The 287,311-nt window shown below is 37.7% G+C and overlaps 5 protein-coding genes and 1 long non-coding RNA gene across 50 annotated transcripts; 4 read left to right on the forward strand and 2 right to left on the reverse strand.

Annotated features, from left to right (window-relative positions):
• The first annotated feature begins 38,799 nt into the window (after positions 1–38,799).
• SORBS2 (sorbin and SH3 domain containing 2) lies at positions 38,800–202,107 on the forward strand. Of its 40 annotated transcripts, none has more exons than XM_063156026.1 (30): positions 38,800–38,851; positions 75,419–75,545; positions 123,853–123,902; positions 130,814–130,906; positions 131,508–131,534; positions 132,539–132,663; positions 133,639–134,256; positions 141,442–141,918; positions 145,691–145,835; positions 148,161–148,336; positions 153,606–153,672; positions 154,478–154,522; positions 155,701–155,884; positions 158,915–159,029; positions 166,124–166,207; positions 168,295–168,351; positions 171,993–172,045; positions 172,693–172,880; positions 175,096–176,655; positions 179,332–179,423; positions 181,881–181,927; positions 183,121–183,235; positions 183,330–183,458; positions 185,193–185,396; positions 188,698–189,480; positions 190,646–190,756; positions 192,771–192,878; positions 196,378–196,427; positions 199,166–199,272; positions 200,067–202,107. In XM_063156026.1, the coding sequence occupies exons 3-30, from the start codon at positions 123,893–123,895 to the stop codon at positions 200,126–200,128; spliced, it is 5,832 nt and encodes a 1,943-aa protein (XP_063012096.1). In that variant the 5' UTR covers positions 38,800–38,851; positions 75,419–75,545; positions 123,853–123,892; the 3' UTR covers positions 200,129–202,107. The 40 variants fall into 40 exon arrangements, with proteins under 40 accessions (XP_063012096.1, XP_063012095.1, XP_063012093.1 ...); XM_063156025.1 differs by lacking the exon at positions 38,800–38,851 and adding an exon at positions 38,894–39,110; XM_063156023.1 differs by lacking the exon at positions 38,800–38,851 and adding an exon at positions 56,750–56,910.
• On the reverse strand, positions 53,107–55,948 carry LOC134418962 (uncharacterized). The gene is made up of 3 exons (XR_010027902.1): positions 55,713–55,948; positions 55,554–55,601; positions 53,107–53,238 (listed from the first exon to the last, which is right to left on the reverse strand). It is a non-coding gene; the product is annotated as an uncharacterized LOC134418962 (long non-coding RNA).
• A 14,829-nt stretch (positions 202,108–216,936) lies between the features above and the next one.
• Positions 216,937–240,643, forward strand: PDLIM3 (PDZ and LIM domain 3). 3 transcript variants are annotated; one of them, XM_063156072.1, is made up of 8 exons: positions 216,937–217,195; positions 222,373–222,524; positions 224,118–224,202; positions 229,925–229,992; positions 233,618–233,881; positions 236,390–236,517; positions 237,653–237,764; positions 238,653–240,643. In XM_063156072.1, exons 1-8 carry the CDS (start codon positions 217,103–217,105, stop codon positions 238,840–238,842), a joined length of 1,092 nt encoding a protein of 363 aa, XP_063012142.1. In that variant the 5' UTR covers positions 216,937–217,102; the 3' UTR covers positions 238,843–240,643. The 3 variants fall into 3 exon arrangements, with proteins under 3 accessions (XP_063012142.1, XP_063012144.1, XP_063012143.1); XM_063156074.1 differs by lacking the exon at positions 233,618–233,881 and having other exon boundaries at positions 216,947–217,195; XM_063156073.1 differs by lacking the exons at positions 229,925–229,992; positions 233,618–233,881 and adding an exon at positions 229,290–229,477 and having other exon boundaries at positions 216,948–217,195.
• A 13,405-nt stretch (positions 240,644–254,048) lies between these two features.
• On the forward strand, positions 254,049–271,261 carry UFSP2 (UFM1 specific peptidase 2). Of its 3 annotated transcripts, XM_063156077.1 has the most exons (13): positions 254,102–254,120; positions 254,458–254,747; positions 256,226–256,304; positions 258,028–258,208; positions 258,291–258,357; positions 258,689–258,846; positions 259,654–259,846; positions 261,319–261,465; positions 264,502–264,666; positions 265,857–265,981; positions 267,580–267,656; positions 268,362–268,486; positions 269,850–271,261. In XM_063156077.1, exons 3-13 carry the CDS (start codon positions 256,241–256,243, stop codon positions 269,934–269,936), a joined length of 1,389 nt encoding a protein of 462 aa, XP_063012147.1. In that variant the 5' UTR covers positions 254,102–254,120; positions 254,458–254,747; positions 256,226–256,240; the 3' UTR covers positions 269,937–271,261. The 3 variants fall into 3 exon arrangements, with proteins under 3 accessions (XP_063012146.1, XP_063012148.1, XP_063012147.1); XM_063156076.1 differs by lacking the exon at positions 254,458–254,747 and having other exon boundaries at positions 254,049–254,120; XM_063156078.1 differs by lacking the exon at positions 254,458–254,747 and having other exon boundaries at positions 254,049–254,120; positions 258,692–258,846.
• Positions 269,288–273,038, reverse strand: ANKRD37 (ankyrin repeat domain 37). Its single transcript, XM_063156079.1, has 4 exons — positions 272,951–273,038; positions 272,477–272,629; positions 271,692–271,783; positions 269,288–271,211 (listed from the first exon to the last, which is right to left on the reverse strand). Exons 1-4 carry the CDS (start codon positions 272,975–272,977, stop codon positions 270,974–270,976), a joined length of 510 nt encoding a protein of 169 aa, XP_063012149.1. The 5' UTR covers positions 272,978–273,038; the 3' UTR covers positions 269,288–270,973.
• Positions 273,039–275,851: 2,813 nt separating this feature from the next.
• Positions 275,852–286,841, forward strand: LRP2BP (LRP2 binding protein). 2 transcript variants are annotated; one of them, XM_063156082.1, is made up of 8 exons: positions 275,852–276,079; positions 276,441–276,551; positions 278,482–278,595; positions 280,151–280,293; positions 280,371–280,476; positions 280,948–281,171; positions 284,759–284,924; positions 286,714–286,841. In XM_063156082.1, exons 1-8 carry the CDS (start codon positions 275,852–275,854, stop codon positions 286,777–286,779), a joined length of 1,158 nt encoding a protein of 385 aa, XP_063012152.1. In that variant the 3' UTR covers positions 286,780–286,841. The 2 variants fall into 2 exon arrangements, with proteins under 2 accessions (XP_063012152.1, XP_063012151.1); XM_063156081.1 differs by having other exon boundaries at positions 276,061–276,098; positions 276,439–276,551.
• Positions 286,842–287,311: the final 470 nt, after the last annotated feature.

Here is a 287,311-nt window from a genome sequence, read left to right on the forward strand (position 1 = left end):
CTACAAGCCTGCCCTAACAGGATGCACTTTGCTCACAATCATCACAGCAAGCTTTTGCCCACCATGTCTTGCCTCACAATCCCTTGTCACCATTAGATAAGGCTCCACCCTACACATTCCCACTCGTTTCTTGAGACTTTCTGTCCCACTCAGTGGTGGCTTCTGCTTTCCAAACAACCACTTTTCCCAAGGCTGGAAGCCTGCTCCAAACACGAGGCACTCCACTCATGGGTAAGGGCTCCCCCACATAACAGGTCCTCTCTTGGAAAGCAAGCCCACCAAAACATGAGGCGCTCAGCCCATGAATAGCATCAACGAGCTCTCCTGCCACCCCCACCACCTTCACACCATATGGCAGCTGCACACATGCATGTGCAAGTCTTTCACAAGGCTCTCCTTCCCCCAGAAACTCTCTGCTCACAAGCCCACAAGCTTTCCTCAATCCCTTCGCCCATGGACCCATGACTGCCACAGCATTCTTCACCCTGCCACCTTCAAAGGCATCTTCTCCTTCTGGACAAATCCATTCATCTGTTCCAAGCCATCCCCCCCTGCCCCTGATCCCTTGTCCATAGTCTGCAAACCCACTCAAATACTTATTCAAGGGTAACTTTGCTGGCAAGCACCATGTGGTGAGCACCCTTCCTGTGGAAGGCCTGTACTGCTCTGCACCCTTCCTGTGGAAGGCCTGTACTGCTCTGCACCCTTCCTGTGGAAGGCCTATACTGCTCTGCACCCTTCCTGTGGAAACCTCTCCCGACACCGTGCAGTGAGTACTTTCTCCACAGGCCCAAAAATCTGCTTCAGAGAAGACCCTCAGCCTCTGAACACCACTGCAGCCTCCCTCCTGCTGGTCCCACAGCAAGCAGAAGCTGCTCACAAGCATGTGTCACCCTGGACGAGGTTGCGCTGCTCACTCGCAGTTCACATCTCACAGGAGTGCAAGCCTGCCCAAAAGCCATCCCCTCCCTTTAGGAGTCCTACCATGGCATCTTCCCACCTGTGACACCCACGCAATCCTCTTCAATCCTTAAGAAGGCTCCTGCCCACCCCTGCAGGACATACCCTCCTCTCCTGCACAAGGACTTCTTTCTCCATTCCATATTCTTACTTCTCTAACTCCACAACTTACTTCAATTGTGAGCAAAATGCTGATCAACATAGGATTGTTTCTGTGTGTACAGTTGCAAAATAGTTGTCATTATCAAAAGCATGAGAAGTGACAAAAATGTTTATTCTTGGCATTTCTTGGGGTGCTAATGATTAATTCTTAATGTTTCACACTTCCCCCTTAAAAATTTTAATCCAGACCTGATAACTAGAGTGGAATGGGTTGATGACTATTACTAGGTATGATAATAGCTATAAAAAACCATCAAGTAAAGGCTTGTTTTGAAGAATATTTTAACTTAATTCCTAGAAAGGTTCCAATACTGCTTTGTTTTATATCCTTTTTTCTCTTGTCAACCTTTTGACAGTTTATTTAGCAGTAATGTGCCAAAATCAAAGAATTGGTTTCCATTAGACAGCAATAATTTTCTAATTTTTTAAATGTTTTAATCTAGTAGTTTAATGGGGGGGCTAAGATTGTGAGAGACTTAAATACAGAGAAATATAGCATACAGATATCTTTTGCGATAAAGAGCCACATCAATTTCTATAATCTAACTATATCCTTTACTTTCTACAAGATGAGGGAAGTGACTTTTGGTATTTTTAAGAAACAGCTGAACACCTTAAACTCTAGAGAAATTGAATTTCTCAGTGAGAACCTAGTGAATGTTGCTATAGTGTTAGAATAAAACACCTGTTATAGTCCACCATAAAGCAGAACATTTAACTTGGCAATATTTTTTCCTCGTGGAAATGATCCATCTGTTTGCTGTAATATCTACCCAATAGAACACAAGCTTTGGAGCACCAATAGCTACAAAATCTTGTTTTCAAGCCACAGAAGCCCTGCACCTTGGGGCTGAATTGTAGGCATGATTAAAAATCTTGTTCCTCCTAAAAGTTAATTCTGTGATGTGAATGAGACAGGCTTGTTTCTGCCCAGTTCCCTCCTGTTTCAAGATTTTTCCAATTATGTGGATGTGTGATTTTTACCTTATTCCTTTTTAGCACACCTCCCTAATTACAGTGTTTATGACATTTAATAGAGTCCTATTTTTTCTTAAAAAGGAGAAAATTTTTATGTATGAAATTTAAATTTATTCTATACTAAGCTTTTAGTTTGCTGGCCTTGGTCGATTGTCACCTACTCAGCTTTCATATATTTTATTTAAGTTACTCATTGAGAAACAATTTCTGTGAGTTTTCATTTCAGTACTGAATAGAATTAGTGATAGAAGACGAGTTGGGTTGAGAACGTGGTCAAGACATCTTTTCTTTAAAAATATGAACAAAACAAACGAGTGTTTTATGCTTACTACTGAGGAGAAGAACAACTTCAGTATCTCTCCTAGTCTTTTTCCAAGCCTTTTATTGCTTTCACAATATTGGATTAAGGAAAGCAGAGTCAACTAAAATAACACTAATTGTATGCTTACCGAAATACAGTAATTCAAATATAAAAACCATGAAAACCATGTTGCACAGAACATGACCCGACTTCACACTAATAAAAACTTAATATTGACAAAATCACTGTAATATAAGAAATAGTGGAAGTTAGAATAAGACCTAAGTTGTCTTCACCCTGAATAAAGCATCTGTAGATGGAGTTTCATTTTGCTTCTATGAACTAGTTGTATTTTCTATGGCAAGTGTGCTTTAAGAACTAGCTGATTAATGATGGTAAAGTGATTTTTTGGTGCCTGTGGCTCCTGAGCTTTTGAGAGAAGTGAGAGAAAATTAGCAGAATACTAACTTGTTTTGCTGTGGCAAGTTAGTGAAAATTCAAACTCTGCTTGGCTCATAAATTAAGGTAGAAGCTAGCCACGCAATGGATCTCACTGTAACACCTCTGCCCAGTGCTGCTGGGCAGGGCACAAGAATTAGAGTGTAACCCATTTATAATGAAGCAGCTGAATCCTTGTGGAGTGGAATATGAGCTGGAGTTATTTGCACAGTTTTATTGGTGCAAGGCTAGAGGGGAGTTTGCTTTTCATGGAAACTCTATCAACTTTGGCAGAGGAACAGAACTTGTATTTCTTCAGAGAGTCTTACATCTTTAATATTTTCATTTTTAAGGAAACAGTGAACTGTTTCAGTGAAGTTTTTGAAGTGTACTGTATGTGTAAAAATATCGAGCCCACCAAATACCAGCCAGATGCCAAAATAAATTATAGTTACAGCTACATTTACTACAAGAAATGTAAAAGTGACCTTTCAAAAACCAACTGATAAGTGAAAAGACTCTGTAGTAGCACTCAGAGTAGGTATTTTCAGATTTTTCTGCATGTGTGTGGCTTAACTGAAGGTTCTCTAACTCTTCACTGAGACTGCTGTTAGAGTCTTTCTGCTGTAACAAAGTCAGTCCGCTTTGCACTTGGGTGGAGGGTCTGGGTACAATCAACAGTGAGGATTGGAGGGAACAAGGTTTAAAATGACAGTGGTAAAACATTTTCTCATTAGAGGTTATAGGATAAAAAGTTACCTTTAAGTCTTGGAATCTGCCATAGCATCTGCTGACAGGTAAAGACAAAGCACAGTTTGCAGTCCTGGTTGCCTCAGGTAGTCCACTTCTGTTTAACAATATAAATAAATAGTAGAAATAATTGCATCTTATATACTGCTTTCATTTGTCCCTTTTGAACATCACCTATTTCCTTGGAAATTCCAATTTAAGACATTGCTGAGAAGGAAATACAGTTCTGGGTAAAAGAAATGCTAAGTGTATACTGTAGTATAAATAGTGTTTCAACACAACTGGCCACAAACCACAACTACTTTTCTGCCAATGTATCCTTAACTGGGGCAAAGTGCTGTGAGTAGTCTTATCTGCTGTTCCTGTAGTTGCCCGTTCTGCTGTTAAATTCCTTGTTAACTCCAGGGCATTTTTATCTAGACTGACCCAAAGCTTCTCAGTGGTAAGGGAAAACTCATATAGTAGAAGCAAGGCTGGGAGGAGAGGAAGTGTCAGGTCTGGCACTTCTGCCGCTTTCAAGAGTTGTGAATTGAGAGGTAAAGATGTTTTTCTATTTACACAGTTTTACTATTGTGTAACATTCTGTTCCAGACTCTTTTCTCCTTTTTCTCTTAGAGACAAGTTTGCAATTGCTTCCAAGACCCTGTCAAGTTTGAAGTAGGCAGTGAAGACTGATGTGATTTCTCCCCTAGACAGCTGCTTGCCTTCTGCCTTACAGTACTCAGCTGTGACTAATAGCAGGGGGAAATAATGAACAACTGGAAACTGGCACAATAATATTATTCAAAGTTATGTGGGCCATTGTCAATATGAACTCAGATATTGAATGCTATCATAATGTCCTAGCAGCCTTCCAAATTGTCTGGTAGACTCTGAAAGCCCTCTTTATTGAGACTTTGTAAAACTGTGGCATATGTTATTAAATAAACGGGTGTTGTGCTCTTGAGCTTTTCTAATGGAGATTAAAATCTTTGTCAGTTTTGCTTTCCATAGTGTGGCCTTACATAGGCCCATATGTTTTACTTGAATGTACTAAAGAGTCTTGCTGAGATTGGAGAAAATAGCAATCCCCTGAGGATGTGAGCACCTCCTAGGTTTTTTCTTTAATCTTATAGCTGTATTTGTTATTCATTCTTTGAAGCAGCTGCTGGTTTTTTTCTGACATTTGTCATTTCGACACATAGGATACTAACACTGACTTCTGGTCAAGGCTTTGCATTCCAGCAGTGTTGAAATCTGACTGCTAGTACATCCTGTGCTTTGAGGTTGGGTCCCGTGAATAATGTACAGAAAAACTGCATTTAGTAGCAGGATGCTAGTTCCACTAGTTATTTACCTGTTTGAATAGTAGGTGCTATGAAATAAGTGAGGATTATTGAGAAGAACTCATCATTTAAGAACTACACAACTCAGTATTTGGTAGCCTTAGGGTACAGGAGATCAAATTTATTTGTGGGAACGAGTTTGCAAGTGATGGCTATGCAGAGAAAGGAGGCAACAAATTCTCCATTAGTTGCAGATAAATCTGACTGTGCTTTCTTGAAGCCAAACAGCTTCTGTCCCTCCTAGCTCTGGAAGTGCCCCAGATCTGCAATCAGGGCTTGTTCTATGCAGAATTGAGTTTGCTGTAGGACTAATGCCTCAGATAACAGCAGCATGTCAATGTCAGTGGCTTTAGCCTGTTAACACACTAACTGGTATTTTTCAAGTGTCCTTCAAGTAGAACATAACATTTTTCAAGGAAAAATAGTGGAATATTAACTCCGTTGAATATTTGTAACATTTACTTATCAGTGATTGTTTGAACTCAGTAACCTGCTAATTTTGATAAATCTTGCTTTCACTGGAAGCAATTGGCTTTGTAACAGTCAGAGCTTCTAGAATCATATGAAACTTGACAGTCTTGCTTTCTATCTTAAAAAAGAATTTCTAGTTCATGAAAACAAACAAAAGTGCATTGTAAAGGTGGTGCAAAGACTGGGGTTATTGCACACTCATTATTAACTTGACCTGTTTGGCAAAGGTAAGTAGCTGATCTTTGTTTTTAATGTTGAGATTTTTATTTAATAACTCAAGAAAATTAAATTGTGGCACATGGGGATTTTGTTTCTGCGATGCTTTTCTTGTGACTTGAGACATGTTTCCTGTGTTCTTCCAAGATCTGTTGTGATTACAGCATTGTCTTCAATTCTTCATGCTGCACTCCAAAATATTGCTTAAAAAAAAAAAAAAAGCCACTTCACATGAAACCTTTTACATTCATTTTCTAAAAACACATTGAAGAAAAGACACTGTTCTTGTTTAAGGGAACTCCATGAGGAACTCTGGTATAACTTGCCAGAAGTCACTTAGAAGTCAGTTTAAGGTACTTACAAACAGATATATATCTGTCGTGCCTAAAAAATACCTGTGCCAAAAGTTCTACCATATATGAAACAGCTTGAAAAACACCTTTAAGTAGAATAGTGAAAAATAGCAGTGTAGTGAGATTAATATACTAGCTTTCTCTATATTAAGGTATATTGGAGGGCTTTTATAGATAAAGCTCTTCTTTTGTTTTGATATTTGATCTCTTTAATGAAACTAATGAGTCTAAATTTTCTTCTGGTTCTATAGATACTGATGTTATCTGAGCTATGCATTTTAATTTCACATAATATATTTGCCTTGGAATTATGTGTTTTGTCACTAGCAAAGATTCCACTTCATATTCTCCACTGCAACTTTCTCTACTGAATAGAAATGAAAGTGTATATGGGATCTACCAAGCATAGATTTAGAATGCTAATTCTAATCCCCTTTCCCTCTGGGTGCTGATTGAATTTAGTCTTAGTGAATTATACTGATGTTACATTTCAGTTCAGTTACTTTAAATCCTGATGGTTAGAATGTGCCCAGATATTGTTAGTGCCCTGCAGCTGGGAAATTGCAGCAAAACATTTCAGTAGGTGAGGGTTGACCTAGTGCAGCTCTGTTATTATACATAAATGCACAAGGAAAACTTCAGTTATGTAGATCTCTTTAAATAGTTGAATGTAATTTGCAGCTGAATAAAATTCTTTGTTTAATCTTACAAAGGCCATGAAGTAGACAAGTTGATTCCTGATCACTTTGTATTTTCTGGTGCAGCAAAAGTAATAAAGATGTCAAAATTATTAGCAAATTGTACATTAAAAATAGGTGTTAGGTCATTTACTTTCAAAAATAGAGACATTGAAAGATTTTGAAAAGCCTCAGTCACACCTTCAAAATTTACTTTACATTAACAGAACTTTAGATGTTAGGTGCTCCAGCTTGATTAAACTGTCTGTGTACCTTTGACCTTAATGTTGGAAATCCTTGAAAATCATTTCTAAGCTGTTTGCAAAATGGGATTTTCTTCAATGCAGAAAAGTGATTCTGGGAGCCAGTGCTGTTACCCAGTCTCCAGTTAACCTTGGGAACTGGGATTTGTTAGTCTGGGGATTGTAAAGATGGGGACAGGGAAGGTTACAAAAGGATATTATATGGCTTTTTTGTATACTGAGATAGGATTGTAGCTTTGACTATTCTCAGCATATTAACACCAAGTCTCAGCATATTAACACCAAAACCCAAACAGGATGCATAAAGCCTTTCTCTGCCTGGAAGCTGGTTCTGGCACCTCTCCTCATGGTTAACACTGCTTCCTGGCTGGGTTTCTGAGCAGCCTGTTGTCTTCCACAGGGAAGGTGCCTTTACACGATGGCCTGCTGCTAGGAATTTACCTTGTGTGCCTTGAGGTTTTTCTCCCTCTGATGTGAGCAGGCTCTTAACCATCTTTTCCACCTCATTTGTTTATGACTAGAAAGCTTTAAGCTAGTTTGGCTGCTTATTGAAAACTCTTTACTGAGCTGAAACAAGTTTTACAGGAAGAAAACATGGTATTGGTTTGGCTGCTTATTGAAAACTCTTTACTGAGCTGAAACAAGTTTTACAGGAAGAAAACATGGTATTGGTACAGAAGTGGAAGCTTGAGGAGAGGTTCCCACTCCACTTGTGTACACCAGACAATGAGGTATCACAGACATTTTTATCATTGCTATGGTAGCAAGAACAAGCCCTTAAAAGGCAAGTTAAGAGCTGTTGCCTGTATGAAGACAAGATTGTTGACTTAAATTTGTATTACACACTTTGCACAGGTGAAAATAACAATGTGTTCTAAGCTTTGAAGGGCTTGGGGATTTTTGAGTTTTATTTAAAAGAACATCTCAGAAGTCTGTACCATAATATTTGAGGGTTTTAGTGATAGAATTCTCATTCTCCCTAAATAGATACTATATGCTGATTTTTGATATGCTGATATATTGTTCTCATTGTTGAACATTCTCTATGAACTGCAACATCAGGAGAATTATCATCTTCATTGTTAAAAGATCTGTACGAAAGCCTTTCAATATCAGGAAACATCTTTTTTCACTCAAAAACTGAGACAAGTAGACATATATTATGTGCATGCCATTGGCTAAATTGTGTTGACAATTTCATTTAGTCTTGAAAAATCAAAAATAGATACAAGAATGCTATTCTTGCTTAAGTGATGCAATTCATAATACCCTTCTAAGATGGATTAGGTAACCTTATTTAACTCTATCCTTTAGAGGTCCTTAATAATCTTAACATATCTGTCATTCCCATCTGTTTTAATTTAAGGCTGATTATGCTAACATGCTTTAAAACTGCAAACCACCTGACCATTGAATATTGTTTTAAGCAGATACAGCTTACAGTATTTTCAGAATGTAAACACAAAGCTTGCTATTGTGAAGCAATTAATTTTATTAGGCTTGTCCTTGTTTAGTCTACATGTAAGCTTGGAAAGCTATAAACCTTTTTTGAGAAGCTTTTCTTGGTTTGGAATTTCCCCTCCCCCAGGCAAGCTCTGCTAACCTGCTACTGTTCCTGTAACTCTCAGTTTTCTGAATGTGTCTCCTGGGAAATAAATGAGCCCAGCTGAAGGTTAAGGTGTGAGTAGTGATCTCAGCAGCCATCCTGTCAGATGGGCAAGGAGGTAAAGGTTGGATGCTTCCTAACAAGTAACAGGTTTGATTGCTCTTTTTGCCTGTGTGTGAATGCAACATGTATGTGGTAAATGGCTCGTGGGGTAGGAAGGGCTGCCATGCAGGACAGAGACAGGGCAACACTGCAAGGGTACAGGCAAATGCTGTATTATAACCCTGCACACTCCCTGGCAAGCTGGCTGCAACCCTATTCGGTGTGTCCTCATTTTAAGGTATTCATATTTTCATTGTAATTGAATATTTCCTTCAAAATAGAAGATGTATTGGGATGGCTAGGCTATTGATGCATTAGGTTAAAGGATGTATTTCAAGAAAGCACTTTTTAAATGTAGGCTGTCAATTTTTTAAGTGATTAAATTGCGTGTCTTGGTAACTGATATCCATGGAATAGTTTATATATTGAAATTTAAAATAAGCTGGGAAAGATGGCTAATTACAGAAGCCTTTTTCTGCTTCTATAACTTGGTTTTTGTATTGCTGTGAAACAAGTGGCACTTAAATATTTAGTCAGAATTGGAAAGAAGCTGCTGCTGGGGTGACAAGGCATATCTTGTTGATGATCTACATGAACATAGTTAAGGAATGGTGGAAGGAGAGTGTAACCTGCAGACTAATAACTGAGTCAGACCATGGCTGTTCAGTGGATTACAGTAGTGGAGATGGAAGTTTGGTGGAAGTGGAGTGCTTGAAATATGCTCAATGATAACACTGATTAGTGACATGAGGCCTATCATATTAATGATGTTAAGAGTTATAATAAAAAGCAGGTATTGGTATGTTGAATATTTTTGTTGGTCAATAAGCTGAAGCTAAAGATCTAGAGAAATTTAATTGACCAGAAACTCTGCAGGGTGGTTTTTCTTCCTCTCAGTGAATGTCATCCTTTGTCTTCTGTCTATAGCATCCATCTATCAGCACAGATAGGTGTAGTGTATTTCAATAATTCTGTACTTCTAAACTGAGGCTGCTAGCTCTGTTGTTGCAAAACTGGAAAATAGCAATAATTGCATTTAAGTAAGGGTTTACAAATAAAATGTGACACATGGTAATTACATCAGGTCAGTCCATGTGTGCCACATGGGGGTAGCGTGTGTAAGTGTGATAACGAAACTGATGGAATTTTCTGAAACTATAGGGACATATCAGAGTTCTGATCTTTGTTGACTTGCTAGGATTGCATCTTCAAAGGTCATTTAAGTTTATATCCTGATATGATGTGCAGGAACAAATTGGTTAACTGCATGTGTCTGTAATTTTCCCAACTTGAACTAGTCCATGTTCTCACCAAAGCACTGGCTCATCTGAAGTTCAGTGGATGCAGGTTATATCTTGTGTTATTGGTCAAACACCTTATAGGTGAAAAGCTCACCAACTTGATGATTGATTTTGAGTTCCAGATGCCATGCTTTCTTTGAAAGGCTTCCAAATTAACAAAAGTATGCTCTCCAATACAGCTGTACAGTCCACAGAAAATGTGTTCTCAGATGAACTGCTAAACACAGGCAATTTTATTTATTTCCCTGACAGTTCTCTCATCACATATTTTTGTTACTCTGCTTTACTTTAGCTGCCTATCCGTTTCTCCTCATTATTAAATACTTCGCGTTTTGCACATATTTTGATTTGCGGATTCTCTACAGAAAAAAAAATGAAAAACAGCAACTTGTCATTATAATAATTAAAAGGTATGAGGAGTTAGATATAGACAGGGCCTCAAATAGATTATATTCAAGAATTAGATTATATAGATAGTGAAACATGGATGTTCAATTGCTTTCCTTCAGATATCTTTAAGTGTAAACGTGGAAAAAAAGTCAGTGTTTTTCCAGCTGTTCTGGGGCAATTTGGTGTATTTCTGTTTCATGTATATGAATATAACTATATATATGAGTGTATAAATATTCAGATAACAGAAGAATTGGGCAAGTACTCAGTGCCTTTTTTATGTGGAAAATTAAAAAAAGTCATCAATGACACTTCATAAAAGCAGTGCTTGGAGGAAAATTTCTTTAGGTTAACCAACTTTGAACTGTATATTTACGTGGAAGAAAAGCACTTGCTTTAAATAAATTTAAAATTTTTTTTTAGTGTTCAACTTTTTCTGAGAATCACGTGCCTTTGGCAGTGCAAAAGGGAAAACCTGATCTTAAATAAACATTAAGAAAAGGTGTGCATGACCCTGAAGACTGATTTCCTGGGGTGAATGGGTAAGGGTGAAGATGAATTCCTCAAAAGAACAAATGGGAGAAAATAAACAAAAGTATCAGTACCACTTACAAAAGTTAATGCACTTTATTTCTGTAATTGCATTTATCTTCAAATGTTTTTTCTTTGCAAGGGGACAAGGTTCATGAGAAGTTAGTTCCAGAAAAGTTGCAAAGACTAACAGACTAGAGGTGACCCTAAGCACTAATTTTTAGCAGTTTTATGGAGGAGACTCCGTAGTAAGTGATTATTTCATACCCCTCCTATGAGTGTGTCTTTCTAGATACTGCTTTGGCTCATAGGCTGTTTTGGTGTGATAACTGGGCACCAAAAGGGACTCCTTTTCCTATAGATCTCCCAGAAGATAGGGAGCTATAATACTGCAGCCATAGACTGAGAGGCAGGAAGCATGGGAATATCTTTATTAAATACTTATTAAGATACTTTAGAAAAATCAGGGCAGCTGTTTCTATTTCATGTGTAAATAGGAGGACCAACAATCTTTCTTTAGTCCTAGTTAATATCAATGCAAATTTAAGGTCCCTCTATTAATAGCACATAAAAATCATATATGGAGGCCCTTCAGGTGTTTCCATTTACAAATAATGTAGTTAGACAAGATGGATCTGTAAAAATATGGATCTGTTATCCACACTGCACTTAGGGTGGAAATGCTTCACAGGGTCCTGCTAGAGCTAGCCTAGACTGAGTGAACCAAGATGGTGTATCTGCCACTAAAAATCCACATAATTTTTGTTCTTGATGGATATTTGTCAATATAGCTAATAAAAGATAAAATTCAGACTTCAGAGCACATCGCACACTAAGTAATCAGAGTTCTGTTTAAATTAAAAAGTTAGACTTTTTAGATTTCTGTATGTTTTCTCACTTGCGTAGGCTTTCAAATTTATTATTACTCATATCTTGATATATACACGTCTAAACTGATGTATCAGAGAGTAAATTCAGTTTATAATATCAATTACTTATATTTAACAAGCTAGAACAGCACCTAAAAGAAATACTAGAAAGTCTCTGTGTAATCAAATTAAAAATGGCTAATTAAGAACTACCAGATAGTTAGTTATTTTGTTCTCCTAATATTTGGTGGATTTCAGCTGTTTGAGTAGGCTGCTATTGGACAGACTATTTCTATTAAATGCTTTCCTTGAAAATACATGGTCTTTAAGTAATTTAACTATTACTGGTTAGGGGGGAAAGGTCAATCTTTATATAGAGAATTGAAGGATAAAATGACACAATCATCAATGCCTCAGGGCCATCACAGAAATGTGTTTCCTCAGATAAAGTAAAGCCAGACTTTTATAAAATTTACATTTTAATTTCTTTTGCTTGCTAGACTTAAAAACAGGCAGTGTTTTTTACAGACATATATGCATTTTGTGTATACTAATTTGGATATTGAACACATGTTCTCTTTCTGTAGAAATGTGCTTTCTTGCAAGCCTGATGGGTATGGCATACAAGATATGCCAAGCTGGTTTTATATAAAGGTGGTGCTTGCAACTGTGCTATAAAAGCTTGAAAACTGGGCTCTGTGTTTCTCAGCAACAGACATGGAGAAGCAGAGGCTTGAAGCCCTTGCCAGAAAGTCTGTGAAACACACCAAATACTTCATAAAACTATTTGAATAATATTTATATAGACTTAGAATTCTAGTGCTTCAGGGAGTCCTTTCATAAAATCCTGTTTGCATTTGACAGTAGTAACTCTGTAGTGCAGTAGGTATCAAAAGAGCATTTAAATATCAAAGAATTAGTCTTCAATATTAGTTTCTAGAATAACTATTAGGAATAATGTAGAAATGTTAATATCACTATGCATTGTACAGATGAAAACTTTGATGCATCATGACAATAATCTGAAATCTAGAAAATCAAAACTGCTTTAGTAATCCATGCAATTGCTGTGTTCTACTTGAGGTAAAACTGTGAGGAATCTTGCCAGTATGGGTCAGAAAATTATCTATGTCTAGGGATTTTAAAAATTTTTCTCAATTGTTGAATCACTTTGCTCAGTTGGAGTAGTTAGGTAAAAGTGTATTTGGGAGAACCAGTGAATGAATGGTGTTCCTGATGAATGGTGTAGCTGTGCTTTCAATTTTCCCATGTGAAAATTGATGAGTTTATTCTGAGCTATAAGCGATGCGGGGAATGAGTCAAGTGTGAAATGCCATAACCTGGTGAAAAAGAAAACTGCTGCTTATAGTGGATTTCAACACCTGAGGGGGAAGGGGTGACAGAGAAGGGGGTGTGTAGTCCCTCTATATACACCCCACTGCTCTGCAACTAGAGAATTCTGCCAATCTCCACTAAAATGAGAAAATGTCATTTGATTTAGCTTGCTTTATTAGCTCACACTCTGGATACAGCTGAAATATGTTTCACTGAAGTAGCTTCAATCCTTGCAGTATTGCTGAGAAAAGGTAAAACAGACTGAACCTGTACCATATAATTATAATACTTTTTATAGTTCATTTGTTGCCTTGTCAAGGCTGACCCAGAACAGAAGGTAGATGGAGTTAAAGAATAAAGTAGGTAGTTATTAAAAGGCCTCAATGGACACACCTTGGGCAGTACAGGAGCCCAGCCAGGGCTACACCCAAGATGGGCCCAAAATGGGAGACCGGTCATGAGGTCTCTCACTTTTACAAGTTCTGGTGCGTTTTCATATTGGAGTTAATTGTCCAATTGTAGCTTTAGGTTATCAAGTCCCATCCTTCTTGTTTTTCTCTCTTCAGTGCACGTTTTTATGCTCTTGGGCCTGAAATTTGGATTGGTTGTCCTTGGTCCCCGACTAGGAAAGGAATTGTTTTGTCTGCCTACTCTGTGAAGAGAGCTTAATACCATCCCTTAAAAAGTAGCTCAGAACTACACACTAAAGCAGTACAGAATCTGAAAAATATAAAGACAAAAAACCTAAGGCATCACATTTTCCATACAATGAATATAATCACATCTTGTCAAATTAATGGAAAATGCTTTTCTGAAGTATTCTAATAACCAGATTTTTTATCATTTATTTTATGTTTCCCCAGAAGATGTTGTCTATTATTCATTTCTCCAGAAAAAAATTTTTCTTTATGGTATGTTCAAAAATATAAAAAATCATCTGTGTCTGAGGGCTACTCCCTACCTTGTTGCTGTGAGGTACAGGCTGACAAAATAAAGTAGCAATGTTCTGTCTTCTCAGCCACATTGTTACATATAACATCGGAGTGATGCAGTGTGGAAGTCATAAATGTGGAGATCATACATATACATTTTATGCAGAGTGCCATAACTGCATGCGGGCTGTGGACTAGAATTTTAAGTTCTTGTCCTTTCCTAATGTCAGCATGGCTTTTGGTATAGAGTGTTTTTTGCACTTGTAGATCTTGTTTGATGCATTCAGGATAAGGATTGCATGTCTTCAGTGAAGAATTTGGCTGAGATACTAGATCAGAAAATAAAGAAAGTAGAATATACTTTGTAGACGTACAATGATTTAATTAGAATTTGCTAGTTTTGCTTAGAAAATATAGTTAAAAGCAATATGGATGTAATGCTCAGTTTTTCTGTTGGAAGAAGAAATGCATGTCAGCCAGTTACCCTAAACTACCTGCTTGAGGATACTGTGAGATCTCATTAGATGACAGATCTGATTAGAATAATGCTATAAAGAACAGAGAGCTCAGTTCTACCTCCACCACAGAATTTTGGACCTAAAACCATTTAGGATTAAAATTTTACAATGGCCTTTGTTACTCAGAACTGGGCACCCTAGTCTTTGCTCTAATACTATTAAATTTAGTCCGCTATGCTTTGTCTTAACTCACATAGTGTAAAGGAGAATTTGGGCCTTTAGAACTAAAATAGAAAACACCTTGAGCTGGTACCTGGAACTATTAGTTAAGTGTTTCCTAGGATGATAGGAAGATATCTTGACCCATGAACTAAGGTATGCCCCAAAAAACTTGTTTGCAATTGTGAGAACTCAACACGGAGGAACCTCTTCTGAAGGCCTAATAGAAATAGTTTTACCTATAATAAACAACTTTTGCATCCTGTAAATGAGTTGATGTAAACACACCTTAAATGTCCTGTAAAACTGATTAGGTTTGCAATTAGCTGTTCCTCTGAAATTTTTTGAACACCGGAAAACTTTACACTTGCCTTTTTAAATTACAGTAGTTGTAACTACTTTACTTTTCTATATTTTACCTCAAGACTCAACAGAAATAATATTTTGCAGTTTCCTGTAAAATGAGAAAGATTGTATTGGAAAGCTGGGGCTGAAAAGAATTTGCTGCTTTCACTTCATTCTGAATTGGTGGATTCAGATTACTTTAAGTAGCTATGTAATATGTTGCAAAGGTGGAAAGCTAATGAATACACAGATCCCAGAATAGAAGATACTGTGTGCTGAAGTAAACTGATATTCTTGAGCTTCTATTAAACTATTCCCCTGAACAGACCTGAGCTTACATCAGAAATTGTGGGAACTGGCTTGCATTCAGGATTCTGTTTGGTCTATTCATATTTTGTGAAAAGGGGTGGATTGGAAGAAACTCTTTTATATGCAGTGTAATGGCTTACTCAAAAGGTATGAAAACATGAATAAAGATTTTTTGAATTGAGATGATTGAATGAAAATACATGTACTTTTGAGACTGATGGTCAGAAGCTTCTTCCAGCCTTATGTTAGCATTCAGATGCAGTCAGAGAGCTGACTTAGCTTCACACAAGCTAACACAGAACTAGAACCACTTAAACAGAGTTTATGCTGCATTTATGCTAGCCAAATGAGTCTTATGGACATTGTTCCCCTGTGTCTAGTCCCTGAACATCTGACTTCTGAGAACCAGTTTATTATGCTTTGGGTATTTCTAATGGTATTTTTCTGCATGGCCCTTTTTTAATGCAGTATTCTTAAGACAAGACATGAAATTATTTCAATCCAGAGAATAATTCACTTACAGTAAGGGCAATGACATTCTGGCCTGTATCAGCAATAGTGTGGCCAGCAGAATTAAAATAGGGGTCTTTAATGATACTGTATTCTAATTGTACTGAGTTTTTTAATGTATAACTACATGTAGAAATACAATTGTTATTGGATCCTGCAGAATTCTCAGAACAGTGTCCCATAGGTGAAGAATTGCAGTGCAGTAATATCTCTTTAAGCATGGTCTCTGTGCAGGGGGCTTGACAGAAGCACCATATCAATCATATATCAAAGTCATAGAAACTAATTCAAGCACTGCATAGCTTGGCCTGGCTGGTAGGCTATTCATGGAGCTGGATGAGCAAGATACTTCTCATGGAAATAACTACTTTTCAGGATTCAGGTTATAATATTAGATTATATGTAATGGCTCTGCAGTTTGTAAAGATCTTTAAATACCTAGTATCTAATCCTGGGCTGCCGAAGTTGTACATAGAAAGTTTTTTATACGCAATAACTTCTAGTACAGGCATCCAGGCAGGTGAGCCAGGAGTTCTGTATGTCACTCCATGATTAAAGTCAGAAGCACTGCAGAAAGAATCATATCAATATCACTTCAGTTTGAGTGTCATATTCACTGAGCTGTAAAAAAAGATGTGTGGGCATATTTTTTTGTCAGCCTATATAATCTGAAATAGTGTCATGAATGTGGATGTGGAGTTGCTTTAGACAGAGATCTGCCTGAAGAGCAGGAAGGGTTTGAAGATTCATTTGAGACTGAACAGTACTTTGAAATGCAGTTTTTGCAGAGCACTGTATGTGCCATCTGAGCAGCTAAATTTGCTCTCTAATATATGGACTGACATAAACTGGTGATGCCAATGTTATACAAGAGTAGTGTGGATTGGACTGCAAGAGAAGGTTCTTCATGTGTGACACTGAGCCTATGAAGGACTCTCTGCACCAGCTGCTCTAGCCACTATCCAAGTCTGCAGAACTTGGAACTTAAATGTGTACATGCCTGAGAAAATCCTGCCTGCCTGATGTGCTTCTTAAAAGGAGAGAGCTTGCAGAGACCTGTAGGTAGCCTGCCCAACAGTGGTACTTGTCTTTGCTGTTATTTGAAAAAACTTGTTAGTCTTCAAAATGAATCTGTCTGCTTCAGTCTGACATTTATGTCTTCAATAGAACATAGGGAAACTGCAGAAGATGCTTTTTATGCCCATCTGTTTCAGAAGCATGGCAGGCTTCAAGACAGTTTTAGCTTAATCTGCTGCTTAGGATGTGTATTGGAGGGTTAAAGATATCAAGTATCCCTTTCTCAAAGAGGAGTATCTCGTAGAAGTCAGGCGAATAACTTTGGAGGTACTAATTTTGAGTTATTCTTTGCTTTAAGATCCAATACTAATCAGATCAAACTCAACTATTTTCCCCCTATTTAGAGTGGGAAGTAATTTGAGGTTTTACTTGCTGATGACTACTAGAAGTAATCATTGTAGCTGACTAATAGTCTTTAAATTTGGAGCATGACCAACTTTCAAATACTTTAGGAAGTGAGCAATTTTTTTAAAAGAAAGCTTTATAAATAATTTTCCAAAGCCTACTTGTATGAATTCATTAAAATTATTTAAACCAACAGGTAAAATTACCTATGTGTAAAAAACCAAAGAGTATAATGCTCGGTCTGCTGTCTCAAGGAGACCTTTGTTTACATGTGATGGATTTGTTTGGATGAGTCAGATTTCTCTGCAAGGGAGAAATCTTCAGAATTGTCTTTGGATAAGGAAGTTGAGGTATTGCATTTTTCTCTCACTCTATCAACATCACTTTTTAAAAATTTTATTCTAGCGGTAAAGGTGCTTGTGTCAGGAGCTTTTTATTAGAATTAAGATATCACTGAAGGAAGGCTGCATTTACCATGAGATTTATTGGTGCAAGTCATGTGCTAGGAACGTTGACTGTTTTGTAATTTGATATGAATAGACATGGCAAAACTGTTCAGTAACTTTTTCTTAGCGTAATTACAACAATACTAATTAGCTGCACATTTCAGCATTCACTTGTTTCCAGGTTTTTGAATAATATCACTGTACTGATTCAAATGCTGTATCACACCCCAGTACCAAAATACAGCACACCCTAATTTAGTCTGTAATTAAGTCTTACATAAGCTTTAACATTTAAAACAGGAGTGGCATCTCTACAGTTGTTTATCTCCAGAGCACAAAGAAATAGAACATATGTTGACATAAGTTGCAATACTGTAAATCACTACAGAATTTCAACATCAGGTGTGTCACCAAGAAAGCTGTGATTTATAAGTTAGTCTAGACAAAAAAAAAATGTTTTTTTCTTCCAAGTTTTTCTACTTTTCTATTTCAAGGACACGTGTACCTTCATAATTACATGCAAAAGATGAATCTAGTGGAAGCTAATTCAGAATTCTTCAGCACTAATTAGGGAGAATAGGCTTTAAAGAAAGCTGGGATCAATGGCATCATGAGATTTATTCCTCCTGGGCACACTCTCCCAAATGGTTGCTTGATTGTGACAATGATCTTTTAAATGCCCTTCTTGAAAAATGTAACTATTAAAGTTTGAGTGTCATTTAATGTTATTAGTAGCTTATTTCAGGATCAGGATTCTGTCAGCTGCTGACATTGCTGGTAATGAAAATACAGCAGAATCTGTGAAAACAGGTAGAGACAGTGGCAGCCACCTGCATGGCCTTTCCCCTCTCAGCAAATTTTCACGCAGTGATTTCAATATAAGGTAAATTCCTAGTGAAAAGTATTCAAGTTGTCAGGCAAAAGGTTGAATGTCTGTTCCCCAGTTCAAATGCTTCTGAAATAGTTGAAATGTTCCCCATTTTTCTAGTGTTAACAAATCCCAGAGCACAAAGTCTGGGGAAGTTGAAAACATGGAACTGTTGAGAAAAAGAGGGAAGGGGCTTTATTTTCTTGTATAACTTGCACACTTTCAGAAAATTTATGATTTCTTTTGTACTTTACATGTCAGTAAGCAAACTGAGATCTATAAATATTTGAAAAATAAAATATCTCATCAATGGTACATTATTTCAGGTATTAACTAACTGATAATTATAACTAAGCATGTGTCCTCTTGAATTTTCAAATTTATCACCAACCTCAATCTCATGTTTTCTGTTGGTTTTTATTGTTTTCATTACTGCATTCCATCTTTGCTATCTGTCTTCTGTGACCTTATTTATCCATGGATGATCTGAATGTTTATGACCCCATCTTTCTTGACAGGGAGCATGTCCTTTATGTCTGTCTGTTTTCTTTGACCTCATCTTAGTAATGCCTGAAAGATTTTTCTGCAATATTTTTGCACAATTCTAATAAAGCAGCTTCAGTTGGTTCTGCCATTGCTAATCATCTGCAGCTTTTTGTGGCTGCATCAATGTGCCATTAGGACAAAAATCTGTCCTGCCTCTAGTGTGACTTACCTCCCCTGAAATGAAGCTTCTTTGCTTGTTATCTAATTGTCCCAAGCTTGATTGAGACCTGTTTCCACTTGAATAAAGTATTTTAAGTATTCCCTTTTCAAAACAAAGGGCTACATTCACGTTGTCCTCAAAAAGGAAAATATTTCATTTTATTTTTTTAATACTTTATATGAGAGAAAACAAAACTCTTCTTTCCCAGAAGAGCATTGAACTATATTGGGACTCCCAAAACAGAATAAAAATAAGCCCTAAAAACTAAGCTCCCAAGTTACCAGGTTCTCAGCTATGTGTGATTAGGAACTTAAATGTTCATCAGGAGGCTCTTCTTCCAGATGAGCAGAATGCAATCTCTCATGCTGGCTGGAGTGAATAGAAAAGTGCATTCCACAGCTGCTGGTAAGGACATAGGCAGATTTCTTTGATCTGAGAAAGTTCATCAACATCAAAATATTACTGCCAGATACTGAGGCATCTATTATTTTTGAGTAAGGAACTATGTTGGAAAACTTTGAGCCACTCTACTTTCATAAAACCTGTTTATAAACAGTTATTTGAAGGGATCCTTGGGTGCCAGCATGTTGCATTTATGTACTTACATTTGTATTTCTGGGAGTTTACATGTTGCTTTATGTAGTACTTAGTTTGGAAAGCATAGCCCTGAGTTGGATAACTGTTGGACAACTGCTAGTTACTCATCTTTGTAAACTAGTTCACCTATAGAGAACAGTGGACTTAAGTATTTTTCTCATTATTTCTTTATAGTACATCTCCTGCAAGGACTATTAGCTTTTTGTAATTTGTCCAGAACTTAATCTTGTGTGGATAATCATGTTGAATTTTTAATGTAACTCCATTTGCTTCTTTGCAAAAAATCATCTTATGACTTTTTGCTGTAATTTTGACTACTTATTCAAATGAGTTTCATTTCAGCACAGCTGGATGCATCTGAAATTAGGACTCAGTTCTATGTTGAAAAAAAAATTAATATTTCACCTGTGTTCCTCTAGGAACTGAGGTCTGTTAATTGTAAGGTCTTGATGGCTTTATAGGTGAAATGAAGTCTCACTATAAGAAGGTATTTCTGCTTGCATTATTCCATGTCTTCATTTATTATCCTTGAATAGAAATATAATATATGGTTACATTCTAGATTATGAAAGCTATGTGACAGTTCAGAGTTCATAGCATGTAAAAGGCAGATTTGACAGTCAAAAGGGTCTAAACCAAACCAATTGTTAGAGCAGCTAGTCCACTTGATTTTTGGTTTTTTTGTTGTTGTTTTTTAGTCTCCACCACCACCACAAAGTGACCATTATATTTATTGGTGTAGGTAAGCTTCTGAGACACTTAACTATAACTCTTGCACTGATGGAAAAGTTCAGCACTTTTTGTAGAATCTTTGAAAATGCTTTTCTGAAACCATGGATTTGTTTTATTTTTTCATTATTGAAAATTAAATATTCACAATTAGAAAATCTTTGGCACAGATTTCTAGATCTCTGTTACTGTAGAATTGTAATCCAGAGTAGAAATAGTAGAAGTTTTCAATAGCTGTGGATTTAAGGCACAATTACTTTAACCTAAAGTATGAAGCTGAAAGGACAATTTCCAGCTTCAGTTAAATTGTTTGTTTCCTTCCTATGCACTAAACTTGGCAGCTGTTCTTATAATCAGTGGGTCAAAGTATGTTCTTGGCTTTGTTGACCCAGCTGTACACTGTTACAGCTTGTGTGGAAAATGGAAGGAAGAAAATAATCCTATCAAATATCTTATGGAAACAGTTCATTTCAAGCAAGACAACTAAATTGCAAATGCACAAGCCTTTACAATGTAGATCAGAATTCTCAGTATGGATAGAAGGAACAGCCCTTAAAATGGGGAAACTGCTGCTGAGGGGCAGAGATGTCCTCTATTTACTACCACTGCCAATTGCCTGAATTTTTCTTCTGAGCAATTAGATGTTTGTGAAGCATATGGTAAGTGGTTTAATTTTCAGTGTACTTGAGGAATTTTTTTGCTTAATTAGTGAACAAAAAGCTTTGCTCACTTAGGAGTAGTGATTTGGTTAATGAAAGTAACTTCTAAATAAAAAAAAGAAAAGGAACCAGTTATACCAGTCTAGGCCTGTTCACCAAGTGTCTCACTGTGGATTTGGTACAAAGAGCTTTTGGGAGTCTGGGAGCAAGAAAGGATCACTAAGGCTAGTAAGAAAAGTGCCAGGTAGGCAAGAAGTTTCATGTAGAACACTGACTATTGACCAGACTGGAGATTTGATACATTTGCCTTTCCTGTGTTTGAGCACTACACCAAGTGAGGACAGATCCATGAAACAGCTCTGTGACATGATAGTAGGGTTACTTCATATTCTAATTCGATAGTGAGGAATCCTTTCTGTAGGACCTCTAAGCAACTTTGCAGTGTTTTCTTGTCTTAGTTTTTATTCTCATGCAGTGAAGTCTGAAAGTTGTGTCTGACTTAAAAATCCAAGAAAGTGTGTCCTGAGAGGAATCTTAATCATAGTTACTTGGTTGTAAGATTGAAAGTAATTTCAATCTTTTGAAATTTCAATCTTGATTTATCAACATTTCCTTGCTTTGTGTTTTATGCATCTTTAAGCAAAACAATGGATCACAGAGATATTTACAGCAAAACAGAACTACAAAATGTATATTGTCACTACCCAGCAGCATCATGAATACTGCCATGCTTCCTTTGCCTTTACCTTTCCCGTTTCTGGATGGGTTAAAATAGATGATGTAGTAAATTTTGGATTGGACAGGCAGATAAGGACTGATGTCCTGTGAGCAAAATATTCAGGACTGTATCTTATGACATAGCTCAGTGGGGTTCTGTATTAGATTATTCTAGAGCACTTGGATTAAAAGTTGTTGTCGTTCAAGCAGAACTTTGATGATGAGCTTGAACACTGCTCCTGCAGACAAAAATACAGAATATTTCAGTCTTGTTTTTTTTTGATACTGAAGACTTTTACTGTACTTCAGTTAGTTGTTTGTCCTGAGTGTTTTATGTGTGAGGTGGAAGACAGTGCATTATTCAGGCTCATAAAATATCACCCTTTTGTAAAGACTTAAGGGGTTTTTCTCACTGTCCGTATTGAGTTTTGTTTATTTGCATATATGTTGAAAGCTGGAAAGCATATGGAACTTGTACTGAATATAAACCCTTTACAGAATGGGAAATCTACTTATGTTTAATCAAGTTCAAAATCTAAGAAAATTCCCAGCAGTAATTTCATTTAAATTTTTCATTTTAGTCCTTTCCATTTTTCCTATTGCACATTGACTTTTTCAATGCAAAAAAAAAAAATAACTTCTCAACTGCTACATATAGGGAAAAAATATAATTATGTATAATCTAGGCACAACTGTTCATGTTCCTGTTTGTCCATCAGTGGATTTTTCAGCAAGAAAATAGAGCAGAGCACTCAACATTCTACTTTAGATACAAGAAATTGTTAAAGGGAAGTGGCTATTAATGCAAATTAAATAATTGAGGAAATACATATTGTTCTTTTTGCAAAATAAGGCTCTCACAGTTATTTTATTCAAGCAAGTATTCAAAAATTCTACAAGCAAATATTGCATCAAATCTGTCACTATATCAAATCTGTCACTATATAGATATGGCCTGAACACCATTACTACTGCATTGTATTCCTGCTGCATGGTTCTAGTTTTCCTAGTTTTGTTTAAGGTTATTGTGGTGTTTTTAATTGGAAAAGACAGTTTTATTGAGCTCAAGTACTTCTGAGAAATATGGATGCACAAGATGCAAAGGGAGAGCTCTTGCTTCATCAAAACATTCAGGGAACAAGATGATTTCACTAAAAATTTGCCACCACTGTGCATGTAGCTCAGTGTTGTAGGTAGTTTAACTGTAGGTGTAAGTTAGTCCATTCTACCATCCTGATATGGGAATACACGTGTAGTCTTTCTCAGAGCAGTGTCATAATAAATGATGTGTGCTTGGGGTGTATCCCAAAAGCCATTCTGTAAAAACAGTACTTGAATTTTAAAGTTCATGAGAAGGAAATTAAAAGTACCCCTAAAAAGCTTGTAGCACTTGAGTTTCCCTGAAATGCGTTCTCAAGGCTTATTAATAAAAAGATGAGTGACCTAAAGCAAAAAATTCACTTTTTTGCTTTATGCAAAGTACACTCTTGTTTCTAAACAGACTTTGTGTTGAGGGTATATTAAAGAGCTAGTAATATTAGCAAATCCTGATAATTGGTGCTTAACAGTATAAATGTGTTTTCTTTAGCACCACAATGCTATGGTCACTTGAACTGCAGTATAAAATTCTACAGTTCAGCACTCTGAACATGCAGTAAGGGATTTAAGTTCACTATAAGCAGCATTATTAAGAAATTGATCTTTCTTTCAACTAGAATTACTTCATAGCATCATCTGAAATTGCTATTCCACAGCTAAAAATCTGCTGGTTTTATGCAATATTACCTTTTGCAGGAAAATATTTCAGCTACTCTGGACTTTGAACCTTTCAGTTAACTCTGTGCTGTAATATCATAACTATTCAGGTCAGACTAATGTGCTCTCTTTGCCCAGCAAGGAATTAGTACTGGAGATTTAGATAACCTTCTTTGGCTGAAGAAAAATATAAATGTAGGAAATGTGAAGCTGTAGATCCTGCCCTGGAAGGGTAGGGCACGAGGGTTTACTAGCTGAGGATTTACCTAAAAGTCAAGTGGATTGATTAAGTGGCTGGAAGATTAAAAAGTGAAATACTATTATATTTTACTGCATTCTTCAAAATGAGAATCTCTGGCTGTGTAATAAACACTGAGCTCATTCTCAACTGGGGGAAAAACTTTTAAAAGGAAATTTTGTGGAGATAAATTTTGGATGTTGTTGCTGTCTTGATCAAAAATATTTCCCGTTTCTCTGAGCTTTGTGAATAAAGCCTTGAGGGATGGGACAGTACTGGTTGGGTTAATATGTATGATGAAGTATAATTGGTTGATATAACAAAGAGAGAAGGAGATTATATGCATCAACAACTGGAAAATGTACTGGAATGTCGAATGTAGATTAAAGTATTCTTATATTAATTCCTCATAAATTGTTATATTAAGCATAACTCTTGTCCTTTTTATCATGCCACATGCTTGGCTACCCTGAATTTCAGTTAGCTAGTTGCATTACAAGCTTTAACTTCATAGTTTGTCCCAATTTTCTTTCTGAAGAATTAATTCTGTGTGTTTATGGAACTTTGCAAAGTTACACTTTGTTCTTTATCATAAGTCAAACATCTCTGCTTTTGGCACTGTGTAGCTCTTTTATTCCAGCCTGAATGGTCTATGTGCTCTCTCCTCCCATTTGTTGAAATAAATGGGAGAGCTTTCTTTTCACAGTAGTTTCTACACTACTATAATATTCCCTTTGGCTTTTTTAATTAAATTCAGAAGGCTAAACTTTTATCTACCAGTTCTCTGGCTATCACTTTTTTTCTTATTTGTCCTAAAATCTCTGGGAAAGCAGTATGAAAGCTGCACTACTGGTATTAGAGTAAAATATTTGCTCACTGTCATTTTTCTTTGCACTGATTTCAGTTTTATAGATTTTACAGTTCATGTCAACAAATTTTAAAGCTATTAAAGGTGGTCAGCATGGAAGCTTCAGTTGCTGATGACTTCTATAGTTGTGGAGGCTTTTGAAATTTCCTTCCATGTAAAATTTTATCTATAGCTTCTGAAAAATCTGAATTACTCTCCAAGAAAAGCCAGTAACACTTACAGGTGTAATAATCTCCAACTATGACATGCCTATGCCTTGAATCATATGTATGCCTATAGTGGAACAAAACTATGAGAGTTCACATAGCAGAGTAGTGGAATAATTCAAAACATCAAAATACAGTCTAACAAAAACTAACAAGGCGGACTTTGATCTGCAGCTATTTTAAGTGTGTGAACACATGGGCTGAGATATTCTTGTCTAATCATACTGGAGGTGATTTTCCAAGGGCAGTCACAAACTATTTCAGATAGTTCTTAGCTAGAATGGACAGATCCTAGATCCTAGAATGGACAGATCCTAGGAAAGGTAGAGAAGATAGTAGCAAAACTCTTCTGTCTCAGTTGTGGGGATGACAGTACCCAAGACAAGAGGTCGCATTCTGCATGGAGAATTACTCTTTCCTGATAAGACTGATTCTTGTTAGTGGCTCAGCTCTTAAAATAATCCTGGAGAACAATGGGAATCAGAGCACTGTTGACAAATTGATTTGGATGTACTCTGCCAAGTATAACAAATATATTACAAAGATAACCAAAAGTCACCGCATAAGGCTCACATTTATTAATCCAGTTCTTTTTAATAAAAAGACCTTTAAAACAAAATAATCTAAACCCACAAAGATACAAATATGGAGAACACTGGTCTCCTTATCCTGCTCACAATTATAAAATACCAGCTTTTGTAGCTTCTCCATGAGTATCAAGAAGGGCAGAGTTTTCTTAACATAGCACTGAACTCCTTTTTGACAGATTCAGTTAAGCCAATAGGGTAGACTGATTCTCAATAGTCCACTTTCATGTAGACTGCAGATTTGTGATGGGAAGACAAAGACCCTGGCCTTGATAGCAACCTGCATACATGCAGTATTTAACCAACTCAGATCCCTGTACTTATGATGCTGACAGGAAAGTAAGAAGTACTTACATCACTCTTTTCAGACAATCCTTTTTATGGATTCAGTTGGACACTGGAGAGAGCCTGTTCTTATTTAGGGCAGTATGAATTTTAGTGTTGGAACAGAAACTTTTAAGCAGTGTGTGAACTAGAGATTTTTGTGGTAGGAGAGTTGAGAAACTATTAAATCAGACTAGCTTCAAACTTTAGAACAAAACACTATTAAATTCAAGAGTTAACAAAAGAGTGATTTTTTGCCTGTAATGATAATGCAATTACTGTATACACCAAACTGGCCTTTAAGCATGTCTTATGCTAGCTGCAAGTATACAATATCTGAGAATTTGAGCTGTGTACTTAGAACTGGTGAAAGTTGTCCTTGATGCTCTTAATCAAGGTGATCAAGCCAATCAGGCTTTAATTCTGAGAGATTTCACAAATAGAGTGTATTTCTTTTTCTCTTCTTCATTCTTAGTTTTATACTTCTATAACCCTATCAAAAAGGAGGATCTTGCCTGCTCTTTGTCTTGTTTGTGGGGTTTTTTCAGTCATTTTTCTTAGATATTTGGCAGGATATCCCACTTCTTTACAGTCCTGTGTAATACATTGTTCCATGTCTTGGAATTTTAACTCTAATGCCTCCAAATAACTCTAATGCCTCCAAAATGCAACTACATGGATGATCTGGACAAGGGGATCGAGTGCACCCTCAGTCATTTTGCAGACAACATTTAACTTGTGTGGGAATGTTGATCTGCTGGAAGGTGTGAAGGCTCTGCAGAGGGATCTGGGCAGGCTGGATCAATGGGCTGAGGCCAAAGGTATGAGGATGAGTAAGGCCAAGTGACAGGTCCTGCCCTTGGATCACAACAGCTCCCTGCAGCACTACAGGCTGAGGGCAGAGTAGATGGAAAGTGGTGCATGAGAGCCAGGACCTGAGGGTGCTGGTTGACAGCACCCAGCTTGCCCAAGTAGCCAAAAGGGCCAACGGCATCCTGGATTGTATCCAAAATAGAGTGGCCAGCAGGACCAGGGCAGGGATTGTCCCTCTGTCCTTAGCACCAATGTGGCCACACCTCGAGGGCTCCGGGCCCTCACTGTGTCCAGCTCTGGGCCTCTCACTACAAGAAAGACACTGAGGTGATGGAGCAAGTCCAGGCAAGGGGAGTGAAGCTGGTGAAGAGTGTAGAGAGGGAGTCATATGAGAAGGGGCTGAGGGAGCTGGGGGATTTTAGCCTGGAGAAAAGGAGGAGATGTTATTGCTCACCACAAATACCTGAAAGGAGGTTGTAGCCGGGTGGGAGTCAGCCTCTTCTCCCAGACAGCAAGGGACAAAAGGACGCGGCCCCCAGCTGCACCTTGGGAGGTTCAGATTGGATGTCAGGAAGAATTCCAGAATTCCTTCGCATAAATGGTTGTAAAGCATTGGAATTGACAGTCCAGGAAGGTGCTGGAGTCACTTTACCTGGAATTGCTCAAGAAACACTTTGTGTGGCACATAGTGCTGTGGCCTAGTAGACAAGGTGGTGATTGTTCCAAGGCTGGACTCAAAGATCTTGGGATCTTGGAGATCTATTCGAACCTAAATGATTCTATGATTCTATACATAATTTTATTAAAACTTTTAAAGGTCATATTGCCTCTAATAATATAAAATTGTTTTGTTTGGCTGCATCATAAGTTACAAGGTATTTGTGTGCTGTTTGCTGTGGTTTTTGTAAAATTAACAATTACTTGCCTGAAACACAAATATTAAATATATCCAGATTACATATATTTACTGGTATCACAGCACTGTGCTTTTACTTATACAGGGAGTAACAGAAAACCTTCTGTATATTAAATGTCAGAATTCGATTAATTTGAATCTCATCCTGATGTTACTCATGATGAGAGTGCTTCTCTCATAAAATGAGAGCTAATTCAATCATGTTTTAATGCAGTCAAATCACAAACTCAGATGAAGAGGAAAAATTGTAAAAAACATAAAGAAAAATATTCACTTGACAGGTTGACTAGAAAGTGGATCAGGGCTTTTGATGAATAATTGATGAATAATGACCAGAACATGAACTCCCTGGATAATGTTGTGCTTAAAAGCTTCATCTCCTTTTAGGTTCTGATAGTAGCAGATGGGTTTACTTCTATGTGTTGCAAAGACAACATTTTCTGAAACAACCAAATGTGAAGAGGTAACTAACAGACTTTATAAACAAAGATTTTCCTCCAAGATGGTTTTTAAGTCTACTGCTAAACGGGGATATGATAAAGCTCTGTCTTATCCAGAGCCTGTATACAGTATCTAGGCTCTGGGAATTTGTATACATATATAGGCTCTGAACCTATATCATACCAAAATAATATGAAAATCCCTCATAGTGGCCTCACCAAAAATGCAGATATCAAATTTTCTATCATGAAAGAAGTGTTAAGTTATGTTTTAATGTCTTTGTTAGTAGCTGTGGACCAGTTGCTTATGCTGCTGGCAAGAGGAAACTTGAGACTAAATTATGATTTATTTAAATACATAGAAGCTTTTGTCATAGCAACAATTCCTGTTTTATATCACATATATAATGAGATAATGCAAATTTCAATGAATTGAAGGTTAAATTCCTCTTTTGAAATATTTTGGCAGCGAGCACCTCTGCTTCATTTCTTCTGACATAAAATTTTAAGTGAAACAGTCAGCAAAACTGTGGGATGTCTTAATCCTTCCTTTGCAGTTATTGGAAATGTAACCTTAGTGTCAAACATAATGAAACTTGAAGGTGGCTATAATTTGCAAAATTAGGCTTCCATTTACTTTTGTTTGCAATTGATAGCTAAAAGAAAAAAACTCATAGTTGCTTATACAAGTATTATCTAATGAATTTTATTAGATAAAACCAGGCACAAACATGCATATATTGGACTGCTTTTCTATACTTTTCTACACGTACCACCTACTGGACGTAAGGTACTACATAATTGAGAAAGTTTACATCAAGATAGAGCAATCCTTTAGTTATCTTCCACGTGGGCAGATCAGAAGAGAAAATTATTTTTTATTGTGCTTTAGATTTCAAATATTAAAATAAAAAAATTAAAATGTACATAGTCGTAATTGTTCCATGAGACTTTTGTAAATACCTTGACATCTTCATTCTGCTTCTTCTAGCATGTAGCAGTTTAAAATTGTGATCCTGTGATATTAAAATCCGTGACTTTAGAAGTTTTTAAACAGCTTTTAATTGACAAGGTCAGCTCAATTTTGCCTATTTGATCACTCAATTAGACATACTTGATTTAATCAATCAAACTTGATCTTGAGGTTGTTGTTCTTCATACTATTACGGAATAATATGGAGTAAATTATATGCACTAAAGTTTTCTTTCTCTTATCAATACTGTAATTGCAGAAATCCCACCAATATTACAACCATTTTTCAAATTTTTTTGCAGCTTTGCTAGTTCAGTGCCTGTTCAAGAGTACTGAATATGTAAGACTGTATCCTAAAGAAGCATGTAAATCAGGTTTTTCTTGAAGCTGTGATTTCTCTAGTGAAGGACTGTCTTTTCTACACTGCTACAAAGAATCAATTGCCAAACCCCTTGGTCATAGACGTAGCAATTCTCAATTTCTAGGATAAACTGGATTTTATTAAGGCTAGTTCTGTCTTCTGTATGCAGATCAATATGATCATCTAAGGAAGGAGAACAGCCTTTCTAGGTCAGTTTTTTACTCAACAGAGCCAATGATGGAAGCATTTGCTGTGTCCTTGTTCTATCTAGGCCTGAGGAAGGGCAGCCTTTCCTTAGCTTGTGTCACAAATGAGGTGCATCAGAAGGGTCAGCAAAACAAGACAGACCTTCAAAGCCAAGCAGACAGTAAGACTTAATTCTTTCTAAGCACATACTGAAGTCAATTCTGCAGCATGTGCTAGGATAGATACTTATCAGCCAAAGAATTGTGTAGTTTTCCTCAATGAGGAAGAGCTACCCAAGGGACAACACTGAGGGCAGGACCATATTTGATTCCCTGCACTTCTGAGCAGGGAAATGTTCCATGTTTGTAACATGAGTTTTACTGGTATTGGCCATTTAACTCATTTCAGTTGAATAGTAGAACTTTTCCTTCCTCTATTGCAGCATGATAAAATATCAGCAAATTGAAGAAATTGACTCAGTCTCCCCTTGCCTTCAGATTTAGTTCCCTGGTTTGTCTTACAGAATACTCTAATTGTTGTGTCTTGACTTCTTCAAGACAAGTTCTCCTTTCTTTGTTCAGGGAGATGTCCTTTCATGTTTCCACAGGCCAGTGAAGGAACAGGAGCAAGGGTACCTACCTGGAAGGGCCAGTCCCAGGTCTCAGTCTGGTTGAAGGGCTGGCTATGTGTATGTTGTGGCCTTGAACACCTGAGAGAATGCACACACTAAGCAGTGGTGTCCCAGAGCCTGTGTCTGAGCTGTTCCATGTGGGCTGGCACCTCAGGAGGCAGTGCTACCAAGCTGCCCTTTGAGGTTTGGTTATCTGTGTATGTCAGAGCAAGCCAACTGTCCCTAGCCCCAAGCTGATTGCATGTAATTCTGTCTGAACACAAGGAAACTTATGTAATGAGAGCGATTAAACACTGGAAAATATTGCCTCTAGAGGCTGAAAATCTCCATTCTTGTAACTGTTAGACCCAACAGGCACAGAAAAGAGAAACCTGCTCTAGCTGATCCCACTTGAGCAGGCTGCTGCTCTGGATAAGCTCCTGAAGTCCCTTCCAACCCCACTGCTGTTGTGATTATGTGAATATGCTACAGAGATCCTTGGGGTTGAAGGAGTGCAAAACAACTAAAATATAATGTAATGCATTAAAGAAATGCAGTTCTTTCATCTCGTTGCTCCTCTAGTTGCTTTTGCTCACAATCTTAGTAGTGGTAGAAACAGAATTACTACAGCTGATGTGAGACTAAATAAAATACTCCAGTAGATTCATCTGGGGATATACTACCTGGTAATATTTGACACTTGTAACCACAAAACATCACTGTATCTACAAAACTTCAAGGCATTGCAGGAAAATTTCTACACCGACTTTTCATATTATGTTGGAATTTTGCAACTTAAGGATATCGAAGTTGATTCTTAAAACAATAGCGAATGAGTTGTAGCAGGAGAGTATGCTCCTGGCTAATTTTTTTTTCAGCTCAGACAAGTTGTGGGCTTGAAGGAATATTCAATAGCAAAATTACTGAAGGAATATTCAATAGCAAAATTGTTGCTATTGAACAGAAAACTATATTAAAACACTCTTCAGCATTCTAGTCCTTCAAGCTCATGTTCTCAAATCATCTTGTCTAGCTTTTTCTAGCTATTTCAGTGCATATGAGTGTCAAGCAAATACTGTCTGTGTTGTCTCCAGTTTCCAAAGGCAATTCTGGATTTTGTGCAACAAATTTTAAAATGTAATACCAATATGTATTTTTGACAATGTGTTTGATATGTTAGTACTTCTAAGCAGCACTGTGTGCCTCTTCAGGAAGGCACAAATAATTTGTTTTGTACAATAACAAGCTTGTTCTTAGTACCTGGTAATCTGAATAAACCAAAAGTTAAATAATCTTTAAGGATTCATGTATAGAACAGTTGGCAAGAGAATTATGTTCAAGCTTGAGTTATTTTAGAACACTTGTGAGGACAGAAATAAATAATTTGAATTTACCTTCTGTACAGCAAACATGCTCAGGACAACAACTGCACTCTTTAAGTTGCTCCTAATTTTAAAAAGTACAATTTTAAAGGTATTTATATGTTAACAAACGTAGTTGGGTATAGATGTCTCTAAGGTGGCCCTGCTGCTATGTTTAGGAAATGCTTTCTCCTAGAAATACAGTCTAGATCTGTCATTTCTACCACTGAGTAATTATGCATAATTACTTTAACTCCCAACTGTTTTTCTTGCCTAGTCTATCCTTAAAAGAAGAGCATTTCTCAGTTCCCAGAAGATGAAGTGTAGCAGCTTACATACAGGCAGTAATTCCTGTGTGGACTCTCAGGTTTCTGTAACAGCTAGGAAGGAAATACTGATGTGTGAAAAGTGGAGGGACATAAGTATCCTCGTGCCTTCCAGGTTTTTTCTGTCATCACTTTTTTTCTCTTGGGCTGGCATGTCCTAATGTATGAGGCTTGATTATATTGCTTGGCTGTGACAACTTAAAAGTATAAAAAACTAAATCTGGTTTAACTGTGGTAATTTTCGATAACTTTTTAATTTAAAATAGAAACCTACTACATGCCATCTATATTCCTGCTCCTAATGAGATAAAAACAGTTCTTTAGGATTTAACAGAAGTGGGATTTTCTGTACTCGTCATCTGAACAAGTATAGCTGTAGACTGAAAAATTCAGTGGTACTATGTGTGTTCCTTCTAGGAAAGCTCTGCTTCTAGTTCATGAATCCTAAATGCTTAGCAAGGATGTAATACATCCTTATAATAGTTAAATGTTTAACTATAACATTTGATAGTTAAATTTATTTGAAAATTTAACTATCAAATGCTGTTTCTGTTTGAGAATGGCTGAAATGGTGCCCCTGTGAGGCAGCTACTTCTATTGTGTTTGCTCATATTCCTGCAGAGATTGCATACAGGCTCTTGCACACGCTTGCACACTCAAGTGAGAATATTGGCTGCATGTACTCAACTCTCCATAGCCTGGGAGTAGGCAAGTGTTTGCTCAAACCCAGTACTTCCCCTGAGGTGCTTCTTTACAGTTATTTGTCTGAAGTAGCAGCTTTATTTCCACAGTTCAGAGAATCTTTCATTGCTACTATTCATGCTGATTAGTGCAGCTAATTGAAATTCGTGTTAGTGACTCGAGCTTATTTTTCATTAAAAAAAAAAATCCTGTCCTCAGTTCATTAATCAGTTATGTCAATTTAATGTTTTCAGTTTTGAACTCAAAAGCCCCAAAGCTTCTGTAGTGAATTGTAGTCTAACAGCACTTTTGTAGAAAGAAGTTGGTTTCTTCATTTCTGTACTTTGTGGTGAATCTTAAAATGAGACCTAGAAAATCTGACAAAATCCTAAGAAACAAACCACTTTAAAACTGAGTTTTGAGCTCCTCAGCTAGAGTCATTGGTAATATAATTAATTCCAAGGTTATATTTCCTTTTTGCTGTATTTTGTTTTAATTAAAAGGAACTGTACAGTAAAAGATACCAGATATGTACTGAAGACTTTTAAATGCTTTAAAGTTTGCCTATTCTCTGTGGAGAACTGACAGTTGCTTGGTCTTAAGTGAATCTGCTCATCCCTCTGATACATAGATCACAGGCTGGAAGGAACTTTGTGCTGCTTCTAGCAGGGATTCCTTAGAGAACACCTATTTCCATGCTGGCTGTCACTGCAGTGTACTTACCACAGGGACTGAGTTTATGTGCAGTTTTGTGCTATCAATCTGTTGAGTGAAGCCATCTTGTTATCCAATGTCTTGTATTTCCTCTCAATATAGCGTTTTTGGCAGACTTTGTGATGAATCCCAAATTGTGCTCTTGAGGATTGATGGACGTGCAGTACAAGCTAAAGAATGTCTTGTAGGATCAGTGGGATAAGCAGATTAATCTCTAGCCTGACCAAGTAAAACTTACTGAGACTGAGCCTGGTGAACTTAGGTTCAGACCATGCTAGTACCAAGGCACATTTTCCATAAGCTTGAACCATACTGGCTGGCAGTATGCAATCTAAACATATTTTCTTTACTGACTGAGGACAGGGGCAACTAGTAGCCCCAAAGAATATCAGAATTTTTCTCAAGGGTATGGTTTTGATTATATGGGTATGGGTCGACAATTCAACCAGATAATTTTAAAGGTTTCTTCCAAACTGGATATCACACATGATTCTGTGTGATATCTCTGGTGTCTGACTACCCTGTTTTACGGTGCCTTATTTATCCTGCGTATTTTATAAGATGTGTGAACAGAAAACTGATTGTAGACCATGAGGACCTTTTTGAAATTTCCTACTGTTTGCTTGAATCTAGGCGATCAGGAGGGAAAAAAGCAAGAAAAATAAATCTGGAGTTCAAAGTCAAAATCTTTTTACATTTTAGTCATATTCTAAAGTTCTGTGGAGACTCAACATGCTGGAAGCAAACTATATAAGCTCCCTTAGGAAAAAACCAAAACCCTCCTGTGTCTGGTTTCTAGGATTTTGACATCTTGTTTTACTCTCTGCTTTTTCTTCCTTAATTGGGTTAAAGTATCCTTACCAAATCTTCTGTTGAGATTATTTCTATTGTGACAGTGCAGGAAGGCTGTAAATGATGAAAGTGCTCCTAGTGCCCTAATCCTGCACTCAGGAGTCACTTATCATGGGGACACTGCTATTAAGGTGGATTCCTGACAAGTAGTAATGAACATTTTATCATTTTTCAGAACCATTTGAGCATACCTTATGTGTATGAGTGAATTAATATTTTCATATTTAAAACACTTACTAAGGTTGTGCTCAGAAATTACAAGTCCTAATTAAGTGTTTATCTCTGAACTGCAATACATTCCTATAATGAAGAATCTTCTACTGAGTAAATTCCTATGGTTTTTGTAGTTATAGTGGGTATCCATTAGCCTGAAAGGTCAAAACTATATAGACCTTCTGCTTTTTGTCAGGCCTTGTCTGACCTCTCACTGGCTGTGAAAATAAGGGAGTCCCTCTGGGGCTGTTGGGGGGACACAAGTGATTCAGGGCTTTCCAGGGTGGGTGAGCATTCCACACAATTTAGGTGTGTTTTCTGTCTATGCTCTAGTTGCCTAACCTGATGAATTCCAGGATTGCAACACAACTGGTGTTTAAAAAGATTTAGGAGACAGTCTAGTCCAATCCACTCTGCTCAAATCTGGATAAGCTGCAGCAAGTTGCTCAGAACCATGTCCAGACAGATTCTGAGCATCTCTGAGACCGGAGATTCAACAGCCTCACTGGGCAACTTCCTCCAGTGTTCAATGACAGTGAAGTTTTAAAATGGATTTTCTTGTTTCAATTTGTTTTCTTTTCGCTTTATTATTCTTTCACTGGATGACACTAAGACAAGGGAAAAGAATGCTGCAACCATATACTTAGCAAGGTTAAACTTATTATTTTTCAAAACCACACATGTTGCATGTATGCATTTTAATTGCCTCTTACAGAATAAATAGTTCCAGTACAGTGCTTTCTGTCTTGTAGGCTCAGCTGACCATTTTATCAGTGACACAGTCCTCATGTTTACGATGAAATACCTCTAATCTGTTAAGGGTTTTGAGTTTTGAGAGCAATGCCTGTGCTGTAATGCAGACTAAGGTTTTCATCCACTGCTGTAATGAGGACCATTACTACCTTTTCTAGTGCTGACTCCGGAGGGAGATACTTTTGCATGTCATGAATTTCAGTTCTCATAGTATGATCCTGAATTGTGAGTCCTTTATAATTAGCAAGATTGCAATGCTCACATCCATAGTGCTATAGGTGCAATACTTTTGGAGATTACACATTTTATAAAAATGACAGCCAAAACCTAAAAGCAAACAGAAAACTTGTATCACTGCAGAAAACCTCAGAGATGGACCTAGCAGATCACAAAATGGGTGTGCTGGTGTATTCATGTATTTTGTCCCTGCAAACTTACTGTTTTGGTGCAAGTGAATGCTGTCACATCCAATAACTCTGTAAAAAGAATTAGGATTTAGTATGCTGAAACAACAAAGTATTCTTACTTTTTGAGAAATGCAATCCATTGCATCTTCTGTTATTCAAACTGCCTTTGTTCAATTTCTCACATTATCGCTGAGGCAACTGCACGTAAAAGTACACCCGGGGTATTTCAGATATGGGTGGTGTTTTCAGGACTGGGAGTAGAGATGTGGAGTTGCTGCCATGCCACTGACTACCTGCTGTGAAATCTCGCATGCATTTGGCTTCATCCATGGAACTGCTTCTGTAAGAGCTGTGCTTCTAAGAATGGTTAGAATGAGCTGCTCAGCCAGCAATGCTGATTTGCCCAGCATAGTGATATACTCCCTAGAAAAGCTTCTTTTGTGTTTAAGGGATGCAGATTAACACAGATAAGAATTTGTAGTAAGCCATCTAATACCAGTTGTCCGTTACTTAAATATTTATCACATGAAAATGCAACATGCTTAGAATAGTCAAAATGAAACAGTGTAAAGTAGATGCTCTGTCAAAAGGCTGGATATAATTATGGACCTTTGGATTCTACACATTTAAATTTCAGTCCTACAAAATTACTGTGTCCTTCTCTGTGTGTGCTCTCTTCCTTCCATTCATTGTAACTCCACTAGGTATAAAGGATATTTATTTTACCTCGAATATTCAAATAGCCTGGTTCCACTCAAGACAAAACAGGTACTCTCTGTGTTCATATACATGATTGCTTGAGCATAAGCTAACAGATTTTAGTGCACTATTTGTATTTCAGTGTTATGAAATGTCCAAATTCTTTTAAAAGTATGTTTTGAATGGTATAATGACATTGTGCAGCAGAGACTACTGAAAGCCTTCAGGACTGCTTTATTTGTCTGTGCATCACTCACCACTGGAAGTTTGCTGAGGCTGGTTAGTGAGTGTAAATGTTTGTTAACGAGATTAGCTTACAAATAGCAGCCATGGTTTACTAGAAAATGCTTCTTAAAGCATTGCTTTTTAAATAAAGCTTTTAAAATATCAGCATGAGTGGAGGAGGACAACGAGGATCCATCTTGAATAAGGAAACTGCCAAACATCTGCTATGTCAGGATCACGGTTTATGATGCTAAGCCATAAAAAAAGGACTCTTGGCCACGATTTATGATAATCACTGGCTAGAGCTACCTGCCAGAAATTATGCCTTCAGTAATCCAATTACATGACAGAAGATAAGAATCCATGGTCAGGGCAGTTTCCAGCATACAAAAGGCTTTTTCAATTTTTATAAGGTTTTTTAGGGCTTTTTAATACCAATAAAAATTATTCATGAAAATCCTAAGTGAATAGCTTTGTGATGGATTGCACCAGTGTGGCTGTATCTGTAATCATAACACTGGGTGTCCTGCAGTAAGGCCCCAAGTCAGTGGAAGATGGAGCTTTCTCCTCATGGAAGGGGACGTGTTGTAGCTTCACTGCTTTACACTGGAAAGACAGAACTCTCTGGAGTGGAGTCCCTTTTCAGCAGGACTATGTGTAGTTGCACACTTGAGGGGTGTCCTAGTGATGTTTTACATGTATTTTTTGAGCTTAGATTCATGACTAACTAGGTCAAAATAATCAGTGAGGGGGTGAATTACCTTTGTGCTTAAAGTTTTTCAAAGAGGAGAGAGGTTTTTGCTGGTCTTTCCCAGACATATCCCTGATGCAGGGAGCAGTAGAGTGCATACAAAAGAAGTGCTATATATTAATATTGCTTGGTTACCTATTTGCTGTGCTAGAAGTCATCATAGTAAAATCTTTTTGGCATCTTAGTTTTCTGACCCTTAACAGCTGATGTGCTACTTGAAAAAAAGTAAGAATTATTGTTCAAATTCTCATTTCATACAGCTAAAAATATCTCTTAAGGGTTGGGACCTCTCCTCTTGAGAAGATCAGGGAAGCAAGAAAATTAGTTAATTGTTTTATAGAGAATAATTAAATTCAGACCAGAAGTTTAATGTTTATTTTCATCTCATTCTGAGTGTGCAAGCTCTCCCAAAAATGAAGCATTGATGCTTTATGCAGCAGGTCAGAGATTAAAAATACAAATTTATATTCATTCACTGATTTAAAGTGATTAATTTATCTGGTTTTGTGATGTTTCAGTAAATTGCTTTATTAATACATTTAGATTTATTTTTTTGTAATCTAATATAGTCATACTCTATTTCTGTACAATAAACACTTAGTATGCAATTGTTTTACAGATTAAACACTCCCCATTTTACAATTTTTGTTGAACTATGGGTGTTGTGAGGGAGTGAATTTTTTTCTGTATCTTAGATCAATTGATTCATTTGAATTCAGTAATACCTAGACCAACCTCACTACTTAAAATTGCACTTCTTGTTACACACAGTTGAAAAAAAGAAAAGAGTAAATGAATTGGCTAAGGGCAGGGATTTTGCACAGATGGGACCTGGGATGGTATTGGGCCTGTAGGATGTTCTCTATGATCATGTCAATCTGTGTGACCATAATTGTAGTTTCAAATCTCATTGTAAAATGAGAGCTAGCATTTTAGAAAAGAAATTCACTGGTAAAATGTGGTGGATGTCATCCAGAAAAAAAAAAAAGAAACTTTACAGTGTTATTTTTACAAGCACTTTAATAACTTGTGAAGGTTGGATAGCCAATGAATGTTTTTTATTGTATTCACAGTCCAGATATTTTAAAATAAAACTGTAACTGTTTTAAGTGTGCATTTAATGATATTTAAGATAATTAAATTATCTATTTGGGAAAAGACAAACTTCTTTCTAAGTTTATTTTAGGATTGCATCAGTTTTCAGTTATGCCACAGCTTTTTATAGCATGACTAGAGCTAATGATCTCATTCTCTTAACCTGATAATAAAAATAATGGAATACCTTGATTAACTTGAATGGCAGCTCATATTGATATGGTGGTTATAATTAACCACACTGCAACAAGTTGCCACCCTGTGCTTTGTCTTACCTTATACAACCAAATAACTAGAATATGATGGACTGATTCAAAACAAACAAACAAAAAAATTAATCAGAGAGTGTCATAATAGGGCTGAGTATAATTTCTTTAGGAAAAAAATCAGCCTTCTTTGTTTTTCAGAACACTTAAAAATAAGTGAGACCAATCCCATATAGAGAGCGTGGCCAAAAATACCATCAGTATTTTCACATCTCTCTACAGACCATATATAGTGCAGGCAGGAGAGGTGTTGCTGCTTTCAAGGATATCAGAACTCCCCTGAGAGGTAAAAGACTGGACAAATTTTTCTGTAATGGCAAATTTTAAAGGGAGTAGACTGAGATATGGATAACTCCTTTAAAACAGATAAATAGCTTTAGAGTTCTTAGAGGTTCTTTCTCTTTGGCTGCCTTTAGCTCAGTTTGACATAGGTGGGAAATGTTAGTGTGCTCTTAGCAGTTATTCAGGCTGACTGCTTGCTCTGACATCGGTTCCCTTCTGTTTCAAGCCCCAACCCAAACAAACAGGCAAGACTTGTCAGTTTGGTAAGGTACCTGCTTATGTTTCTATATTTGCTGCAAGCTTTGAAATGCTGGAAATGTGTGTGAATGTGAATTTATACAGTTTATTATAGTGGAACCAAATTCTCATTAAACTAAACAAGACGCTATGAGACAGTATTGTTATGGTATTGTTATAATCTTATTTTTATAATGCCTTTCTGTAGTTTCCTTTTTATCATCAGTTCACTGCAGGACAGTGTCATTGAGGAGTGCAGACTCTTCAATAGCTTCTAGTAACTAGCAGAATGGATCTTAACTGCATCATCAGCTGTTTAACTCAGTATAAGTGTCCTTATAGTGATTTGTAAATCAGCATGACATTATGAAAGACAAATATGATGGTACCCTCTTAGAGTATCTGGAAAACTTGCAGGAAAGTGTAAAAGGAGGCACTGATTACTCCTGATGAAAGAGGAAATTTGTGAGATCTCAATGATAAGCATGAGGTAATACAATTCTGAAGTGCATGGAACTTGAGGCTACTAAAACTAGTGCAAGACTTGCAGAAATTCAGAATAGGTTCCTTTGAGTTCAGCATATCAAACACTGACTTCTCATCATACAGTTTTCCATCCACTGAGCTATCTACTTACAGAGTTAGGGCTCCTACCTACCACTTAACCAAATGTTAGTGCTAATTCTGGCATCTCCTGTAGGTGGGAGCCCAGGCAGCAGAAGAGGCTGAGTTGTTTTTCTGTTCTCTTCTAAAGTATGCTCCTAGCAAGCCAGTCTTTCAACAGACTATATATAAATTAAGCTGATGAGTCTCAGAAATGTATATATCACTCTGTTTATAGACCTTCAATGGATGCTAATTCATTGACAAAGTGTGAAAGTGTAACTTTTCAGCTGAAAAGACTAGGTGTCAGCTCATTCCTTTGGAATGTACAGTATGTGATTATATAACTTCCTGGACTGGTGACATCACTGATGACCAACCAAAAAGACTATACTCCTGACCATGATTTCTATTTGTAATATCCTAAATATCAAAGATTCGATTAACTATTTGGCTTAGCATTTTTGGGTAGAATTATAAACAGAACTGCTTTAATATTTTTTAATGTCTGATTCTGCCAACCAAAAATGGTATAAAGTTTTGAAACTAAGTTCTGACTGCACTGGACTTTCAGGAGGGAAATGTAGGAATCTTTTTAAAGAAGTAGCTATTCCCTAGATTCTGAGTGCTTGAAAGCAGGGACATGTTTTAGCTCAGCTGATGTAATGGACACATATTCCTCAGGATGTGGCCAGTAATGAATGGATGTTTCTCATAAGTAGCTAGTGTTCTAAAATAACATCAAGCTACAGCAAGTGATAAGAAAAAAAATTGTTTTGTTAAGTTAGCCCTTCAGAAGATAGGAATTTTACTTTAGACTTCCTTTGGCTTCCCTGGAAATTCCTTATATTTATCACTAGATTTAATGCTACTGTCATTAAAGCACTAGAGCTTTATTTGATTTGATCAGACCACAGTAAAAGATTTAGAGTTCCTTACAAAGAAGGCATACAGTATCACTCAGATTTTATTTCCTCATTGTAGAATGCCTGTTGTAGTCCAAAAGACAAGAAACTAGCTCTGAATATTCCCCAGCTTTCAGTGGAGGTGTTGGAAGGACAGCTTGCTGCTAGGTTTTTGGCTCTTAGCAGTGTTCTCAAAGTGTACACTGCTGCAGTGTAAATCTTCAATTTCACAAAGCAGGTGCTTGTAGGCAGGCTTGGCCACTGGGGTACCAAGGGCACAATTGTGTTATTGGTAGAATATGAAAGAGAGAGATGGGATGGCTGAATCCACACTACATACATTTTGGGCAGGATGTGATGCTAGCTGTTCCTCTTCAGTAATAAGGAGCAAAGAGCTCATGTTAGGAAATACTGAAGTCACTGAAAAGTGACTTCCCTGGCCTTCCCATGAGTGCATCCGAGTAAAAAGATTTATCTCTTTTCAGCATGATTTATCTTATTGTTTGCTGTGAGGCCTTTATCCTGTCATTTATCTGTCCTAAGGGATAGGATATGGCCAATCCATAGACAACAAACCATTTTGATGTGGCTGTATCCAAAACAATTTACATGCTTCAGGGTAGTATGAAAGCTCCCTGATAATTCACTGTGGTGCAGTTGTGTAGAGCATTCCCTGGCAAAGGCAGCTCACTCTCTTGTAAACTTGTTTTCAAATGCTGCACAGGAGAGAAGTGCAAGTTCCCTGGTTTTTGAAAATTGTCTTGCATCAGTATGGAACAGTAGGCTGCGTTTTATTTGGAGCCTGGGAATACACATACACCCACTCAGTACTCCCTTGAAAGGTGTTAGCTGTGCAGAATTAGAATAACTGCTCAGTTCAGAGCTGTTATCAGTAATTCCATTGTAGCTCCTAATTGCAACTAACAGTTTTTATCAAGAGCTATGAAAGTTCACACAGCTACTCTTGTTGAACAGAGTTCACACTTCTATTTCTCAAGGAACACAAATTCTTGAGAAAATATCTCAATCATAAATACCCTTTATGAAAATATTTAATATTTTAATTATTTTATATTTATTTAATAAAATTAAATAAATATTTATTTAAATTTTTATTTAATATTTATTTTTTATACTTTCATCAGATATGACAATCCTTGCAAATCAGTGTAAATTCTGTCTATCACTTCACTTATTTCTGCTGCTGTCTCTGATTAATAAAGGTATATAAATATAAGGGCAAATATAAAAAATGAGAGAAGAATCCTGAAAATCATTACTTGTTCCACATAATTTTGTTTTCACATGCTACCCTTTAGTGACACATGTAATTTCACCTGTTCATTTGCCAACAATAGGTACGTTGGAAAATAAAATGTCTGTGAAGCAGTAAAGGAGTTCGCTGCTTAAAATTTACCAATGTGATTTCTGAATGTTCTATTGGATTTTCTTGGAACTTTTTAAAAAATAATTTTATTACTGTTCAGGAAATCCAATTACTAGATCTTAAGAAATGTAATGAAAAATTTTGGAAAGGAAAAAGCAACCAAAACAAAAAGAGTCCAAACTAAGCCTGTCTGATTATTTACCAAGGTGTACCCTTTAAAGATGTTGGAGCTTGAAATTTTTATTATAGTAGGAAAACTTAGTTAAATTAAGGATCTGATAACAATGCACAGCTTTGGAATATTTTTTTTTTATTTTCCCTCAAATCTCTGCCTAAATTCTAAATCTGAAAGAAGGAAGTCTTCACCTTTATACAGTGAACCTCTACCTCCTTCAGACTCTTGGAAATTGCTTTTCTCATTGTGAAATAAGTCACCATAGTATAACTTTGAATATTCTCTCTGCTGTGAATCATACTTTTCAGATCCTTTTAGTAACAAAGAATTCTTTTTCTTTCAATAAAAATAATTGATTCCACCTACATTTTCTTTGGGGACTCCATGATTACTGTCAGAACAGAAACCTCAACTGTACCTCAAGGTATACTTCAAATACTTGTTTAAAAAAAAACCTCTGTTAGTAATTAGCTGTAAGAGCAGAAGCACTGAAAACAACTGGCTGTGAAAGATGTTTGTCATTGCAATCTACAAAACTATACTGAATGGATGAAACTGAATTTTGCTGTGGTTTTTTTTGCGTGTTGTAAGACTGACACACTGCCACTTCTTTTCTTGATACTACAGGTCTTAAAAGGAATTGTCTGACCACAAAGTGTGTAAAATGAAAACTGAGATTTGTCCTTAATCATATCCCAGGACTCATTCCATAAGGAATAAAATTTTCATTGTTCATTAATTTAATTTTCTAATATATTTGCATCCTTTGAAATTCATACTATTAATTATTAAGTCTTATTTCTCCAGTTGTGTATTAAGTTGTTCTTAGCAAGATTACTAGGTGTTGAAGAACTATTCAACTTCCACCACTATCTCTTTATTCTGTCAGAGCCATGGCCAATCTGCACCAAAAACATCACATGATGTTTTCTAAAAGCAGGGGAGTTTTTTACTTTTTCTAAATTCTTGCAGCTTGTTTTCCATGGTTGTAACTAGATCTTTAAATTTGTAAATAAGTTCTGGATGAACTCAGACAAATAATGGAAGCTTACATTTCAGCAATAATGTTCTTTAAAAGCACATTAACCAGATGATCTAATCTGTCTGGAGCAATTTAGTAGATTAGGAATTAATAAGTGGGAAGAGAATGATAAATCTGGGTAGGAAATGTGCATCCTGCATTCTAGACTGCTTTCTTCAAGAGTGGCCCTGGCTGTGGTCCTCAGCCTTTGGGGCTCTCGTGGCCCAACAGTAAATGGCCACAACCGTAAAGCTGTGGTTCAGGTGCTAAAGCTGTGATATAGCAAAGGTACTGCTAACTTGGTAATTACTGTGCCTTTGCGGGGAAAAAGGGGCAGTGTGACAAAGTACTCTCATGTGGTTTGTTGCTGCCATTGACAGAAGTATTTGGGATTGGACCTGGCTGCCAAATTTGGGATGAGCAGTTGCTGTACGATGCCTCTCTCCTTCCCCCTTCTGGAATGCTGACAAAAGTTGGACAAAATGAATGATTTCTGTTTTCTGTGTATGGATAAGGGACTTGCACAGGCTGGAGGTGGACAGAGAGCATGCCCTGTCTTTTTCTTCTGTACCCCTGAATTTAGATCCAGAACCTAGTAGTGTGAGAGTTTGCACAGTGGAATTGGAGCTAGGATTGCACCTTACAGAGTCAATTGAGCAAATGCAAGTCAGTTATGTGCTCCAAACTGGGAAATGGAATTCTGTTTCATTTTGGACAGGTACACTAGAAATACCAGTTCTGTCTCCTCATACATTTTCAAAACTCTGGGCTGTTGTTTCACTTAGAAGCTTGAACATTTCCTCAATTTTGACCTTGGCCAATGAAAAAAAGCCCCAGCTTGGTACTCATAAGTGTAATAGTGTATTCAGAGTTTCTCTATTTTTAATATATGCCACTTGAGAACAAGAAAGTGATAAGTCATTAAGTTTTCTGATAACTCATTAAAAAGGAGGAATGTATTTGGAATTCTTCACACCAAAATGCAATAAAATTTTTCCTCTCTGTTCCTATTTTCTTTTGTCATGTTGAATACAAAGTCAAGTTTATTGACTGTATATCAAAGTTTGCAAACGGGAAGTTAAAATTCAAAAAGCTGCCACTGGAAGAAATGATGGGTTTAGAGGAAAGCAACTGGGCCAATTGATTAAGGCCTTGTCCAGGACTAACGGCAGTGACAGTGAAAATCAGGTATCTCACCATGTAGAGTGATGGAGGAACCTGAGGTTGGCACTGGTGTGATGTCAGATGACAGAGTATGCCTGGGAAGCTGGAGAGAAAAATGGTGAAAAAAGCAGGAAGGTAAAATTTCTTGGTGTTGTAGACATTGGCCCATTAGATGATTTGGGGCAAGTTGCTTGTCTACCTCAAAAGTGGCAGAATTTTTATCTTTGAAGAGCTTCTCAATTGTTTTAACATTGTTCAGATTTCCTTCAGCTTCAGGCGCTTTGAAGTCATTGAAAATCTTTAGCTCTAGAAAAGTTGAGATGTTTTCATATTAGCTGGGTAAACACAAAGAAAGGTTGAATGAATGTTGAGTTCCAGACACTGACAGCTATAAGTATGTTGTAGGTACATACATTTGCACATCTAGTGGAACCCTTACAAAGGATTGGTAAACTGAGTATAACTAAGATTAGTCTGACTCGGGTGAATTGCATGAACAACAGCTGGCTTTATAATTCCAGAGATATTTTAGAAACCTTGTACCCTCATCCTGGTTGCCATCTCTGAATTTTAAGTCAGGTTTTTCTAATAATTTTGGGCACTGAGACATCTTTCTATTCCCAAATAAAAGATTATCCTTCACAAAGAATACCAGAATTTTCATATTTCTTGTCCTGGCTTTTCACTCCTTAAGGAGAGAAGATGTAATAACATCCTACTTGTTCAGATACAATCAGCAAAAAACAGGTGAAAACATGACATTTACAGTGAGTTATGGGTAAAGTTATAGGCCTGTCACAAAACAGTAGTGTCATGCTTGGCCACTGCTCTGTGGCCGGTCAGAAAGATTTGTTAACCCTTCTGCTTTTAAGCTTTAGCATTGTTGCACTGGAATTACTCTACCTGATAAGCATGAGAGACCTGTGGCTTGCACTGAGCAAAGCACTGTCAGCTAGAGGTGGTCAGTTATAAGTTAAAAGCAGGATAGTTTTTTTTTCAGTCTGCTTGTTGCAGTTATTGATACTTGTGCTTCAAAATGCTTTTGGATCGATTCACCAACATTCTTCTGTCTCTGCTGAGGAGAGCTAAGAAAAGTTTTGGTGTTTCCCTTGGGAAGTATCATGTTGCAAAGTACTGCTTACTAACTTCTGCAAAACCAGGAGCCAGGGTTTGGTGTGCTTTGTGAAGCTTGAACGGCACAATTCTGCAGTGTTCTTGGGCAAGAAAGGAAGGAAAGCTGACAGCTGCTATGCGCCAGGACTACCAGTCTGCATAACTATCTTTCTCCCTGTTTTGCTAGTCTAAGTTCCTACTAATCAAAACTATCATTATCTGGAGAGCCCAAGTGATCAATTTCTTTCCCTATCAAAATTCATTTTTAGAAATGTGACCCTGAAACATCTGAGGAAATCAGAAATTTTCCCCAGAACTGTTGCTTTGGCATGAAATTTTGTGGTATTACTTTAAGAATGTCAGAGGATGGAAATGCCCAGATGGGTGTTATGATCTCCTGGATGTAGCATTCCTCAGTATCAAGAAGAGTGGTGGTGTCAGGATTCTCCACTGCAGTCTCTCAGCATTGACTGCTGAATGTCTGTACCTGCAGGCAAAAGGTGGTGGCTGCTGCAGATCTGCATAGCATAACTGTAAATGAACTCTTTTTATGTAAAAAAAAATTAAGTTTATACATAACCTTAATTATGAACTGATAATCACTACAAAGCAAGGGCTTTTTGCTATTATAACATATACAGCCAGAATTACATACAGTGTTACGCTGTTTCATTTAGGGGTTTTGTTTGGAAAAGCTAACTTGTTACGTAGGAGTGCATGGGCATATGGATTTGTTCCATTCTCATGGTTCTGAGACTAAAATTTGAGGCAATGCTTCTTGGAAATGAGCTGCCTCATCCCTGTAAACTCCACTCCCTGAAAAGTCAGGGAGTAAGAGGATCTCAGTGGTGGAACTTTCATTTCACTTAATGCTCAGTAAACTTCTCCAGGGACATACTAAATAACAAACAATGTTTTTCTTGGAGCACTGAGTGTCCCATTAACAAATCAGTTATCAAACAATATGTATCAGGTCTCTGGTTGAATTTTTCAGCAACAACAATAATTGTAATATGGTATGATAATTTTCAACTTTTAAAGGGGTATTTCCTGAGACTCTGAGACAAAATTCCCTAATTTTTGAGGTACTGTATATTTTTAAATGACCCAATCTAGTCTTTATTTTTCAGATATATTGACATAGCTGTCTTTCTTACACCTTTCATGTGCAGTTTTTGTTCAAAATGGTGTCAATGTATCAAATAAATTAAATTACATGTCCTGTAGAAACTGAAGACTTTCAGAGGGAGTTCAAAACAGAGTTGGAATTTTGTGATATAGTTGTTCTTTTTAGCTCTTCAAATGCTGAGAACCTCATACTGCCAAATCACCTATTAAGTGCTTAAACAGGAGCTTTTATCAAGGTTTTTCAGCATTACAGCTATCTAGCATTACACTATCTAGTGTCTTACCATTTACCTATTTTTAAAAGACATCTGCTGTGCTGTGTTGTTGAACGTTGCCAGGTTTGATTGCTAGCCAGAGCCTGTTTGTCCTTTAGTCACTGACAAATTCGTGACTGTGTTCCAGAGATGTGACAGATAATCAGCTGCCTTACAGTGTTGGTAAAAGGTAACCCTGACCTTTCCTACAAATAATTAGTGTCAATTATAGTCCCCACCTACATCCTTTTCACCACTGTGGTGAAAAAAAATCAGGCTTTGTTCCTTTTTTTGTTCTAAGAACAAAAGTAAATTTTAGTGATCCAGTGCCAGAATTTTCTGCATAATTTGAATATTGAAATATATCAATCTCGGAAACTACTGTAGATTTTATTTGGTTATGTATTCTACCTCTTGTATGGATGTTAGGATACTGATTTCTAAAAAGATAAGGTACTTGAAGGAAATTCCAGATGAGGAACAAATCAACTGAAGTGGTCTTGGGTAGATGTTGACTTTACCTGTTGATTATTGGCAGAACACTTGAAAATCTTTATTACACCAAACCAAGTACTTGAAAATAGTACACTGAACTCCTTTCATTTTATAGACATTAACTTGGTAGCTCTGAAGATCCCAAGAGTGCTGTTAACACCCTTCTGAAACTTTGCTTCAGACTGATCTTTCCATGACGTTCGCGGTTTCTGATAAGCAAGAATGCCTTTGTGCTCCTGCTCCTGAAAAGTCAGTCACAAAGGGTAGGAGCCTGGCACTAGGGACTCGGAATTCCTCTGGTGTGTATCCCTGGACATGTGTGATGATGAAACTGCGTGCAGCTATGCTATGGGGCTAATTGGCTTGAAATTGGATTTTGCTTTCCAAGTAACTTTTATGTGGCTGAAAATTCTGAAGCTGTGCTATATATCAGATGTAGCCTGATGTAGTGTAGAAATATACAGTTCATAAGGCTTTTCTGCCTCTGATGCAAAAGCCATTTATTGAGCATAGACAGCACTTAAATTAGAGGTTTATGCTATTACATTTCTCAGAAGTGGTGATAAATGGAAGAATTGTATACAGGGGTTTCCTCTTCCAGGGGTTTTATGCCTTTTTGTTAGTATTTGCTGCAAAAAAGTCCAATAAAGGCCTTGATCCAGCAGAATTACTGCACCTTTATCACCAAGCATTTTTCCACTACTACATATTATTTCTAGAACTGACATTGTCTTCCTTTGTCTTCCCTAAGCTCAAAAAGTATAAATTCTCTTATTTGCTTGTATTTTTTAATGAAAAGGGTAATTATATCAATGCCATCAACTGCATGGGCAAGAAGATATAAAAACATAAGCATTGCAAACCAATTGAGTAATCTGATTCAGGTTAGTGCAATGTATGTTTCTCCTTATCTACCTAATCCTGGCTTTCCTTGGAGTCACATAGGTCATTTATTCTGACTAATGAAGGAAATAACATTGGACACCACCTTTGACAGTGAGTGCTGAGTGCCCCAGGCACAACTGCATTAACTGGGAGTGTATTGCTCATCTTGGTTTTAGTCTGCTGAAGAGTTGGAAGATAGGCTGTCAAGTACCAGGGGTGTTTCAGTGTGCTGTTTTTATTATTTCACTCTTATTTTATCTGTAGGGTAGTTTCATTGGATCTTGACTCCCTTAAAATGTGATACTTCTTGTTATAAAATGTGTCATTTTCATCAGTCCAAACCTCAGATTATCATGGGTGGGCAGTATCTGCTTTTAATCTGTATGTGATGCTGTCCTTTAAAATCCTCACCCTGTTTTTTCCCTGCTTTCAAGTATATTAGTTGCTATGGAAACAACATCAGTGTTGTGAGCTTCTAAATCTTGAATACATTTGAGTCTCTTGTTTTCTTTCCTCTTGTTTATATACAGTGGTTCTTTCCCTCCCACTCTAAATCTGCAGTTTATTTCAGAAAGTGATGCTGACCAAACTCTCATCTGCTGCTTCCCTAAAGTTAAATGCTGGGAGTCTGTAGTATCCAACCATTCTTATATCAGAGATTCTGATACTACTTTTTGTGTTTCTGCTGATCTGAGTCTGATTCTATTTGGAGAAATCAAAGATCTAAATTTTTGTGCCAGAGAGTGATAAATATCTATAGTAATTGAAAAACAAAAACTTAGACAATTGGTTTTTCTTGTATCATAGAATGGTTGAGGTTGGAAGGGACCTCTGGAGATTCTCTGATCCAACCCCCCTGCTTTAGCAAGACCATCTAGAGTCAATTGTCCAGGATGTAATCCAGGAGGCTTTTGAATTTCTTCTACAACAGAAATGCAATGCCCGCTGGCCAACCTGTGGCAGTTCCCACTCACCCTCCCATTAAAAAAGTGTTTTCTAATGTTCAGAGAGACTTTTCCATGTTTCAGTTTGTGCCTGTTGTCTCTGATCCTGGATACTACTGCATGCAGTAGTCCCTAACTCTGGAGTTAAAGGCTCCTTGCACAGGGAAGCCCAGAGCCAGACACAGTTCTGCACTCTAAAGGGCTGGCCTCACCAGCACTGTGGAGAAGGATCACATTCCTATTTGCATATTTCACCTTTTCTCACTCTAGTGTGAAGTCTAGTTTAAGTTTCTATGATAAACTCGTAATGTAAGTGAGGTACCTGATGGAAAACTGGCAGCAGACCTTTTAGTATAGTCATGTTTTGTAATTTTATACCTATTGCTTGAACAGTACTCAAGACCAAAACTTAAGACAGAGTTGAAAGTCAGTTCAGGCTAAAAGGAAGTGAGTGTTAAATTAAGTTTAAGATGACAATCCATGGCCACACCAAATGAGAAGGCAATTGTAATCTAGAAGTACTGTAACAAAAAGGCTGATTCACTTCCTAGAATAAAGGATATATCTGGCAGGTGGTCTGCTAAAGTTCCTAATGTTTTATCCTCTAGAGAAAAAAAAATAAGCTACCAAAAAAGTACAATTGTTAACCTCTAAGTGGAGGTAGACGCTGCTATTTGTTTAAGCAATTCTGGAATGCTTTGGCATTGTTTCACTTCCTAGCACAAAAGAAGAAATGACCTCTTCATGAAAAGAATGCAGTGGATAAACTGGTGGCTACCTTATCAACCCTGCTATTGTAGTTATGCCAGCCAGACATGTTAGCGTGACTTAGACATACCCTGCTATGGCATTTACACTTTGTCAGAAGTGTTTTGAGATTGATTTGTGACCTCATCTGGCATAGAGAGATGCTGCCAAGTTCTCAGAATTGATAAAATTTAAGTCCCCTTTCCAAGTTTATTTAAAATTTCCTGTCTTCAAAGAACTTGGAAAAATATGGTGGTTTGCTACCTTTATCATACTTCTTTGCTCTGATGTTCCCATTCATCTGCATCTTATTGCTTCTAGCAAATGATAATCTGGAATACCACAGCATTTCTTTCTGGCATTTCTTTCTGATACTTTTGAGCTTAGGTTTTAAATAGTAAATTTTCCAGGGGGAAATATGGAGGTAAGAAAATGCTGAATTCAAGATGTGTGGAGTCTAACTGTAGTGAAGGGCAGATCTTAAAATATTCTCTGGTTAGGTCTGAGGAGAGTCAGCGACAGATTGGACTAGCCCAACATGCTCTCTATCACATAATAAGCCAATCTAATCAGGCAAGAACAACTCTTTTGAGATGAGGGCCACAAGTATGGTCATGTCTAGGGAAGTGCTCTCTATTTTTAGTAAGCTGATTCTCAGCATTGTGCAATGTTGAAAGTAATGGGTGGGGGAGCTGGAAAGAGATCATTTGGGGTTGATTTTGTTACTTAATTTCTTCTTTGTTTTTCCTCTGCCCGATGGAATGAAATTAGATTGGTCAGAGGTATATTAAGAAGAATACTTGCTTTTTGCTGGGTAGTAGTGCAAGGGGTAGGAAAATACAACAAAATGCAGGTGGCTGAAAGAGATTGAGGCTATAGGGGAAAAAAGAATATAGATATGGACAAACAAATCTTTAAAAAAAAAGCGTAACAACCCCCATCCTAATTATTAGCAATGACTCAGCTATCTCTAGATAGTTCAAGTTGTACAGAAATAGAACAGTTTGAATTGATTCTTGTTGGTTTAGGTCTTTGTGCCAAATAGACCTGAGGAGGTCTAGGTCAGTTGTAAAAGTCTCTTGCAAAGCATTATCAAGAATTGTGGGCAGCATGTGAAAATCAATGTTCCTGCCCCATTTTTTCACTGACAAACTCTTCTTCCTGCCATTTTTTTTCCATTTCTCACGACTGATATTGTAGTTAGATTAGATGCTAAGAATTTTTTCTCAAAATGGAGGGGAGGAATGCATACTCCTGTTGGAGTACGAAAGAACAGCCCATGAAATGGTATGAAGCAGTCTTTGGAAATGAAGGGACAGCAAATTGGGAATACCAGGGCCTGAGGCTTTCTGGCAGCTGCTCTCAAGGAGTTAAAAGCAGAGGCAGTGATTTAAGGAAGAGGAAGTGATGCAGTTCAGGAGGACAGTGGAAATAGCCCTGGGATGAGGCTTCAGGTTTGAGGGAAGGAGAAGGTGATGAAGGATAACAATAAGGGGTAGGTAAAAGTTTCAGATTTATGTACCAAAAATGGAGGAAAGAGGAGGCTTGGAGACTGATAGCTTATCTTCCTAAATATCGAAAAGTGATGTTTGAGAAATACTCACAAATTTTCAGCATAGAGGAGTTGGCTGTTGGTGCCTAAGCAGGGGGAATAACCTTTGTCCTGGATATTTGTTCATTATGCTTCCTCTATAAATTCAATATGTGAGGAACCTCTTATTGAGAAGTTAATAAAATTTTCACTTAAGAATTCTGTTTGCCCTACTCTTGGAGAAAAGATGAGAAAACAGTTCCTTTTCATTATGTAGCTATCAATCTCAAGTTTATATTTCTCTACACAAGTGTAGAATTTGCAATAAGACTTCAAAACGTATGCTGCCAAGTTTGGTTTTCCAATAGAGTGGGAAGCATAAAATTTCTAGCACTGTCAGCAATTCAGGCCTCTGCACTGAGTCTGGAATTTGATGTTCACAGGAACTCAGGCTTGTAGGGTTCTCCAGTTCATAACAGAGGCAAAACTTGCTTTTTTGGGTTCTGGAAACTAGGTGGCCTGGGGTGCTCTTCAGGACTTCATCTGAACTCTTGCTTAGGGCTATGAACTAATGTAGTTATTAAATGGAACTGTTAGCACATGAAACAATCAGGACTGGAAATCTTTCAAGTACAAATTGAACAGATAAACTATTAATTGTCTTGACAATATCCTTGGCATTTTCTGAAAGCACAGTGCATTTCAGCAGCAGTTTCTGATTTTTTTGTTTTGCTTTAGGTCACAGTTGACCTCTTGGTGCTATTTCCAAAATTCTGAGGATGACTTTAAGACGCTTCCTTTCTGTATGCTAGTTTTGTTTGAAGGCTTGCTATTTTCTCTTAAAACTGCATGTTTAAGCATTCATTTTTGGGAGCACATTGAATATTAAGTCTTTTTGAGCTCAGGTTCACATTTCTTCTCTCAAATACCATCTTAAAGATCTGAAAATGGAATATTTATCCATACTATAGTTCTCCTGATTTAAAATCTGCTCAATACCATAAAAATTGAGGTATTTTCTTGGGATAAGTGGAAACAAAGTTATATATGTGTTATAGTGTGTGTGTATATATATATACATGTGTATAGCTTTTTAACTTATATAATGCATTAAATAATCCAATTTCATAGCCAAGCAAACAGAAAAAAAGAGTCTATTTTAGATTCTTTTTTATCTTACTTAAAATGCAGCAGAAATTATTCCAAAACTGTATGTCCAAACAGCTAGAAAGTACCTTAATTTAATTTTTTGTAATATTTTGTATTTGAGGCAGTTATACTTTCACTGTTGCCTTTTTACTAAATTACATCAGAAAGTAAAACACTAAATGTAGGATAGGAAATAGTGTGGAAATTGCTCCAGGAATTCACTAGTATTTTTAACCCTGGTATAAAACATGAGGGAACTAGTCTTATTAGGTTAAGGCTCTTTCATCTCTAATTAATTACAAAAGGGCTTCAGGGTTTCCTTTTAAAATTTTTAAATATTTGCTTTTAAGAAAATCAAAGTTAGTTCTCTCTTCTCTGCTTTTTCTATGGCTGTACTCGTGGTGAGGAATGTGTCTTAAAGGGCAACTGTGAATAAAAGAATATATTTCCTGTGGTAAGAATTTCCCAAATAGACTCAGGAAAATGTTTCTGCAATGCTCTTGTGATTGTTTTATTTAAATGCATGACACACCTTAAATACTTAACTCATTGCTCTATTCAATCTAGATAGAATTCTCTGTCAGCATCTTTGCCAAGTATGTCACTGAATCCACAGTACAGAAAAATTCATCAGAGTTGTTATTGGTGAGAACCTGAAAATACAAAGCCAATAACTGGAGTTGCACTCAGTGTTCAGTAGTTGGAGAAGCTGAGAACAAGTTTGCCCTTGGATAAAATGAACTCTTTTTATTCTGAATTCCAGTTTTCTCGTCTGCAGGTCGTGTCTCAGGCAGTTAATTATAGTAATGTCTTTGGAACTGGATATCAGTGCTTTTTTTCATAGGCTTGTCTTCACCTGGTACCTTGGAAAAATAATGTTAACCACCCTGTACTTCAGCACACCACCTACAGGTATTCATTGTTTTACCTACTGCTTTGCATTCAAGCAAGCAGACCAAACAGTATTAGAAAAACAAAAACCAGTCTCTTTAATTTTGAGAACTTTGATAGATGATGATTGCTTTGTGATTATAACAGTCCAATTTGCCTTTATAAGTCTTTCTCATTTCAATGTACCATCAAGTGATTACAGAATTGAATGAGGGTCAGAAAGATGGGTAATTGTTAATGATATTCAGGATGGATGAACACTAGGTGTTTTCCACAGGAATAATTTCAATGCCATGCAATAAATGAAATGCTGATTTTAATATAGTAATTGCTTCTTAACTTAGGATCTACTCTTTTGATATTTCCTGTCCAAGAGTGACAATGCCTTTTAATATGTTACTGTTCATGCTTTTAAAACAGTGTTAGAATGCAAATTAATTATTCATAAACCAATGAATTTTAATGAATTGTATGCAAATCACAGTTCTTGAGTTGATTTAGGAATTAAATGTTGCCTTGACTGATGTATATGTTTTATATTGTATGGAGCTGGTTTGAGAGAGCTGCCAACCAGTTTGTGAAGGAAAATAGCAGGACAGGCTAAACTACAGTGGTGAATGATGTGCTGATACAAGTATTTAGAGATAAGGCTGAGAATAATGTTACTTCTGTCCCAAAACTGAAAACTTTTAGCGATATTCTGGTGAAGAATTGGTGAATACTAGTTTTCTTTCAGCCCTGATTGCTCTGGTATGAGCAACTGTTCTCCAGGTACCAGAGGTGAGATCAGGAAGCTCATTTGAATTAACGTGGGAGTAGGATTTGAGCAAAGATACCAAATAATGTGTTCTATTTTCAGCTCTGTTCTAATACAGCAGGCAAGTGGTTATCTTTAAGCACTTAAATACTCATTGTAGGGTCAGTATGACTCTATGCCTTGCGCTTGCATTTTTGTGTAAGGGGAGCATGCTAGCAGCCCCAGTTTCAGCTGCCTGGTTCTGGAGCTTTCCTAGAAGCACAGATAGCAGTGTAACTGAGCTTGTGGGGGGGACTACCAGAGGTTACTCAGTCTCACAGCTTCACTGTGGGTCCAGTTCACATCCTTTGGCGTCATGGTTTTAGTGGGTTTTGCCGGAAGAAATTTTAGGACTGTGCAGAGCATGCATCAGAAACTGTTTCAAGGACTTCTGTGGAGCTTTTAGGTAAACCCAGGTTAGCTTCTCACAATTGTGCTTCAATTGTTTGCTGAGTTGGAGACATAATCTGCACTTGGGTTAAGCCTCTTCTAATTTCTGCCTAATCACTTATGAAACTGCAGAGAAGGAAAGGTTGCATGTACTTGTACTTTGTTAAGTCCTATGAGACACTGCAGGAAAAAGCTCCATCAGCCTTTTCTGGCTAAAAGTGTGCCTGCATTACAGACAGAGTTCTAGACCCCTAAATATTGAATTATTAACTTGAAATCTTAAAACACATTTTTATTAAAAAAAAATCAAACACATTTTAATGGATATACTTCTACTGTACTTTCAGATGCCTGCATATGTTTAGATACAGAGATATGGACAAACAACCTGAAACCTTTCCAAGCTGTAACATATTGTTTAAAAACTCATGGCCTCTATGTTTCCAAAAGCTATTTTAGCCTGTTTGTGGAGTGTATTGTGATAGAAACTACACTTAGTGCAATAAAGTGATAGAAAACCTGTTTGAGTCTTCCCTTACTGTAGAGCATTTTTCATCTTTTTTTAAGTCAGCCACTGTATTGGTGCATTAAAAAGAAAGATGGATGTGCAGTCTGTCTCATGTCGCTTATTAACAAAAAAAGTTAGTGAACCAATCATGGTGAAACAGTGCTCTTGTAATGCAGGCTGGTTTTGTTTTAATACTTAGTATGTAAATAATTACTCCAGTAGTTTAATGTTTTCCAAGCAAAAGCTTCAGAATTTGGTTGCCTAATCAGCAGACATCCCTTTTTGATCAAAAATGAGTGTTGAACAGTAGTCATGGCACCAAAAGTATGTGTTTGAGTCACAGGAGCAGGGAATACTTTCACCACATTCTAGAACAGACTCACCCTCAGCTGCAGTTTGAGAGAAAGATCCACCCATCCTTTTTAAGAAGGCTAAGAGACAAAGAAACAAGACTAAATTAGCATTTGTGTAGAAGCACCTGTATAAATATACTGGAATGTTTCAGCTCCAACACCTCAGAATTCTAAACAGAATTTACTTACTTGTTTCCTTGTGAGCCCTTCCCAGGTCACTTTCACAGAGCTCAGTACTCACTTTCAGAGAAATTTACACAAGGAAAAGAGGGTGAAGAAATGTGTAAAATCCAGTCAAGTGGACCTTAGTTCTCTGCCCAGGACTCCACAGTGACACCACTGTCCATGGATCCTGAGAGCAGCAAATTCAGTTGGAGGGCTGGAGCAGCAGAGTTTTGTCTACAAGTTGTACTCGGAGGCAAAAAATCTGCTGTAGCCCTAGAAAAGTAAAGCTGGACAAGGAAATGCAATTATTTCACATATGTATTAAGTCAATCCCTGCTAGCAACTGGGAAGTTCTGACCAATACTCATTACTCTTGGGTATGAAATGCAGTATCCTTGCTTAGATACATTTAATGCTTCTAAATGACTTTTTGAGAACTTTAGGCTGATGGATGTTGCTTGTGCTCTCTACCTTATATTCCTGACTCCTTAGGCAGTTGAGATAAATGCTCATGACAGGTCTTGAAGAGCAGAATTTTTTATGAGCAGTTTTAAATTCTTCACAAATATTTCATTTTCTTCCTACTTCCAACTGAAAGGGAAAAAAACCCCAAACAACGTGTTATTCTAAATAGAATAAAATTGCACGGTAATTTCAATGTGCAACCTTTGAAAGTTGCATAACAAGCAGCAACCTTTAACCTTTAAGAATTGTGATGTCAGGGATTAGGTTACTGTGAATGAATGGGGACTTAGGCTTTACTGTTGAAAAACCAGCTGACTATTGTATAATGGCTATCCCCACTGTCTATTTCCTAGGTAAGGACGATTATTTACCCCGAGTGCTTACACAGTTCCCTGTGAGTTTTGGCGCTTCGCTTTGGCGCAGAGCGGCGCTTGCCCGGCCGCGCTGGCGCGGTGCTTTGCAGCCCGGGCTGGGGGCTCGGAGCGCGGCCGGTGCCCGGTGCCCGGTGCCCGGTGCCGGTGCCCGCTCGGTGCGGGCGCTCCGCGGGCGCGGTGCCGGGCGCCGGGGCGGGCCGGGCCGCTGTTGGCTGTTGCCATGGCTCCGGCAAGCCGGGGGAGCCCAATGAGCGCTCTGCGGCGCTGCCGAGGGGACCAGCCATTTTGCTTATGGGAAAGAAACAATGTGACATATTCTGCTGTGCTATACCGGGGAATAAACAACAATCCCGTCGGGGGACGCAGAAGAAGCGGGCATATTAGTGAGTAATGCGGGCGGCGGAGCGGGCCCGCCAGCTGCCATTTTGACAGGCTGCCGCTCCCGCCGCCGCTCGGGGGAGGCGGAATGCGGGGCGATAATGCTGCATATCTGCTGTCAGGCGGCGGAGCGGGGGCTTGTCCTGTGAAGGCAGGGCTCCTCCGCGCTGCTGTCTCGGCAGCTCGCTAGCCGCCGCTCGCAGCCCAGCCGGGAGCCAGGGCCGGGAGTCGCCGCTCGGAGCGCGGCTGGCGCCGGGCGCGGCGCTGCCAGGAGCAGGTGTGCGGCTCGGCTCGGCTCGGCCCGGCCCGGCACGGCACGGCCCGGCGCCGCTGCGGCTCCCGGGCTGCTCCCGCCGGGCGAGCTGCCGCCGCCGGAGCCGGCCACAAAGGGAGCGCTGTGCGCCTCGGCTGCTGCGGGAGAGGTACCTGGGCACGGGCGGGCGCGGCTCTGGGGCACAGCCGGGCGCAACTTCGTGCGGGAAACAGGCTGCTCTCGGTGTCTGTGCCTTGGCTTCGGCCCGTGGCTGCTTTAGGGTGGTTGCTGAATTCATTGATCTCACCGCGTTGTCCTTAAACGTTTCGATGTTAGTGTCGTTCCGTATGGTTGCTGATTCAGAAGGATGCTTACAATAGATGATAAATTTTTAGTAGATAATTCTACTGAAAGGCAAGGATTATATTTTTGTTTGGATTGTCATTGTGTTTTTTATTATCAGGATAGCGTGGGTGAAATACAATATTATAGAACAAGTGAGCCTGTTTGCCTTACATCACGGAGTTCATCACTAGTAGATTCCATGCATTGTGCTCAGCCACCGCGTTAGATTTAAATTGTCCAACTGCTGCTGTGCAGTATGTAGGTCATAATAAAAAGCAGCTTTTTCACCAGCTTTCAATGGACTGCATGCCCCAGTGCTGTGGTTGATTAGTTTGTGGTGCTTGTGCTGTTAAGAGCAGTGGTATTAAAGCCAGCTCACACCTCCTTTTTAAAGATATCGCACGTTCCGTGCTAGACAGAGCACAACACACCCATTGTGTCCCTCCGTTTGGCGTTCAATAAAAGGAAGGAAACGAGCACTCCACATGGAGTACCAGCACATTAATAGCACAAGACGGTTAAACTTTATTGAACAATCCCAGGGATTCTGAGATAATCTACTGAAGATACAGACAATAAAAACACCGAGACGTATACCAGGAACTAGTAGAAATGGGAGAGGTCTTTTGATAGGGACTGTTTGTTAATGCTGGAGATTTTTCACTGCAAAATGAATTGTTCTGAGTAGTTATTAATCACAACACATTTGCTGTAGTTAAACCTGGGTCAATAAAACCTCAATCCCTCAGGACAGATAACGTTTCTATTTAAAGTAGTATTTTCCTAACTACCAACTGTATTCTTATGCATTAATACAATTTCTGAATTCTCTTACAATGAAATGCATTGTATTATTCTGAAAACTGATCTAAATGTTGTGATTCACTTTGCATCTATAGAAAATGAGATGATATTTTGGTTTTAAGCCTTCTTTAATATTTATGTGGATTTAAGTCCCACTGAGATGAGCCATTTGTTTGGACAGTTGAGTGGGCATGAAATCAAGAATTCAAGGTCTGGTATCTTTATAGTTAAATTAGTAACCAGCACTCTGTAACTAGGAGCCAAATTCCAGTGTTGTTTCTGTATATATCCTGCAAAGGCATTTGAACAAGCATGATCAGCAACTATCCCCCAAGTGAGGCACTGCATTTGGAAACAGCAGTATATAATTGAATAGCTACTATGTGTTCTCCCCATGAGAAAAGCTCCCTCTTTGAACCATTTCAGGATTCTGTTTTTTGGTGAATGCACACACACCAAGTTCTTTATGCCTCTGTGCAGGGGTCATACGCTAAGTGGTTTGGAGAAGTGCCTTCATCTGTGATCTAGAAAGTGGAAGTGCCTTTACAGTGTGGCACAGCATTAATATTTATGATTGTGTCTGTAATTATGAGGAAAATTATAAACAAGCAGAGCTAGTATTTAAGATGTTGGTAAGTCTTTAACAAAGAGGGAGTTTTTGTTACAACAATAAGAAACATGGATGTAGCAGTATACAAAGTAAAGGATCTTGTAGTTCAAGGTGAATTGATTCTCACTGTGGATTCTTCTCACTATGAAGAATTTATGGTTTGAGGAAAACAAGTGAAGACTAGCAATGACTAATCAGTAAACAGTGTGCACCCATTAGGTGCTGATAGATGCATCTTATTAGTCATTATTATTTAAACCAATATTCTGTGCTCTTTCCATTCTGCTTTTCTCCTTTTGTTATTTTTGTCATATCGATTCCCAGCTTCCCTCTGCTTCCTTACTGTCTCTTTGGCAACATCTGATCCCATCAGAGCTATTTGTAAATCAAATCGGTGACTGTCAGTAGTGGTCATGGAGGTACTGCAATAGAATCTGATGTGGAGGAAGAATTTAAATGAGTTAGAGGTAAGAAACAGCAACCAAGTAATGAGTGCATCCAGTGCAAACTAATTCCACATCATGTAAGTTTTAAGGGCCTAGAATTGGGTCACTGATGTAGAAATCAAATGGGCATGCATGGAGAGGGACATTTTTTCTTTTCATGATGATTTGAAGTGTATTTATAAACAAAAGGTTTACAAGACCTTGACAATAATATGACATAGGACAAATTGCAAAGTTTGGTATTAGAAATGGTAGCGTAGAGTTCTAGTTGAAGTCTAGAAGTTTTTCAGGTTTCAGTGGAGCCGTGTTTTTTATCAAGAGGTGATTATGCATTATTGGAAAGCCTCTAGGTTATCCAAAGTCAGGCTCTCTTGGTCAGCAGAGATGTAAATAACATCAGCTGTTGTGCTTTAACATTACAGTCGCTTCAAACGTTTTTTAGACAGATGACCTTAGAAGGTGACTCTGGGTCCATGTGTAGCTCTTAAACAGAATACCAACAAAGCAAACCCATCAGATTAATCCTAAAATGCAGTGTCATAGTAGCAGGTGCAAGCAGTAATAGAAATAAGAGACCAGGATGACCGAAGGAGGTAGGATGAAGTGGTGTGGCAGCTTATTTCGTATGCTCTTTGTTTAAAATAATCAGGTTTGAACAAACAGTGATAAGCATCCACCAGTCATGGGGTGTGTAGAGCACAGTAACCTTATAAGAGCTCGTGTGGAAATGTGTTGTCTGTCCTCAGTCTGTGGACTCTCCTCAGTGTACTTACAGACATGACCAGCCTGTGAGCAGCAATACAGAAGGGATGTGCCCAGGGAAGACACAGTCATGGAGCTGGATATGTTGTATGATGTTACACTGTGAAATGGCTGAATGTCACTTCTGCACCTGAAGGATCAGGTATTGAATGTAATACATCAATTATGTGGTTGTGTCTGGAGTGCACAGCCTCCCTCAGGTGTGACCTTGGAACAGTACCTCTGCTCCAGTGAGGCTGTCTGAACAAAAATAGAAATAAAAATTGTCACTTTCTACCTGTTTGTAAACTAGAATTGTACAAACGTATTCTTTATTATTGTGTCCTACTGCTCTGATACCAGTCATTTCTCATGTCATTATTTCCTATTGGATTAAGCATGTTACTCTTGCTAGTCTGAATTTCCTTTCTTTACTGCTGTATGTAGCATGTAGCTCCCTCTGTGAGAGAAGACTGTGCCATAGATGCTCTGTGTTCATTTTTATTCAAATAGTCTTGTGTCTTTTCATAAAAGTGTTTTGACCAAAGCTGACCTTTCTGGTATTATGGAGCTTCTTAACATTTAAAAGCTAAAACAAAAACTAGAAAGACTTTCAAAGGCACTGATGTAATGGAAAAGTTCATGTATGGGAGGGAAAAGGGAGAGAAGTAAGTACTTAAAAGGGCAACATGTATCTTGGAGTACAGGCATGCTAGATGACAACATTTTAGATCTACTCTTGCTTTCAGTGTTTTTGAAGCATGTAATGTATTTTTCTGTTCAGATGTATTGTTCCATAACAGTGGTACATCATAGCTAATGCTGCTGAGAAGTAGGAAATTCCAAAGGCGGACCCGTTTCTTCTGTTATTTCTAACTTCTTTCCCTAAATAGATTGATTTTTTTGGTCTTTCTGTACTGAATACAGATAGTGTTCTGACTCATCCACCCTTAAAAACCTCACCAACCACCATCAGGGGGTTGAATAGCACAGATGTGGTTCTGTGTTCTTAAGTAACCTGAGTAACATAGTGCACTTTTAAAGAGGTGATATTGAAGGTCCTGAGTCGCAGAGAATAGTGGGAGAAACACACTAAAAGGAAAACAAACATTCTTCCTCTCAATCGTTACTATGATCAAACTATACACCAAGCTTTTTCATTAGCCTTTTCATATAACAGCTGTTAAATAATGCTGAGAGATAGAATGATGAAAGCTTTACTTCTGTTAAGGGTACTCATCTTGCATTTTATGTACAAGTATCAAAGCAGTGTACAACTGAACTGTTTGTCAGGTACCTAAAGCTATTCTTAGTTTAGCAGCAGTGGCTTATTAACTAAATTTATCCACAAGCATAGCAGCTTTACTTTTTTGCTTCTTCAGGACCCTAAAGAATATGCAGGAATGCATGATGAAACCAAATGGAAATGGAATCAGTGACTGCAGTTCTCACAGCTGAAAATCAGATTCATTGACTTTTATGAAAATAGTAAAATGTATTGATTTCTAAGGGTTGCATTTAGTTGTAGGATGATGAGTTATGCTAATCAGAAATCAGTAGTTATGACTGAAGGTCAAAATAGGTGGAAGGGTCTTTGTGTTTTTTCAAACACAAAGTTTACTCTTAAACATGTCTGATTCCTTAATGTATTGTTGCTTTTGTGGGGTTTTTTGGTTTGGGTTTTTATTTGGTTGGTTTTTTTGGTTGATTTTTTTTTTCTTTTCTGAACAGCACCAATAGGTGAAATCCCAGTTCAAGCAGGCAGCAAGGCTGAGAGGTGACTGTGACCCTTCCTAAGAGGCTTAGGTGGGATGGTGTGGTCTGTGATTAGAAGGGGTAGGGGCTGTGTCAAGAGCAGGAGAGCCTCAGTGTGTTCTTGTCAGCGTGGGGTCTGAGGACTCCTAATAACCACAGCCTGAGCACAGAGCTTCATCACCACAGTGCACCTTGAGAGCTATGGTGTTTAATAAAGCCACATATCTCTCGCTGGGATCAACTTGCTGAAAACTAATGCTTTGTCAGAGTTCAGTTTTAGCAAAAATAATGGGGTGGGGGAGGCTATCCAAGATTCAATTATCTGGATCAATTCTCATGTGTGAAAAATGCATGAACTAGAAATTACATATTACTACAGAGGATCTCTGTGCATATGAACAGTATTTTCATGCTTGAAGTGACTACAAGTGAAAAGCAGTGATTCAGGCAATAGAACATAGCATGGGTTAGATAAATTGGGTGCTTTGACTGTGTTTTTCTTTTAATATTCATTTTTTCTTAATAATGAAAAATTATATATTATTTAAAAATAAAAAATTTCTTTATTTTTAAACATAAATATGTATAAACATTTATAAAAACATAAATGTAATCTGACATGTTGGCATCAAGCAGGTGCAAAATGACATTTTTAAGGCACTAAATGCCTGTTTCTCACTGATTTTTGTGTTCATTTGAGAACTTCAGATTCTCTTATCTGTTGGTATGAGAGCTTTTCTAGTATGCTGGAGTATGATAAATAAGGAAGAGTAAATAATTGAGGCAATTATTGATTGGTGAGAATTACAAAAATATTGTATGTCATGAAGGTTATTTAATAAATCTCCAGCCCAGGATGTTTTGCTGTCTCCAATAAAGCAACCATCATGGACCTTCATAAGGAGCGGATTAATGGATTAGATGGCCCAAGTTTGTGGGTATTTCAGCTGGTGATTGTAAACATCATGTGAGTTTTGAATTTCAGACTGTTTCAGCCTTTGAGATAATCCTAAATTGTAGGGATTGGCCTAGGTGAACTATCCAAGAAATAATTCCCTTTTGAACATACACGTCATGACTTTTGTGTATTTTGTGCTTTGTGCTTATTAAAATCTTACACAGTTATTGTCTGATTTAGGCATCAATCTTGTGTTTTCTTTCTTCCCACTGACAGTAAAGATTTTAAAGAAAAGCAAGCAATAGCAACCCAAAGGGGTACCAGTGCAAAACACTGGTTATGTTTCATTTAATTCATATATTGATCAGGTACGTCACGCTGCTCCTTCTAGCCAGTTATGCAGTTAAACATTTTAATAAGCAAATCCTGACAGAAGACAGCAGTTGCCAGCACAAATTTAATTTAATTTAGTTTCTAGTGAATTTCTAATGAACAGGAAACTCTAAGCAGTGGCATTCTCCAGATAATCAAATTCATGGTAATTGCAGTTTTTCTTTCGGAGAAATCTGTATTTGTTAGGAATCTGAAGGAAATAATTATTTTAGTGTGATTGATGCAATCAAATGGTTTACTTTGAATAAGTAAAATATGAAAGAGGCTAATCAAATGAAGTGCTACTGTATGAGAGCAAACGAAAGGGTGACAGGTTTGACAGTAGAATAAAGACCGAACCAAAGGCTTTGTTTTGACATACATGCAGATAATCAGGCAAATTCAAGTCTTTTAAGAGACCTCTTCTATAAGGGTCACTTTACAGATACGGATCATGTAATCTGAGCCTTGCAGATTATCATTCTGCTTCTAAACAAGTACAAGAGAGAGGTTTTGAATTCCTTATTTGCATAGCTGTAGATTTACACATCCCCATGTTTTTGCCATTGGCATTTGATTCACAGATGACTGATTTATGGTCTTGAGCAAAGGCCAAATTCAGGACACACTTTTAACTGTCAGGACTGCAAACTCTACAGAATTTGTTTGAAAGCCAGCACCTGTTGTAATTAATACATACAAAGCAGTAGGAGGATCCCTTCCAGCTTGAGGAAATTCTTCTCTTATGAGCAAGGCAATAATAATTGCAGAGATGGGTGTGCTAAATTAATTCAGGTGTGAATTTGTTTTTTGTTGTATCTAGTGGTGCAATTATCTTAAACATAATTCTCTGAAGTCAGTCACTGCTTAGATAAAGAACACAAATGAAAATAAACATGTCAGTAAGAGCTACAGAAAGTATGGCAGGGTCAAGTTCTCTTTGCAATATGTGCTGAACATGAAAGATGGAGCAGGCTTGATGCAAAGGTAAACTGAAAAGCAGGTTTATTAACACATGGCTTTGACCTCTGCTTGACTACAACACCAGTGCTTTTCTTGATTTCCTGCAGCAGAAATGAAAATGTAAAGGGTGTCTGAGGAAGAAGAAAATAGTAGCTTTGTAGATGAACTTGGGAAGTGTTCTTATGATAAAAGATTCCTGCTACTATGAGTGGATGAAATGTATGTGGGGAAATTTGAGCAGACACTGTGAAGAGACTTCTGCAAGTTGCAAGAGGAGACAGGAGGAGAATTACAAAAGTGCTTGAAAGGGAAAAGACATATAATTGCTGCAGTGACAAGACAACGGGCCATCTATATGTGCCCTGTATTCTGAGGCAGGGACAGCTACAGTGGCATCAAAGAAAAAAAAATTAGAAGGGTCTCATGGGGTGCATCTTGCACAGATCAGCACATGTTACTTAAAACCGTGGGTTCAGATACTGTGGTTAAATTGTGTGTTGACAAGAGGCCTAAACAATAGCATTCCTCATGGGGGGACCAAAACAAAATCAGAAATCAGATTTCAAAAGTGCTGTGGAGAAATCAGCCCTCTCAGGAAAAGCTACAACACACACTCAGAGTGAAGGGGAAACAAGTGTGGAGAAACATGAGCCACTTCCTTGAGGAGTTCACATACCTGAGCATTCAGGGGTTTTTTGGTGTTTTTATTAAAAACAAACAAACAAACAAAAAAAAAAAACCACAAGAAAACCCCACCAAAAAGTCATATTTGCATTCTAGTCAAATCTCCAGCCCATACACAGTGTGCCAGGGCAAACTACAGAGTTTGTTTTTTAAATTGATTTTTTTGTGTTCATCTGCACGCATAGTAACTCCAGTTGAAATTTTCAGATTTGAAAACAAATTGACCTCCTTCTGTGGGTTTTTTCTTTATGTTGTATTTTATTCTTGGCGGACCCAAATGAAAAAGTCCTGTCCCTTCACAAGTGCTTTAGATGAAGCATTAGAAGTCTACATTTTAAATGTGATTATCCATTATGGAAATGGGATTCTCTCTAGCTGTCCTGCACCAGCAATGGAATAATGCAGTTTTGAGGGTGAGATCAGGTGTTAAGGAGCTCTAATTTCTGTCCCTTGGTTTTGCACCAAATTGTTTTAACTGGGACAAAGTCAGTTAGAATGTTGGTGGGCTAATTCATGTGTTTTGCTTTGTACACAAGTGAATTAGGACTGCAAATGTCTTTATAGAAAATGTCCATTTCTCAGTGTGTTACTTGGTTTTAAAATGATGAGCTGAGCTGGAGCTTGGAGGCGGCTTGAGTTCAAACATGACTTGAAAGAATAATTATATTGCAAGCTTTCTTGTGTGTAGTCCTGTCAAATCTGTGTAATTCTACTGTCATCTTCAGTATTGTATATATTGTATTTAGACTTCTATGGACTTTATCTTCCAGCATGTTTAGCAACAGCCTCTCTTTATGGTCATTAAAAAGTGGGGGGGTTTTCTGAACTAATTGCAGATAATGCTGTGAAAATTTCACAGTCAATACCTAAAATTGTCAAAACAATCTAATAATATATATAATTTAAATCTTCATAAAAGAAACCACTTCTTTTGAATTCTGGACTTATTTACTCTGGTGAGGACATGTGGATAGTTTTTACTAAGCACTTTTTTAAAGAACTAAAAGGATTTTTAGCTTTGCTTTGCCCAGAAGCAGATAATTTTTTAATGCACTTTTTTAGGGATAGGTTTGGAACTATACTCTGAGGTGTCTACTCTTTTTGGTGGGTACAATAAACAATTGTAGAACTCTTACCATTGTGTTTGCAAAACTGTGAAATCTGACTTGCTGTTTCTCATAATCCTAAATTAGTATCTTAAACTGTTAAGTGCTGAAATGATGATTCAAGTTTGGCCTTGTAGGAATCCGATCTGAATAATATTTTTAAAAGCAAGGGCATGACTTCAAGGCAGTTGTTCTTCTGTGACTTATTTTAAACATGGGTGTTTTCTTTACCAAGACATTTTCTAAACAAGGAACTCAGAATTCATTTAAAGGTTTGTTGGAAGAGGGCAGAGAGGAATTTAGCAAAATGACACTTACAAATGATATTATAGACTTTGGTATTTTTGAAAGCTCTTATTGATGTTTTCTCTCTTTGAATGCAATGGTAGGAATCCTCCCTGAATTAATTAAAAGTAGTTACAGTAAATGTGTACTTTTAAAATACCATTGGAAAGGCCTTATCGTCCAGCTTTTTGCTATTGTAGCTTTAGGTTCAGCCCAAAGTGCCTGTAAATTTCTTTTGAGGAATGCTGGAAAGATTTAGCTAAAAGATGAAAAGAAGTGTTGAATTTGTGTTTATTTGTGTACCTTGATATAATGATTTTCTGATTGTCATTACTTACATTAGTATTTAAGTCTTACTATCATTAGTGAGATCTGGGCTGAAAAGTTTGGCACAATCTTGAATGAATCTATTAACCTTATTTACAGTGTATTTATTACTGGAAATAGCTTCACATGTTTATATACACAAATTTTACTATATTTTGGGCATGTTCTGTTAGATAAATAGTCCTGCCTCTTGATGAACATCAGAAGTTATGTTCAAATGGTGCATTTCAACTTGGAATCCTGCAAATGCTAACTGGATTTTCAAACTAAGGTCAGTGCAATTGTGCTATTTTTTCATCTTAAACTTCCTGTGCTGTCTGTATCAGACACACCTGTGATTTTGAAATGTCACTATCAAAACCAGGCTAAGCGGTCACTAGCTTCATGAGGAGGAGGAATCAGGAAATAGAGATGTCTTTGTGTTGTCATTTCAAAGGCAGCAATGTTTCAATGCTGCATCATAAAAAGATTTTGTGTGTTGACTTCTTTCGGTGTGGATCACATAAAAGTTAGCATAGAGATTTGATTTTTTTTTTTTTTTTATGTTTCAATGCTATTTTTCTTTTTGAAAGCACTGTTAACATGACTTGAACTGCTCAACTTCTGGACAGTTTAGACTTTGATCTTAACTCACGTGTTTCTAGTTCATGCCACCCATCTATCATAAGCTGATTTTGTTATAAATAACCAAAAGCTGTACAGACACTATGTAAAACTATTAGTGATTTCCTCCCTCTGTTGTTGCCCTCTGGTTTCAAACTCTAGTCTTCAGATAACTGTCAATCACATGTGATTTTTTTTCACCTTGCTGATCAGAATGTAAAGGCTGACAAAAAATATCATCAAATGCTTTTCTCCTTATGAGAAATTTGTTTCTCCTTATGAGCAATTTGTTTAATTGCTGCAGGAATCAAATGTGCCTGAGCTTTAATTTTAAGTCAATGAGTTCAAAGCAGAAGGTAGGGCAAACAGAATGCAAGCATTTTAATGTGTTTTTGGACACTAAACACATAATTATTAAACTTCTGCTGAGATATGTCTGCTGTCTACTTTTGATGCCTTTACATACAAGGCTGTAATTTGACAACTATTTTATCTCTACCATCTCTTTTGGGAGGTAAGATAGAAAACTGTGTGATTAGCTATTCTGTATAAATTTTGTAGATAAAATTTATCTTTCAACTTCTCAATTTTGTTTTTCCATTTAGGTTAAGTTTTCAAGCCATTTTAGAAGCAGAGAATACCACAAGTCACTGACTTCATCCTTCACGTTTTTTAAGTGCAAATGTGCACAACTTTATTGCTGCTTGTAGTGATCATTGTTTAAGGGTTAAAAATAAAATTTTCTGATTTGAACAGTCATTTCATCAAGCTGATGAACAGCCTTGAGGGGAAAGAAGGGTCTTTTGGGCTGTTATTACTAATAGGCAGAGGAATTTGAAAAACAGAGGATGTTAAAAAGTTCTTAGGAAGTAAACAATTTCTAGGAAGGGAAATCCACCTTTCCAAGTATTTATTTTTCAAAGAGAGGAAACTACCTAATAGGTGTAAAACTTCATGGTTACAAAATAGGACATATACTTCAGATTATGTTACCTTTGGCTTCCAGTTCTCACCTGTCTTCAGAACCCCTCTCCCAACCTCCTTTTGTGCAACTTCAGCCACCTTAGATTTATGCTATGACAGGTGCTGCTTCCTCCACCCAATGTGCAAAATATGTACATCATGTTGTTCCAGCTTTCAGTTCATTGCTGTTTAAGAATATTTTTAAGGAACTTTTCTCTCCACCTTCCTGGGTGGCACTGGCCTTTGTCATTTGAATTGGGGTCTCATTAATGGCCTAATTTTCCTAAGGAGTATACAGTGCATCTCATAAAATGTGTAGTCATACTGGCTACTGAAAACAGAGATAGCAAAGAAGTCTTGTTTTAGAGTTGTGTCTGTAGACTGCCTTCCTAGTGGAAGATTTTTTCCATTCGGGGAGAAAGTTTGCAGTGGAAAATATGGCTGCAGTTTTGAATTCTTTATTACTGGTGTTCACTGATCAGCGGTGGAAGCTAACTGGTGGAGAAGAATGAAGAAGTTTCTAAAAATCCATAAAGTAATGTCACCCATGGTGACTATGCTCTTCTTGTCTCTGTTATTTGTCACTTAAATGAGGGTCAAATTCTGTTAGCTGAAAAATTAGTTCCGACCTAGAGATAATTCAGTACAGAGCAATTAACTGGCAGCACAACTGTAACGTCCTGCATTGCCTTGAGTACAGCAAACATCAAATTGACTTTCCTGAGCTAGGAAAAGCATTAATATAGTTCAAACAAATGTTTCAAACTAATAGCCTGTTCTGCAATTAATACTCCTGTAAAGAACACAAACAGCAAACAAAAACTGTGAAAGAGCTCTCATTTTCACGTAGCTGAAGCAATGCATGACAGATGACTCCATTATCATGTGCCTCTGTTAACAAGAAAACAAAACAAACACAAGCTCAGCACTGGTTTCCTGAGCCATTCCCACTGGCAGGTGTTGGTTTCGTGCTTTAACTTCACCTTTGGGAGCTGTAAAACTTCCTGGAAACCTTTCCTGGAGTTCCTTTCCCTCCAAGCTACTGTATGAGGATTTGTCAATCTTTGGGTACATTATGATCTTCAGGAACAAAGATTTGAACAGGAAGGGGTCAGTTTTCTGTTTGAGGAGCTTCCTGTTGTGTGCTACATCATACTGCAGAAAGGAGATATTTTGTAAGGAGCAGGAGCATTTTGGCAGCACCTTTCTTGCTGATAAGCAGCATGAAGGTGGACACAGGTGGAGGCAGTGTAGCTGCAAGCAGCTTCAGTCTGCTGGTGTCGTGTACCTGAGCTTTTGAAACAGCTGCCTTCTTTGCAGCCTGAGGGACTGATAGTTGTCATGAGCATATGAAACTGTGAGCAGCAAAGAGTTTGCCAAAGCAATTGTGTCTTGGTGAGCTTTGTCTGACTTCAGCTGTTTCTATTATGTCAATATTGTATTGCCATTAGAGGTAGGAAACATAAATACAAACGTTGGGTCGCTGAAAACCAAATATTGCCTTTGAAATCTGACTAATGGGGGGAAAAAGAAAGAGATATCATAAAAATACTAGACTCTGGTAGTATTACTTTGTATTCTAAAATGCTGAAGAAGTCTCTCATTAGGGTGTGTTTTCAGTTGGTGGATCATAGTAGTAAAATGAATAAACTGACTAAAGGACCACTGATGGAAAGATGGTTCTCTACACTGTTTGCCTTGTAGTGAGAGGTTTTGTACTCATTTAAGGTGGAAAATGCTCATGCTAGGGTTCAGTGCCTGAAAGCTTCTGCTGCAGCAGCTCAACTGTTTCCTACCTTCTATGCTGTGAGTAGCAGAAAACATTAAAATTACTTAATTGGTAAAAATAAGGACTGTTTTTCATATAGGTCCCTTTTTTTTTCATTACTAGCCTGGCAGCTAAGCAAATTGGCAGAAAACCATTGTGTTAATTATGGAGAAACCTAAATTCCTTTGTGGATTTAGCCATGGTAATTGGAATAGAAGCTCAGTACAGAGTGTGGAGGTGTAAAGCTGACCTGGCCATAATCTGGTGGTTTAAGAAAAAGCAGAATGGTGTTAGGCCTTGTGCTCTGGAACATAAGTCTTTGTGAAGCGGAAGGAAGGATTTGGGACTTGTGTTACTTCTGCAGATTTCTTTTTTCCTTACATGGACCAGCAGCTTGAGAGTGCCAGCTGCACACAGGATCATGGCCCCAGAGCCTGGTGGTGGCAGCTCTCCCTTGAGAAGTGAGCACAGTTTTATCCACAGATAACTCTGGGAAGGTGTGAATGTTTCAGAGTATATTGCTCGCCTGTAAATATTTCAGAATAACAGTTGCTCAGACTTTCCTTTCTCCTAGGTAAGTTTTTCCTTTTTTAAGCTTATGACTCACAGTTCTTGCTCTGTGAGCCACATGAAGTATGTGATTACTCTGTGAAATAGGACCAATGTCCTCACAAGACCAGACAATAGCATGACGCTTGGGATTGTGTCACGGAAGTGGGAGATGTGACTACAAATCCTTCTGGAAGTTTAATCCAGGTTTTCCATATCCGTGGCAGATGTTCTAATGTCCATCATTACAGTGGTTTTAAAAATAACATGGTGGCATAACATCATCTTCCATGGTTTTGCTAAAGAGTGGAAAAAACCTGAGAACATCTTTTGGATATTTGTGCCTCTGATTTAAGATTGGTAAAACACAAGGTTGCACGGGACAGCTGTCACCAAAGTCGTTTCATTAAGGCAAGGCTTTGCTTGCTTGGTTCAGGAGGAGAATTTTAGCTAACTGTTCAAAGATATACAGATGCTTAGAAATTTGGGTGTGTGTATATATATATATATATGTATGTATGTATGTATGTATGTATATGTGTATATATATATAAAATGGGTATTTTAAGAATTGCCCCTTTTTTTTGGGCTCAAAAGACCCTGTTACTTGCGTTGGTAAATCGGTAAATCACAGATTGAGAGTCCTAGCTTGTTTACGTTTCTGAGGTTTAGGCCTTTAGGAAAACTCCACTCTGTAATGCCCCAGCAGCCTTCCAAAAAGCAGCCACAGTCTCACGCAAGAGTTAAGCACAGTCTAGCAGAAAACAGACCTGAAGGACAAATAACTTTGTACCAAGTTCTTGAAACAATGGCCTAGCTATGTATATTAAGAGTGAGATTAACAATAAGCTTCTGTTCCCCATTTCCTGAAAAGGCCTTCTCATATTTATTTTCCTGTTCAGTTTTAACTGTTTGCTCTTTGAACAGAGGAAGTTAGTTTTACTAACTAAGTAGGCAGGCATATTATCCTGTTGGTCCAGTTTCAGAATGATAGCTGTAGTGGCTGTAGTAATTTTTCCCATTTCTCATCATTATGAGAGCAGTTACATGGTTTACAACCAGTTATATGGAACTGACTAAAGTATTGGAATTGGTTCTAACAGGTGACTAAGAGCATTTAAATATTTAGATAATGTGCTTTCAGTAGCTGGAGGGTGTCAGATGCCTGTGATTTCTCTTCAAACTTGAGAGTATCCTTATGTTTTAATGTAGTTATTTGGTGCTGATTTAAAGGTATAATAATAATTTTAGTGGATTCTGTGTTATTAAACATATTAAAATTATAACATAGCTGCTTATTATAACTGTAAAATGACTTACAAAAAATGGCTAGAGGTTTCAGTCTAACATAAATCTAAAGTCAAAAAAATGAGACAGCTAAAGATACTTGGTCTCTTAAAGAGAATGCAGGTCTGCTGTTCTGCAGAACAACAGCAGAGTCAATGCTTCCTGAACCATATGCCATTTTGCAGACCAGTTCGTGGTAATAACGTGAGAATCTGAATCTTTCTACTTGCTATCTTGATCCCTGTCTTTCAAATGCATGAATTACGTGTAGAACACTTCTGTGACAAATTCAGAAAGCTGCTTTGATGCTTGTTTGAGTATAGGCATCCCTGGCACTAAGTTCAGTTAACACATATTCGTGCATTTTTACTTATGTTACGTTATGCAGGATTAACCTCAAATAATGTTGTATATGACCTATGTATAGCAAGGTATTCCATCCTGTCCAGGAGCATGGCCACCCTTCTTCATAGCTCCATTGCTTTTCAGCAGTGGAGGCTACTGAAAACACACGAGACATTGAAAAAAAAGTCTTATTTGTAAGATCCTTCAAGTTCCTGTATGTCTAAAACACTTTTGAGACTAGGTGAAGTGCAGGACAAAGCATGTGATCCATAGCTTTCCTTCTGTAGATTTCTTTTTTTCCTGCACTCTAAAAAATACCCATTTCAGAGATTGAGATGATCAGTTCTACAAATGAACACTCTCAAGGGAGACTTCTGAAAACAGAGTTACATCCATTTTGCTTCCATTCTCTAATATTAAATTCATTTTATGTTACCTGTCATAGTTCAGATGAAATTCAAATTTTCTCTGGAAATAAAAAAAACAAATGAAAGAAATTGTATCCATACTCCTCTCTTCTTCCTGAGGCAGGCAACATGCAATTCATTTAGACATACTGTCATACTACTCAAAGGTATTCCAGTAATCCTAAAGTATATTAATAGAATCATGTATAGAATAATACAAGGAAAAGGAGTCATTACACCTGGCTGTGCAGTGTTCACCTGCATACCTTGAAATGTGCAGGGACACTTCTCAAAAGGATTATTCTCCTTCAGCCCTTCCATATGAAGCTGAGCAGTGGCTTCAGTGACTCTACTGTGTTTGAAAGGCTAGGCTTAGAAAAATCAAGATTTCCTTTATGTGAATCCGTGCAGTGAAGCAGGTATACAAATTTTGTCTTTCAGCATTTTGAACAACCTTCGGGATCTCTTACCTATCAAGAATTGTTTCCTCTGGTTTATGGAAATTTCTGTAGTGTCTGTCCTATAGTGTCTGGCTACAGAGGTCCTGGAGACTTGCACCGAGTACCTACAGCAGCAGCAGAACTATACACTTCTTGGTCATGTTTGAGTTCTTTAGTGCTAGAAATTGATTAAATCACCCTGGAGTGGGTCACTAAAGAAATTATGTTGTTAATTTTAGTATTGCTAATAGCCATAAAATGAAAGAGATTTTTGTCAGTCCCTTAAAAGCATAAGGTGACAGTCTTGGTAGTAGTGACATATTTGTTTGTTTTACTAATAAACATACATGTACATTTATCTTTGAGACCTAGATGATATATGTGATATTTCTGACATCTCATGTTTCCTGTGGATAAAGATGATCTGATTTGTGTGCAGTAGCTAAAGCGCCTTAGTGTATATTGAAACAGTGCTTTTGTCATATTTAGTAAATGCTATAAATACTAATAGGTAAACTCATTTATTTACACAAGTACAGAGGGTGTGTGAAGAAACAAGGTACCAAGATAGGTTAAGTGCTGATGGTGACTCAGCTAATGGTAAATCTGTCTTCTGAGAAGATGCCTCTGAGAAGAAATGCTGAGCTGCCAAGTGTTGAGTATTAAATTGTGTCAGTAGTAAACTGATACTGCTAATAATGACTTCAACACATACTTCTAGTTTTGTACTTGTGCAGCATTAGTATTCAGCATGTGGATATTTATTGATTTAGCTTGTAACCACCAGATGAAAGAATTATGGATGGCAAGGTAATGTAGAATCTGACACTAGTGGTCTGCTAGATACAGGTCTTGTATTTATTTACAAACTATACTGCTTGTTCCACTTGGCATTACAGCTCTAAATCTGGCTATAACTCACACATTATCTGAAATTTAAACTATTGGAGTCCTTGAATATCTTTGTTCCTGAATGTCAAATCTAAACTGAGCTTTTTATCTTTGCTGGACTAGTTTTGTGGTAAAATGATGGTCTTAAAACTAGACATCAGGAATGAAGTGGCAATAATGATTAATTTAACAGGTTGATATTTAGAGTTTGTGGGTTTTGTTGTAGCTTCTTTTAACTGTTGTAACACTAAGAATAGCTGAGATCAAATGGGAAGGATGCATTTGAGCTAACACAGAAGGAATTTTTGCTATATTTTTACATTTAGCAGCTTTTTTTGTTATTGTTTTAAGTGTTCTATAGCTAATGATTTTTATGCAGGTCTTCAGGAGAAAATGTGCTTTTCATGTTTGTTTATAACAATGAGCATCGCTTTACTCATTTAACAGTTTAATAAATAGCTTGTGTCTGGCATCCTGTTTCATGTGTCCATATAACTTCCAAACAGCTACTGTTCATGAATAAATCAGAAATGAAGGTGTTCTAAAATGTTATCAAATGATTGTGCTTAAGTAGATGTGACTGGAAATGTAGGAGATATTGAAACAGTTTGAAATCTTACCACACCAGCCTGTTTTAGGTTTTGAGCTGTGAAAGTAACTGTAAGTCTCATAACTTTTCCTTGAACAAAAGTAACAAAATTTTTCAGTGGCAGTACCTAACAGTGTGGTGGTGTTTGAGAACTTTTTCTGAGAAAGAAAAACCAAGAATTGCTGAGATGTACAGAGGGAAGTTATAGAGAGGGATATGATGGAACCTTTATCCTCTACCAGAAGAGGCTGCAAAAAATTAAACAGTGATAATTTTTCACTGACTCAGTTTATCTGTGTTTTCTTAAACTTCAAAGTAATTAGCTTTTATGTACCTGTGAAGATGTTCAGGGTCTTTTCTTAGAGTCATTACTTTGTGTTTACACTTTCTGTTTTCCAGTATTTTTACATTATGGGAGGGTAAGTTGATTGGCTTGCAACATGACAGAGGAGGACAGGAAATATTTATCATGTCAGTGATATGGTCCAAAAAAAAATGGAATTCCAGCAGCTTCAGCTCATTAGGCTTCCAGAATGGTACAGTTGCTGAAACTGGAAACTTGAGATGCAGACTAGAAACAAACTACTGCCTTCAGTCTTGGTATACTGATTTGTCCTGTCCTTGGATGTGTTTACCAGTCAGATATGATGGACGTTAATGCACGTAGAATTACTCCCATCAGAGATGAAATGCTGTGTAGAGAAGGCAAAATATCTTCAGAGAGAACCAAACTCAGCAGGTGTTCTTCACATTGAAAAAAATCCATGGTGGTTCATTGTCCAAGCTAAAAGTTATAATCTTCAAGGTCCCTGATCTCCTTTTAACAGTAGCTTGGTTTGGTTTTTTTCATCAACAGTGGTTGTTCCCGGCTTCTTCTGTTTCTTTAAATAAGAAATTGGACAATGATCAAAGTTTTTTTTGCTATGGATTTCCTGATTTTTTTAGCTTGGGTTGGGAGGCTGCTTGTCCTGTAGTACAATTTCATTTCGATAGTAGGCAAGCCCATTACTGCTGAAAATAGCTCAAATGTTCTTAGAAAAAAAAAGCCAGCAGCTTAGACTCTTTCTCTTTCTCTTTTGCAGACTCTTGCATGTGAGTTAAATTAATTTCTTGAGAGAAACCTTCATAAAGGGCTAATACACAAGGTCTACATACACAGAAATTTCTTTCTTCTGCTGCATTTGAGACACAGCTAAACTCGTCTGTCTGGTAAGTCATACTTTTCTTAAGGATTTGTCTTTCTTCCCACCCTTATGACTTGCATTTCTGAGTTTCTAATTAGTGTTCAGAGAAAACCAGCTTTGGCTTCCTGGTAGTACTGGTGCATTCTGTATATGAAGTACAAAGATGAAGCTCCAAAGGCATTTCTGTGCTGCTTTTACAAACTTCAGAATAGTATCTATTAGTATCTATTCTGTATGGTACTTTGGTATACATGGGGTTTAATCGTTTATCTAGTGCTTTGTTCTAATTTTGCTGTAATGAAGGCATTAAATGTTTTAAAGCAAAAGTGGTGATTGTTCTGCCCTGGATTTACCTGTTTGAATGTTCTGCATTCAATAAAGTAATGTAAGAATGTGTATTGCAAAGTATATTCAGTGTCAAGGCAGAGTTTAAAAATAAACTTTCCCAACATTCATTCATGTCTCATTGATTTTTGGTTTCTTTATCTTCTAGACAAAGTAGGTTGATGTTATTAAGTACAATGCTTTATTTTTCTTGGTGATGTGCCTATTTCATGGGACAGTCAGCATACTTATCAGTAGTCTTTAATTGATCATATAATTCTGTAACAGTTCTATTAAAGGTATGTCTTATAGTTTCCTTGGGTTTTGACTGTACAGCTTGAAACATTTTTTTTTTCCTTTGATTATAAAGTATTAACTGAGTTTGACCCAAACAAAAGTAAGCTTGTCCTCTACCTTCCATTTTTATTCCTTACTGCAATAAAATGAAGAAAGACTTGGAAGAGCCAAAAATGTTTTGCTCTGTGCTGAGGTTTTTCTAAGCAGTTGGCTGGCATTAGATGGCACCCTATATATACCCAGTCCATCTGATCACTTATGCTGCAATGCTTTGGCTTACCACAATTACTGTGTACTTAGATACTGCATGCCCTGGCTCTACACAGCTCATTTTGCAGGCTTTGCTATAGCCCTGACATCAGTTTATTTCCAAAAATATGTTGAAAACCCAATGTCATATTTAAAATAAGTGTTATATTTAATGTCAAGCAATAGTTATCTTTTCATAGAAAAAAACCCAAACAAAACAGATCAACATTCTTGCACAGAAACTGTTTGGAGGCTTTCTAATTCATTTAAGTTTTAGTAAGAAGCTTTCCATCTTATTTTTGGAAAAAAAGAGAAAAGCTGGAATGGATGTCTAGACTCCATAAAAATATCTTATTTGTCTTACATTGATGGTTTTCATATTAAAGGAGTTTTTTACCTGAGAATTACTTCTCAAAAAGCTGAAGCTTCTGAAGGAACTTAAGACACCTCAGAGGCCATGCTGCAGTTACTCTTTGAGCAATTTAGAAATATGTGATCGCTTAATATGTCTGAAGGCATAGCTGGAGGAGAAATTACATATAAATAGGCTGGATAATAGACAAAAAATATATACCAATTATTTTCAATTAAAAACACTGCTTGAACTCTTCAAAGTAAGGACCAGTGATGGTCTATTAATGGTAATTTCTTAATTCTGTAAGTTTGAATTTACTGTATATTTTGTATGCCATTTTTGAGTGAATAGCAGGACTGACTTAGAGGAACTGGTATCTGGCACGCTAACACAACCCAAACTTTAATTGAGTGAACTTGGCACAAAATTGAACATAAGAGAGAAAATCTCAGGAGAGCAGTGGAATTCCTTTCCTTGAATAAGTATACCTTAGCATTCATGGGGAACAAATGCTAACATTTGTGCATGTTTCTGCTTTTGACAATGTGTCTTTGTTCACTTCCCAAAAGGGATGTCAAAATATACTGAAAAAAAAGCCAACAACTTTCTTATTTGAATTTTTCATTTTACTTAATTTTATGGTCCCAAGGAACGCATTAAATCTGGGGTGGCTTAACACCATTGTTTATAACTTTTGGTGTGTGTAGAACAAAGACTCGGTTAGTGCAGTTTGGTTACACAACTGTGTTCCCTCCTTAGTGTCTTTGTGAGCTCAAATAGAAGGGTGGGAGGCAGGTGTATCTATAGCATTTTATGATGGAATTATTTTATCAAAGTGTCTCAGAAAATATTTTCTTTTTGCCCACATAAGTGTTATCCAAACAAAATACCATATTACTGAACTGTTACCTTGAGAAGCAGAGGATCATGGTAACTTAGATTTCTTGTTAAAAGCTTTGTGCTGAGAAAGACCTTAGATTAATGTGCTGTTTAGTCATGATTTTACTTCCATGGTGTGGTCTTCTGTTCATTTACTGATGGCAGTGGAGTTTTATGGGAACTGTTCTGTATGGGATTCTCATTTATGATCTAAGCATATCAGCAGAGCATATTAATGGGGTGAAACTGCATGGATTTAATATGTGACAATGCTGGAGAAGAAAAAGGTGTTTTGAACACTTGAAGTTGAGAGCTGGTGATAGAGTAAACAAATCTGAGTAAAAGGCCATGGTGCAGCCATCTCTTCCTCACATTACCTGCAGACTGGGGATGTACCAAAATGGAGATGCTGAGAACATTCATATGTGGCACCTATGAGTTGTGTCTGCACTGGGCTACCTGGCCATGTGGTATGTTCAGATAGCAATACATAGCTCTGGAAAAACTTTGTGATTTGATTCTGTATGTAAGCAGCTGCTGTAGAGGGCTGCAATTTTCATGGCATCCTGGTTATCTCGTGTCTGCAGCAGTGCAAAATTGCAATGCCTCTTTGTTGGCTTTGGAGCTTTGGCTGTGCTTAACCTTTCGATTGATCCAAATGAAACAGGAGCTGGCAGGATTCCCAGCTTCTCACTGTAGCCTCTGCTCATCATCATTAATCTGTGATTTGGGGGAAGAGAGTAAAATTAATCACTTTATTAATATTCAAGTACAGCAGTCAGCATCTTCTGTAAGAATTAGTAATTTTAACTATAATGTCTAAGGTTTTGGTTGCTTAACTTTTTTAAGAAAACCACTTTTAGATAAACATTTTCCATGTTCTGCAACTTCAGAAGTATTAATTTTCCATGTTAAAAAAAAGTAATAGTTGCAAGTGAAACGCAGGTACTTTTGCATATGAAGCAAAGAATAATTTTCACTTCTTCTCCAAGCCTTGACTTGCATTTGATTCTAGTTTTTATATACGTTAGGAAAGTACTGTTTTAGGAATAAAGTTGCATATACATGGCAGAGAATTCACCTTTTTAGCTACAGAACCACAGAATGGGTAAGGTTGGAAGGAAGCACAGTGAGGTCATCTGGTCCAAAATCCCTCCACTTATGTGCTTGTACTTTATTGAGAAAAGCATGCTTCTAAGCACTTTCTCTTCCTAAGTAATCTAATAAGTATGCTTTAATCTGTTTTCAAGGTGGCTCACATAAGGCATTATCTGTTTATACTTGTAAGACTGCATTTGTCTCCATAATATTAGTGTCTCAAGAATTGGTATGTTTCCTTAGTGACTTGTGTGCCTAAATGTTTAATGCTGTTAGAATGTTTGATGCTGTGTCATCTTTAGTGCTGGACATCACCTGGGCACCTCGGCTCCTTCCACGCTTGAGACTGCTACTGACTTTGTTTCCCAGAAAGGTTCCCTGTAACACTCATTTAGTACAAATGCAATTAGAAAGGAACTGTCCTTGTGCAAAGAGACTTTTAGCACGTGTATCTTTACTAGTCTGTGCTAAAAGAACGGGTGAAAAAGGCAGTAGCAGCTCCAGCCTTTTGAAGCCGAAAGTCCAAGCACAAACTTCCCGTGTGAGGAGCCTCTTGACTTTGAAACTGCTCCTTTGGGCACCTGCATAGGATTCACTCACTTGTGTGGTTTATCTTGATGGATCTAGTGAGCTAAGGCATGAGGTGCAGCTGAGTGCAGCAGAGCTGTATGTGTGGCCCTGAAGTGCTGTGAGGCCTCTGGACCTCCTGGAAAGCGGTGGATTTCTTCTCTGAAGTCAAAAGAGGGAGAAATAAGACCAACAGATATAAACAATTTATGTATCTAGCAATGTCCTAGTGTCTTACTTAATTCCTGGGAGGGAAGGAAGCAGAGGAGGTGCAAATGGGAAGGTAAGCTATGTTGCTCATGTAAAGGGACAGTTGATTTGGAGAATGAGTTGTCTGTCTTGATAAGATTTAGTCTTTCACAACAGTCAAGTTCTGACCAGTGGATGGAATTTTTCAAGAGTGTTTATAGCCTTCAATATATAGAATTAGCTAGTTAATCATTCCACAGTGATGGTTAGTCAAATAAGGGCACTTGGAACTTGCTCTTAGAGGTCTGTTGGATCTCCACATGTGTAAAATCACCTTTGGGTTCCTACTTCCCTTCTGGGTCCTGCACAGAGCTTTCCAGTGCTGAAAAGGGAAGCTGATGGCTGATTTTAGGAATTTTACAGCTCAGGCCCAGAGTAATAGTTTAAAAGTGAGAATAAAACTCATGTAAGACTTAGTTAAAAGCAAGGATATGAAATATGTGTGCTTTAAACTAGAAATTTAGATGTTATAGCTTAAAGTCTGGGGACATTATAATGTACTGAAAGATTCTGCTTTTTCCTGTGACAGAAACAATGTTTTAAAATGATCTTAAACTTCTGTAAGCAGAATTAAGCTAATGTTGAAAGTTTTTGAACAATCTTCCTTAAAGTGTGTTTTGACTTCACCTGCAGGCAGGTTCCTAAAAGCCTACCTGTAATGCAACAACTGGATGTTAAAAGCTGTATCACCACTTCTTAATGATACCTCAGTAATATGTCCACACAAAGCATTTTGGAGTAATGGCTTTGCATTAAAGGAAAGATTCTTTATTAAAATTGAGAGCAGATGTACAGTCTAATCTACTGTTTGAACTGAAATTCAGTTTTGACTTAAGGGCCAAATTTCTGAAAAGCCGTTATCAAATAACCTTTTTAAAAACAAATCCAAAGACTAACCAAATTAATAAAACCCCAACAAACCCCAAATCTTTGGAATTAAAAGGCTGAAAAGCTTAACTAGGCAAACATCTGAATCCTAAAAGGCATAAAGATGTATTACAAATGGGCTGTTTGAATTGAATTATTTTGAGCTTTAAGTCCTCTGTAGTTTGCATATGCTGGTGCAAAGGTTGCTGTACACTGACCTCTCCACCCCTATCTGGATTTCCCTCTGTATGTAAATAGATGAGCATAAATCCATTGGCTTGGAAATAATTGTACAGTTTCTTGCTTTGTAGCAGCTGACTGCATGGTGATTTTCTAGCAGAACACTTAAGTGACAGGCGGCAGGTCAGCATGGTGTTGATCTGTCTTCCTGGGATCAAGGAAACCGCATCCAAATGACTTAGAGTGCTTAGATTTCTGTAGTGAGGTGTGCCAAATGTTTGGTTGTGAAACCGAATGACCCATCAAGAAAAGTTACAATTTCTTGATAGGTATTAAAATACATATATTATTAATAAGGAATGGGTAGAACAGCTGAAATCAACAGAGTTCTGGCTTCTAATCAGAATTTGAACAAAACCATTTAACTTACTTCAGATTGAAAATACCATTATATGACATAGGTAAGGAGCATACTTTTGTTAAATTTCCAGGTCTTTATATTCTTTGGGAACAAGTAGAATGAAAAGTAATAGTGTGACAAAAATGTTCTAATGCTTGCAGTCTGTTCTACTCTTAGCAGTAATATTGAAGAGCTTGACCAGAATGTTAGTTTAGAGTTGAAGAGCTGTTTCCAGTTGAAATCTGGGCTCCTTTGAGGAAGTTGTTTATAGGCCAGCAAACACAACAAAGTTTGAAAGACCTTTGAGTCAGCTGGTTGAACTACTTATTACAACATGTTTTTTAATTGAGTTTACTAACTTGTCTGTCAATTATCTGACAAAGCAGAGTGGCCTGGACAAAGGTTGTTCATATTCTTAAGGCTTTAAAAGATTTGCGTATGTATCTGAGCCTTTGAACTGTCACAAACAGCTCTGCACTTGCTGAATACTTGTCTGTTCACTGCTACAAGCTCTGTCTACCCATCCGTGCTAAAACTCCGTGCCAGGATTGCTAGTGTAACCATGCAAATCACTGTCCTGCTGTGGGCAAGTGAAATAAAGAAAAAAACCTCAAAGTTCAGTGTAAGACCACTGAGTTAAAACAAGGGTAGTTGGTTTGGCCTTTCAGATACAGCTGTGCTTCTGACATGAGCTGGGACATGTCAGACCTTGGGCTTCCAGTCACTCCTCTGACAGCTGCTCCATTTTATTGGCAAAGTGTCATTGCCTTTCACACTGGCATCAGTAAATGTCACCGTGACTATCTTCTGTGCAGGGTGAATGCACACATGGCTTTCAGTCACAGAGATTTGTCTATGTGAAGTCAGTGAAATGCTTTACTCCATTTGACACAGGCAGCTCTCTGCTGGCAAAGCAGTGTCTTTGAGATGAGACCTTGCGTGTTCCAGTCTGGCCTGGCTTCTTCTATGTCTGGAATGTCTGCTCTATCTCTCTGTCACTACAGGGTCAGCCCAAGATACATTTGTCAATTTATGCTAGGATGGTTTTGGTTTTGCACTTCATTCCAAACAGTTTTTTGTGGAATAAGTACTGGTTGGTTTGCCTTTTTTTTTTTTTTTTTCCCTAGGCAATATATGAAGCATAATTATATTTCAGAATTCAAGTGCATATTTGCAAGAAGGGTGTTTGACTAATTGTGACTAGGTAAAACTTCACACTAGATTAGCTCAATTAGAAGATGCTCAGTTAAGGATAGAGTATAAAGAATTAAGTTGATGTTTCATACTTCAAAATCTGTGGTACAAAAGACCTCCTTTTGAACCAGATGTCTTTGGTTTTTTTAAATAGGCTTATTTGGGACCATAATGACCTGAATGAGAATTATCTGATTTCTGAATTATATCATCGACTTAGATATGTATATGAAATGATGGAAAAAGAAAAGAATAACAAGCTGGAACGACAACAAAAACCTTTGCCCTCTGTAGCAGACTTACCTTAACACTTAATTCAGTGTTAAGACTTAATCTGTTAAAGTGTTACCTTAAAACTTAATTCACTGCTTATCAAATTTTGTCTTTTTGGAATAATTCTGCCTTGATGGCTGTGATAAATATAAAACTTAGGTTTTTTGTTTTTCTTGCTTTCAAATGGATTTCAGAACTTGATGAGCTTTGCTGAAAATAACTTGACTAGCTGGAGCCATAACAAGGCATAACTTTGTGAGTGCATGTGGTAAAGGCTCAGCTGTTTGCATGATATTTATCATTATCATTCCACAGCTAAAGAAATAGAGGAAATAGAAAATCAAACATGAGGGTGAAATATAAAACTTTTAAAAAATTTCCTAAATTGTTTTTATAACTAATTATGAACTTGAGCAATTTTTTCACTATTAAAATACTCTTACTCAACTCTCTTTTGTGTTTTCTCATCTATATTGGAGATGCATATTGGAACTTCTATAGCTAGTCTGTGATCATGCTGTGGGGCTGTGAAAGGTCAAACCAGATCTATAAAATTTCCAGTCTAGAGTGCCCTGAGTTCAGTGATGACTTTGTCATATTCCCTTAGCACTATTGCTGAATGTTCAGTGACAATTTCAGTCTTTGGATTGCAAGTACATTGCTTTTTGCAATTCAGCTGCAAGTGAGGACGTGGTTATTGTTCGTGCCCGCCTGCTAAGATTCCAGTGAAACGTTTTCTTGGAACCAAGTAAAATATACTGCTTTAATAAAGAATTTTACCAGAAATGTTACTGCTAGCTTTTTAAAAATGTGGTAGACCAAGGTCATGCTGCAGTCGAACATTTTGTTCATTACTTCCCAGGATACAATTTCAATGCTTGAAAGGGTGGAGAAATTCTAAAGGTTCATTAAGACCTTTGGTACAGTCATCTGTTTTTCTCTGCTGATGTTTTCTGCCTGTGAGCTCGAAAGCTTCAGAGTGGCTTTCCAGAGGTGTGTCCTGGAGCACCCTGGATGCTACAAGCTGCCCTGCAGAGGTGAGGGAAGGGCAGCTCCCTCAGTGGCTGCAGTGTGGCAGCTGCTGCAGTGCTCAGGATGCAGGTGTATCCTCACACATCACCTTGTGGCAATACCAATAGCCATTCCTATAAATCCATCAGTAGGTGTAAAGGGTAAAGTTTGCTATGTGTGAGGAAAGCCTAATTGAAGGAAAGGAAGGAATCAGGAAGTTGTCTCTTTTTTTTTTTTTTTTTTTAATGTTGCAAATAGTTCAGTGATCGTCAAATGGGCATTTAACTCTATATGAACACAAACCCTAAGGCAGCTTCAGTCTTGACTGAATTTACTTTTCTGAAAGTAAGGGGATTTCAGCCTTGTGGTAGACAAGATGTTATATCTGAAGGAATTTTTCATGTGCTTCAGGGAAGCTTGGGTGAATAGAGATGCTGTTGCAAAGTAGATTTTGTCAGTGTAAATTCTTGCAGGTGTAACATCCCCCTTTTCTGCCTGGCCCTCTATTACAATTTTTTTTTTCCAACAGTATTCCCTTTCACATTGACAGATGCTTAATACTGGGAATTAAAATAGTCCTTGTGAGGAATTAGTTCTGTTTAGACCAGGCAGTGTACATGAACTCCTGTACTGCCAACACTGCAAGTAAATTTCAAATTACCTTTTAAATTGGATCTTATATGGTAACTTATTCTATTTTCTGTTGCTGTATTTTAGAGATTGGGAGTAGCTTTAATGCAGCAATGACACATTTAAAATAAATCCTAACTTTGAAAAAGATAATTTTAACAGTTGTTACTCTTTTGGGCTTTGCCCTTGTGATACAAAGCATAGTGTTTTTTACAAATGGACAGACCATTCTTTGGAAATGACATTTTCTTCTGAGAATGGGTAATTTATTTTGTCCCTATTTCTAATGTCATAATTTATTTAAATACCATCATTCACCTTTATGGCCACTTCTTAATCTTCTCCTTTTGCTGTTACAAAATAGTATAGTAGTAGGAATATAATTGATGTTAGTGTCTAGAGCAATGTAAAGGTTATATAGCTAAGAGCAAAATTTTTTTTTAATGTTTGTTTGAAGCTACAAGTTCCAAAACATTATAGTATGAAAAAAAATGCAGAATGTTCTGGCAGGAAATGGTATAAGTAGAAATACTAAGACAAACTGTCTTTCAGAATTATTCAGTGCTAGATCACAGTGTAATGCAGCTAATGTGGTTAATCAGTTGTCATTCCTTGGCTTCCTTAGTGTGCTAACTCTTCTGGCCTAGACAGAGGTACTAGCTGATAGCACGTCTCAGATAAGCTTGTCTGACTAGTTGCTGTTATCAGTGGACCAGTTAAGGACATTAGGCAGTGAACTGTTAGTCTGAACCACCTTGCACATGAAGTCCATATGAACTGCAGGCCGACTGTGCTCACATTTCCAAAATAATGTTTAAATCAATATGACTTATCTAACTGAAACTGTGTATGCAAAAACAGGCATTAGTTTTTGATCCTAGTTGCAGGATTAGTTCTTATTTATCTCAGTTCAAGTGATCAGTGGACTTAACACAGGGAAAGCAGAAACGACAGGGAAAGGAGATGCACCTTTCATGGTGAAGGCAGGATCCCAGATTGAGCTGAACCAACTTTAGAACTGTGTAACTTGTCTTTGGTAGCCTTTGTGGGAAATGGAGAAAAATGACTGGTTTGTACACAGCCTTCAAATGTAATATACCCTAGTAGTTCCACCTGCTTGCAAGACCTGACAGATTTCCTACTTATTGCATCCAAAGTTTCTATACTTTCCAGGATTTAAGGATGCAGCAACTATGATAGATATCAATAAGCAAATTCCATATGCAAAGTACAAGTTTTAGAAGTTCTGACTGTCAGTATCTGGCATTAAAGATGATTTGTGAAGTCAATATATGAAGATACTTTAATGTTTAATGAACAAGGCAAAGTACAGTAAAACTTGAGATGCACCCAATATAAGGAGTTATGAAAATTCCATAAGCTATGAATATTTTATATTCTGGGAGCACGATTTTTAAAATTCCAGTGCAAAATTATCAAAACAGTAATTTGCATCTGTTTGTTCTCCAGTTTTTGCTGTATAGTAAAATTTAATTTGGGATTTGAAATGCACTACTGTCTCTGTGGTTTTAAGCTCGTATTTAACTGATTCTGCTTTTTAGGGTAGAAGGCATGGGGATGAATTTTTTTTAAAGAAAGTAATGGCTAAACTTATGTCACGTTAGTGAGCTATTCCTCAAGAAACTATACAGCTAAAGACTGTTTTTGCATTAAGTATTTCAGGATTTTATCCAAAATCCAGCTAAAATCTTGTTGTTAAGGAGGAGCATAAGAACAGTCACATTTATGATTAAACAGAAGCCTTCTAAATAACCTAGTATATAGGGGAGTATATGATTGCCTAGACAGAAGCAGAAATGGATACTTATCTCTGCTCAGGGGACTGGGAAAGCTGACAATCATCTGCTACCTGCTGTGATGAACACCCCATTGCTGACCACATGCCTACTAATTTTCCAAGTGCACTGATGTAAGATGCCTGTCTAGACCAGGTTTTCTTCCATCATATTAGTTCACTCCGAGTTCACCTGAGCAGCTCAAAAAACGCACTTCATATTAAATAAAATCACTTTAATCATTCTTAATTTACAATTAGAGAATTAAAAACAGGGCACCTCAAGAGTATGGGAAGATATGATTTAAGAGATTTCTCTACTTCAGTGTGCTTTTATTGGCTTTCTGGAATCCTGTACCTCATGACTGCTTGGGTGCTGCTTGTACTGAGACAGAGAAAAAAAATGGTGTGTGTGGGCCATGCAGTGGTATGAAGGTAAAGTAAATCAGGCTAACTTTTAGTGATGACAGCTTATTTCTCTGTATTTCATCCCTGTCTATTGAAGGAGACAAACAAAGCTTTCTTCAGAAGGCAATGACAGGCAGATATCTGAACCTGCCTGGCCCTTTGACAACACTGATCTGTCACACATTAAAGCAGTCACAGGGAATGGCCCAGGAAGCCTGAGTTATCATTTGTTAATATCACCCTTATCTTCTGCTCTAAAAGTTAATGGTATGACTTGTTTAAAAATACCATTGGAATCTAATTTTTATTAACCAGAAAGCAGATTCTGTAAAACTGTACATCTCAGAGGAATCTTAAAATAAACACTCACGTCTACTCAATGTTATATTCAAAGGTAAGACTTTGTGTAGTGATGAGCACAGTGGTGCAAGGTTAATGGTTGGGCTCAGCAATCTCAGAGGTCTTTTCCAAACATAGTGGTTCCGTGATCACAAGGATTCTAAGAAAAGGGAATCCCCCCACTGTTGTTCTAGCTTGTTCCTTGAATTCTCCATAGAGCAGTATCCATGATGATTTGTATCCCATCAGGATCTCAGCTGTGTCTGGCAAGAGGGAACAGACTAGGATTTCACTGTGCAATCTCCACATTACTAGTTCTTTTGGAGGGGTTTTTGTGTAGTGAAAACTAGCTTTAATTTTCACTTTTGGGAAAAAAAAAAGAAAAATTGGAACTCTGTAGCATAGACACCTTGTGAATATACTAGGGGCAAGACTTCTTTTTTATGTGTTTTGGCCTATAAACACTTAGATTATTGTCCAAGAGATGGTCTCAGCCATTGTCTTAAAAGAAGTCTCACAAAATTAATCTTTTGATAGTTCCTGTGTTTTAAAGGCTAAAAATTAATTACATGCCTCCCTTCTTCATATTGGTTTTGTAAGTAGAAATAATTAGTTATTACTTTTTTAATTTCAATACCTCATTTCATGTGTCAACAGCAGCACTACTGATGTTGTAATAGCTTCTACCTTATGAATTTCTTTTCATTAGAGAGTTCATTTTCAGATTGTTTCCATTTATTAGCAAAATACCTTCCTGTATGAATTTAGGCGGTTATGTTGCTGTTCTGAGCTCCTGTTCTTAACAGAATTCACAATTCTGAAAGCTCCATCTTACATGTGTACTCCTGTTGCAGTCGAGCTGCGTAGGCCTAAAACAACCTTATTGCCTGTGCACAGGGAGGCAAATGCATCTGGATTCTCCTATGCTATGCAAGCTAGCCTAACATTTATCCATGTCCACTATTTCTGGCAGAAGATTATCAGCAAAAGCAACAATGCACTTGTTTAGATTGTTATAAAAAGCCAGTCTGTCTAGGAAAATGAAATAGCGAGGTAGATGGTGCCATAAAATATTTTTTTACTCTCACTTAGAAAGGTACTGGTGTTCCTGGAGAGATCTAGGTGAAGACTTCAAATTCTGCTGGAAACCTGGCAGTACTCAAGTGATGCAGAAACTTGAAGCGTGTTGTGTTAACTCTTCAAAGAAATGTAAACTCTTCACAAATCGGGTCATAATGGTAATATGCTTTCAGGCTTGGGGTAGATGTACAGTAGAGCTTCAAAAGCACTAAACCTGTAACTCAAATCACTACAATGAGCAAAGATGCTCCTTAGAAAGGGATTGAGTCCTGTGAAGTAACATTTTAAAAATAATACACCTGAAATTCAGTATTTTCACAAGACTTGGGTTGGACCCACTGAACTTTAGGCCGTTCACCAGTGTGCCATAATTGGGATTCCATATGGAGTCAACAGCAGCTCAGTCAGAAGGAAATTTGATCTGGAATATGTTTAATCACTCCTTGAAAGTACTTATGTGCTTTGCTCACATAAATAGGACTTCCAAAAGAAATTATTCAGCTTTAAGTAAATGCAGTGATTCTAGCCTTTAGTCTCTCTTGCCATCTCTTCTCACTTATTGCACAAGTGTTTGTGTGTCATGAAATCTCACTTCTGTATCTCCTAAAAATTTCAACTTTGCCTAAATTTGAAATATCTACCCAAAGCTTGAAAAGACATTCTAGTGAAAAGACCTGCTAGAAAGTAGGTTAGCTCCAGGTATAGAGGATACAGTATTTCATTTTGAATCCTAATAATTTTTTTTTTAAGTTTTTAACTGCCTTGGCCTAAATAGCTGATCCTGTCAATACTGCTGAAATGTAGTGTTTCTGCAACTGCTAAATTGCATGCATTAAAATAAATTAGGATTCCTGCAGGTGTCTGATGAAACAATTTAGAATGTTTAGTTTAAACTAGTTCTAAGCACCCACTCCTGCCAGTATTACTTTACATAAGTGATTTCAATTCTAATTTTCATTTATAGGCTCAGCTTGAGGGAGGAATGTTTGCCTCTGCTATTCTTCCTTGCATGGCTGGAGGAAAACCTGTGAAATACATGTTCTTGGAAGAGACTGAGTCCCCAGAAATAAAAGTTTTCTTGGGCAGCAGCAGAATTCACAGAAGCACGTGCTCTGTTTCCCTTGGCATGACGCAGCTATGGAGCGCGTCTCAGGGGAGAGTTTTTGTCCAGGCAAGCATGAGAATCCCTTCTGTGCTGAGGCCACCAGTTAGTGCCAAATAAGGTGGCAGTTCAGTTTTTCTGATAACTAGTAAATAAACTATGTACAGGCAAATCCATTCCGCACTCTGAAAAACTGTGAGTACTCCTAAGTGAGGGAGGTATCAGGAGCTGTTTAAAATGAGAAGTTCTTAACCTGAGTGTGAGGTGTAAAATGACATCGAAGGAATTACTGTGAAATTAGCTTTGTACATGACAGAACACTTTATTTGGAATATATTTGACTTCAGGGTGTCAGTACCATCTATGGGAGATGCTCAAAATGTAAGGTTTCTTTTGACAGAAGAAAGACCTTGAAATTCTTTTCCCCACTGCTGTCTCTAACAAGCAGTGCTGGCCACCGTAAATCCTGTGTGCATGGCTTGGCTGAATGAGCTTTTAATGGTAACCTTCCTACACCTAAGGGATAACAGGTGGATTTTGACAAAGTTGGAACAAGGTTTTTAATTTAAAAAACAAACAAGCAAACAAACAAAATTGCTGAATATGCTAGTTTTAAAGAAAATTCAAAAATTCTTTTTATGCAGTGGTAGAAATCTTTCAGAAGATGACCTCCCTAATACCCAGATAGAACAGAACACTGAAATTTCAAGTGAACACAAAAACAAACATGCAAACTAACTTTTCTTCCCTATTTAAAGGAAACACACTGGAAAAACACCTTAAAATACCAAGCTATCTCTTCAGTTGGAAATGTGTAATCAAGTATAGAATATGTTGATGATTTATTTTATGTGTGAATAGATTTCCAGTGGCTTTGGAGTCCTGAGTGGCTTTTCATTATCAGCAGTTTTTGGTGACAGGAATGTATCTAATTTAGTTATCTGAAAAGCAACACAGTTTGAATAACCAACTTTCCACTTTTAGATTCTCTTGGTAGAGAAGACACAGTTTTTCCATGTTAACTCATCTTTGAACAGAATTCACACCAGGTTGTCAGAATTTTGCTTTTAAATCAAATATTGTGCTAAAAAAAGAGTTGATCTGCAGCACCATCTCAGAAGCAGAGAAAATCATTAAGTTTAATTAGGATCAAATATTTGTTAAGCACTGGTAGATGAATTGAGTCTATTCAGTAACAGAGAAATTGTATTTGGGTAATTTGCTGTAGTAGTAACACATGAGGCATGCATGATTGAATAAATCTGCTCAGAGATCTTTTTTATACTGAGTTGTTTTTCTGTAGAGTAGCAGTTTTATTTACATATATATGATTTTTCCATCATTCTTAGATATCTGAATGAAAATTTATTTTGAAGCCTCACTTGTTAAATTGATAGGTTAAGGTTCCTAAAGGTATTATATCTCCTCATACGCTCTTAGGTATCATTTTTCACTTGTAGCAAATGCAAGTATGTAGAACTTGGTAAGTGACATGATGAGAAACCCATGAAGAGTTTGTGCAATGCGTTTTTAGTGTCTGAGTATACTATTCTGTGATAATCAAACAAGAACCCAGGTAAGAAAAATGAATATGAATTGTAGCCTAGGCCTTTTGCATTACAGCCTTTTGGCTAAATTCTGGGCCTGTCCATGAGATGTATTTCTTCTTTATTTGCTGGAAATCAGTCACTATTGAGAATAAAAAACTTAATTCTGTAGCTTCAAGGTGCAACCTTGAATGTTTGCTAAGGACCTTCTTTATGATTTGGGTTCAGAGTTGTCTCATTTTGAAGCTACAGTGCTGTATTTTGTCTTTAGTAGAGACAAACAGGTAAAACTAAGTGTAAATGCACAAGATGGTATGGATAAGCTGAATGGAGGAAATTAACTAGTAGTGATCTGGACTTATTTATCAACTGTATGACCTCTAGGTGGATGCAAAAGCTTTACCTATGTTACAGGATTTCAGAAGGAAGAATGACAATCAATTTTTTCTTAAGTCTCAATCCAAGAACAATTTATCAAGATTCATAACAGTAAGCATTGATAGGGTAATCTGACTTGTTTTTAGAAAAAAATTTGAAATTAGCGCTGGCCTTTTCCCAAAACCAAGAAGCACTGCTCAAAGGCAGTTCATTTCTGCACTTAGTCTCTAAACCCCAAAGAAATTATCCTTGCAAACTAATGAAGATAAAATTTAGCACTGTAGCCTGTGGCACCTCCTTCAAAGCTTTAAATGTAAATGTAAGGGTTGGAATTAGGTCAACCATTTTCTGGATATATTTTTCTAATGGTGCTTAGTGTACTACTGAAACTGTAGAAAGCAGTAGTTTCTGGCTCTCTGAAGTTGTTAAGGAGCAGTGGAAGGAAAAGATTGTTTGAGAGTGGCCTCATTGCTTTGAGTGCAGCATGTTGATGGCATTTCAGTTCCAGTCTCTTGGTTGTCATTAAAAAATATGATGGAGTAGCTTTATCCCAGCTAATGAAGTAGGAGTTTGAAAATGGGGGTGATCCACACACGAAAGACCCCAAAGTGCTGGGCTGAGATCTCTGGGTGACATCTTTGTTTGTCAGCAGCCCATACTGGTCAGCTGTGTTCCCAGCAGCAGCCAGCCTTCTTCAGCAAGTAAGAGACTGCAGCTTCTCAGGTTCAGCAAGGGCACTGTAATTGCTGTCTTTGAATGGACCGATGCACACAAACTCTGAGATCATTCAGACTGGGGAAATGTTTTATGCAGTCTGTCACAGCAGCCAAGCTCTTTGCACTCAGATGCCTCAAATGCACGGGGCCTGGCAGCTGATTCAGCACAGGGACAGGCATACTGCTTGCTGAAGGTGATTGTACGCCAGCCACAACAGAAGGGCTGCAGGGTCAACCACTGAGGATTCTTTTTTAATTGGGTGTTCCAAAATGTCAAGAAACCCCAACCCAAGTTTTTGCGTAGTGCCTTTTGTCCTGTTGTGCCCAATTCCTGAGTGCTTTCCAGTTAATTGTATTAACTTTCTCCTACTGAGATGAGCACATTTGGTTAGAGAACACCAGGGTTGTGGGTTCAATGCCCATATGGGCCATTCATTTAGGAGCTGGAGTCAATGATTCTTCTGGGTCTCTTCTAACTCAGCATATTCTGTAAACTTCTGTGGGTGTAATGAAGATGTCCTCAGAACTAAACCTGGTCAAATAAGGTAATTGCTAAAAAAAAATGGGCAATTTTTTGGTGGCTGTTGAAGAAAAGGTATTTCCATAAAGTGTTCTGTCACAGGATGGAAATGTTTTTATTAAATTTATACAAATATTTATATATTTTATTAAGTTTTATACAAATATTATTCTACTTGGAAAACTCTACCTGAGATAACAGCAGATGTATACTTTGTAACTTAACAGTGATGCCACTCAAAACAGGGTTTGTGAGTTTCTCTAGGAGACAAAAAAAGAAAATTCAGGAGCTGCATGGGTTCTGGTAATAAGGGCCGATATTTGTGTTTGGGGATAGCATTTGGGTAATACAAACCTGCAGTTACTCTGAAGCTTGCCACCTCCTCCGAGCCTAGGCAAATATTTCACAGCTCCTGGTGTCAAACTCAGGATTTGCTTTTACAGCCGAAAAGCATATATGTGTGCAGAAACAGGAATTTATTGTTAGTCTGTCAATGTTATGAGTTCAGTCAAAACAGACCAGTACTGTTACTGGTTAACTGGCCTGTTTCTTTACTGGTAATGGCAAGAATTCCATTTACTGGGCTATTCTGGACTTGGCAACAGAAGCATAGAAGTTTGAAGTTTCCTGTGGCCTGTCTATCATCTTTGATTTTGGGATGAAAGTGATGCCTCAAATCTTAGCGTTTTTTGTGTGCATCTGGAATCTCCTCCTATTGGGGTTGTTGGCTGCCCAGTGCTGTCTACAGCCACATTTACCTTCTGTTTCACGTTTACCAGAGTGAGTTTAATAAGAGTTGTTTCTGTGTCAATTATGTTGGTTAGCAGTTTTCTCATTTCTTCTGGTGAACACTTGGTTATGAGGCCTCCAATTCTCTAGTTAATGGTTTGGAAACAGTTTCTTTCTAATAAGGCTTTCAATTGAAATTTAGTATCTTTGTAGCAGAGTTGCAATTGCTGTGATCAGAGAGATGATCTCTGGGACAGTAATTCAGAAGGAAGTTTAGCTACAGACTTATATACTTACTATATGGCATCCTATAGTTAGATTTAATTGTATCAACCTTTAAAGAGAATGTGAGTAATCTGCAGTTTTAACCAAGGAGAAAAAAAATCACAAAATAGTGTCAGAAGAGTACTTGGGTACTTTTAATAGAATTATATGCAGGTGGATAACATTGAGCCTGTTGTAATGGTGAAAGTGCCCTTTAGTAGATAATAGTAATAAGTATTTTTTTAACTGTCAAAAGAATATAAATTACATACTGGAATTGCACAGTCAAACAAATACTATATGCCTTGTTTAAAATTAAGATGAAATAGTCTTTTCCATGTTTGTGAACATACCTTTCTGCCTTCTTTGTGGGAAGTGTATGCATTGAAGTTTCTGGCATTGCAGCTCTAGTACCAGAAGAATGTGAGAACTAAGACCTCTGTAGAACCAAAAGCAGATATGTAATTTTTTCTGCAAGAATTTCTTGTCCATTAGAAATATGGACCTAATATCATGACTACCCGACAGCTGCTGTTTAAAAACTCCACTCTGCAGACAGCAGCTGAGCCACTCGCTCTGTACACTGGATAGGAATGAGCATGTCTGATGAGCATCTGAGAATGATAGCTGGGAGGCAACACTCATGACAGCTGGGGCAGTTAATACAGACACTCACGCCTAGTGTTGTGCAAAGCCCAGCACTTGAGATCCTGGTGGGTCGATGGGGAGCATGGCAGGGTGCAGATGACACAGGATGCATTTTCAAATATGGCCCATAATTATCCGCACCATTTCATGTGTGTGATACTAATTGCATACATAATTCTGGCATGCTGGTCCTCATGTTTACCCAACTATGGAATTTACATGTGACTTCTCTTTGTGCATATGCAAATTTTTTCACTGATTTTCACATGCAGTCATCTGAAAAGATGAGGACACACTGCTGTATTGCACCAGGCTGTACTTATCTGTAGGCTGAGTCAAGGCTGTCCCAAAATCATACCCAACACTTCTAGTCTGGAAAGAATATGTGTTTTGGTTATGAAAGAAATTATTGGGCAAAATATTTAGTGTGATCAAGTCACACTAAATTGTGTTTTCTCAGCTCTTCTGTATTCCAGAAAGAGTATGTCAGATGCCACATTGATTAAAGCAGATTGCTCATCTAGGTATTAGTAATGCTCTGTACAGTTCAATGTGGCTAATGAAGCACTGCATGCTACCTTCAGGGCTATAACTATGGCTTGGAATAAAAATATGACCTTGACATTCTTTGAGCTGCACAATGAAGTGGTCGATAGGAAATGACTACAGTTTGTTATCCCATATAGTCACAGAGTAAATGCACATTATGTTCCCAAACACAAAGAGAAGTAAAAGCTGAAGAGGAAAGTGACTTACCCCTCTTAATACGTCCAGGCTGTACATTTCCATTTCCTATTGTACAAAATATCCTTTGTTGACAAGCTATGTTTACATTGAGGTGATTGGACACAATTTTCAAGTGATTAGTGGAACAGATGCAATAATATGCTAGGTATTCTAGTAGGACATGATTCTGACAAAGATACAGCTCATTGAAATGCCTTTAGTCTTTGTGGGATAATTTCCTGGCCATCTCAAAGAAGGTTGCTTCAAATTTGGGGGGAAAAAGTAACTTTGATGTTAAAAATTGAGGCCTATATATGTAACATATATGCTTATGTTCCTAACTACAGTAAACAATGGGAGCAACTCTGGAGTAGTTCATTAACTTTTCATTTCTATTTTTCATGAGAAATTGCTGGCTCACTGTAAAACTTTAAATCTGAAATTATCTTTTTTCCAAGTTCAGTTCCAAGATACTATTGCAAATTACATGGATAGTTTTAAAATAAAATGTATTGAACTTCTCTAGTATGTCTCTGTTCCTAGAACTAATGTATTAAATCCATTAATTGTAGTGGAAATATGTCATTTTAAAGAAAATTCCTGACACCACACTACAGTTTGTAGTCGAAATAACGTGAAATTCTTAACAGTAAAAAATTACATAGTTCAAGAAGTTACAAACAACAATTTTTTTAAAAAAAAACTTTGCCTCCATTTATATGCCTCCCTTCACTTTGTGTCAATGACATTGATTCTTATCTCCTTTTCAATCTAGACCAGTCAAAAAAAAAAAAAAAAATCCAGCCATTATTTTTCTCTGTGTGTTTCTTGTTCCCATTTTCAGAAATGAATGTGTACTTTGACCTTAGCTGTGCTGTTGAGATTGTGGAGCTTGTTACAGTGATAGGTAATGTGTGTTGGTTTTGCTGCTGTATTTTATTATTATAATTATTATTTTACTTATATTTTAGTTCTCACTGCCTTCTGGCTATAAGCTTTAGGTTTGTACTTTTTCTTGGCAGATCTTTGCTTTAGGTTTTCTGGATGGATGCACATGAGGAGTGCTCAGGGATGACTGTTCAGGCTACTGTTGCTTTCCCAGAGAGTGCTACTGCAACAGAGCTCTACCAAGGCTTTTATTATACTACTCTTTTTACATTCTGTTATGCAAAGTTTTTTAATGTTTCCTGATCTCAGTAGGGTTCAGGGGTAGCCCAAAAATATACCAATCAGGCCAAAATGTCTGCAGGCCTGGCTTCTTCATCAGCTCTTTGCCCAGTCATCTTTTTGTTTTAGGGCTTCATTGCTGTTTTCTAACCATCTGTCTTTTCCAGTTGCTGATTTCTTTTATTCTTTAGGAAACTTTTTAGTCCTACTCCTATTCATTTTTCTGAGATCACATTTTCTGGAAAAAGCAATGGAAGCTGAGTCTTACTTGTTTCACCAGTTCATTAGGTGATCTGTTACTTTCACATTATTCGCCACATTATTCATCACTCTTAGCATTCTAGGGGCAAAGTGAGGTTAGTCCCAGGTTTAACCACACCAAGGGATTTGGATGCTGTTGTGTAAATGGAAGCCATCAGCTGATAGTGATTGTGTGTTGTTCCTGTTCTGGAAGATATGAAACATGTCAATTAATTCTGTCCTGTAAAAGAGTTAAAAGATAATTTAGAGTTCATAACTGTATCCAGAGATTTCCTGAAAGAATCTGGAGAGTTTTGTTTCTTTGCTCCAATACTGTGGTATATATGGCGTCTTTGTCTTCTGAACACCAGATGCATTTTAGTAGGTAAACCATGACCTTGGTCCTGATCTTTCCTGCTAGTCTGATGTTGGTATGCTGTATGTTGATTTATTATACTGTTTATATGTACATTTCTTTTGTAAAATGTTGTTTATAAACATTTTATATACTTGTAGTTGCAGGGTTCACATGGAGGCAGTAGTCATACAGTTAACTAGAGTGGATATTGCATATAGTTAAACACATTTATACTTTCAAAGAAGTCCAAATTAAAAAATCTGAGATGAGATCATGCTGTTACAAATCCATGTAATCATCCAACAGATTTTGTTTACATCGTCACACATTTTGGTGTTTCTGCTTTATGCAGGGAGATGCGTAATTTTTGCTTGCTTCAAGAAGTCACGCAGTGTGAGAAGATGAATGAGCTGCAGATTTAGATTGTTTTAGAAACACTTGTCCAAATTCATAACTTTGCCTTTGATGCTACAAGCTTAATAGAGAATTTGGCTAGATGTTGAACGTCTGCATCATTAGCCTTAACAAAAAATGTAAATGAAGAGAAAAAGGAGCTCTACAATTTAGCTGTGACGCATTTGCATGCTTTCTCCTCTTGGGTTGCACTGACTGTTTAGGGTACAGAGATATCTTCTGTGGGAATTTATAAAATCAGAGGGTTTTGGGAAAACTACAAAAGGCAATCTTCCCTGAATGACATAGGACAAACTGCTTCCAAAACATCGTACAGCCAGGGTCCAAGTTAGAGTTTACTTCAGTTTAGAAATTCAGACTCTTCTGTATTCTATAGGGAACCTAGATAGGACAGTGAGCTTGAAATCCCTGGAATTCCCTCAGGGCCTGTAGAATTCAAGTGTATGTGCAATGAGGATTCAGATAACTAAAATAAGCAGTGCAGAATTGTGCTAGTTCTAGAACAGACATGTAAACATGGCACCATACCTGAGCTTGTAAGATTTGTGTGGGAAAATGTGGAACCCTTGCTACTCTTAAGATTAAATTATCTTTTTTGCTGTACTATGCTTTAGAAACCTGGAAGTTTGGAATTATGCCAGCTTGGGATCTTGAAGCAATGGCAATTGAATTTTATAAACATACACTTAGAAAGCTGGATATACTAAGCTCAGAAATATGATTATTATATGTCTGGGTTCTTCAGTTGGCTTGGTATCCCAGCCTGAAGATTGTATCCTAATCCTGTGTTTCTGTATTTGCATGCATGGCCTCCCTGGGAATTCTGCAAGAAATTGGATAGCAGGTGTTGGCATTCACACATACATCTCTTGTTAAGGAGAATTTCCTTCTGCATGCTCTGTCTCATTGACAGATATCACCGTACCTCTGTTACTGTTAGTAAAAGTTTAGTGAAATATTTGTCTGTTCACTCACGTTGGCAGTTGTGTTCTAAAGTCGATTTTACTGAGATTTGCAGTGGTCTGTGTATTTGTTCCCCTTGGTTTCTCTCCCAAGCATATCTGCTATTCACAACATTCACCAGTTACAGAAAACAGCACCAAAAGAAGATATAGAAAAACTCACACATGGCATTTTTTTAAAAGCTGAACCACAAGAAAGTTTATTTCTTACCTTTATAGGTATTTTTCCTTTTTTAAGTTATTAATAATTTTCAGTTTTGTTTCTCCTCTTTGAGAAGCTAGTAAAATACTTGTATACAATATAAAAATACTAAATATATAGAATGAGCTTTGTTTATGTGCATTCTTCCCACAAATATGATGCCTTCATCTTGCTCTCTCAAGGGCTGAGTTTTCCATCATCTATATTTTATTAGTGTTGTTACTTAACCCATTGCAGAGGGTAAAGAGGGGGATGGGAAGGTGTCTGTTCTTGTAGCCATCAAGATGCTTTCTCCTCTCCTGAAATGTTTACTGCTAACATTTTGTAATTCGAAATAGCAGTCAACATAGAGTTAATGGCATTTAAATGTGTAATGAGCAATTCCTACGTGTAGGATAGGAAGGGCAAATTAAGAGGCTGGATTAAAGTGATTGTATCAACAAAATCTGGCATTTGGAATTTGTCAAAGGCGGAGAATATTAAATCTTAGTAAGCCATGCCTTTTCAGCCCTAAGGTTTTGTCACCTTGTCACTGATGTGAGCTTCTTGGTATTGCAGATCCTTTGTGTGTGAAATAAGGTGGGGGTAGGTTCTGAAGAAAATGATTGGGATTTTTCTGTCAGCTCTTCAAGTGAGCGAGGCACCCTTATCTAGACCTGCTGTCTTCTTTTCCTATTACCATAAATACAACCTTTCATATACTTTGTAATGCAGAAGTGAGGCAAAACCATGCAAACCAGTAACAAAGGGCTTTGTGTTTGAGAGGTGCTGGGACTAATAAAAGAGTCTACACAAAATTTAGTATAATTTTTCTTTATTTCACTGTGTATGTTAAATTATTAATTTATAAAAGTACTACTAGTAGTTTGTTCATCAATAGAGAATTGCTATGAATGCAAAAATAATCTGGCTTTCGAAACCATTTATTATAACCTGTTCCTTGTGTCAAATGTTTGATAGCATTAAAATACATCAATAATTTTTTAATTCCTAACATTTTTTTTATTCTGAGAGAAAGACTTGTAACCTTCTGAATTCAGAGGTGAATAGATTTGGTTTAGGTTTTTTAGTTGCTCAATTTTGCAGAGGCTGCAGTTTTTGCAATATTAACATAATTTAATCTTTACCATAAGGCATGATCAGCAATGCAATGTCAAATGGTAACTGTCAGCTTCTTAAATTTTTCATATTGACATTCAACTTGACAGCTAATTTGCAAATCCCCTCCCCCAATGTATGTGATGCTGTAACTTTTAGTATGGATGAATCTTCTGCCTCCAGAGCTGGAAACACAAATTCAGCAAGGTATGATCATGATTCTTTTACATGAGCAACAATATTCAGTATATTAGAGGCCAAAGATCTACATGACTTCTCATTTAATGCAAACAGGAAAAACAGAGCAAAGAAGCAAAAGACAAATAATCTTGTGGCTTCCACTGGAAATTTCTGTAAGTCTGGCCAATCAGGTAGGAAGGGAAATCTGACTTTATAGGTTCCCACCTAATAGGGCTGTCCCTTTGTAACCACATACCACACAAGAAGGCTTTGGATGCTTTTACTATATAAAGATATGTTCACGTCAAGGAGTTTGACTGACAGTTTTGTAAACTGAAGTATTGTGTATTCTTAGAAAAGAAACAACATCTTGTGTCTAGATATGGAAAAACTATTTGGAGGGGACATTTTTGGAATGAATTAAAGAAAAGGAATAGTCTATAAAAAGTTTGACAAAGCAGAAAGCATAAAAATATCCCCGTACTTGCTGCATTGCAAAACTGCAGAGTTAAAGCTGCTTTTCCAGTTCTTACAGTAGCCAAAAAATTGTTTAGGCTGCTTTTAATATAAGCTAACTGAGCTCAGATAACTGTGTGCAAGTAGAAAATGTATGCTTTCTAGTATGCAAAATCAGTGCTAAAAATCTGTTTCATGTGAGGGGGTTTTTTTCTCTGAGGCCTTAATCCATCAGATTTCTACAGTGCATGGTTAGTTGTAGCTTGGGAATAATCCCATCCTTATACAGAAAAGCCCGTTTTTAGATCTCAAAGAACCCTCTGGATTCTATGTGCATATATTAAAGACTTCGACTCAGAGCCCTAATGTTTTTAAATGGGAAAGCTAGGAATGGAATCCTACTACAAGCCTGGTATTAGCCATAATTACAGCTTCAGATATTCGAATCAGAAAGTTTAATTTCTTCACAATATGCACAGATTTTGTGTGTATGAAATACACCATAGCAATGTCTGTTACAGGGAATACATCAACACTGTTGTCAGTAGAAGAAAAAAATTATTATTATGGCAGCAGTTTTCCTTTACCTTGCTTTCCAGCATTTCTCAGCTTGCAGATTGTCTCATGTCAGAAAACTCTTGTATCATATGGAATAATGCTATCATTCAAGGGTAAAATTGATAAGTAGGCACTTCTTGGGCTGCTGATTCTATTTAACACATTGGGAGCAGAGCTCACCCTTGGCCTTCCTTTTCTGTGTGCAAATTCCACATACTGTGCCTGAATAATTGGCATCTGCAGTGGGACCAAAACACCAAATAGAGGATGTGCAAAGCCCAAGACAGTCCTGTGTTGCCTTGCTTCACAGCTGATGCATCCTCAGTGCTGTAGGGATATTGTAATGTTGTGGCATCATAATTTATCCTAGCAGCATGACACAGTATTAGTACAAAGCCTTGAAGCTAGTTGTCCTCATTTGAGAACCTGTGAAAATCTAAGGTTATTTTTGGGCCTTTGCATCCTTCAGATAGGGTTTAGGAGATGTGTAGCAGCCTCATCTCTCTTAAGACAGCAGAGGAAACTTGCTTCAGGCTTTTCTGTCATCCAGCTCTCTAAGTACCCTCTTTGTGTACCTATCCTATTAGGGAAGGTTGGATTTTCAGCAAAGATGTCAGAGCACTGAGATGAGCTGGGACTTCATGCCTTTGACAGGAGCTGAGCCAGCTGAGCCGTGCAGGCTGGAGGAGAGGCAGGAGCAGAGTGTTGCTGCCTCTCCCTTCAGCTCAGCGTGTCAGAAAGCATTGCACTGCTTGGGAAAATGTCTGACGAAGCTGTCGTGTGCCATGAAACAAAAAGGTCTGGAAATTGCTATAATATTGTAAATTATTCCATTATTTGAGGCAAGGTCAGGTGTCGCTGCATAGTTTCTGTAGGACTTGGAATTTAATACCTTTTCTGTGATTCAGTGTTTGCTCTGGGAAGGAAAGCAAGTTAAAAAATATGATTACATACCTTATTGTGGCTGATCATTTTGCTTCTGGTGCCTTGTGGCCTTCCCCTACATGGATTTATTTTGTTCTTTCATGAGAAAGTAAAAATTCAAAATATGCTTCTGTGCTTTTTATTTTAAATGAAATTTTAATATTATGTAGGACTCGTGCTTTCTGATACACCTTTCTTGAGAATGAACTGAACATTTCCTCTTAGTGCAAGCAGGATGAAACGGGTTTTATGAATCTCATAAAACAATTGTTTATATACAAAAAGCTACTAATGAACAGGTTTAATGAATCTCGTGAAGCAATTGTTTATATACAAAAAGCTATTTTCATGTATATGGGCTGGGAATGTTTCTAAATAGGACCCACAGTCATCTAATTAGACACGCATGGTGTTAGTAGGCATTTGTAGTACTCACAGGACAAGGACAAGGGATCCCTGCTGAAAATTTCCATTAAAAAGATAATTGCATGGCACAAGGTCTTTCTAAAAACCTTGCTTAAATTTTTTCCTGTTTTTAATTAGGTTCTGAGATCTAGATCTAAATAGACTGAAAATAGAAAAAGGATTTACTATTGTAGGTAGTAGAATTAATCATGCCAGCAGTGACTATGGGACTGTGAAAGATTCAAAATGGTGTTTTGCTTATAGTTTTATGATCTGATGATCCTGGTATAATTGAGTGTGATCCTGGTATAATTGAGTGTTTGGTGTGTACATGGATAAATTATTTCATATTTTGCATGCATTATGACAGATTATATCTGGGTAGTTATTAACTAACTATAGAGTACCTAGGTGTGTGCTAGCACTACCAGTAGTGTCCAAATGTTCTTTTTTCATAAGATGAGATTTCTAGGAATTTTTATTCTCTACCATTACCCTATTGGATTCAAGTGTGTGAAAAGCTGATGAAGGCAGAGAACACCAGGCCCCTCTGGTATGCCCCTTAACAGGAAATGTTCCAAAAAATGCCTGGTTTGTGTGTTAGGTGGGAGTAATGTGCTTTCTTAAAAAAAAAAAAAAAATTAAAAAAGTGTAAAAACCCAGCACAGAGTAAGCACCGGTTACTGTGAAGAATGCTGTTGAATTAATGAAAAAGTTGTTTTCACTGGTAACATCAGTGTGAGTTACTAAAACTGGATAAATAGGTAATGAGGTGTTTGCCCATTTTCAGTCAGAATTGGAGAGCAACCAACAGAGTGTTTACGGGGGTACTTTTACCATAAAATTTAGAAAGAACCTAAAAGAAGTATTGTGAATTTCAGCTAAGTCAGCGGGGCTCAGTGTAGGGGCTATAGGCTACATTGGAATAATCTGTTATTCTTGGTCAGCATGAAGAAGGAAGAGATGTAAAGTCTTAGCTGTAGCCTAGTAATGAAGGGAATGAGAAAAAGATATCATGCACAGATGAAAGTGTCTGGTTACAAACCTTACGTGTTGTGAGACAATAGTTGCAACACGTGGTAATACCATGAAGAAGAAAGAAGCTTTAAAGAATATTGTTAAATATGTTTGAGCTCTTTACATTGTCTTTCTGCTTAGTGTGTAGCATGCTTACTGAAATAATTTTTAATGGGCACCTCTAGATTGAGGAATGAAAAATAGAACTCAAAGTATATTCAGCAAAATTGTAGAATGGAAACTAAATCTGCTTCTCAAGACCTTAGCAAGGGCTGGAAGAGAAAAACAAAGTACATGGCTTGTGGTTGGTAGAGGTTCTCAGTCCAATGGTTATTGCAGGTTGGACCTAGCAAAGATACACAATTCTCCATCTCTGGCCAGTACAGAAATAGCAAAGTTACAGACCTGGTGCTGAACTGCTTGGGCTGGGCTTGGGAATCACAAGGACAGAGTCTGGGCCTCAGAGCTCTTGGTCCTTTCACAGGGAATGGCTGACAGCTGATGATTCCTGCCACGAGCCTGTCCTTGTGCAAAGGTCAGTGCACCCCTGTCAAGCATGATTTTGTGCTTGTGAGGAAGATCAGTTGAGAAGACAGACCAAGAACAGAATAAAACTTTTGAGAATTACTGATAGTTGTCTGTGCCATGTTTGCAATTTCACAAAGGTTTATTCTGAAATGTTATAAACGCACAGGGACTGTTATTTCAAGATCTGTAATTAGCTAAAGAGTCATATAACCACACACTGGGATGTCCTAAAGGTGCCTGTCCTTCTAGCTGCCATTCATGTCAATTTTCATGAGCTTTAGAAAATCCTGGGAGGGTATTTGTGTAATCTTTACAGCACAAGAAGCAAATTAATATACCTATGTATAATTTTTACTTCTTGAAATGCAGGTCTGTGCAATTGTTGGCTCTTCCACCAACTTTTAGATAGCAAAATATAGTTGTAAAAATAAAGGTGTCAGGGAGATTCGGGATGGCCTTTGGATGATAATTTTTCTCTCAGGAAAGTGACAGTCGCAACAGAAGAACACAAATGTAATAAAGACTGAACTCACAGCAGTGAATAGGTCCCATAAAAACTCCAAATTAGGTCAAATATTGATGCAAAAACTGATCCCAGCTGGGGAGGGTGCAGAACTGTGAGTTAAAGCATTGCACAATTCTACTGAGGGAAAGCAAAAGTAGGTGAAGTACCTATTTTTGTCTTTGATGCTTTCAGATATATGTGATAACCTCTGATGTGTTGGGTTGTCCCACAGTCTTTTTTGGAACGTTATTTTAACAAGTTGGAAAAAATTAATGTGACATATCTGCCATAAAAAGCAGGAAAATTTGCTTCATAATTAATAAGTGCTTTAGATGTGTTCATGGAAATGAAAAGAACCTATTCAGACCTGTGCTTTAGCCACGTTTTGCCTTGACTCAAGCTTTGTATCCATTTTCGGTTACCAGTTTGTGGTTAGGTGGTGGGTTTTTTCACAACTTATTTTAAGAAAATAATAAAATACTCACTGCACACAATCAACCAAACTTCTTTCATCACAAATGCCTAGTGAAAACATATAGTGAAAAGGTAGCTAAGACAGTTGTCATATCCTTGGCCATTTGCCTCTCTGTGCTACTACTTGCTTTGGGAGTTGTTTACATTATGGGATAGATTTGGCAGGTAATAAATTAGCTATAGCTGTGGAACATGAGTCTCAAAAGCTATTTGCCAATGTGTTAGCACGGCTAAGGCGTTTATGTTTCTTTACGAGGTAAAATGAAAATATTTTTGAATTTACTCTGAATAATGGAGACATTATGTGTATACATCTGTACGAGCTTTCTGCTAAAAAGCTAAAATATGAAATTCCTATAATGCTTAGACTGGTCCAGGTGGCAAAGGCCAGAAATAATTTATCGAAAAGTTAGCCTGTAATTAACAGATCTTGAGTCTTTACTTGTGTAATGATTTTTCGTGGACACCTCTTTAGGAACTTTTGTTGGCTAATGCAAAAACAGTTCTAAAAATAAAAATCACCATTTTACCTACAGTAAGCTTAAGCTTGTGCCAAAAATTAGCTTGTGAATAATAAAATTGTGTCAACACACTATAAAAAGAACCCAGTACGTTTTATTGTAGATTAAACAGGTACATTTTTTTTCTAAAGCTGAGCTACAGAAAATGCAATTCTCCCTTACCTCTGCAATGTTCACTCACTTTACTGATGATACACAATGCGTGTTGTTCGGATGCACTCCAGAGAACAGCTAAACCCATTCTTCTTCCCAGGCTTGTTTATTTCTGACCATCATTTTCTTGGTGAGCTCATCAAGGTCATTTTATGTCATTTCCTCCTGTACCCAACCCAAATCTGTTGGGTCTTTTAGTTGATTTATTTTTTCTTTGTTTCGACTTTTTTATTTTTTTTGATATATAAAAGGCAAAAGAGCCCCTTTTCACCACTGCATATTTTTTCTTGGTATGCAAAAATAAGGGCATTCAAAGTGGAAACTCTGGAATTGCCTGAGTTTAGACAGGCTGTCCACTGCTATTTCCAAAGCACAGAAATGGAATGTATGCAAGAGTTAAAATGGAGCTGCAGAGCCGACCTGTAGCTACCCCTGACATACCTATGATACTCTCGCCAGTGCAGCTCCTGTGCAGGGGACCATCATTGCTCTAAAGGAATGCAATCCACTTCTGTTCCTCTGGAGAGGTTCACATTTATCCTGTTCTGCAGAGCTGCTCCTTGGGCTGCAAGTGCTGCCTGGAGTTATCTCATCCCTGGAGCAGACTGGGGAATTTCATGAGTTTCCTATCAGCCTGTTCCTCCAGCACTCCAGGGATCCCTCCATTGTAACATGAACTTCCCAAGGCTGGTGATCTCCCTGAATTTGAATTCAGTACTAATGATGCATAGATACACTGTTTCAATGAATGTTTACTTTTTTAATAAGGAGCCAAACTTATAAGTTTGGTAACCTGTCTTTTTGTGCCAAATGCACCTGAAATTCAGAAAGTTCAAAGCAAAAATTCCTGGCAGGCATTTTTTTTCTCGCTCCTTTACAGAAGATTTTGTTTCATTTGTTTAACAAAATGATACTGCCAGAGTTCATATTGATTCTTTATTCTCACATTGAGAAATGAGAACCAGTGCCCTGAGGTGCAGTCCACCGCCTAAAACCAAATGGTTAATTTACTCTGAGATCATTTACAGTTTGTTTGTTTAAAGGAAGCCTTAGCAGTCTAAGTTAGTATAGCAGAAAGTTCATCAGCACCTGCTCCACAGTGTCCATTGTGGAAACCCTGAGTTAGTTCACGTCTCAAAATTGCCACTTTTTGCTCCCAGGAAGAATTCTCCAGGCTCCTCTCAAATGCCTTTTAGAAAGACTTGTCAAAAGCAGTGCGGCGAAAATTGCTCTCACAGCACCACTGCCTGCTTTCTCTGTTATTAAACAAACTCTTGCCGTGTCTGTTTGCCCGGCAGCAGCCACAGGAGCTCCGAGGAGAGCAGCGCTGCTCAGCCGCTCCAGTGGGATATTACCGCGCCTGAGTGGGTCGCAGCTGGTGAGAGAGAGACGGTGAATCTTGTATCTTGATCAGAAGGCTTAATTTATTAAGATATTAAGATATTATATATAATACATTATGACTATACTAAATAGAATATAGAGAGAGGTTTGCAGAGCTGCTAGCTAAGCTAAGAATAGATAGAAAGAATCTACAACAAAGTTGTGTTCAAGGACTCAGTCCCCTAGCTTGCACTGGTGATTGGCCCTTAATTATAAACATAGAAAATGAGCCAGTCAAGGTGAATCCTATTGCATTCCACAGCAGCTGATAACAATTGTTTACCTTCCCTTCTGAGGCCTCTGCCTTCCAGAAGACACAGAAATCTGAAAGAAAGGATTTCTGTGGAAAAATGTCTGCGACAGCGGGACGCTGCGACAGCTCTGACCTCCGAGCGACTCGCTAGCTCTGCATCCTCTGGAAGCCCAGAACAATTACAGCCCGTCCAGCTACACCCACGTTTGTTTCCTGCTGTCACACCTCAAGGAAGTCTGTGTGGGACTGGGGTGTGTGAAATGCTGAACAGTAGGGGCTGAAAGCAGCACAGCTTACTGGTGTTAATGCCCATCATCTTCTTGTGTGAGCCGTACGTGCAAAACTCTGTGGGATAAAATAGTTGCTAAACGTAATTAGCGGAGATGTGCTGGAGTGTGGCAGTTCACTGTAATTTAGGTTTTTATTCACTCAGCCTGGCATTCTTGGAGAAAGAAGTGAATGGTTTGATAACCTTCTGGACAGAGTGTCAGAGAACTACAAACTCCTGTGCTGAATAATTTCTTATAAGACAAATTTCAAAAGTATCGTTTTGGTAAAGGCACGCCTGCTTTTCTGTGAATCTCAACATCTCTAGTATCTAGCTTGGTTAGATAGTGTGTGGCTTTTTGACAGCAACTTTCTTGAATAATATATCAGCTCATATACAGTACAAAAATTCTCAGATGAAAAACTGACATCACTGGAGAGGAGGGCTCTTCATCCTCCCATGTCTTGGAAACAAGCCTTTAAAAAAAAGTGCTTTTTACTTGTGAATGTGGTGATATTTATGTGGCAGGTGACAGCATTGATCTTGGTTTCTTCAATAAAACAATGTTTGTAATGGTGAAGTCCTCAATACACCTGGTTCAAATATGCTAGTAATGCTTAACTCTTAAAAGGAAATAATTTGTATTTTAAACATTAAGATGAAGTTCTTAACATAAGCTGCTATGGTCAGGTTTTCAAATCACAGAAGTTGAGGGAGGAATCTTAGTGCAGGAATCTTACTTATTTGCTTCAAGTACCTATTTCTACAACAGTGTTCACTGTGAGTGCTCTTTTAGAATACAAATCTTTAGTTGTGCACTTATATATTTCATGGGGCAAAAGGAGTGACAGGTTTTGTTCCTTCGAGATGACAAAGGACAAACAAAAATGTTTTTCCCCTGAATCTAGGCTGTCTTAATGCTGTGAAGTCAGGAAGCCATTACATGTCCTTGGTTGTATGGAAATAGGACTTCTGTGATGGAAAAAGATAAAACCAGTATAAGAAATTTTCATTGATTTCATAATCATTAATATGTGCAATGAGTTTTGCTCTTATATACAATACTAAAAACTGAAGTGATGCTTAGGGAAGAAAAAATGGCAGAATTGCTTTTCGATAGTTGCTGATAGTTACACTATTTTTGACATTGGTCATTTGAATTTCATAATAAGGTGTTACTTTGGAGACTCTTGCATAGAAGTTACTATAGAACTCCTATTAAAACACTGAGCACAAATTGTTTCCTGAGAATTTAAGACAAATGATGGTCTCTTGTAAGTGTATCTATCACAAAACAAAAATTGTGAAATGAAAAAGCCCTAAAATTATTTTAGAGCCACTGAACAGATCTGCTTTGTGGTGCTTCTGCAAGCAAGTCCTCATATGGTAGCATTCCAACTATCACATGTACATTCTGTACATTCTGCTTTCTAGAGGCAAAATGCAAAACTTTTGTATTGTAGTAGTTGTTCTGTCCCCTTCTATTTGCTGTTTGGTAATACAACAGTATATATTGTTGACCATTAATGTGTACAGGCCACTACAAATTGTGATTTATTGCACATTAAGTGTAGCAATGTAGTGGTTACTTGCGGGTGAGTTATTAATGCATAATAGTAGTTTGTATTTACACAGTCTCTAAATTAAAAACAACAAACTAAGAAAGCCTGTATTGTCTTTGATGTTTTAAGTGGTGGAAGAAATTCCATAGTCTGTAGTCTGTTTACATAGAAATTCCTTGTATGAAACAGGTTTTAGTAAATGTGAAATAATTAAGGGGTTGGGTCCTAAACTGGAGTAGAAGGGCACCGTTGACCTCAGTTGAACTTCCCTGGTTTATAACAGCAGAGGAAATAGCAGGAAGTATTTGCATTCTTCACTATTTCTAAGACTGGAGGATAGAGAAAAGAGCTGACCAGAGGGCAAACAGAAAAAATTACAAAGTGTTACAGAAAATGGTACATTTTAGTTTGGAGTAGGACTTTCATTGCCAATGTTAGGCAAAAAGGTATTAACTCTGATGACTCATCTTTTGCTTTCAGTTAATTTAAGTAGTTGTTTGGTATCATTTAAATGAAGCTGATACCCTACTTATGCAAAACTTTAGAGGTCATCAAGTTTAAGCACAGTTTCCCGGCTTTTAGCAGAAAAGTAGAGGAATTTGTGTTTATACTAAGTGCAAGATTTCTGCTTGGAGGGATGTAACATGCAGCATTTAGTTTTTGTATGCTTATGGAAACGAAGAGGCTTTATGCATGCATGGGCAGCTTTTGTACAAGTTCAGGTGTTTGGAAGACTTGTGCCTGATACCCACTGGAAATGGGGGACATTAGAGCAGCTGTCTGCAGTCACTGAATTGTGGTAGATGTGACTGAGGTATGGATTCGTGTCTTTATGGCTCTTTAGCTCAGGCCATAGCTTCATCTGGTATCACTCTTGCTAATATCTACTAAACTGAAGCAAAATATCCAGTTTCTAAAAATGCTAGGTAGAGTGATGGATGGTTTTTTCCAGCCAGCACAGAGGCCATGATACACAATGGCACATTCAATATAAAATAAGAGTATCAAGGGCACGAGGGAACAGTTAATAATTTTTGAAACCTACAGTTCTGGTTCACTTAATATTCAGAAGCATTTGCTGTTTCAGAGTTTCTGCACTTCATAAAAATTCAGTGGTTTGTGGATGGCATGGCCTTAGTTACTAATTCACTGCTGATACATTCATAGGGCCTTATCTTCCACACTAAAGTTTGTTCATGCTGATGTCCCTCAGCTAAAGACAGTGCAGCATGGTCCTGCACTAGAGAACAGATGCAGCTTATATCTTTCTTTAGACATCCTCAAAGCCTGTAATCACATCTGTTGGCATGTCTAGTAATACAGTTTTTGACATGGCTCTTCTCCCAGTAAGATAGTCTGCAATTCTCAAACCAAAGTCATATTCAAGTACCCTCAATTGCTAGACACTGATTGTACTGATTGTACAATATACTTCTTTACCATCCTAGTAACTTATTGAACAATTGCAAAGTGTTTGTTTCTTTTTATTTGGTACATATTCTACTGGCTTTGATGTTTTAAAATAAAAAGGCTTCCCACCACATGAATAATTTTATTCGACAGTGCTGATTGCTTTTACTAATGGATCAAATTTGATGGCTGTTGTCAAAGCAAACTAAGAGTCCATGTTGTGGTTTACCCAGGCAGCAGCCAAGCCCCACACAGCTGCTCCATCACTCCCTCACCAAGCAGAACTGAGGAGAGAATTGGAATGGTAAAGGATAGAAAACTCGTGGGTTGAGATAAAGGCAATTTAATAGAGAAAGCAAAAGCACACTCAAGCAAAGCAACACAAGGAATGAATTCACTGCTTCCCGTGGGCAGGCAGGTGTTCAGCCATCCCCAGGAGAGCAGGGCCCCATCACATGTAACTGTGACTTGGGAAGACAGAATCACAGAACCACTGAGTGACAGTGTGGATTTTCAAAATGCTCAATGTTTTTTGGTATTAGCACTGGCTTGCCATGTGATGTAAAAATTTCTACCAAGAGGGATTTATCTGTTGTAGTCTTTCATTGTAGTGGTTGTGTTGAAACTGCCACTTCTGTAACGTAGTGAAAATAATAGAATAATTAAACTGAAAAAACAGTGTGACAGACACTTAGAAATGAGTTGGAAAGTACATATAAGCAGACATCTCTTACCTAAGCAAATAACGAGTTAGATTACTGTGCTATATCAACATGAAATACTGTGCTATATCAATGAAATTAATTCTAAACAGTGTATCACAGGTAGGAGTAGTACAGAAGGTTTTTAAAGAGTAAATATGAATATGATATCATGAGATGGCTGGTTTCAAGGAGGTATAAATTATTCTAAATAGGAGCAGAATTTATATATTATAGCTATATAGCAGAAGGAAGTAGGAGAAAAAGATGAATCTTATCTTTACTTAAATCTGGTGTTTGCCTTGTGGTTTCTTTAAGATAACTAAAACTACATTAAAATATGTTTGAAGGCAAGGCACTGTTGCTGTGTCAGTAGTTAAATTGAGGTGAATCATTAGGCAGAGCTAAAGAACTGAGTGGAGTTATGTAGGAAACTGTTACTTTGCTTCATAGAGATTGTTTTGAAATTACAGAAAGTATTCCAGACTTTCTAAACAAATCAAAACCTGAACATCAATGTCCAATTTCTGTGAGGGGAAATTCAGATTAAGATAATTTTTGGAAACATTTAGTTTGTGTTGCTCTTCAGAGCAAATTTACAGTGAACTAACTTATATTTAAATAAAAGCTTAGACTAGCCAAAAAATCAAACATGTAATTTGGAAAAAAGCTAACAAGTAAATAAAGCAAAACAGGACCACTTAACAATTTTGCAACTTAGGCACCATTTTCCATAATTGCTACTCTTTTCAATGAACAATTTTCTATGAAAAAGTATTTTCCTACAAAATGCTGTGTTTGGATGGTAATTTCAGCCTCATCAAGTTTAAAAGGGGGTGTTCATACATAGTGTTCATTACATACATAGTGTTCATAACCCTATAAAGAAATGCACATTCCTCAGCAACAGGGGCAATGCTTCAGAATGGGATTTTGAGTGAGGGTGGCTGACAAGAGGTAAGACAGAATGGGGTGAAATTACAGCCAAAATACCAGAAAGCAGAGAAGTGTTCACAGCCACACCTTTGAAATTAAAGGAGTTCATTTAGGAACTTCTGAACCTATGACATTGATAATACTTAGAGCAAGTGGAGAGGAGAAAAATTATCTTAGATCACCTTCAGAAATGAGGATAGGATGCCAGGAAAGTGAGACAGGGTTAGACACACAGGTGACAAATGAGTATGAAAAGAATTATAGTACTAAAAGAATGGAAGTAGAGAATTCCAGCAAGAGAGTAGAATAGAAAGAAAAAAAATAGACATGCATCAGCAATAATGCAGACCATTTAGTCTCTAAAACTGTTAGTTTCTCAAGAAGTATATAATTTTTAATTATTTGAAATAGAAATCAGAACACTAATCCATCTTGGTAAAAAAATTCCTTTTAAAGGCAAATTGATTCCTACATACATTCCTTTCTTTATGCATGGACTTTCAGAATTATCTTTTGATTGGAAGTACTCTGATACCATTTCATTTAGATGGGAGAAAGAAAATCTTACTACTTCAAATGTTACTAATCTTCAGGGGAGTTATTTACATCTCCTGGGACCAATTTAAGGTGATGGCTTTTTTTAAACTAGCTTTTTACATTTTAAAAATTACTCCTTTTTTTAGGCTTCTGGTTTCTTGTGCACTGTGTTTTGTAAGCAGCACCAGTAACTGCTGTAAAGAATGAAAAAGCAATTGTGTTTTCAGTTCATTAACTTTATTAATTTGACAGCTTTTCACAGATAGCTATTTCATGACTTCAGGAAATTTCAAGACTAATTAGCATAATTTCTTTATTGGATGAGAAAGGTGCACATTTTAAAATGCAGTGCGAGTTTAAGCCTTCTTCCTTTTCATTCAGAAAGTTCAGGTGAAATATCAATAATTTGAGTCACTCTAAATTTCTTAAATCTGATTTAATGTTGGTCCTTTAGATGTTGAATCCTTTAAAAAAGGAGACGGTTGCTTCTGTACCCATCTGCCATACAGTCCTCTCTTACTGTTTCATGTGAGTAATTATACTTTTTTGGATATGAATGATTGTAAAATAATAATTTCTAAAGAATATTGCTATAAGCCAGACTTTTAAATATAAAAATCCTTACAAAGCGGATATTGATGAATTCCACAGTTAGTATATTTTCATGCCTATAGCCCCATGATTTTTTAAAGATTTAAAAATTTTACCAATCTACTCTGTAGGACCGGAATTTGTAAGATAATTAAAATTTAGCGATTGCCTCTGCAGACTCTTCTGTTGGCAGAAAACTCTGGAAATGGTAACTTTAGAGATGCTGTATTCCATTGTGAGGATTGCTGGGCTGCTGCCCAGTAGCTTGTAAGTAACTTATGAGTGCTGAAAAACATCCCAGAAAGCTGCTGAGAAAACCAAGAACTGACAGAGCACCCTGACACTTCTTCCTGACAAAAACCTTGTGGGTTTTCATATGGCTAAGCTGAAAGGAGGAGGTTACAGGCTGCAGTGACAGTTTTGGAACATACACTGTTCCCATCACTGTTCAGTATGAGGTCTGAATCCTGGTTAAAGTTCTAGATTTTCATACAGTGGTGCGTGAAAGCAGTAGAAAGGTAACAGTGTTATCCTTGTTTCTCTGTCTAGTTTGTTTATAGTAAGATTTGTTTACAGTTAAATTTACATTTTTCAAGCTATTTTAAATAAATTTCCTCTTCAGTGAAAAAATTACTGTGACTTGTTATGCCACTTAACAATCAGTGTAGTGTATTAATTAAAATCATAAAATGCATTTACCTTAATGGTATTTTCTTCCTCAGAGCACTCCTAAACAAAATTAGCGTGCCTCCATGTTCACTTGAGCACATTCACGTGAAATACATGTGCTGGAGTTGAAGCCTGCTCTCTGTGAGGTGCATGTGGGTTGGCATACAGCTGAAATCAGTTGTGCTCTGCAAAGCAGGGGAATTTAATGAGCAAGTAACAGTGGCTTTCAGAATGACACTCTGCTTCAGTGCACTGTATGGTAGGTGGCTGTGGTTATAAAACTATAATTAAGAGTGTGGGAACTGAGAACATCTGCTAAGGGAATGGCACTTACTGTTGCCAATTTAAAATAAATAAACAGATAAAAATGCCTAGCGCTGTAAAACTGGCATTAAGATACTGGGTACCCCAGATTAAGATGAGACCATTATTTTAATAATTATATTAAGTAATCTGGGGGGCAGTATGTGAAGGACGATATTCTGTCATGCTGCATTATGTCATCTATCCCCCTTTTTGTTATTCATACGGCAGTTGATGAGGTTGAACAGCTGGTATTGCAGCAAGGCGTGTAACTGATCTATGTGTTTTCCTGAAACAGATACCATCCCATGTGCAGGCACTCCCTGAGTTAGCTGAGTGGCACTTCCCAAGCAGAACAATGAGCCTAAATAACACTCGTGGTGGTGTCAGAGCTGGGGCTGCTGCAGGTACATTTGAGCTAATCTGGTAACCTCAGTGTAACACATTTGGAATCAGTGCTGAACCCACTCAATCCTGTTGCCATCAGTGCTCCTGGGAACATACCCTTGGCAAAATGTCACCAGGTGGTTTAGAAAGCAGAAAAGGCTTTGTATGTATACTATCATATGTCATTGTAATAATGAGACAAACCTTGTCTTAAAACTAAAATATTCAATCATTTTGTTTAGAAGTGCACTGGTAGCCTCTGTTAACTAGCTGCAGCAGATCCATTATCTGTTTTAACTTTTAACATAATTTGCTCGTTTAAGATTCTGTTTCAAGTTTCTTGTCAAAAGCTAGAGATCGTGATTCTACAATATAACGGTTTTGTTTACATTAAAAATTCTGATCACCTATAGTTTAGCTAAATTTGGACTCACTGGCTGGAATACAGTGAGCTTTGATAGGAATGTGACTTTTCCCTCTCATTGCAAAAATTCACCAAAAAATCTGTTTGCAGGCGCTCAGTAGAGATTTAGCAAAAGCAGAATCTGAAAACCTATTCCCATTGCACATGAATGGAAAATTAGAATTGAGTACTTGAATGCTTCTAAGTGCCAGGGCTAGTACAGGGAATGAGTGGGACTATTCATGTAGTTGGTACTGCAATGAATGCTAGAGCAATCTGAAAATGAGGCGCTGGTGTTTGCTATTCTTTGAGACCCACTGTAGACTGGTCTTTGCAGAGGACAAGGCTGCCTGGCTTGAGGACTGAGGGAATAAGAGCAGCAGACTGTGACAAATTGCCTTTGGCAGGGGAAGGAGGAGTTTGGAGAGTAGTGGCAACAAGCTGGGAGTTGAGTGAGTTAAGAGAGATAAGACTGGCTAGGAGGGGATCTAGGGCTGAGGGCTTAGAAGGCAGATGTTTGTCTAATAGCTCTAGAGAAGTGATTTGGGTGTACCTGTGGTGCCAGATAATGACACTTCAGTATTTCCCTTTCCTTTCACAAGGAAAGAAAATCCAGAGGGTGATGGGCACAGGAATTGCCTTAGCATTGTGAAGGCTGTGGTAGGAAATGCCAGATAATGCTACCTGTACTGCTTCAGCTTGCTCCCTCTGTGTGGATGTAGTTATTGCAATCATTTTATAATCACTTGTTTCTGCAAATCTGTGGCCTCATCCAGAATACAAACTGGATCTCCTCATGGCATGTGAGAGAAGGTTGGGGTAAGGAGTGGAGTCAGTAGTAGACTATTTAGGGTGCTTCTTCCATTTGCTGGCACAGTTTGCTTTGGTAGTGGGGAGCTAAGAGAGTGAAAACTCATCCTGATTTGTGCCTCTCCCTTTTCATTCCTGTGGCAGTGGGTGTTGTACATTATTGAGGAGGAGCACAGACAGCTGTGACCTGTGGGTGGCTGGCAGGCAGATTCCATGCTCTGGACAGCCACACACGGCAGTGCTGTACAGGCACCCCCCAGTCACCTCTTGGGTGATCCCTAACCTTGTCCCGTGTTTCCTGCAAGCCTGGCACAAACCTCTGGTGTTTTCTTTCTACATTCCTGTGAAGAATGAACCTTTTCTGTGTGCCATCTCACAATTGTTCCAATAACATTCTGCTTAATCTTTGTGAGTTTTAATTTTTGACGGTTTCTGATTTGCTCTAGAATCAGTAAAGGACGTGCTCATTAGCAGAAATCTTAACTGTGCTGGTGAAGAATAAGGTATAGAGAGGGAGAGAGAAGGATAAGCATAAAATCTGAAATTTACCAAATGTCTAGCACTTTTGAAATTCAGCTAGCAGGTACAGATATTTAGTATTAACACTCCTTATTTACATGAGTTAACTATGCTCCCAACCATAATGGTTGGTGGTTCTTTCTTTGGCTATTTATATTAGGAAGAATTGTAGCTTTTGTTGTTGTTGCTCTGTATAGCATTGAGGCATATTGGATTTCATTATTGGAGGTCTGAAATCAGCTGACAGTACAGTGCACATACTCATGTTGTAAACAGTAGCAATGACATTATTTTGATGTCTGTTATCTGGAGGAGTGAAACTTTAAGTAATGAAAATTGATGATTGTGCCCCTTGGGAAAAAGAAAAATGCAGTATCAGCAAAACATTCAAATTCAAGCCTGCAAGGCTGATTATTCTGTTTTTTGTGTGTTGTACATAAGGAGTTTTCCTTAGTTTTGAGAGAACAATAGTATTGCAGCTGTTAAATATCTTTCCTCTAAACAGTTAAGTCTCCAATGGGACTACAGCTGTGCAAAGCACTGCTATTATTCTTGAGAAATGGCGAAATGTGCTAGGAGTTAATGAGATAACACTGCATGGTATAAGGCAGGCTTTATAGCAGGGATAGAAGATAGAAGTTTATAGCGTTTGACTTGCTGTCACTGAGGAGTCATTTAGGGATTGAGGCATTGTAAGTCAGCATGAAAACTGAAAGACCCGAAGTATTCTTGTGCTGCAGAACTGAAGAAGCCATATGACTGTCCAGACCAACAGTGAATAAATCTACCCTAGGTTTTGCTTCACAGCTCCTTAATCTAAACTAAAATCTTATGACCTTTCTTTCCCCCATTTTATTGCTCTCTAGTTCTTGTCATTTTGGTTTCACATGGTAGATCTGCAGATGTACCAACAAACCTAAACTGGAAGATGTGGCTCAAGGAAGGAGCCTCACATGTTTTCATGCCAGGAGGTGGCTGAAGTAGGTGTGTCTGTAGCTCTGATGCTGCTCTGCAGGGCCAGAATAGAGCTGACCCCAAGTCAAGCCCCTGTGTGGATGTCAGGCTTTGACACTTACCCTTTTGCTGGAGAAAGTTCCTTCTGCTTGCAAAGACTGAAACACCCTTTGGAATTGAATCACACCAAGGCAGTTCAGAGTTCCAACTGTGTTAGTCATCAATCCATGCAGAGCTTGGAATGAATGTAATGGAAAAAGCTTGGGTTCAACTCTTCACCTTTTTAGACAGCAGAAATATTTTGGTTGTTTTTGTTGTCTTCCTCCTGCCTAACAAGGCAAATTAAACTGGATGCTGTGTGGGAGAGAATTTTGTGGCTGGGTTTATAAGGTCTGTGCATTTATCCATATACAGCTCCTAAGTCTTCCTTCCTGTATGAATTCACCTTTATCTAACAATGCTGGAGTATACTGCCCACTTGGCTCTGGTAAGGTTTGTATTCTCTGTGAGAATTCCTCATGGAACTTGTAAGCCTTCAATGTTCCCAAGACCTCTGCACCTCTGTCAAGCCTAGCCAAAATTGGTCACAAGTTTTAAGCTCTCAATAGAGGGGTACTGCAAGTTTTCCTGTACAATCCCTTCAAATTAATATCTTAGAAAATAATAATGGATTTCTTTCACTTGGTATCTTTTTAGTTAGTCTTTTAAGTTATAGTTATTCTTTGTGGTTTTATGTGTGTGTTACAAAAAGATTAAAGCAAAATGCTTATCCTTCAGCACACTTAAAAGAATACATAAAGGAGTCTTGTATTACCTCACCCATTGGTCCAACTCTCTTAGCTATATGTGACATTACCCAGTAGTGCAGGGAAGCATATTTTTATATTTCAGACAAAACCAACAGAGGAAAACAGAAATGGACTTTTCTTTTTTGAATTGACACTATTTTCACTGATTCTATAGGGAGTGGTAATGACTCATGGGGGGAAAAAGCCCTATTTTAATGAGTTCTAATTTAGGTAGAGATTTATGCATCTTTAGTCTGAAATTGATATATGTTACATGCCTAATGGAAAAGAGCAAGAATGCATTGTTTTTCATACTGTATAGAAACAGAAACTTAGACAATACTTGAAGTATTCAAGTGACCAGTAATTTACAAAGTTCTGGAAATGAAACTAAAACTGTCTTATGTTCCTGATAACTTTGGTAGTTACTGCAATCTAAAGAATTCAGATTTAACCCTTCAATGAGGAGTTTTTGACAGGAAGATAGTTCTAATGGTATTTGTCTTGAGAAAGATGGAGAAATAGTTGGGTATTCTGGGAATATTTGCATTTTCTGGGAAATTAAACTTTAAGTTAAATTTTAAAGGCTGTCTAAAAGATTTGACAGGTGAATTCTGGGTTCCATTGCTTAAAAATTGTATTTCCTAAAAGACAAATACTTCATCATGATAAAATGAAAACTTTCAGAAATACTGAGAACATGCAGAATGCCTTTAAGACACTCTGTTTTAGAGTGGAGTTTTTTGTAATTACATCTGTGCACACCAATCCACTGTATGTTTACTTCAGTGACATGCACCCGTACAGTAATCTTAAATAATTCCCAGCCTATGGAATGAGTCCATTTGATCTAATACAGTTCCTGTAAAACAACAACAAATGTGGAACACAAAAGCAGGGAACAAAAATAACCACCACTAAAGGCTAGAAATTTAAAATTTGGTAGTATTAAGAACAGTAGTAGGTGCCTGGATAAAAGGGTAAGAAATGTGAATTGGAGTCAGCAAGTTAATGGAATTTTTCTTTTAACCTTTATTCAGTTAGTGGAACCTTTCTCCTTTTTTATTTATATTGAAGTAGTAAAAATAATGAAAAAAAAATCACAAACACCACAAGCATGACTGGAATTATTAATTAAATTTACTGTAGTGGTAGAGGAGGAGATGCAGAATGTAAGAGGAGCAGTTTGTTCTCCTCGTTCCTTTTGCAGCTGTAAAAATAACCAGTAAAATGTACAGAATGTTGTCAGCTTGAATAACTTTCTTGGTATCCTCATATAATTGCAGTGTCATTTTAGGAAAATGTTCTGCTACTGAAGTATCTGAGAAGGATTTTGTCATGCCATCAAGTGCCTATTTAGAACCAAGTGCAGAAATTTTGTTTGTTTTTCACTACATACCAAGTCAAAATAAGTATCTAGTAAAAATCATGCTACAAACAGGCAAAATTTTAAGCTTTATGTGTTTTCTCTAGAGAGACTGACGTTGATACCAACTCAAATGCAAGTGTTTGAACTTTTTCTACTGATGCTATGTGCACAAACAATGACTGCAGTTAGAAACCTGCAGTTTAGAAACATGTAGTCTTTGCTTTTCCTATCAGACAATTAATAAGTTTTCTATGTTCCATGAAGAAACATGGGAAAAGATGATGCCAGTTTCTCTTAATCTTGCATTTATAGCATTCTCAGAGAAATTACATTGGGAAAAGTATCTGGAAAGAAGCTCCTGTGTCATCAGATTTATTCCCCTGCATTTAGACTGTTACATTTTTCACTTACACCTGACAAGTTAAGAGTCTTAAGTCTGACCACAGCACTCCTGACAAGTGCTTCAGACTTTAATGATTCTCGTAAATAGAAATTACCTTATGATTTTCAACTCGCATTTAAGATACATGAAATGGTTAATAGTGCTTTTATTTCATCCACTTGCATCCAATCTTGATGTGCTTTATAGAGAATGATCAGCCACAGACTCCTGTGGTGGATTTTCCTGTATCTGATACTCTTTGTACATTTGTACATGGGAATTAGAACCGATTGCCATTGTCCAACACAAAGTCTTCAGTACACTGAATAACAATGTTAGTATTGTATTTGTTGAGGAAATAGGCTCAAATATCTGATCTGCTGTAAGTTAGATATCAGCCTAAGATAGTTTGTTTGTAGCACTGCAGATGGTCCAGGAAACAGAACTTTTGTGTGTAGAGATTTCCCTGGTCACGCACTTATTGCTGCTGAGTACAATGTGACTTCTCTGTTGTGTTCCAGTAGAAATTTATGACCATGTACAAATTATTCACCATCCCAATTGTTTAATGATCTGACCAGTACATTCCAGATAATATGAATGTGTGTAATACGTACAATGGCACTGCCCTTAGCATGAGGATCTCTTCTTTTAAGAAAAACTTTTAAATTACAGAAACTATGATGCGAATTGTCTGCCTATGTTTTTCTCTTTGATTATCTATCTGAAAACTCTTTAATTAGAACTCGACTTCTAACTTCTGAGTATTCAGATCCTTGTAGGCTGAGGTAGTGTGGTCTAGGGCAAACAGTATTTATGCTTGTGTTTAACATAAAGCATAGAAATAGTTCTGTGAGGCTTTCATAAAGCACATACTAAAGCATATACTCAGCATATGCCTTGCTGCGTTGGATCTTAGTAAAGATCCCCTGCCATTTTGGGGATCTCTTGTTGCCTGTTAATAAAACTGAAACATGGGGGAGCCATTTTCATTACAGGCATCATCTGCCTGGGCTCCATCAAACATTTTCTCATACAAAGAGTATATTTGCATATAAGCTTTCTACCTGCTTATAGGCTCAGCAAGAGACTTCTTCTAGCAAGGAAGTCTCAGGACAGTTGTTCCTTTGTGCAAGTGTTGGTGTCACAATCTAAACACTTGGGGTTTATCAAGTTTTCATTGCATTCTTATTGCCATCATTTTCCTGCTAACAGTAAACATCTGAAAGAATTTCTTTAAAATAGGGAGAGAAATAAAATAGTCAGCTTCACCATACCTTCAGAACTAAGGCTTCATACTTTTTTTACCCTCCAGCACTGAGTGTATGAGTTGGCATATGAGGTGTATTGTTGCAGAGCAGGAATGCTCTGCAGAGTCTTAATGATGTGCATTAAGAGAATATACTGCCTCCTGGAAAATAGGATCCTGCCTGTTAATAAATGTATGTTTGTAAATCACCTGCAATGTTTAAACCAACTGAATAAACAATCCTTGTAGTAAACTCACCACTGATTCGGTTCCTTAACTTTGCAGATATTTTCTCAAGTAGATTACTGTCTCAAGCTCAAACTGTGATGCTGGCAAGCACCATTAATGAAAGTCTGACACTCCTCATGCAAGACAGGAAAGCTCCTGTCCTCTCTAAATATCTGGGAACTGTTCTCTTCCTAAGAAAATGAAAATGAAAATCTGTAATTTCCCAGACACACTTATCTATCCTGCTGTTGATCCATCTGCACTCTGTGTTCTAAATCAGTCACTCCTTTCACCTAAGGTCCTTGGAGTAGAATTCAATACAAAGGATTGTAACTGTAAAGAGTGTGTACTAGAATTAGATTTAGAATTAATATGAACACTCTATCAGAAAATTACATTTAAATCTGCTTTTCATAATATCTCTTGCGAAATGGCAAAGAGTAAATAACAGAATCACAAAATTGGTAAGGTTGAACGGGACCACATTGGGTCACTTAGTCCAACCTTCCTGCTCAGGCAAGAACTGTGTTCTTCTGCCTTAAGGTCTGTAGGTGCTTGAAGATCTGAAAAAGAATGGAATTAAATCCCAACAGTCAAGTCATGCATCTTGATTCATGAATAAACTGAGGGTGGGGAAACCTTCCTTGACTTCTCACTAACCCTTTTTATAGCTCCATATGAATGTGGAGCAGAAGGGATGACAGAATGTTTTCTTCAGCACCCCACACTTCAGAACTTACCGGGAACAGAAGTAATTACAAGTAGATATCAGGGTCTCCTGGAGAAAATAGAGCAGATGTCAATGAGATTCCCACAAGTCTTTTCAGTAACCTCTTGCAATGCAAAGAATTTCTGAGCTGTTAATCATTGTAATATTATCAAGGATATGTATTTAGTGAAACTAAATGTAACAATGGTAACTACAGTTCTATGCAACCCAACAGACCCATTTTTGTGCATTAGCACAGTCATTCATTTCCTGCTGCATTAGCTCTTCCAGGTGAAGTTAGCTATAGAAGAACGTCATGAAAATTAATCCAGGATTTCCCTCTGAAAAAGTTAGGCCTGCTACTGTGCTTTAACTTAGTGTTCTTTTACCTCAGCATCAAAGATGAGGTGTGAGCTCAATCCAGGTGACTGATTCTGAAATCTTACTCACTGCAGTAGTGCTTTGTGTGCACAGACCCCTGCAGGCCTTTGGCTGTCTGAGAGCTGAGTATCTCAGCTGATCATCGGGCGTGCATCTGGGCACTGAAGCGTCTGATGCTTCCAGTGCAACATTCATTGCCTCTGTCAGGGGCAAACCCATTCCCAAAAACAATTTTCAGGAGGAAATTAGGAAGGAGCTGAATTACGAAACAAAACCAGCCCTTTGCTCCCTGTTCCTCCCCCACCACTTTCTTCTTGAAGCAAGGATCTTAAAGGCTGATTGAAACAATCTTGAATAAAATTATTTCAGGCATATGGCATTTAATTTCATTGCATTCATTTGGCTTCTACCCCAGTGTCATTAAGTATTTGAATGGTGCTTTAGCTGTTTAGAAGCAGAAAATTCAAAATTATTTTAGTATTTAATACTAAAGGCCTGTGGTTTGCATGTGTCAGATTTGGATTGCCTCATTTACCTGCATATCTTTTAGGTATGCAGGACTACGTTGTTTCTCAGCAAAATTAGATTAATGTGGAAAGATTAGTGATTTGTATGAAGCCCCTTGGTGAGTGTCAGCAATGTGGCCTAAACTGTTCAGATAGAAGTTGTCAGGAGTACAGAGCTGTAGTGATGAAACTGAGTTTTGTCTGTTAAAGCTTGGGTAAGAGTTAAGCGTGCTTTGGGTAAATATATCGAAGCCACCTGCTAGAAATCATTTTAGCTCTGCAGTGTTCCTGGAGTCCTGTACTTGTTGGGTCTGAAAATAAATATCATGTTGCATTTTGTATCTTATATGTGGTACTGTCAGCAATTCAGTTCCAAGCTAAAAGAAGGCATGGAAGTGGTGTCTCCTCTAGCAGTCTGAAAATGCAGTGGGAATTTGAGGCTGTAAGAACATTCTGTAGCAGTGAAAGAAATGCAACATTTCAGTCAGAGACCATATATAAAAAAAGAAGAATTGTCATAGTTTTTATAAGAGCTTTTAAAAATTCACAGCAGTAGTTTACTGATAACTGCAGCATAAAAATAATATAACAAAACTTCATTCACTGCCCATTGTTTATTTCCATAGCTCTCAAGAAATAAAAAATATCAAAAAATCAGGAAATCTCAAAAAAATACATTTTTTTTGTCACAAAACTGGCTGAATAATAGCAGCAGAGATCAGATCATTGCTGAAAACCAGTAATTTTTTTGAGCAGTGGAATGTCTGGCCTTGTTAGGAATACAAGGGAATATGGCAATATACATATTACCTCGCTTATTTTAGGGTTCCTGTTGAGTTGAACTGAAACTGGAATTGTTTTGATATTTTGTTTACTTGTATTAATTAGTACCTTAATCTCCCATCATAAAAATAGCCCCTCATACATACATTCCAACTTACTCCAATATAGCCAGTTTATATTTTTAATTTATTTTTTGAAGCTATATTACATTATGAAATCTGATTTTACCTTTGTTTTATCTTGGACTTGATGTGGGCATAATGCAGTGGGAGAATTTTTATTTTTTTTTTTTTTAGCCCTCAGTATTTTGGCCTCTGGTGTGTCTGCCCATTTGCTAAGTAGATTCTGTTGCACAGTGTATATGTAACAATACAGCTAAGACTGGCTAGTATGCTGATGCCACTTTATCCTGAGATAAAGCTGTGACATAAACTGGCAGTAGGTGGAAAACAGTGTCTGCTTCATCCCATGACATCAGTGGGTTAAAGTTGGCTATTATATAACATGTTATGAGATTTCCTCAGTTGTAGTTTGGCTGATTGTGTTTTACTATTTGTTTGTAAGTAATGTACAGAGTTGGGATATCTATATAGATTCAACTTTTGTGTGCACTTTACATTATTTTGGTGCAAGTTATTATCTGTAAAAAGTGACCTGATTCACTGCTCCATTAGGAGTTTTCATAAGGATTCCTGTGAGTGCCAAGACGCTCACATGTCCTGATTCTGTGCATAGAAATACATCAAGCAACATTAAGAGTGTCAGTGTTGTCTGGGGAGACATATTAAATCACTGGATGAAAACAACCACATCTGCCTATAAATTGTTGAAAAAGACTTGGTAACTTTGGCTGCTTAGAAAATATTTGGAGAGATCTACTCTTCACATCTTTTAGTTTGCGCAAAGGAGTGAATAAACCTTATAAGCAGCTTTTGAAAATATTTCCACATTCCTGTATGGAAAATATTTTTAGTTTATAGTTTATAGTTTCAAGACCAAGAAGTTAATCACTAGGTTTTTTATCCTACAGCAAATATTTACAAGAAAGCTACTAAACACTTGAAGATAGGGTGACTTATAATGGAAGTGACAGCTCATCTTTAACTTTGGAAGGACAAGCAGTACCAATTTAATTAAAGCAGTGTTAAAATAGGACTGCCATTTGTATCACAGTGATTCTCCACCCCTCCAAAAAGCTCTGCTGCCATTTTGTACCACACATTCTTGTCCTGTGCAAATTAATAGATCGTTTTATTTTCCGCAGGAAATCTGAAGACTTTTATAGCAAATCCTCCAGTGTCAAAATGAACACAGGTATGCTGCATCTGTGAGATTTTTTGTGTTGTTTTGTGAGCAGAGAAGATCCCAAATTTACTAGAATTTTTATAAACAAATTGTACTTTAGTTGGTGCTGAACTCAAAATAAGCAAGATATTTTGACAGTATGCCTGCTTTTGTCCATTTGTATCCCATATATAAAATTTACATACATGTTTTTCTATGTATGGACATATATGGATACACAAAATAAAAGTGCATGCTTAGACTTGTGTGCTTAATTTAATAGTATCAGTTTTGTGCGTGTGTATGTTTTATGTGAAAATACATAGTATGAGGATACAACAGTGATGGAAAAGTGGAATTAAAGCATCACATTTCCTAAGAAAATGCACATGCTTTAAAAATCCCTTATTTCCATTCTGTCACTAAATTAAGGGGCATATAATCCCTGTATTGTAAACTGTACTTGCATATCAGCTGAGGATAATCTTGAGGATGTGTTATACTTAGAGTGCTTTGTATTTTCTCTCAAGTTGCTGTAACAGATGTATTGACCCAATTAAGGACTCTATAGAAAGTTATCTTCATGGTCTGTGACAGCATACTAATGTTTGCTCCTGAACTTCTGAAGCCAGTAAGATAGTGCTGCTCTTTGTGCCGGAAGAGAGACTGTGCCTCTTGAAAGCAGACTGCTGAAATTGTGGCCTCACTCAGGTGTAAATTTTCACTTGCAGTCAGCTCTTTCAGACTCCATAGGTGAGCTGTCTGGTTTGCAGATTAACTGTGGTGCAAGGACAGACCTATCCATCCTTTCCAAACCAGTGGCTTTATCATTAACCACAGTGCTTCACCATGTCATGATATGTGGGACCTGGGGACCAGAACTACCATTGAAGTCTGAATTTCAGCAGCATGCTCTAAGTCAAAGGGATTGGCTTTTCCGTGGTATAGGTGCCATTATCTAGATCACTGTATTAATCCAGCTTTATGGCTTCCTGTTGTCTCAGACAACTGAAACTCAGTAGGATCCATTTTTGGAGCATATCTTTTAATACAAAGTTAAAATATATCAGTTCACTTGAAACCACTACATTTGTTAATAGAATAAACAGGAGAAAATAAGTTTCTAGTTTGAGTGTGTACTTTTGTTCCCCAAAGTTTTGGTTGTTCTTAATTGTTTTTCAAATCCCAATCAAAGTGGTGTATTTTTCATTTATAAAAATACTATTTGAAATTTTTCCTGTTCCTTTCTCATTTTGGTGGAGATGCCTTTCCTAAACATGTCAATCTGCATAATTCAGGTAGTACTAAAATACGACTTGCTTCACAGAACTGTAATTTCAGACGTAACTTTGCTAATCAGCATACTATAATTACATTGTGCATTGCCATCATATGAGTCAAAATCACATGACAGAGGTAATTTTATAGCTTCTACTTCAAAAAATATGAATAAAGAGGTAAATTGCCAGTTTGTGCTACTGTGGCCCCAAAGTATGATGTTGTACTAAGATTTTTGATGTAAGTTATGAATTTGATGTTGTTCAACATTGTTCTAAGATTTTTTTATGTAAGTTATGAAGTCACAAGAGAGAAGAAATAAGATTTAAATAATCTGCAGCTGAATGACTTCTCTTGGGGATTGGGAGCCTTCTGATCACATAGGAGCCTTAAAAACAGACCTTAAAGACCTGAACACACCTGAAATCCTCTCCAGTTACTTAAAGATACCATGATTTTAGGTTGAACTTTAATCTACTCTGCACTTGGACAGTGAAAACATTTTTTTCATCTTCTATGTGCTTGATATTAATGTGCATGTTATCAACTGCACTGAAAGGAAGGTATTGACAAAATGTGGCAATTCTTATCAGTTCTATTGAGGTAGATTGTTTTCTGACTGTAAAAAAATTAAAAACATATGAGTAGGGTATAAAAGTGGATGTCTTACACCTATCCTTGCACCTATCTAAAGCATTACTTCATTAAGAAAGAGTGACACAGGTGGAAGCTGTTCTATGTTCTGTTCTGGTCTAGCTATTTCCTTTTTTCCATTTTTTCTTTCCTTTTTTTTTTAACCTTTTTTCTTTCTACAGTACTCTGTCTTTTGAACATGAGTGCTGCAGCTTTGGTTTGGGGTTGGTGGGTTTTTTTTTCTTTCACTGCTTTAAAACAGAAATTTGTGCATGGTGCAATTGTAGGTTATTGGATGCTACAGATTTGCCACTGGTTTGTTTTAAAAATATGCATTTCATCAATGACTCCTGCAGATAAATGAGCTTTCTCATTTGATGCCAGTAACTGGTGGAGTGGCAAAGCTGATGTATATGCAGCTTTAAAAATAAAAAGTAAATCTACTGCTTAGGCTGGGTTCCTCTAATCCAGAGCTCCTTCCCTGTGGCTGCAGACTTGGCAGTCTGTCTCAGCAAACCCTCCGGAAGATATTTTTGTCTACAGAGAAAATGTTTTGAAGAGCTTTGGTTTGCAATACTCTACCATATATGGGAGAGATTTTTAGCATTTGATGTTAATTCTGTTCCACATGTTAGGAAGGAATATTCAGCAGCATAAGGCAATGAAACAGTTTTGCAAAAGCAAAGAAGCAGAGGTAAGAAATAGAGAAGGTTTTTCAGAAGTACCAAGGGTACTTTGGCTTCTGCTGCCTTTTGGAGTTCAAATGTTGTCATAAATCTAAAATAGTCTCATAGAATGTGTGTGTGTTTTTAAACCTAGAGTAAGCAATCATCAGCAGAATCATATTTTAAGCTATATCTAGGGGGTTTCTTCTATAAGTCTTCAGGTATTTTACAGATTGATGAACGTCATTAACTTGGTTGCTTGATTAACTAACTCACAGAAAACATGAGCTGCCCCTGAATCTCACATCAGATTAAAACACAGGATAAATGTCCTTATTGTTCATTATGCATATGTGCATGCATAGCTCATGTCGAGGAGAGATAATTGCATTGAGGAATAAGAAATGGATAGAAGTTAGTAGTTAAACAGATTCTTAGTGTCCATCTGTAAATATTTTGGCTGAATTTCACACAGATCATTCTTGATAAATGCATTTAATTTTAAAGCTATTAAACAAGTTAGCTGTTTGCATTAGATGAAGCGCATAAAGAACAGCCAAGAGTGAAAAGTATGCAGTTCTGGAAGACTGCTAATATTATCTGTTTGTTAAAATTATTAATGGAATTCATTACATGGACTATTCTCTTACATTTTGTCTGGGAGACAAGAACATAATTTCTTAGGTCCATGTAGAGTTCCTGAGCAGATTGTTAAGCCACTTTTAAATCACTGAAGTAAATTAGGTGGGCTTGAGTTCCAGGCATTCTACAAAAAATTTAAATTTTAGCAGCAGGAAAGAACCAAATAATAAGTTTACCTGTCAGTGTAGATTATGTTGTAAAAAACTCATCAGCACATGCCAAAAGGAATTCAGATAAAGAGTGGAAGAAGTGGAAGCCCAAGTAATAGCCTGCTCTGCCAGGATATTCCCAGGCCTGTCATGGGAGCCATCACAGCCCCTATGTGTCTCCATAAGCCTGGAAGAGCACAGGGACACAAGGGCAGGCAGGAACACAAATTGGGGTGACCCAAGGAACAAAGGGTGTCCCTTGTCCAGGGCTGTCACAGGAGAGCAGGCATGGAGTGACAGAGGGGCAGACTCGATGTTTGAGCCCAGTTGGTCGCTGGAAGGATCCACTCTGTGCCCGTGTGCCATTCTCCCTGTTGGAGCTTCAGCCAGCGAGGGGAGGGTGGTGAGGCCATTGTGCCATGTTGGTGTGAGTGCTTGGGGCTGTGTGTCCAGCCATGGAGGGATGTGGTGTGTACATCTGTCTGCTAGGAAAGCATTTCCAGTCTCCCTCCTGGTTGGACCTGGGGGCATAAAGAGGCAGCAGCTTGGTCTGTCCTAGTCTGTTGGACCCAGCACTATATTTTTACCTCAAAAGGTCAGAATGCAAGTAAGGAGTAAGAAGCCCTGCTCTAAAGACTTCTGAACTTGAATTCACTGTGCAGACAAAAGGAAAAATGATACCATTCACAATTTCAGTGAATAGAATAATGATCAGTAAACCTAACGTTTGGATGCCATTTTTCTTCTCTTTAATAAACTTTAAGAGCTTATTAAAACTTTCTTGCCCCTGGCTGCTCTCTCTCACCCCTTCACACAAGGTCAGCATCCTTTCTCTTTGCCGTCTTTGTTTATGCCCCTGCTTTTACTAACTCTCTGAAACAGTCTTTTTAAGAACCCACCCCTTGCTCTCAAATGGAATGATGGTGTTTTGAATCATCCTGTTGGCTTTGGGGCAGGAGCCAACCAGTAGACCATTTCTCAAACAGAGATACAGCTCACTGAGGATGGCACTGTCTCTAGTGGGAGCAGCTCTTGGGGCTGTGAATTTAGGGGGAAGGGTTAAATGTGGAAACAATTAAGAGAGGAAGAGAAAAAGAAGCTGCAATTACATTTTAGGCAGCTGTTTTGATTGTGAGTTATTGCCCGACTTCATATTCTAGCACTGCAGTCCTTAGCTAGTTTGGGTCTCCTTTGCTTCAATGTTAAAGCAATTTCTAGTTAGACAGGACTCCTTCCTGAAGAATTTTTCAGGTCAAAGTAATTGTGAGTGTGTGTATGCATATTTGTGCCCACATTTTTTATATATGCAAACGTTTTGCATAGAATGTTTCATATAACCTCATTTGTTCCTTAAGTAACAGCTATGGGATATAATTGCTTATAGTGTGCAAGTGAAATGAGCAGAAGATCATTAATTCAGTCTTCCTTACTGTTTCTTAATACTCCACACTCCACTTAATGGGAACCTGGCCTGAACAGAGATGAGAGGATGGAACCCATCATGCATCAATATGTGCTTAGCCACACACATTCCTATTCTACTAGAAATTTTACAAAACTCAATATATACATCGTATAAATGTGAGGTTATGTCTTAACTGAATGCTAATTAGATCTCATTATTTTTTCTACAGATACTGATAAATAATGCAGGAACAGACTTGTGAATATATATAAATTATATATATAGGGGTAAATATTGTATGTAGTCGATTAAAATCTGTTTTGTCTTGCATGAAGGTAAAACGCTTTGCTAGATTATGGGTCCATGAAGTATAAAACTCTAACTCAACTGAGTTACATGAAAAACTAAATGGAAGCAGAATTTCCTGAAGTTAAAATAATTAAATGTTTGTAGTCATTTTCTCGTGGTCTTCACTTTCTCTATCATGAAATTCAGGAAGATAGCTCTTGAAAAATTACAAATAAATTGCCGCTGAGTTTGAATAAGAGCTGTGACAGTATAAAATTTTTTTTTTGCACATTAGCTTATATTAAGTGTACACTTTTAAAGTCTGCCAATATTCAGATTAGAAGAGAACCTCAGTATCAACACATCACCAAATCTCATTGGAATTACCTCTGTTGTATGTCAATGGTGGAGGAAAAGGAGTACAAGAAGGGAAAATGTAATTTCAATTACCATTTCCATTCTGTATTTATGTAAGCAAACTAAAACACATGTACAGGTTTGATAGCCATTGCCTTTGTGTCACATGTACAATGCCAATAATTAATGGCAGGTAATGTATTGCTTCCAGCTACTGCTGGCTGAAATGATTTGGCCTTTTGCCTTGCACCTTGGAATTGACAATGATTTCTTGGTACCACTTTCCTCTAAGGCAATGGCTCTGATGTTTGCCAATGTTAACAACTTCTTAATGCATGTCCTACAGGGCCTGTGGCCAGGGGAGGATTGGAAAGATTGAAGTAGCAGAGGCATATTGGAATGAGCAAAGAAATACCAGGAGCTCACTTCTCTTGCAGACCTGGGTTAGAGATGACTCTGTGGCTCAAATCACTGCTATTATGGCAGATACTTTCTGCAAATAGGTTGCAGGTCTTCATAAACACCTTAATTTTATAAAGCTCCCTGTCATAGGTTACAGAAATAAAAAGGCATTTATCTTACTTGTAGTTCTTGACTTCCTTGAAGCACTAAATCAAATCTCAGTAGTATCAAATACTAAAAATAATTCTTTTAGTGAAGAGCAGAAAAATACTCTAGGTAAATATAATTGCAAAGAATATTTATTAACTTTATTTTACAACTATGTTAGAGTTGCTAAAAAGCTAAGTTGTGTCTTCTAATAATAAGAGAGTATTTATAAAATGTAATGGCAGCTCCAGTGAGAGAGGAGTAGAATAAAGAAGGGAGTTGAGCAAGATCCAGAAGGAAGGTTTTTTTCTATACCTCATTTTTTTAAAATTTAGAAATTTTAGATTTCTGGTCATTTCCTCAGAATGTTATTAGGTTCCAGATAAATATATATTTTATTTTTTTAACTTACATTAGATAAAAAAGGGGAAGAGGGGCAGCCAGTTCATTTCATCAAAATGAAAAAAAAAATTATGCTTTCACTGGTAATTTTGTTTCTTGAGCATAAAGGATCCAAAAGACTGAGAAAAAGTACTTTGTCAGCTGATCAAACATGGGCTTAGTTTATGAATGGTGTCTTTCTAATGCCTACAATGAAATTATTTTACAGTGCAGATTATTGATTAATATTATTCTGAAATGCTTAAGCCTTTATCTTGATTACTTGTTTGCTTTTGCTAATTAGCTGTAATTAAGCAGTCTTCCAGGTAACAGTGTGTATATATTTCCCTAGTGGATTAAGTATTAAACACAGCTTTCTTCACTTATTCTCTGTGAGGTTTATTGTTGTTTAAAGCCTGTGAAATTTTATGTATTCTGCTAATCTGCCAAACCTGCAGATTCACACATTTCTGCAGCAGTTCCCTAACTGCATGTTTATTTTCACGCGTGTTTGGCATATCTCTCGGTGTGACGTGTTGCATGTGCTCGCTGCCTTTGTCTGGGGCTGCTGCCTGTGTTGTTTTGTGCTTGCAGATAGCGGTGGGTGTGCTCGCAAACGCGCTGCCATGTCTGTCACACTAACAGCTGTGAAGAGGGTTCAGAGCTCTCCAAACCTCTTGGCCTCAGGTATCGCCACCAACCACCGAGACACAGCTGCTGAAGGGCTTTTTTCTTTTTTCCACTGTGGTGCACTCCTGCCACGTTACTTTGCCAGGAGAAGGGTAGCACTATTTCCTGTTGCACTGACAGGTGTATTACTTCTACAGTGCTTTTTAGAGAGTGTTCTTAATTCCTCTCTGCCTGTGTTTGGTAGTCATTCATGAAAAAAATCAGGAATGCTTCGGGAAAATTAATTGTATTTGTAAATTAATAAATTAGTAAGTTAATTTTGCTCTTGATATGTGTTTTGGGTCTCACACCCAAACACATATTTTTTTCAAGATAACAAAGCATGTAAAAGACGTTTTGCTTATTACATACTTTTTACTGAAACTTGATTTAAAAACTCTTCTCAAGGAAAGGATCTGAATATTGTTTTTAAATTATTTTCAGAAGCTAGATTAGTTTTAAAAAATAATTTATGAAGATCATTTACCTAAAAATATTCATAACAAAACATACTAAATATTAATTAGACAGGCAGAACTGCTTCTCATCAATACTTCTGTGTTTTTTGTAAATTTGATTTATTTCTAACACAAATTAATATTGAATATTTCTTTTTCAGGGTCTGATTCTCAGTCTCCAGATTCAGGTAAATGAAACACTGTATTATTTATGTATCAGTGTAATACCATGTAAGTGGATGAATTGCAATAATCTTCTATTTGATTTCATTATTCCATACTTCCTCATTCTTCAAGGAAAGCACCTCTGAGATTATGTAATTCTAATTGTTAATGGTTAAGACCTCAAATTCAGGGTTCATTTGAAAGCAGTTATTTCATGTAACACAGAATATGTTGTCAGAAAAATGAAATGTGTGGGGAAAAAAGCAGGCTGCTAATTTGCCACCTTTAGCTTCATCACTGTGGCACCATTCAGTGGTACTTGCTATTTCCTTTTTAGTGCCTTACTCAGGATTGCAAGTTCTGCCCACCTTCACTTAGCAGCCTGCTCACATAATGTGTCACTTTTCCCAGCCTCTTACAGTATTTTGTCTTCAACATCTCCCTCTATGTTTGGCCAATGCTTTGAGGGCATTCCAGGTCTGAGGATAGAGAAAAAAAAAAAAAAAAAAAAAAACATGGTTCGTAGGAAAATAGAGGTGTAATTTAGATTTTGCAATAAGATTGGAACACTATTGGAACAACCAGGGTACTGTGGTGAAATTTTTTGAAACTGCCATGACCAGCTAACCTTACATGAGCTGAGATGTTTTTCAAAATCTAACACAGCCATGAAGTTCAAGAATGTAATCTGAAAGTGAAGAAACTTGAGCCTGATTTATACAGGGGCTGAAGCACCAGCACCTCGAGAGGACTCTCAAGGTTAAAAATCCATAGTCTGTATGAAAATTGTGGGAAGATGTCTTCCTGCCCAACACCAGAACTGCTGGCAATGCTTAAATTCTCTGAACTTTTAAAGATTAATATTTTGTAAAGTGGCAGCTTTAGCCATGTTCTTATAACTTCCATGGTAAAACAGCATCACGGTCAGTTGTGCAGTTTGTTCAGTAGCTGGGTTGCTCTGTTGAGAGCAGTGCAGATGTACTAATCACACCCAAAAAATGGTTTCATTCTTTTCTATTTGCAAAAGCTTGGCGATCTTACAATGATGGCAGCAGAGAGACACTGAATGGGGATGCTAGCAGCTCATCTCTTTCAGCCAAAGGCTTCAGGAGCGTGCGGCCAAACCTACAGGATAAAAAATCCCCAACTCAGGTAAAACTGGACACACCACATTTAATGCTACACCGCTGCTGGGGGGTTAGCACATGTGGATGGGATGCCTCTGTGGAACATTGTCTGATGCCTTGCAGACAGTGTGAATCACCTGCTCACGTGGGTCACTAAAGGCTGGTTAAGGATACTGCACACAGGCTGTGTGCCCCCAGGTTAATTACCAGAAATTGCTTTCACTGAGCAAGACAGCTAAATAAAACTAGGTCGTACACAAGTAAAAGCTTTCTAGGAGTGTTCCCAGACTTCAAAGAGTATTTATTAACAGTTTACACTTGGAAAAATGCACCGGTCATCAAAATACCTGAGGATTAGGGCGTATTAATTATATGGTAGAAAAACCTTCTGCCTGTTTTGCAGAACAATGTCATTAGAGCATACTAAAAGCAGAAACAAAAAAAAAATCAAGCAAGAAAACCCACAACATAAACAAAATACCACCTCCACACTTAGAAACATCTTAATCTGTCAAAAAAAAAATCAGCATACCAATTTTAATACTCTCTCTGGTACTATTTTAATTCAAAAGACTAAGGGGCTCTGTGTTTTATATATGTGTGTTACCTGTGAATAATTGCTTTCTATCTAAGATCATGGAGTACTTACATACCTGAATGCTTTCACAGCAATAATTCTTTTTCAGTGTAAGAATTGGTTTTTTTTAAAAGAAAACGAATGACTGTGGGCTTCCTTCTGATCCTTTCTGATCCCACTTTGGTCTGAGCAAATGGAACATGTGGCTTTTTAAACAGAAGTTGCACAGGAAATGGTGGTGGGAACCTGACCAATTTAGTTGTTCATTGACTTTAGCAATGTTGAGATGAAGCCCTTTAATTTGCTAGATCCTTTGTTTAAATATAAAAGTAAAACCGAACTATATCTCCTACTAACATTTACTTTCTTTCTGTTTCTTCTTCAATGTTATTTTGCTGTGTGTGGATGCTTTTGGCAAATAAGGCACCTCTGCCACCTCCTAGAAAAGAAAGCTTTCGGAAAGCAAGAGTAACTAATCCCGAGAACGAGGTTAATCTCCAGGCAGGAACTGCTGGCCCAGCTAAACACCTCCTCTCAGACACTGCCTGTTTCACTAGTGAGACGTTTGTGCAGGAGACAATGTCTTCCCAAGTATCTAACACGAGTGTGTCCTATGCACAGAAAATCATTAAGGCCCTGCCCTCAGTCTCCAGTGCGGACACAGGCACGGGAGCTGGCATTGGCACCACTCTCCAGCAAGGCCAGAGGCAGCAGTCTCAAAAACGTAAAATATCCACCCTGAAATTAACCCGGGCCCGTGAGCCAGCGAGTGGCATTCCTTGTCATTCCCAGCAGCAGCCCAAGCCTGGTGAAGAGCCAGTGTTGTCACAGAGGCCTGTCTCTCCTGCCTGTAACCCCATGCCTGAGATGCACACAGCATCTCTTTCCGTTCAGATAGTTCCCACCCCTGACAATAAAGCAGAGCCTGAAATCCAAGATCATCCACCTAGTATTTCTCCAGACACTTCAAAGATGTCTTCAAAGGATTTGGGACAAAAGTCTACAGTTCTTCCTTCTTCACAGGCTGCAGAATGCCATGTGGTATATTTAATTTTTCCATCTTTTATTTTAGATCTTCATGAATCACTTAATAACCATCTGTTTAGTTATACTTACTTTACCAAAGTTAGAACTTGTGTTTTCTGGGTAAAACTACCTGTCACATGGACCGAAACAGAAATGAACAAAATCTGAAGGTTTTGGAAGGTTATTGGAAAAAAAAAATTACTTAGCTGAGATGGAAGGCAGACTTCTTTGTTCCTCTGTGAGCACTTTACAGAGTGCAAACCCAACATAGGAAATTAGTGTACTAATTAGCTCAAGTGGCTCTTCCTAGAGAGGGTTGCATTAGAGAGTTATGCTGCCATAGATGCTGGAAGGATCAAGTATGGATAGTAGGGTTGGATTGGGAGGAGTTAAATGCAGCTCTGTCAGTTCTCTAGGGCCACAAAAAGTACATTTTGTCAGTCAGTGCTTTCTGCAAGGCTGGGCACTGGCATCTCCTATGTGTCCTGTGCAACAGAGCTTTTTAAAGAAAATGGGTCTGTAAATTCTTTGTCAACAACCTCCATATGAAATATGAAATATCACAGGGCACTGAACTTCTGGGTCCATCTGTTTCCTCTATACCTTACACCTACTGAAATGAAAATTCTTTAACTATGCTGATCTCACCTAGGAGGAGTTGGAGCATCAGTGTAGGATCAGAGGAGTCTGAGCAGGGTTTGCCACCATTCAGAAACTCCCTAAGTTAAATAAAATAAGCCTGGGCACAAGAAAGCAACAGTGAATACATACTAGGCTTTGTAATTTCTGCTCTGCTTTACCTAGCCACATTAGGATTTTTCTATTTAAAAAGATACAATTATTCCAGTATATCTACCAATATAACAGCTTGTCTGTGTTTGAAGTGGATGTCCAGATTGCATGTCTGCCTCAAAGCTTTCTCTGAGGGAAAACCCCATCATGGCATATTTGTGTTCATCTAGTTCTGCTGGAATAATTGAGGCTACTCTGAAGTAAATACAGCACTATCTTGTAAATTAAAAAGTCCATTTACAGCCCTGTTGTCAATAGTAGTAACACCTCTGCTTTTCCAGACTGAGGTTCTTTCAGAGCATCACCTTTAACCAGGTTTCTACTCTGGAAGACATAAGTATCTGCATTAAAAACAGGGTAGTTTTAAGGTTGTGGTATGTCTGTGTCCCCCTTCAAATGCCAAGTAAAATTTTTGATCAGAACAGAGCTCTGGTAAATTACATGGCAACAATCTGCAATGCTCCTTTTGAATTCTCTCCATTGAAAAATAGGAGCACAGAAGCCTTAACCACATTTTTCCTCCTCAAGACTAGACACAAATCTGTCATCTTAAATCCTTCTTTTAGACTGCATAGAATTTAGAACATTTCGAGAAAAACAAGTTGCTTTACCCTTTAGGAGAACCAGTCTTCTACTCAATGATTTTTGTCAGGTAAGACAAGTTAGTTCAAGCAAGAGCCACAGTAAAGAATCCATGTGAGAAACCGTAAGGAAAGCTGAGCCACAGCTTTTTCTGGTAGAAAGGGTAGATATGAAGATATTGCAAGTCTTTTAAATATGGGCATCAAAGGATACTGTCAAACAGCAGAACAGGTGTAGGTGTGGCCAATTCAACTTTTGCATCTGTTATCTTTTCACTTAAAAATAGTTGCTCAGCCTCTTAGAATATGATGCATTATATATGAGCAGATCAATCTCTCAAACAGAAAGTATGATAGCTAATAAGGATTAGGGGAAATACCTTTTTATGATTAAGAATAATACTCAAAGATGAATCAAAAAACTAAAAATAATTCATCTTCTAGCTGGTATTTTAGAATTTTAGAAGTCAAAACAAATTTTGCATAAATTTAGAATCACATTAATTTAGAATCTTGTTTAGTTTCACTTCAAGCTGAAAAAATCAGAAAAGTATCTGTGGCTTATTTGGCAATTCTGCACTTAGTTTTCGGCTTTCTCATTGATTTCAGGATGTGGGAAGCACTATCAGAGATTTAGTGACTGGGTTGCTCTGAGTAAAAGGAGAAAAATTTCACTTGATCACAGAGATCATTAAGGCATGTAGCCATCTTTTGAAGCTGTATCCCTTTATGGATCTCTTATCTGCAAAATGCAGCTGACATTTTCTGTGGTGTTCAGTTTTGAAATAAATTCTAATGAAGGGGAGTGTATTTGGCATCACAATTGAGTGGTGGAGCCAGTGGGTTTTGTAGCTCCTTATTAAAATACATACCTAAAACTAGAATACAATCAGCATGTGTGAGATGGTGTAAAAATCTGCATCAGGTGAGTTCCCAAAATGAAGATGCCATGAACTAAGATTAGAAATAAAGGCTGCAGCAATATGTTTAAAAAATATCTTTCTGACTCAGATCTCAGTTTAAAACCTTGGAACTGTTCTAGCTAATGCCAAATATTAAGATCCCTTTAGTGCTATATATCATAGTATTTGCAAGGGTCACAATTTCTCTCACATAGAAAATTAACTTTCATGCAGGATAGTATTTTCATTTTTAAAATTATTTTAGATCTGCAGGCTCTACAGGACTTTGTGTAGGAGTTAAAATACTTTTTTATCTGCAGCTTATAGGTTGTATGTCAAGCTGTGTCCTCAGAGGATGCTCTCAGACTGTAGATTAGGCCTGGCAGCAGTGTTTAAAGTTGCCAGAGAAACTCTCAAAAAACAAACACACTTAGAAAGGTGCAGCTCTCCCTCTGCATATGGGTGTATGTATGTGAAGGAGAGTGAGGTAAGATCAGGTAATTATCTCTCCTTAAGAGGTAGTAAAGAAGAAATACTGTGCATGTGGGTTATCTGTGTCTAGCCAACGTGTACAAATGTATTTTGTCACAAAGTATGGAAATATAGAGCCCAGAGGGAGCTTGTGTGGTCCAGGTTAATGTACCTTGCTGTTTGTGCTCCTATTTGCACTGAATTTCACTGATATTTGCTTATCTGCTGAAGCTTTAGGAGCAAGCAGAAGTGTGCTATGACTCACTGAGTGACATTTTGTAAACACTCCTACTCAGAGAAAGGTTAAACCCCTTAAAAGTATATATGAAAATAGATGCATTCAGGTTACTCAATATTGTTACATTATTGCAGTCTCAAGAGATGCCGCTTCTTTGTACCATACTGCAGATACAGCAGCAATACCTGTATCTATCTCAACAGAGAAATTTGTATTTGCTAGTATGAAACCAGTAGAGGTAAATTTTACTGTCTAAGTTTCTTATAAGAAGAAGTTATAAACTGATGAAGAATTCTGAACTGCATCTTCAGAAATAATCACCTGATTTTTTTTTTTTAATTGCTTTGTTCTTGGGTTCCTAAGTGTCATGGTGTTCTAGATATCACTCTCTGAAACTAAGGTTGCAAAGCATTTTTTTTGTTATTTGAATTCCCCAGATGAGTTGAACACTTGGTTTAGTCCTGATGTCCTGGAAGGGTAAAACATCTATAGCAGATGTTTATGGAAGTGTTTCTTTTGACAGCCTTATAGCTGTAGAAATGTGCATCAAGGAAAATAAACACAGAATTTTTAGAAAAATCTAAATCAATTCATTTAGTACATTTCTGAGTTTTAGGTATTGGCAATATGTAGAGTGATATGGAAGAAAGAGAAAACTGGTTTCAGCATTCTGGGGACAGATGTGAAGCAAAGAAAATTGAGCATGTATTTTTCATTTTAAGTTCTGCATCACTAGTATTGCTTTAAACAAGGGCTGAACTACATCTCCTTATACTGAGTTTAGAATAAGAGGGCTAGGCAGAAAAATGAGCATTGGAATATAATTTGCAGCATCAGTTTGGAATCAGCTTTTGATAATTAAAAATAGAGGTATTTTTACCCATTTACGCAAATGTATGGGTGTAATTTGATTGTTGATTACTAAACTCTGCTATGTATTAACACAATGAATTTATTCACTTATCTCTGAGTCTCCTTTTCTGTGTCTTGACTGTTGAAGCAAGGCCAGGACTCTGGTGTCATTAATCTCACACCACTCCCCACATATCTTGCATTAAAACAAGAGATGACTGATTTTGAGACCCATACTAGGGTCACCTGTTTACTTTATATGAATTGGATACCAGCTGTGCTCTTCAGGCCTGACATTTTACTATTTGATGGAAAAGAAGCATTTCAAAGGACCAGCAGATGGCTGCAGCAAAGGCTGCTCTTCAGACCTTCAATTCACATCAAGACTGATGACATTTATCTGTCTCTCAAGTGTTGCTCCACAACCCAAGACAGCCACAGTCTAGCTGGTTTTTCATCATTTTAATCGATCAAGTATTTGTTGGGCATTTAATCTGCCTGACTTCTGCTAGCATTTCTGCTGCTATATCAATAACAAACCTAATCTGAAGCATGCTGAATGGAACCAGTATTAAAAGTTTTCTGAAATGCCTTCAGCCTTGTCTTTCTCGTATTTTTCACAGTGAAAAATATAAGAAAATATGATTCATAGCTGAGATTGCATGCACAGTGAAAAATGTGGATCAGTAGTAGCCAGTTGTGTGTGAGATTACCAACATTCCATGTTTTTTTAAGTGATGTAAATCAGTTTTCAAAAACAAGGCTGTTTTAAATCACAATTTCAGCCACTCTTTCCCAGAGAGATGATTATATATCTGAAAGTATTCTAGAGCCAGGCAGAAGAGAAGTTCTACTCTATAAAGCCAAGAAGCTTCATGTTGGGAATCAGCCCCTAGAATTGCTGCATTCCTTCTGTCTGCATTGTAAGAATAACAACTTTATATTCTTTTTAATAACTTGGCTTGATGAAATCAGCTATTATTTGTCAATCACAATGAATTAAATTCTTTTAAATCTCAGTTTCATTAGCTCTCTGGATGCACCCTGAATATCTGTCCTTGTGTTGTCCATCCCTTCTTTTCTCAAGAATGCAAGAAATCTCCTCAGTTCAGAGCCAGGAGGTTTACTAGATTTCATAACTCCCCAAGATTTCCTGTTATTTTAACAAATAGAGATTAATTTACCCATTTTGGCTGAGTCATATGTAACTTTTCTTCTGGGGATGCTGAGAGGATAAGTGGTCTCAAGAACGTCAAAGCTTCTTTTTGGCCCTGCCTCATAATTGCAGTATGATCTCCTGGTTCTTGTCTTTTGCTGGAGATCTTGATATGATGATCTGATGACACAGATGATGAAAATCATCATGAATGATGATTCTGTCTCCCCTTTATGTACCTGTGTGGTGAAATTACAGTTTCTTATATGTGTATGCAAATGCTAACATCTTAAATATATTGTGCTGTATAATCATCCTAATTTTTCATGACATTATTTTTAATAGTATTCCATTGTTCTTTTGAAGTTTCCATTGGCAAATTAGTTCTCTATGAAAATACTGTGTCCTTTTACAGTCATACACTCAGTTATTGATTATTTTAATTAAGAGGTAATCTGTTCAGATCTCCTGTATGAAAAGATTAAGTTGGGGGGTGTTCAATTGTAGATTTGAAACACTGATGTGAATAAGATTTGGATTTTAAGCTGTTTGACTAAGTTTCTTCACTGTTTTGACTGCAGATTTTAACAGCAGCTTTTGCCTATTGTTGTGTATCCTAGACATCCAATGATGCCAAAGATTTATTTTTAATCAATTGGAACAAGTAATAGATATCTGTTCACATACTTAAGATTCTTTTCTGTAACTCTTATTCATGGGGATGGTCCCATTGACCTCAGTAAGGTTATTTGTGTAAATTCTAGTTGATCTCAACAAGAATTATGCAACTGGAACCCCAGTGACCTCTTGTAAGTAGCATAATCTGGGTTGTGTTCCAAGTCTTCCATAAGGGCTTTAGAAGATATTTTCAGATTTTGGATTAAAATGCCAAAATGGCATTTTAATCTGATGGCTTGAAACATTTTTTGAATGATTAAAGACATCTGCCTAGTCTAAGCATAGGAAATATCCATATTACTCATAACAAGGTGATATGGATGACTGAATGTTTCTTTTTATAGTGGTATTTACTACATATAGTGTCTTACTGTCCTCTGTTTTACATAAATTTAAAATCCCAAACACTCTTTCCCAGTAGCTATTCCAGATGTCCTCAGCCCTATCAACAGTGAAACCCTTAGTGCTGAAGTAGGCAGCATTTTGAATACTTAGGAATTAATGGAAAGCTTGTGGTTTAATAGACAGTATAGAAGGATTTGTGTAGCTGTTTCACAAATACTAGATGCCAACATGCTTTAGTTCAAAAAGAAGTTGCAGATGCAAAAAGCCAGTTGCAGGGCTAGTTTAAACTGAGTGCCCTGTGACTGATTTGAAATGACAGAACATAAAGCTCATACATTGTGTGGCAGTTTTCAGAAGCACTCTCATGAGACTGTTCCCTTCTACTTTTAAGGAGCTGTGCTGAATCCAAACTGGCATGTTTTGTTTCAGTATGTCCTGTTCTTGTGTTCCCAGTCTTTGTTCCCCTGATTTATACCAGTTACCCTAACAATCCTTATGTCCTCTAATGTTGGAAAGACTTCTATGCATACACCTTATAGAGTAGGTTGTGACAGGGTGCTTCCAGGGTGCTTGGAAATTCTAAGATCATCCAAATATTTTTATTAGAGCGGCAGTGGAGAAGATGTATTCAGTCACAAGAGGCAAAAAATTCTACTACCTATTACTTGCAGATCATATGAATAGTCATTAAGCGTGTTCCTGTATATCTGGCAGTCCTGTTCATCTTTATATTACAGTTAATTTCAAAATCATACCTATCCTTGACAAAATAAGTGTAACATTTACCGAGATCAGACTTGCAGATACATTTTTACTTTGAAAATTACATGGACGTGACATTCTCTAGCCTCATATATATGTGAAGAATAAAATAGTGTGAGCCCCTCAATGCACAATGGAGATCATTAATATTGCAGTACATTATGAATATTCATCCTCAGCACACTATGGTTTCTGGCATTGCTTCCACTAGTATTTTATGCATTCATTTCTTTCATGTTGTCCTACTCTAATATAGAGCATGGTTGATTTATTTCCTAATCTTTGTAAATGTGAACTTCCTTGGGTGGCTGAAAACCTTACACTTCTGTAATCCCCCTACACCCAGCAAGAGGCAAAGGGAAAAGTTCTTTATTCATTAAGTAATCTGTTTCTTTTCTTATTTTTTTTTCCCTCAAATCTCAGCTTGGAAACCAGAAAGTAACTGCCCCTGTGATGGAGGTAAATGCTTCACAGACACACAGACAAACAGCAACAGAAGCTTCTCCACTGCCTCTTCCTTCTCCTGTGGTACCAGTTAACAGAGCCTCTTTCTCACCAGACAGTGGCGCCCACCCAGTGCCATATTCCTTGCCAACGCTTGATGATTTTTTGCCTTCCCTGTTTGATCAGAGCCCAGCCCTGTCCCAGTGTCCCTACCAATGCCCGTTCCTGGCTGCTGCCCCCAGGAGCAGGAGCGGAGCGGCCTCAGTGAGCACAGACTCTGCCATGAGCGAGTGCTCCTCGCGCACGCTGAGCGAGGGCTCCACTGCCATCCTAGATGAGCTGCAGACTTGCAGCTATGACACCACTGACTGCTCTGAAACACCTTCCCCAACCCCGAGCCAGATGTCTGCCGTGTCAGATGGCACCACCTTAACCAACACTGCTGCCACCTCTCATGTAATTATGCTTCCTTTTTTCCTCCTCCATTTTGTTCAAACAGGTTGTCAGAGGGGAACAGAGTCCGACCTTGTCTGTTATCCCATTACACAGACAAGTATTACAAGTATTACAAGTAATACAGACAAGTATTTTGGTAGTAATTTTCCATGGTCACAGTCTGACAGTGTTTTGTAACAGTTTTTTAAAAAAAAATAAAATCATTGGCATAGCAGATTTGGGAGTACAAAATGATTGCTGCACAGTTCTGTGGTCAGCTAAGGTGTATCAAACACTTTGCTTAAAAGGAAATAAATTCAAGAAATACTTGTTCCAAAGTATTAAAAGCGAACATTCCATGGAGTTTGAAGAAATTTGTTTAAAATATTGTTAACAGTTTACAGGTTTTTGGAGTCTGGACTACCACCATTTTGACTTACACTGAGATGCAGACTTTAATAATGTTATTTGTAAATTCATACTAAATGTTCACAGTATTTAATGCAGTTTTTTTCCCCAGCCATGATGACTGCACAAAGCTGATTTTCTCTCCTGTAATTAACCTTTTCCTTTCCTAAGTACAGTTTCTTATAGGACTGAACTACATAAATAATCTTGAACTATTCAAGTGTACTATTACTTTTCTCTTGGTTAAGTCAAGGGAAAAACCAGCATGCAGTTAGACACTTTACACATACATTCAGTTTTCTGTACCTTAGTATACTCATATATGGGGAGAAAGAAGGTATGGAATCTGGGTCAAACCCAGATCACTTTTGATTTCTTTTGAGATTATCCACATGATTAAAATGAGTCAGAACAAAGCCTTCATTTAAATTGAGCAATTCATTGCTGAATTGCAAAACAGAGAGATGTTCTGAATCCAAAGTTTTACTGGGTCACAGCACTGTTCAAACTTTGTATAAATACTTCAGCTTACAGTAATTTTCAAGCCTGAAAAGAACAAACAGTATATATATTTTTTAAGTTTTGTGTATGATTTTTAAAAAGTATTTTGAGTCCAACCTTGCACATAGTCACCTGGAAAGCCAATGTTTGGTTGTCATTGCTCTGGATGCTGCTAAAAAATACTAATAGCAGTCATGTAAAAACTTTAATTCTTAACTTCTGTAACACAGCTCTGAAAACATTGGGGTTTTTTAAGAATCATTACTATGAATTTGCATAAAACACAGTCATTGTAGCCAAATATACCATAATAAGTATAGACTGGTCAGACAGAGTCACCACATGACCATTTACTAGCTATGGGAAGCATGGAATGTTTATATTTTCTTGTAGCCTACTTCTAAAATTGTCAGCTAATTGTATTTGTTTTCTTTGAGCATCATTTTTTGCAAGCTAAAGTGAGCAGTTGGTCCTTCTGTCTCTTTTTGGGTTATTCTCCCAGTAGAAGGCTATGTAATGGTCAGGTCTGACCATCACTTTCTCTTTTAGACATGGCAGGGATGAGCATAATGTTTGTTCACTGTTAATGGACAAAGCCAAATGAAAAGACATTCACCCAAAGAGCAAAAATCCCCAAGTAGTCCTAAGAACCCCACAGAAATTAAACTGCTGGCAAAACCCAACTCTGCAGTATAGAAAAGTCATCATCTCCCACTCACTGTAGAGAAAGGTCAGATGGCTAAAAATGCATCCATGAAATGAAAAAACATCTAAAAGGATTTTACTTCCTTGTAAAATCTGGGAATAAACTCTGTCACCTGGACCTAAAGTGTCACATTCTCAGATTGAAATGTCAGTAACTACCAAATTATTCCAAGGGAAGAAAAGGCCTTTGAAATTTTGTTGAACTGTCTTCTATAGCTAACCTTGTAAGCCATGGAATATGCAGCAGATGAACAAATGAAATAGCCACCTTCACAGACATTTTCCTCAAGGAGAAAATCATTAGAAACTAAAAAATTATAACTGAGCTGAGATCTTACCTAAGACCTTCAGAAGCAAACCCAGAAATGTCATGAACATGCCACGTACACATTTATGACTGATGTCCTTCAACTGCTTGTGCAGGTCCTGTTTTCATGATATTTTGTGCTACTTAGTGTAAATGCCTTGCTGTCTAACTGAGCTATTTGGTAAAGTCCTTCTCTGGAATATCTCCGTCTTTTATTACAAAAATTCATAGTCTGCAAAGAACTCACGCCAGTTCTGCTCAGAGAAGCAAAAGCCATAGTAAATAAGTAAGAAGGTGTAAGGCTCTGCACGTAGTTGCACCCTGCCTTCCCTAGAGACAAGCTTTCCCAAAGATAATTTGTAGGAGAAGAGAATGGGTGAACACCTGAAGCAGAGGAGAGAGAGCTGGCCTCAGTTTGAAAACTTATCTGAAAACATGCCTTCATTGAAATGCTGTCTTTGAGTTAAATCACTTTTCTGTTCTTACATCTCCAAAGCTGGGTTGTTTTGCAGGAGAGGGTCATGGAAGAAAAGCCATCTTACTTTTGGTTCTGTAGTTTATTGAGAGAGGAAACATTTACACACAAAACTTTCAATGGAGACATCACCACGACAGAAACTTTTCAGCTCATTTCTGAAAACAGACATCCTTAAAATGACAAACCCCTGAATGCATATAGGAATTCACATAATGTCTGCATAGGACCCAGAAATGTTATTTCTCCCTTAGCTATGGGAGGCCAAGATGTTAAAAATTTCAAATCAATTCCGTAATCTCTGAAATACAAATGCATACAGAAGGTCATTAATAATTTGGTTTTTATTTGTAAAAATAATATGCATTTTAATATGTTTTTATTTATGCTTTGCTGCTTCAGCTAGTCTCTTGTTTACATCTGCAGCATGTTTTAGTTCATTTGTTATATAAAATTAAGACAATTTTGTAGTTCTTCTAATTCAGATTTAAAGAACAGTTCTGCAGTAAAGGAGATGTTTCAGAGAGCTTCACTTGCTTTTCTGCTGAAATATTCACTACCCTCTTACTTCATTCAATGCTTTCTCAACATCTCAGTTTTGATTCTTTCAATACTCCCTGTAAAAGTGATGCAGCCCCAGTGCAGGGATTCTAAACCTGGGGGCAGATAGTTTCCTCTTGTGAAGTGCCTCTAGTGACTAAAGCCTAAATGGCTTTACATGCTTTCTGCTTTTTCCAGTTTGCTCATCTCTCCCACTTTTGATTTTGATTTTGTTCTGTCATTTTGTGATTGTGGGTTGTTGGTTTTTTAATTGGTGCTATTTATTTTTATTGTGATAGATTACATATCAGCATGCCACAGTCACTCCAGGTGGTTTCCATTTTTTAAAGAAATTTTTTTCACTCTTCTCAGCTAGTCTTAATGAGACTTTTCCCTTCAGTCTGCACAGAAGTTCCCATTAATATCCATAGTGCTTGAGTATGTGCACTAAGAGAATGTGTCTCTTGATGTGAGGGATCTGTGGCAGACAGCCTTTGTCACACAGTGTTGGGAGCTTTTACTGCCATCTTCATTTTATATTGCTGTCAGACATCTGCAAACCTCATTTGTGCCATCTTCATTGCCTTGACCATGATCTCTGCCACCTTCCCAAGACAGCATGCGTCACAGCCAGCACACACGAGGAGGGAAGAGGGGAGGTACAAGCTATATAAGGGCCACAGTCTGCTCCCTTTGTGAGAAGTTTTGTGTTTCAGTGAATGCAGATGCCATTATGGCTGTGTACCTGACAACTGGGAATTGTTGCGTGGATGACAGTCTTGCATCACTCTTGCTTTGGGATTGCAGTTGGAGAGCTTTGTGTGTAGTTTAATGGGATATTGTTTTGTCTCTCTCAGGCTCAGATCACAGTGAATGGGAATTCTGGCACTGCTGCCAGCCCAGTGAGTCACTTTCAAAGGCCTTTTTCCCCTTCTTCAGCTTACCCTCCACCAGCTTCACTCAATTCCAACATTGTTATCATGCAGCATGGCAGGATGATGGGTAAGCCTCACACAGAATGTTTGCTTTATACATTACACAATGTATTCTGATTCATGTGGTAAAGGCTGCAAACAATTGCAGAGTGCTTCAGGTCCATAATGAAGGTATTGTCTATTCATCTACCTTGGGAAGTAAATGCAAAAACATAATAGCATTTATTGTTAGGTACAGCAGTGATCCTCAACTGGAGTTACTGTTAAGTTTTATAACCTAGGTGTGTGAGCTAACCTCTTGCCAATTTTCTACTGGCTTTACCAAGGAAAGGGCATCTATCAAAATCACTCAACCTGTCCAGCCCTTTCAGATTTTGCCATAAGAAACTGAGGGCCCACTTTGTACTTTGCTCCTCCCTACAACTTCCTTAATTCTTCAGCAGAAATACTGTCAACAAAGGGAGAGGCTCTGGGCTGTTAAAAACCTAAAGCCACATCAATCTCAAACTTGTTCATGTATTTTTTTAGAGCATCTTTAATTTAAAAATTAAACACAAACCAAGTACTATCAGCCTTGGGCTCTTTGCCAGTCTTATCCCATTTTGCCAAGAGAATAATTTACTTGCTTTTTCTACCAGTGTTGTGCATATTTAGAAAAGATTATACATGCCAAATAACTTGAATGTGGTCCCACAGTTTACTTTTTTTTTGTGCTTGCAGAGAAATTAGGTGACAGTTCTTGCTCTGAGACATCTTAGACAAATGCTGCTGTCATCATAGCGATAAGTACAAAAACTGTATAGATGGGTTACTCCAAATCCCAGAATTCTAGAGTTTTTGAGTGCTTCCAGTTTGCTCATTTAAAGATCTATCAGTACTGGTTTGGATATACTTGAAATATGTATTTTCCCAAGACTTTCACTCTTGCATGATGCTAGAGTTCAGTGTTCCACAGTAAGAGCCTGATTTAATTCTCTTTGCTCATGTAGAAAACCCCCTGGTGGCCTCAGTTTGAGGCCTATGAGGAACGAAGGATCAAATCCAAAATGTTTTCTAAATTTAACATCATGGATTTTGGGAAAAAGTTCCAAATATTCAGACATTTGCCACACAGAGTTGCCCCTCACCATATATGTGTAGCACTGAATTATTTACAGGATTTCAGACTTGAGTAAACAGCTGAAACAGCCGTGCCAAATCCAGCACTGCAATGGGAGTGAGCAGAAATATACAAATTAAAATTAGAGCTTTCAGTCACTGGAGCTCCTTTTACTGAGGAGTCACTGAGGCTCATATTACAACTCATATTTTTCTTCAGAATAATCACTGGATATTAATGCCACATGAAAGTCAATTTTTATTGTCACCATTAGTGTTAGAACATATATTTTTACTCCCTGCATTCATTTATTCTGCAGTGGAACCATCTCACTTTACCTGAATTTGCAAAATAGAGGCTTTGTAATAGCAGCCCACTAATTTACTGAAACCTGCTGCCTGAAGGAGTAGGGCTCTTTTTCCTGTACACAGGAAAGAGTGTATTTTCTGCAGTAGTACAAATTTTCATGTCACATCCCAGCACTGAGGTGTTTCTTGTTAAGTTTTGTTCTGCGTTTTAGAAGGAAATGGTAATAGTGATATATTAATTTCATTAGTCATAAAGGAAGATTTGAAGGGGAAGGGTAGAAATACTGCAGGTCACTATAAAACAGTAGCAGATTGAACACTTCACCTGAATTACTGTAGGTGGATTATCAGATTGCTCTACAGGTGCTGGGTTACCAAAAACCATTTTTATGGATTATACGTGGAGTCACATAAACATATCAACACACGTTAAGGAAGAACACTGTATGTCAGGATTTTTTTCTTAAAAATATTCATGCATCAAAACTTCATGTTTCTTAGCATGTGTGACATAAGTTTTTGTGCAAGGCTGTCTTCTGTGCTTAGAGAACAGCAATTTTCTATAGTTTGCTGGGCTTGGTGGGTGGAAGTTTTGAAATTATGTCACTAGTTTCCAAGGAACAGGTAGAAAAGGTGCAAAAGTTTGATTTATAGGAGAAAGGCTACTGCACCTTTCTCAACAGATTTTGCTAGGTTTATGGGGTTTTTTTCTCTTTTTATTGAGCAAGACATTGTGAAAAAGTACTTCTACTCTAATTCTCAGTTTAATAGTTTGTCTGGTCCTTAAATAAGTTTATAATTCTGTTAATATAACATTAAGCAGTGCAAATCCCGAGTTAAGATGATATTTCTTTTTAAAAAATGTATATGTATGCAATTAAGATTGTCAGCCTTTGTACAGTGTACTGAAATGGGAAAGTATGTTTTAACTGCCAAGTATGATTATTCTGTCATTACACAATTTTCTGTCATGTTATCTTTGCAGAGTCCACAGAGACATACTCACAGCATGTTCAGAATGTTGGCACCACCACCACCACCAGTACAATACCAATCTGTAGATCCTCAGAAGAAGAAAAAAAAATCACAGTAATTAAAGCTCCACATTATGCAGGGATTGGCCCGGTAGATGAATCTGGAATCCCTACAGCAATTAGAACGGTAGGAAATTCTGGGAAATCTGTGTATGAACTCATACAATGAACTGATTGTTGGTAATGGGTTTTTCACATTCTTCTACTCTTATATAATTTGGAATAGAGCGTGTGTAATCAGCAGCCTTGTGAATATAATATTGTGTGTTGACGAAAAGGAGAATGCTGATGGGAGCATAATTGGGCAACCTCATGTTTCTAGTTTTAATTAGAAGTAGCCAAAATTTTGTGTCTTTCTTGTGTCTCTTGTAGTTCTTCCCTTTTGGAGATGCACAGTAATTGCATTTGGTTTATTTCCGAAATAAAGCTTATGCATACTATATATATGTATATATGTGTGTGTGTGCAAATAATCATATGTACATCTGTGTGTATATGCAAAAATCTTACACCTCTGCATTTTTTGGGGCAGTCATCAGGGTGGTGTAGAAATGTGCAGTTTTGTTGTGCTGGCAACCTAAGGGAGCAGCATTTTGGTGACAGTGCAGTAAATAATCCTTGTGCCCTCGAGTGACACGTGAGCGAATATCTGGGGAGCCCTTTCATTGTGAGCGGCCCCGTTCTGATCATCTGCCGCTGCTCGAGTGGTCCCGGGGTGTCAGACTGAAGAGTTTTGTTTTCACTATGCTGCAGCATTCTTTCCACTCTGCTGTCAGGGCAGCCTCTTCTGGCTGCTCCGAAGAGCGCAGAGGCAGCTGCACTGGGTCTGTAGAGGCAGCACTTGCTGGCCTCCCCAGCCAGAGGAGAACTGCTGTGCTGCACGGACTAAGGGACAAGAGTGGCAGCCAGGATGAAAGCGGCAGAGCCCTTGCAGGTGAAGCCTTAGTGAGGTGCAGGGATGTAGCAGCTGTTGGATGTATCCTGTCTGCCAGTGTTGACATATGGGGGGCTATGTTGGATTGCCAAGGATTGCTTCAAGGGATTGAAAAATTAGAGGGGAAACCAGGAATTAATGGAGAAAATCAATAGGAAAAAATCAGGATAAGTGGTAAGGTGGGAGAAATTTTTATAGGAATGGGGGGTGGGGGGGGGGAAGTCTGGCGTTTCTTGCTTTATTTATGACATTAAAAAGTTATATGATCAGAATCTTTTAAAAGGAAGACATTTCTTTCCAGCAATGCTCTAGCTTTCTGTCCTCTTTTTAAGTAAGTAGTCCCTTTGCTTTATACTGGATATGGTAATAGGTTTTGTGCTTTTTTAGTTGCAGATTGTTCTAATAGGGAGCATATCAGTTATATAAGATTATAACAGAAATCCCCCTTAAGCGTGCCTAATGAAGCTGGCAATCTGCCAAACTATATTTAACTTTCAGGTTGTATGATCTGAGTCTTTCACATTTTCTCCTAAAAATATAATTCAGTTTGCATTAGAACATTTTCCTGCTGGTTTTGCTTTGATTTTTGGAGTGTTTCAATTTCAAGAAATCTCTTTGCCTGTGATCTTGCTATTATAGAAATAATTCTCACGATCAGATAGAAGTTAAAACTTTATGCTAGCGTGTGTATGTATGAGTGTATCTGATGTGCCATTTTGCATCCTTATTCTGCTTCCTTAACACATAGCTGGTAGTAAAATTGTTTTCACGATACTTATTTGTGATTCCTTTATAAGTGTGCACAAGTATTTTTGTGTATCCCAGTGAGCCCTGTGTATCCCAGCTGAGCAAGAACAAAGTTGGTATAGTTGTCAGCAAGACTCAAATATGCTGCACCTTGCAAAAGTGCTAAAACTGCATTTTCCATTAATAGTAGAAGGTAGAGTATATCACCTGCCCTTTCTCCAAGGTCAGTGAGCAATCCAAATAGGAATCTTCTCCCAGAAGGTCCACCCTCAGTCCATCTGAAGAGAGAAGTTTACAAATTAATTCAATTTATCATTGCACATAAAGTTTAGAAGTTTCACTCTTCCCTCTTTGCAAAAATGGCAACAGTCTATCAAAAAAGCAGTAAATGAAGATTCAGGGGTGATAGGTAAAACACACTGTGTTCCAAAATGCTGTGCTGCTCAAAGTTTAGCATGTTACGAAGAACTCAGGAGTATCTGTGTTCCAGATTTTGAGTGCTTCTTAGGAGTAAAGAGGTTTTGCAAGATGTGATCGTCTCCTCCGAGTCTATCTTCACTCTTAGATCATGGTTTGAGACAGCTGTTTAGCCAAGGAAAACAGAAAGATTTTCTCCCTATTCCTGCTAACCCATTTTGTATCAGGTTTCTGAGAAGGGAAGGCTTCTATAAAGCTTTTTATTCACTCAGAACCCCTATCCCATGTTAACATGTTGCTTCTATGCCGCTTTAGCTCCTTCTAGCTCTGGGAAATGCAAGTCTGAAAATTCAGATTGTTGTTAGGTTCTGCCTTTGTGCCAAGCCCTGCCCCAAAGATGGTAAAATTCCAAGACACTAAAAATGAAGTCTCTGAAAAAGAGAGGATAAAATGCTGTTCAATCAGAAAAGCATTCAGTCAAATATAGCACAATTTACCACTGATGGAGACCTGGGAAAGGAAAAGCCAGATTCATGGAAAGCAGTAAGGCTGCACTGTTTTATTCCATCCAAATTGATTACTTTATATGTAATTATCAAAATTAATTGGTAGACTGAAAGGCCTCTACTTAGTAAGAAGGAGAAATACCCAAGTCCCCCTAGGTTTCTTTTCCATACTTAGTGATGTAATATTTCAGCTCATAAAAAACAATAAACAAAACACAAAAAAACAGAGGTCCACTGAAAGTCTCAGAATATTCTGAGTTGGAAGATCCACAAGGATCACCAAGTCCAGTTCTTAAGTGAATAGTCCATATGGGGATGCAAGCATTATTAGCACCCTGTTCGCACCAGCTGAGCTGATCTCAGGGTCAGAGAGGCCTCCTTTAATTGCATACTTCCTGATGGATGATTACAATACTGCAGGGATTATGGACTCTCCAAAGGAGCAATTGCAGTTGCTTCTTATGTCCTCTACGTGCTGTTTGCTGATTGTTTTTTTCACGTAGATGACGCCGTGTTCCAGCATTTAATTGCATCAGCTGTAATATATGCAAAGCAGGATGGCATCCGAATGGCTTCGTGCATTGTGAATACTCTTAATTCCTCAAACCATTTTGGTGTGTGGGATTAGTGAATATAAATTGGGAAAATGAATTTCAAAATTAATGTATTCTATTTCTTAATCCGTTCTGGTTTATAACATAAAGCCAAGTTACTGCCTGAGGCTGAAACCCCTAGGAGGGTTTGCTGGGAAGATGATGAGAGAAAGAAACATTCAAATATCTAGAAGGATGTTGGGAAACCTTCTCTACTCATGGAAGCTTCTCCATACCTGATCTCTGTGTGGGAGCCTCCTTTGACATTGTGGAGGACCAGACAATGCTTGACAAACAGCAGGGACATGGCAGCAGTATTCATGCATTATTTGTGATTTATTCACCTACCACTGGTTGGAAGACTCTTCTTCATTTAATACAATCAGACAGGCAGTCACAATATCATGGGACTGTTGCTGTGGGAAATGAGGAGAAGCAGGGAGGTCATGTCCACCAGTATGAATTGCTTCAGACCTCCTGGAATTGTAAACTTTTGAGCATATATCATCCTGGAGCACTAAACAGCATACTTGTTTCAAGTCCAGCTAAATTATTCTAACCAGAGTTCCACTAGTGTAGGTATTTAATACCTTTAGGGAAACAATATGAATATGACCCAAATCTGCTTCTGAATAGCTTACACTTGGCAGAACTCAGCACATTGGTAGGTGAGGGAAGGGACCTATTTTATCTTGAGACAAAACTGAACCTCCTTTACCTCTGTCTTGCAAGGCAGGCCTAGGTAAAAAGCAAAACTCTGCTTTATTTTTTACTTACCCAGGAGATCCCCAAGTTCTTCAACTGACTGCTCTTATTTTAAACATTGTTCTAATAATAGTAACAATTTTATGAGAACTCAATATGAGTCCTCAAAATACAGGACTAGGCAGAAATGCCGAATCCCTCATAGTAAGAGCTCACCATTGTAAACAAAGCATATTAGTTATGTAGAGATAACAAGTAATCATGGCAAAGGTGGGATTTAGTAAAGATGGCAGTGTGTGGTGAACACATGCACATCTGTCCAGTGTTCTGTAGGGAAGAATTCATAGATTTTTGTTTTTTGTGGTAAAGAGGAGGAAGCAAAGTGATTGCAAATTTGGTGCTTGCTGGTGCAGAATAATGCACTTCAAGAGAGGTCCTTTGAATTTTCCCTGTGTACCATGAGGTTTGAACATAGTGGGTTTTGTGGATGCCCCATCCCTGGAGGTGTTTAAGGCCACACTGGTTGGAGTTCCAGGCAACCTGGCCTAGTGAACATTATCCCTGTCGGTGTAAGGGATGTTAGAACTTGATGATCTTCAAAGTCCCTTTCAACCCAGCCCATTCTATGATTCCATGATTCTTTGCATTAAAACTTCTGCTTTTATGGCTACTGTGGGACAAGTAAAATTCTAGCACCTAAGAAGGATAATACTGAAAATGTTTGCCTTTGTGTTAATCCTTTCCTGGAATATTATCATCCTACCTCAAAGAAAATTGCAGTAAAAGAGAAAATTCAGAAGGGTAAGAGATAAAAAGAAGCACAAGCAGGAGTCAATATGAGCAGAGTTTGGGAACCTTGTGATTAGGGCTACTTAGTTTGCAAAAGTAAAGATAAGTATAATTTAATGAGTGATTATTGAATAAGTTAAAAAAAGTTGTCTGGAAAGGGCTTTTAAAACTGGTAAAAAGAATACTCTTTGTCAACAATCCAAACATTAACTCTGAAATATAGTGCGGTCTTAGTTCTTTTCTCAGTAGTATTACAAAGATTTTCTGCATCATTTAACAATTACATTTAGAAAGTAATTTAAGCCAGAAATTGCCAGGAGGTCAAAAGAAGCACTTCTTACATGCTTGTAATCATAACTGCTGAGGTGTTTCTATTTTCCTGTATAGAATCTAGCATTCATCATTGTCAGATATAGGGCACTAAGGTGATGAACTCTTGATCTCGCAATAATTCTGATGTTCTGAACCATTATACCCTCCCAGGATCACAGTTCAAGAGTGACTCATTCTTCAGTGTCTTTCAGAATTTTTTACAGGAATTCCTGGATAAAATGCATAAATAAATTCAAAATACATTAAAATTATTATATTAAATAGGGAATAACATATAATATTTCTTTCCAGAATAACATTAAATGTCTGATCCGATCTGCACACATGGGTATTTTTATTTTGTTGTAATTGTTAAAACTGTATTTTTTTCAGACAGTTGACAGGCCAAAGGATTGGTACAAGACAATGTTCAAGCAAATCCATATGGTTCATAAGCCTGGTGAGTATGTTCTGGTCTTTGTCTCCTCATGTCCAGTTTGAGGGATGAGAAATTTTCTTCTGTAAATCTCCTACCATCTGCCTTGCTTTTGGAGAACTCCAGTGTTAGAACAGCGTGGGCTAGTAAACAGGCTGGTTTAAGGAAAAATTTTGTGCCTGAATTTAATTGTTGTCATAGAATATATTACTTGGTTTTGGTGAAACTGAGCTTTGGTGGCATTGCTGGCTTTAATGTCCTTTATGATTTGCTCCAAGGATGTCAGGAAACTGTGTAAATGGCAATTATGCTCATTATGCCTCCAGAAGGAAGGAGACACTATTCATCTGAGGTAGAGCTAACATTCAGTATGGCCACACAGAATGTTAGTGGGAGAATAAGAAATGTAGGCAGGAGAATGTTGGCTTACAGGCTCTAACTTGAACACTAGTCACATAGAAGATATTTAGGATTGCCTTTTGTGATAGGAACAACAGCTTAACAGTCTGTAGCAGAGGAAAGCTGACAAAAGGAAGGAATCAAGCTCGGGAAGGGGAAGAGAACAGACAGTAATTTGCAGTTTGGTGCTAACTTAGTAAGTATGCAATATGATTGACATGATCAGAAGATAAAACTCAATAAGATGGTAAAAACAGCCTAAATATAGTGGGAAGACATAGTCTTCCAAAATCACCTATGAGACAAGGAAAAGAAATACAGTGCTTGATTGCTTACCAATCTTTTATTTGTATTTGCAAAGACAAAGCTCAGTTTCTGTGATGAACTGGCATGTATGGCACTACTGTAACGTATGTATTTCTTTTTGTAGATGACGACACAGACTTGTATAATACTGCATATGCATACAATACTGGTAGGAATCACTCCGTGTTCAAAACGACGCTTTGTTAATGTCAGCAAGTGATGGTGTAGTTAACTCTTCACGCTCGCTTTTGCAATGCTTGTAGACACACTTCCTAGTGTCTCGTTTGATCTCAGTTGTTCATGCCTTTTTCCCCCACATGAAACAAGTTTAATTTTCATTTCATTCTTACTACAGAAATTAATTGCAGCTGTGGACCTCTTGCTGTAGAGGGATACCCCGTGGTTTCTTGATTACATTGCATATATTTTCACTAGTGATTGTTAGTAACGCAGCCTTTCCTTGATAGAAATGGAAAGGGAACTACTGTGTGAAAATGAAAATACTAATTACTAACATGGAAAGACAAAAATCATGTACTGAATACACTTTAAAAATATGCAGCGAGAGTGCCTAATAAAACTGATTTTTTTTACAAACATCTCCATTTTTGTTATAAGCATTCATGTTGATGTTATTTAGCCACAAGAAAAGACATATTCATCTAAGATATATAATCATTGTGTCTTAAGAAGATTATACCCATATGGTAAAATTATTTCCAAAACAAGCAAAAATGAAAGCATGAATAGACTGTGTGCAAAAAGGCTATAGTGCCTTCTGCAAAACAGCCATTCAAATTTTTTTCATTTCAGTTTTTGTAGCATTAAACATGCTTTGAATAATGCCTTTTTCTGTGCTGTTCAGATGACTTGTTGTGGGTCAGTGGTTTGACATCTCTTTGTACTCTTGTGATCATCCTCAAGATACGCTATTGCCTCATCATCACAAATCAAATAGTTATTAAAACAATCAAAAAAGGTGTGTTTCCTGCCTCTTCTCTATCTTCTGAACATGGAACAACTGAGCAACAGGATGAGCCTGGAGATTAATTACAGGCTGTCATTAACAGATGTGATGGATGTATATACCCATTAACTTATCCATCAAATTAATTTATTTTAACTGCAGTGCACTTTACCTATGTGTTTGCAATTTTGTGTAAAAATATATAAGAAGGTCTCTAATGAGCTGCACAATACACAGCAATGTACTTTTAAAACTCATTTACACGTTTTTGTAATCTTGCCATTTTATGGAGTTACTGTGGGTTCTTGTAGCAGTCCATGCTGTGCTTTTTTAAGACTAAATCTTATGTTATGACTGTTTCTGGTTTTGTTTTATATTAGGTAGCTACAGTCCATCCTTCTCTGCTCAGGCACACCCAGCTGCAAAGACACAGACATACAGACCCCTGTCCAAAAGTGCTTCTGACAGTGGCTCCGATGCCTTTAAGGTCTCATCCCCTCTGCCGCCCCACGTGCCGCCCCCAATTCCACCACACCGTATGAGGCAACGCTCTACACCAGAAAAGTAAGTTTGTGCATTTTCAAAAGGCCTTCTTGCTAAGCACAGTACTCCAATTGCAGAATATAACAAGGGATAGAACAGCAGCTTTAGAATAATGTGCCTTCAAGGGCTTTATTCAAGGGCCAGTCAGGTGATGAGGGGTGACCTTTGCCAGGAGTCTGGGCATCATGCATGGTGCTGTCATTTCTTCAGTGTGCTAAAGAATTGTTTTTTCTTATTCACGATGCACCCATGAGCATCATTAAGGATTTTTGTTCTCATTAGTGGTATTGTCCTGCTTGCTGTGTTTCAGAACAGTCCGTGCTCTAGGAGCTGTCTTCAATAGTTAGTCTCTGAGTAGGAAAGGCCATTTATTGTATCCAGCACCAAAGAGAAAGCATCAAAAAGATGATGTAATTCAAAAGTCAAGGGAGAGCAAAGCTGTACAAGAGCATAGAAGTCAACCCACATTTCCCCAGAGTTCAGAAGTGCTTTATACCCCCATTTTTTCAGTCTCCATTTTGGTAGACCAAGGCAGTGTTTGCAGATTAAAGAGGCATTTTGGATATCTTATAGTTCTCTACCCAAATTCTCTGCACAAAACCAAGTCCCACTGGTTAGAGTTCAGTCTGGAAAAAGTTAATAATAAATAACTCAGGAAAGAAGTACTTACCCTTTTGATAAAAGGGTAAGTACTTGCAAGAGACCTGCACACAAATTCCATTGACTTAAGCATATCTGTAGGTCCTAGCTCAAGAAAAAAAATCTTCTTCTGTAGTATTATATTATTAATACTACCTGTTAACATAATATTATGCTATTATAAATCTATATGTGTGTCTATGTATATATTATATATTAAAAGGGTAATATTTTTCCTTTCATCTGTGCCTACAAGCTCCCCTCTCTTGGTTACACTCAAGCAACAAAAGAGAATTTGACCATTTCTGTCACCTTGGATATTGTAAACATATTTATATGAAGAAATGTACTTATATTAAACAGGTTTGATTAATTAGCAATTTGAATAAAATATTATGAGGAAAAAGCATACTAAGTGTCTAAAAACCTATGGCTTTTTCAAAAATTTCTAGGTCATGGCAATCCAAAGTGTAAATCAGTAGATACACATACTGGAGAGGAAGATGAGATTGCTTGATGGTTGCTGATTTTGGCTTCCCTGTTGCCAAGGGCAGGTTGTCAAGAGGAAATGCTAAAGGTTAGAGTTGGGCTGCCTCACAGAGGCCATGAGGCTTGAATTTTGTTAGCAGGTCATACAGAAGTGCAGATTTTTTTAGCAGGACCCCAAAATGTGGAACTGTTTAGCTTTGATCTCTGAAGTTGTGTGAGTTGTTGTCCCGTGCTAGGCCAAATGCCTCGGTCACAGAAACTGAGGCCTGTTGCAGTGCACCTTGTCAAGCTTGGAAACAGCTGCTGAGTACTGATTTTGGCTATTTAACCTCCCCTTTTAATCTCCTGCATGGTACAACAGGCAGTGGAAATCTGTGTTCTCCAGGCCAAGGGATGCCAAACACGTTAGCTATGCTATGCCCACTGCTGAAAGCTACAGTGCATCAATCTTTTCCTGCCATTGGGAGATTCTTTTTTTAATTGCCTAGAAACCAGAGTATTTAAAATCTCACCTAAGAGGCTTAGGTCCACATATATCACATGTTTTATAGCTGCAAGGCAAGATATGGTTTGCATTAGCAGTTGAGCTCAAAATATAGCCCATACAGGATTAAAGGCTGAAAACTGTAAATTAGTTGAACTGAGTGTGAATCAGAATTTCAGTAGCATCCTTTTTTCTTTAGTGGCTTTCAGTACAATGCAACTTCATCCGAATATTTCCATTTTCCTGTTCATTCTCAAAAAATGTAACATTTTCTGCTCTGAAAAGAATTTTTTCCTTAGTGAAAATAAACAATAAACCATGTAGAACTACTTCCCTTTAAATGTAGGGCATTTTATAAATAGAGATGTCTGTGTTCCTGAAATGCACTTGCAAGCATATTATAACCAAAAGCTACCCCATAGATCTTTTTAAGGCACATGACACGTGCATTATTATGTCAGGTCACATCAAACCAAGTCACACCAGAAAAACCAATAGAACTGATAAAATTTAATCAGTGTGTGCTCTTTCTTATCAAATACAGACAATAGCTGGTAGTATTTCCCCTCCCCTTTCTTCCAACCTTTGAGTTACTAGTGGGTCATTTTACACAGAGTTAAATAAAAATATGTGTGAGCTACAGGTTTGCAAGTAGAATGGAGGTAGGTACTACAAGAACTGCCAAGCAAAGGTAGCTCCCACTGTAAGTAGCTAAGTATTCCCCCAAAATGTACATGTACCTAGTAATATGACATAAATGACTGAAAAAATATGGTAGCATGGGTTACCTTTTATTCTTTGCATAGCATTATTAAGTTGAAAGCAGATTTGTAATTATAGAGAAAATGGCTACATTTCTATTCCAAATTCAACTGCCAAATTCTTCTTCTTGTTTATCTATTCAATACAGAGAAACAATATGCTGCTTACAAGGATATTCAGAAGCAATTCTGCAATGATCAGGATAATGATCATCACGCGATCTTTTAAAATAATTCCTCATTTTTGGCCTCAGAAAATTATATAGCTTTTTCAATATGGCCTTATCATCATATTAAGTGATGACAAAAATATCTACCACATGTCTATATTAGTATAGTGCACAAAACATGTATAGTTATTTGCAATGGTTTGCATCTTTTTTTGACGTGGTATGCAAGGGTCGTTTTTAAACTGGTTTACTAGTTAAAAGAAAAATATGAGTGATCACAGGCTGGACATCTCTAGTATTCTTCCTGCTGTACTGAGCATACCTGCTGTAAACAGGTTAAAATGTTGCAGTAAAACACTGCAATGCCAGGCTCTGTGTTCCACAGCTGAGACCTGGAAATAAGAGCTGTTGTGAACATCATCTGGCTTTGCAGGTTTCCGTTGCACAGGGCTGTAAATCACAAGGTGGTGACAGCAAATTAGCTCAGTTACCTGCGTTTGTTGTTCAGGAATGACTGGGACCCTCCTGACAGAAAGGTAGATACTCGCAAGTTCCGTTCTGAACCAAGAAGTATTTTTGAGTATGAGCCGGGGAAGTCATCGATCCTTGAGCACGAACGACCGGTAAGACACACAAATGAAATGGGTGGTACAGTAAGAGATTTGGTAAGAGCCTATCTTTTTATTACTTAGTATTAATAATTGCTGTTTGGAAGAATAGTGAAGATTCTTTCTCAAATACAATTTTGCAGCAATTTGTCTTTGTTCTTATCTGACGGTTGTATTGAAAAATTTGGTTTGGCTTATTTGCTTAACTTACATCTTCTGGTGTTTCCAAGGAATCACCACTGTGCAAACCTCATGGATGATAGACAAAACAGATGGAAACTGCTTTTTTCTAATTGGTGTGCATCTACAGCACTTATTTTCAGTAGTGTTAACAGCACATATGATATCTGAATAATTAATGCATAAAAAGAAGATATTTGCATTTTCAGGATGTGCTGAATTGTATATCTAAGGAGATTTTGGTCAAATACTGGCCAAGGTTGCCCAGACAGGACTTACCTGAACACAGCCCTGAGCAACCTGATATGATTATACCTACCTTTAGCAGGAGGTTGGGCTAGATGACCTCTGGGGGTCCTTTCCAGCCTCAAATGCTCTGTGATTTGAGTGAATGTACATTATGATGAGTATACATTAACATGTAATTAGAAGTCTTTATTCCTGCTTTCTGAATAATTATAGCAATTGTGGAATAAAGCTATGCTTAATGCTTGAAAAAGGACAATTAACAGAAGTTTTCATTTGCTGAAAGGCACATTCACCCAGCTCTTCTTATTTAACTTTGTGCTATCTTAACATTTTCTTATTTTAGAAAAGCTGTTATGTATCAATGGTGATATTTTTTTTTTCTTGGTCTTTTACTTTGAGGTTGAAATGTTTGAGGGAGTCCAGTTTTAAGGAAGAGGTTTATGAAATGAGTACTGGATTGTTATTTGCTTCTGTATTACATGCTTGTTCACGGAATTGATTTTGCCAATTTAAAGCAAATTAAGGAAATGGCTGAATTTCAGAATATGCAGTATATCAACAGCGTGAAACACCTGAACCAAGCACCTTTTCCTTTGTTTTTCTGGTCTTTGCAGGAATCTATTTTTTGTTAGCTAGAAAACACAAAGCTCATTTTCTGTGAAATTGAGTTCTTGCAGAATTAATGTGTTTTCCAAAGAGGAAATTTGCATTTGTGTAGGAACTGGTAATGAATAAATATAATTAGTATCTGAGTGCAGATGAACTTAACAAATAATTTTATCTAAATGGTAGTGTCATTTGTCCTGAGCACTTTTTGAGTGCCATGACTGCATTATAAACACTGAGGTAATTTTCCAGTTTTCCCAATGCCAAAGTGTAATAGCAGGTTCAAGTTAAAAATAAGAAAATTACACTGATTTCAGCGTATTCCAATAATGGCCTCACTTTTCTAATAAATTATATTTTTTGCTAATGTAATGTGAACAAAAATAATTCATATAATCATTGCAGTGCTGATGAATATTTTCAGAGCTATATTTTTTCAATTCTAGCAAACTAATGAAATAATAAGAAAATTAGGTTTGCTGACTGTTCTTGGATCTTTTTTTCCACTTGCTTATGCATTTTACTTTTGCTAATCTGAACCAAGAGATGAATTTTGAGCTTTGGTCATTAAGATATTTTCATGCAGAAAAGCTTTAGTCATGTTGTAGTCATGTTACTTACTAAGCAATATCCATCAAGGGTAAGGTCATACTTTGCCATCTTGAAGCTTAGACTAAAAGTTTAGGCTTAGCTGATGTACATACAAGGAACCATCTCATTGTATAAGAAATTTTTAAAGCTGAGGAAAGTACATTCATGTACAGAATTGAGAGATTTTTTTTGTTTATGTAGGATTCAGAGCTGTAAAAAATTGGAAATTATTATGAGATTAAAGTTTTGCTGACACTAGTGTAACATAGTTGAAAAAATTAGGGAGCTATCACAGTTTCATCAATCTGGAATGTCTACTGTTGATGAAGATGCTATTTAGCTGTATATAATTAAGATACTTCCTTTGAACCATGTTACTAACAGAAAATTAATTGTTTTCACTGAAGTATTTGCTCTCCTTGTATTGACTGAATGGGATATAGAAAGTAAAACTTAACTTCTTAAAGGATGATCAGCAAAGCACGTCAAAAGCGCTTTTCATTGTGTGTAGGAAAAGCTGACCTCTGAAAATTTTGCATTGGTTCCAAATTCAGATGAAAACTCCAAATTCTCAAATGTGTCAGTACTGCATGAATTAAATCTTTCATCTTAATAATCTCAAAAGATTTGATTTCTAGTGTCTGAAAATTTTTTGATGATACTGAAGGAAAGTAGTAATAAAAATGTGGAATATAAAATTATATAAAAATATAATTATATAAAAAATATAAAATGTGGTAAATATTGCAAAAGACAGACATTTATAGTGTCTGAACTAGAAAGTCATACTTTATTCATTTTGTATAAATCAAAGAAATCAAAGGGAGTTTTTCTAACACTTCAAATCTCCAATTTTTTTAATTAAATAATTTCCATGTCTACAAGATTGTAGTTTTGGTGGCAAAGTAATCTGTTAAAAATATAAAATATTTACAGCATCCTTGTATCATAATCTGTCAAGTCTGACAAGTCAGACTTGAGAGATTAGCATTCCCTTTATTGGTGTAGGTAGCAGATTGGAATTTAGTTCTGATTAATGGGGAGATGAGAACACAGCAAGAATAAAAGAAATTGAGATTCAGTGTGAAGCTAACATTTAGTGGGAAATACTATGCAGCAGATCCTCAATGATGAAAAGAAAATCTGCATTAATCAAAACAATGTGAGAAATAATAAAATAAAACATTGACCTAGTAAGAAACATGAAATGGATAGATTGGTTAGGGATCAGTAATTGTTATAGATGCAGAAGGATGAGTGCAGTTGTATTGTGTAGTATCCTCTTCCATGAAACAGGAAATTAGTGTGGTTTCTTCCATAATTTGAATTTGTAAGAGTATAAAACATCAGCATAAAGGAGAGATTTGGGATGAGTACTTTGAGATTGCAGTAAAAGTTTGTGATATTAAGGCATTAAAGAGTCTTACCAGACATCATGATACAGCTCCTTTTTTCCTATTTCAAGAAGCCACTGATAGGGTGGTACAAAAGTTGTTTTGATGTGTGTTTCTATCTCCAGTGTTCTGCAATTCAGCTAAATATTCCTCTTTTTCTCCAATATCATCCAAACAATGGACTTGTTTCCTAAAATGAACATTTACTTTCCATTAATAAGTAAATGGCAATGTAACAACTTAATCTTACTCATGTGTTAATTAATTTTTTTTACTAGTTTCTGCCTTGTATATATGAGAAGCAATTCCTCCATACATGTACATATATCTATTTCTGCAGTAGAGTACGTAAGGAAAAATCTCAGTGTTGATGTAAAAAAAACCTCATAAAACTCATATATGCAATGCCTCTATTTTCATTAGTTATTTTACTCAAAGCTGAAAAGTATACATGTGCTATTCAAATAAAACTGTTAGGTTAAATTTTAGTTCTAGATTTTTTAATCTCTGTTCAACAAACAAATTTTCTACTGAGTTTATATGCAAGAAGAATTCATTATTAGAATCAATTTTTCTAAATTACTGTTTTGTCAAATACCAGAAATAGACAGGGCTTGCTCCATGATGTACATCTGTTGTTTTTTGTTTGGTTTGGTTTTTAGTGTAGAGAAAAATTGGAAATTTCCTTTAGAGCATGCATATTTGGTTGCTTTTGACATCTCAGTCTGGTTATCTGAATATTCTGCTTGGTATGCTTAATGTGGCATTATAAAATATTTCTGCTCATAAAGAAATAGACTAAGTCCATCTGGTATTAGACTTGGAGTTACCACAGCTATTTAAAACTAGTCCAAAAGGGAAAAAAAAAAAAGTGAAAGAAAATTCTTTAGAGATATTAAAGTGCCAAAGCCAAATTTACAACAGGCATCTCAGCCCTCTGTTTCAGACAGGCTTCAGCTTGGTGTCTGAACTTGCAAATGCAAAATACTGATCTACACCAAAGAGCCATTTAACTCATGAGTTTAAATGCAGTTTTGATTATTACCTGTGGATGTCTATCTGTGTAGCAAACTAAGAACAGGCAAAGCTACATGTAGTACTACAGATGTAATTTTGTTCATTGTCCATGTTCTATACTTGAGAATGCTGATTCAGTGTTGTGATGACCATCTGGTGCAAAAGGCAAAAGGAATGAAGTTACTTAGGGGTCTTCAGTAGTATATTTTCAATGAATAATCAAAATATTACTAAATTGCTAGATGAAGGATAGATTGTAAGAATATTATTTGACTAGCAAATCATAAAAAGGGATTTCCCTTTATTGCTTTTACTTTCTATTCCAGTAGTTTGGGAGATGCTTTGTGAGACTAAGCCAAGTGCAGCTTCTAAGTCAAAATGATTAATTAATTTTAAGTCTCTTAGAAAGGGAGATAATAGAAAAAGCTCTGTCAGCACAACTGAACCCAAAAGCCCAACAAAATCAATTGCCTCTGTATTGATCTTGGTAGAACAGGGATTGCAGTCGTCTCCAGAACTGCCAGCAGCAGGGAATTTGCAGACTTCAGTGCTCAGTTTCTTTTTGTTTGCTGCCCTCTGCGGTTGAAGCTGTAAATTAAAGTGGACTTGGCTGCATGGAGTTAGCCTTACATACTTCTGAACAGCCTCATTTTATTTGCTACCCAAGAAGAAATTAAAACTTAGAAACTAGATAAAATACATGATTTCTAGCTTCTTCTTTACCAGCTGAAACACAAGGGTTTTCAAACTTACAGCTAATTGCAGGAGTGTTTGAAGTTGAAAAGGGAGGCAACTCCCATTCTCATTTTCATCTCCTTGGCTGGTTTAGGGGAGCCCAGTCGATCTGTCTGTGTTCTGCCTCCCTGCAAGGAGGGACATGGTTCCATCACTGGGTAGGGGTGGGGCTGCTGCTCTTCAGGGCACCTTGAGACTCACAGAGTAATGTCAGTGCCAGGACTTCTAGGACCAAAAACTCCACAATTCCAACCCTATATACATTTTAAATTATTTATTTGTTTGTTTGTTTGTTTTGTGTAAATACGCCCATCTGTTGATATCGGCATTTTTCTGAAAATTAATTTTTTTATAGAATTCAAAGGTAAAAACATGCAGTATTTCAACATACAATGACTGAGTTTGGAGAAAGGATGGAAAATAATTGTTTAGTAATGTCTGCAATTTGTGGATTTTTTTTTTAAGATAAGCAAAAAAATCTCTAAATATGGCAAACATTTCCTGTAATTCCTGTATATCAAGTTGATATACAGCAAAGCTGTCTTCTGCATTTTGCATCTGTCATTTTTTGCCCTCATGCCTTCTTATCTCTGTAGAACAGAATCCTGTGGTTTTTTTTCTTAAATTAGTCCTATTCTCTATTAAATTCATACATTTTAGTAGTCAGTTCATGAAGCTAATTTCAGTAGTGTTTCTCTACGAAAGACTTGGGTGTCTACAGTTGAGTTCAAGCTGTACTGCTGAGGTACAGCTGTGGATGGTGGAAATATAAGGGCAAAACTCCAGAGGACCTTCATTTCCTAACCCTTCTGTGGAGCACAGCAGGTTTTTCATCAGTGACATTTACTTCCCTCTGCATTCCCAGGAATCCTACTTCCCTTACTTGAAAGGGCATTGTGAAGAGAAGTGTATAAAACAACAACTGGGGTCCAGGTATTGCATGAACAGCTCACAGATACTCGAGCACCAAGGTAGTTCTGAAGGATTGTTGACCTTTCAATAGAGCAGAGCTGGCAGGCTGTCCCAGTAACACCAAAAGCAGCAGGAAAAGTGCTGTAAGATGTTTATTACCTGAAATGGTCAAAAGCACAGTGTTATCTTTTGCAGAAAACAGAAATAGCTCTGTGTGATTGCTCCAGTCTACTGGAGACAGTTCAGCTTGAGGAAAAAGTGTGACATACTTGATCACCAGTGTCATTCTTTATGCAGGGCCCTGTCTTCTTTGATGATTGCTTTCTAGGGCACACCATAATTAGTGTCTAGGTTCTGATAATTACAGTTATGGAGAAGCAAATTTTAAATTCAGAAATGTCTTTAACAAGAGGATTTCTCTGTTTCAGAAACATTTAAGCCAACAGTTCACTGTAATTCTGTGCTGCATGAAAGCCTACATCAGATGCTACAAAGAAACTGAAGCTATTTAGAAAGTAATTAATGCAGCCAAGTTTACAGTTGATTAGATATCCCATTGAGAGCTGCACTGTTTTGCACCGTCATGTTTTCATGCTGCTTGAATAAATCTGTCAATTATTCTTCTGTTCACTGAAGAATTTCCTTAATACTATCTTCAATTGCTTTATCCCTTGGTTGTGAGAATTTTCAGATGAAAACAATGTATTCCACTGTCGAAAAAAAGGCTTCATTATGTCAACGAGGCTATGCAAGATAAAGCATTTCACAGTACTGCTGAAACAAATATTAATGGAATGCATAATTTTTTTGTTCCTTATCTTTTGACCATAGGATTTAAAATATATCAGTTCCTTTTCATAGGTTGAAGTGGCTTTTTAACGTAGTGATGCTTGCATGATGCATATTCCTTATCTCTGCTCAGTGCTTGCTTCAAGACATCAAGATTCAGAATTAACATGCTTTGTGAGAAGACAAAGAATGACCAAAAGCAATACAGATAAAGTTGTGTCTTTATTGCTGATCTGATGGGCAATTTCCTGCCTATGCTGGAGAAGACAATCATTTAAACCATCTTCCTAACAAGGAATCTTTAGCAGCATTAAATGTAATTAACTAATGCAGTGATGTTAAAGAAAAGGTCAAAGAGCCCTCTTAGCTTTAAGAGTGTAATTTTAAAATGTTTAACATCTTCCAGTCCTTGGAAGAACATCAACAAAAAGAAAAGTATTAAAGCTACCAGTGAATGACAGCTCTTGAACACGAATATCCTCTATCTTAAATACCATCTTCATTCTTTGATTTTATTCCATTTCTTTCCCCATATTTGTTCTATGTCTGTGTGTTTGTTGTTAAAGTGACATAGCATTTCTAGCACTTTGCTCAGTGTGTGCCTTTTCCTTCCCTTTTCCTTCACAACTGCTCCAGACTGATCGCATAACCCCAGATGACATAGATTTAGAAAACGAACCCTGGTATAAATTCTTTTCAGAGCTGGAGTTTGGACGTCCGGTAAGTGAGGATAGAATATTGATATTTCCACTTTAGGAAAATATCTTTTTAGAAGGAGGAATTTAAATTACCAAGTTCGCCAAGTATAAGCCAGTAAAATTATTATAAGGGTTTTTTTGAGGAGAGGCAGTAAAGTCCCATAAATATAAGTATTTTTTTCAAGTAGACTCTTAAATTGCTAGAGTAGTTTTAGTAATAGCTTTAATAAGGAGTATGTATTAGATAAATATTAGTGTGTAAGTATTTAATAACAAGACAAATTCCACTATAAACAGGGATGTTTGCTGGTTTCTCTCAACTTTTTGCATTTGGCTGGATTATTTTTGAACAATCTTCTAGGACAGAAAAATATGACAGTTTGCATTAAGGAAGCTAAGTTGCAGATCATATCTTTTACTTAAAGGACCAGATCTAAATTTAAATGTATGAAGCCAGAAACAAATTTCTTACAGCAGGAACTACTGAGAATTTTTTTCCTTTTCTTCATGTCTTATATGTATACATGCAGAATATGTATTTTTTACCTGAACACAGAGATATGGGTTTGCTCTGTTTTCAAGCTGGACACCTGTTTGAATGGACAGACTTCAGTTCTGCTCCAATTTTCACAGAGAGTCATTACCCAAAACAAGGGCTTTGCAAACAGGTGCTGGTTTAGACCTGCTGCCAGCGCTTAAGTCTAAAATTATAAACCTGAATGGTTCCATCTGGCCAAAACACGTAAAAATCAGAAATATCTCAAGTTTTCACCTTCAATTTTCTTAGCACTTTCAGTTCTTCTGCGAATACCATAGGCTTAGTTGTATCTAAGCACCTAAGGCTGCTTGTATATTTTTTACAATGGTAAAACAGTAACACTGTCCTTGAGGCAAGACTGAAAACTAGATTTCACTTCCTCCCCGCACAATGCCTTAACAACTGGGTTGGAGATGCACCTGCTCTTGCTTTTGCACACTCCCTCTCTGGCTCCACAGAGCTCAAAGTCTTTCCTGTACACTCTAACATCTTTAGGGAAAAGGATAGCAAGTATCTTCATCCCAGAAGAGTGCCTAAGAGGATAGTGGCAATATCCAGACAGGCAGAAAATTAAAAGAAGTTAAAATCCCCTTAGAAAAAGGAGGGAAGTAAACCTAAGCACTCCCTCAGTCTTTTTAAGCATTCTCATAGCTCCCCAAGATCCTCCCAGAGATTTTTTTGAGTTTAAAAAGCAGAAGCCACAGGCCACAGACAGGAAGTATAAAGACATGCGCTTGAGAGTATCAGGATTTAAAATATCCCCATTCTTCTCATTCCCTGTCAGCCAACAGTTCTCTGGAGGCCTATCAGGATTTTAATTAGTGACATGCCAGCTACATGAGGAGCCTGAGCACAGACACAGGGCCTTGGAGGACACCCTGGAACCAGGCACCTTAGTCCCTTTCTAGCTAGCCATAAGCCAAAATCAAAACTCCCTGCTGCTTCAGGGAGAGCAGAAGAGAAAGCAAGTGATATACACTCTTTAAAAACCTTAATGTTTTAATCATAGCATTTTAAAAATTACTCATTGAATATCCCGTGAAAATTTAAAAAAATAATAAAGGTAAATATATCTGGGTTTAATTTCTTGTGCAGTGGTCTGTGCAGTTATCACATTGTCATGGATTACTTTAATCTCCCTTATCTGCCATTCAAGTGGTATTATCATTTCTCCCTCTAGGTGGGCAGAAACAGTACAGATAAATTCTTCTGATTAACCATATCTCAACAAAATTTTACTGATAACAATAAATTTAAGATAAAATATATTGAAATTCCCCCAACAGAGCATAACTGCGATGGTTTAGACCTTTCTGTTTCAGTGTTAAAACTTGCTGGTATTTATTCAACCATTCCAGTTGTAAATTTTACCACCTAAAGTTACTAACATTTTATTAAGATATTTTAAAAATAACACATTTATCCTTCCATTCTACCCATGTGTGTCACTCTTTGTATCTGACGCTGTCAACACTTAATTTCTAACTGTGTCACCTTTTCCACATGTTTCATTCCTTGCTGCCATTGATCCTCCTTCATTTCATCTCTACACTTCTGCTTTTATGATGCAGCCACCTAAAAAGCTTTTGGACTATGTTCAAGACAGTTCTTCTGGTGTTTCCAATGAGGTAAATCAATGGTTCTTTTTCAGATGATTCTCTTGGGAAGAAGGGTTGGAATGCTCACCATTTATATCTTGGTTTGTTAAAATTTAGTTGTTACCTTCTGATAGCTATGAAACATTTCTAATTCACAATCATTGTATCCTTGTCTTCATATCTTTCCAGATCACTAGTGCATTTGGATGTTGATCTTATTATCCTAGGAACTGTGAGTCCTTATACCCAAAACTTCTCAGAGATTAACACCCAGAATTACACAACATTCCATACGTCTCTAACTCTGACAAATTCCCACTTTTCAGAGTTAGGCAAGTGCATTGCACAATTAATCCATCAGCTCAGTTTATTTTTTTATTAAAATATCTGACTGCAAATTCTGTGTGTCAAGTGAAAGCCTTTGTGGCTAAGCTGTCATTTCTCCAATTAAGTATTTATGACTGAGGTTGGTCATCAGGTGAAACAGCAATTAATAGTACTTTCGTAATTTATAACTCAGGATTGACAATTGCTATCAGTACTCCAAATAAAATTAATCAAGATCAGGTTGTGGGTTGACATTGCCCTACTCTGAGTGGGAGAGACTCAGGCTTTCATTCCTTCTCCACTCCCTCCCCATTTTTACAGCGTTAGGGCAAAAGTCAGCAAATCCTCTACTGGCAACTTTGCTTCATATGGTGGCTTTACTTCATCCGTATTTGTGATTCACTCTCATCTTCTGTAGTTTGTCCAAAAGTTAAACTCAAATTGTGGTCTTAAATTGTTAATTGTTTGCAATTTACTCTCATTTGATTTTAAGCTCTCTACAGATCTAGAAAAATCTCATAGTTTTGAAATTTGGGCCCAGTTCTCTGAAAGAAAAAGCTTCTAGGCCTTTTCTAATTCCTGTTGGTTTTCAATATATCAAGGAAGACAATTTGAAAGCCCTAACATGACTTTGAAATATTCCCATGTTCAGTAGGTCTGGGTAAAATGGCTATTAAGTATCACTGGTTTTCTCTTGGATTAATTTACAAAGTCCTCTCTTTAATTTTGAAATTTTAGTAATCTTTAAATATGCTAAATCATGTTAAAAAATGACAGCAACTTAATACTTCTCCAGAGGAGGAGACTATTCAAAATAACTTGATAAAGTATTATTAACCATCATGCAAACAAGCCTATTTGTTATTTTCCTTTTACTTTTGACTACTTTCCCTAGCTCCATTTTTAATCAGCATTAAAGCCTCGATGCATGAAAAGAGCTAAAATACTGGGTTAATTCTAAATATATATATCATTTTTTTAGTAAAACTAAATCAAAGTATTCAAAAAAGATTTGGAGTTGTCATCTCCTTTTTTCAAGTTGCCTTTATTCATATAGAGCAGTGTTGACTATTATGGAAGATGGCTAATTATTTTTGGAGATGGGAGAGATGTGTTCAGTTGGGCAATCTAAAAGTGGGTCAATAAACACCCAAGAGCTGATAGGACAGCTGCAAACAGTAAAACAAGTAGTAAAAATCAACCACACACAGTATTTACTTTCACCTTTCCTCTATATGTCACATCAATGAAGCTCTTCCTAAGGAGAGAAGGTATAAACTCCTCATAATCTATAAAATAATATATGCCTGTAGTGAAAGTTAGTGTTGTAGAATGGGCAAAGTACAGGATCTGTCGTAGAGAAAAAACTTCAAAGCCAGCATCAAATAAAGGATAAAAGGGCAAGTTGCATTCAAGGTGGTAAAAGAATCTTAAAGGATGCAAAGTGAAAGCCAGTAACCCAGCAGTCAGTTTTGGCATGATAGGCACTTCCAGCCATCTGTGTATAGCCCGGGGAATGGTGTGGATAAGGAAGTTCCCTCTGGTGGGATTTCCACTGTGTGATCCCATGGCCTTCCACAGGAGACAGTGAGGATCTGCTCCACCCTTGGGAGTGACATCATGGTCTGTGCAGGCACGGAGCCACTACAGGTGGTGGGAGGCAAGCACTGCCTCGGGGCCATGTGGCCACTGTCCCCTCCGATGTGGCCAGGGGTAGCAAGTGGAGGTGGTTGGCATCTGCACAAAAGAATCCACAATGACAATTTATCTGCAGCGTTTGCACCACCTTGTGCAGCATTTCTGAGAGATCGCCTGTGGTCCCGAGTTTCCTTCCTGACTGCTTCCAGACGGTGGCAGTGACTGGTCAAGAGGAGGAAGATGGCTGTGGCCAGTTTTGAAATGAGACTGGGGTGTTTTCCAGGACGGGCTGAATGTGTGTTTTATGGGTAGTGCAGGGATGTACACAGACCTGAGGCCTTTGCTTCCTGTGGTAATACTGGCTGTGGGTGTGAGCAGCGCTGTGCCTGCCTTCTATGGTTTTATTGCAGATAGACCTCATAGTATTGATATGTATCTTAAAATCATTGCATTTGGAGAGTGACGGGACATTAGTCACAAAGTACTTATAAGCCTTCAGAGAGTGTAAAGAAAAACTTGAAAATATGAACTATGTGAAAATAGCTCAAGTTTTAGATAACATTTATTTCATATTGTGGCATGTTTGTGTGGCTCTCCCAACACCATAGTCCTAAAAAATCAGTTCCCAAATATTCTAAAGATTACTGGTGACTTCTCTACCTAAGTGTCAGTTAACAGATCTGGGTGAAGTTCTGTTCATGAACTTGCAAATCAAATCACTGGGGAAAAAAATCCAACAAAAGAAAGAACTTGTACAGCCCATGAGTGCCCTTACTTAAGCAGTCCTTCGGGGCGAAGATTTTTCCATGCAAGGAAAAAGCCAAGAAGGCTCTCTATAAAGGGAAAAAATATTTCCTGCACCTTAGAAACCTGTATGATAGTTCTATTTCTAGTCCATTGAGTTATGGAAAGCTGAAGTGACAAGGCAGGAACTTGAAAGAAGTTCAGTTCTTGAACCTGACTGCTTTGTATCCAGGAAGAAATACTCCAGAAACCAAGCAGTTCATTCTAGATTCATACCTGGGTACCAGAACTGTAATATTACTTAATTCTGACTAAAGGCTTACAATGGTTGATTTAAAATCAGTAGTCATTTAAGGCTGACTTTGTATTAATAATATAATTATGGAAGTTCCATGTCCCAGTAGCTGCATCTGTAACTCCATAAGCAATGACTAATTTTCTGTGATGAGAACTGTTCTTACCAGGATTATAAGGTATATGAGGCCAGTTGTGCACCACAAACGTCATGGGATTGACAAAAGCTTCTGGTTATTATTGATTGTAGGATTTTGGTGAGTAACTGAGGGATGAAGAGAAGCTTTGCAGACCTCACATGTACATAAAAGAATAATTTTCAGATTTTTCTGGTTTTACATTAAAGATTTGTTTCAGCTGTTCTATGTCTGGTTTTCAAAAGTATATAGAAAAGCATAATTAGGGATCATTATGTAACAGTGCTTTAAAGGAAAAAAATTACTGAAGTAGAATAGGTAATGAAATCTAGCAATGCTTTTTAAAAGCTGCATAATTTATTCTCGTAAAATGTTGCTGTGTCTATGGTGGAGTGCTCAGGATGTTAATTACCATGGGCTGTTGTTATAGGATTTGCCACAGAGTAACAAGGAGTCATCAAATATGTTAAACAAAAATTGTCACCCTTTCTTCAAATACAAACCTAACAATCCATGTGTTTGTTTTCACAGGCTTCCTTATATCATCACTATTCAACAGACAGAGGCCTGGACAGGCCCTCCAGGTAAGAAGCACTATCTATACTTCAGCAGACACATATTATCCAGCCTGAGGGTCTTCTTTGGGACCTGACACCAGCAGATTTTGTGAAGAGTCAGATTTTAACATTCATCTTGTGAGCTACTGGCAAATTAGATGCTTGGAGTGTTAATTTTGATACTGATGTGTAGATTTTATTTTGGTTTTACAGGGACTTAGTGTTTGCATTTAAATTAATCACACTGTGTTCCGTGTCTTTCCACCAACATCCCTGAGCTTCTCTCTCAGCAGCAGTGATTTATTCTTTACCCTTACTGCCTGCAGTGTATTCAGTGCTGTTTCCCTAAGCATGATACCTTGACTGTTCTCAGTCTCTGTCTTTTTCATATCTTTGCACCTAAACTCTAGTTCCAAAAAATAGTCTAACATACCTTGATGCATTTATTTCAAAGAAAATGGCATAGTAATGTTGTGTACAGCTTTAAAACAATCAGGTTAAGAACAAATTAATCTTTTCACTGGGAAATAGGCTGTAAGATATGTGAGACCAGTGCTTCTTCCCTTTATGTGTTTTTCATCTATAAACCAATATTATAATTACGACCTTACTTCTTAAATTCCTGAATTCTGATCTCAGAGTCAGACTGCTGCTGATCCTGCTTTTTTGTGTAGCTCTGCAAGTACTGCGGGTGACTACAGAAAGCGAAGGAAGTCAGAGCCCGCTGTGAGTCACCAGAGGGCACACAGTGACCAGAACGCCAACAGACCCGACCTGGGCCGTGCAGACACACAGGGCTCATGTTCCACCCTTAGGAAGCCTTTAACTAGCTCATCTCCTCCTTCTCCTTCACGAGCTAAAGGTAAGAGAGGCCACGTTAGCTCGCAGAACACTGCTGCTGATGTGCTGTACTGCTGCGGCTCGGTGCGTGTCCTCAGGGGAGGTGATGTGAAGCAGCAGCTTTGAGCCTTTCCTGAAAGGCTGACTTCTTTATTCTTACAGGTGTAATTTTAAGTTGGAAAGCTGGATTTGTAACAAGGATTTTCCAGTTTCAACTGCTTGTTCTGACAAAAGAGAATTGACTAAAAGAAGACTATGAATTCTACCACAATACATAAACACTATTATTTTTATTAACTCTACTACTCTCTTACTAGATTATTGTGATTTTAAAGCTAGTTTTATTATATTGAGAAAGTAAATTGAGACAAATTACCTATAAGATTAAAGATGTCTGTCCATTATAGTAGACCTTTTAAATCCATAGATGATGTCTTAGTTGTCAGTTATCAGGACCTAATGTAATCAAGAAAATATCCATTGTTATCAGGATGTGATTTAATCAAGAACGCATCCATAGTCTGATTTCTTATTTTTTAAATCCTTGGAAGTATTTAGTAGAGCTGATGCAATCTTATTAGCTTATTTTTGGCAAGTAACTCACCATCCTATTACTGTTTTCCATATCTCTCCAGGAAAGAGATCACACAGTCAGTTCTTCATTTGGGTTTTTGGAGATTTGGATGGGTTTTTCTAGAAAACAAAAAAGCTTCCAGTAAAACATAAAATAGAAGTAATATATAGAATAATACTGAATATAATATGTCTCCATCTGTTTGAATTATTATTTTTATTATTCTCTTAATTGCTCTGTTTTGTAGCTCAGTAAACTTTTGTAACAGTAAATTCACAGTGAAAAGAATATAATATCCAAACTGCAACAGATAGTGTCTAAGAAAAGCAGTGGGGAACATTGAGAGTGAGGTGATTCAAAAGCAAATGTATTTTAAACATTTAAAACATTGAAGTGTTACAGCAGTAATTTTAAAAGTGGAATAACTCATCCATTTGGCTTACCAGGCCAGGCAGTAAAAAGTTAATAGATTCTACTTGCCTGCATGTGCCTTTGACTCTGCCACCAATAACAAGCACTTAGCATGACTTCCACACTTCCTGTGTTTGAAAATCCTTCAATTAAAAATATCTTCCACAGCCAATTACGTTTCAGAAGGTGACACCATTCTCTCCCAGCATTATGACCCCTGTAAAATTTTAATTTTTCTTGAAATTAACCAATTTGTTAAAGGAGCACATTATAAACTGTTTGATCACCATGAATTTTGAAAAGTGTTTCAGTGACAGATCTAGATTCCATTATTTTTAGAAAGCTGACTGAGCTGTTTGAAGCATCTTCCTGAACTGAATGTTGCCACTTGAGACTATTTTTGAAAGCTCAGTACAATTATGAAAGACCACCGTTCCAGATTTGTCTTGTAGTGTCTTTTAAATCTACCATGCACATAAAAATATGTCTTAAAGCTTGAAAAATCAGGCTTTTGTTATGGAAGTCAGTCTAAGGGTTATTTTTACTTCTATATTGTGGTTAGGCTCAGTAAACTGATACACCTTCTTTAACACTTGCATAACACTTCCTGAGCTGCCTTCTTCTGCCCTGCATAAGCTGTACAAAACACTGCTCCCTTCAGTGCTGCCACACAGGGAAGGAGTAGGCTACCTGTGAATAACATGGAGAAATTTCCTATTTGATCTGATAGGAAGATTTATCTTTATTTTAACTATCTTAGAATATGTGGATGCTGTGAACTCTGGGCATTATGCAGGTTAAAAATCATAAACAACTTTTTCAGAATGCTCCGTTGGAAAAGTCAGTATTACCCTGAGGTCTAGATTTGTTGTGTGGCTTCATCTTTAAATACTTTGCAGCTTTTATTGTCTGTTGACCTGCTTAAAAATCTCAATTAATCCCCAATTAATGCCTGGTTTCTTATGTTGCTTTGATGGCAGCGGTTGTAGAGGAGATAACATCTCTATAATTAATGAGGAATTCTTTTTGTTGTTCAGATTATCATGAGTGCATTTTAGGAGCTGGAAAATAATTATTAACTCTGCAGTCCTAGTCTGTAACAAACTATGTACTGACCTAAGATGATAAATGCACTAATTCCTATCTCTTTTTCTAGTCTTTCTAATACTTACTGATACTAATTCCAACTTTCTGAATCTTTTAATTTCTGGCAATGTCTTTTTTTTACCATGCTGCTCTATGGATTATAAAGGTGGGGATATTAGCAAAGTATATCCATCCCTTTTAAGTTACTCAGTGCACAACCACAACACCTCAAATGAATTAGATTACTGTAGCACTTACAGACAACATTTAGCTGTTCCAAATGATTCAAGAAGGGCAACCAGCTACAAGAATGGCTGGCAAATGACTCGCCAAAATGCAGAAGTCTGGAGTAGCACAGAGGAAGCTGCTTCTCCAAAGAGGAAATCTCGTAGCTGTGATGACCTGCTGACAGATGATCACGATAGCTATCCCGACGCACAGGCCAAGGCTGAAAGCATGGGCTCCCTGTTATGTGAGGAGGACTCCAAAGAAATTTGCTCAATGAACTGGAACTCCCCATACGCTGAGGGCCGTACTAGCGGTAGGTCAAGAGTTCGTCACAGATCCGCGCATGACGCTCCAGGTTTCCTGAAGATGTACAAAAAGATGCACCGCATCAATCGCAAGGACTTGATGAATTCTGAGGTGATTTGTTCTGTCAAGTCCAGAATACTGCAATATGAAAAAGAACAGCACAAAGGTATTCTTCAAGGCTGGAGAGAGTCATCTACTGAGGAGGTGCCCAGAGACATGGTGCCAACCAGAATATCTGAATTTGAAAAGTTAATTCAGAAGTCAAAATCTATGCCGAACCTTGGTGATGACATGTTGTCAACAGTTACATTAGAGCCTCCTAAAAATGGCTTGTGTCCAAAGAGGCGGTTTTCTATCGAATCCCTGCTGGAAGAAGAAACTCCAGTCAGACATCCCACTCAGGTACAACGGAGCTACAAGTCTAAAACCCTGGTGCCAATTCATATTGAAGTGACCAGTGATGAGCCACAACGATCACATATAGATTTTTCAGACAGCGATCAAGACGGAGTGGTTTCTGATCTCAGTGACTTTATCCAGATAGAGGGTTCATCCTTTTGTAGTGAAAGTGACTTTGATCACTTTTCCTTCACTTCATCTGAAAGCTTTTATGGATCAGGCCATCACCACCACCACCATCACCACCACCACAGGCATCTCATCAGCTCCTGCAAAGGGCGATGCCCAGCATCCTACACCCGCTTCACCACCATGCTAAAACATGAAAGGGCTAAGCAAGAAACCACTGAAGATCCAAGGAGACAGGAAGCAGAATCCGGCCTGTCTAAGATAGCATTCCTCGTCAGTCCAGTGCCTTTCCGGAGGAAAAAAAGTGCAGCTCCTAAAAAACAAACTGAAAAGAAAAAATGCAAGTCATCTGTGTTTGAAGCACTAGATTCTGCACTTAAAGACATCTGTGACCAAATCAAAGCTGAAAAAAGGCGGGGAAGCTTGCCCGACAACAGTATATTACACAGACTTATTACTGAGCTGCTTCCAGACATTCCAGAAAGGAATTCATCTCTTAAAGCTCTGAAAAAGAGTCCCACGCACCAGCCTTTTCATCCACTGCCTCAAGATGGTGCTATCCATTGTCCACTGTACCAGAATGATTGTGGAAGATTACCTCTTAGTGCCTCTTTTCCAGACATGGATGCAACTAACAACAATGATAGTGCACTGTGTTTCCAAGGTGGATTTACTTTCTTCCTCTATCCTTGTGATTGACTTATCCAACCTTACTCCCTGTGTTTCCCACCCTTTCTCATTCCACTTTGTGCTGTCTATAAGAAGCTTTCATCCCACAAAATTCTTAGTGAAGGACATCATTTTCACCTAGGTGTTGAGGACAGATAAATTTGCTGTCTATTCACAAAATACAGTAACCAGGCCAACTGAAGTAGCAGTGCATTTCAACTAATTGAAACTAAATCAGTTCTATAAATTATAATTATGTTATTAAGCAGTGAATTCATGCATCATAAGATGCTGGTCAAACTGAAACCAATATGCAGATAATCCTTTCTTTATCACTAAGAAAAAAAGAATGTGAATCTAAAATATATTTTACTATATAATTTTATTAAATGTAAGTGATAAAAATGCTGTTAATGCTGCCAGTATCATAGAAAGGCGGTTCTGTTTTCTTATGAATCCACTACTTTGTGTTATTTTTTGTGAATAGATATTAAGGTCATTTTAGGAAGTTTCCACTGTTCAAACAATTTCCAATTTCTGTGGCAGCAAAACTAATTCTTTCCATAGAATTTAAAAATAAATTTTAAGAAATTTCCTGTCTTCTTCGAAGGGAATTTCTCAATAATCAAAACAAGAATGAAATTTTCAGGATATGTATGACCAATCTGTTTTTAAAGTTACTGCTGCTTTGAGTTGTTTGTTGCTCTGCCTCTTTTTTTGATTTTTCTTTTATTTTAATTTAAAAAAACAAAAATAGTTAAAATATATTCTTGAAATCCCAAATGGATGTAAGAGAGAATGCCTTTAATATAGAAATTATGCAATATTTGATCAGACCCATCTTATCCTTATTCTCACATATTTTTGTGTAACTTTTGCAAGTAGCACAATAATAAATATGTATTTCAAGAGAAATCAGAATTGAACCTATTACCATCTTTTCTTAACTAGTTGTAACAGGCATATTTAGAATAGAAAATTTGGTTAAAAAACAGCTATAAAACGCAATTCAGAATTTAATTAATCATACTTGATCATAATTAGCCCTGGCACACAGTACTACATGATGAGACTCAAGTTGTTGAAAAATGTGTTTTTCACATATTGTAGTTGCTAAATGAGAATTTTCCAGTCTGTGAAAATAAGGAAATCCATAGTGTAAAGTAAATGTGGATTTCTATTAGCTTTTGTAGTTATGAAGGAGCCTGGTATGAGGAAAGCAATACCCTCTGTCAACATTAATATCCCTAAAGTAGCGTGGAGAATGAGTAAAGCAGAATATTCCATTAGTTTCCATCAGCACCAGTCATGGCTGAGCTCTACTTCTAATTAAGTTTCTGTGTTTTGCTGGATGTGTGTGCATCTCTTACAGCCACACAGAGACCTGAAGGTCACAGCAGATGACTGAAAGCTACCAGTGTTGACTGCATAAGGAGCTGTGGAGAAACGGAGGAGAATTTTTTGTCCTAAAGCTTCTGCATCTTCACTCCTTTCCAAATCATTCTCTTACTGCTGGAAATTTAAGAAAAAAAAAAAACCCATATGTGTTTGGAGTCATTAATTGTATCTCTAGGTTTATGCAGTAGGTGTACATCCTCATTCAGGAACACATGCCATATCAAAAACCTGTGCAGAACTAGGGCTATGATATACTTATTGGGAATGACATGCTTACAACCAATGGCATAAATAATAAAATTATCTCTTTACCTCAATTGTATTTATCAATACCCTCAAGTTTTTGTGGCTTAGCCAACAACCAATTAGAATGGATGAGATGCTTTCAGTTATTTTCTTTGTTCCACTTGCATTTCTTTAGAAATGTATGAGCCTGGTAGCAACAGATTGTGAGAATGAAGTCAAAGGAAGACAAATATAAATCATGCTTCCACTAGAAAGTACCACTGTGGTAGTAGGAAACTAAAACAGTGCTTCTAGAAGTTAAGAGGCAGTTCATGAAATAGTTCTATTTTCATTTCACATTTGCAACTTGCAGAGCTATAGAGTGTATAAGATTTTGATTTTATCCTTATCAAAACATGAGAAAATATTCACCATCCTGTAATAAACACTGGAAAACTGTGCTTTAGAAAAGTCTGCCACATAGATTGGTGACTAATATAATTTGTATTCCATCTCTTAAAACATAATTGTTTTTATGAAGTAACATCCTTTTAAATTTCCTTGTGCTGACTAACATGTGCCCCTGGTAAAGTAGAAATGCGTCTTAGGAGGAAACAATGTTTCTTCATATTTTCTCATTGAAGCATGCTTGAATCATGTGTTGTGCATGTAATTATGTGTTTACATTGCTGGCATTCCAAACAATGTCCTGCAACCTGATGCAGTCTGGGTACTGCTGTCATGTCTTCCACGTGGCCCAGAAGGAGAGCATCCCTTTTCACAGTGAGGCATAAATACACTCTCTTGATCCTCAGTCATAGAGTTCCCTTTGCTCTGGAGCAGAGGACAGCCTTAGCCGTTGCTTAAAGTTAGTAATTTTTTTTTTTTCCTTTAAAGGTGCTCTTAATCATCATACCACGTGCTTTTCTTGCTATTAAATGTGAAATAATAGATTTCAATGTCTTTTCACCCCCCTAAATCAAAGCAAGCAGCATTACAGATTTGAATGGTTTTGTTTATCATAGTTTCACATAATTTCTGTTTTCAGTAGACCAGGAGTCTCCTGGAAGCTATTCTTCTGCTTTCACTGATGTGGGACGATGTACTCCAAGGGAGAGAAGAGGAACTACAGACAAAGAGGTAGTGAAACAACAATAAATAACACAGCAATATCCATATGGAAAATGGATATCCATATGGAAAATTGGTAACATATTTGAGACAAGATTTGTCTTGGTTTTAAGACTATATAATGATGCAGACCAAAGGAACAGCATCTTCCTTTTTCATTAAGGAGATTGGTACTTCAAGAAGTTAAAATAACACCAGGCTTTGTATTATTTTATTAATAACAGAAAAATTATTTTATTATTAACAGAAGCTGTATTCTTCTGTTCATTATTAAATAGAAATGGACATAAATTCACTAGTTATTGATCAGCTCTGTCAAAACTGGTTGGAGTGTGTGTTTGGAATAGAGAAAAATAACAGATTTGACTGGGGAAAGGCTGTTCAGAAACCCAAAGTATTACACAAAGAAACTACCTTGGTAGTTTCAAAACTGATACAAAACATCTATGTTTCACTGTTGTTTTTGTTTGGAAAGCAAACCACTACTGTTAGTGTATTAGACAAAACCAGTTATCCTAAGAGGAGTCTCTAACATCTGTAGCCGTTGGTGATTATAATTATGTACTGATTGCTTGTAGTAATGTTTTGGAAGAGTAAACGGAAGCAGGCCACCAGAAAATGGAAGTGTACCACCTTTAAAGTCACACAAAGCATCACTGAAAAGTACATATTGAAAAATAAAGTATATTATTTTGTATCTTAAGAATGCTTATAGTTCTAGAACTATAAATGCTCTCCAAACAACATAAAAGATTACTATATTTTAATTGCTAATAGATAAGATTTTGGTCTGGGCTATACACCTTAATAAATGGTGGTATGGTTAGAACTGAATTCAGAACCATTTATACCCCACTGACTTGCTTATATTTCAGCAGTTTGATTAAAATTCTGCTTTTAAAAAAAAAAAAAAAAAGATTTCTCATTACAAAATACAGTCTAAAAAAATTCCATAGTCATATTATTCCATAGGAGTTCCATAGTTCCATAGGAGCCATATTGTATGTTTCTTTTAAAGAATCCTGTGACATGGAAAACCATCTTTCAGTTTGAAAATACATAAAATACTTAAATTACAAGACATTTCTAAGATAATTTTAAAAGGTTTAAAAAGGTTAAAGAGAAAAGGCATCTCTATTTCCAGTATGTTTTGTACATTTCAAAGTATTTTGTATTTAAATAGCTCCACTGTTCTTTTCATATCCACTTTTTCTCTTATTTGCTTTAATAGTTACAATACCAGCTGTACCCAAATCAGGAAAGACTGCATAGAGCTACAGTTGATATGAATCATATGTTGATATGAATATCCCCTCCTGTCTAAGAGACTGTTTTTTATTAAGAGCAAGGAACAGAAAAATGCTTTTAAATTTAGGCTATCTTATTTGAAGGAGATCTGTAATGGAAAATTGTATTAGTATGGCAAAATTCAAATTGACAGGATCCCTATAATAACTTCAGGCACTTTTTATTATAGTGAAGACAATTCTGTAGGTGTGCTAGATTTGCTAGTCTTAAAATGACAAGAAGCGAGAGAACCAATTCAAAAACACCCGGCCTGGAATAAAGCTAAAATGTAAAATTTGCAAGTGTCCCTTTTTATTCCTGTTATAAAAAGATGTGCACCTTTACATCATGACAAATAGTATCTCTCAGAAAAGCATAATCAGTTCATTCTAGTCACTAGGACATCCTAGAGAGGCATTTATTAGAATGGGGTGATCTTATCTGTGCAAGTACTTGCAGAGCAAGACTAAATCACTTCAACAAAGTGGTTCTGCTTTTCACTTCCTCTGAAGTATCTGGTGCTGGCTACTTGTCAGATGCAGACAGTCCTACTGAGCTTCCATGTACTTGGTGACAGAACTTGATAAATGTATGAAAGAAATGTTATCATGTGATTGCCTGTGACAGCAAGAGAGCTGCACAGATGATTCAGATCACCTCCAGTCCTGTGCTTTCTTAAAACTATGAATGTAATTATAGAAATTAAAAATATTCCAACCATTTCCAGCTATCAGAGAATGTGCATATATACAAATATATATATAAATATCAGGCATCATTGCAATTGAAATTAGCCTACAGATAACAAGTTTACATGAAAGGCACCTAAAATACTACAGAATATTAAGTGTGTGCATTTATGTTGTACCTACAGTTCTAGTTGCCTACAAGTCACATTGACATAGTTAACTTTTTAATTTACTTTGGTACTTCTCTTAAACATCAAGCTGCACAGTAGTCTGCATTAAAATTTAGCTATTTCTAGTTTTAGAACACTAAGTCCCAAACACCTAACTGCCTTAAAAATATGATGTATATTTTATTGCCTATTTCTTCAAAAACCACTGTAAAGCTCATCCTTTTTTTTTTCCTGGATCTTGGTCACCTTTTCAAAATTGAAACACATTTATCATATAGTAATACTACCTGAATGTATTAATCACTTCACCTGTTTTTCAGAAACTGCCAGCTAGAGCTGTATATGACTTTAAAGCTCAGACTTCTAAGTAAGTACTAGACTTTTGTTCATTCAAGAATTCATAATTCAAGCAAACTCTTTCTGCCACTTAAGTGGTGTTCAAGCCAGTTTCAACAGTGAGTGCCATGGGCAGGAGGCCCCTGCTTGTTGTCACAGTAGTCCCTACACTTTCAAACTGTGTGAGAAGTTACTTTGTAATAAAATTATCTTAAATTATTATATTCTCCATTGTATCTGTTTGAACACATGAATAGCTGTGCATCTTAAGCCTTCTAGAGCACAGGTTGTGAAGGCTTTTTGTTTGCTGTGAATTACATTTAGGTGACAGAGGGTAAATTGCTTAAACTACTGTAATAGATAATGAGTTTATCAAAAGTCTGTATAATGCTTAGCCTCTTCCTGTCTTAACATACATAGGCTTTCTGCAGGATGTGACCTGCCACATACCAACACAAAAAGCAGTGGTCCATAACAAAAGAATGGGAACCACTGATTTAAGACATGAGACAGTCAAAGTAGAATGTCTACAATTCATTTCTGCTGTTGTTCCAATGATTCAAGACATTTAAACAATCTTTAGATATGACAGAACATTGACACTAGAATTACATTAGCTCTGTTAGGACAAAACTCACAACTGAAATTACCAGAGCAGCACATTAGCTCTTGAAAAACCAAATGGATGATACAGCAAAGATCTCCCAAGCCAGGATCTGAAAATATTCTTAATGATGTTTAAAAGTCCCTTTTTTGGTATCCAACATTTAACAACCCACCATCTCTGATATTGAGAAATGGTGAGAACATAATCCTGTATCCTTCATGCTTCTGAATAGCTGTTATGAAAGAAAAAACGTGTAGAGCAGAAGCACACCAAGCTTTATGCTGCAGAAGGGTAGTGATAAGCCATGAAGATCATCATACTTGCATGCACACATCATACTAAGTTCTCTGGTGGTAACTAGCAATGCTTCCTTGGAATGACAATGTAAGACAGGCCTTTGTAACCTATAGATACTGCATGGGATTCATAAATTCAAGTAATTTGATTTTATATGTTATGATCAAGTGATAAATGTACCACAGCTGTAACACTTTTTCTTCAAATGTTTAGTCGTTACATTCTGTTTCAGTTCCAAACTGTAAAGATCTCAGGAACCATGCAGGGAGAAGAGTTAAATGTAAAGCTACAAACATCTGATATAAATAAATTTGTTACAGAGAGCTGTCCTTTAAGAAAGGAGATACTGTCTATATCCTCAGGAAAATTGATCAAAACTGGTATGAGGGTGAGCACCATGGAAGAGTTGGAATATTCCCAATTTCTTATGTTGAGGTTTGTTCTTTGTTTTAATTCTTTTAAATAATTTGGGTAATAGGTCCACAAACCACGTGGAAATGATGAAAATCTGGTTTTTCTTTTTCCTTAGAAACTTTCTCCCCCAGAAAAAGCACAGCCTGCCAGGCCACCTCCCCCTGCACAGATCGGAGAGATTGGAGAAGCTGTTGCCAAATATAATTTCAGTGCAGACACAAATGTGGAGTTATCACTTAGAAAGGTACAGTTGAAAACTATCTTCCATCAAAATAGCATTATAATGTCTCCTGCTACACAGAATCAATATATAGGTAAATACTGCTCTTTGTGCACCCTGCATTCTAGATTTGCAATGCACAAAGCATTGCCATGGTAGGAAACTCTAACATAATAGCTTGTTGCCTTGCAGTCTGTCTCAGCTACCTGCAAATACTGTAAATGTGTCTTGCCTTTAATTTGGACTGTGGCAGAGTAGCATATGCAATCAGCTGCTAACTGCCCAGCTAAATTTTGAGTTTTCACTTCAATTATCTATTCCTTTTTTAAATTATTCCTGGCTGTCACAATTATTATAGTAAGTATTTTAATGCCAAATAAATAGAAAATTACACAAGATAAAATATACCAAAAAAAGCCTCAGATATATTTTTGTGACTGTAAATATTTTATTTAATAACAGCTCTTTGTTTATAATGCTCTATTATCTTTCCTGTGCATATCCTGTTGGCTATACTGAATTGCACATGAACAAAATGACTTTTTAATTTCTGAAGTTTGTTAGACATTGGAATATTAATACTGTAGAGAAACTTTATTATTGCAGACACTAAATACTTGTAAGCAGTGGTTACTTGTCATGCACTGAGAAGTTCTGCCCCTTACTTCTTTTTTTCTTTTAAGAATTAGTGTTCATAGAAGCTTTTCAGTGGTTTGTTTTTCTTTTAAGCAAAAAAGTAAGGATAGAGATGTTTGTTGCTGACCTACAGCCTAATCCAGCACTACTGAAAATAATGGATTTTTTTTATTAATTTGAAATTTGTAAAAGTCAGAGAGGTCTAAAAAACCCCAGGAAGAGGAACTTAGAGAAGTTAGAGGTTGGGGATAATTGGGTGTCTTATTTATTTCTAAAATTAGCTTTTGTGGTTATTGAGGTGATCATAATCTTAATGGCCCAATTTTGGTTTGTTTGGAAAGTGGATTTGCATTGGTTTTCCTTTGTTCCATCTCACTAAGGACAATTGTGGTGAACTCCACACATCAGCTACAGAAACAAAATTGAAGAAACCCAAAAGAATGCAAAAGTAATAGACAAGGATTTGTTTCAGAAAGACATGGTGAAAAGAACATCATGTAAAGCAAAGAAGGGTCTAGCACGTAAAGTACAATGTTTGAATATAAGGTTGATGTTTCCCATTTCAATTTCTACAGTCCCTAAGAACAGTGAGGTTCTGCCCATTCTGCATAGGAAAAACACTTATTTCTCTCATATTTTCAACAGACTGACACATTTTAGTTTTCTACCTTCACTTACTCAAATTTTACTGATAACAAAGCACTTGCACAGTTTTCTCTGTTGAACTTCTATCACTCTTAAGAAAAAAACGGGCATATTAGTCAATGCATACTATGGTTGGGGCATTAGCTAGTGGTTTGGCCAATAAATAAAACAGGTTATGTTCCAAAGAAAAGTGTTAATGTTAATCACCCAAGCAAGAGGAAGGACTAGATGAAATTCCCCTCCGATAAAAGAAAAGCATTTATAGTCTATGCCTAACCCCTCATTTTACTGGAATGATAGTTTTATATATGGCTGTTATCAACGGGAGAAAAAAATGGGAAAATGGAGATGATGCTCAAGACTGATGGGAAGCAGCACTGTAGGGAAGATAATATTATGTGTTAAAATAATAGTTGTTATGTACAAAATTAACTTTCAATGTATGTGCTGATAACTCATTTTCATAATGCGTTTCAGGGAGACAGAGTAATTCTTCTTAAGCGAGTTGATCAAAACTGGTATGAAGGTAAAATACCAGGAACCAACAAACAAGGCATCTTCCCTGTCTCCTATGTAGAAGTCATCAAAAAGAATCCATCAAAAGGTGTAGATGACTATCCTGACCCTCCAATACCCCAAAGTTATTCTAGTGACAGAATACATCATTTAAGTTCAACTAAGGTAAGGATTTTCTGATGTTAGCTGCCACCCCCAGAGTGGGTTTAGAAGGACTCGTAATATTTTGTTAACATTATACATAACTTAGGATTAAGTACACAACATTTTCTTTCTTGCACAGGTAGAATTGCATTACTATGTTGTTAGTAAATAATTTTTAATAGACAAGTGTGTCTCATATTCTGCCAGGATTTATGCTCTTTTCTTAATTGGCTATTACGTTATTTTTAGTAGAGACAGCTGAAATTTGGACAGAAAAGTCAAGTCAACAGAGAAAAATTTATTTGGGAATCTTAGCAAGAATTTGAGCATTAAGAGTATGTCTAGCAGATTTCTAATAGTACAATGTGAAGGCATTCCCATAACACAGCTGTCCTAAAAGCCTACGGTTCCATAAGCATGCAGGACACTGCTTGCCAAGAGCAGTTCTGTACCTTTAAAGCAAAGGAGAACAGCCAGTGATTCTGTACCAAAACCTTCCTCCTTTTGCCATTCACAGTCTATGAGGAGGCTAGAATGTTGGTACATTCCTTGGAGTGGTACAAACTGACAGTGTTGTTTCATTTAGGAGTGAGAATTGTCATCACATTGTCAATCAACTTGAATGCAGACCTTTATGGTTGTATATTTTTCACGCCAGATGCATATCATAGGTTCCAAATTGTTCTCCTTCCTAGTCTAGATAACCACCACAAACTATACTACAGGATGCTGCAGAAAGATTCCTGTGTTCTGGTTTATCACTCACTTGTGAGGCTTTGCACTCACCTGCGTGGGGAACATAACATTTTTGGCAGCAATCAAAACTAAGGAAGTTTCTGTATACAAACTGTGCTTAGTATGAACTTGCTATCAATTACTTTGAACATTCAAGATGTAAACTTTTCTAGATCTTCCTCTTTACCTTTGCTGTTTATCTCTTCAGCATGGGCAGTGAGTTTTGTGTGTAATTATAAACTTCTTTGTCCTGCTATTAATTCATGTTTCATTTGGGTTTGTCCTCTTTTCTGCTTCTATCTACTTCCATACTTGGTGATCATCCACATGCTTCAACTTTGAAATAAGTTCCACATTTACTAACTACTTTGGGGTTGTAAAAAGCTACCCAAAGATGTCATTTCTAGGCAACAGTAGCCCCTGAAAATATTTCTTAGTAATAACTATCAGTTAGTTTGGGACAGTTGTTAGAACAGGTCTTGTCTGGTTTTCCAGAATATGTCACAACAGAGAACTAGATCCTATCTCTTCTATTCCTACAAAACTGCTCAAGTAACATCAAATTCTGTAGCTGCCAACTGAGGTACTCTTAAGCTAGGGCTCTTTATTGTTACCTCAGGAGGTAACAATAATAATCCAGAGGGTCCTGAAGGCAAGTCAAGACTATGAGGCAGCTTAAGTGCTCCCTATTCCAGAGATGCCTCTCCCTGGTTTCTGTGGAGCAGGCTTCTCTCTATGGTTTCCTGCCAAAGCTCCATAGCTCTTGCTGAGCACAGGTGATGCTTCAGAGCATTTACATCCATATTACAGAAGTATCCTGCTGCTATTATTAAGTTAGTTTTTACTAAATTAGTTCATGAGGGAAGGAAATTGGTAGAAGCCTTCTTCTTAACATAGGATACTTCTTCAACAATCAGGTTAAAAAAAAAAAATCAAAACCACCTTCCCTGAGACTCTTAAACAGACATCTTTTTTCTGGATTCTGCTGTATTCAGAAATGGCAATACCATGAAGAAGACATATTGTTCCTGGCTACCTATTCATCAGTCCTGAAGGTGTTCTAGAGTTTACCACACTTTCTGATACCAGTTTCCCTATTCCTTTGGAGATTTTTACCACATATCACTCCTTGTTGCTAGAACAATTGTACGAAACTTCTCTGGCCTAATGGCAGTAAGATAAATAAGCAATAAAAGTTGTGAGCAAGTTTTGCTCTCTGTAACTTGGCCTAATCCATCTATATCTTTAGATATAGATATATAGTACAGCTTATAGCCATGGGAAAGTAAAAATGGTGAAATCTCCTCAGCAGTATTATTGACCTTAAAAGCACAGGTTAGGGACCCTTGCTTTAGAGGAAGGATGAGGGAAAGAGACTGAGTATTTCTGTAACAGCCTAGCTCTGTTTAGCAGGCTGTATTGTAGCAGTCTATACTGTTTACTTTGGTCCAGAAGACTCTGTAACAAAGGTTTGTCTAACTATAATATAAAGCTGTTTGCCTCAAGAAAACTCAAGCAGAAGGTAAGTAAACTAACCTCCCTATTCTGCAACATTATTGTAGACTTTTGAAATTTTTTTTCTCTACTACATTAATAATTAAAGTGTGTAGTAGTCCAGATAACTTAGAGGTGTACATCTAATTATTTTGGATAGTTGTAACAATGAGATCAAAATATTTTTGCTCAAGTTTAATTTTGAGGATTTATAGTAATAAAAATGCATTTTCAGTATTTACTGAAGCAATGGATATCTACTGATGCTGTGTACGTATGACTCACCAGTCTCTCGTTCTTAGAAAAGGACGTTTCTTTTACCAGAAGGATACTTCAATCAATATTGTGTAACGGTACTCAAAGCATCCTCTTGTGTACTGTGCTGTCACTATTTCAAAAGCATTGTTGATTGCCTATGTCCAGTTTGAACTGAATATACCTTTCACAAATGTTGACATCATTTTGAACTAATAGGGTTAATTTTGAAAAAAAAATTCATTCTGAATTCTCAAATTCATTCATTCTGAGCAGCAGCTCATGCCTTAATAAAAGTATGCAATGTATTAAAGATGTTTCTTAAACATTTACTCAGAAGTACTAAGAAAAAGTAGAAGTATTAACATTTTAATAATTAGAAATTACCTTGGTTGTTGTACTTAGAAAGAAGTATTTAATAACACCTGAAGTGTACTTCTGAAAAGTCTATTCTCAAAGTAAGAGTAATGGTTTGGGAAAAATGTACTATTATTATTAATTGTATGATTTAATAACCTGTGACAGGCTCACTAACAGAGCACCATGAGTAACATAACTTCAGCAGATCAAATGCAGTTGCCTTCATGAATGTAATGACTCAGATCTGTCTTCATGTTTGACATTTATGCCCTAAGCCAGAACCTGATGGCTTCATGTTTCAGGTGTCTTTCCTGCTGTTCTGATTCATATAGTAGTGATTTCAGACACCCATGGTCACTGAAATTGTACCCTGTAATCCAGATGATGGCACAGACATTTTTCTTTTCCAGTTTTCTCATATCCTAATTCTCTGTCATGCTTATCTATTTCAATTCCCATGTTTGTCTTATTTTTGAAGTCCCAAGCACTGACCTCACTTTCCAGACAACTTCCGTCGTCTTGGTCACACATTGATCAAAAGATTCTCCACGTTGACTGTAGTGACTTGTTCTCAAGGACTGTTGGGTTTTCACCTTCAGGCATGTGCAGCTTAACTTCTCCATCAGTTCCAGACAGTTTTCTTTGTGACTTAGAAGAACTCAATTCTTTGGCATTAGCAACCTCCCAGACTGTAGCAATCTCCCCAGGTAATAGCATTCACCATGTTAAGGATGGTCACTTTATGCCACATACAGAGGTGTTTCTCAGCTCTCCTACAGATCTCCCTCTGTCTTCTCTTGTATCTCCCTCTGTCTCATCTTCAGCCAGCTCATCTCATGACATAACACGTAAGCATGTCAGCAACAATACCAAGTCAGGAAAAGATAAAGACTTAGAAAGCATAATTGATCATTTAGTTGTTGAAGTACCTAGAGATTTGTCAGATGCTACAAGAGAAGGTGGACACGGTGCTATGCATAACATCCCTTCGCCATACGAAGAAGGTTCCTTGTCCAGCGGGCTAGCTGCAAGTGCCGAAAACGAAGAGGAAATCTGTACTGCAGACCTGTCACTTAATAAAGAGGATCAGTCAGAATCTCAAGAATCAGATTTCTCTGGAGAAGCACAAGACACAACAGAAGAACTGACTAGACTGTATATAGAGGAGGATCTGGTACATGACAATTTAGAATTCCCAATAGCAAGTGGAGAAGATTCTATGGATTGTTATGAAGGATATACTTCACCAGATATTTTTAAGGTATTTTAATTTCTGACAACCCTGACTTCTGTGTTCAGATAACTTAGTATATTATTCTCTGCCTTGTATCTACCATTTGTATTGTGCACAGGCACACTTTTCTATAATTGCATTTGATAAAACTGAGCTCTGAGCAAGATGGTTTAAGAAGAAAGGTGTCCCTGCCCATGGCAGGGAGGTTGGAACTCGATGATCTTTAAGATCCCTTCCCACCCAAACCATTCTATGATTAAACACTGTCAGCGTTAGGGGGCAGTCCCTTCTCAGAAGCAGGCATATGCACTATTGTAAATTCTATGATGTGTGCTAGTCCTTTCCTGCTGTTTGCTGAGGAGTTTCTGATGTGAAAAGCCAGTGAACCACTTCCCTGCCCAGCCCATTGCATGCTGCCCCTTTTGAGAGAGGCCCCAGCAAGCAAATGCAGAGGGAGGGACGTGTGCCTGCTGCAGAGACTCTGCGGTTTGTGCTTGGCATGTGTCAGCTCACAGCTGATGTATTTATAGCAGCCCTGTTACAAGGATCTGACTAACAGTAACAGATCAGATTATGTTTGGCAGTTACACAAATGCCTCCTCCCCAAGCCCTCCCCGTTCCTCTTTGGGACCCTACATCACTGAGCTATCCCAAGTGTGTGCTGGCCATACAATGCCACATTTTGTGTGGCTCCCAGGCATAGCTCTTTTTTCTGTTCAGCACTTACTTCAACAGAATATTCAGGTAGTTACTTTCACTGACAGCATGCATGTCAGGTGCTTAGGACAGTATGTTTTAGACCAGATGTTAAACTATTTAATTACATTTTGCCCTTTCATTACATTCTACCCTTAAATGACCTGAAAAACAAAGAAGAAAAATTAAGAATAGAGGAGAAATCCATGGTCACAAATGGCATTGTTTTAATGCTTTCTGAGGCAAGAGATGTCTTCCAGAAAAGTAGATGACTAATAATAAGATTAGCATGAGATTTGTGATTGTTGAGGTTAGTTATAAAAGCTCCCCTTACTGAGCATTTGACATCCTTCATCTGATTTTGGAACACAGTTTTATAGCAGAGCTACTTCTCATACTTCTTAAACATTTAAGCCAGCTCTGCTTTCTGCTGGAACATCAAGAGACTGATCCTCTTTTCCATCTTTCCTCTAATCTTCCATTTCCCTCTGCCAAGGCACCTACTTCCCACTCCGTTCCTACAATATCCCTGTCTACTGCTTCCCTCTCAGCTCCTCTCCTCTCTAAACCCTTACATCAGCAGGAGAAAGACTCACTACAGGTAAAGGTAACTGCACCCCTTGAATATGGATTGTTGTAAAGCTTCGTGTCTATTTAATAACTGCAAGCCTAACACTGAGTTTGATCTTCTCAGATGTACTGCTTTCTCTACTAATATTAAATAACATAAGAAATGGAGGATTGATAGGCCTTTTTCAAGTGAAACACAAGGTAAAGCTATAACCATTGTGATACAATTCAATAGTTTAAGGAGATACCAATAATAGGAAAGCAGAAAGCCTTTTACTCAATTTCAGGTTCATACCAGGACAGCAGTGTAACTGAGTTAATTGAATGAAACAGAACTGTATTCAACTATGCAGAAACTAGATAACATTTGTGTTTGTGTTTTCAGTTTCAATCCAAAGCCTGGGAGAAAAGTCATAAATTTCACAGGAAAGCACCACTGCTGAGGGTTATGTTCTAAATACCAATTCTGTTAGTCAAGGACTGGACAAAGATTATTCCCTCTTCAGGACTACATTTTGTGTCAGCATTGAAGCTCTGTGGCAGAAAAATGAAAACTTGCTCTAGAAAGACAAAGTTAATTTGCAGTGCTAACTTCCAGAAGATTTGTCTGCTCATGAATAGGAGAAAAAGTAACGTAAAGAGAAACTATCCTAGAAAAGTGATCATTCCATCATTACATCTGTCATAAATGCCCTCCTTGTTTTTTCTTTTCTTAAGATCTACCCCATTTTACAATGTGCATTCACAGAAAAAACAGACATAATGGACTTAAAGAAGTCTTAAGGTCAACGAATCTGTTGGGTTTTTTTCTGAAGCAGGGAAGAGACATAAGGCTTTTTCCAGGGCATGAATCTGTCATGAGCTTAGGTTTGTTCCACCTCAAAGAAGAGTAAAATAGAATGGTGCACTTGTGTCGGCAGCTTTTAATAATGTAGCAGTTGGTAGAGTGCTTTTGGTGCTTTTGCTTAGCCTAACCAGAAAAGTTAAGAACATTCCTCATCTACACTGAAATTCTTTTTAGGTGACCTGTATATTCCTTGCCCTTATTTGAGCAAAGTGTTTTAATCCAAGCTGAAAATAAATAGAAAGAATATATGTTCTTGAAACAGTATACGCAAACTTCAGTAACTTTTGTTAATTTAAAAATACATATGTACACCCACACACACACATACACACATATATATATATATATATATATATATATTTGCTATGTGGCTTAAAACCAAATGCAATACAGGGAGCATTTTGCATTTTGTTGGTGGGAGGGATGTGTGCTCCAAAAAAAGAAGTCTGAAGACACATCATAAGGAGAAATGCTGACATTTTTCTGCCTCCTTGGCCTCTCTTGGTATCTCTTTTTTGCTCTTTTTATTCACTCCTCTCCTAAGAGGGGGATGGGTTTTTTTGTTTAGTCACATTCTACTGACAGTGAGAAATACCTAAGAAAAGGTTTCCAATATAGCACTCTGCTCTCCTTACATTCCCCCCAGCTCACTCCTGCCCATGAGATTTCACATGGGCTGCACACACACTCCTTAATAACTGAATTCTGACAAACATGAAGCTGATTTGTAGTGATGCTAACAAAGTGAGGATACTTCCATGAAGTACTTTCCACCAAGTATTTACTTGCTTTCTAAATGCAAATCCAGGGGGTGTGTTCTGTTTAACAGCAAGGAATTACATCCACCATTGGTATTTCTAAGGTAGCATTTCTGCTCTATGCTGTTGAGCTTTTCTGTGTTATTATCTGAGCTACTTCAGGGGGTACACATGCAATAACTGTTCCAATTGCATATGCTATACATGATTCATCTTACAGTTGTAACGTGTAAGGGCGTGTACCAGAGCAGGAAACCTTTGGGAAAAAAAGATACAGTGGTAGCAATGAAAATACTGTGTACTAACAGTACTCCTCCTACCTGTAACAATTGCTTTTTGTTATCAGGAAAAGCATGTCTGACTTGCATGTAGGAATGAAGCAACAAAAATCCCATGGTGCTTCATTCTTAAACTCTGGCTTGACAAAGTTTTTGTGGTTCTTCTAGGCTAATTTAAAGAGGGAGCTATTTGTTATGGGTAAACCTCCTCGTAGCCCAGTGATGACTAAGAGATCCTGCAGCTCACCTGTCAGAGGTCACAGCTATTCACACAGGGTATGGTACTGGATGCCCAGTGTGCAATAACAGCTTTTCCATGGACAAGGAGCTCAGTGTCTAGTCTTTCAGTATTTTGCTTTTACCCAAGTGTCTCAATACTATCAGTATGCTGTGTTTTCTTCCTGTTGTGCTTCTGTGCTATGACTGAGTAAAGGCAACAGGTCTGTGTGTGCCTGAACTTTTTATATAAATCCACTAGTGTATTGCATCTCTGCAGTACTGCATGGTATTTCCAGTGCTACAAGGTGTTTATATTTAGTTATTTATAGTTAGTCTAGTTCTATTAAAATTACTCCTCTCTTTCAAAGTATTTTTTATTTACAGCTTCTAACAGTAAAAAAAAAATATTCTCTATTTCATATATACAGGCTTTTGCATGTATACAGACTGAATTTTTTGTTTTGAATCCACGTCCTTCTTTTCAAAATGTTTTGCTCCTGCTACATTTTTTTTCACTCAATACTGTCCTCTTTATCCAAGCATTCCAGATTTTAATACTCTTTAACCTTTCACTTCTTATCTGTAATGTAACACAATTCTAATTCTTTCACCTAGCCAGAAAGTCAAGTTGTTTCGAATTTGCATGGATTTTGCTCAAAAAGGTAATCTACATCATGAAAAAGGAGAAAAAAAAACCACAAAAAGTCAAGCACAAAAAACCCACCCTCAACCTAAACAATATGAGAATGAGAATTTGTGGTTTATGCTTCACTTTCAGCTAAGGATTTATTTGTCCTTTGCATTGGTTTCTTAACTTTAGGTCTTAAAACTGGTAATGGGATTAATTATTTTCCATACTGTTGCTGCTGATTTTAGGTGATCATCTTTCTGGTGTCTCCCTTTTTAAAATTTGAATCTTAGTTTAAGATAGGCAGGTTTGTGTAACTTCCAAAGTTTTAGCTTTTTGGCAGGCTTCTGTTTGCTTCCAGGTATTGAGGGGACAGCGTTTTCTTCACTAATGAAGAAAGACAGTTCAATCCTAGGAAGGCCAGAATTCTTGTGGCAGCAATCAAATACCATCTAACAGAAAGGCCAACTAGGAATGAGAGCTGTAAAAAAGGGATTAGGCCCTATTTCAATTTTGCACATTACTCCAAATGAATGAAATGTAACCAGTATATTAAGAGGAGTGTATTGGTCAATGTGTAGTGTTTATTACTTTAATTCCAAAAGTACAAGAGCACATATCACGCACCTAATTTGCATACTCAGGACTCTACAGAACTTTTCTATGTAAGTGCAGTATCAGTCATGCATGAAAATCAGGCTTACAACTGGGACCATTGACTTGATTGCACACTCCTTAATGTTTTTGGGATTAGGTCCTGCAGTATTTCCCAGCAAATAGGACAGTCTGGTAAACTGAGTTGCAGTTGAAAACGAGGAATCTTTGTTAACAGTCCTTTGTCTAGCCAGTACAGCTGTATGTGGGAATGAGAGCTTAGGGAAAGAAAACAGGGAGAAAGCTTCTGGATGTCAGCTGGGGTATTACTGTGGAATGCCTCCAAACAGAGAGCGAGCACCAAGGTCCCCCTGCTCAGACATACCACCAATCACTTCACCCTGTTTCTCCAAGATTGTAATTTTGTCACAGGACTGTTTTCTCTGCAGCAACAACCTAGAGTTAAATCATGAGTCACCTTGATTCTTATCTATTTCTACAGTGGTTAATTAGCAGTAGAAACTTTTATGAAGCTTATGCAGAAAAAGATGATAATACTAACCTACCCAGTTTCTTCCTGGCTTGGTATTATGTTCAAATCATTAAATCATTTGTAGCATTGTTTAGGACTTTTACTTCCATTGTTTATAGGAGAAGTCCTTAACCTTGACTGAGTTCTTTTTATCTCTATCTTTGGCATTCAGCTCAGTTACAGACCTGACGAAAGATTAGCAGTAGATCAGGGCAGATTCCAATCTAAATACAACGAATTTTGACTATTCTCTGCTTGCTAGACAAGCCAGCCATTGAAGGAGGTTTACTGAGAACTGTTTAATTTGTAATCTTTACTGTTTATTCTTCAGTAAAAATTATCCATCTTGTACATGGGCAGAGGCAGAGTTAAGAGGGAGAGAAGACAGTGAAGAGTATAAACAATTTTTTTTTACTTTGAAAATCTGTTTCCCACCTAGCATTCAATAATATGAATTTAAAAAATAAAATCTTTAATCTACCTGCCTGCAAATTTAGGCACCTTTTAAAAGTTATACTCTACAGACTGTAAAGTACAGATTGTTCACAATATTTTCTGCACGTATTCATAGAAACTGCTGAAAAGAAATTTAACTAATTCCATCTGGAGATACTGAGAGGAAAGAGAGGGGAAGGAAACCTAACAAACTACATCCTGTGTTTTTCTGTTCAATTTTTGCCATCAGCCTGTGGATTGTTTATGGCTGCCTTCTCTCTTGGAAGACTGTTATCATCTTCAAGAGTGACTGAAATAGTCAAACCAAGAGAGAACCATGGGGCAATAAGACAAATTCCATGGCCTAAAGATCAGGTTGCAGTTTACTCAATTCATGAAAGAAAGTGCTGTGAGCAGTGTTTGATATCCACATTCCCAAAACAGATATGGTTCCCAGACTTGTCTCTACAGAGTGACCAGAGGGCATCCTCAGTCAACAGAGAATACGATCCCTGCTCGTATCAAGAGCTTTTCCAAGCAGCTGCTCCTGCACTTTCTGGCCCCAGCCAGATTCTAATCGGTATAAGTCAATAACTTTCTAAGCAGGATATGGTTTCTGTAGAAGGTTAGTATTTTTCATTTACATGCATCCAGATGTATTGAATATTATTGCTCAGTAATGCTCCATTAAGAAGGAACATAGTTCCTTTCAAAAGTTCTGCACTGGAAATACAGACTACTTTTTTCTGTTGAAGTGTTAATTGTTATAGTCACACAATTAAATGTATTCTTTCAAAATTGTTTTCTGTTCTTTGCCTCCCAACAGCCTGCATGGCTTGAGATGAAACAGAATTAGTTACAGCATAGCATGTTTTGCCTGCCAAGTTAGTACTCTGTGTGTGTAATGTAAATTGGTATGTTGATCGTCTGTGAATATTCTAGATTCTGCCGTTATGTATAGGAGATTTTATCTGCTTATCTAAAAATATATTTCATCCAAAAAATGTATGATGTTCATCAGTTGCATCTGATTTTTCTAATGTTATTTCTGTTTCACAGTGAACAGGCCAGCAGGGTTCTATTCCAGCTTTGTACTATGCTATAAATAGAATGGACTGTTGATGAAGTTCACAGTTTTGTTTAGTTTTTATTATGACCTCCAAAAATCAGATCTTTAAACGTGCCAAGATTCAATTGTTTGACGTGTCTCTTAAGGATTTCGTGTGAGTTGGAAGGGGGGCATAATGGGCCATGGTTTTACACAAAGTAGAACATGGACTCTTGAGCAACTATGTGTTACACCCCTATCCAACTATTTGGACCTTAAACTGCAAATCTTTATTACATTTCAAACCATTTCATTTCAGCCACAGCGCCCTGTGCTTTCTCATGAAAATATACACGGTGGGGGGGAACCGTAAGTATAATTCTTGTCTACTAAACCAAAACCTAACGTTTAACTAACAGCCAGCACGTCATCAGATAATTTTTTGACTTGCCAAGTACAATTATGAAGAGATTTCACAGATTTATTGATAACTGCATGATGTAGGAAGATAGCCAGGAAGGTCCCAGAGGGCAAAGCCTTGTTTAATTTCACATTCAGTGCAGCCAGACATGGCAACTTAACAGCTCTCTGTTTTCTGTACTTACAGAAGAGATTTTGACTTTTTTTATTCTCTCCACTTTTACATCTCAGCAAAATGACAATTACAGATTCAACATTGATTCAACTGATCTGCTTTACTGACTTGATACAATTATTCAGAAACAATTCAGGATGTGAGTAGAGAGAAAAAAAGTAACTTGATAATGTTGGTCACAGGAACACAGGCTCACACTTTTTGGTGTGATTTACAAGTGCAACTCAAATATGAGATACAAGAAAAGCTTTTCTGAAAACTGGAGAAGAACCTAGAACTCAAGTCTTATTTTAAGTGCTTGGGATATTTCAGTACTGACAGTTAAAATGCAAGATTGTCTTGAGATTTCCACCCCCCCAGCCTTGCCCTTGGGTCCTACTTCAGTGATCACTGAAACCAGCAGCCATTCTTCCTTTAGCATCAGAGCACTTCAGTATATGTTCCATTAGATAATTTTTCATAAAATGTACTTAAGGTTTATTGTCTAAAAATATTTATAAGTTTTCCTTAGTCATTTAAAGATTAAAAAGAGGGGCCAAAAGTTACTACATACCACAAATACATCATGAGATTGGGATATTCAATCTCACTAAAACCACAACTTCCTGTTGGTATAGTTAAGCATACTGAAACACCTAACTCAGTTATGAAAGCAATAATTTTCTAATTCATTTTTTTCAATATATCATAAGTAGTTCATGACTAAATTTATTGATTCCTAAAATTAAAAATATAAATATATTAATTTTATATTTAAATTTATATATAAATTCTCTTGAATATGCTTTCTGTCAGTATTGTAGATGGTAGTAGAGTTTTTATACTTACAAAAGTCTTAGGTTAGCATAGAGAGAATGAAATTAGTACAAAGGAGTTTTTAAAATGCATTATCTAGAAATTACTAAGATTCAATTTCTAAAGTACAAAGAGAGCTCATTGGTAAGTTCTTGTTACTGTACTTGAGTAAGTAATTGGCTTGAATCCTCTTCATGACACATTGCATCTGCAAAGCTTTTCCCTTTGGAAGCTGCATTTAATTATTTTTTGGAATATCACCACAGCTCTGCTTTCCTGGAATGATGATAAGCATAACAGAAAACATTACTGCCACTTAGCTCTTTGCACAGATTGTTCTTACTACTGCAATACAAATTACCAAAGGTAATTGCTTAAACAACCAGTCTCTTTCCATTTTGTTAATTAAAATATAAAAAGAGACTTTTGGGGCTTGGGAAGATGACTGCCAGTGACAAGAAAGTAAGGTGGTTTTCCTTTTTTTTCTTGGAACATTTTCTTCTTTTCTAATTTCTGAACCAGCAATGTGAAAAATAAGTGTAGTTTATTTAAGATAAACATCATGAAACTAAACCTAGCACCAGTCTGTATATAGGATTTTCAAATTGGGCTTTCAGGAGCAGGAATTTTTTACTGAAGTAAACATCTTATTTAAGCCATGAAAACTTAGCCAGAATGATAAACATATCAATGAGCAAGCTGTCTTGTTTGTACTGGGAAAAGTGTAATGATGGTATTAAGGTTTAAAACTCTGTGAACTGTTCTAAGAGAAAAGAATGGATACAATTATGTTTTGCTTCAGTAATCTGAAATTAAAACTATATCACTTTCCCAATTTCTGCAGTTGTGCCCTGCTTCTTTTTAGATCAGTCATATCTAAGGCACAGTTGCTTAGGAAAAAAGGCCAATTCTGACTATACAGGATTCACAGGCTTTTACAACAATCTTCCTGTGGGCTGTCAGCCCAAGAACCTTCAGTTCCCCCTACTGAGAGTTTATTCTTTCAATTCAAAAAACTTTAATTAAAAGCTGGCAAGGAATGAAATACAATGTATTTAGTAATTGCACACCTCTTGCCATTTATCCACTTATATCCTGCAATCTGCAGCCCTGGCCAGGTGTAGAAGCATAGCTCAGGGATGGAATATTGTTTGAGTTTCCATCCCTATGTCCTCTGATTTGATCCAGGCCTCTCCCTCACTCTCATAGATAGCTTATCTGTGTAGCCACTGAAGGGCCCAGGGAGCTCCCCCAGCCCCAGTGACATTGTGTGAGAGCTGCTGTGCTGGGTGCCCTCACCTGTGCTGCTACTGCCTTCTCTGGAGCTTAGAGGCAGAACCACAGTGCTGGCCATGGCAGCCTACAGGGCTAGCACATCTAGACTCTCCTTTAAATGTCCTCTGTTTGGTTACTGAGCTATAAAATAACACTAAAATAAATTTTTTTAAAAATGCTTTTGAAACAACTGGTTGAGGAGCCATCAGACTTGCCTTTAAACCCAGTCTTCAATGTCTCATGAGTTGTCTTTCTAATGAAGGTTTTATTTACTATAAGTTCCTAACCCTCAAGTCCACTAGGTAAAAAAAATTCCTTTTCCCCTCTATTTGCAAGAAGTGTTTCTTCTTAATGTTTGAACCAGCTCCTTTACTTGAGCAAAAGTGCTTACTTAGCAAAAACTCTTACTTCTTTTTAAAATGCCTCATTTGTCCTATTTAAGGTTTCAGGCTCTATATAACTATACCCCTAGGAACGAAGATGAATTGGAGCTCAGAGAGGGAGATGTCATTGATGTGATGGAAAAATGTGATGATGGATGGTTTGTGGGTATGTTTTGATTTGGTTGCTCTTCTTTTTTTTCCCCCCTGACCTGTGCTGCCCTCTTCATGTAGTGTCTTTTAAACAACTTGATTTTTGGCATTTAGTGTAATAAATCTGAACCTGGCTTTATCAGGAGAAATCCCAATCAAAATCCACTGAAATGAGCAGGTGATTTTGCACTTTTTTCTTTTAAAATTTATAGATGCCAAATTGACACACAGCTCCTGATTGTTGTTATTTATAGTTAGTCTAGTTCTAAACAAATTTGCATTGTTGCCATTTGTGACACAGAATGGACCATGTATTACTTCTCTCTTTATAAAGGCCAGGTACCTTAAAACCTTCTCATGGGAATACATCCACAGCATTGACCACTTGTGAAACCCAAGTATTACTGATCAAATAATGATTGCATGACCAGGCCTAGATATGGTGGCTTAATCATTTCATAAACCCTCATGCAGACAGCAGCTAACTTAATCAACTGACAAGTTCTTAATACTTAAAAAATTCACATTATTTTAATAGACTTTATGTTGATGAAATTAAATTATTTCTATGTACCAAGAATTTTAGCACAGCTTTTAATCAGGCCTAACAATTTAGTCAAATAAGCTTCTTCATTAGCGTTTTGCTTCCCGTGTTACACTTTGTTAAACCTCCCAACTAAAATTATATAGTATAAAGAACTCTAGATCATTCTGCTCGTGCAATATTAAACACAAAAAATTTTAAGGCCATGCTTACATAGTGATTTTCTGTTGTTATTCCCATCTTTCATCTATTGCTTCTAATTTCAGGAACCTCAAGAAGAACCAAATTCTTTGGTACTTTCCCTGGAAACTATGTCAAGAGGCTGTGAAATTTTTTTTTTTTCTACTTATTTATGCTGCATCTCTGCAACACATCTGCATAAAGCTGCTAGAAAACATGCTACGCTGGCCTTCTGTTTTCTCGCTTGCAGTCTCAACTAGAGGCCATCTAGTTCACCCTCATCCCATCCCACCCGCCAAACCGTCCCAGCAGTATTACAGCAACGACCACAGTGTGAATAACTGAGCTTTTCTGAGACAACAGGAAGCATTTCAACATTTAAATACTCCCTGGTTTAAAGTATTTTCATGTGAAACACAGTAGGAAAAACCCTGATGACAGGTACATAAATGAGTTGCCATGGGGGGGTAGGGGGGAAGGGGGGAAAAAATTAATCTTGGTTTGAACATTTGTGGTACTACCATGAAGTCTGGTGGGATGTTTTCAGCATGCATGTAATACAGAGGAAAGTTGCTGTTTACTATTTTTTAAAAAATTGATTTTACACATTCTTAGTAGCTTGGCAGCATTTGTTGCTTCCACATTGCTGTGTCACGGGTTTGCCTATTGTACTGGTTTACAATGTATGACAAACTATAATATAGACTTTTTGCCTGCACTTGTATGCTGTAACAAATGCACAGTGATTGTAAATCTCAAGCAAGCAAAGTGAAAAATGGAAGAACTGCAAGTGTTCTGAACGGGTGCAATGGTATTGGCTAAATCTTTTATCTTTTTTTCCCTAATGAAAAACTGTAGTGAACCTGTAGTGTTTTCTGTTAAAAAGTAAGAAGTGCAAAAGGCACAAAGACTGGGGAAAGAGGATTTAAGGAAGAGCAAGACAGTGCTGTAAGCATAGACAATAATAACCTGCTATTGATGTCTGATATTAAATGGTTGTAATCAAAATGTTGTAATAGTAAGCAACATGAAGTGTAAGAGGTAGTGTTTTTACTTATCAGGAAATTTAAAAAGCAGGAAGGTAAACAGTGTTAGTGCAAAGGGTTGTTGGATTTTGGTTTTTTTCTTTCCTAACATAGCCACCTGAAAAATATTCACAAGCATCATGTACTGATTTATTTCACTATATATGTGTATGTATGTTAATGAAACCCAAGTTACACATTCTTTTTAGGAATTTAGACAGAAAAAAGAAGTCACAAGTAATAAAACAAATATATTTTAGAGGTGTTGGGTTTTGGTTTTTTGTCTGAATGAACAAGTGTTTGAAAACATACATTTTCCATAAGCAAAGGTAAGCATAAATAGCAAATGAAATTAAGGCACAGGATGATAATGACTATGGCTTTATGAAAATAAAAATTTGGATTTGGTTTCTTTGGCACCTTATAGATGGCAAAAGCTTCTGCTGCATTTTTCATGGGTAAAGGATCAAAATTATCAAAATGTATGTAGTCTCTGTAGCATTTTGTACATAATTTTGCTTTTTTGTACAGAGCCATTTGGTTGTTGATTTTTAAAAAATTAAGTTTCTTATTTGCCCTCTTCACATACAGAACATTTCAATGCGTTTTTCTTTTCTTTCTCTGTTTACCATAAGCACATCTGGATAGTGCAATTCTGTAAGATAGCCTTTTATGCAAAATTTTATTAATTAAAATATGGTTTACCAGCCAAATCTAAATGTACATATGTCTTTATTACTGAGAAAGGTCATTAAGGCAAAGGTAAAGAAACATCTTTGTGCAGCATACCTTTATTATTGCAGATTTCATGGCAAAAGCTTTATATTCAAAGGCTTTCAATTTTAAACTAGATCTGCATGCAGCTTTGCTGTGAGATTAATACTATCTTTGATGCCATTTATGATTGAGGACTTAAATATCTGTTGCCTGTGATATTTAAAAAGTACTGTTTCTACTCTGTATCTGATTTTAGAAAAATGCAGGTTTTTCATACCTGAGTTTCAGGTAACTGACTTTGAATTCCTACAAGCAAAAGGTCTCTGTGGTTTTTTGGTTTTTTTTCTTGAATAGACTTCTAATAAATTTTGCTTGGAGTACAAAACTGCTTCTCCCATCATTTCTCCAAATACAAGTAGCAAAGTGCTTAACTCTTCAAGCTTATATGCAGATATCAGTCCACCTTGTACTTACACACACACCCCACACCCCCACCAAGCCTACAGCAGTTATCTATATGTGCCACTAGCATTGCCCACACAGCTTGGTCCAACTTCTGTGTCATGCCTGAAACACCTGAATGCAAAAGCAGAATTATGGACTTTCTGCATAGAAAGTCCATAATTTGAGATGATTTTTCTCTTGCCAGAACCACCCTTCACAGAGAAACACAATGTATAAACCCTTTATACATGCCAGAAGTTCTTACATCCTAATCCTTCAACAAAAGCAAAACGAGAACTCCCATGGTAAATGACAGCATAGGAAAGAAAATTGAGGAAAACACTGCTTTTGGGAAACATTTTACACTTGGGACATCTCTGCCTGGCAACAACTGTCCAAAAAAACTTACAGCAAGAAGCAAAGCAGGTTCTAGGTTTTGGGTGGGGGCTTGTGTTTGGTTTGTTTGTTGAATTTTTTTTCACTGCCTGGTTGCACAGATACTGCTGGAGCCTCAGAGTAGCTCTTTAGTCCTTCTTCACCATGCCACACTGGCCATTCCTGCCAGGCTGCTTCTTCCCAAATGCTGTGCATGGTTTACTTCTACCACTAAAGAATCCACCGGAGCAACAACCTGCATTTGGACAGGAATAATCCATTTCCTCAAGTCTGATGTGTGCTGTTTTGTCTTCGCAATTGCTGGGCTGGAAAATGCAAACCCACCAAAACCTCTAAATAAATAATAAATATGTAGCTGAAAGTGATAGCTGTCTACAGGGAGGCTAAGACCAAGGACTGCTGTTAAACTCCAGCGGAAACTCCTTTGTCAGTATAATTGTCAGTTCTGGGAGTGCTTTCAGTCAGGACAAGGCCTGATTTAGTCACCATGACTGAAGTGACCATTCCCTTCCTGTGCTCATTTAGCTTAAACCCACCCCATGCATCTCTTCTCACAGCCCAATAACCAAATGCTGGCATATGCAGTGCAGCATGGTGTGGCTTGCCCTTCCTGTTTGCTGGGTGACACAGCATGGCATTTAGGGCATCACTGAACTCCTGCTTTATGCCAGGTACCTGTGAGAACTGTCAGAAACAGGCAGTGCTGTGCTTTAATAGTCTTCTATAAAACTAGCCTAATAACATCAGCTTGTTAGTATAGTCTCATTAATATAAAGAAATTCTGGATGGTTAAGGGTCTGAGTGATTAAGGGATGAAATAGAATCATCTGCTAATTGCAAAGTGAATGAAAATGGGGAAAATATTTGCCGTTTTAATTAGAATAGCAAGCCATTGACACTTCAGGAGAGGATTGTAGTTCTTAATGTTTTCATCCAAAAGTAGATAAATATTTAAGTATATCCAGTTAAACCAAACATACTCAATTCTGCTAAGTCTGCTGAAATCCCAACTACACTACTGAAGGGGAAAAAAAAAAGGATTTTTTGAGTTTCCTTGGATAGGCCCCTATAAAACCAAGAAGGCCACCCCACACCCCACCACCACTTTTTTGGTGTTTCATCCAAAAAATGCCAGAGCAAGAGAGGTCTGGGGAATTAAAAGCCAGTCAGTTTAATATCTAGGAAAAGATGAGAACAGATCAATTAAAAGCTTCAGATATTCACTGATTTTTCTGGAAAATTATGTATCAAACCAAATTCTTTTTCTCTTGTCAGCACATGTAGCATGCTTCTTGATTTTTGTTAGGATTTGCTTTAATGCTATGAGTTGGCAGCTGGATTTGCAGAGTAAGAAAAGTCAGTGCCAGGGCAATAAAATGAAGTCTGTTGCAGAGTTGCACATTACAGACAAACAGGTAATATAACCACAGCATCCCAAAAAACCAGTTGATCTCAGTCCCTACCCTACAGGGAGTATTTGCTGCCGAGGCAAAGGCTTCCTAAAACAAGACAGCCCATAACACGTCAACAAGCCAGGGAGACTAATGCATGAGCAGTTCAGGGTAGTGATCTATATCCCAAACTAAGCAAAGGGTCACCCCAGCAGGTCTCACATTCTGTCACCCGTGCCAAAGCAAAGCACACTGTCATTCTGCCATGCCTGGTATTTACTAGTTGCCTTTTAAATGCTGATATACAGAACCCGGACAGGAACACGAGGTGCTTCCTGTGCATTTGAAAAAGCAGTGCATGAGCCCATGGGAAGCTGGAAACATGAAGTCAGTAGCCCTACAAAGACCTTAGGTCATTGCTAAGTATAGTCTCTTACAGCATTAATAGTTACAGGGTGAAACCCTGCTTTTGCTCCAGTTAACAGCAAGCTCCTTTGAAGTCAAGAGATCTCATAGTATCGGTAATAATTTCTGTGTTAGCGTGAAACTAAAATTGCATAAGAAAGAATCACTGGAACAACTGAACATCCAGTTTGGGTTGGTTTTATTATATTGAAAAGTGTGAGTGCACACAGAGACCAGAATCCACTTCTTTAACCATTCACCCAGAGCAGAGCAGAGCAGAGCAGACTGTTCCCTTTTTTTGTACTTAACTGACAAGTTAACTTTAAAAAAATTCTTTTATCCATTGTTACAACTAGCAAATACCAATCAGACCAACACCTAAATGCATCCATTTTACACAGCAGGGAACTGCCAGACCAACACAATGGAAATCAGTACCTTATCCATACATAGTAAATAGGGATGCTGAATTTAACAAGACTTTCTTCTGCAACTCTATCAATAATCAATCAACATCACGCCATTTATTTGACTGGATGCAAAAATTGCCATTTTACTGTTATCCACCCTGTAATGGCCAGACAGTTAAGTTCCCAAGTCCTAGCTAAAGATTGCCCAATAGAATCTATTGTTCTCATCCATACAGTGAAGTCACATTCCTTTGAAAATGAAAAATATTTTCACACATATCTATGCAGAACATAGAAATCCACAATGAATCCCTGCTTCCACTTCCGTAAGTCAAACTAGCTAGGCCAAAGAAAGTGATACTGGTGACTGTTAGGCTCTCATTTATGGGTTTTATGTCACTTTTGACACATAAAAAAAAAAGCAAAAGCTTCTAGTTATTATGTGGTGATGAAACCAGGGAAGAACCTGAACAATCCTGCAGGTGCAACTTCTAGTGCAAATGTGCTGCAAATAGTTACACTATGCAGCTGCACCCGGGACTCCCAGCTCCTGTTTCATGTGCATCAATGAGAATCCCATATATAATATGTTAAAAAGATGCCTTTTGATATTTAGATTTTCTTTCCTCAGGAGTCCCAAAGGAGCAAAGTTTTGTGGTAACCAATTGTTTTATGCCACAAAAAAAAGCAGAAAGTGTTCTGACTAAAATAGCTTTAGTGCCTATAACAACTATCCTGTACCAATTTTTTGAGCTACCTTTGAATCATGATGTCACATCTAATTAGAAATCAGGAGCACAGAGGGTTCCACTAGATCAGAATGGCATTACATCACAAGTGGCACGAGGGCAGGGAGGGGGGGAAGTGTTGACTGACAACACAAAATGCGTTGCTATCCTCAGTACAGACACTCACATCTCAACAATTCATGTTTCTTGCTGCCAACACAAATAACAAACTTGGAAGCCATTATTTCATCACCCCCATAAACAAATAGCAAAGTAATCCTCCTACATTTTCCATCCATCAGATAAATCAGTAAACCACTTTAAAAACATCCCAAGAATAGTGTAATTAATTTCTACCAGTGAAGAATTACCAGAGAGTTACAAGCAGTGGCTCTTGATAGTTCCCTCCAAAAGGAGGAGTTTCACTTCTGTCTCACAAGCCAATGTTTCCCTCTGCAAGAGAGGGCCCAGTATTCACCTATGTCCACTTTGGGGTCCAAGCTCTAGCTCCAAATGACTGGAAGAGAAATTTGCTATTTTAATACCTTAAAGGATCTGGTCCTTTAAGATTGTTTTGGCCATCTTACATTAATATAAAATGGAGTCATTTCATCTCAAGACTTTCTACAAGTGCCACTTAAGGACCAAAGAAATAAACTGCTCTATTAAAATAACCAAGCCCTCAGTCCTTTGCACTGTGATTCTTTTCCTCACCCCTGAGTTAAGCATACAAGTGAAACCAGCACTTCAGATGGGGAACACTGAGAAGCCTGAACATGTCGTTCTAAGTGGGTCACTGCACCGCTTCTGTCACTGTGATTTGCTAGATAAACCCCAAGCATGCAATGACCCAACTCATGCTTCCCTGAGTTAGTGCTCTGAACTGTAATGTGAAACATGTACAAATACCAGCTGGCTTAATACCCACCAGAGGCTTTTCTTACACTACCACAGATTCATCTGTTAAAGATAGGGGGTTTTTTCACAAGTAACTGGAAGTATTTGAACAGGTGAGAATGAGCCCTTCCCTTCTGACTCCATAAAAGAGGACAAATGAATGTGCCCAGGACGTCTGGGGTAGTAGATAGCAATATTTATATGCCATAGAAGAGTTCAAGGAACTATTTATAGACTCATTTCAACTGCTCCTGCAGCCAGCTCTGAGGTACAAGACATAAAACAGCACATGAGACAATCTGAAGCACAAAGTATGAAAGTCATATGCCATCAAAACCACAGGGAAACACCAAGGATGCACAAGAAACCCCTCTGCTAGTCACCAATGCATACTCACATTCTGAAACAGGCATGCTGCTACGTAGGGGTGCAAAACATTTGTACTTACCATTTCAGTCAAAAGGAGTTTTAAAGAAGAGTGTTGGAAGAAAGAAATTGTCCCAAACCTACACCAGCATCACATAACTTCTGACCATTGCAGCTTTAATTACAAAACTTTTGCAGGTTGAGCTGTTACAGAAAATTGACTTTTCAGGTGCACACAACAGGGATAAATTCTGTGCACAGAATCATAAAATTACTGCTAACTATCCAAATTTTCTCCATTCTTTGCAACACACACTTCCTTTGTTTATCTATTTCATTGCAAGGTCACAAACAGCACAAGCTTCAAGACAAGAATCCTCAAGGCAGAAAACCTGCAACTTATTTGTACAGTATTCATGCTAAGATGTCCTTGGTCCTTTCAGGTCTTAACCATTGCTTTAATGCAGGAGGGAAAACAGCACTAAATTAAAATAAATTGTTTCACTTACAGACATACATTCCCCATCTGTACCTCAGTTACAGAAAGAGATGATGTTTCAATGTCCTCCACTCAAAAAAAAAAAAAAACCAAAAAATCCAAACCAAACAAATTAAAAAAAAAACAACCCTCATTCACAACAAAACCAGAGAGGTGAGGTGGCTACTACTGAAGAAAGAGCACTGTATTTGGGACATCAGAGGCAGAAAAAACCAGGGAGAGCTGTTTCAGGCCCTAGAAACAGGATACCTGGCCATGTTATGGAGCCAGCCTTATCAGCCTTCTTCCTTTGATGCCTTAAGTTTTAGCTTTCATATTTTCCAGATTCTGTATACATTAGTATATGTAACTCTGAACTTCATACAAAGTGTTAGCAAGTTCTCTTCAGTTTAGTAGGACATAACAATCCTCTTCCAGCCTCAGAACCAAGGACACTGTTGTAGCTTCAGGCCCAAAAACTATAAACAACAGATAAAAGAGGAGAGCAACCTGGGAGGATGGGACTTCATAACCTGAAGCTGTAATTGGACAATTAACCCCTATATGTAAATGGAACAGAACTTATAAAAGTGTGAAAACTCATGAATCAGTGTTCATCTTGGGTGGAGCCACAGCCGGGCTCTTGTACTGCCCAAGGTGTATCCTCTGAAGGCCTTGTAATAAATACCCACTTTATTCCTTTAACACTGTCTAGCCTCTGTTCTGGGTGTCCTCACAAGGCATCACCTTCAGCATGCACATCCTGTGATTCCATGAATGACAGCTCCCCAGGAAAGCCACAGAAAGGTAACTATTACAGTCAGACCAGACTAAAAAGAGTCAAGAGTAAGATCAACAGCTACAGCAAACCCAAATGAATCCTTCAGGATCTATAGGCCTACCCACCCTGAAGGGCATGGTTTTAAGTCCAGCTGGAAATTTGACTGTCCTGGTTTTAAGCCCAGCTGGAAAGTAAGCACCAGGCAGCTGCTCTCTCAACCCCCCCCATACGAGTGACCTACCCTACTTTTTCCTCCTGCTCTACCACTCCTCTTCCTGTCAGCTCCAGAGGCAAAACTACTATTGAGGGAAAGGCATCCATGGAATATGAAACATTTTACTACTGCAAATTACTGCAATTCTGTTTTATTCCATTCAAGCTCTCACACTTTGGTTCTTGCCTTACCCAGACGTCTACCAAAATACCTCAGCAACTTGACATCATTGCTGAAATCCAAAACTTCCAAAGATGAGAAGGTCTCCTGCATCAGGCCATAAAACTTAAGTTAGCTAACAGCACCTACAGCACTTTTCCTGGAGGTTGCTGGAAGATCCTGACTTTAAACATTCTGGCATTCCCTCAAACAAGAGAACTTTAGCAAGTTACTTTTAAGCTCTGAGAAATGCTAAAGAAATTGCTGAAATAAAATGGTCAGGCAAGAGTGGGTAAAAAAAAAAAATCAGTCTTAGGGAGACTTTTTTTTTTTGCATTTCTGAAGAGGTTTTTAGTTTTCAGTGGTTTTGGTGTTTGGTTTGTTGGGTGGGGGTTTTCTTAGCTGAAGGGAGTCAGTAAAAAGGATTGCAAGCAAAATGGTTTTCAGGTTTTTATTTCCAGAGAGATTTTTGTTAGGAGACTTTACTCACATTTCAAAGCACTACCTGTAAACACCATTATTTTCTTCACATTGTAGAATGAGGATTACCCTTTGAAAAGCCTAAAGGAATTACACCCAAATTCTGGCCTGGATTTCCACAGTACCAGCAAACTTCAAGAAGAGAAATTCCCAGCTATGGTACGAACAACATTAACTCTCCACATGCTGGAGTATAGCAATAGTGGATATATGAATACCAGTTTTAAGACTCTTTGTAGATATCTGACAGTTTTACATCTGCCATTTCATATAAAGTGATTGATAAATGAGAAATTTGTCCTGCTTAAGTTTCTGCTGTTTTTATCCTCGCTGCAGTTCACCATTTTTCACAATACAGCCAGTTTTTGCAAATGTTTTCTCAACTCTGTGCACTTACCCCTACATTCACTGAACATAATCAAGCAAAAACTCCAGTCAGAGCAAAGTGTGAAATGCACAATTAATTACTTTTATTTAGCTTTTTTTTTTTGCTGATAAGAAACTAATTCATGGACATGAACGAGCTGCCAGTGTCCTTTAAACAAGCAGAAAGAGATTAATTGAGATAGTAATGGGGAAAATATTTACAGTATCTAGCCACATTCAAGCATTCTGCTTGAGTAACTAGAGTGTGCGTCAGGACCCGAGGATCCAGCTTTGTGGCCAGCTATATTCTGAAGCTGCTAATCTCTGGCTCAGGGCCCACCTTATACTTAAAACAGAATACAATATTTGTCTTTCAGCTGTTGCCGTTTGTCATGACCCAATAAACATGGCTAACTCTGCCATAGCAACTGCTGTTAAAATGCTGAAGCCAAGCCACAAAGTGAAAGAAAAATAGATGCTGAATATGGTACTTTATGGAACATAAGATAACAACTGCATATTAAAAGATATTCCGATGCCTGTTTCTAAGAGAAAAATACTCAGAAGTTTTGGCACTTGGACTACAAGTGACTATGACCTAACATGTGATCTCACATGTGATCTCATCATTTGTTTGTGTATGGAGTCTTATCTCTTGGGAGACCACAAAATAGGTCAAGGTATTGATCTAGAAGTTTGACACATGCTTTGAAGAAACATGTAAAACTTGACTGCTCTGTACTTAGAAAAAAAAACCATATTTTTTTCAGGCTCAAGGCAGAAGGAACTTTTGTTTTCCCTTCTTCCTAAGCCTCCCAGATAGAGATCTTGGATCAGTAGACTAACACAGAACAACTTTAAATACCTGCTCCCAAGGATATCTTTCTCTCATAGACACAAATGCTCACAGAGAGGGGTTGACAGAAAAACCTGCCAAAGACAGCAATACAGAATGAGCCACCATGGACCACAGTTCAAATCCTTCCCTACATGCCTCCAAAAAACCTGTAGCCAGCTTGAGGGAAACACCAGACACACTCCCAGTGGCATTCACTCATTTGGAGTACAGTTGCATATAGGCACTTTGCTCTGCTATATTCAAAGAGCCCTACACAAAAGCAGTATTTTACAGCCAAGGATAAAGGTGTGGTTAAAAAGAACTGCATAGAATGAAAACTAAGAGAAACTTCAGAAGAAGATCCAGACAGGATGGGCAGCTTTGCCTCCCACTTTATTTCTTCCTTTCCTAAAGATGTTTTTTAAATAGTCATAGTATTCCCAGACTTTTATTACTTGTTATTTACAATATAAGACTTTCTCAATAAGTCAAAAGATAATAATTTAAAAACTATATATGGAAAAAAATTTAAAAACTTAGAGCGGGAATAAAATACAAATCACAACCATACAAGGATAAGCGTTTTCTTTTTAACCAAGAAATCACTGTTCTTTTCCTGACACTTCAGATGTTTTTCTAGATATAACTTTCACTGACAAAAATATATTAGAAGGCAGAAAACATACATACACATAAGCGTTGCCATAGAGAGGGACACATACTGTAGACAGGATCTTCATTGACAATTTTACCACTCCAAGAACAACAAGCTCTCTCTTGTCATCTATTAATTTTTAGACAAAATGCAATCCAAAAAAGCATTGCTACTACCTCCTGCCTGATGGGTTCCTCTAGTCACACAAGCTGTACTAGGGATCTATTCTTAGTCTTGAGTTTTGCAAAATTCTCTGAAATTTTTGTTGCATCTAGTGCTGCTGAATAGAACCAGCTCCTTCTCCAGCAGCAGCACATGTAATCCCAATACATTCCCTTGCCTGCAATCTTTTATCTTGATTAGGTAAGGAGCACAAAAAGGTTAATTATAACTAATATAGAAGGGACATACCACAGCATTTTGTGTCAGTTTTGGTCTATGAGTTGTGTGGATACAGTAATTCATATCCTATGAATGAGACCTCAATAGCAATTCAAAAATACATGTCTGAAAAGAAAGGATGCAATGTCTAAGAAAGATGTCCACAGGAGAAGCTGACTGGGTCATGCCTGAAACACAGTTGGCCAACAGCTTCTAAGTATCTAAAATTACTATCTGCTAAATTACAATTCAACATATCCCTCTGGAAGGCCTCATGTTATCACTTACAGCATCACTTCCACTACTCATTTCCCTGGTCCTACTCACATTTCCTCCAGCCTCTTCTTTTCTGGGTCCTGCCAATACTTGATTTGTATCATGCAACCCATGATACACAAAAAAAAGATGGTTGGCCACCACTGGCATACTAACAGTATCCAGAGATGTATTTTAGCCTACACAGACACAAGCAATAATAATCTAGTGGTAAACGTTTACCTTTTACACCTAAGGCTTGGAAAGAACAAGAGTCAAGTATCTTGATGCCACTTGATCTCTTCACTATCCCTTTAGTAAAAGTAAGCTTTTCCCTTGAAAAGACACAGTTAATTTCCATGTAGCAATAAAAGATTACATAGCTAAACCCATAAAATCACACATGAAATCAAGAAGTAGGACTAATTCTTGTAGAAATAAGAAGTGAGACTTTGCCTTTTACAGAGGCAGTGCGGGGTGTCTGAAGAGGCATGTTATCTTTCCTGTAGGTACGTGTCATTGCACACCTAATGAAGTATTTGGACTATTTCCTAAATGCTGCAGCATAATATGCCTCATGAAAGAGGTTCTATAAATCGAACAACTGCTGTGCATTATTTTTTCAGGTAAAGTCGAATGGCAAACACATCAGAGAGTTGTGCAACAGCCAACTTATGTTCAAAAATTATGTAAGTGCCAGCATGTTAATTTATGAAGCATACTGGACTTATCTGCTGGCACAGAGCCTTGCTAACTTATTCCAACTTCAGTTCTTTGAAATGAGCCTATCTCATTTCCAATGCCAAAATGGCTTTAACTTTAAACAAAAAAGCCATCAGCTTGCCAAATTTGGACATGACGTTTGACTGCAGCTATTAAAGGGAGCAGAACCACAGATGAGTGAATGAGCTGAAAAGAAAACCAAATCCTTCCTCAGTTTTAAGATTCTCCATCAGAACTTCTACAGGCTGTCAGAACAGAGGGGCAAACACTTTTCCATACACAACAGGAAAAACAGCCTCTCAAAAAACATTCATAAAGTTAATTGTGAAATTTGAGAAATGCAGCGATCAAGCACAAAATCTGAGAAATGCTTTGTAACTTTTTTGCCAGGAGCCATAATGATAAAATGAGCTGACACATCAGGCTCACAATGAAACCAATAAAGGACAACAAATTCCTTTCCTATTCATAACCATATCAAACCCCATGCAAAACAGGCAAAATTGAATTAATATGACAGAAGCAACACTTCAGAAAACCAGTGCAGTAATCAGAGTCTTAGCAACACAGACCGAAAGTCAATACATGCATAGATTGCAAACACAGAGCTGCATATGTAGGGTATAGATGTGAGTTTTCAAAATTAAGGTAAGCTGTACTTCAATACCTTAATGTGACATCAGCATCTCATTCTACTCAATATACTCCTTAGATTTTTTTTTTAACACTTGTCATTATTTTATAAATGTCCCCAACTCCTCCTTTACATTTTTTTTTTTAATTAAAAAGAAAACAAGGGGAAAAAATTCAGTGCACAAATATCAGTTAAGAAGAAAACCAAGCACATAGGTAATTAAACAACTTTTAAAAATAAAATATTTCAATTTCTATTTTCAATTTGCTTAGAATTTTATGAAATAGCTCTGAAACATACTATTTCACTAAAAAAATTATTTTACACCTATTGCTTGTTAATTTAGAACATATCCTCTGCACACAAAAATTTTAAGAAAATACTTATCAGTTTCCATTTACTACTCAGAATCTTAACAGCAGGGAAAAGTACCAGTTATGTAAAAATGATAACCAAAGGTTTAAAATGAGAGGTCAGTTGACCTAAATCACTACTTCAAAGCATCTACAAAGCTGGGGCAGGTAGGGAGGAGTTGTAGGAATGTCCTTCTCCACCTCACTTGTATTTCCAGCCTAGGAATTTCTAATGCCTGGGAGAGGGGTAGAGTACAAGACCTCCATTCCTTGCCAGATGCATGAGAAGAATAACAGAGGTGCCTCTCATATCACCTCGGAAAAGAAGAGAGGATTTCTCCCTTGCCAGGAAAAACTAAGGGTACTGCTGATTTGTCAGACATCCACTAACCAAAAGCTGATAAGAAAAGTTCACCAGGATCCAAATTATTAATCATTCCCTAACAATGGAATTAGGAAAAACTACAATCTGCATACAATCAGTCTTCTTGCCTTGGGAACTCTTTTAAAATAAGTAGTATTTATTATAAAAAGATTTCTCATATACCCATGAGTTTTGAAATAGAAAACAGGCTGTTTGGAACACTCTGACCCTTCACCTCTGGACAGCCAGTTTCAGTACATGCTGTTCCACATGTGCAAGTGATTTTCAGGCTCCATTAACATCCTAGACTGTTACTGTCTAAACTTCACAAACAGTGAAGTCCAATATAGTTTATTATGATATAGACTAAGCTCTGAAGTAAAACAGAAGGTTTATAACATAAAATGCAGACTCTGAAGTGTTCGGGGTTTTTTTTGTTTGTTTCTGCCTGTACCAGGGTTTATTCTGGTTCTGCAGCTGAAACAGAGCACTCCATGAGTTTACAGAAGGATGAATTGGTTTTAAATATTTGCTCCTTAAAACCTTTTCCTTCAACTCTCAGTCTGCCAAGTTGTAAGGAAAACGTTTTCTTCCATCAAGGCAGGGATATAATGGGAGAAGAAACAAGAAAATTGCATCCAAAACATTCTGATGTGAAGTAAGAAGTTTGCCTTTTGCTAGCAAAATGGAAAACAATGGCATGCCATGGGCATCGGAGTTTGATTGCTAGAGTTTGAAAGCTAAAGAGGTGTCACGGTGTGCAATGACAGATTTGTGTACCTTGCTACCACTCCAATACCTAATTTGAGACCCCAGCTCCCAAATCTCCACAAGTTGAGTGACACAAAGGAATTTGACACAGCTTCCCCCCACCTTCCTTTTTGGGGGAGGAGGCGGGTGGAAAATGATGGTTTTACTCTTTCAGGTTGTATTGGATAGAAAAATAACATTTGGCACAAAAATCAAATGAAATCTCAACCTGGAAAGCAAAAGCCTGCTTCAAACATTTGGGTAGTCATACTCTAAACCAAAAGACTACATTATTATTCTGGGGAGGCTAGTTGATACATAAATTCATAGCAGAATTTGCAAGTAAAAAAAGTTGTAACACCAATGAACCTATAGTACAAAACAAGAAAATCTATTAAAAATCTATTTAAAATACTTGTTTTATTATATAGAAGCTTCAGTGATATAAGGGGGGAAAAAGAGGAAATAGCACACAGCGTCATAGTTACAAAAATCTATTTTCATAGTTACAACTATTATGAAAGAAAATATGATGCCCTAAAACCAGACAAAAAAAAAAAAGAACATGTTCTTTATTTTACTGAAAGGAATATACCTTTGTCCAGTGGATAAAAGTCTCTGGCTTCAATCCAGCTCAGCTGGTCATTTTGGTCTAGTATGTAAAAACAGAAGTGGTCTAGGTAGATAAGCCAAAAAATGTACACATACTATGTAAATGGGTGAAGGAGTTTCTTAAAAGCAGTCATTGAAAAGGAACTACAAAACAGCCTTATGTGACAAGCATCAAGTCAGTATTGCCTTTCAAATCTTCTGGTTTGTTTTGTTTTGGTTTTTTTCCCCCTTTTTGTAATTAGAGAGAGGAAAGAAAAAAAAAAAAAAAAAAAGCTGAACCTGGGAAACATCAATAAAACCAGATCTCACAATTGCTTTCCAGAGCAACAGCACCTTGGAGAGCAAGTCACCCTTTCAGTAAACCAGGCAGAAAAAAAAAATTATTCTTTAGGCAAGAGCTCAGCTTCATAAATGCATACGATTTCCACTGAAACTGAGAGCAATCACTTGCCTAGCAACAACCCTGCCCTTACATATATCTAGCAAGATTAGAAGGGACATATGAGCAAATTTCAGTATAGTACAGAAACATGAACAAACTTTACAGACACTTAAGCAATGCCAAACCTGAGTTTCTTAAAAAAAAACAAACAACAACCAAATAAAAAACCCCACACCCAAAAAGTAAACCTGCACATTAAGATATAAATCAGTAACTTAAGAACGGGAACTTGGAAGGAATTTCCCCAATGGACAAGTTATTATACAAGCATAATTTTTGACACAGGAAACTCAGAGCCTGATTATACTGTTTGACCTGACACTGAAATTCCTATATTTCAGAATCATTTTCTATTGAAGTGCAGCATTTTCTTAGATTGCAGGATTTGCAATCTAAGTATTTGAGATTGCCAGTGTTCAGAGAAAAAGATAATGTAGATTGCACAGGAAAGAACTCTTTAAATAAATACATCTAATATCTTATTCATTTCCCACTACAAATCAAAACACACACAGGATTCACTAGCAGAGGAGGAGTGAAAACAAAAGAGTACCAAATATGCAAGGTGTTTTCACTCAAAACAGATAATCATGAAAGAGGAGAAAAGGTAAGAAACTGAAGTACTACTTGGTGATAAGTCCTGAGCTTGAACACACACAGGGTACTCTGCCAGGATGAACTATATAGTGGCAATATTTTGAAGGTATATACTGAACCAATCTCAAAATGTTAGGACGTACCAGAGTATGTACACCATTCAGAAAGAATGAGAGGATTTTTTTTCTTCAACTTCAAAATGCACAAAAGTATTTCAGCCACCAAGACTGGTACACCACTGACCGAAACACCTGCCTTATCTCTTTAAATGTGAGTTTCTTCCTTCACATTCCTACCGAAAGCTGTGCCCCCACCAGCTGACTGACACCCTGCAAGCTCTTTGTGATACAGATACCCTTTCTGATGGTTTACTTTCAGAGAGTCACTACTGTGTGCTTCATTCTGATCAGTATGTGAATTATACTTTAATAACAGAGTATATCTTTCAAATATTCTTGACAAGAACACAGTTACAAAAACCTCTGATGAACACTTCTATTTACTATCAAGTCGCGAGTAAAGGACAACTGCCTTTAAAAAGCTGAGATTTGTACAAAGGAAAAAAGACATCATCACCTAATACCGCATTTCTCTTCTACAGTATGAGAAATATGTATGACATCAGTCCAGATTTTTCAAGGCATTAGGACTGGTGCATGCCATGGTCTCAAGTGACTATGTAAAAAATGCAGCTGAAGGGCTGGAAGGACTTTTTAATGCAATACCCTATTACATTACAAATAAGACAAGATGTGAAACAAGACCTTGAGAGGGAAATCTCCTTTTTAGTATTTCTGTTTACATGAACCAGAGTAATGTACAAAATCAAAGCACTGCATTGCAAAGCTGAATCAAACACCAGCAACATAAACAGCAAGATATCAAGTGAGCAACAAGGTTGCTTTAAGAAACCCAGACGCTGCATCCTGAAGCTTACTGATAGTCGGGCTGAGGGGGACGCTGAAGCAGCAGATAAAGTCGATTCATTTGTTGTAAACTTTCCAGCATTCAAGCTTTATTTGTCCGAGTTTGATACTCCCCTCTGTGGGTGGAGAAGCCAAGGGACTGGCTGACGTCACCCAAAGAGTAGGGATAAAGTGCAGTGCCCACAGCTTTGGAATGAGTAAAACTTCTCAGGAGGTATAAAAGGTCGGCTGCCCTGTCTGGCAGGTGCTCTGCTGACAGCAGCCTTCCTCCTACAGCTCAGCTCCTCACACAGACCCAAGGAAAAGAGAATAGTAACAAGGAAAATCCATCCACAATGCCACAAAATGTTGTTCTCCAAGGACCGTCACCCTGGGGATTCAGGCTCTCAGGAGGAATAGATTTTAACCAACCCTTAATCATAACCAGGGTATGTACTCTTTCAATTTCCTTTCTGCTTATTCTATTTAGTAGTTGCTGTAGATTTTTGTCTTTTACTTTTCTGGAGTTCAGAGAGGCAGACAAAGCTGTGAGCTGATAAAAAAGGAGCTGCTAGTTCTGAGGAAAGCCAGCTGAATACTAGGAGTTTTTACAAATTTTGTGTGACATGTTTCTGTGATTGGTCTAAGAGACTTTAACTACTCTTCTACTTAAGTCTCAAAATTAAATTCAAGTGCCTTGGCAGCAGAAAAACTCTGGTATTATTTCCTAGGCTTTCAAAATTACATTTAAACCTACAAAAAGCAAGACCTCACTTTTATGCTTTCCACAACAAGCCTCTCTGACCACTGGGGGAGAAAACTGCTTGGCAGCAGCTCCTCATGCCTGGCAGTCTGTGCTTTGCAGATTAATCTGACTCTTATTTAATTAAACCAAGTTCTGTTTATTGCCAGCAAAGGAAATAATAACTGTTTTTACACATCTAAAAGTTTTCACTTTCATGAATGTTAAAAGAGTGAGTTATTGGAAAGTTATCCAGTCCTGCATATGAAAGAGGGTGGGTTATTTGGTGGATTTTGCCATATTTAGAAACTAAAATTTACCTTGCTCTTCCTCCCCCAATAAATGGCAAGAATTTGAGCCTTGATTCTTTTTCATGGATTTTGAGATATGAGCTACAATGTAAGAAACCAGTGACTCGTCAGTGTAGCATACAACACACTGTCAGCTGCCCTGCATCTACAGATGGGGATGTGCTCAAAATACAGGGTACATATTTTGAGAATTTCTATATTTTCAAAATTGTGTTCAATGATCAGCTGACTAGAATTCATTCTCCTTATATTTCTGCTGCTTTTCAGGACCTTAGACACACCAAATATGTATTCCACGAGCCTCCTAATTGCTATGGGTTTTTTGTTTCATTTTTTCTGGTTTTCTTTTAAGCCCTACCCTACGACTCACTACATACACTTTGCCTGGTATTGAGTATATGTCAAAAGCCTTGAAGGATGGATACCACTAGTGATATCTTGCAGTAAATATGCTTCCAAACAAGAATTAATAGAAAGTTTAAGGACCATCTTTTCACATAGTAACTAGTAAAAATTAACTTAGTGATTCATTCCAGATTTATAAAAGCATTAAAACATTATTTCTTTTAAATAGAAGTAAATTTAAAAGCTATTATTTGACTGAATGAAGTTACATAACTACTCATAGAATATAGCAAAGCCTTTGGAGAAAGAGGAGACAGAAACATTGAATTTAAAAAAAAATCTCTGGATGTTTTGGGGCCTTCCTTGCCTTTTATGGGCCTCTAAAAGAAAAATAGTTTCCATTATCTCTAATGAAAAATATTTTAGCGGTGTCTGGTTTGTATTTTCTTTGTGTTTAGATTAAGTGCAATGAAGTTTAAAACTGCAATAACAAAGGATGTTACTATAAATATAACTTTCTAAAGAATAAATTACTTTGCAGTTGACTCATACCTACCAAATGCTTCACAAGGCATAAGCCATTGCAGAAATGCTCAAAATCACGTTTCAAGTAGTACAATTAAATATATAATATAAAAATACATACATATAGGAAAAAAAGGTTACATTTGCTCAGGTTTAAGAATATTTACAGTAAATTTGTTTAAAGTTAGTATTTTTGTTGCCATTGCATATATTTAGAAGAGTCCCTCATTAAGTATTCATGCAATATCCCTTAAGAAATAGAGCGCATTTCAAAAGATTCACCAGTCTTGCCTCTTGGGGTCTAGGTGTTCCTTTTGTAAAAGTTATCATAAGCCATCATAAGTCCATTCACACTAGGTTTAACTGTCCTGACAAGAAAAACTAAATAAATAGAAATGAATTTAAAATATTTTCTGAATAAAATAAAGGGACAGGTGTTAAGATTGGTTGGCTATGTCCTTGTTCAACAAGAGACAGCTTTTATCAGGACTTGTCAAGAGAGACAGACAACATAAGAGATCATTATCCACCTGTCTAAAGAACAGATGTCACTTCAAAAGATCATGTGAAAATTGTTCTGTTGTTTTGACTGTTTCAAGAAATGAAAAACTACAGATCATGATCACTGGGGGAGAGGAGTAAAAATCAACATATTCAGATTCTATTATTGTCAAAAACAATAAATCAACTACAAAGACTGAAAACATTAGAATACTTGGAACTTTGTACAGATGCAAATTGCATTAATGAAACTGATTACAGGAACAATTGAAACTTGTGCAGTTTGGAGAGAATGGGAAAATATTATCAACTCTAGATTAAAGTTCTATTTTATTTTATAGACCTTTACCAATCACAGTGCAAGTATTCATATTAACTCAATAGCCACTCTGTCTGCAGACATTCATAGCTCTCTTCAAAAAACAGAGAGCCTGAAATATTTATGATGGTGTAAGGTGATAAGCTTTACAAGTCTATTATCAGAAGCAGAGAGATTTTCTTCAGAGTTTCCTTGGAGACATTTGACCCTCATGTGGCCAAATAGTCTGTAACATCTGAATGACCAACACATATTTTTGTATTTATCCAAATCCAAGATACCCAGGATACAGGAGCAACAGGCATACCATGCAGACATGGCCTGAAGAGCAAGGCAAAAATTTCCCAAAGCAAGACTAGAATCTATCTCATGAGGCCAGGGTGAGCAAGCAAAAGCACTACTGTCACAACACAATTCTAAGTGTTCAAAATACACAGATAATGTGTCACTAATAAGTCCTTAAGAAACAGCACCGCTTAAATTATTGAGGTGCCCACAATGTCAACATCATACCCATGATATCTTGCATTGCACAACGTGGTCCCTTCCTACTAAATGTAGTCTGCAGGGCAGGGGCCTGCTCTGCAGCCTAGCAGGCCTGGGCATGTAGAGCTCAGAACCCCCATCAAGGTGTTAAGGCCCAAGAGACATCTCAGGAGCTTGGCAATGATCAGCTCAGCCAAGGAATAGGAAATACAGAGTCCTGTGCTTTTCCCTCCTTGCTCCTACCAAGTGATGGTAATGCCATTCAAACATCCATGTGGTATCACTGCAGCTGCTGACAACTTACAAAACCCAAGGGACTTAGGAGCAAGAGGGAGCTGGGCATGTTCTGCTAGCAGCACAGCTGCAGGGGAATGTGCCGTGCTAGGCAGACACACTACTTTATAAGGCAGGATCACTATCTCAGGGCTTTGCTGCAGTATGTCACAGGTACAGCAGATGATTTGTTGTGACGTGTAAAACACATAAGCTGCAGGGTAACCTCCACAAGGGTTATACAAGCTAAGTTACTCTTGAGAGGAAACCAAGAATGGTTGGTTTGCCCAGTTAGGTATTAAAGCATCAACTGTCACATTGGAACACGAGGAATTCTGCTGCAGTTTGTCATTGCAGAGATATTGACAACATGCTAAGCCAAATCAGGAGCAATTCCATGTTGAAGGAAGAAGAATGATCGTACCTCTAACCCCTGTCTTATTATAGTGGTATAAGTGGTCTCAGTGCTGATCATTTACACTTGCAGCTGTTGAAGTGTGAGAAGTAGACAATTTTAAAGATTTCAGACTTAGATTTCATAACTTCCTTAATTCATATGCAAACAGATTATTCAGGCATCTGAACACTTTGTTAAGCACACAATATACTAGTCCATTCTTTTGAAGGGTACAAAAGTCTGAAGCTGGCCATAAGCACCCCTTTGGAAAGTCTGCCTGACTTGATAAAAGCACATGCATTGCAGTTTGTTGCAGTGATTTGAAAAATAAGTTTACATGTGGGAATGCAGAAAAAGAGCTTACAAAACAATCTCTTTGATCATTCAGACTGCCCTAGTGGAGATGGAAAGAGGAGACAATTACTCCCCTTCACTGATTTTTACCATTATTTCAGTACTAATACAGCGCAACTCATAGTAAAAAGAATTTCTATTTGGCTTTTATGTTGACAGTAGTGTCCCCTTCAGAGACAAGTCTGCCAGCTTCACCAAAGCAGAGGTTCAGAACATGCTGGAAGTACACTGGGGAGCTTACTCTCTTCCTTTGCTAGAAAACCATGAAACAGCACAGCGGAATAATGTCTCCACAGCATGTTTTGCAGTCAAGACAACACTCACTTTCACTATAGCACAATCCATACTGAGAAAAATTCTCTCCAATAGCTTTTTCATTCAATATACACCACAGATAAAAGAATTGCATTTGGAAATAAGACTATATTGACTTTTTTTTTTTTTGCCTTCACACTGGGATTCATTTACTTACAAATAGGGACCTAGTTACTTTGCATGACCCAACTTGTCCCTTCTGCTCTTTGAGAGGTGAATTTCAGAAGTTTATGTGCTACAGGCATCAATTTCATGTTGCTGTCTAGGTAATCAAGAGTTGCCCAAAATGGCAATACGCACGTAAGGGACGGAAATCCCACTCAGTGACCTAAGACCTCTTGTGTATGTGGTATTTGTAAGTGTTGTGGTGGCAGGAGAAGTCACCTCTCGCAAATAGAGGCCTGTAATTCTAGAACAAGCTTCAGTAACATCTAAGGTCATGGCCTCTCTACAATAGTTATTTTAAAGCAAAATTATGTTGCATTTCAATTAGTTTCACAACCATACAGAAGTTTGTCAGCTAGACAAAAAAAGAAAAAAGCAAGCCTAGAAAGATAAGTTCAGGGCTATTTCTGTGAATGTCACAGATAGTGGTACATGAACATAAGGTATGAATTGCACCACACAAACTACCCTGAAGGATGAGGGCCACTGGTACTTAAATGCCATGGAATTTAAAACTAAGCACTTCAAGGAGTTCAGCAACACAATTTAATACCAATGCTTTTCTACCACTTGGTGTTGTTAAGGGCAAAACATAACTTTTTTTCAAGCAAATTACATTTACAATGGCAGTGGAGAAATAATATTTAAAGATGAGTTACAGTAATTACAGAAATCAGAGTAGAGACTAATGCAGAAAGGTGAAGATAATTTCTTTTTAATTCGGAGTTATGATGAGTAAAACATTCATATGGTTTCCTGACAATAGAACTGCAGAGCCTTGGCAAAGTACCTCCCCTGTCCAATAGGAAATAGGGGAATGTGATGAAGTTTATTTTCTCTATCAATTTTTGGGCATGCATGGTAATTAAGCAGTTACATTTTGGTCTTTTCAGATTACACCTGGAAGCAAGGCTTCAGCCGCCAACCTGTGCCCTGGTGATGTTATTATAGCTATTGATGGTCTAGGCACAGAGAACATGACACATAATGATGCCCAGGAGAGAATCAAAGCAGCTACACATCAGCTTTCTTTGAAAATAGAGAGGTACGTGTACACATCTGCCTATTTCTGAAAGAAGATAGTACTCAATCAACAGTACAATTATTATATGGTGCAACTATTTAAAATAGTTTGAGGAAGTTTCCAAGATCCTTAAAATTACAAGCAACCAGACCTACCTCTTTAACTCCAGATCCAGCAAGACTCCACAGAACCCATCTTTGTAGGCACAAAAAGAACAGCTTCCCTCAAGTTATTCACACTGTAATAATATAATTCTGTAATTCTGCTGACTGCACAAGTCTTCTGTTTACTGTCAGTAAGCAAGCAGTTCTTCGTGTTTTGGGGAAATAATAAAACCCCCATCTAGTGTCAGCTGTTCAGTGACCTCTCTGCTCTAACACTCCCTCAGCCACATGTGCTCATCACTGCCTCCTTCTTCAAACCACACATGAAGCTGCCACTGCATCATCCCAGTTAGGGAAAACAACATCACACTTTCATAAGGAGTGGCAAAGGAGTGAGTTTAAAGCCAATCAATCTCTTTGGTCATAACATATTAAGCCTAAAAATTATTCACAAAGCAGTGTTCTAAACAAAACAGAGAAACGCTGTCTTACCTGAAGAACTGCAGTAATCCAGAAAATTTTGTGCTCATTTCTCTCTACTAGAGCCAGGAAGACGAAAAACCTGCAGCTTCACATCTCCAGCTGAATTTGCTCAGCCTGTAATCAGAATCACTTGGCACACTCTTTCAGCTGTCTCCAAAACTAAGACAGGGCTGATTAACCTGAGCTTCTCAAGGAGGCACAGCTCTTTATGGTAGCTGACTTCACTAATTCTTTTGAAATACAAAAGTGTTTCCTTTTTCTTAAGGAGTGTTGAATTACTAGAGCACACACCATAGTTAAAAATTCCTTCTGTTAATTCAATATTCTGCTACAGATTGATATGCCATTTAACAATTATCCTGGGAAGTCAGTTTCAAGATGTGATAAATGTATATATTACAAGCAGCACCAGATTAATATTTAACATTACTACTACTCTACTTTAAAATTAGCTGACACTTTTCACTTTGTCAATAAAAACAGAACTGTAACTGATATTTTCATGTTTGTTACTTCTGCCTACGTGAGTGAAAGAATCATCTGTGCAACTTCAATTTCCCCTTGCAAATACTTTGCATACTTAGACTGCACTTCAACATTGAAAAGCAGGCTTGACATGGAAATGATGGTCTTCTAAAAAAAAGAAATTGATGTTTAGGCTTATTACTAATATATTCAATTATTCAGATAAAATACTCTGAGGACCCAACATTAATTCTAGCAACCATTAAAAAGAAAAGAACTAAAAGTTTGGTTAGCACAGGTCAGAAAGGCACTAATCTCCCCTTCCTTTTGCACTTGGTAACTATTAACAACCTATTTCCCATTGTTAATAGCATACATAATTTTTTAAAAGTAAATACATTTTATATATATCAGTTACATATCACTGACATATTTTTATGTCAAAATATTAAAAAAGCAGAGAAAAGGCCTGCAGATTTACAAGCTGCATTATAATTTATGGGGACATACACAAGTCTATAGGAATTCAAATTATTTAAATTCTGCCTCACTTTCTTTCTAGGGCGGGAACTAAATTATGGTCCCCACAAGTTGCAGAAGATGGCAAAGCACATCCCTTCAAGATAAATTTGGAAGCTGAACCTCAGGTATGAACTCTGAAAAGTTACCCAACCATTTTCATTTGCCTTTTTAAACTCAAAGAAATCTCTCTTGTGGTCATTAAAATTCTAGAACTTCTAAAACTAGAACTTCATCCATAATTGGTCAGCTTAAGTTCATATGAACCACCATGATTATGACATCCAGGAACACCATTTTATCTGACTCAATGTTTTTGATTTTTCAGCTGTAACCAAAACAAAACATTTAAAAGCTACAACAAATTCTCATTTTCCTTTAAGAGTCTACATATCACCCTAGTTTTATCACAGAAATAAAAGATGTCCTCTAATTCTGATACAGTTCAAGTTGCTTTAACTCTTTCAGAGATTCTTCGTCATATGAGGAAGTTCTTCATTCAGAATAAATATCAAGTACCTATGTGATGAACTCATCAGATCACAAACTTCATTTTGATGTAGTCAGTTAAACAAAGAGATCTTTAAATCCTGGATCTCTTTACCTCCACACATTTTTATACTATGCCACAGAACTGAAGTTTACATATTTACACAAGATTCATGTACAGGTCAATAAGCAAATCACTCACGGCTTCTGACTAGGATCATTGTATATGACTAAAGCAAATCCAATCAATTGAAAGCCATCTCTCCTTTCAAACTCAAAAAAAGAAAAGCTACTATCAGTCAAAGCCTTCATATTGCAAATAGCAAATTGGGTAGCCACTGCTTACAACTCATCCTTTATTTCTTCGTCATTCCTCTTTAATCTACATAAACATTTGCTGTTATCTCAAGAGCAGGGAGGGAAGAAAATTCTGCTGATCCTGGAAGGCCAGGTTCAAAGCAAGTATGTCAAAGTATTTATTCTGTGTTATCCTAGGAAAAAAAAAATGTAAGTCTAGATTCCATTTCAATAAACCCTGTGCAATAAATACTTCCACCAATTCTGTTTTCACGGAGATGCTCCCAAACATGAATACAGCATTTCAGTGTTACATTTCTCTCTCTTCTTTCTGATCTAAAACTTTAAGTGATACAGCAAACTCCATCAGAAATAATACAGCCTCTTCAGCAGCAGAAATACTATAGCAAAGAAATAAAACTATTTTAAATGCATATTCTTGTGGAAGAGCTAGGACACTCATTAGATGACTAGCAATGGAACAAATTCACTAAAAAAGCTATAGAGAAAACCATGCAGGCATGCATGACACAAGAGCAATCCCTCTGCATGAAAGTTGCATTCCTAAAAAGGACAGTTCCTTAAAAATAGATCACAAGATTTCACTCAGTGCTATTTGGCAGACTATTGAAAAGCAGCCTCCATTGGGCAATCAGAAAAACTGTTTCTCCTACATTAAACAGCCAGAATTTTCATTTAGTATATCTCCTTTTCATTCCTAGGAAGTTCAGGAGTACTGAGTATATTTCATAAACAGTAGGCATCCAAAAAGTAGCAATGCTTGCAAGCAAATATACTAAACCATCCCTGGAATGTTTTACATTTTAGATTAAATTCTTCCATCTGAGTGTCCACCAATACCTGTGGAATAAAAAATACATATAGCCTATTTTTCTACAATTGCTGGAATTTAATATGAAATTTTACAGCATATTTAGTCACATCACGAGACACAGCAGTATAGAAAACAGTAAAAGTTTCTTGAATCTCAGATGACAAATTTTTGCACAACTACAACCTGTGCTGTCCAAGTCTTATAAGAGTTTGCTGAATTCTAAAAATAAACACAGGCACTGAAGCCAAGATTAATGGAGAGAAATGCAAAAGCAGTAATGTGTTACTTCAAAAATAGAAATCTTTTATCCAAAAGTGTTGCATGCATTTACTGGTGTGCAGAAATAGAAAACCACTGACTTCTATATATATAACAACTAAAATTACTCAAGAGGTCATAGATCTTATAAATGCATCCATTTTTTCACTCTCGTCAAATAGACATTTTAAAATTTACTAAGAACATTAAGAGAAGTCAGTTATTTAATATACATTAACTAAATAACAATAACAAATGATGACTTACACAATCTTCTTAATAAGTATCTAATTCAAGTTTTTAAGCTAATAAAAGATACTTACAAATGAATGGAAACCCTATTTTAAATTGTTCCACAATGTGACCAAATATTTGGCCACAGAATGCTTACTTTAGCTTCAATGAATGAGAATTATTCTACAGATTCATGGAGATGGCTGTGTGAAACCTGATAAACAAATAAATACTGTGTCCACACACAGTATGGAACAAGGAACCTTCACACTGTATCAAGCTTCTGAATTAGCCTGAGAATATCCCAAAAAACATCTGGAGACTGATACAGGCAATTGTCGGAGCACAGTAAAATTTCTCACTATTTTTAAATCTGGGAAGAGGAAACTGAGGCAACAATTCTAATTCACAGCACTGAGTGGCTGACTGAGAGTCACTCTTGAAAGCTACACATTCCCACATAAAAATACAGCCACCCTGATTTGCATAGACTGGAGCAACCTATAGTGTGATGGATAAATAATAGGAAATAGTAGAATTACTACTACAATCACATTGTATTCTGAATAAAGGCAATTTAGAACATAAGGTTCTCAACAAACATAAGTAGAAAGAGAAAACAAAACCATTACATGGCAAATTTTATCATAAAATTATTTTCAAAATGCTTTCTGCTGTATTGTCAATGTAAAAGAATGATGACTCGTAAATGTTTTCCGTTATGATCCCTTTAACCTCATTGAAAATAATTTTGTATTCACTGCCACAATTTCTTGAATTGTTTTTATTTGAACTTTTCTTTCTTACTTCTGCCTTTGCTTTTGAACTCTGAACGTTCAGTCTGACTAGACTTTTGGCCATGAAGGAGATTATGCATTCCTGGGAGATATATTATGCATGTAGATAAGTATAAAAATCTAAGAAAAACACAACCCCTTGTTCTAAGAAGTTATTAGTCTATTACCATTTATAATCAACTTTTGAAACTATTCAATTGTGCTGGGCTAGTTTTGAGGACCTACCTCTCTTTATAACATCATTCAAAGATAAAGGTCTTAGTCACATGATACCTCCAAAATACACATTTGTGTTTTGTCACAGCAATTACCCCAAGGAATGCCATCATATAAGCTGTGACAGATGCATTTCTGCAGGCTTTTGGTGCTACATTATTTCTATTCCTGACACCTGTATCAACGCAAAAACACAGCTAGCCCTGCAAAAAAATCAGTCAGTTGGGAAAAATAATTAATAAATTAAGTACTGTATATCTCAAATATTCCTAGTTTGAAATTTCAACAACTTCCAGTTCTCATTTAGCTTTTGAACTAAAAGAGGACTTTTCACAGATTCAATTATATCAAATAAACACAAGAGCTGGACTATTTTTGCTGCTGTATGTTCTGTCACTGACATTTTATATTACTAGATGCGTTATAAAGAAAGCAGAATTTAAGTGTCACTAACTGCAAGTTGTTTCACAACTGTTACATTGTAAACATGCTGTTATGGTGCCACATCTTCTGTTCATTTCTCCATAAGAAATGAAATATGGGGATGAAATTACAATGTTCACAGTTGGTTTTGTTTGTTTTGTATCATACATGGATTTGAATAAATTTTAAATACTTTGACATTAATATCTTTCATTAAGTAGCCATGATCCTAAACAATTAGATTATTTCCATTTACTAATACATTTTGTTAACTGCAACTCTGTTCTATCAGACAGAAAGAAAGAATTGGAAGTAAAAGCTTTGTGCTCATTTATCTGATTACTGCTTTCAGTAGCCTCTTAAAGTGCAATGCTGCTCAACATTTTCATTTAATAAAACTGCTTTTTACTATTTGCATTTTCTGGTTGCATATTCTATATATCCACGACTTTTCTTTAGTCTGATCCTAAACTGTTGTATAACAATTGTACTCAGTACCAAACCCAAACTGAAGAACTGGAAAAACTTTCTATGAAAATTGAAGTATTAATGACCTCTGCTATCTTAACATTGCAAGTTCAAGTTTCTAAGGAAAAGACCAATTCAGGTTGCAGAAACTTCTTTGTTAGAAACAAAAGCTTTTTATTCCATATGAGTGGAAGTTCAAATACTCTCACAGCACTGTTTCCAACGAGTGCCACATGCCATCAGGACAAGGTGATGAGTTCATGTCCTTCACTCACTATGGAAAAAGGGAAAAAAAACCCTTGGCAGATGAAAACTTAAGTTTTTTTCGAAGTCCTTATTTCAGAGGCTTAGGAGCGGACTTGAGCTGGAAGGGCCTCCAAGCATACTGTAATAAACATGCACAACACAAATAAGTGAATTTTCATGCAGTCAAATGTCTTTATCATTCCTGGCCAACCACTACAGAAGGACATATTATGATATCTGATAAACCATCAGAGATTTTATTTCCAGATGTTATCCTTTCAAATTCCACAAATTGAAGAAATTATCCTGGTAAATGACCAAAAACATATGGCAGAATATGGGCACACAGGCAGAATGATTTCAAATTTACCCATTTCTGGGTTTTACTTATTTATGATGATTTCACATTAAATTATAGAGCAGTGAAATTTTTGATACACAGATATGCTTTAAAAATTAAATACATTCAGAAGAATGTCCTCAATCTGATGTATGTTCAAGACTTTATTTCAGTTAAAATAAGCATTAAAAATTACGTGTTTTCTAGCTAAGACGCTTGCAATAAAATCATACTTTTGGAAGTCCCTCTATCACTATGTGATGAAAATGAAGCTAGAGATTAGCACTAAAGCAAAGAAATTAAGATAAGCATACATGCAATGTTTTAAAAGAATAATGTAAATCTGGTGACCAATATGCAAGGTCACTATAATATTAATCTCTCCCATTTCTTCTAAGCTTTCTGCTTTCCTGGAGGTGACAAATTAATGTGTATGGCTCAAGTAATACATACAAAATTCATGGAAAAATATAATATGCTTGCACCAGTTAAATAACAGAGTTGCAAAAGTAAAAATGCAGTTATTAACAATACTGGTGTTGTCAGATTTACTCATTGCTAGCTTTGGTGTGCATTGTAGCTCTGTGTGTTTTGTCTGCCTATCATGTACAGGAATTCAAGCCTATTGGTACAGCTCACAACAGAAGGGCCCAGCCTTTTGTTGCAGCAGCAAATATTGATGACAAAAGACAGGTAGTGAGCTCCTCCTATAACTCTCCAATTGGGCTCTATTCATCTGGCAATATTCAAGACGCGCTTCATGGACAACTGAGGGGTCTCATTCCTAACTCAGCGCTAAAGTGAGTATTGCTATTTACTTATGGTACATCGTCATTTCTGGTCTATCATTATCTGGTCTGGTTTCAATTTAAAAGTCCAGCTCTTGCTGTTTTTTTCTGAGACTCAGGAGATTTTTCATTATCCAAAAAAAAGTGTGATCAAAGAAACATTTTTTTCCAACACCAAGAACTATCCATTCAGCATTCTTGCAGGTAGCTACAATTTGCCCTCTGCTTTGGGCTGCAACACTACCCTCCAGCCTTCTCTCCTGTAACCGCACTTCACTCTGCATGTTTCTGAACACTACAGTGATTATGTTTTGAGCACCAGGAATGAACAAACTAAACATGGTTACTTCATGGTTAAAATTTGTAAACATTGTTCGCTACGTTTAAACTAGAAAGCACTATGACTGAATGAGGATTTGTAGGCCAAAGAAAGCTATTTTATCTCTTTTTGCTTTACAGGATATCAACTACTTTGAGCACAAGCATAATATTCGGCCCAAACCCTTCATAATCTCAGGCCGAAGCAGGTTATAAACTTTGAGTGCTGTGCTGGATTTGATGCATGGTGTTATTTTTTTATTGGATGGATACTCACCATTGACATTAACTAAGCATTCTGATGCATATGAAATTCACTTATAGTATTAGACAGTCTAATGCTAAAATTAAAAGCAAACAAACAAAAATAATTAAATGGTTGTCTTTCAGAACTCAGGCTTGAAATTCAAATTTCTCTTTCCAAAGCAAAATAGATCTACACTCCCATCTCAGTTTTACTGCTCAGAGTCTGAAGTAACTGCAGCCATGATTCAGTTTACAGCGCAGCACCAGATATTGTACACTTACAGATCTTTGGCACTATATCTTCTTCTGACCAAACACTGTAATTTGTTAACATGCTAAATAAAACACAGCAACATGGTACATATATATTGCATATTACATATAAATAAAAGATAGCCTACATATAAAAAAAAAGATAGTTAAGATAGAAAGTTATAAGCTAGGCCCTTCAGAGATTTCAGATTTGCATTTCAGCAGACCTCTTTCCTTCAGCAGAGGACAACCTACTGCTGAGCTAAAAGTAGTAAAACTGATGCCACAGATTTGTAAAGTTCCAAAGCAGAAAGTCTTATATATTTAGATCCATTATTTTCCTGTAATAAACCTCTGTCTTGACTGGTGATGAAATTCCTCACTACTGTTTTCATTATTACAGAGGGGACAAAACCAATGCAAGCTCTGTGGCTAAAACCACAAGGAAGGCCCCAAAAGGGCCTGAGGGATGAAACATATTGTGATGTGATCCTTTTTCTTTTCTAGCAGTAGCAGTATGTGGGACCACTAGGTTACACACAAAGCAGGTTCTGGGACCACTAGGTACCATTTTACAAGTGCCTAGGTTTATGAAGAATCAAATGAGTATCAAAAGCCTAATCTCACAATACAGAAATGAAAATGATGTCATATTTTCAATGACAATGTTGAAGTAAATGGCCTTCTACCAGAATATAAAATGAAGAAGATAAACTGCAAAAACTACCCCAACTGCAATGCAACAAATTTAAGAACTTCAGTTGGGCAAGGTCTGTCTGGAATTCTAGCACTGGGAAGGTCTGCACTTGCAAACTGCAGAATCTTTGACAGAGGGTGTTACATCTACAAAACCTTGGTTGCCACAGTTTTTCTACTAATTTTCATCAGCTGGACTTAATCCACTGCTAAATACAGCAAAAAATAAACCACCTCAGCTCTAAATACCCCTTTAGAACAGACAGCAGAGGCTAAATAGGACTCTGACTAAAAGAAGACATGACTTTGGACTGTGGGCTTGAGCTAATGGATTGGACATTGGACAGAATTTGGGACTTCACTCTGGTGAAACTAACTGGAAAATGTCTTTAATATATAACAATATGCTGTTTATTTTTTACCTATAATTTATTCTCTTTTAATATTACTTTGGATTCATGTAGTGAGTGACAGTTGTGCTTTTTCTAGTCTTTTCCTGCTACATTCCATTTACTAACACTATTAGCACTGACAGAACTTATTCCACTGCAGGATCTAATGGGGTGGTATTGTTTCGTCTAAAAGAAAATACTGCAAATATATATGTTGCCCTGTGTGAATTTTTTGGCTGGCTCATGCTTGGTGATGATGCACAACTATATTTGCATTAAGGCTTGCCTACTATTTCAGGAATGCTTTTGTTTGACATATCTTTGATGAAAAAATGTGTATTTTCCTTTAAAACTTTGAGAAAGTGGTCCTACACAAATTCTGCTTTGAATCAAAGGGAGAATTTTGGGTTTTCTACTTCACCCAAGAGTAGCTACTGGACAGAGTTCAGTACTATCAAACTGGGAAACAGAGCATTGTCCCAGGTTACACAGCTTGGAAAGAACCACCCACAACCCTGATATCAGGGTGGAGAACAGAGATGAAGCATTTATTGTCCCCCAGCTCAGAATATCACATAAATGGTAACCAATGACTGTCAAAAGAATTGGTTATGTGCTGTTACACAGCAACAGCAAAGAAATACCCCTTAACAAAGAAATCCTCTGAGGTACCATGCAGACAAGATTGACGTATTCAAAATAGTGATACTGAAAAAGACTTCAGGTCTAATATTCACATTCTTTTGCTAATCTTTTTCCAGGTATGTTGAATTGGTGTACAGTTACTGCAGTCATGTCAAGCAACAGTAATATTTTTTTTAATGTACCTCTTATTTTTTATATATAAATTATATGTAACATCTACTTCGAAAGTCATAAGATTTATTCTCTGAATTAACCCAGTGCTCTTGTGGAGGACCACTTTACATTCTACTGGAAACACTGTAATTTAGAAAAGCAAAAGTAAGCCTGGATGTATTGTTAACTTTTCTTCGTTGCAATGATCAACAAATAGTTTTTTTTAAAAATTGTTAAACTAGTTTTAAAATATTCCTAAATATCTTACTTTAGAATTTAAGTAAATCTAGGAAATGTCACATTCATTATATTACACTACTTCATAGTAGTTCTTTGGCAGTGTAGTGAGATAACTGTGAGGTACAGAACTGGAATGATGTGTCTAGGATTCTTCCAGTGCTGCAGGTGTTTATTCTGTCTCTGACATGAACAATTTACATAAAGTTTGCCTCCTAGGAGGCAAGAGAGCAGGAGCAGAGAGGTCATTCTTCCCCTGTGCTTGGCACTGGTGAGGCCTCACTTAGAGTATTGTATCCAGTTCTGGCCCCTCACTTTAGGAGAGACATCAAGTTACTTGAGCATGTCCAGAGGAGGGCAACGAGACTGGTGAGGGGCTTGGAACACAAGCTGTATGAAGAACGACTGAGGGAGATGGGGTTGTTCAGCCTGGAGAAAAGGAGACTCAGGGGCGACCTCATCGCTCTCTACAACTTCCTGAAGGGTGGCTGTGGTGAGCTGGGGGTCGGCCTCTTTCTCCGGGCGACAACAGATAGAACAAGAGGACACAGTCTCAAGCTGCGTCAAGCGAGATCTAAGTTAGAATTAAGGAAATATTTCACAGAAAGAGTGGTCAGATACTGGAATCATTTACCCAGTGAGGTGGTGGAGTCATCATCCCTTGAAGAATTTAAAAAAAGACTGGATGTGGCACTTGCTGCCATGATCTAGTTGAACAGTTAGAACATGGGCTGGACTTGATGATCTTATAGGTCTCTTCCAGCCTTGAACTTCTGTGATTCTGTGATTCTGTGATTCTGTGATTCTGTGATTCCTACCCTTTTTATAGATTATAAGAATTACTCACTTAGAACAGAGAATTTTAGGAAGGCTTCATTATTTCCCAAAAAAAACTAGCATTAAATATGTAAAGTAATGTTATATACTGAATTATTTCATCTATCAAAGGATTTTTACTATCTTTAAAGAAAACGCATGCCAGAATTTTTGAGGACTGCTTTATAACCGGCCTCGATACTCTTTGTAGGAAAACTATCACCAATAACCACACGTACTTTTGCTTTTCTCTACTTTCTGTACTTTTGCTTTTTGGAGCTCGTTCCGTTTATGCTTTTCAGCGCTGCTAACATCACCGCACCCCTGTCCTTTTGTCTTCACTCTCTGTAACCGCACGCACGCCGCCCCCTGTCCGGCGCTGTGGCCACGAACACAGCGGGTGCAGCACTCCCTCGGGGCTGGACTGCGGCAGCGGGCGCAGCACGCCCTCCTCCATTAGCACCGTCAGCTCCATCTGCCCCACGGAGCTGAAGGCCGCGTCCAAGATGGCGCCCAACGTGCCCCTGGAAATGGAGCTTCCCGGCGTCAAGATTGTACACGCCCAGTTTAACACCCCCATGCAGTTGTACTCAGATGACAATATCATGGAAACACTGCAAGGCCAAGTTTCTACAGCTCTGGGGGAAACACCTGTCATAAGGTAATTAGAGCAGCGTCTATAATATTTATGAATACACTAATTTAAAATATACCAAAAAAATAGTATCACGCTGTTCCTATGAAAAAGGGGGAAACGGTTAGAGAGAAACCAAGTAACTTAAAACCATTCAGTATTCACTAAAATATGAGTCATTTCTGGGTTTTAACCCAAAGTATTAAAGGAGTCAATCAGAATGTGCAAATAAATATTTCGTAAGTAATTATCTTAGAATTGCAGCTAATCAATAAAAACTATGATACTACCTGGACTATTGCCTAACTGACCGCTCCAAAATTTAAAACTTTTTAGTCAACTGTTATATTTATTTAATAATGATTTAATAATTGCATATTATTAATAATTCATAAAATAATAATGAATAAAAATTTTATCTACTGTTGAAATTCAGGTTATGAAGATTAGGAAATATTATAGATGGTTATAACTCCCATCCTAGGCAACTCATTCAGTACAACTAGATCTCGTAAAAAAGAGACAGAATTTACTGTAAGCCTACAAATCCATGTCTGACTTATGAATTTATTCAGTACACAACTAAAGTCAGGTAGGAGCCTTATGTATATGGATAACAATTATGATTATACAATAAAAAGTTTTAAGGCACTATTCATTTTTTAGTGTCATTTTAGACAATTCACCACTTAGGTTGCTTTATCTTCACCTTTGCATAATAGTAACCTATTTTCCTGTTTTGCAACAGTACTTAAGTTAATAATTCATAATATGTATGGCATAAAATAAAGCTAAGTACTAATATTTTAAATAAGAATAATCACTGGCACCAATGAGCCTTCTTCAGCACCTTGCTGAATTTGGCTGCTGCTAACAAAAAATCATTATCTATAAAAAAGTATTTAGGTTCATCCTATTTAATGAAAACTTTAGTTAATGAAGTCTTTTCAGAGTGAAGTTACTCTATTGCTCAAATATTTATGCTCAATCAGAACTATTAGAGAACAATAAAAGAAAAATTTACTGCTTCATTATTGTGAAATAATGGATTAAGCCCAAAGTAACCAGATTTCACACTGCCTGTGACATCGCCTACTCTCTCTATGCAGGTTTGAAATGTCTCTTGCTGTGGGATGGCTTTCACTATGAATGCATTAAGAAATGTAAAATGACACATTTGTGTCTGGGTTTTTTGCCTTCTGTATGTAATTGCATTATCACTTGCTTTATATTTATAAATATTTTAGTAAAGAGGAGAGAATTCAGGGGTTTAACTAAACATTGCCAAGAATTGTAAAAACTTCACTACTTCTATTCATTAAAAGCTTCTGACAGAAGAAACTGATAGCTTTTCACCAGCTTAAAGATGGCTCAAAGAAATCTACTGATTGATGAAGATCAAAAAATTCACTTAAGCAACAGCAGTCACTGTCCAACTACTACTGCTCTTACTGGGCCATTTGGCAGCTTGGATGCTACCTGGAGAAACAAACCAAACCATTTCAAGAAAAACCTGTCTAATTCTTTGTGGACAGTAGTAAGCCACTTGCAACAGGAAATTTAAGCTGGACATCTGTGTGTGTAGCAGTAAGATAACAGACTTTATCAAAGTAAATTTGGATGCTTCTGATTACCCCCAGTAAGTGTATGAAATTTACAAATGCTACATATTCAGTCTAATTCCTGTCAGTGCTTATAGACGTCTACTCTTCCTCTCAACTACTTAGGATGTCATTTATCATGAACAATTTGAATTATTCAGCAGAGTTTAAAATGCCTCTGAAAATATTCTCACAGGTCATTTGAGATTCAACCATGAACTCCTGTTTGGACAATAAATTGCTTTATATTTTTATTATAACACTGCCATTGCAAAAGAAATCCTTGTCTTATTTTTATTAAATTAAGAAATAGAACATGCATTTTTCAGTATTCACCTTACAGTGTTTCCTATTTCGCAGTACTTATTTCACTTCTTTTTGTAATCTCTGTATGTTTAATTAACAACAATTCTCTTCGTCAAATCCAAATAATCACCATATTACCTAGTAATCGAGCTAACTTAGAAGTCATGTTCTCCCAAAAGATTTGACTGGTTAGGTTTTGGCTGACTATATGTAAAGGCATGAGCTGTGATTTTAACAACATTCTTGAGAGCAGCTGCTGCAAAAAGGGAACTTGTGGATATCATAGCAGAGAGCACCTGGTAACACAGCAGATGATTACTGGAATGAAACTACTTTGAGATTAAATGCCCTCAAATGCCACTAGTGCTAAAACAGCAATTATGGAAATATGTAAATTAGTTTCTATATTTATTTTTGTAACAGTTGTACTGATTTAATTCTTTTCATTACTTTTTAGATCAAAAAGAGGCCATATAAAGCAATGCTACCTGGGAAGAAAGTTTCTCAATAGTCGTAGGAACACATCTTGATGTTTGTTTCTTCAATCATACTCTATGCCTGGTAGAGACATTGCTTTAGAGTCATGCTTGATAAACTGTTTTTATCTGCTCTTCCTTCTTTAACACAGTGACCCATGTCCCAACTCAGTGTGTCAGTCTGACGTGTACAAGATGCTGCACGCCGACCAGGAGGAGCCCAGTCAGCCGCGCCAGTCTGGCTCCTTTAAGGTGCTCCAGAATTTAGTCTCCGAGGAAGGTGGTTAATAACAACATATTCTACCTGTTCAAATACTTTCAAAATGTTTGTGGGAGGGGGGAATCCATGAAGAAAATAAGAAAGATTAGAGATACAAGAATTCCTGAAAGCCCAAATAATTCCCAACCTTATAGCTGCCACACCAGTCTCCTGCCATTTTCCTTCCTTGCTACAGCAAGCAGTTTCCTCTGCAAATGCAATGCAGGTGCTGATCACATTTTCCAGAATCTCCTCTCAGATTTTAAGATCTTTAATATCCAAAGTTGACTTCAAATGAACAATAAAGTTTTATCTGTGAGCATTTTTGGGACAAGATGCTTATACTCATGACACCAACAAAGAAAACACCCTCTTCGACATCCAGGAGAAGAGGAACTTAAACTAACTCCTGAAACCCCTTAAAACTTATTTTCTCTTCATTCTAAAGCAAAACTGCAGAAGACAATATAATTTACAGTCATATTTCCTTCAAATGAAGAAGTTTTGAAAAGAAAATTATTAAAGGCTGCAAGTTTATTATATTTACAGTAAGCATAAAAAGTAAAATAGAACCAAAATTAATCTAAACACTAATATTTTAAATTTTAATGTTTGTATATCATTATTTACTGGAGAAGGAATAAAGTAATCCAATTGCCTGCATATATATTATTGTGGGATTTTACTTAGCATTTTCTTGTATTTTGCTATTATTTTGTATTCATATCATGTTACTAATCTTTCCAAATTGTTGTGCGGTTAGTTATATAAATAAGAAGATTTCTGACAATAGGTCTGGATTATGTCATGTTTCTGTGTTAAAGTCCAATCCTCCTCCCTCTCTGCTACATCCAAGACCTACTCTCAGAGAATTAGGTGATGTCCATGAAGCAGAGAGCACTGCATTTGCAAACTCTTTTGGACTTGCTTTTGGCTACAGCTCACAAAATATTTCTCCTGATTCCTAAGAGGTGAAATCTGGCCTACTAAACTTTTCTAGTGGGACTGCATTGTTTTTTCATGTAAGTGAAAGCCTGTAAAAACATCTAGAAGAGTACATACAGCACAGAAAGTACAGAAAAGTGCAGAAAAGTACTTAGCTGCACCAGATGCTTTTATATTATCCTGTACATAACAGGATTGTTTTGTTTCTCAGATGGGCGCCCTGTGGGAACAAGAAGTGTGAAAGCACCTGTAACAAAGATACCTACTGCCATGCCTGGTGTCCAGAAAGTGCCACAGTGTGACAAATGTGGGAGTGGGATTCTGTAAGTTGTTTCTTTTTCGTTTTAGAAATCCCCAGCTCAAGCACATGTCATCCTCAAACACCACTGGAAACTACAGAGGCGTGCTCCCATAATGCTGCTAGAGAATAGAGATATAAAAATATATTGTTCCAAATGTCAAATTATTACCTGTACCTTCAACAATTTTAATACAGATTATATAAGTTTTGGCTAAGTACCACTGAGGTTTTAATTGAGATTTCTCAGGACCTTTTGCAAGTCAACTATTAACAATTACACAATGAAACCAGCAGCTACCCATGCTGTGCTGTGTCAGGTTGTGAATCCCCAAAAATTTCTTGTTAATGCAAAGCATCCTTTTCCCAACCCAGTGGGAGTATTCAGAAAGCTCTGTACTCCTATTTTAAAACTATCAGATTTCTACCTGATTGACATCACTGTTCTTCAGCAAAGAACACAGACAGTGATAAAAACACACGCATGAAGAAAAAGCAATGTGGTTTTGAAAGTCATTTTGTCACCCTTTTGATAGGTTAGGCTGTGCTTTCTGTCTTGTAACCAAACCAACATGTTTCTTCAAACTCTTCATTTTCCAGTGCTCATGAACTATGTGATCAACTCTACAGCATTTTATGTGACCTACTCAAACTCAGCATCCAACTTAAATAATATAGTAGTTTCTAAAACCACAAGATGAACAACTGTAAAGCTTTACAATAAATACCTAGAACATGTATCATAGAGTCAGAATGGTGTGGGTTGGGAGGGACATTGAGGATCCTCGAGTTCCAACCTCCCTGCCATGGGCAGAGACAACTTCTAATAGTCCGGGTTGCTGCAGTTTTTTTTTTTCTCTTTTTGAATTCATATTGATCGATTGGGGTTTTCCTTTTCCTTGTTTCCAAACAGAGGGACAGTGGTGAAGGCACGTGATAAATACCGGCACCCGGAGTGCTTTGTGTGCTCTGACTGCGATCTGAACCTGAAACAAAAGGGCTACTTCTTTGTGGAGGGCCAGCTCTACTGCGAAGCTCACGCCCGCGCCCGCATGAGGCCACCAGAGGGGTACGAAACAGTCACGGTTTACCCCAAATGCTAGTCCTAGGGTAACACACAAATGTATGCATGCACACACAAAGCCTCTACCAGCTTAGAACTGCAGTATGAGTGTCAGGACTTCTGCCTAAGCCCAAAGGAGCAGCTTTTAAACCTTTCCCTGTGGGATTGTGAGACAGGCAGAAGTCCTTGTTAGCCAGCAATAGATTATCATACCAGCAAAATTCTGCTAAAATATTGGTTTTGAAACTGTCAATATAACTCAAGGAAGTATAAACTAAAAAAGCTCTCCAGAACACAAAAAGTGAATCAGCTGAGGTATTACATCAATGCTACAGCATTATGTACACACATATATCTATTATATACATAAGTGCTGTAAGCAAGACATTACTTTTAACTTAAATTATGTATTTGTGCAAACACCAACACCATCAAAGTCTTACAGGCTGGGCTGCTATAAATGTAGAAACTTGACAGATTAGAAAAGCATCAATTGTACATGTTTAGTACAAAACAAGCAGTTGTTCATGTCTGCTATTATTCAACTATCATTAATGTATGCCCCAAACATGTTTTGCTTACTTTAGCTCTGAATTTGGGGTTATAGTGCCTTAATTTTCTGATGCAGCAATGTGATAAAAAATAAATGTCAAGTCACACAATAAATGGTTAGTATAATAAAGACTGGTTAGTATGAAGCAAAGCAAAAGTTCTATGTTGTCTTAATGATTTTGAAATTATATCAACTTTCACATCACTTTGCAGAAAATTGTTCTAAGGCATGCACACACATAAATTGTTTTTTGGAAAAAGAACCTCACACTCTAATAGGAATTGCGAATTCATTGTGAATTGAGAATGAAAACAAATTTTAAAACTTTTCTGCAGAAAATGATAGGGGATGTTTGTATCTCCACATTTCAATTTCCATACTAGAAACAATGGGGAAATATCATCACAATATCTTTATTGCTGGTAAATTAAAGCTTGGACAACTTTAAAATAAAATGTTACTTAAAATATACAAAGGCAAGGTCTTTTATTAAAAAGCCTGGTGAAGTCTTAAGGAATAAAAAACCAAAAAGCTGAAGGAATATGGGTTTGTAATCAATTTCTGAAACTTGTCAAGGACTTCATTGTTTTCTGGTATGTGCCAGCCACATAAACACACGTAATGGGAAAACCATACTTAGCACTTTTAGAAAACATCAAACCATGTCATAAATTCTTTATTGGGGTATTTTGAACATGCTCTAAAGTAGAAAAATCTACAAAATTTATATCAAGTCCACAAGACTAGCAAAATTTAACAACCCAGAGACAAACAATCTTATGTAACTTACCCATTCTATAATGTAAGCCTAATACAAGTAGAATGTGGAATCAAAATAAATTATACATACTGTAAATTTATTTTAAAAATTCACAGGTCCCAAAGACTTAAATACAATGTCCACATATTCAAAGACTTTTCAGAATGTCTTAAAGTATTTTTTCAGAACTCAAAAGTTTTAAAATGTGTGTGCATTTATTACTTACATTTCCATATCAAAAGCAGAGATTAAAAAAAAAAGTGTTGGACCCTTTTCAAGGTTAGTTCCTGAATTATTTTTGGGCACAAAATATAATTATGCTCCTCAGGTATCATGGAGGAAATGTGTAGTATTAATATTTTTTCATTGATAAAGCTCATAAATCTGAAAATCCTTTTGAAAATAGAAGTGTGCATAATGTCTATTTTTACAAACTTAAAATGTCATTCATTGTTTCAAATGTTTGTTTAATTTTTATGTCTTTGTGGGGTAACTAAAAGTACAAATAAATCTACTGCATATGATACATATTCTGTGTTTCTTTTCATCTGGTATGGAAAATGAGGAAGTGTGAGTGTCAAGTGACCTGACAACAACAGAGGTTTGGATTTCAGTCGGAGAGAGCAGTGTGCTTTGGATTGATCAGATCCCAGGCAAGAAAGAAAGACAATTTTGATATTAGGCATTGGAGTACACATCCAGGGCCTTCTAAAACAGAATGAGATCATGTGCTTTCCAAACTAAAGACTCAAAACTCCTCTCTTTAACACCCCAAACACACCAATTGTAAATGTGAGGAAACTCATGGAAATACAGACACAAGAAGTCATAGAACATGTCCTGATGCTGAAACTCTAAGGTAAGTTCAGTGGTATTGCATCACCATGTAGTACTGTTTTGGGAGGTTTGAAGTTGGATGTGGCTTTGATAGAATCAGAAGGTAAGCCTATCTAATTGCAAGTACTGACCTAGGTGAAAACCCGTGCAACACTATGACACCAAGTCAACCTTTATTTCAGTTAATGAAGATTCTGAAATCTCTGATCCTGACAGAGGAGAAAAATAGGAAATCTCACCCCAGTCACTTCAGTCAGGGAGAACTGAATATAGTTTTACATGTGAGAGGAAGATACACCAATTCTCTCTATTACATCCTCAAGGTCCAATTCTTTATCTCAGTGGGGTGTCATTGGTGCCTGGCACACAAGGTGGCCACCTAAAGGTCTACCCACTTTATCTTCTGGTTCATTACAGTGTAGCCAGTCAATCCTGATTGTAGCTTAATGCCACTGTACCTCTCAGCTGTGCCTGGACTCTTACATATATTACAAGCCAAAGGCAGGCATGGCATTTGTTTTCAGCTGGAGAAAAAGGTAGGAAATGTGACCTCACATGCTTTTCATCTCAACTATTCAGATGTTGATCAACAAATGTGAAAAGCTTTCCCTAGCTATGCTACTGCTACATAAACATGAGGGCTGTTCTGGGAGATTTTAAAAACTTATAAGAAACTGCAGTATTCCAAATGAGGAAATCAACTTCAAGTCTTCAGTTTATGGTCAGAACCATCAACTAAAATCTTTGCCTCCACAGCATATGCTGAATAAAAAATGTCATCTACACAATGAATTCACTAAGGATTTTGTTTCTATATATGGTAAAGCATGTTTGGTTTAGAGTTCTCAGTGAGTGTTTGTAGTTATATGCACTCTACCTAATCCTCCCTCTCTGCATACCAGAGTAAGATCCAAAGATCAATAAAGCTTTTAGGAAGAGTCTTGAAAGATTGTATATTATATTATATTATATTATATTATATTATATTATATTATATTATATTATATTATATTATATTATATTATATTATATTATATTATATTATATTATATTATATTATATTATATTATATTATATTATATTATATTATATTATATTATATTATATTACTTTGAAAAAAAACACTCTCTTTGGCACACTAGGGGACAGTTGTCCAAAATGAACCTTCAAGGAAATACTGGTTTATACAGGGTAGACAAAATTACAGCTGTGTTAGAGTGACAAATCACAAAACACAGAAGCTGTAGAATAGTTAAAGATTATTACTTTTACTCAGAAAACAAAATATTCCCTAAATACCAACAGGATTCTGAGAGGAAAATTCTCTTGCAAGGTTTTTACAATTTTTCTTTTCATGTTACTGTTCAAACACAGATTTATATAGAGGACTCATTCTCTGTATAATTATTTTTAAAAATAGTATATTGTTGGTTTGAGAAAATTTTAATTATCCTGTAAAAACAGGAGCATATAAAAAGTTAAATATTAATTAGACCAGATATCCAAGGAGATATGACTGGAATAATATGTTCAATGGCAATAAAATAATAGATGCAAATAATTGTCTCCACACATTTAGGCCAGAACCAAGTTTCTGCATTACAACAAAGAACAATGTTCAGATTTTATGCAAAACCTGTAGGGTGTCAGTAGCAACACTTTACAGTCCTGGCACAAAGCACAGAAATATCCAGTTCATTTGCAATGAGAAAGGAATCTGAGTTTCCCAGCACCAGCTTTGCAGGGTAATTATGAGGTGCTCACAGGCTGTGCACAGGAAGCATAGGAATAGGTACTTTTCTGTGAGGGAGAGTAAATCCCAAAGAGAATCTATGACTGAACAAATGACAATCAGTCTTTCACTCTACTTACAGACAAATATCCTTTTCATATATTGACTATCCTGCTTGTGTAGAAGTCATTCAATGCTTTATTAATAAATTAATGCTATTTAATAATCATGTTTCTGAATGAAATTTCTCTGTTATAATTAGCAGTGTCACAAATAATTCTCACCACTTCTTTACTTTGTGCAATTTGGACTTCTCACATTTTTACTTCCATATCTTGCACATTTAAGAAAGTTGAGAGTGGAATAAAAGTGCCAAATATGAGACACTTAACTAAGACACTTTTATTCTGGCTTTCTATTATTTTCCAAGTATTTCATTCCTTTCTGCTGTTCTACTGTTGCAAATTCCCTCAATTTCATTTTAATTTCACTGCAAGAGTATCCCTATATTCCAAATCATGGTCATGTTTACAGAGAGCTTCTGTTCACTGCTCCAGATCTCTTGCACCTCTTTCAGCAAGCCAGTTCAAAACTACACACAAGCAGGACACAGGAAAACTCTACTTGTTTCAAAATTCAATTATTCCACTGATTACCTTACCTCATCCTACAAGGAAAGCATATATTCCAAGATTACTCAGAAGCAGAAATGGTCCAACTCTATCAGCCACTGTATTGAGAATTAAAAATAATTGATAGCCTACAGTTTAAAATTCAGACTAAGCAGACAAGGTAGTTACAGTAGAGAAGCAAAAATGGCATGATGACTTATAAACATTTTTTCACACAAAGTTAGTGGACTGAAGTTGAAATAAAGGAGCTTTAAGAATTGTAAAGTGAGAGAAATACACAGTAATCACTCAGCACAAAGAAAGAACATATAGAGTGTGAAAACTAGTCATACACCAAAACACCAGCAAGATCTTGTATCAGCTGATCCAATTAGTGGCTGGCTCATAACAATTTCTCTCTCCCCTAAGTAAAAAATGAATTGGAAAAAAGAGAAGCCAGTTAAGGATCCTGCATTGTATTAACAGGACTAGTTCTTCAAACTTCTGCTTGGGTATAAATTAATGTATGGTTACACAATCTCAGGAACTTCAGAAGATTCATTAATCCTAATACTGGAGCATAATTCTAAAAACATGTGCTTGTTACTTCTCTGACTCATCGTTCATCCAACTGTTTCCATTCTGGCTTGTTATGAAATTCTTCTCTATGAGCACATGCACCACCCAGCTCTGGTAATGGCCTTCCCTACATACTTCCTCTTCTCTGCTTATTAACAACTGGCCTTTCTGAATCCAGAGCTACTCTCACCCTTGACAAAGCATGAAAGTGTAATGTTTCAGAAATACACACTGACACACAGTGCTGTTTTTCCTTACAAGTCCACAGAAATGCCAACGAGGTAAGTTCCCATATTAAGGATGAGGTTTTAGTGACCCCCATGATATTTTTCTTTGAAAAACATGCCTAAACACAGATGGGGCTTTTGATGTCTGTTAGCAAAAATTGCAGCAGTTATTGTCCTGCTCTAGGCTGCTCTAGGCTCAGTAAGGACTGAGTAAAATGTGCTTACACTGGTAACATCTGGGCAAATAACAAGCTGTCAAAACAATCATGGGTCTACTGCGGCATGTAAGGAACAAAAAGCAAAACCTGTGAGGCATTCAGAACACAATGTTGCACTAGATCTCACCGCCGTTTGCCAAAAGGCTTTTCATGGCAATTAAATCTCCTGGAAACAAAGCCTCCTCCTAAATGCTGAAATGGCTCAAATTCATGTTCTCAACACAATTCATGTTCTCAACAACAAGACATAATACAGAAAAGTAGGACAATCTCTTTTTTCCCAAAATTTCAATGTCAAGCAAAAACATTGTGTCTAATTTTATATTTAATTTACCAATAACAGAGCATGCTGGATACATGGTACAAAACAATTAGTAGAGCAGAACAGTATGAATATTTACACTCGTACAGATTCCTATTTGAAAGTGGGCAAGTTTGCCAATAGTGGTGATACCAGAATCCTGTTTTGAATGTATCCCTTAAATTACTCGGCCCTTGATACTTCAGACATTGCTGGAGAGGTCAATTTACACCAAGAGCTCTGACTCATACACTGCCTCTCAAGCTAGAGAATCAAACTGACATCTCCGAGTATTTAACAGATTTTGTCTCTGTGATCACCCGGTCAGATCCCAATGCCTCACACACTTGTGTATTCACTCCTATCACGTTTCAATAAACCTGTCAAGCTTGCACCCGTTCAAAGGTTGGTGGAACATGTCTACTGATCACCTCACAATAATCAACAAGTGGCAGCTGTGCCTGTAGCTGATTCTAACATTTCTATCATAATGAGGGACGTAGACAAAGTTCCCTAGCTGTTCATATTTAGCCTGAATTTCTTTAAGATTCATGAGGCTATAAAGACCTGAGTCATGCACTCTCAAGGCAGACTGCCATCTGATACTGTAAGTTATGAGAACAATGGGCTGCTTCTGAATATGTCTCTCTTCTATTCTTTCTTTTTTCCTTCTTTTATTAAAACCAATCAACAAGTAACTCTTGCTGAGTTTTTCTGGGAAAGCTTTCTTTAGGGAATAGTCACTGTCAAACACCAATTAAGGAAAATAGGAGTCATCCTTGGCACTTCTTGAACCTTCATGTTGAGAGAGCAATGCCAGACATTTTCCTAAAGCTTTACATTAGGTGAAGCTGAAGCATTTTGCAAAATAAATCAGTACTTTAAGGGTTCAGAATGTATTCAGCACTCTTTAAGAATATACCAGTTCTGATTTTATTAACAATAGTGTCTAATAAAAAAGAAGAAGGAAGGAAGGAAGGAAGGAAGGAAGGAAGGAAGGAAGGAAGGAAGGAAGGAAGGAAGGAAGGAAGGAAGGAAGGAAGGAAGGAAGGAAGGAAGGAAGGAAGGAAGGAAGGAAGGAAGGAAGGAAGGAAGGAAGGAAGGAAGGAAGGAAGGAAGGAAGGAAGGAAGGAAGGAAGGAAGGAAGGAAGGAAGGAAGGAAGGAAGGAAGGAAGGAGACAATTTTCATATCTTTGAGAAAAAACAATTTACCTTCATCTTCAGAGAAAGTCTCTTCCACCTTAAAATTATTACCTTTCAAAAAGTAAGATAAAGCCTTAACTCATAAACTTACCCCCCCAAAAAAAGACATTTTGAAACTGATCTTTCGTCTTTACTGGAATTTGTTTTACAGTTCATATATTCTTCCTGAGGCCTTTTCTTCTAAAAAAGAAAAAAGAAAAAAAAAAGGTTATTTACTTGTGATCTTTTCAAGATCAGGTTTTACCTTCACATCCAATTCACTTATCCAGAAAACAGAAATTATTTTCTCCTAAGTAAATGAGGAATCATTAACTTTCTTTCCATAACTTTTTTTCTCACCAAAACCTTTAATGTTAGGTTTCATACTAAAATGCTGCAGCAATTCCAGCTTAAAAGTGATCCAGTCAGCTGCCCACAGCTCCTAAGGCAAGCAGTGGGGAATGAGATGAGTGGGCCACTCTGGTTCCCACATGAGCACAATAACATCGACATGGTCCCATTCAGAAACTGATGTCAAAACCATCTTCTGGGGCACACAGGGGATCTCCAGCACTTGCACACAAAGCCTGGGACTGAGCCACCAGGGCTCTGCGGAGAGATTTCTTCCCTATTCCTGCCTTGGTGACCAGAGCTGGCCAGAGCTCTGAAGAGCCTGCATGCCCCACGTCAGAAGAGACAAAAGCAAATGGGAGTCCTTGGAAGTTACTCTCAAAATACTCTTCATCACACAAGGTGCTGGACATCATCTCTTCACAGATTTTACTGTCCCTGTTAGCTGGCCTTGTTATGGTGTTTTTTGCTCTTGTCCATACTAACTGGTCACTACAATTTTTTCTTTACTTCTCTTTAGTCCATGCCTACCTCTTCCTTACAGGCATTTTATCATATTTCCCCTATAATTTTAACTTTGATTTGCCCTTGCATATTCCAGGAGATTTTTTTTTCCTTCCTTTTTTTAATAAATTACTGATAAACTTAATTTATGAAGTCTAGCAAATTCCAGAAGAGCATCTTTGAAGTGAACTTTAGGTTTATTCTTCTCAACTTTTCCTCCGTTTTTTACTCTCAATTCACCATTAAAATCTGAGGTTGAATTACAGTGTGTATAATCTCTTCCAAGCTTGCTCAACAGCCTGAAAATCTTTCAAAAATTCTTTACACCTTAAATCTGCTATATAACTTTGATACCCTTTGGAAATGGGCTTTTAGGGGGTTGGGGTTATTCCCCAAGCACTATATTATTCCTCAAAATTAGTAATATAATCTCATCACTAACTACCCTGTCTTTACTCAGATAACTGCATGCCACTAAACAAATCATGTATTTCAGAATCCTTACTATGCTTTTCCTCATTTTATTTGTCAATACTTCTTGAATTTTGTTCACTTACTGCTAAATTTCTGGCAATTTCTTGATGCACAGTGTTGCTCTACTGCTTTTCATCTACTCTTGTTCTTGGTTTTCAGTTTCTTTTCCCTCCACATCTCCTGTAAATATTTTTGGGTGGTTTACAATAAGAAGCATGTTGTAATGGAGCTGCAAATTAGATGAGTCCTAATGTTAACAACAGAAAACTATGATATTATGGGAAAGAGCTCATGAGGGAAGGAAAAACAGCTACATAAATCATCACTGGCTGCTAAAACAGAAAAAAACTAAAACTGGCTAAACAAATTCTTCATTTTCAGACTATTAACTAAGAGTCCCATTGTTTTTTTTCTGTGATTTTGTGCAGTGTTTAACTTCCTGGAGTGTCTTTCTGCACTGGACAATTTTCCTGTATTTCATAAGAAAACAAAAAAGAATATTCATTCTTTTTCATTTATTTTCTTCTTGAAGAAATACCAACGGTGTCTCATGGGTCAATATCTGGATGTGTTTATAGAAAATGAAGTGCACAATGTCATTTATTTCTAAACAGAACAATGTACTGGTCTTGTTTCAGATAAAGACGTACATCTGAATTTTGCAATGATTCTGTTGTTTTCAAGCCAAGACTTCCAATATGTTTTCAGGTCAAGACCCCCATACCCATTCCCTGTTTGTCTCAAATTTGGGACTAAACACTTTATTTAGGAAGCTGTGGTATTTTCAAAGAGCTCATCTTGTTTATTTACAGCAAATAGGAGCTGACAACTCCAGAAGGCTTTTCTTGTCATCCCTCCTTGCCTTACTGGCTTTTCAGGAATCCAGAAGATCACAACACAGATAAGCTAAAAACAGTCTCCACTGCACACAAACCCCACGACAGCACAAACAGCCAGGAAAGTATCATGAAGAAATTTCCAAGTAAATGTTCTCTTCCAGGGTAGATCTATAATTTCGTTATTTAGAACCTTTATTTGATCTGTAAACTGATAGTACACCACAGGATTAACTCTCTCCCTGGCTGGGATTCACACATCACCCTGGTAATGCTAGCTTGATGTGTATATCAATTCATGCCATGTATAGTGGCAGAACTTGCTGTTCTCAATGTTTGCATCCTCATTGACAAAGAAGATGCAATATTCTGAGAAGTTTCCACAATTTTGAGGGCTTGTATCAGGAACTGTTAAATTAATTTAACATTTATTCAATTCAAATGATAAGATTATTCTTGCATCACTGGTTCATCCTTCTTGCTCTTGCATTCCTTGGAAAAAGTGCTTTCTGCTGTCCCCCTGACCTTTCATGGTACAGTAAGGTTGTTTACAACTTAACAAACATTTTGTATGTTACTTTTGACAAAACAGCCCAATGTAAGAACACAAAAAAAAAAAATCCTACTTGATTTGCTAGCATAGCTTAAGGACAAGCTGAAATCCCTTACTCAAAAATCAAGACCAGTAATTGTTAAAAGCCATTCCTGAAACTTTAAGGGCAAATTTCTCTATCAGCAATTCCCAGTAAAAGGTTCTAATTCTAGTGAACAGAAGAGCACTGAACAAGTCTGGAGACAACTTTGTCACTAATCTTAGAATAGGATCCATCAAATTCTCCAAAACTGTATGCAAGGGACAGATTTCAGCAACAGATTTTATGCTGTAATAATTATGGATTGCATATATAAACCAAAATTTGTTTTTCTCCTTATGATGCCACAAAAATTAAAAACAAAAATAAATTATTTCTCAGTTGGTAAATAGCTAAATATAAGATTTACGTTTGTTGGTGTTATATAATACTGCTGGCCTAATTCCAGACACTAAACTCTTCAGCTGTCCCTCAACAGGTGTAAAGTGGTTTCACTAACTTTGTACCTCTGCAAAAACACATTAGAACTCTTCAGAGACCCTGAAAACCCTGAGCATTACCATTCTTAAGGAATGAGAGTCATGACCCCACCTGGACTACCTACATAACTGCAACTGCCCCCCAAAATGATGCTCAAATGGACAACTATCAATGTCTCCGTCAGGCTGCAGAACTACGATCCTCCAATGCCATAAACACGTGTAAACCTCCAGCATCAGCACTGAATGACAAGTCCCACGACTGAATATTAAAAAGCTCAAATTTCTTCAACCTCTCCCACCACTGAACTAGTCAGGCAATTGTATTCCAAAAGCCTGGGACTGTCCCACCAGCGTTCCCTTGAGAGACTTCTTCCCTGTGCCTGCCTTCGTAGCCAGAGAAGCCCTTGTCCAGCAAACGCTCTGCAGAGTCTAAGTCATCATATTACAGATTTTCTGATTTGAACGTTAAATTTAAAGGTTGCGCTTGAACTTGTTCTTTCGCCAACAAATCCTGCCAGATCTGTAGCTTTTATGCAATAGCCGCCAATCGGGCCGCACGAAGAGGCCGCAGCCACCGCTGAGGGCGGCCGGGCCTCCCGCGCCCGCCCTTCCCGGCCTTCCCTTCCCGGCCCTCCCTTCCCGGCCCTCCCTTCCCTGCCCATGCCCGCCACCCTGCGGGCGGCTCCGCGGCTGGCGGGCCGCGGCTGGCCCCGGCGAGGAGGAAAAGGAGCGGGGCAGAGCCTGGGCTGGAATAAAGGCTGTTCCGCCTGCCCCTGGGCGGCGCGGGGGTGCCCAAGTCCCCCCAGGTTGGTGTTTTGCCGGGTTTGCTTCGCCTCTTCCCCGGCTGCTCCCGCACGGACATTTCCCAGCACTAATGCTCCTGTCCTGTGCCAGGAACGGCAGCAGGCTCAGACAATCCGGAGCAGGAGAAAGGAGCAGTCATGTCATTCCTCAGGCTGAACAGCTTAGAAGAATAAAAAAGAAAAAAAAAAAAAAAGTATGTGCATATCTGCCTATATATATGCACTGTGTACAACACATGTCTTCCAGCATTGCACTGTTTGTAGTTCGGAGTTCATTTTGAGTGCCATTGACCAAAAGCTTCAGAGGTTAAAATTAACGAATGTTGTGTCTCCCAGCAGAGGGAGCCAGTTTTAGTCCATAAGCATAGGGGGAAAGCATTTTTGAACAGGAACATTCCTGGTCTTTTTACATTTATCAAGTCAGAAAAGAATAAAATACAATAATTTTTCCATGCCATCTGTATAGCATGATCTTGAAGGTCTCTGTGACCCATATAGCCTTATCATTTGAATTTCAGATGAGAGTAGGAATAAATTTTGAAAGCAAGTCTTGTGGCATTACATACATTTCTTTCCCTTTAAAAAAACAAATTTCTTCATTTATTCAATTATTTTAGACAGTAGTGAACAACTGTGCTAATCACTTTTGATAGACAGCATATACAAAACAAGAACTCAGAGCAGCTTACTTTATCACATTTAAAGTTGTCATTATGCTTGTAGCAGGTCTGCTCTTTGGTCCAGGATGATGACAGAAAATCAGTCATTCTTTATTATTTATGACATCCTTTAATTTTTTAATTATATTTTAATTACACATGGGTCAGAATGCCTTGAGTAAGAATCAAATATGCCTCCTTTCATGCCACCTGACTAAAAAAAAGACCTTCTCCAAGTGCCAATTTACAATATAACTGAGTTAATGAAAATAGTTTTCATGCAGAAGCAAGTAATAATAATATTGAATAGCAAACTGCATCACCTTTTTATGTATATATATATCTGTACATATGCATCTGTGTATATACATATACATATATATATATATATATATATATATATACACATACATATAAAAACCTCAAATATTCCTTAAATTTCCAAAGGAAATGTTAAGGAAAATTTCAATCATTATTTTGAGGAATTCTTACTTTTAAATGTTCTTTCATTAGTCTGGATTTTGAGGAAAGGATCTTAAAAACATGGCAGAAAAAGTAAAAACATAACACTAATATGAGCTGCATTGTGGCAAAAAATAAGGAAATTCCTATGTCACTTGCAGTTTACAGTGGTAAACTCCACTGTAGGGATTGTTACAGACAGCAGAGCTTGGGCATTATTGCCAATAAGCTTTCTAACATATAGGATTGAATACTGCATTGGCTTTTCCTCAAACATTATATCCACCAGTACTGCAAGAGTGGCAAATTTTAGTTAAAACACATTAAGGGATCTGATGAGTTCTGTAATCTCTAAGTAGAGCTAAACCCCAGTCTGCTGAGGCTACATTCCTAGGAGGTGCAGCTGTAAGCAGTTTAATCAAAAATAAAGCAATTTTCCCTGTAATAATTTATATAGCAGAGAAGGAAAATGTGCAGTAGCTTAGGAAGTACATGTACCCTACATGTTACAAAAAGGAAAAGCATTCATAGTGGAAGGATAGGGAGCCTGGAGCTCCCCATGGGAGCCATGGGATCACCAGTACTGTCAGCCTGACAAGCCTGACCTTCTAGAAGCTAACTTTTCTAAATAGATTTCCCTTCTGAAAGATCTCAGGTGCTTCATCTCTGAGGCCAACCACCCAGCACAGTAAAAAGTGCGTAAGCATTTTTTGAAATAGTTACATTTTCCTTGCTCTCATCATCTTCCTCAGATGAATCAATGTCAGTCAAGTAAGTCAAGAGTAAAGAACACAACAAAAGGAAAACAGTGGTTAGCAGAGCACAGTATTAAATGACTGATGACAGAGCTCCAAACTGAAGAGCTGGAAAGTGACAGATTAAGGGGTGTTACTGTATTAGTTATCTGGAGTCACTGAATAGATATTTATGCATCGTAAACCCATTTGAAAGTGAAATTAAAGTTTAGTCTAAAGGGAATGGTGTAAATTTAGCATCTTAAAAAAAAAGCTGTATCAAGATGAAATGCTCTCTGGAATGGAATATTATCCATTTAGATTTTAAGAGAAAGGACACTAATCAACTAATGAAGTCTTATATATTCCTTATACAAGATCCAGGTTTTATTTCTTATACTTTCACAGATATTTATTCCCATCTGTTTCATCCTTTTCCTGTTTATTTTCCCCATTTTTTTATTCTCAGTGGAAATTATGCCACCTTTTCTCTGCTTTTATTTTCTACCCTGAATGCTTAGCTTTGACTCTGAATTTGTCTCAGCTGCAGGCAGCTTAATTATTTCTTCAAATCTTTTTCTTGCCCTAGACCAAAAATGTCCCTGGCTGCCATTTTTCACTACATATGGTGAAAATATACAAGATAAATAAAACCAGTGTAAGCAAATTTGCAAGTTTTCTTAGATTTATGAACTTACACAAGAAAAGGGACAATGGGGATTTTAAAGAGCACCTAAGATAATGTGGTCCCATTCTTCTGACAACTTAAAAGTATTACTGTGATTTCAACTGGAACTGTTTGGTCATGATTGTGTTCTTGCTTAAGAGCTCCAAATAAAAAATGAAGGTCAGATTCTGAGTGTTAGAACATGTGTGGGATACTGCCAGATGTCTCAAAAAAAACCACCCAAAACTAATAGATGAACAATATGTACAGAGCCAAGGCCTTTTCTGCTTTGGGTACTGCCACCCTGCAGAGCAGACTGGGGCTGTATGGGGCACTGGGAGCAGACACAGCCAGGACAGGTGACCCCAATTGCTCAGTGTGTGCAGGGGGGATGTTTGGGGTGATGGCTTTGTCCTCCCAAGTCACTGTTACATGTGATGGGGCCCTGCTCTCCTGGGGATGGCTGAACACCTGCCTGCCCATGGGCAGCAGTGAATTCATTCCTTGTTTCGCTTTGTTTGTGTGTGTGCCTTTTGCTTTCCCTGTTGAACTGTCATTATCTCAACCCCATGAGTTTTCTGGTTTTTACCCCCTGTATATCTGTATATACACAGATTCTCTCCCCAGTCCTGCTGGTGGAGGACTGAGCGAGTGGCTAGATGGGGCTTGGCGGCTGCCTGGGGTGAAACCATAATTTCCAACAGAAAGCTCTAAGAGATGGATATCACACATTAGACTTGTCTGGCATGCGGATGCAGAAGCTGTGGCAGCACAGCACTGCAGCAGCATAGCACCAATTAAATAGATTTTATACATTTTATTATGAAAAGCAACCTGCTGGAACACTGTGTACAATGGAAGGATGAGCCATATTTTACTTGTGCTTAGCCTGTGGAACAGACAGCATGACTACGTTTTAAAAAGCTCACAGATTTTTAGTTATTTTGGGGGAGGGCTTTTGCAACACGCGTTGGTTCACACTGTGTAAAACACATCATCGCTTCATCAGGCAACCTCAGTGCTGTTCTTCAAGATCTTGACATCGGGTAAGGAACCAAAGGGCAGGTGACAAGAAAAAAACGACCCGAGATGACCAAAAACTGACCCTGGGAAACCGGTTTAAGGGTTCACTGTTGGAAGCCAGTTAGCATTATTTGCGAGGAGGACAGAAATAATTTATCATAAATAAAAAAACCCCTGGAATTAAATTCTCAACGCACAGAGCATTTATCAAGGGATTCATGGGGACGACTTTTGGACCTCAGCATGCCGATGTGGCTGAGAAGTGCGATGGCGGATGTGGAAGCCTGGCCTGGAGGGAGCAGTAACGCGAGGCAGCAGCCGGGCCAGCGGGATTGCGGAGCGTCTCCCAATGGATTTATGAAATGGCGAGGAAATAACAGCACCGTTCGGCAGCAGGCCGCTCATCCCAGACACGCTGCGCTGAACGGAGCCACGGCTGCCCAAGGAGAGAACGCTCAGCCCCACGCACTCCCCGCAGCACCGCAGGGAAGGGAAGGGTGGTTCCGGGGAAAACCCCGCGGCAGCGCGGCCCCTCCGGCCCGAACGGGGAGCGCTGGGGCCCGGGGCAGGCGGGCCCCGCCGGCAGCGCGGGCCGGGCGGCGGCAGCGCGCGTGCGCCGGGAGGCCGGGCCCGCGGCGGCGCTGACGGACGCGGTGAGCCCGCCCCGGCCCGGCCCGGCCCGGCCCCCTCCCGCCATCCACGGGGAATGGACGGATGGGTGCGAGACTAGGTAGGTGGCTCGGTGGGTGTCCGTCCTCAGCGCGGAGGGGAGCGCCCCCGCCCGGGCCGAGCTGGCGGCGGGGCCGGGCCGAGCCGGGCGGGGCGGGCTGGTGTCCCCGCTGCGGGCTGGTGTCCCCGCTGCGGGCACCCCGCTGGGGGCTCGGCTGTCGCGTTTGGGCCTCCAGCCCCAGGGGTACCTCGGGGAGAGGTGCGGAGCCCCCCCGATCCCCTTTCTGCAGTGCCCAGGCTGTGTCACACGGGGGGCAGGGGCGCCTCCCGCACTGACGCCTTGCTATAACCCCTGCCATTCCCATCGCCCTTGGGGGACTCGGCTTGCCTGGCTTTAGGCACGGATTTTTTGGAAGAGGTCATCAGAATGATGCGAGGCTCTTCTCCGTTGTGCCGAGCAATAGAACAAGAGGCCTCGGGCAGAACATGATGCCCAGGAAGTTACACCTGAAGAGAGAAAGAGCTTCTTTACTGTGCAGTGACAGCCCTGGAACAGATTGTCCAGAGACAGTGTGGAGTCTCCCTCAGTGCAGATACTCAGCAGCTGTCTGGACACACTCCTGTGCAATGTATTCTAGGATGACCCTGCTTGAGCAAGGACGTTGGAACACATCACCCTAACAATAAGGTTGTGGTTTGATCCCCATTATGGGCCATTCACTTAAGTTTTGTCCTTGTGGTTCCTTTCCAACGCAGAAGATTCTGTGATTCTGTGCCGCACTGTGGTTCTTTCCAATTTCACCCATGCTGTGATTCTGTGATGTCCATGATGAGCCACTATCAAAAGCAGCTGCTTTGGCAGAGCTTTTCTTTTTATTCATCAACATTATTCTTGCATAGCAGTAATTCAAATAAAAACATTTGCATCAACCTAGACAAACATTTTTTTCATGTTCTGGCTGGGACTTTTGTTGGTCCCACACCCCAAGACCCTGTTAATGCAGATAACTGTGTTGTCTAAAATAATTCAGGATTATGGTTCAGGAGCCAAACTGTTTCTGGCACTCCAGAATCACTGAAACATGAAAATCCTTCACCAGCAGATAAACTGTAGTAGATTATTGTATTTTAACAGTCATGCATATCTTGCATATTTCTCCTTAGAATGCTTTTAATGGAAAGAAAATTAGTCCTATGTTGTGAGGTTTTATTTCATGAGTAGGAATGGCATTGCACATGGAAGTGTGAGAAAATAGTTGTGCAGGAAGTCCTTCCAGAGGGTCCTAGTATAGTTATTTTTACAGGTGCTTGGTAGGGTTTTTCTGAGCAGTTTAAGCACTCTTTCTGTGGACTTTTGCAGTGAGCAGTGCCCACACTCATCTGTCACCTTTTGTTCCTCTCTGTACTGCCACAGCTGTTTTTGTCTGGTACATTGAACTTGATTGAGGATTGATCTATCTGAAAAAGTCCTCTCTAAATAGAAGGGTGTCTTTCCATCTGCTTAAGCTGTGTGGTGAAGTTCATGTTAAAATATCTACAGTGAGCAGTTAGGAGAGGACAGAGCAGGGACTTGGGAAGGGGGAGGAAACAGCTGGCTGGATTCTGTGGTGTCATAAGCTGCTCTCCTGTCAAATGTGAAACTCAGCCTTAGTTCTAGAGGTTGTGTGTGACACACACATACTCCCCTCCTCTTTGTTTTTTTCTCATTTCCCTGAAACTGATTTCCTAACTAAGGAATGCATACTTGTAGATGTGGCTAATTACCTTTCTGCTCAATTTTGTCCTTGCTTTACTTGAGCTGGAAGAATATATATATATATACGTGTGTGTGTGAATGTGTATTATGGGAAACATGACATTTGGATTGAAACAATGAGACACAATGACATTTTATCTAAAGTATTTCTATATGATAGAAGTGTAGATTATGGCTTTTTTTATAGAGATAGGAAATGTGTTCCAAGGTGCAATTGAGGTGCTGGTTGCAGCAACTGCACACTGCTGCACCACACACTTCCCTGTTTATTCACTGGCCTTGTGTAACCTGAGCAGCTGCAGTAATTGCTGCTGTGCTTGCACACTCTGGTATAACAGCAGTCAGTTGTGGCTTGAGAGAAGGCATGTTGAAATGGCTGTTCATTTTTGTTGCTTCTTTTTTCTCCTTAGGTAATTCTAGAAGCTATGGATATGCTCTTCAGAATCAGAGGAGGCTTGGATCTTGCATTTCAGCTTGCAACGACTGATGGTGTGTCTATAAGACTGATATCTTATACTTACATTAACTTTTATTAAGAAACTATTATATTTATTTTCTTGGCATTTTACCAGGTGTTAAGTGTTCTTCACAAACCTGTAAAGATTACTCTTTATAAATTTTCTGACACTCTTTTTCCAACCTATGTTTTTTGTTTTAATTTGAAATAAATTTTACATTGACATTTCTCATAATTTCATTTGCGTATACATTTACTTGTGGATATGTTATTGGGATCATTTTTCAGCTTGAAGCTGAAGTTGACTCTGAAATTCTAAGCAAACAGAATAACTTTAGGCAATTAATTTTGTTATAATTGGACTGTATTAGTAATATAATTTTGAAACTGTGGTCCAATCTTTCTGGAGAAATAGAGAAGGGGAACAAGTTAACAAGTCACTCTACTGAATTTAGGCAGGATTGGCTACTGCAGTTCCATGTGATAGCAAGGGACTGGTCCATGGAGCATGAAGGGGCTCCTGTAGTGCCCCATTGTCACAGTAAATGCCATTCTGCTCAGGAGGCCTGCTCAGGGCTCTCAGGGGCCATTGAGGTGTCACAGGGCAGGATGGGGAAGGAGGCTGTTTTTAGCTCAGCTGTCAGTCATTCTGCATTTTAAAAGGATGTGTCTCTAGCTGAAACAATGAATTCCATCTAGTGAACCTTGATAAGGAACTTGGGCTTATTTGAGTTTGTGATGTGGAGCAGAATTGTTGAATAGATTGACCTAATCCAAAACAGCATTTTGTGAGTTGCATCCTCAGAGAAGGGTTATTTATTTGACTTTGTCTCTGGTGTAGTGAATTGTAACCATAGTGAAGCTGAGTGATGGTTGAATTGCCCAAGTGCATGGTATTCACACCTATTGGTGGGTAAATATGGTGCCTTGTTCCCTTTGAAGGGCACTGAGCTTTTTCTTTTGGAGCAGTTTTTCTTTGACTTTTCTAATAATGTAGTTTTTACAGATTTCTAGTACAAAAGTTATATAATTGTGACTAAATTTAAGTAAATGCATCAGAGAGATACAGCATAGTCTGTGATAACTTGTTAGTACTGCATTCAAAGTAATGTTTTATAACCCTCACAGTAAGGAAAAAAATGTGGCTAATGTGCCCAAGTTACTTTATCATATCCAGCAGTGTCATATCCATTGTAGGTTCAGGCTGTAAGGTGTGAGTAAATACCCTACAAGCTCTGAAAGACAACTGTACATACCAGTAATAAAGTTTCAAGCAAACCAGACTGTGGCGTACAGGTTTATGCTGGCCAAAATTTGGTCCTCACCTGGAATGTAGGCCCTGCTTTTCCAAAGATTAGTCTGGGTTTGGATAGTATTTCTGAACAATGATATGAGGTCAGAAACATGTGAGTGACTCAGATTGAATATTTTCAGGATTTTTTTCAAAACCCTAAATACACACAGATTGGTTAAGACTTACTAGATGTGGTGACAGGAGAGTAGAATATTCTTCTGTAAGTTTGACAGTATCTGACAGAAACAGTACACTTTTGCTCAGGGAGGTGTGTGAAGGTTTGAGACAGACCTGCTAAGTGAAATCTTACCTCAGTTTTCTTTACCCAGTCATTTTTCTGATCATAACAGCGCTTGCATTTTTATTCCAAGTCAAAAAAAAATTCTTAAATACGTACCCAGCAGCTACAACAAAATGGTGAGAGAATTTTCTAGGCTAATTATATCCTTACTGTGTTTCAGAGGCATCAACAAAAAAGGCATTAGGATATGTTTTCAGTGATCTTGAAAACAAATTGTCCTCCGAGGTTCTTGTATTCAGAATTTGCCACAGTTCAGTCTATGTGTGGCCTAACAATGGTATGAGCACAGTTCCAGAGCTGACTGATGAGTCTGCGTGTAAGGAGATTAAAAGATTTATACGGTAAGTATGTTTAAAAACTGGGGGGGATGGTTAACAGATTAATTTCATCTTATAGAAATTTCTCTTTCTGTTGATAATTCAGATTTGATCAAGATGATGAGACCAAACGAAAACTTGGCAAAAAAAAGGATAAAAAGTTACAGGATACGGTATGTTTCTAATATATAAGAAAAAATATCATTTAAACAATTTTAGACTTGCTCTCCCTAGGCTTTTCTGTACAATTAGCATTGACATGACTTTAAAGAGTGCTTTTAAAAGCATTGAGACTCAACATGAAAAGTCCACCTAAGGTAGATCAGCACATGGAAGTTTGTCTTCAACATTAACAGCTTTTTCCTAACCCAAGTATTTAATTACTGATTTTGATACCAAATACCTGAAATCTTAATTTTGCCTTCTTGGTTCATGTACTTCTTGATTCTTTCTTTTGCCTTCTTGTAGCTGGAGATGTAATATTGGTGTCTTTATTCTCTGCAGCAGCAGATAATCAATGTAGACCTCATGTTGGAAATGACCTCTTCATTAGCTGCTCTGGCTCCAGTCATAGAAAGGGAAAAGAAGGAGCACCACTACATAAATATGACATTACCAGTTGATGTTGTTGTATCTGTTTCTCCAGAAGAGCCATGGGGAAAGTAAGTGTTATCCTGAACTTGCAATTTTTCAGCTTCATTTCTGCTTTTTCTTGAAATACTGAAGTAAAACTATATCATTCATCAGTTTAATGAAAAGTATGTAGTATTTTTGTGATGTAATTTTAACTGTGTAAATAATAAAAGCTCATGTAGACAGCTGTTAGCTTCAGTAATCTTGAGACATGATCCTTTTGCTGTCTGTAAAAAAATTCAGTTTATCAATGTCTGACCAATTTGATAACTCATAACCATTCCTTAGCAAAGAATTGAGAAAGTCAGGAAAATGTTCTAGAAATTTTTGTCTGTGAGGTGTATAAAAGTGAGAGTTGGGGTGTATTTGATGAGTCTTTGTAATCTCAGCCCTACATTTGGGGGTGCAGCTGGGTAGGTACAGATGGAGAACACTTGAGTCTGCCAATGTATTTTTTCCTTTCATTTTTTCCACAGGATTTGACTCTAAACGACACTAAATGGTGTGGATTTGCAAAAAAAAAAACAAAAAAACAAAAACGATTAGTGATACGTTTAATTTTTATTTTGACAAATGCTCATACTGATTGTATTTCTGATATGAGAGCAGGGTAGCCACATTTGGGAGGACTGAATCACTAGGGACTCATTTCTGTGTGCAGACAAGCTTTGAGTAAGGCACAGCTGGGCTCTGCCTTTCCCTGTGGGAGCAGAAGCATTGAAGTAGTGCAGTCATCTGACCAGGTCAGATGTGCATTTAGGTATTGTATAACTCACAGCTGTGAGAAAAAATCATTCACAATCACTGCTCTACTTTTGAAATATTGTACTTTGCAGGGTACAGAATCTCCTAGTGAAAGCAATTCATGGGCAATTAACTGACATGGAAAGATGTATCATGAAATATGTGAAAGGAACATCAATTGTGGTACCAGAACAATTTCATTTCATGTTACCAGGAAAAAATCACCTCGTGACAGTCTCATATCCTACGGGTATTTCAGATGATCAGCTGGAAAGTTACAGAAAGGTAAAGCCAACAAACAGCAACAGAACTGGATCTTCTACTTTGAATTACTGTAATTGAAGCAGTGGTAGAGCTTTCCATTTAGTCCATATAGAACAAATACTAGCAGATACTGCTGTATTTTAGATTCATTTTTATTATGACCAGAGCAGTATACTGAATGTGGAAACTTGATTCATTAGAAGTTATTTTATAGAATGTGCCAGATCTCATTTTTGTGAGGGAACAACAGAAACTTCAAAAGTACATAACATTTGGTTGATAAATATTTTCTCTAAATTATATTTCCAGTAAAGTATTATTTGAATTTCTCCCTTTTCTTTTGTTCTTCTATGGTAGAACATTATTTTACTTTGGGTGTATTACTACATTCAGCTTTTTACATATGTCCTGAAAGGCTTGTTGAGGGTTTTGTTTGTTTTGGTTTCTTTCTTGGGGTTTTGTGGTGTTGTGGGGTATTTGTCTGTTTGGAGGGGCTGCTTTTTGTAGCTCACAGTTGATCAGACTTAGCTAGTTTTTGGCTTGTTTTTGCCTTTGGGTTGGCACCTAGAAAAAAGAATATGGATGAGGTGGAAGAATGTTGAGATGTGTCAGTCCTTTCAGATTGAGACTGATACCAGTCTAGGTCCACACAATTGCATGTACTGAGAGCAGGGAAAGAATATTCTGCAGCTTAGAGGTGTAGAAACTGGGGACTTTTTCTGTGTGTATCATTCCTGGGTATATAAAACCCAGTCTAGCCTTGTGTTTGCAGAGGCCTCGGGCACTGGTGGCACTGCCTGTGTTTCCTGCTCTCTCTCTGCAGTTTGCTCTAACCCACTGCTGGGAAGTGTTACTGCAGCTCCTCTAGCTGGGTTCAGTGCTGGGTCATCTGCCTAAAATGTATTACCTGTGTTACACACATTATCCTAGATGATCTCATCATGCCTTTCACTCTTAAGCTCTGTGAAATAAGACAATATATCTCTTTAAATGTGGCTGCTGTGTGGCAAACAGAGCTTAAGAGATTTTAAAATAGACTGAATCTGCTTGAACCATAAGCCCAATATCTTTACTTTGTGTCACTACATGTTATTTGTGTGCTCCAGTATCAGTTAAGATTATCATTGGGTGTGTGTATCTACATTACTGCCTAGATATAACTGTAATCCTTTTCTATGATGGTGTATTTTATCAGGCTTTCATAACAAATCTGTTACTCATGGTATTTCCAGTGGGGCCCCAGCAGCAGGTGTTATGTAACAGGACTGCAGAAAGTAGTGGGTCCTTTAGAAGGGAGGTAAGCCTGCATGAGCTTCCCTGCAGAGGAGAGGTCTGGTAGTAAACATACCTGCTGAGGGTTTAATTAAGCCTATTTTAATAATTTGCTAAACTGTGTTATTCAAATTATATCTTTATTGCTGCTTACAATGTGGTCTTTCTTTTAATCCAAACCATGAATTGTGTTTCTTATTTTTATTTGAATTTGCATGTAGGAATTGCATGGGTTATACAATCTGCCTTGTGACAGACCATATTTCAAGAGAGCAAATGCTTATCATTTTCCAGATGAACCATATAAAGATGGATATCTCAGAAATCCACATTTACATCTTAGTTCACCTGGCATGGAGTCTGGTATGGTAAGTTTAAATTGAAACATTTTGCAGAAAGTACCTTTTTATTATAATTGAGATTTTTTTATTGAAAGGAGTAATTTAGATAGTAAATGTTGTGCAGATAAGAAAGTGAAATAATTGGCTTGACCTTTTAAGCAAAAGGGCTTCTCTGCACAAAATGGCATTGCTTTAATTTGGATTTTCCTGAGAAATAATAATAAAATGGATTTTCCAGGGAAAATAATGTCCATGATTTTAGCATGCATTCTAAAAATTTTCTCAGAACCAGGGCAAGAAACTAAAACTATGAACAAAGAAGTTTAGGAGACAAAACCAGGTGGAGTAATCATGAGTGAATAGTGACCCTTTGAATTTTCCAAAGAATTGCAGTCCCCAACTGCAAACTATACAGGGCAAGTGCCAGGTGATATGACTTCTCTTCAAACAGGCACAAGTGTGATGAGAAGCCTGTGTGTTCTCCCCTCTGTGCAGGTGTATTTAGTGCAAGGTGTGTACAGTTACCTGTGTGCTCTCCCCTCTGTGCCGGTGTATTTAGTGCAAGGTGTGTACAGCAGGTGTATTTAGTGCAAGGTGTGTACAGTTACCTGTGTGTTCTCCCCTCTGTGCAGGTGTATTTAGTGCAAGGTGTGTACAGTTACCTGTGTGTTCTCCCCTCTCCAGGTGTATTTAGTGCAAGGTGTGCACAGTTACTGTGTGTTCTCCCTCCTGTGCAGGTGTATTTAGTGCAAGGTGTGTACAGTTACTGTGTGTTGTCCCTCCTGTGCAGGTGTATTTAGTGCAAGGTGTGTACAGTTACCTGTGTGTTCTCCCCTCTCCAGGTGTATTTAGTGCAAGGTGTGTACAGTTACCTGTGTGTTCTCCCCTCTGTGCAGGTGTATTTAGTGCAAGGTGTGTACAGTTACTGTGTGTTCTCTCTCCTCTGCAGGTGTATTTAGTGCAAGGTGTGTACAGTTACCTCTGTTCTCCCCTCTGTGCAGGTGTATTTAGTGCAAGGTGTGCACAGTTACCTGTGTGTTCTCCCCTCTGTGCAGGTGTATTTAGTGCAAGGTGTGTACAGTTACCTCTGTTCTCCCCTCTGTGCAGGTGTATTTAGTGCAAGGTGTGCACAGTTACCTGTGTGTTCTCCCTCCTGTGCAGGTGTATTTAGTGCAAGGTGTGTACAGTTACCTGTGTGTTCTCCCTCCTCTGCAGGTGTATTTAGTGCAAGGTGTGCACAGTTACCTGTGTGTTCTCCCCTCTCCAGGTGTATTTAGTGCAAGGTGTGTACAGTTACCTGTGTGTTCTCCCCTCTGTGCAGGTGTATTTAGTGCAAGGTGTGTACAGTTACTGTGTGTTCTCTCTCCTCTGCAGGTGTATTTAGTGCAAGGTGTGTACAGTTACCTCTGTTCTCCCCTCTGTGCAGGTGTATTTAGTGCAAGGTGTGTACAGTTACCTGTGTGTTCTCCCCCCTGTGCAGGTGTATTTAGTGCAAGGTGTGCACAGTTACCTGTGTGTTCTCCCCTCTGTGCAGGTGTATTTAGTGCAAGGTGTGTACAGTTACCTCTGTTCTCCCCTCTGTGCAGGTGTATTTAGTGCAAGGTGTGTACAGTTACTGTGTGTTCTCTCTCCTCTCCAGGTGTATTTAGTGCAAGGTGTGTACAGTTACCTGTGTGTTCTCCCCTCTGTGCAGGTGTATTTAGTGCAAGGTGTGTACAGTTACCTGTGTGTTCTCCCCTCTGTGCAGGTGTATTTAGTGCAAGGTGTGTACAGTTACTGTGTGTTCTCCCTCCTGTGCAGGTGTATTTAGTGCAAGGTGTGCACAGTTACCTGTGTGCTCTCCCCTCTGTGCAGGTGTATTTAGTGCAAGGTGTGTACAGTTACTGTGTGTTCTCCCTCCTGTGCAGGTGTATTTAGTGCAAGGTGTGTACAGTTACCTGTGTGTTCTCCCCTCTCCAGGTGTATTTAGTGCAAGGTGTGCACAGTTACCTGTGTGTTCTCCCCTGTGCAGGTGTATTTAGTGCAAGGTGTGTACAGTTACTGTGTGTTCTCTCTCCTCTCCAGGTGTATTTAGTGCAAGGTGTGCACAGTTACCTGTGTGTTCTCCCCTCTCCAGGTGTATTTAGTGCAAGGTGTGCACAGTTACCTGTGTGTTCTCCCCTGTGCAGGTGTATTTAGTGCAAGGTGTGTACAGTTACCTGTGTGTTCTCCCTCCTGTGCAGGTGTATTTAGTGCAAGGTGTGTACAGTTACCTCTGTTCTCCCCCCTGAGCAGGTGTATTTAGTGCAAGGTGTGTACAGTTACCTGTGTGTTCTCCCCCCTGAGCAGGTGTATTTAGTTCAAGGTGTGTACAGTTACCTGTGTGTTCTCCCCTCTGCAGGTGTATTTAGTGCAAGGTGTGCGCAGTTACCTGTGTGTTCTCCCCTCTGCAGGTGTATTTAGTGCAAGGTGTGTACAGTTACTGTGTGTTCTCTCTCCTCTGCAGGTGTATTTAGTGCAAGGTGTGTACAGTTACCTGTGTGTTCTCCCCTCTGCAGGTGTATTTAGTGCAAGGTGTGTACAGTTACCTCTGTTCTCCCTCCTGTGCAGGTGTATTTAGTGCAAGGTGTGCACAGTTACTGTGTGTTCTCCCCTCTGTGCAGGTGTATTTAGTGCAAGGTGTGTACAGTTACTGTGTGTTGTCCCTCCTGTGCAGGTGTATTTAGTGCAAGGTGTGTACAGTTACTGTGTGTTCTCTCTCCTCTGCAGGTGTATTTAGTGCAAGGTGTGTACAGTTACTGTGTGTTCTCCCCTCTGCAGGTGTATTTAGTGCAAGGTGTGTACAGTTACTGTGTGTTCTCTCTCCTCTGCAGGTGTATTTAGTGCAAGGTGTGTACAGTTACTGTGTGTTCTCTCTCCTCTCCAGGTGTATTTAGTGCAAGGTGTGTACAGTTACCTGTGTGTTCTCCCCTCTGCAGGTGTATTTAGTGCAAGGTGTGTACAGTTACTGTGTGTTCTCTCTCCTCTGCAGGTGTATTTAGTGCAAGGTGTGTACAGTTACTGTGTGTTCTTTCTCCTCTCCAGGTGTATTTAGTGCAAGGTGTGTACAGTTACCACCACTACATGCAGGACCGCATTGATGACAGTGGCTGGGGCTGTGCCTATCGCTCTCTGCAGACAATCTGCTCTTGGTTCAAGCACCAAGGCTACATAGACAGACCTATACCAACACACAAGGAAATTCAACAGGTACAGAACACTTGAGGAGATTATTTTATGCTTATTGTCTATAAAGGTTTATGTAGATTATGTTTTAAATATCAAATTCGTACAGTTTAGAAGATATTTTTTGTCCCTTAAATTGGACTGGTGGTTCTGAATTGTTTGTTTTGGGTGACATTATCTGTAGAATAAGATACATTAATGAAATGTTTCCTTGGAATAATGTTATATTAGAAGTTGTGATATGACATTTTCAGTGTTTTTGTCAAATGAAAAGAGCAAAGAACCCAATGTGTCATGCTAAAATCAGTTTTAAAACTGGCTGTCATATTCAGTGACAGCTGGATTAGTTCCCAGATGCTACAAAGGAATTTACTTACAATTTTTGCAACTTTGCCTCTGACAGTACTGCACTTTTCCTGATTTTTGAACTCTCCTTCACTTCTTTTGCTGTTTTGAATTTAAATGCATACCTGAATTGTTCGTTTTTGTTAACAGCACTGAATTAAAACTGTAGGCTTGTAGCTAATACCCATACTTGGGTATGCCTGTCAAGGAATACTGCAATTACCTTCTGTCTTCTAAATATAATTCTTCATGTTACAGTTATTTACTGAACATTTCTCAATCCACACCTGAATGCTATTGAAATCTGTGCACGCCTGTAGCATATTTAGGCATCTGAAAGAGGGCAGTAGCCCTCAGAAGACCTTTGGGCTTTGTGTCCTGAGCAGAAAAGGTCCCTCTCAAGTGCTGAATGTAACATAAAAGGCTCAGAATGAAGAAGAGGTTAAAATAAACCATAACCTTTGACATGGATCAGTAGCCTCTTCCTCAGAGCACTATTTTATGGATGCTTTCCTGAGTGCTTTGAATAGAAATCCGAGCCTTCCAGTCTGTGAAGTGGCTTCTGCAGTGTACAAATAATGCACTCCATTATTAAAGAGCTCAGTGGCCCCCCTCCCAGCCTGCAGTCTGCCTGTGGACCTGGGATTGTAGTCTCTGCTCATGGACACAGTTCTGCATTACTGCTCAAAGGGACATTTCCAAAACAGAACCACAGTGAATGATTTCAACATCCATCGGTCTGCTTTTCAACAGCTAGGTCCAAAACACATGTCCATATGTATAAAGCAACTTTGTTCACACAAAGTGGTGGAATTCCCTACTATATGTTGTTGACATTTGGGTTTCTTCCTCATTGTGATGTTGCACAGGCACTGGTTGATGCTGGAGACAAGCCTGCAGCGTTTGTTGGCTCACGGCAATGGATTGGTTCGATTGAGGTGCAGCTTGTTTTGAATCAGCTTTTTGGAATAACATCCAAAATATTGTTTGTCAGGTAAGAATCACTGCCTGTTTAGTAGCTTGGTAATAGCTAGAAAGACTGAATGCCTTAAAATGCAAATCATGATCACAGTATGTGGGAGAAGAGGTATAATTAAAGAAGAGGTATAATTAACCCTCCATTCCTACCTTTAGTTGTACTAAGTGCTTATAGATGAGGGTAGAGTTAAATTTCTTGGGAGCTTTGAGTTACACTTTCCATTTTCTATAAATTGCTTAATAATATGCAAATTGCCCAGTTTTATAAAGCTACGGTCAAATGCTTCCACAAGAAATGTGGCTCCCATTGGGTTTGCTTAATCTGTAAATTGCTTCATGATATGCAAACTGATATGGAATTCAGCCTTTGCACCACAATTTTTGATGCAGGCACACAGTCAGATGTCCAGAGAGAACTGAATGTACACTAACAAATAGATTATTACTGCAGCCACAGACCTAACTTGTGAGTTTAGGATTGAGGCAAATTGTTGAGAAGTCTGGAAAATAATGTTCCCCTTTTTGCATTTGTGCGACAAATAAAGCAAGGAATTTGTTTCCATTCTGACAATCTGATGCTCTCATACACAATGAAGGACCCTACGAAGATATTTGGAACAAAAAGAATAGTCTTTAGCATTTATCAGAAGAAAAACTGTCATACTTTTTATAATTTAGGAAGCACTAAGCTGACTAATAAAACCCTGAACATTTAATAAATACCGTCATGAAATTAAGAACACACACTAACAGTATGTGTGAAAATACAAACCAAAATGCTTTTCATATGTTGTATTTATTTAGAGTAAATTTACATTGTAGGTATTCTAAAAGAGCATAGTGATGGGGATGCCTAATGGTAGGAAAATAGTTCAGGTCTTCAATATTTTAATCTTTTTTTTGCTCCAGAGCTTGTACTTGCAGAGGATTCACTTATTATTTATAGCAGTTGTGAAGATTTTTATACCTGCATATGAGAACATAGAATGCACTCCTTTCTGAACTGGGTAGAATTGCTCATAGTGCTGCTACAAGGGAGCACCAGTTTTTCTCAGTGTTACAAAAAACCAACATCAATACCATGCTGGGAAAAAGAAACAATCATGCAGCTTTTTCAGCTGGTCACTGGCAGTGGATAGCATTTTTGTCTTGGGCTTATTTCCAGCAAGCATCTTTAATTCTTTATGGAAATAAGACTTCACAGCTGCACCAGCAACACTGCTACTGCAATATTATAATAAATTATATTATAATAATACTGCACTATTATAATAAATTATAATAAATGCATCATTTCCCAGTTTTGTATTCTATCTGCATTTAATCCATTCCTACTTGGGGAGTAGGCACACAGACTTTCACTGGGTTTTAAAAAGATTAGCCACTATATGAAGAAATAAAAAGACAAGATATCGAAAATGTCTGTATTAATATCCATGCCTAGCAAATAGACCTTGTGATAGAAAATATTTTTCAGATTTTCTCAGGAAGTTTAGAAAGGAATAATCCAAGTGACTTTCTAATCAGTTATCTATGCAGTGAACAAGTATAATGGACAATTAGTGAAGTAAGTCTAGTGAGAATGATAAGTCTCTTTTTATTTTTCTTACCTAGCCAGGGTTCTGAACTAGCATTGCAGGGAAGAGAGCTTGCTAATCATTTCAAGACTGAGGGAACTCCAATTATGATTGGTAAGTACTTGAGTGTTGAAGAATGCTAATGAAAGTGCATGGCCTCCCTGTGCTGAATTTCATTTCAATTAGAACCCATTTAATTTACTGTACAAAAGTTAATCAAAACTGTAGATAAATTAAAAATTACGGTTTTCCCAAGGTAGCCTCAAAAATGATAGAGTTTAGTCTGGCTGGTATATTTTTATTTGGTATTTCCTTCAAGCTCAGTTTTAAACATGGAAAAAAAGTCAGTCTAAATGGTGTTTTTATAAATTTCTATTAAGTCAGAACTTGAGCTGACTTCCATTCTCTACAGGAGCAGAAGTTCATAGAGTTAGGTTAGGTTTCTTTAAAAAGAAAGTGCAAAAAAAAAAAGAAACAGTTAGGTTTCTTTAAAAAAAAGTGCAAAAGAGACATTTGAAATATTCTTGACTTCATCTGGGGGAAGTGCTGGGGATTTAACCTGCCTTGCTGACTTGGAAGAAATTTGGAAAATACATTCTGTAGTAACTTATTTTAGTTACTACAACTAACCTTTCTTAGATGTAGTAAAGATACATTGTTTAATAATGTCAAGAATCTTATGAAAGAAACACTTTCAGAATCATCTTGATACAAGCTAATCTGTAAATAGAAGGTGTTGATGTACTTTTATTTAGACCTTGCACATTAAATCAATCCCAATGAAAAAAAAATCAGCAATCTCTGTTTCTCCTATTTTAGGTGGAGGTGTTTTGGCTCACACGATATTAGGAGTGGCTTGGAATGAGACTACAGGGCACATTAAATACTTGATTCTAGACCCACATTATACTGGAGGAGAAGATCTGCATGTTATATTGGAAAAGGTGAGGCTTAATGCACATACACACTCTCACATTTATGTATATACATGGATTTTGGCATTAAACATATAATGTCCAGACAAATACAATGTGGCCATTCTATGGCTTCTCCATTCCTTATGGAAGAAGCACTGACCCTGCTTAACCTGCATACTACAATATGCTAAGTATTGGCAGTTTCTGAAACTTAGTGTCTTTGGAGATGTATCAGATCAGAAACTACAGCAAGTTATACTATAAAGAAATGTTCTTTATTTTATATAAATTCACCCATCTTCCCTTTTACCCAGGAGTATATACCATAAATGTGTTTTATATTTTGAATAAAACAGAAAATTCTGTTCAGGCTGTAAGATGCTCTAAATGAAAGAGAAGATAATTAATTTTAAATATTAAAAGTTATTTTAAAAATCCAGCAATAACCATTCTCAGATTAGGCCTTTAACAATGATCAGAGGGTAGGTACTGAATTGTTTTGAAAATGTGGAGAAACTACAAAGTGCTCAGGGGCATGTAATGTCATTTCCACATTTAAAGCCACTAAAAGGGATGACACAGCATGTTACAAACCAGTAAATATAGTGTCAGAATTGTAAACTCTTAAAGCAGCTGAATCATCCTGTAAGTGCTAGGTAATCAATGTCTTTTCTGTTTTTCATATTAAGTTGGAAATAGTAACTTTTATTTCTAATTGATAACCCTTGTGTAGGCCCAACAAAAAAACCCAAACAAACATAAAACTAACAAATAAAGCCAAACAAACAAAATCCCATAAAAAACCCCCAACAAACAAAACAAAGGAGCTCTTTAAGAAACATTTTACTGGCCTATAATGATCAAAGCTTGAAATGAACACAGGAAGAAACAATTTCCAAAGGCTGTGTAGGACCAAAGGCTGTTAGAGCTACTAGCTGTTAGAATGGTTTCAGTGGTCCAGGAGGATAAAATAAATGCAGAACCCACTTTCCTCATCAAAAGTGTCTAGGGAGGAACTAAGGGAAACTGTGAGAATGATGGTGTTTCAGAATAACATTAGCCTCTCAGGAGCAGCAGAAGGTAGTGGGGAGGTGGGGATGGGGAGGAGATGATACTTTCTAAGAATTAAGCTGGGGAGGGAGGAAGGGGGAGAGAGTCTTTCTGTAATGTGTTTTCCATTAATGTGTTTCCAGGCGTGTAGAGAACTTTCTGAAAATTGTCATTGCATTCTACAGACATTTGAAAATAATTCATACAGCTCAGATTAGTATAATTAGTAAAATAGGAATAGACTCAATAGTAAAAAGCAGGAAAAACAGAATTGGAATTTCTGTCAGGAAACCCAGATTTTGAAGTAGATTTAAAAGCTCTCTTGCTTTTCCTTGGACAGGGCTGGTGTGGCTGGAAGGGCCCGGAGTTTTGGAACAAGGACGCCTATTATAACCTGTGCCTACCTCAGCGACCAAAGGCTATTTAAATGCACTCTCATGCTGAATATGCTGAGACAGAACAGCAGCTAAACTAGATAAAACTCTCCTGTTATTTATCAAAATAATGCTTTAAGTCAATCAAAACCCAGTTGAAATAGAAATGTTGGTTGAATGACTTAAATTAAGAAACTATTTTTTTTAAATGAAACCTCTAGAAATAAGAGTTACCTGCTTTGAACTGTATTCCTTATAAATGCATCTATTAGGCAACAAATACTCTGTACTTTTCCATAGCACAACTTCAGGTTTATATAGTATTTCCTCTTCTGCTAAAATATTTGTAGATTAAATGCCAAATCCAATTGTTTTAAGGAATTCTTTCATGACAAAAAGATAAAGTGTCCTCTGCCTTTCAGTTCCACTTAGCCAGCTGTCTTGTCCATTATGAATCTGTTCAAAGGCTTTGTTTGTTGTTGGGATTCTTGATGAGGCATTTTAGGAGTGGGAAAAGAATGGTCGTATTTACTGAATTTTAGTAATTTTTCTGTCATATTTACACAGAAAGAGAATTAATTTTTCTATGCTAATTTATTTATAACTGAATGAATACAAGTATTCCAGGGGGGAAAAAAAACCCTCAAAAAATGCTTCTGTAAGAAGTAACAATAAACAAGCTTTCCTCCTTCTCAGAAGGAGACAATGTCCCAGCACACACATCTGACTGCTTGGTGTATCATCCAGTCATGGTTCTTCAGACTTTACATTCCCCTAATTTCATGTTGGAATTACAAGCTGTTTCTTCTGGCAGGTAGGAGACAAGATCTGTCATAGGGACAAAATAAGTCTGTAGCTACTTCATCAGTACATCAGTAAGAGTACTAATGATTTATTTTTTTTTCTGTGTTGATGTAGCCTCTGAAGTTCCTCATATACTGTCCATTTCCAAGAATACCCTAACCTTAAGTACCTATGCAAGTTCATCCTTACTAGGAGGCTCCTAAATCTAACTTCTCTAACACACGTTTGTTTTACTTAGATGCTAAAAGCATTTTAAAATACTCAGATTTGTATTAAACCAACACTATTACACACCATCTGATCTTCTCCTCTTCCTGTTTATGGATCTGCTGGTTTCACTTTCTTGTTTCTGTGCAGTTGGATCCTCTCTCTGCAAGCCATGTCTGTCACTTAGCGAGTATCCAGACTGTCCTCTCAGTTTCATTGTCTGAGTGTGCTGAATTGTCCTGAGGAACTTGGCACATTCCAGAAAGCCATAATCCAGTGCAAGGTCTGCTGCTGTCTGTCCACTGTTGTTGCACAAGCTGAAATCCAGAATTAACAATAACCAATTAAACTGGAATAATGGACAAGTGCTGATGAAGTGGTGATTTACGCAGGTGTATAAAAATAAGCACTGAGAATCAATAGCAAGAAGGTTTGTCAAGGATAGCATACAGCTCATACAGGGGGTTGGTATTAAATACAAAAAGGAATAATTATTTTGAAAAAAATTTTTCATCAGACTATTACTGGCATTAGCCTATCAGAAAGGCAAGGAGAGGGTGAGATTATGATCAGGATTTACTCTCCTCAGTTATCACAGAGGCATATAGCTAAACAACAGCATGTGAGCATGTGGTCGGTGCTCCTTTGGTGTTTATATCAGTTTTTCATACTCCTGTGGCTACAGCCATGCAATATTTGCAGCCTCAGCATGTGTGTTCTGAGCAAGTTAAAGGTACTCTGTAAAATGCACATCCTTTGATGCTCTTACTGAAGTTACTAAATGTCATTCAACTTACTCAATTTTAGCATCACCAGCAACAAGGAGAGCAAGACATTCCAGACTCCCAGCTTTTGCTGCTTTATGTATCGGGGCTTCTCCAAGGCAATCCTAAAAACACAATTTATATATGACAGTCATTTGCAATAAGAGGAGTAGGATAAAGCTGTCTTGTTCTCACAAATGACTGTTTATATACACCAGTCTGTTGTGAGCTGGGAGAATAAAGGAATATAGCTAGGACAGTAATGGTAACTACCATTAAATGTCTAATGTATTCATCATCACAAAGCAGAAGTGCTGTCTCCTGCACTACTCATTGTTTAACATTTGCCTTCTAAAAGATAACTTACACAGAATACTCTCTACAAGATTAACAGCATCTCTTGGCACCATTCAGGGATTGCTGTGACCAACAGCTTGCTACCAACTCAGAGGTATAAGAGATTCAACTCAGCAACTCGAGTAAGAATCCTTTCATTTACTCGAAGTAAGGACAAACTTTTGGAGGAAAAATAAATACTCAAGTTGTGTAAAAGAATTAAGTTGTTTGGACATCTGCATGCAGCACTCTTAAGTGTGAAAATTAAATTATACATTGCAAGCGAAGTTGCTAATGCAATATAGACAGCATTTCTGGTTCATGCTAGAACTTACTCTAAAATAAGCCACCCTAGATATCTCATCCAATACAACTGAGTTTAAAAAAACCCTCTCTTAGATAAAAAGTGTGTCAATAATATTAAGTGAATTTACTGACATGCCAGATTAGAAGTGGAAGGAATAAAACATAGTGTTTTTTACCTGTTGGTTCAAATTTGCTCCTGTCTGCAGTTGCCAAAGTAGGAAAAAAGCTTCACCACCACAAGCGGCCAAGTGAGCTGGAGACTGACCAGAGGCATCTGCAGGTGCATTCACAGCGGTTCCCGTCTCAAATAGGTTGCTGAAACTACCAGACTGAAACAGGATAGCAAAAGAAATGTTACTGCCAGTGTAAGCCACGGCAGGTCTCAGAATACTGCATCATAGCAAAAAACATTCCCCATGCAAATCATTGGACCTTCATGTTCCTTGCAACTGCCTTCTAAATATTTTCTTTTTTAAAGAGCAGTGCAAGAAAGAGTTTGTTGGCGTTTAATCTCTTAACCAGAAATACCGATCGACAGGGTTAGTGCCCCAGCATTAATAGCAGCAGCTCCAGGCAAACAGCCCCTCATTCACTTCCGCAGCCGGGCTCCCGGCAAGACAGAACCGCAGCCAGAGCGTTCCAAACCTCACCTCGGAGCTGCAGTCCAGCATCAGCATCGCTTCCCCTTGCTGCCCGCGGGGCTCTCGGGGCTCGGGGCTCTCGGGGCTCGGGCTGTCGGGGCCGGGGAGCGCGGCGCGGCTCCGTCCGTGCCCGCCTCCCCGGCGGGCTGCGAGCGCCGGGCCCGCGGCCCCGCCCGCCCCGCCGGCCGCACGTAGGCAGCGGCAGCCGCCGCCCAATGGCCGCCGCGAGGCTCCGCGGGGCCGCGGCCGGGCCGGGGCTGGCGACGGGGGCGGCCATGTGGCGCGGGGCCGGCGGGCACGTCCCGCACACACTCTCCGGCCGCGGCAGCGCCCTCCGGAGCCCCGGGCAGCCCGGCACCCGCTGCTGCACCGCCCGGGAGCGGGCTCGCTGGAAGCGCCGCTGCCCCGGGAGCCGGGAGCCCTGAGCGCGGCCTGGTGTGCGCTGGGCTGTGCTGCTGCCGGGCGCGGCCGCCACAGCGCTTCTGCCAGCCGACCTTAACGCTGGTTTGGGAAGGCTAGACCAAGGCAGACTTGCATCTAGGAAAGAAAACAATAGAGAATTAATTTAGAATTTTTTACCAAAAAAACAAAGCTGAAGTCAATGAAAAGAAATCCTTACAATCGTCCTGCCCAAGCTCTGCCACTAGGCCAGGGAGACTGGGCAGACGTGTCACGCTGTGAGACCCAGCTCTGTCCTTCAGCGCAGACATTGCAGCAAGTTCAGCATCACCAGTGTGAGCGGGACTAGAATCGGCAATGCTGGATCTGTGCACAGCCCCCTGCCACATCTCTGCTCAAAACACATTTGCAAAAGCAGAACCTTGATTGTCACTTACATGAGCTTGAAGCATTCTAGAGAGGGTGAGTGTCCAAAGTGCACAACTCTGTTCCCTTAGCATTATGGTATTTCCTTCTGTCTCAAATACCTACATGTTTGTTATGGAAGTTCCTCATAATCACTACCATCATTTAAAAAAATAATTGAAAGTCACATATTTAAAAAACAAATAATAATGGCACGGTTTTAATAAACAGAGATGGGGAAAAGAAGCCTAACAGTATTCCTTTAGGGCATACATAGTTCTGAAATTAATTCACAAACATGATGAAACTACCTTCTGCTTCTCCTTTGGGAAAGCTAATATAAATTATTTTGGTATAATATGAGCATATGCAGTACAATTTTTAAAGGTGCAGAAATCCAGATAGATAGGCTGTGATCAATTCGGCAGAATTGTTTCAGTAAGTGACAGTTTTCACTTCTCTTTTACATGGAAAGAAGTACACTTGTGTAATTACAAAATGTTGTATTGGGTTTGTCCCTGAACAGCTAGCCAAGCTAATTAGTTAACAAACAAAATTCCTACACTTCCACCTATGCTTTGTTGGGGATGAAATACCTTTGTGCAATTTTAAAGATTCTTTTGAAAACACACATATCCAGAATTAGCTAAAGCTAAATAGTTTTACATTGCCCAAGAAGTTGTGTTTTGGTGCTTTTGGTTTTATTTTTCTTTTAAAGATCTTTCCTCCCCACATTACCTCAGCAATTCAGAGGTTCCAAGCTGCACCTGAGGAATCTCATCTTTCCAGCCTAGCCACCTACACACACATCTGCATCCGGCCAGCCAAAACTCTTCAAATTCCTGGTATTAATTAGTTCTTGAGCTTCAGGTCACATTTTGCACATCTCATTTGCCTGCAAAACTCTTCTGCTTTTGAATAACTGGTATTTGTACTTGTATAAACACGGGAGCAACAATTCTCATCTTTTGTGTATGGGGCAGCCCCAAGTGCCAGGTAAGGACAAGGCTTCCTGGCTACAGCTGTTCTGGAAAATAACTTAGCAAAAAGTCTTCTGTGCTTTGTATCTCAGATCACACATCTTGCTTATGTATCAACAAAATAAAATTGGAAAAATAGTTCTAATGAATGTGTAAGCAGTCAGATAAACCAAGGTGTGCTGGTGAATCTCACACCCTTCTGCATCAAAAGCAGCCATGCAATCCATTGTTAGTCAATTGTTAGTTGTCTTTGCTGAAGGGTACTGCTGCTTTCACAGACTGTTCTTCACTCTGCCTGTTCAATCAAGTAATGGGTTGATGCTTTAAAAAAAAAGTTTCCTTTCCTGTAGATTTCTTTGGTTATATCCTCTACACAAAATGAACCAGGATTAATTTTAGCAGTTTTTTGGTACTTAAAGTCACTTGGGACTGCTGGGAAACATTACATTGAGCCCATGGTTTTAACCACACAAATCTGCAGGGATCACTCTCCCGTTTTGATTGTTGCCTCTGTCCCTGTCGCTATAGAAACAGATCGCACTGCCAAAAATGGAAGGATGATAATCATCTGGAAAAAAAAAGAAAAAGCTGGGAGCACAGCTAAAGATTATTTTGAAAGCACTCTCGTGCATTTTGATATTAGTCCCTTTTTGTAAGAGAGACAGCCAGAAGCAATCAACAGAAGTGGAAACAATGCTTTACATTTCAGGAGAAACCTCGAACAGCATCTTCCCTCAATTATCCTTTTAAAGTTTTTTAATATCTATATGGGCAAAACAAACGACATTACAACAAACAGTTTCTGATCACTGGAAGCGGCGCGAAGTCCCGCCTGCTGGACTGAAGCGTCACGGCCTGGTGCCTTTTTCTCTGAATTGCATTCAGAGTTTCTGCTCCTTTTGCCTGTAGTGTTCTGCGGAGCATTTTGGGCTTCTGCTGTTATTTTCCGACAGCACGGGCGGCAGCAGGGAAGATCCGCAGCCCGTCCGGCCGCTTGCTGACAGCTCGCTCCCGACAACGGCCGGAGGCGGGGCCGAGCCCGAAGGGCAAAGCCATCCTTCCGTCCCCATCCACCCATCCGTCCCTCTCCTGCCCTGCCGGAGGCCGTGCCGCCCCACGCCCGGCTATGGAGCGGCGCCGGGAGCCGGCACGGGCCTGGCAGGGCGGCGGCAGGCCCCGCCACAGCACCAAGGGCCGATCCGCGGCCGGCAGCTCCAGGTCCCGGGCCTGCTCATCGCGGCAGGCCCCGCCCGAGCCGCCTTCGGGCGCGGGGCTGCCGGGGGAGCTGGGCCGGCGGTGCTGGCTGGCGCTGCGCTGCGAGCGGCTGCCGCAGGAGCCCCGCCCGCCAAGTACTGCCCGGACCGGCCCACCAGGTACCGCCCGAGCCGCCGGGTTCCGCCCGAGCCGCCGGGTTCCGCCCGGGCCGCCGGGTTCCGCCCGGGCCGCCGGGTTCCGCCCGGGCCGGCCCGGCTGGCGGGTTTGAGCTCTTCACGGCGGGCTTCACGCACTCGGCGGTCAGGCTGCATTCACTGAACGTTTCCTTCGGGCTGCCTTCGCTCAGCTTTCCGGTTCTATAACAGAGCCTTCTCTTTCATCTTAGTCTCTCGAAGACCATATTAGAAAGGGGACCCGGCCAACTTCTGACCTCTACTGTATTAAGGCAGGTTTCACCTCTTAGGGGACAAACCCAAACGTGTGTCTGTTTTTAATCAGAGAACCACTGCCGGGATGTGCTCTTGGCAAAATCGGAGGAGTCGCCAGTGAGGAGTGAGGCACGTGGAGATCCTCCATCACCTTTTCAGAAGGGACAACGATACTATGAACAGGTACTTTCCCTCTTTTAAGTAAATACTATAAAGTAGACAGCTTTCAACACCTTTTCCGGGAAAAAAGAGACACCTTAAAAAACCTAAAAGAGGGAAGTTCCCTATGCCTGTTTTCTTCCTATTAAAATCGCCTGGTGTTCCCCCTAAATAAGCTGCACTTTGCCCAGACATCTAGTGAGGTCTTCCAGTTCCCTCAGAGGTCTCCTAAGGAGCAGATAAGTAAGTAGCAGCCTATCCTTATAGCTAACTTCCAGGCCAGGTTGGGTTTTTGGGCAGCTGACTGCCCAAATACAACACTTTTTGATTTCAGTTATAGTGAGAGTGAGCCCTGACCAAGACACAGCTTTCGATTTTTGTTTCCCACCTGGGAACTAGAACTTGTTGAAATGTATAATCTTCAAGATCTCTGTCCCTGCCTAGTTTGGCTAAAATTGGTCATCCAAGTCTTGGAAAGTAAATCCTCAGGAAACAGGGTAAGACTGGCTGGCAAGTGAATGTAAACCTCAGCTTCCTGTGACAATTAGAACTTAGTTCAAGCAGATAGAAAAGAATGTAGTACAAACAATGAGTCAGATACTTCCTGATGCGACATGCACAGGTGCAGTGCTGTTTACAGTGCAGCAGTGGCACAGTGTAAATCAGTCTCACGGTTTGCAGCAGGAACAGAATTAACTCACTCAGGCTTCCTGCATTCTGGGCCCTGTCCTTAATGATTTCGTTAATGAATTAATGTTTTCATTAATGAATTACGAATTCATTAATAATTCCATGAGACAATTCCATGGAGCTGAATGAACAGACTCCTCTCTGTTTCTTGACAAGCTGGCTTGGATGTCCATGATAGATATTGCTGTACATCCCTAAATTTATTCTTTGAGTTGGTTTTAATTTTCACATTTTTTAATGTATGTCTGTAGTGCCTAAAAATGCACATGCTCCCAGCACTGTACTTTTAGATACTGGGGAAAAAAAACCACTTCCTAATTACAGCCCTTTGTCTCCTTCACATAGCACAAAATACTAAGGAAAGGTGAGATTAAATGTGCCTCCTGTACTTCTTTTTCTGATATTCATGACAGCTAGTTGCAAAAAGAAACTGGCACTTTTTTTTTTCCAGAGTTCTTTAAAAATACAAAGCCCCACAATCAAAATGGATAAGTTCCCAAGACAATTAAGATAATAGCTTGGTCAGTATTAATAGGGATTGATTGGTCATTGTGAGGACATTTGACTGAGTGTTGAACTGTTGCTCAGTTCTAAGCTTTTGCAGTCTTCTTTTTTTTTATCAAAACACACAGAAATTTTGAAGTAAAAATATAGATAAGAATATTTTAATTTCTCTATTGTTTTTACTTACTGTTCATGTGTAAAAGTATTTCAGTTAACTGAGGACACCAGGCTCAGTTAACTGTTGTATTACAGTATTTGTAAGTGTGGTTTCTTCTCAGACAATGCAGAAGCAAATACTCTCAGAGATTCATTCTTAGGAATAAAAACACCTCTGTTGTTGCAGGTGATACCTCCATAAGGTATGCGTGGCAGACATCTGGTCCATGAAAGTCTTCAGACATCTGGTTATCAACCAGTCTTTGTGAAACCAGCCCTTAGCAGAGATGTAAAAGCAGACTGTTAAACCCTCAAGGTGTAAGAACAGCTGACCTAAGTTAAAGGATGTCAGATCGAGGGGGCAGGGACTCTGAACTAGACTTTATCTGCTCAAATTGGAAAGATTGTGGCAGTTTGTGGGAGGGGAGAAAGTTTGTCAGAATGGCTTTTGGTTACCCAACTTTCTTGGTTCTTTATTTACTCTGTTTCCTGACAATTCTGTGGTTGCAATTTCTTGTTCTTCATTCATGAGAGAAATATACCAGATTGAAAAATAGTAAGGGTGTATATATCAGAGAGTTATTGTTTGTTTTCTCTTTCTCAGGGGTTGTACAAACAAGCGTTAAAGCGATTTGAAAAAATCAAGGATACAGATTTTCAAGCAATGTATCAGCTTGGTGTAATGTATTATGATGGACTTGGCACTAAAAAAGACCCTGTGAGTTATTTAGCTGCACGCTTTTCATTTTTCTTCTAATATCAGCTGATAATTACTAGGAGCTTCTTTGTAAGCATGATTATTTAGTTTAAAATTAACAGCCTGTTCATTTAGTTTCATAAAGTGCAGATGTTTACAGAGCATCATTAAAGAATGAAGGCTCTGGGTTGAGGAGGGTCTCAAAAATGGTTATAATAAAATAGGAATGAAAGAATACAGTAATTTTTATTTTAAAATTAACTTTCAAGGGCTTGGTTGGACTTCATGTGGAAGCTACGTTTTAAATTGCTTTAATTTTTTAACTTTTTAATAAGCATATTATGTACATGAAAATAAAGTGAGTAAAAGTGGAAATCAAACAATTATATTTCAAAGTATAAGATCTCTGGCACAAAGATTTTTTAAGGTACTTCTTATTCTTTTAGCACAGATGCCAGAGATGGTTGTGCTTCTACCAATGGTTGACAGTATTATTCTTAAGTTAGACACATGAAAAATTACATTTGCAAGCATTTGAACAATTCAGACTGAAGAATTCTATTGCAAAAAAGGAAGACAAAGGAATGCTTTGCTACAATAAGGAGAGTTCATTTGTTGATGAAGATGATCTTAAAGAGTGGCATAAGGAAAGAACACAAGCATTAGGAATAAAAGGGTCGATTATAAGACAGAAGGCCAAAAAAAATGAACCAATGAGTATATTAACAATTGGGACTCCTGTCTGGTGCTTACAGCATTGTCAGCAGAACTGAAAACATTCTGATTGGGGTTTGGAGGTGGTTTATTTTTTCTGTATGTCTGCATAATTACCACATTTGTTTACTTGCAAATAAACATTTTAACAAAGTTACTTTCTTTCTCGTGTATTACAATATGAAAGCTAAATAAAAGCAAAACCTTTTATAAAGGACTGCTTCTAGTGTATTTATACAGGGTGTCCATGCTAAATCCTAACAGTGTAAATCTTATTTCTAAAGTAATTCTGAGGCCCAGTTGCTCATATGCAATGTTATCCATCTGTTTATTCAACATGATCAGATTTTGTCCTTTATGAGTCTAAGGTGTTTTAATTGCAGAGAGTTCAAATTCTACTATGTATCACTTTGCCTTCTTGTTAAGATTGTTTTATGATTTCAAATACAATATGCAATATTAAAAAGCTCTCAGAATTCTGAAATTAAAAATGTTACAAGTGTAGGATGTGACATTCATTTACATAAGCACAATAATATTTTTGGGAAAAAATTTGTCAGTGAAGAAGAGTAATATATTATCAAATGAACATTTATGAGGAAATGTTTCACACTAAAAATATGCTGGGGTCAAAAATTTAGGGGCTGTCTAGTAACCAAAGGTCAGTTCTGCTTTGGTATGACACTGTTCTCCAAGCTGTCCTGCCAGTATGCCTCAGCTTTTCTTCAAAGGGGAAAAAATTAAAAAATTACCTGTCTGGCAGAAGTTAGTGTATTCTCAGGTTATATATGTCATCCTCTTCACAGTCTGAACATAATAACTTGTATACAACTTATATAACTTATATTTCCTACAATTTTAGGAGAAGGGAGTGGAATACATGAATAAAATATTCAACTCTGATTCCCCAGAAGCAAATCACTTGAAGTTTGCAGCTGCATACAATCTTGGCAGGGCATATTATGAAGGATGTGGTGTTAAACATTCAGTTGAAGAGGCTGAAAGGTAAGGGCAGTCTGTGATTTTCCTGAAAAATTATAAGATTGTGTGTTTCTTAAACTTTGTTGTCCCCATTTTCTTAGGTTGTGGCTTACTGCTGCAGACAATGGAAATCCAAAAGCAAGTGTAAAGGCCCAGAGTACTTTAGGAATGCTTTATTCTATGCCAATTCTAAAAGATATGAAGAAGGTAAAGCCCTACCTTTTGAAATAAAAAGTAGTCATGACTAATTTTTAATTTCAGAGAAATAATACAGTGGTATATTTGACTCTGAACATTGTATTTTGAGTAGTTAGACATTATCATCCATTTAAGCCAATGTAAACAGATAGTCAGAATTCCTCATTTTGACTCACTTGACACTGCTAGCTAAGGTTTTTTGGTTTTTTTTGGTTTGTTTTTTTTTGTGAGAGTATCAGAAAGAATGATAGAATGGATTAAAGTTGTGCCAGCTTTGGTAACCTTCATAATTCAAGCAGGTAACACTGACTGACAGCTCTGACTGTAAATGAAGCAGGTTTAAAAGCCTTACAAGGATTCTTCTTTCTTTTATGTATAAGCACTTCTTACAGGATGCTTGGTGTAAAAGCTTTTGTGGAAACAGTATACAAGAAAATCAGCAAAGTAAATACATACCCTGACTTTGTGCCTCTTGTTCAGGCCTTTTTCTGGCATTCAAAAGCATGTCAAAATGGAAATCTGGAATCAAAGGCAGCACTTGGCATTATGTATCTCTATGGACAAGGTACACGTCGAAACAGCCAAGCTGCTTTGGAGTGCCTGAGAAAAGCAACAGAACTTGGAAATATCTATGCTCAAGGCCATCTTGTGGAATATTACTACACTGGAAAATTTTACTCAAAAGCCGCTGAACTAGCCAAAAGGTAATTTTTGTTCTATGCTTCATTAAGGTTCTTCGTGCAAGACCACATAAAACAGATTTAAATTATTATTAGATTATGGTCCTGTGTCTTTCAAACTCAAGAAATGTAAGAGATAATGAATTGCAAAACATCTTTAACAACAGAATAGCCAATGACAAAATTAATACTATAAGGTTCTCAATTCCTCAGTATGATTGAACTTTTCCTTGTGATCCAATGAAGCAAAATAGCCTTGAACTAGAAACCAAAGCAGATGCCTAGATGCAATCCTGCCTTCCTTGTGCACTATCTCCTCTAGGTTCCTGCCTTCACCATTCCCTTTAACCCCTACAGTCATAGTGCCAAAGACCCCTGAGGTTGGAAGGCATCTCAGTGATCATCTGGTCCAACCTTTCTTGGCAAAAGCACAGTCTAGACACAATGGCCCAGCACCCTGTCCTGCTGAATCTTAAAAGTGTACAAGGTCAGTGAATCCACCCCTTCCTTTTACTGCTTTTCCATCTTTGGTGTGCATCTCCTTTGGTTTTGAGCAGGCTCAGAAACTTGGAATTAAGTCAAGTGGGTCTCTTGCTACCTACTTTCCTTACCTTTAAAGGGAATGAACAAACAGTTCATTGTGCTTCCAGAAGAGCATTCTTGAAAAATTCCCAGCTCCTTACTAGCTCCTTTATTCTCCATGGAAGCTTCCTATGGAGACCCTCCCAACTGTGCTGTGAGCTGAAGTTTACTATTCTGAAATCTGAAACCTTTGTGTTAGTACCAACCATCAGAGTGCTCAATGGGATCCCAGATCCTTAATATTGTGATCACTGCACCCAAGGCTATTACTGAGGTCCTACAAATTAGATTTCCTTGATTTGGGAGTAGCAAGTCAAGCAGTGCCTCATTCCTGATTGGCACATCTGACATTTGGTTGAGGCAGCAGCACTCCACTGCTCCATTCCAGGAACTTCATGAATGTCCTGGGAGTTGCTGTATTCTTATTGCATCTAATGCCTGGGTAGTTCTAGTCACCCATAAGATCCAGATTTTGTTACCCAAAGCTTACTTAAGTGACCCAAGTATTATCTCATTGGTCTTACTGTCTTGATTCAGAGATCAACAACAGATGCTTAGTGTAAGGTCCCTCTTGAGATGATCCCTCTGTTCCTGACCTAGGGGCATTCAATAAGGCTGCTAGTTTGTTTCTCCACATTCAAGGTTCTCCTTAATTCATGACTCCTCCTTTTTGTGTCTTTACAAAACAGCCTATGGCCGTCCCCACGATCCTCCTGTCATGTGAGTTGTTCCACCTTGCTTCAGTTATTCCCATGGTTGTATGACTTATGGTTGAGTGGCTGCAGAGCTCCAGTTCCTCCTGTTTGGTCCCCAGGCTGTGTGCACTGTACACCAACACTTGGGGTGGATGTTTTCTGCTCCTCACCTGGGAAGCAGCTAAGGAACATTTGTTGCTGCTCTGCTTGGCCTGGCTTATTCCCCAGTTGGTTGGAACATGGCACAAGTGCAACCACTTCAGGTTCAAGAGCAGTATTGGCACAATGTTCTATGGCTGATAAACAGCACATTTCTGTGACAAACCTCCATTTACCAGTGTATTGATAAAAGTTCAATCTGTCAATCAGGTTATTGACTTGCTGGGATTAAGATGCAGATTGACTATTTGCACAAGTGGCACATGATCATGTGTGTGCATTTTGGGGTGTGGCTACATAGCTGCTGCTGCACAGCAGCAAACATGTCATGCCTTACCATCTTACAGAAGCTGCACTGTATGCCACTGAGTAGCAGAAGCTTGGTTAAATCAGTAGTTCAGCTATGGATGCTGTTTGCTCTACTCCATGCTGAGAAGGACTGTTTCTCTCTTAACTGCTGCTTTTCTTTCTTTTGCACTGTCAAACTGGAGTGATGAGTGTTCAGTCTGGTCTAGCCTGTCTCACTGGGAATGAATCCCCTCCAGTCAATGCTGCATGGTAGATTATCCAGACAAGTAGAGTGCACCTCATCAGCTGCAATTCCAATTGCAGAAAATAGCAATGAAATCCCACAGTACTGTCAGAGGTGACCATTTCTGAAATAAAACACTGAAACTATGCTTGAAACAGTTACACTTAATTAGAATTGAAGACAGCCTTGAGGCAAAAATCGTAGCAGTTCAGCCAGTAATATCAAGCACTGATACCTTTTCTGCTAAAATTTGTCCTTCTGTGCTCATAGCAACTACATTTGTTACATTAGATACAAGCATAAAACATTATGTGACTACGTACGGTATAACCTTGCTTAATATTTGGAGTCTACATTACCTACTGATACTTCACTTCAAATTCAGTTATCCCACACAGTTGTACTTGCCAATTGCTGTGGTACGTTCTTGAAGTCAGCTGTACTGAAATAGAATTTTTGCCTGAATTGACTGGCTTTCATTATTTGCATCAGCAGTCTATAGATTATCTTTCAGAAAGGAAGGGGAAAATGTTACGTATCAGGAATAACTAGAGGTAATATGTTACTGTTGTTTTATTTCAATGTTCTTGCTAAATAAGAACAGTTGTGTTACTGTATTTGTTAATGGGACCAAATTAGGTGGACGAACATCATTCCCAACACTTCCAGGTGATCTAGCAGGCACTGACATGCAGAGGATTATTTGAGAACAATCTTTCATAAACACTGATTTATAGGAAGTACCTATAAACTGAAATTACTTGCACTTTTCCTTCTTCTGTCAAGTCTGTGACTTTGACATCAGTAAAATGATGCATAAAGAAGCACATTATTACTGTTTGCTACCTGGAAAGGGTATAGGGCTTGGGGGTATCTGATTTAAGACAACAGAAAAAACTCCCACTTAGGTATAGCATTTCCTAATATTACAGTGATTATACTAGATAATTATAGCTTGATAGTTAAAACAACATTCACTTTCTCCCTCTGATTCTTAAAATGGTTTTTAGTAAAAACATGCTGAAACTAAGATGACAGCAAGCATGCAGAAGAAAGGAAATCATTGAGCCGAGATAGTGATGAGTGGTTTTTTCCTAACAGAGTTTTATAACCAGAGGCTCCCAATATGTCCAAGATTTTCAGAATACTATGGTTTGCCAATATCCTTGTAAGAACTGGAAATTTTAGAATCCTAGAATCACTGAATGGCTTGGGTTGGCTCTTTAAAGATCTTCTAGTTCCAGCCCCTGTGCTGTGGGCAGGGACATTTTCCAGTACGAGGTTGCTCATGTAGTGAAATAAGAGGAAGTAAGAGCTTTTCCACATACAATTTCCATGAAATAATTTAAAGGGAACAATTAGCATAAAATATGTTGCCTTTTATAACTAATATAACTATAGTGAAAGTGACTTCAAAATTTGTATACTTGTTTGCTGTTCAATACCACAATGTTCAAATAAGACTAACTTAAAATCAAATATAAAATAGAAGAATCCTCATAAGATGCCAAATACATGTAAATTTCAGCTTATTTTGGATAATAATGTAAACAGAAAGGAGGCATTGTCAAAGTCATATTTGGCAACTTTAATTATTGCTTGAACGATCATTATCTAACATATTGCTCTAAATTCCACAACAGGGCTACAGCAGATGATGACATCAACATGCTAGCCAAGCTAAATGATTGCCATCCAACCTATTTAGCCAAGGGGGCTGCTATGGCTGCTTTCTACTTGGCTAGATGCCTCCAGCTAGGCAGAGGCACAGAGAAAAACAAGCAGGCTGCTGAGAAGTACTATTCTAAAGTAAGTTGAGAAAGTCTTACAGACTGGTTTTTATCTTGTGAAATGGAGAGATACCTTGGATCTGAGTCTAGTCTAAACTTGTTATTTCATTAAGGACTCCAACACTGTGTTAAAAAAATATTTGCAAGAACATGTAGACTGATAGAAATGTACTGAAAACTACTAAAAATAGCCTTAAAAGGATGCTATCTGCCCACTTGCTTAAGCAAGCAATATAACCAACAACAACAACAACAAATCTATGCAGCAAAGAGCTTGGTAAGTTGCAAGATAAATTAGCTAAACAATTTGAATAATTTTACCCCAAATTAATTTGCTTTCTGTCATTGTCACACAACTGAAAAATTGTAACTACTCCTTATACTTTACAGCCTGTAACAATTACAACCTTTATTAAATTGGCCATAACTGGTTCTCATGCTTATTTTTATATTTACATTTTCCATGATAGCTGAGGATCTACTGCTTTATCTGTTCAATATATACAGGGAAAAAAAAACAGTTAAATTTTTTCCAAAGTTCTAAATTTGGAGTAAGACTGATGGAAAATAAGCTTGAGGAAAAATAATAATAATGGCCTCTGGAAGATTAATCTGTTGAGTAATATCAGTGATGCCTAAAGGCATCAAGGCAAGGTAGCTTTACCAGCTGAAGAGAATGTAGCAAGTTGGCATCTGTGCTTCAGAGACTCTGTGGTTTCTGTGCATGTAGTGGCCATTTGTTTCTGCAGGTAGAATACTGTGGTGTCCATCTTGGTGCAATCTAAATGAATGGAGGGTTATGGAAATGATAAATCAGCAAGCAAATTTTGTAGCTCTTTACTCAGGGAAGTCACTGATAGAGAAGGCTTAGCAGAGCAGGTGATCTGAATACAGACACTAAATATTTTGTTCTCTCGCTGTAAAAATGCAATAGGGGATAGGATGAGCAGGCAATAAGGAAAGGAACATAAGCTGAGGTATTATGAGCATTCCTAGTTAAGGCATTGAAGAGGTCCATCAGGATTAAATTGCTGCATGGCATTGCAGGAGTGTAGCTCGTCCCGCTGTTCTTCTGAAGTGTAGTAAAACTGCCACAGCTGAAAGGAGACCACAGCTTTCACTCATTATTCACCTGCTCTACCCCTGAGACTGGTCTAGGAGTGTCACTGATGTCTCAGTACAAAGAGGTGGTTCCTATGACTGGCGTCATGTGTCTCTAAATCAATAGCAGAAGAGAAGCAACATAAAATAAACAAGAAAACTCCCTGAAAAAGTAACTTCAAAAGAGTTGTGGGGGTGTCCAGTTTTTTTGTACCTGCAAAATTCTCATGTTAATTGTACAATTATACTCACCTGAAGTCATATTTGTTTTAATTGACTGCTCAGCTCTGGTTTTGGCCTACCATTCTTAGACCGAGTCAGTTTTTTAAGAGATGAGAAAGAGAATATGGGCATCCCTTAGGGCATTGGGCATTGTCCTGCAGTCAATGATGGATGTGAGTGAAACTCATCCAGTCTGTAAGCAGACTTATTTTTCCCACTGTGGTGCTGCATCTGCCATGCCAACATACAGAATTTTTAAAAAATAAGGCCAAGACTAACACTATAGTCCAGTATGCTACTTTTTTATACTAATTTTTTTTAATGTGGCATCAGAAAAAGGATTCAAATCCAAATATGTTAACTCTTCAATACTTTAGCAAGTTGACTCTCTCCCTTTTTTTGACACTTAAAGATTTTGTCATATTGATAACATACAGTTTTATTGTAGCTATAAACTAGAACTCTGATATTCTTTGTTTTTAAAGGCATGCCATCTGGATCCTGTTGTTGCTTCTCACCTTGAATTGGCAGCGAATCTTGGGAGAATTTAGTGTTTCTTTTAACTGTGACTGGTATATAAATATATTTCCTACAATAAACCATCATTAATCTCCAGCAATTATAGACTGTTCATCACTTACTGCTTGCTTTTCAACTTTCTATAAATTATTATTTAAAGCAATTCACTGATTCATTTTATCTAGAAGAGAAAGTAAAAAGCTCTTGCTCTCTAACTCATAAGCCGAGATAAGCTGAGACAGATTTTTAAAAAATAATATTGAAGACTTAAAGGTTTATTAAGGACATTTCACGGGACAGATGTATTTTCTTCATGTCATATTGCTACATAGCACATGAATCAAAGCAAAAGAAAGATGCTTGTTTCCTCTCTGCATATATAGTATTTAAATTTTAATATTCTGAAAAGCTTGAACTCAAACTTGTCTCATTTTCACACACAGGCCACAGCCATTTTTAATGTTATTGGTGCTTACACTTATGCTTTTAATGTAGTGGTGCTTATATTTTCTTCCACATACTTTCTAAAGCATCTAGATTTACTTAAAAGTCTTTATCCATATT

This window comes from Melospiza melodia, chromosome 5 (genome assembly GCF_035770615.1).
Source record: "Melospiza melodia melodia isolate bMelMel2 chromosome 5, bMelMel2.pri, whole genome shotgun sequence".
In the NCBI taxonomy this organism is placed as follows: domain Eukaryota; kingdom Metazoa; phylum Chordata; class Aves; order Passeriformes; family Passerellidae; genus Melospiza; species Melospiza melodia.

Coding starts and splice junctions, on each gene's coding strand:
- ANKRD37 (XM_063156079.1), bottom strand. CDS start 272,977: ATGCTGATGCTGGACTGCAGCTCCGAG. Junction 271,784..272,476: donor GAGCAAATTTGAACCAACAG/GTAAAAAACACT, acceptor TTGTGTTTTTAG/GATTGCCTTGGAGAAGCCCC. Junction 271,212..271,691: donor GCTGGTGATGCTAAAATTGA/GTAAGTTGAATG, acceptor TCTGGATTTCAG/CTTGTGCAACAACAGTGGAC.
- UFSP2 (XM_063156076.1), top strand. CDS start 256,241: ATGGATATGCTCTTCAGAATCAGAGGAGGCTTGGATCTTGCATTTCAG. Junction 261,466..264,501: donor CTGGCATGGAGTCTGGTATG/GTAAGTTTAAAT, acceptor TCTCCTCTCCAG/GTGTATTTAGTGCAAGGTGT. Junction 264,667..265,856: donor CACACAAGGAAATTCAACAG/GTACAGAACACT, acceptor GATGTTGCACAG/GCACTGGTTGATGCTGGAGA.
- SORBS2 (XM_063156026.1), top strand. Junction 148,337..153,605: donor TCCCTACAGCAATTAGAACG/GTAGGAAATTCT, acceptor TATTTTTTTCAG/ACAGTTGACAGGCCAAAGGA. Junction 179,424..181,880: donor GAGGAACTACAGACAAAGAG/GTAGTGAAACAA, acceptor CCTGTTTTTCAG/AAACTGCCAGCTAGAGCTGT.
- LRP2BP (XM_063156082.1), top strand. CDS start 275,852: ATGGAGCGGCGCCGGGAGCCGGCACGGGCCTGGCAGGGCGGCGGCAGG. Junction 276,552..278,481: donor GACAACGATACTATGAACAG/GTACTTTCCCTC, acceptor TCTCTTTCTCAG/GGGTTGTACAAACAAGCGTT. Junction 280,294..280,370: donor TCAGTTGAAGAGGCTGAAAG/GTAAGGGCAGTC, acceptor CCATTTTCTTAG/GTTGTGGCTTACTGCTGCAG.
- PDLIM3 (XM_063156072.1), top strand. CDS start 217,103: ATGCCACAAAATGTTGTTCTCCAAGGACCGTCACCCTGGGGATTCAGG. Junction 217,196..222,372: donor AACCCTTAATCATAACCAGG/GTATGTACTCTT, acceptor TGGTCTTTTCAG/ATTACACCTGGAAGCAAGGC. Junction 237,765..238,652: donor AAATGTGGGAGTGGGATTCT/GTAAGTTGTTTC, acceptor GTTTCCAAACAG/AGGGACAGTGGTGAAGGCAC.